General features: G+C 38.9%; 1 protein-coding gene and 1 non-coding gene across 4 annotated transcripts; one reads left to right on the forward strand and one right to left on the reverse strand.

Annotated features, from left to right (window-relative positions):
- The first annotated feature begins 51,496 nt into the window (after window positions 1-51,496).
- VPS41 (VPS41 subunit of HOPS complex) lies at window positions 51,497-230,398 on the forward strand. Of its 3 annotated transcripts, none has more exons than XM_012777598.2 (29): window positions 51,497-51,553; window positions 61,174-61,212; window positions 86,699-86,806; window positions 94,532-94,609; window positions 127,536-127,610; window positions 136,786-136,848; window positions 140,087-140,152; window positions 158,159-158,278; window positions 159,412-159,558; window positions 166,435-166,501; window positions 181,483-181,580; window positions 185,385-185,514; window positions 186,979-187,094; window positions 188,508-188,564; window positions 191,568-191,629; window positions 193,026-193,107; window positions 195,536-195,628; window positions 201,713-201,840; window positions 203,259-203,403; window positions 205,294-205,335; window positions 205,480-205,530; window positions 207,834-207,971; window positions 214,163-214,217; window positions 215,606-215,746; window positions 216,988-217,124; window positions 227,837-227,936; window positions 228,045-228,089; window positions 229,435-229,514; window positions 230,113-230,398. In XM_012777598.2, the coding sequence occupies exons 1-29, from the start codon at window positions 51,533-51,535 to the stop codon at window positions 230,191-230,193; spliced, it is 2,565 nt and encodes an 854-aa protein (XP_012633052.1). In that variant the 5' UTR covers window positions 51,497-51,532; the 3' UTR covers window positions 230,194-230,398. The 3 variants fall into 3 exon arrangements, with proteins under 3 accessions (XP_012633052.1, XP_075862409.1, XP_075862410.1); XM_076006295.1 differs by lacking the exon at window positions 51,497-51,553 and adding an exon at window positions 59,078-59,128; XM_076006294.1 differs by lacking the exon at window positions 61,174-61,212 and having other exon boundaries at window positions 51,522-51,553.
- On the reverse strand, window positions 107,546-107,649 carry LOC142873155 (U6 spliceosomal RNA). The gene has a single exon (XR_012921203.1). It is a non-coding gene; the product is annotated as a U6 spliceosomal RNA (small nuclear RNA).
- Window positions 230,399-288,358: the final 57,960 nt, after the last annotated feature.

The following is a 288,358-nucleotide window of genomic DNA, read 5'->3' on the forward strand; positions in this document are numbered from 1 at the left end:
ATCATAGGGCCCTCAAAGACTATTTGGCCCTTAATAGAAAAAGTTTGCCTTAGGTCCCCAACTTGACCTAAAGAAATTCTTGCATTTGTCCACCAAAAGACATGTATAAGAATGTTTATGGCAGCACTATTTTTAGCAGCATAAAACTGGAAGCAACCCAAATGTTCATCAATAGTAAATAATTCAGAATAAAAACCTGAATTAATAACTACATTTTCACACAACTAAATGATGAATCTCAGGAGCATAATATTAAGCAATACAAATAAGTCATAGTAAAATTATAGTATGTTTCCATTTACATAAAATTTATTGTGGCATTTTGTTATTTAGATGCACAAACATGTGGTAGTACTATAAATAACAGCAAGACGATGATAAACTCAAAATTCAAGATAATGGCTAACTCTGAGGATAAAAAGGAATTAGATTATGAAAGGGCAAGGACAGATTTTCAAAGGTAAGGTAGATAATGCTTTCCTTCATAAACTTGGTGAGTGGTATCTAGGTGCTCATTATATTGTTTTTCTTTATACCCTGCTGTTATGAACAGAATTGTGTCCCCACAAAATTCATATATTGAAGTCCCAACTCTCATGCCACTACATTTGGAGACAGGGCTTTTATGGAGGTAATTAAGGTTAAATGAAGTTATAAGGGTGGGATCCTAATCATATAGAAGTGGTATCCTTATAAGAAAAGGAAGATATGCTAGATTGATCTCTCTCTTTCTCTCTCTCCATAAGCACAGAGGAAAAGTCAAGTGAGAACAAAATGAGAAGGTGGCTGTCCACAAGCCAGAAAGAGAGCCCTCACCAGAAACTGAATTTGCTGGTACCTTGATCATGGACTTCTAGCCTCCAGAACTAAGAAAATAAATGCCTGTTGTTTAAGCCACTCAGTCTGTGGTATTTTGTTATGGTAATCTGAACAGACTAATATACCTATGAACATATTTATAACTGTTTTATGTGTTACTAATTTAAATTATGTGAGTAATAAGATCTCTCTGAGGAGATAAGCTGACTTCTGAAGAATAGGTAACGGTATTATATTAAGTTCAATATGTGTATCTCTCAAGTGATTGAATGTATTGGCATTTACTTTATCTTGTGTCAGTTTTGCTATCTTGTCTTTAAGGGCCTTTGTCCATTTTATCTAAGTTATCAAATTTGTTCACATATTCATACTATTTTCTTATTATCTTTTTAATGTCAGTAGGATCTGTAATCATGTCCCTCTTTCAATCCTGGTACCGATAATTTGTGGTTTTTCTCTTTCTTTCCTTATCAGTCTATTTAGAAATTTATCAACTTTTGATCCTTTCAAAGGACTAACTTTTGGTTTCACTGATTTTCCATTGTTCATTCATTTTTCATTTAATTGAAAATTCTATTATTATCTTTATTTTCACTTTTTCTGCTTATTTGGGGGGCTAATTTTCTCTTCTATTGCAACTTCTTAAAATGGGAGTTTAGATCATTGATTTCAACCTTCTTCTTTTTCAATATAAGCATTTAAAGAGATAAACTTTCTAAGGACTGCTTTATGTGTTTCTCACAAAATTTGATATCTTGTGTTTTTAATTTCATACAAAATTTTTTCTAATTTCCCTTGTATTTCTTCCTTGGCCCGTGGGATATTTGAAATGTGTTGCTTACTTTCCTAATATTTAAAGATTTTCCAGGTATCTTTTTTATTCCGTTATAATTTAACTTTGGTTAAATTATGTGGTTAAACATATCTTATATGATTTCAATCCTTTAATGTATTCAGACTTGTTCTATAGCTCAGCATATAGTCTATCTTGAAGAGCATTCCATTTGCCTTTGAAAATAACATGTACAGTTGAACCTTGAACAACATAAGGGCTATGTGTGCCAACCACTCGCACAGTAGAAAATCTGCATATAACTTTTGACGTGCCCCCTAGAACTTAACTAAGAGCCTACTGTTTACCCAAATCCTTACCTATAAAATAGTCAATTAACACATATTTTATATATAAGTATTATAACTGTGTTCTTACAATAAAGTAAAGTTATTAAGAAAATCATAAGGAAGAGAAAATATATTTACTATTCATTAAGTGGAAGTGATCATAAAGCTCTTCATCCTCATCATCTTCACACAGAGTAGGCTGAGGAGGAGGAAGAAGAGGAAGGGTTGGTCTTGCTGAGTCAGAGGGGAGGCAGAAAAGACAGGGAAAAAATTCCGTGTCTAAGTGGACCTGATCAGTTCAAATCTGTTTTGTTCAAAAGCCAACTGTACTCTGTAGTTGTTGAGCGCAGTGTTCTTTAAATGCCAATTAGGTTAAGTTGGTTGAAATTATTGTTCAAATCTGTTATCCTTTCTGATTTTTTGTCTACTTACACTTTCAAGAAAAGATTGTTAAAATCACCATCAGCAATTGTGAATTTGTCAGTTCTGTCCATTTTTACTTTGTGCATTTTGAAGTTCCATTAAGTGTATACACATCTGGGTTTATTATATCAACAAACATTTTTTTTCTAATTTTGCTCCATACACACTTTTCAGGGAATGTTCGTTTTTTTTAAAAAAAACTATATAGGCCGGCGCGGTGGCTCACGCCTTAATCCTAGCTCTCTGGGAGGCCGAGGTGGGCGGATTGCTCAAGGTCAGGAGTTCAAAACCAGCCTCAGCAAGAGCGAGACCCCGTCTCTACTATAAATAGAAAGAAATTAATTGGCCAACTGATATATATATAAAAAATTAGCCGGGCATGGTGGCACATGCCTGTAGTCCCAGCTACTCGGGAGGCTGAGGCAGAAGGATCGCTCGAGCCCAGGAGTTTGAGGTTGCTGTGAGCTAGGCTGACGCCATGGCACTCACTCTAGCCTGGACAACAAAGCGAGACTCTGTCTCAAAAAAAAAAAAAAACAAAAACAAAAAAAACTATATAAGTAGCATTTTCTCAATATGAAGAATTTTTTAAAAACACAGAGCAAAATGTCAAAGCCTCCCTACCTTCAACATCCTCACCCTCCTCCACTTTTCCTACTCAGATGTAATGCCATTAACATTTTGATGAAAAATCCAGGCTTTAAAAAAGCTTTCTAAAACTCCCACCATCAAGCCATACTTTGGACCTGGGGGAAGTTTGAGACTGAGCTGTGTGTCTTGTCTGATGTTGAAAGTGGTCGTTTTCTATGCCCCTCACCATGAACAGGTTGTAAAGAGGAACTTTGTAATAGTTAAGGTGAGAGCAAAGAACCTAGAGTAATCCTCAATCTTGTGGAGACCAGTTTTCAGAACCTGCTTTAGCCATTTGGTGATGTGCAGGCCCAGTGAAATACCCTGGCTGGCACATATGAAAGGCAAATATACATGAGTTTTTAATTAAAAACCACTTCATATCACATTCTATTACACTCTATTAGCAAATATAACCTAGATCTGGATATTCTATCAATAGAATCAGTATCTTTCCAATGTTCAAGGAGTAGAAATGTATTCATAAATTTAAAGGATTAGAGGACTGTTCAGTGAGTATTCTGTTCTCTACTTCTTTTTTAAAATTCTATTTATGCTATTTTCCTCTCCATATTTTGACCAAGAGAAGTCTTTGCATGACAGTTAATCACCATTAAAAACACCATCCTTAGATAGTGCCCTAAAGTCATTTACCACTTATATTCTCTAGTTTTATTGCTAAAGTTTGTTTTCCCTTTCCCTTAATAAAACAAATGATGTGAACTATTTCCCACATGAACTGTATCAATAATCCAGGACATGAAAAATAACTTAGGATTTTACTTAGCACTCCCAAAGATTGAGTGCTAGTTTACTAATTTCACCATCCATTTCAGGATGAATTTTCAAGGTGAAGATAACAAAACCTGGTGCTCTGAATCTGACCTCTTCATTTCCTCCAGAGGAGAGCTATAAAGGAATGGCCCGATTTTATATGTAATAGACCTCAGATATTTATGTTCTAAAGCATATATAATTTTCCTTGTGGTAAATAATGGCTCTGTAAGAATAGGTTTATCTTTTGAATCTATTTTCACTTTTATGAGGCAAACCTTAATGTGATGTTTCATAAGCTTGCTGGCCTCTTGAGTTTCAAAGGATAGCTCCTCATTTTCATGTGCCAGAATTTGATAAAAGTCAATCATTTCTGTGTATCCATCAGGTTCATTTATTATACATTTCAATATATAAATAATAATAAGTAATATTTGTATAGTGCTTTAAGGCTTCAAGACTCTGTAACATTAAATATTTCATTTGTTCTGTCTCATAGACTCCAAGATTTCACATTTTAGCATCTCCAACATCAGGATAGATTTTATAGTTGATGGTGTTCTAGTCTAACTGGCAGTGTTTTATCTTTCCTCAGTTGTGCATACAATCTCGTGTGTCTTATAATCGATCACATCTTAGATTCCATGAAACATATTAATTATGATCAAAATCTTCAATTTGATATTATAATTGTACTGATGGAGGAACCAAGGCTAAAAGGGATATAACATTTTTCACACAGATTAGGTAGGTAGTAATAGATCTTGAACTTGATAGCTGACTTTTAAACCCATTATTTATCATAATGGTAGTCATCCAGGGTGGTCAGATGGTGTGAAAAGAAAATAGGCCATCAAAGGATGATGTAGACACCAAACTGTAGGTAAAAAAACAGACACTAAGCATCCACTTCACATCTTTGCCCAGAAATCTTTGCAACCTCTTCACCTGCACCCTCTACCCCAACACATCCACAAACTTATCCAACCACAGTATCCTATTTCTTTCATCATTTCCAGTCTTCCCATTTCTGTTCTAAAAGCCACAACTCTAAATACTCAGACTTGATATATTAAATTGTCCTCCTCCTTGTAACGAACACCTATCCCATTCAGTGCACCCCAACACCATAACCATAATTTTCCTTGACATTATTTAGATTATATCATTCACAGCTGAGAAACACAACTAAGCTTCCAATTTCCTCCTTTTTAATGTTGTCTGGAAGTTGAATGTGTAGAAACAAAGGTGGAGTATACCTTCAAGATGAAACAATCAGGGCCCGGCTTGGTGGCTCACGCCTGTAATTCTAGCACTCTGGGAGGCAGAGGAGGGCGGATTGCTCAAGGCCAGGAGTTCGAAACCACCCTGAGCAAGAGCGAGACTCTGCCTCTACTATAAGTAGAAAGAAATTAATTGGCCAACTAATATATATAGAAAAAAATTAGCCGGGCGTGGTGGTGCATGCCTGTAGTCCCAGCTACTTGGGAGGCTGAGGCAGAAGGATTGCTTGAGCCCAGGAGTTTGAGGTTGCTGTGAGCTAGGCTGACGCCATGGCACTCACTCTAACCTGGGCAACAAAGTGAGTCTATCTCAAAAAAAAAAAAAAAAAAATGAAACAATCAAACCTTACAAACAAATATGGAAACACAATCTAGTGGTTTTAGACATGTCAAACCCAAATAAATAAGATCGATAGAGACCCCTAAAGGATCAATGACCTAGAGAACAATCATAATGCCTCAAGGTGGATGCCTAAAAATGGCTTATGAATAAACTTTAGTCTCAAAGGCAAATATAGCATCCTCGGAATTGGAAACTAAGGTTGGACCTCCTCAGAATATCCACAGCATAAAGAAGCTTATTGAGATACATCTTAGAGGAATGTATATTTTATGATCTCAAAGCCATCATAGTAAGTTTTGGAAAGATGCCCATGTTGAATAAAGAGTAATCAGATTCTATTAAATTCAATAGTATTTACCTTTCTGCTAGCAGGAGCTTAAATCTGGCAGCAACTGTTTTTTTCTCTGTGTGTCTTTAACAGTTACCAGACCCAAGGTACTGGGCAGGTCATTGAGACTCAGCTGCTGTGGTTTGTGTTTATGATGTTGTTTCAAACATCAAGTTATTCTAACATCAAAAAATTTTTATAAAGGGAACATATTTTTAATCATAGAATGTTGCCCTGTTTTAAAAAAGCAGATTTCCAATGTGAGAAAGCAATTCACTTTCTCAGTTAAACAAAAAGTCCTTGAATACACATGCAGCACTTGGGGACAGACAGTATTGGGTGAATGTTTCCCCAGTATTTTACTATAATTTGAACTTGCTTAGTTGTCTAAGACAAAATGTAACAAGTGGATCAAATAAATGTCAAGAGAGGCATTCTAGGTTTGGATCTGCTTTTATTTAATACCAGCTTCTAGGTCTAGAAGTCCCTAAGTTTTCCAGTCTCCTGGGGCCACTCTTTCATTTAATATGTGAAATAAGATGACACCAGCCTATCTGACAGGTTTTATAGGAAGTCCAAGCCTTCCCCAAGATTTTAGAACGATTCCCAGAGGGATCTTACCAGTTCATGGGCACCTCCCATTCTGGATTTATTCTCCTTCTGAATTCTCAATCACTACACTTAGTGGCCAATACCTGGGCTGCTGTCCTCTCTCTGAACTTCCTTGCCAATGCTCCACCCATCTCTCTTCCTTCATTTTCTCAAAGGACCACTAACCACAGTTCTTCTGTGCAGTGGACATTTTATTAAAGGCTTAGGCTAACAGAAGTGAATTACGTACAGCCAGGTTAGAATTGGCAACCACATAAAATTGAGTATTAGACATCACCGTGCTAAGATCCAAAGGTCATCTCTGCTGCAGATAATTTTTTTGTGTGGGTCCATCTTCCCTCCAGACTCCATTTGCTTCCATTCCCCTGGGTTCCTTCCTTAGGCCATGACATGTCTTTTCCATCCCTCCCTCTCTGTCCCCAGACCCCTCTCTAAGCTTAGATTCTCCTGAGGACTCCTTTTATCCAAGGGAAAACAATTCCAGGTACTTTGCAATGAATGCAAAGGAATTCACTTCTTTATTTGCCTGGATCTTAACTTTTCAGGGTATACCCTATAGACTTTTAGTGCCAAATAGATTATTCACTATAGAAAAGAGAAGTTTTTACACTAAAAGGAATTTTACCTTTCCTAGACCTGACAGCTTGAAATGAAAAAGAGTAAAAACCAAAAATTAAATAAATTAATTTAAATAGTATTTTTCCCTTTCTCGGTAGTGTTATCATTAAGGACTGTATTTAACACAGACAATTCCAGAGAAAGGGCCAAAAGTCCATTCTTCTGAAGTTCTTCCTGAGCTTGAATACTATTTGGAAAAAACTGAAATGTTATTCAAACTGTATATATCTTATAGCCCTCTGTTATGATAACTATAATTCACTTTAAAATACTTCAGCACAGACAGCATGATGTAAATGAATGTGGGTGTTAATTTTAATCTATACCCTTGGGGCTGTCACTTATTCTAACAAGAAATTTATACTCAAAGAGGGATCAGCTAGCATTTAATCAGGAGGCCACATCTATCCAGAGGCTACAGCTATGGTTATCTTCAGTCAAAACTAGAAACTTTGCTCATTTACATATTGAGTACTGAAACAGATTTGTGTTCATGAAATTACTGGCTTGATAATTGCTGTAAAGAATGTTAGAAGTGGTTATGCTAGTTAAACAAGGGGCACTCGAGATATGTGGATTGAGTAACTTACTTTAGCTATAGCCTATCCCACATGCACCTGCAAGCCTCTGCAATGGGACCTAGAGCATGATCCCAGTCCCGATTTTAAAGGCTAATGGTTGTGGGTTGCCAATTACCAGGTAAACTGAATTCTTTCATTGAACTGTTGCTATACTGGCTTGCAGTGCACCCTCCACTCAAGATGTTTGCAGAGGACATAAAAAAAAAAAACAAAAAACCCCCTGAGAACTAGGCTTTCCTGGAGCCCACAGAATGAGTTATGGGATGGTTTATATGCCTGCTTACTAAAATGTTTATCTAATGAATGTTTGTATGTATGGCAGAATTTGTTCTGAGACCCTGATTTCTTTAAAAATAGATCATGGAGGATTAGCTAACAGTAGGAGCTTTGATCTCAGTGAATATCAATATCTACCAAAAAGAACCTAGTAGGGGTGCACAGCTAAACGGATTCAGAGGAGTTGAAAACCCTCTGGTAGCCAGAGCTCGACCGTGACGGATCAACATCCACTCCCACGGCACATCGCATGGGGTTGGACATACAGTGCATGCTTACTAAGTGGTGAATGAATGCGTAACTAGAGAGAAGAATGAGAAGATGGATCCTATTTGTTCATTTTGTCATGTTAGCATGTCATGTAGACATTTGGATAAGGACACAATAAGGTCCCACAGTCTTTGTTTCTGTTGTTTACTTTTGTAGCTGTCCACACTACATAACAGGACATTTCTCATAAAAATACTGTGTGGCCACACTGGGTCTGTAACCAGTGAGGACAGCATCCGAACACGTAGCTTATAGGCAGCTTCGGCAAGGCAAGCCCTCTCCAATTTTCACTGTGGCTGACTCTGAACAAGTTTTTCTCAACTGCCTGGCCCTTTCAGGTATTTGAGTTTGTAAATACTGCAGTAAGAGAATTCCTTTGAGGAAAAAAATTATAGAAGAGAAAAAAAGAGGTGACTTTATAGACACGTCTCCCAAAAGGCTCTCTTTTCTCAGAAAGTCCCTTCCATCTCACAAAAATTCCCAGTTCTCTGAAGAATCAGCCCTGGATGGAGAAGATATCCAGTCTCTTGGGCTAATATGGTCCTTTGTTTGCATAATTCATCTTAAAATACCTGTCACAGAAACCAAGACTGGTCTGATAGGTTTCTGCAAAGACAATGTAAATGAGCCTTGATAGACAAATTAGAGCTATCGTATGGGCAACATGTTTCTTAGGCCAAACTAAGATGACTGCCATAGCGGTTTTACCAGCCCAGCACCCCCCCACCCCCAGTTAGCTGGCCTTCCTGGAGGCGAGTCAGCATACTCATGTAACCAAGGTGTTATCTCCTGTGTGAAGCCATGTGACTGCGCTTTCCCATGGCACGTTGCCACTATTGTTCAGAGCCATAGATAAGCACTCACCATGTTCTCAGCCATGTTTTTTGCCGCTGCTGTATCCCCCCAATCCGACAATAAAGAGCATGTCTCACCTGCCTGCTGCCACTTGCCTTTTCTTCCAATTTCCAAAGACTGTGCGGGAGCCCGTGCTAGCCACAGAGCACCCTCCTCACATTTGGCATAGTCCGGCAGGATCCGGAGCGGTAACTGTCCCCTCCACCCCAGCAGGGGAGGACAGGTGGCCTCCTACCGGCTTGTGGCAGCCAGTGGCAGTGGTCCTCACGTCGTGGGCCTGCCACTGGGTGGGAGCAGGTGGAATGCATGTCTGCCGCCCTGGAAAAGGCCTTGAAGGCCTCCGAGGAGTCACTGCCGCCTAGGGAGCGAGCAGCGGCGGGTCGGGTGGGCCGGCTCTTCCACACACGGCACCCTGGGAGCAGCACAGGGATGCCCTGTGGCGGGAAGCCCAGGTAACGGAGTTACAAGAGACAGAGGAAAATTTGGAAGCCTGCCTGTAGGAGTTGAAGAAAGAGTTAATGAGTGGTCTGACCTCGGACGCTGATGAAACTGCAAGTATGGAGGAGACTGAGGGTGGGGGTCCCCTCTGCTGAGAGCCCGCCCAGTCCTAAAACAGAAAATGGTGTTGCACAGCCCATGGGGCTGGGGGTGGGCTGGGGGTGGGGGTGGCGCAGGGCGCGCCTACAGTCCTGTGCTCCTCAAGGGAGGTGGAGCAACTGGCATCTGTAACTGTACGTCCTTCCCTGAGGCAGAGGCTACAGACAAGTGGTCGCCAGGTCGCCAGGACGGCCACTCCTTGCTTGAATGGCTTATGGCTGCCGCCCACACGGTACGGGATGATGCCGGAGACTACCCAAAACCGTGAGTAAGCAGACTTCATACACGGACTTCATTCAGGTTCTTTGGAAGCTGGGAATGTGCCGAGCCATTTTTGCAGTGATAACTGGCAGGGCCTATGAGGAGCCTTCCCTACACACATGCGCGAACCAGACTTAGCCACAGCACCCGCTGGTTCGTTTGGCTCCCGGGCAGCTGTGCTCACTCCCCATGTGGGGAAGTGGCTGCGTGAGGTCACCACTGCCATGGCAGTTCCAGGAGATGCCGAAGAGCGGAAAGCAGGGAAGAGACCAGTGCATATGCTACAAGGACCCAAGAAGGGCCCTGGAGCTCAGGGACTTCAGCAGAAAAAGGCAGTACAAGGGGCCCAGAAGGTGTCTCGAACTCAGATTTGGCTCCACCTTGTACTAGCAGTAAAGAGAAGATAGACAAACAGCCTAATGAGGTACTGCTGGCTCTGTGGAATCAGCTGGCTCCTCACCAGTGATTCATGAAAGCACCTCAGAGGTGGGAGACTGAGACACCCACCAAAGAGACCCATAATGTGCAGCTGCAAGATTTTATGGTTGAAACCCACCTCTCTGATATAGACTAGGGGTTAGGCCAAAGCACCCGGTTAGAGGGGACCCTGGATGACCAGAGGTCACATTGGGAACTTGTTGTTCATTGGTCCCCTACAGATGTGCAGTGGGTTTTGGCCTTGGTGGACACGAGAGCTCACTGCTCCCTAATCTATGGAACCCCTGAGCGGTTTGCTGGACAGACAGCCCACGTAGATGGCTTTAGTGGGCAAAGTGACTACTTAAACAAATGACTACTCCTTTGGCAATAGGGCGTTTTGCCCCCAGGCCTTACACTGTGTCCCCAGTGAAGGAACATATGCTGGGGGTTGACATTCTGCGTGCCTTAACCCTAACCACCTTCGTGCATAAGTTCTGCCTCGACTTAGGGTTGGGAAGCTGGTGGTGCATGGCCACCCTCATCACCCACCACAGGTTTTGCCCACACCTTGTCATGTGGTTTGCACCTGACAGTATCGTTTGTGCGAGGAGCACCAAGAAATTTCACAAACCATATTGCAGATGGAAAAGGCTGGCATAGTGCACCCAGATCACAGTCTGTTCAACTCTCCTGTTTGGATGGTTAAGAAACTGTATTAAACTTGAAGAATGACAGTAGACTACCCAGAGCTGAATAAAGTGACCCCACCACTGCATGCCGCAGTGCCGTCTATACTGGATCTGATGGATCAATTGACTTTGGTGCTTGGACAGGACCACTATGTAGTGGACCTGGCCAATGCCTTTTTCTCCATAGACATGGCTATGGACAGTCAAGACTAGTTTGCCTTCATATGGTAAGGACGACAGTGGACATTTGTGGTGTTACCACAAGGTTACCTCCACAGCCCAACCATATGTCATGGTTCGGTGGCACAGGATTTGGCCACATGGAGTTGGCCATCCTCAGTATTTTTGTTTCATTATATTGATGATATAATGTTAACCTCTGATTCCCTTACAGATCTAGAAGCAGCAGCCGCCAATCTTTGAACCTTGTTGGAATAATGGAGTTGGGTGGTAAATGACTCCAAGGTCCAGGGACTTGGCTTGATGGTCAAATTATTGGGTGTTGTCTGGTTGCATAAGACAAAAGCAATCCCCAAGACAGTTACAGATAAGATTCAAGTCTTCCCCTGACCCACTACAGTGAAATAGTTACAAGTGTTTGTGGGACTTTTAGGGTATTGGTGTATATTCATTCCCCACTTCACCCAACTGTGGTGGCCATTGCATTCCTTGTGTAAAACGGAGGCACGGTGGGGCTGGTCCCCAGAGACAGAGGCCTCTTTTATGGGAGTCCAGAGGGCTGATGCACAGGCCCAGATGCTGCAAGTAGTAGACCGCTCACAGCTGTTTGACCTCGATGTGACAGTTGATTCAAGCGGGATGGGCTGGGGCTTGTGGCAACACCAGCATAAGTGGCAGGCCCCTATTGGGTTTTGGTCCCAGACTTGGAAGGGCCCCCAAGAGCACTATTCCTTGGTGGAGAAGCAGCTGGCAGCTGTGTATGCCGCCCTTCATGTCTATGAAGATATAACTGTCTAAGGTGCTTGTGCACACCACATACCCCACAGCAGGATGGCTGAGGTCATGGATAACCAACCCACGATCAGGGGTAGCCGAGACATGCACTCTGATGAAGTGGGAAGCTTACATGGAGCAACGAGCAGAGTTCAGCTCCAGCCCTTCAACTGCAGAGTTGCAGACTGTATTGGGTCCTGTTGAATTTGTGTCTGAAGCTGACCCTCAGACCAAGTAATACCTAAGGAAGAGAGCCCATACCTTGAAGGATGGGGTCCCCCTCCAGAGGAGGCATGGTATACTCTTGGGTCCAGTCATGGCCCTTTAGACCAATGGATGGAGGTGGATGTCCAGTTGGATCATGATGAAATTTTGTTTGAAACGGGGCAGGGGCAGAGAAGCCAGCGGGCTGAATTCCATGCCATGTGGATTGTAGTTTTGCATGAGCCATCCCCTTTACGTGTCTGCATTGATAGCTGGGCCATGTTTAAGGGCCACACTGTCTGGTTACCTACATGGAAAGCCCAAGGCTGGCTACTAGGGCACCACCCAGTATGGGTGGCTTTACCTTCCTGCTTGTTTGATGGGAAGGTGCACTTGAGGTGCATGTGAGGATGGCCGCATGTCCCGGAGAAGGTCCTCTCCACCTTTACCAAGAAGCCACATAATTGGAATAATGCCGTGTTCTCCCACTGGCACAGGGTGAAACAAACTCCATGCTGATTCTACTTGGCAGCTATCTTTTCCCCTGGGGATGCAGCCATTAAGGTAGAAATAAAAATGAATGCCCTAGCCGGGCGCGGTGGCTCACGCCTGTAATCCTAGCACTCTGGGAGGCTGAGGCGGGCAGATTGCTCGAGGTCAGGAGTTCGAAACCAGCCTGAGCAAGAGCGAGACCCCGTCTATACTATAAATAGAAAGAAATTAATTGGCCAACTAATATATATAGAAAATTAGCCGGGCATGGTGGCACATGCCTGTAGTCCCAGCTACTCGGGAGGCTGAGGCAGAAGGATTGCTTGAGCCAAGGAGTTTGAGGTTGCTGTGAGCTAGGCGGACGCCACGGCACTCACTCTAGCCTGATCAACAAGCAAGACTCTGTCTCAAAAAAAAAAAAAAAAAAAATGAATGCCCTAACAGAACTACTGTTCAGGACCTGAATCAAACCCAGCAGGCCTTGGCCCTCCTGACGGATGAGGTCCTTCAGATGAGAAAGGTAGTTTTGCAAAACCGCATGGCCCTCGATCTCACTAGAGCTCAAGGAGGCACATGCGCAGTCGTACACACTGAACGTTGTGTATATATACCTTATCACCAGGAGGATATTTCCTCCACATTGAAGGAAGTTGATAGTGAGGTACAGGCCATCCAACAGTTACCTGGAGACCCACTACAGCAATCGTGGGAATGTCTCTCATCCTCCTGGTGCTGGACCCTTTTAGTGTTAGGAGCTACTGGCTGTGGTCTGGTAATACTGTGTTGTTCCCTGTATTGTTGTTATGGCCTTTGTGCCCAAAGGGCCTCCCTATGGGCCCATGTGTCGACTGCAAAACCTATTACCTAGGGGGTGGAATGTAAGAGGAAAATGCATTTGTATAGGCAACATGTTTCTTAGGCCAAACTAAGATGACTGCTACAGTGTTTTTTTTACAGTCTGGCTCCCCTGGTTAGCTGGCCTTCTGGGGAGGCATAAGTCAGCATACTCATGTAACCAAAGTGCTATCTCGTATGTGAACTCATGTGATCACGCTTTCCCATGGCATGTTGCCACTATTGTTCAGAGCCATAGATAAGTGCTTGCCATGTTCTCGGCCATGCTTTTCACCACTGCATTATCCCCCCAACAATAAAGAGAATGTCTCACCTGCCCGCTGCCACTCACCTTTACTTCCAGTTTCCAAAGCCGGCAGTGGAGCACAAGCTAGCCACAGAGCACCCTCCTCACAGCTACATAAATCCTAAACAGTCACATTTGTTATACTCACGAGCATGTCTATGCAGGGAGGAGGGAAGATGCCAATGCCAAATCTTAAATACAAAACAAATGGGCCAGAAACTTCAGTTATGTCATGGAAACAGGAAAATCAGTGGTTAGAAGCCTGGCATATCTGCAGTTCTACTGCTGTTTTAATTTCATTTTTAGTCTCTGAACAGAAGACTAAGACTTTTTGGAAACAGAAGACTTCTTGATTTTTATTTTGAGGTAATACAATATTGTTCCACTGATCTTAAAATTGACTTCAAAAGACATTTTAGTCCTAAAGCAGCTGGTGTAAAATGCAGAAATTCCCATATACAACAGTTTTCTAAACCTTTGTGTATATGTTCTAGTGTTTTTGTAAGTAATATCATTAATTTTCTCTTTATCACTAAAAGGCATATTTTAGTATCTAATTAAATCTGATACTGTGCAAAGCACTATACAAAGAGAATTGCCTGTATTGGCAGAGGTAACAGAAAAATAAATATATAAAAAAACCTGTAATCTCATTTCATGATCAAAGAATGATCACTTTTTTAGTACCACTGACTTTTTTCATATGGACAGGTACTCATACCATTATAATCTGAGGCAGTAGTTTATGATAACTCACACATTTGAGATAAATAAATTATAGAACAGATTTGTTTTTTAAAAGGAGCTAGTTATTCTCTGCCTTGAGACTCCTGACAGTGAGGCATGTCCAGCCAGCTGCATGCTGAGATATTGTTCTTAGCTACTTCCCTGTACCTTGCTGCTGAAATCACTAATGATGTTTACAAACTCTTAACTATTATATCATGTTTCCTCACCCAAAATGCAGTTCCACCGCTGGTCTTCTCTACCAGCAGTATGAACAAAGTCTACGCAATATTTAATGCTCAGCCATTCCCTAGAGAGTTTCCCTGAATTCTCTCCAGTGTTAGGTGTTAACATTTAAACAATCAGCTTTCTTTATGTCAAGCAAAATATGATTATTTCATTGTTGTTTTAATTATATGTTTCTCTGAATATAGAATGTTACATTTTCCATAGGATTATTGGCATTTAAAGTTCTCTTTTGTGAATTGTCTTTTCCCCCTTTCTATTTTTTGTTTTGTATTTTTGTTTTTGGTTTTAATTAAATGAAATAATTATCTTATGTTTTTTTATTGTTTTTAAATTTCAAAATATTATGGGAGTACAAATGCTTTAGTTTCATAGATTGCCTTTGCACAGCCTGAGTTAGAGCTACAAGCATGCCCATCCCCCAGCCAGCATGCACCACACCTGTTAGGTGTGAATTTACCCATCCCTTCCTCCCCCACCCACCTCCTGACACCTGATGAATATTACTTCCATATGTGCACTAAAGTTTTGTTTGTTTGTTTGTATTTTATGGATTATAACAGTGGAGCTTTATTTCTTCCACCACATGTCTCTTGCACATCATCTAGGGACGGCTCTGCATTGCCTTATTCTAGGACCTAGGTTGATGGAATAATCACCCCCTCTAATGTTGTTGATCACTACGGTAGCAGAAAAAAAGATAGCCCTTAGAGTTCCCTGGGTGTGGAGCACATCACTTCCACTCGTTTGTTGACCAAAATAAGTTACATAGTCATTCCTAATCTCAGAAAATGGCAGATAAAACTGATATTTGCCTATAAAACAGAGATATGAAACTATATGACGAATTGCACTAGCCACTATCACATCTGTGCTTCTCGCCACCAAATATTTGACTCTACCTCACTTCTTTGGGCAAAATATACTCACCCTATCCCTAGGAGGGTAACTAAAAGAAGCATTCAAACAAACAAAACTAGTCCCATTACAGGAATAGAAATTGTATTACATTACCCAATAATCCCAGACTTTGAGCTTTTTGAAGTTTCTTGTAATGAAACTTTTCTTTTCTTTTTTTTCTTTGTTTTTTTTTTTTTTTTTTTTGAGTTGGCTTTCTGGAGATAGGGGATTGAGGCAAGAGACTGAATTGGGGCTACGGCCATACCACCCTGAACGTGCCTGATCTCATCTGATCTCGGAAGTGTAAGCAGGGCCGGCCCTGGTTAGTACTTGGATGGGAGGCCCCCTTTCTATTGGAATAGTTTCTTACTAACTCACAAGTGATCTTTAAAGATTAACACTTTCTGATAGATTTGTGGTTTCTTTATAAAGGGTTTTGATGTACACAATTTTTTTTGTCACATCTATCATTTCTCTTATTTTTTCTTTGCACGTATAATCATAAAGCCTTTTTCCATTCTAAGATTAGATAAATTCAATCACTTGCGCGGTATTTTCTTTTATTTTTTAAAATGTTAAAAATTTCACTTAACTCCATATGTGATTTATTTCACTGCACTAGATATGAGGTAAAGACTCTGTTGCTTTTTTTTCCAAATAGTTGACATCCTAAACATCATTCATTGGATAACAAATCTTTCTCCATGTATATGTGGTGTTTTTTATCAAATAATAAGCAGAATTTATTTTAGGATTTTTATTCTATTCCATTAATTTTTATCTATGCATTGTTTTAGTTATTGTCATTTTGTTATATACTGTCATATTTGTTATATACTGTCATATTTGTTAGAGGAAATACTCCAACAGCCTTCCCGATTCAAAATCCTTTTTGCTATTATTACCATTTTTATTTCTCAAGAATAACTAGAAACACTTTTCAGGTTCTTAGGGGACTCTCCTTTGTATTTTGATTGTCATAAACCTATAAATTCATTTGAGTAAAACAAATATCTTTAAAAGAATGAGAATATGGCAAATATGATTCATTGAAATATTTTATGTTTGGAAAATGTTGCAGAAAAAATATAGCCACCAATTATTGCACAATTGCTATATGCTAAAACTCTGCTAAATGTCATATATAATATTATCTCATAATGCTCACAACTGTGATATAGGTAGTCTTATTATCTTCATGTCAAGGTGAGAAAACAAAATTTTACTTGTAATTTAGGTAATTATGTAAATAATTAAAATTAGTCTGTAATATTTATGTGCTAATTTTGTCAGGTTTCAGTGTCGGAGTCAAGGTAACTTTATAAAATTATGGTTTTCTACATTTTACTTCAATGCTCTGGAACATTTATAGCACAATGGAATTTTCCAGTAAAACTGAGTGGTTGTGAAGCCTTTTAAAATATTATTTTTTGATATTATATTCAATATTTTAATGATTTTTCTCTATTCAGATATTTACTCATTTGCAGTTCCTATTTGTGATAGTTTCTAAACATTTCTCCCCAAGAGAACCAAACATTCTGTAAAAATTTATCACAGAACATTTTCCATAGTCTTTGTTAGTGGTTATTTTAATCTATGCTGAATCCTTGGTTTTATTCTTTTGTGTTGTTTTGATCAGAGAATTATCTTTTGTTATTTATTTTGTTATTTATGTATTTCTTTTGCCAACACAAAGGAAAAATTGGCTGGTTATATAATGCTAGCGTTGCATCTTTCTCCCCTCAGAACTCTATAGATGTTAATCCATTTCTTCTCAAATTCAGCATCAAAGAACAAAAGCTTGAGGCCAACCGGAGCCTGACTTTGAAGTAGTCACGGTCCTCCTTTCCACCTGCCAGTAAGAGTAGGAACCTGGAGGCATCTCTGAAGGCCAGAGCCCACCCACTGGTTCCACAGGTAATGCCACAGAGGTCCTCTCTAACCAACATGCTCACCCTAGTTGGTCTCTGTTGCCTCAGAAAACACTGATAGTGAGAAAGCAGAGACTTCCCTTCCCCCACCTGCCATTGCTCCCTGTTGTTACCACCAAGGCCAACAGTGACAGAGGAAACCTAGTGACTTAGTCAGCAAGGGCCAAGGTGTGCTGCTGTAGCAAATCTCAAAGGCTTAACACAACAAGAGTCTATTTCTTGCTCATACGTGTCTACTGCAGAGGACAACCCTTCTCTCTAGGATGTGGACCCAGGCTGCTTCAGTCATGCTGTAGTTCCTTCTGCACACTAGGCCTTCTTTATGGAAGGTGGGTGAGTGTGCTTGTGGGTCTCACACTTGTGTCACTGCTGCTTTCTAGCCACAAGACTTCACAAACGACAAGGAGAGAGAGAGAGGGTGAAAGTATAATCCTTGTATGCACCCAGAAGGAGAGGAGAATGAGAGGGGATGAGTAATGCGAGTCTTCAACTAAAGCTGTGTTTCCACTAGTTACACTGAATTTTGCAGCCAACCAGTAAATTAGAAAGTGGCTCAAATAGACCCACCGGCTCCTGCTGGGTTCCTGTAGACTTCTATCAATTTGGCTCAGCAATGACAATGGATGATTCCACATGGCAAGAGGGATTGTGCAACTTTCCTCACTCGGTGCCTCTTGACCATTGCTGGGGTAGGGAATGGAGAGTGACTGGCTCTATCCCAAATCTAGGTGGCCCTTGGTCACTTTTGCCCTGAGAAACACCATTTTATACTTGCACTATGTGCTAGGGAGCTCCTCAGATGGTCCCCAATGACCTTTGCCTCCCAGGATTCACACTCACGTGTAATCCCCTCCCTTTGGATATGTGAAGGATTCAATGACTTGCCTCTAGGGAATAGAATTCATCAAAAGTGATTGAATACTGTTTATAAAATAGGTTACAAAAAAGCTCACTTTCATCTTGAGTGTGCTCGTGCCCAGCTGCTGAGGGAAGGCGGTTACCGTGATGTGGACTGCGCTATGGAGCAGTGCCCATGCCAAGGACCTGCGGGAGGCTTCCAGACAGCAGCCCGCATGAAGCTGAAGCCCTCGGCCCAACAGCCCCGGAGGAACTGAATCCTGCGAACAACCACGTGAGTGACTTCGGAAGTGGATCTTTCTCTTTCAAACCTCCAAATAAGACCCCAACTCAGGCTGACACCCCAACTGTGATCTCATGAGAGGCTTGGAGGCAAAGGCACATAGAAAAGTGGCAGCCAAATTCCTAACCCATAAAATGAATGTTCATTGTTTTAAGCCACTAAGTTTTGGAGTAATTTGTTACATAGCAGTAAATAACTGAAAAAAAAAAAAAAGGCCCATGTATGTTGGTAGTCACACAGGGTGTTTCGCAAATACAATTTCAAATAGCATTGCCAATTCCACTTGTGAGTATATACTCAAAAGAATTGTAAGTGGGGTCTTGAAGAGACATTTGTACACTCGTGTTCATAGTAGCATTATTCACAGTAGCCAAAAGGTAGAGGCAACACAGGTGTCTGTCCATCAATGGGTGAATGGGTAAAGAAAATGTTTTATACATATAAATATGTATGTATGTATACACAATGGAATGTTATTCAGCCACAAAAAGGAAGGAAATTCTGACACATTCTATAACATGGGTGAACCCTGAGAATGTTATGCTAGCCAGTCACAAATAAATACTGTACAATTCCACTTACATGAGGTACTGAGAGGAGTCTAATTCATAAAGACAGAAATTAGAATGGTGGTTTCCAGGGGCTGGGAAGAGGAAGGGAATAGGGAGTTGTTGCCTAATGGGTATAGAGTTTCAGTTTTGCAAGATAAAGAGAGTTCTGGGGATTGATTGCACCATATGAATATACCTAATTTCATGGATACTTCAGTGGGAAAATGGAACAGAAAGACTCAGTAACTCTTAGCTAGCTATAATTTTAAGAACCACCCTCTCTTTAAAGAATATACATATAACATTTTCCCAAAATGCTCACATCCAATATCACATGGGACCACATAATGATACTGTGGAAGGCATAGGAAATAATGCACATTTATTTGAAAGCTAACAATATGCCAGGGCATTTTTGGTGCTACTCCTTTTCATCTTAGATCTTCTGATTCTAGACCGGGAGGTCCATATCCTCTTCACCTTAATTCCCTGCCCCGCTCCCCATTTTAAAATCCAAACACCCTGAGTTGGAACAGGCGCCCAGGGACAGGACTATTATTTTACATATTGTACTAAGACTTCAGGCTTAGGTTAAACCTCTTCCTTCTCAGGACCTCTGTGTGTGTGTGTGTGTGGAGGGTGGGGGTTGGGGGTCGAGGAGAGGGTGGATTGCCTCCTATTCACCTTATTGGTGATTAAGGAATCCTCCCAGTGGGGAGAGGAGCTTGTGGTTGGGTCATTCAAGCCCTTCCCAATTTTACCAGATGTCAAGGCAGCACATAATATTGAACCTTAATTTTAGGCCCTACCTCCCTCTGTGTGTGTGTGTGTGTGTGTGTGTGTGTGTGTGTGTGTGTGTGTGTGGTGTCACACATATGCTGGGGTGAGGTGAGTGGGAGTATGTGGAGATGTGCAGCCACTGAGTGGGGAAACGAAGGACACTAGAGGGTTGGGGCATGCGCGTCCCCCTTCCCTGTCCACGGGCTCATCAGAGCTCCTCCGAGTGTGGGCCCCAGACCAGTGCTGGTCCCCAGAGGATCTATCACCCAGCCACAATGAGACAACTGCAGAAATCCAGACTAAGCCTTCCGATACTTTGACAGTCGTTCCACACTGACTTAGTAGTACATGATTCTAGGCACACGTTTGAAGCAAGCACACCACCCCGGACGTGGTTTCACGCCAAGGAGTGCTCAGGCACATTACCAACCAAATTGGAAATGTGAATGTTGGTGGCGAGCAGGCTTATTTCATTAATGGTTAATTCTGCTCCTGTGCCCCTATCCCCACTCCAATTAAGTCTAAAATACACATTTCAAGATTTGATGCCAAACCATACAGGCTAGAGACAAGCCCTGCCACCCAGCAGTAAATACGAAGGGAAAGATTTAATGTAAACGGCAGCGTATGGCAGAGCTGATGATTTCTCATAAACTACATGGACTAATTTAGAAAGAAAAAAAAAAGGCAGAGAAGCCTTCAAGGAAGTAATAACCCAGAGGTAAAAAATATTGATTAGGGAAAAATATTATCTTAATCAAAATATGTCTTTTAGCTGGAAGTTGTTTGGGCTTCAGAAAAAGAAAACAAAATATGTCTCTAAGATGCACATTTTTCCTTGTGGTTTTTGTTGAATAATGAGCAAGGTTATCACTCTTCCCAAAGTCTTTGCTGTGTAAATCAAAATAAAGGCTTTAATAATTCTACAGGAAACCTTATTATTTCTTAGTCTGGTAAACAATAAGCAATATTAACTATTTTTAAAATATCTCAATATACACCTGTGAATTTTGGTATTTTTTGATGATATAGCCTGATAAGTTGTACAGAGCTTGCCATATGCTGTATTTTCTTCTAATGAGAACTTGTTACTTCTGATTTTTTTCCATCTTTCTTTGAGGCAAATAATTCGAAATAACTTGTTTGTGCCAGCATTTGTCTGGTGCTCAAGCAACTTCTTTTTAATCTCCTTCCAAGTTTAAGCTTGACCTTTTAAATATTACAATTGAACAATATTTGAGTATGCCACATGTTATTTTACTTTTAGGAGATTTGATCAATTCAAACTGAATCTAAATCTAAATAGGCAAGAGCTACTTCAAATCCTAAAACACCTCCCCAGTTTTTCCTTAATTTTATAACATATGGCTGTTCTTAAAATTTTATATATCAAAATGTCATTATTATTTTCATTTGCCACATTTGGACACCCAGAAGGTTATTCATAGGAGAAGCTGTCAGCAGGAATACCTGAGCCCATTCTGTATTCTATCCATGGAGAAGTTGAAACTGAGCTAAGAGATGTGCTAAGGGTAATGGAGAAAAGCAAAATTAGAACATATTTTCTGACTATTTACTCTGGCTCCACACACACAAAGTGAGAAGTTGATAAATTGTCCAATAAATTTAGTCATTATAGCCCAGAAAATTTAGGTGTAATTGATGATCAATGACCCAAATCATTCAGGGACCCAAGTCCCTTGGAACTTCAAACCTCCATTTCATGTATAAATACTGGCTCTCCCTAAGGCCTCCTTCACTGACCTATACATTTTCCTCACTTTACTTCTGAACACATTTGCAAAACCTTTGTGAGTAAGAACTACAGCCTTGACTTTTGCATTGAAAGTAAAAGAAACCAGAGGATTATTTTGAATCCGGTCTTTTTTTTTTTCCCCTTATCAAAATATGCAGTGAGCACCCCCTGTTGGCTGCCTAGCAGCAGGCAACTCACAAACATTCAGCCTTGTCAGTGCACAAAGAAGTGACCAAGAGAACCAACTGTAATTTGGACTCCTGTGTCCAAAGGGGGAGGGGGAGGGGAAATCAATATTTGCTTAATGGAAAAGGACTACATTGATAGGGAAGGAAGTTTTATTCTCAAGCTTTTAATAGGGTGTTACAAGCACCAGGGAGGGAAAAATTCTCTTTCTTTTCTTTTTCTTTCTTCCTTTAAGGCTTAAAGCTAAATTTATTTTCAGTGTTAGATGAGTAAGAGTTTCTGAAAACAACAGTGAGCAGAAAAACCCAACAAATATATTTGCTTTTGCTAAGGCCACACTTGGCTTTTTAGGTTGTGCCTTTCCTCTATTCTACCCAAGTCAAGCACTAAGAGATCTGTAAATTTTGGACTTTCCACCATATTTTCAAAGAGTGTGACCTGGGTGTTGACAGGAGGAAAAATGATTAGGAGACTAATACATAAGCATACACCTATACTTTCATTTTGCTATCCTAAGGATTGAGTCAATAAAATAGATTTCCTTTACATTTACCCTAAGTGTCTTATGTTTCTAACCCTTCTAGCCTACCTGCTAAAATCTGGCTTTACTCATCTACAGGGACGCATAGATTTTATTTTAAAATCCTGTTTAGAAAGTACAACAGTAGGTTTTTAAAAAAATAATAGAAGTTTCTTCAAGCTGACCAGTAGAAGAATATGATGCATTTTCCTCCAAGAAATGTATTCTCTTAGAAAATTTGAATATTGAAGCTTTTATTCTCAATTATATATCTCCCTAATTGTACATTTTAAATCTATGATTAATGGGCGGCATGGTAAGAACACTAGACTAGGAATCAAAGGATCTGGATTCCAGTGCTGGCTCTGCCACATTCCATCCCTGTCACTGTGGAGGCCATTTAACTGCCCTGAGTTTCAATTTCCTCATCTGAGAAATGAAATTCATTGACTTGATCTTCAGTCCTGTATACATGGAATGCTAATTATCTACCTACCAATGCACTGCCAAGTGCTTAACTCTGAATGCTCTGTTAGAGAGAGACTAATAATAACAACAATAAGTTAGGATCGAGCTTCTTCTATGTCCTAATTGCTATTAATGTCAGTGACTTGACTCACAGGAACATGGAGGAGCTTGGCTCTGGTGTCAAACAGACTGGGTCTGAATTTCATCTCTGCCATTTTCCATCTGCGTAACCTTGGAGAAACTATTAACAGTTATGTTTCCGAAGGTCAGTTTCCTTATATGGAAGCACTGAGTTGTTTCTTGCAAGTCACATGAATGAAAAATGGCAGAGACAGGACTGGACCACAGTCATGCACTTGAAGACCACACATCTACAAGGGAAATGAACACAAATAAAAAATCATAGTGCTTCCCAACTTTACTCCTTTATTTTTCACTCTACTCCTTGGAGGGCCCTGAATGTCATGGTAAAGAGTTCAGACTTTATCTTGTCTAAAGGGGAGATAAATGGGAGTCAGTAGAATATTTTAAGTAGGGACAGTGCATAATCTTGACTAACTCACCAGGATGTTAAAATAATTTAAGAAGCAACTAGATATAAATATAATACATTTGTATAAATTATTATGCCCACATTTCTCATGTGTGATCATATGAGGAAAAGACCCACACAATGTATCTCTTACTCTGACGTTGGACAATTGAGTTCCAATATGATGTCCTATGGTGACAAAGTAAGACTGCTCCCCTACAGGAAATTAGAAATTGGAAACTGAGCCTTAATCGGTGGCTACAGGTCAACTTTTCCTGTTTTCCATCATCTCGTCCTTTGGCCTGCATGCTAAGAAAAGCTTGAGAACTGTCTACATTGATGTGGAAAAATGGCCTCTGCCAAGGGAGGCAGCCAGGGCTGGGCAGCCGATCCTTTCTATCTAAAAATTCTCTCTCCAATAGCCTTGGAATATATCAATGTGATAAAGTTGCTGCCAGATATGTGAAGAGAATGATAAGGTTAATTTTGTTGTCTTAAAGGAGAGGCACCAATCCATTGTTGCTATAAAGCAAATATAAATCAGCGGTGGCACTAAAATAAGTTCAATATCTAGTCCTTGACAATCAACACGAATACGCTCCACTTAATATGCCATCTCACTAGCTAATTTATTGCCAAAATACGACAGAGTTATGTCAAACTTTGGTTATAATTCGTGGTGGCATGTAGTTTCCGATATCTGAATTTTAACCGTTAGCATTCATTTTGGGCTGGGGGCGAGGAAGGAGAAAGCATGCTTACTATAAAAGGTCAGCATGCAGTGATTACAGCTTTTCTAAATCTGGGTCACAGGTTTATAAAAGGCCTATGATCCATCAAAAGACCTCTCTGAGTCTACAGAATGAAAAGAATGTAGAAAAACTATTGTTCAGGGAAATGCTCTGCCTGTTAATAAGATGCAGTCATTTCAATTATTAACTTACTCTGTAATGCAATCACCCAAGTAGAATTCTCTACTTAAAAGTGTATGTCCTTGGAATGTTACATAATCCTTTCAAAATAGTATGTCTTCCGTTTCTGAAAAATTCATTTCTCTCCTGGATTAGGAAGCTGAGTCACTTCCCTAATAAGAGCAGGCCCCTCCCCCAGAAGAGCTGTTTGGGCTCCATTTTAACTATCCTGGCAGGTGGTGGCCTGGTTTTTAATTCCTTGAAACCTGCAAATATACTCTCCACCCTGGAAGAGGCTCTTAGTTCAAAATGTATTTCTTTACAAAGACTCACTGAGAAGAAGTAGGGGGAAAAAAAAAAACAACCCACCACAAAGCCATGTACTTAAGCAGTCTCTTTCAAGCACCACTTAATGGCATTGAGCTGAACCGAAGAGATCAGGATTTGATGTCTGACGTGGCCACTCTGTAGCTCCATAATCAAGGGCTGCCCAAGGGTGAGCGTCGGGGCCTTGGGGCTCTGGGTTAGCGTCAATTATTGAAGGAGCTTGGGAGGAAGAGAGGAAATAGGAAGGGCAGGCTATTTCTATGAAGAGGAGAGAATTGATACCAGCACTAGAGTGGAAATTGTAATGAAGGAAGCAGCCATCTGTTTGGTTGGCAAGGCCATGATTGGAGCAGTCAGACCCTGTGCAAAGCACTTGCAGCAGATGGGACTCGCCACACACTTTTGTTAGAATTTGGCAATGGGGTGATCTATCAGAGGCTCTTCAGTGCATTGTTTATTCTAGGGCTTTGAAGCTGCAATTGATGCCAAACTTTACCCCTCAGAAAATATTATAGGAAAACTCCTTCATTGAACTGTAACAGCTAGAATATTTCTGGCTAAAACAAAATGACAATTGTGATAATGCAGGGTAGTTATTGACCAAAAAAGAAAAAGTATCAAATGATAGAATAGAAGAGGTCTTGGGAGGCCACCGAGGCTGACCCTGTTCCATCAGCCCTTTGAACCCGACAGCACTTACCATATATAATGGAATTGGCTACACACATTTCCGCACCCCCTGCCACATGGTGAAAGCCACATGAGGGTAGGGAATCTTGAGCTGTCATCTTTATCTTATCAGTGCTTAGCATTGGGCTTAATCGACATTGGTTAACATTTGTTGAGAAGCTATGAAACAGAAATGTGTAAATTAGTTTAGTACTAACTGACTGAATTCCTGTTTGGCGCAATCATAATAATCAAGGGTGAGGGTGGTGGTAGTGGTAATAATGTATGTTGGGAGTGGAAGGGGGGCTTTGGGGTCAGGTTGGGTTTTTTTTTTATTACTGCCTAGCTCTGGAGAGATTTCTGGCTGGAAATTATTTGCATCATTCAAGTCCACATGCAGTGGGCTTTGATGTCTCTGTGTTGAGAGCCTAACAATCTATTTCAGGGCGCTTTGGGGTATCCTGGTGGGTGTTGTCTCCCCAGGGTTAGTGGGAACTGCTAGGACACGATGCAGCAAACTTCCCATCAGACACTCGGCAAGAGATGCGGTAACTGCCGTTGAAAGGAGGTTCTCACTGAGCCTTAATGCAAGAACGATTAAAAAAATTCCTCAGCACAGGGGATGTGTGGTGCTCACCTGAGTGGAGCCAGGAAGTCCCACAGGAGTTGATGTTGGACCCTGCTCATGGGACCAGATGCTGGAGCAGAACTAGATAGCTTTGCCTATGGTTTCTTCCAACTTTCTCCCACATTGCGTCTCCACTGTCCTTCATACCCCTCGACCTAGGGACTCTCTTCTGGTCTTCAGCCTAGAAAGCTTTTTGTTTCTTATTCTTCCCACCTCCTTCATGTTCTCCTGAACCCTAGACAATTGAAAATGAAAAGCCAAGACTTTGCTTTTCTGCCCAAGGAAATAGATAAATGAATAACGAAGAAAAAGAAAGAAAGAAGAAGAAAGAAAAAGAAGAAAGAAAGAAAGAAGGAAGGAAGGAAGGAAGGAAGGAAGGAAGGAAGGAAGGAAGGAAGGAAGGAAGGAAGAAAGAAAGAAAGAAAGAAAGAAAGAAAGAAAGAAAGAAAGAAAGAAAGAAAGAAAGAAAGAAAGAAAGACAAACTGACTGAATGGGGGAGAAGACAAGGTTTAGAAGAACTGGTGCAAAAGAAGGAAAGGACATGTAAAATAATACTTAAAATATGTTAAAAATATACTATCCTGCTATATAAGTCACTGAACAGCCTATATTTCCATGGATGAGAGAAGGGAGACAGAAGATAACTTTCATTAGTATTTCCAATGTGGACACAGGCATGCTATCTTCCCCCCCACATCACCAATCTCAAGCCCTCTGTGTCCATCTATGTTACCATATTATCCGGACTCTTCCACGTGGCAAGTGAGAGAACTCAATTCGAAATTGTTCAAAGAAAAAGAAAAGTAGATTCTCTCATGTACCTGGTAAATACAAGATACCTTTAGAATTCTTCACAGCCTGATCCAGTTGCCCAAGTGTGGCTCCCAGGGCTCTCTCTGTCCCTGCCATCCCTCAGCAGAGCTTGGCTTCTTTCCACAGTCAGTTTTCCCCACAGAAGCAAGAGGAAGATGGCTGTGAACAGTCCAGGCTCACGTCCTCACAGCTGGGCGAGCCCAGGAGAAAGAGGTTGTCCTCCACACTCACTCCAAAAGAGAAGTTTTGATGAGAACACCTTGGGTTAAAGATTTTTGCCTAGAATAATTACTGTGTCCAAGAAGAGATGTATTACAATGAGCTCAGCTTGCCCACATGCTCACCTTGAAGACCGAAAATGGTAAGGGAGACACCGTGATTGAGCCCAGGCAGAAACACCCAGAGATCAAAGGTAAAAAGTTTGGAAAAATGTTGTAGAAAGTGAAAAACTAGAGTTACCCCACTCCATTTCACTTGCCTTGCTATTTACTTATTGTCAAAAATTATGACCCAGTACTTTTCAAATTGCAAATCATGCTCCAATTGACAGATCATGAAATCAACTTAATGAGGAGTGACTAGAATACTGTAGGATAGTACAGAATAGAATAAAATAAAAACTCTTGGTGATGTCAGTGTGCATCATTTATACTAAAACTAAGTATTATTTCTTGGAAATTTTGTTTGAATTATCTGTGTGTGTGTAAACACACTCTCAGTACATATATCAATAACTAGGTTATGACAAAGATTGAGTTTCTTACTGTGGGATACAGTAAGTAAAATACAAAACAAAACAAACAGAAACCTTTAGGATACACTGAGTTGATCCAACGACCAGTAAGACTTTCAAGCACACTGTTAATTCTTTAGAAGACAAAATTATTAAGAATTCTACTCATCCCTTAGAATGATTAACTGTTTTTATTCAGAACCCAGATTTGCTCTCCATGTTTAATTATTTTATGTCAATATGTTTCTAAAGGTTTTGGCCATGAAAACAATGAAACAAAAAATTCCTATGGACCTAACAATAAGTGCATATAGTTTGAATGTTCTAGGCTTGGCACTGTAACCTCAGAAAATAGAACCTCAGAGGCAGTTCACAGAGCTAATTATAGAACAATGTAAATAGCACACTTTATCAAATGACAGTAAGAAGTTGGGCTCAATGGTGCATACCTGTAGTCCCAGTTACTTGGAAGGCTGAGGTGGGAGATCACTTGAGCCCAGTATTTCAAGGCTCCAGTGCATTATGATGATGCCTGTGAATAGCCATTGCATTTCAACCTGGGCAGCACAGTGAGACCCCATCTCTAAAAAAATGTCTCTAAGAGCTGGATTAAAAGTAGCATCAGAGTCGAATGTCTTACTGGAAAAAGGCAAACAATTTGCAAAGATTCAAGAAAACTAATTCCAAGAGTCAAAGTTGTTCTGGGGGCTAAGTTATTTTTTAAGTTATAACTATTATAGTAAATAAGTAAAATATATAAAAGTAAGTAAAATATATAGCAAATAAGTTGCTTTCATCATCAAATGATAGCCTAGAAAGGGGAAAAAGTTATTATAGGCAATATTAGACACTGAAATAAACTTGCTCAATTCAGAGTTGAAGTAAGGAGCCATACATTTATGGCTACTTAAAAGAACTTTAGTTTCCCAGGGTCCTGAATTCCTTCCCTAAGATAGAAGGACCATCCTATGTTTGCTAAAAATGTTACAGCTTCATTGTAACCAGGTATAGATAAACTAGTAGCTTGAACTGCCTGAAAATCCTAGGAAATTTCCTACAAATACAAACCAGAAATAGAAAGTATACTTCCTTTGGAAGAGCTTAAGAAGCATTTTTAATTGATACATAAAAATTATACATATTTATATGTATATTTGATATGTTAACACATGTATACAATGTAAAATGATCAAATCTGGGTATTTAGGATATCCATCACCTCAAATATTTATCATTTCTTTGTGTTGGGAACATTTCAACTCTTATAGCTATTTTGAAATATACAATAAATTCTTGACTATAGTCACCCTACTGTGCTACCGAACACTATAATTTTTTCCTTCTGTATAACTGTATGCTTGTACCCATTAATCAACCTCTCTTCATCCCCTCCACTGCCCTTCCCAGCCTCTGATGACCATCATTTCTACCCTATACCTTCATAAGGTCAACGTTTTTTAGCTGCCACATATGAGTGAGAACATATATTTGTTGTTCTGTGTTTGGCTTATTTCACTTAACATAATGACCTCTAATTCCATTTATGTTGCTGCAAATGACAGAAGTTCATTCTTTTTGATGGCTGAATAGTATTCCATTGTGTGTGTTTTTTTAAAAAAATTTCACTATTCTTTATTTATTCATATTTATTTATTCATTTATCCATTGATAGACACTTAGATTCATAAGATATGGATGATTTCACATTTTGGCTATTATGAATAGTGCTGTAATAAACATGAGGGTGCAGGTATCCCTGTGGTATACCAATTTCCTTTCCTATGGATAAATAGCCAATAATGAAATTGCTGTATCATATGATAGATCTATTTTTAGTTTTCTGAGAACCTCCATTCCATTTTCCATAATGGCTATACTAATTTACATTCCAACCAGCAGTGTATAAGAGTTCTAGTATTTCCACATTCTTGCTAGCACTTATTTTTTGTCTTTTTGAGAATAGCCATTCTAACTGGGATGAGATGATATTTCACTGTGGTTTTGATTTGCATTTTCCTGATGATTAGTAATATTGACCATTTTTTCATATATCTGTTGACCATTTATATGTCTTATTTTGAGAAATGTCTATGCAGATCCTTTGTCTACTTTTTAATGGGATTATTTATTTTTTTACTGTTGGGTTGTTTGAGTTCCTCATATGTCCTGGATATGAGCCCCTTGTCAGCTGGATAGTTTGCAAATATTTTCTCCCATTCTACAGATTGCCTCTTGACTCTGTTGATTGCTTCCTTCGCTGTGCAGAAACTTTTAGTTTAATATAGTCCTATTTGTCTATTTTTGGTTTGTTTAGTAGATAATTTTTATTCCTGGTAAGGCAATAATAAATAACAGTTATGAAGCCTGAGGCTTTAGCAATCAATTATGGGAGTGGGATGGGTACAAAACACAGGGAGATTCCACAGATAAATGCCCAGAGATTAGAGAGGGTGAGACACTTAGGGCACTCCAAGTTATTCTGTGTGTCTGGAGAAGGGAGTGGGAGGGTGAGTGGTGACATATGAAGCTGGACAGGTGGTGAAGATGAATCAACTGGATTTCATCCCCGGAGTGATGGAGAGCCAGTTTTAGGTAAAGGAGATTTACCACCTGTATCCTTTCTAAAATATCACTCCAGCTCCAACAGGAATAAGGAAGTGGACAGGGATAGGGATGGAGGCAGAGAGACCGTTAGGACATTGTTATAATAATCTAGGGGAGGGTTCATAGTGAATTGAACCGGGAAAAACACAGTGGAAATGGAGAGAAGGTACAGAGCAGGGTATTAACAGGTTGAATTAACAGAACCTGGTGACAAGATGAGACCTGAGAGTATGAATGAATGAAATGCATCGGGACTGACTCCCAGCTTTCGGACTTGGGTATGTATGAATAGGAGGTGCTGAAGATGGAGAAAGTAAACTCAGGAGGAGATTTCAGAGAAGAGACCATGGATTCGGTTTAAGGTCTATCCTCAAAAGAGAAAGGAGAAAATAGAACAATGATAGCAATCAATTTGACTCTCTGTGAATTTAGTTAAATATTGTCACACTATATGCTTAGCAGAACTGTCTCTTGATCTTTGCATTCATGTGTTTACTCTTACTACATGCTAATTGTTAAATTAATGAATACTGTAAATTAGTAGCAAACATGCCTTTTCAAAAATTTTGTGATTTCAAAACAAATTTTGTAGTAATAATATATTATTAATATTCTAGTAAAGGGCCTGAGAATTAACTCATGGAACTTCCAGGACAAACTGCCACCCCATATAATCCTTTGCATAGGCTGGATAAAGATCCTCCCAGAAACCTTCCTGTAATAATGAGAAAAAAGCATTTAAACACACTTTACTATGATAATATTAACTATATGTCACCAGGTTTAGTGTACATCAATGCTAATAACTCATACTTGGAGTGAAGGATAGCTTCCTGACACCTAAGTAGCAGTGGTGTTAAGCAAAGTGCCAAAAGTTTTTGCTTTGCAAAAATCCATTTCTTGTTTAAAATTGGGAGAGGGCTTTCTGGTTGAAATGCATAGTATCCACAAGGTAATACAAATCTTGCATGACCAGTGGACTTGGAATCACTCTGGCCTAATTCACAAAATGTAGCACATGCAAACACAGAAAAGGGCCATTATTTTAGGATGAAATGACTCTTTGGGTTTGTAGATGAACTAAAGATATTGATCTTCCAGCCATTTGCAGCAATCTGGCATTTGAAGCACAGCTTACAACTGTTACCCATAAATCTTTTTCCAGGTATGAAATTAGACTGAAATTACTCCAGGTCAGCAAAGACTATCACTATAAAAGCCTGAATATTTTCTTGAATCCTGCAGTTTAGCATAAGAGTCTTAGATAATATTTGCAAATTGTGGACTAGTGTGCAAACTTAGCAACATTTTAGATCACTAGAAGGAGAAAAATATGGAATTTATTTCAGTTTGTTGGTAGAAGAGGAAAGATTTCCAACCACTATAAGATGGGAACTCAAAGAAGTAGAAATTCAGTGTTCTGAGAATAAACTGCATCTTGTTTAGGAAGGGTCGTATTGCAAAAAGTTACATTCAAGTCTTGGCTGTTCAGTGATTTACTCTTTTCTATTGAAAAGCAAGAGCCTTCTCTCCCAACCACATGCCACGTAAGCAAGAGGAGATGTATTACTTTTAACTCAAAGAATACCTGTTATAGTAGGAATACTCCCAATGGCATTGCAGGTGGGTTTTTGGCTCGTTGCCCAGTTGGCCTCAGTATTTTCCTGAATACTCTCTCCTTTGTAGTTCAGAGCAACCAGGAATGGGAAGCCAAGGCTAGTACTCTACTGACCTAGTGCCTGAACCACATAATTGAGCCAATATCTTTGAGGAGCTCAGTATCACAGTTTTTCCTGAACTTGAAACTATCATTCAAAATGGCTCCTAGCCCTGAATCTTGCTGATCTGTGTTTGCACATCTAAAATCTAGCAAAGAAGGCATTGTAAAATTAGTTACTGGCTAGAATTCAGCTAGTATTGGAAGAGTGACAAAGTCCTGGACTTTGCCAGCACCACATGCAAGTGAGGGAATGTATCAAGGAAAGGTGGGAGTGGAGATTATATGCATCATCCAAAGAGCGGTGAATTCAGCCCTGTTTCTATCTATTCTGAGATACCTTTTCTTAATCCCTTAGGGCTGGGAACCAAGACCGTTTCCCTGGTTACCAAAGCCCACTTACTAGAGCAAAGGGCAGGGAAAATATGACATAAAAATTGCTTCAAGGAGAAAACCAACTTGTGTGTGTGTGTGTGTGTGTGTGTGTGTGTGTATGTATACATCACTTAGGGCTCTTTCACTGTTAGCATCTAATTAGCATTAGTTAGAAAACTAATTTGAACTTGTTTCAACAACAACAACAACAGCAACAAAACATTTCTGTGATATCTCACAGAATCCAAGGCATCAGGAAATAGTTGGACACCTTTCAATCTTAATTCCAAAAATCCCAGGGAAGGGATAAAGATCAATAATTATATCTGGTAAGTGGAAAGACTTTGTAGGTACCTCACAGGTAGTGAACAGGGGGCAGGAGGGTCATAAGGAGCCAAGTTCTAGAAAAAGGGTGTGGGGCAGACAATCCCATAGATGCTTACCACAACATATCTATCACAAATACTTAAAACGGGGTTTCTGTACCATTAGGGCTTCTCAGCTGCAACAAACAGACCCAGGAGGGGGAAAACCAGGAGGACCTTGGTAGAGAGAGCCCCATCATCTATATCAACTGATGATAGAACATGATTTTCTTTCTCCATGGCCAATCCTATAAAAAAGACCTTCCGCATCCTCCTTTCCACACACCTGTATCAATGACAGGCACTGAAGCACAATGAAAAGTCTTCAATATTGCTGTCTCTAGAATGGGGTAGGAGAAAAGGAGTAGGAGCTGGGTTGTGGGAATGGCAAGGCTAGAACACTCCAGTTTGAAGTAGGATCTGCAGGAACCAGACTGAGGGAAAAGCATGTGTGTGTGTGCTTAAGTGTGCAGTGGGGGGGGGGGGGGGTGTGGAGAGTGAGGAGATGGCAGTTGGAGTTTCTCCAGCATTTTCCAGAAATGTACATGTCAGAGAAGAAGTTCGTGATATATCAGCTAGAGATGTGAGGTCTTGGGTTCTGATACTGTCACATAAGATTTTTTTCCCCAGTAGCTGTCAAACAAGATAGAAATACCACATGGTAGTCAAACAAGAATTCCTTAAGGACACAGATCTGGCTTTACTTTCATGTGAGATGTTATCTTATCTGTTCATTTTGGGAACTTCCTTCTTTCTTGTGTTTTTTTTGGTATGCTCCCTTTATGATGGGACAAGGCCTCTTTAGCAGTAAAGCCCTTTTCTCCTTAAAGTAACAATCAAAAGGCCCAAACCTTATTTCTGGGGCAAGGGCTTATACCTATAATACCAATACCATGAATGGTGGATAGGCTGTTCCATTCCAGCCTAGCTAGTCCAATGAATGACTGGAATGCAGCAGAAACACAATAGAGCATAAAAAATAAAATTCTATAGTAATTAATCTTGGTTTTCTTTGTAAACTAAGGTTCTACACAAGTACAAAACTATTAAGCCAACATTGTAACATTCTTTTCTTTTTTGTTTTTTTTCTTTTTTAAGACAGTCTTGCTCTGTCACCCCAGCTAGAGTGCAGTGGCATCATCATAGCTCCCTGTGACCTCAAATCCCCGGGTTCAAGCTATCCTCCTGCCTCAGTTTCCCCAGTAGCTGAGCCACCATGCCTGGATAATTTTTCTATTGTTTTGCAAAGACAGTGTCTCACTCTTGCTCAGGCTGATCTTGAACTCCTGAGCTCTAGGGATCCTCCTACCTTGGCCTCCCAGAGTGCTAGGATTTATTTTCTTTAATTACTGGTACTGCAACAGTAATTAATGTTTTCTACTACTTTTCATATCATATATTGATTCAACTGTATTGTGGATTAAATAGTTTCTGGTTAAAAAGAATTCTATTACTGATTATATCAAAAAGTAAATATTAAGTTTCAATTCATTAACATAACTGTTATGTTAAATTTGGAACTCAATTGGGGACTGCCATTGCTTTCACTTAGTGCCTCAAATACTTCTCCCTCCTTTTTTCTCTTCTCTTCTTCCTCTTTTTAAAAAAACTTTTCATGTCTTTATGTTTGAAGAAAGCTCTTGTTCCACAAACATACCTTGAAATTGGACTGCTGCTTAAAAATGAACCTTGTTTCACTAAATGATATTTGGATCCAATAGCAGGATGTATTTAAGCATTTTGTTTCAAAATTTTGATTGAAAATGAAAGATTCTCTATGAAAGAAAATATTTTCCTGACACAGCTAAACACCTGGATTCTGAACAGATTGAATTCATGCCTTAAGTTAAAAAATTAGTTTTGTGCTTTTCTGTCAAAAATATGAAAGAAGTTCAGTAAGTGGATTGAACATAAGCATTGTATGTCTGGAGAAAACTCAAACAGATAATCTTTGAGATATTTTTTAGTAAACATATAATAGAAATCTAAAGAATGAATAAAAGATTTCCTAAATTATTCAAAATTACTGCATTAGATTATTGAGGAGGTTTTTAAAAAGGTATTTCCTGATATTTCCAAAGAACTTATATGACAACTTCAAATGCTTCAATGGCCAAGCCATTCCATTTCTACACAATTTTCTAAGGAAATATTTATAATTCCTTAGAAATTAGCACAAGGTACACAAGGCACAATGTTTATCACAGTATGGCTTATAACAGTGAAAAGTTGAAAGCAATCTAAATATTCAAAAGTAGGAGACTGATGCTGGAAATTATGGTAATCAAGTCAATGGAAGACTATACAAACATAAATAATTATGTAGCTCTATATTTATGTGGATTTATATTTTTGATGCATTAATAAGTAAAAAAAAAAAAGTGCCACAGAACTGTAGAGGATAATCCACATTATGTTTAAAATTCACATATACATAGTCCCCTGCATATATGAGAGGGAAAAATGCCTCCAAATACTGCAATGAACATAAGGGGAAAAATCCTTCTGGGCTCTCTTCTCTCTCTCATTCATTACTGAGTAATATTGAACAGATCATTTACATATTGCCTTTTTCTTTTTACAAAGGGATTAACCTTCCCCATTCCCTTTAGAAATCCATAGATGTGAAGTATTAACATATTCTGGGGTGTTTTCCAATACCTACAATCAACTCTTTGAGTCCCTGGACACCGTCTGAGTGTTCAAAGATTCCAATCATTTCTAGCACTGACTACCCAGAGTTAACACAGACCTCACAGCTTAAGGGCTCAGTCCAACAAAACTTCCTCCACTTCAAATGTCACTAGCAAGTTCTGGGCCTCCTTTACTTCTGATCAACCAGCTATAAATCAGCAGTTCCACAAACCCCTCCTAAGTTTCTTTAATTAGCTAGAATGGCTCACAGAATTCAGGAAGATATTTTACTTACCCTTATCAACTTATTATAATATAAAGGATACAAATGAACACCCAGGTAAAGAGATACAGAGCACAAGGTGTGGAAGGGCACAGAGTATGGGAACTTCTGTCTCCATGGGGTGTTCTGTCTTCCCATCATGTGGATGTGTTCACCAATTTGGAAGCTGACCAAATCACATTTAAAGAGTTTATTTTATAGAGTTTAATCTCCAGCCCTCCCCACCCTCTGCTCTCCTTCCTGGAGGTTGGGGGGAGGGGCGGGTTGAAAGTTCCAACCCTATAATGAATTGGTCTTTCTGGTGATCAGTCTCATCCTGAGGCTATAAAAGTTAAGTTACCTCATTAGCATAAACTCTAGTATAATCATAGGGGACTCATGAATAACAAAAGATACCCCAGGCAGGATCCAGGATCCAGCCAGCTCAAGCCCTGGTGTCACCCCTCCACAGGATTCTGTCTAGGCACAGTTCCTGTCTTCATCCCCTCACAAGATCCTGTTGGTGTACCTCATTACCCTCTGGCTCTAAAACCATCCCAACCCCCTTGTTCGAGGACTCATTGCCTTGAGAACTATCCCCAGTGTGCTTCTTACTTGTGCTGAGTAATAAAACCACCTTGCTCTAACCAACTTGGCTGTGTCTATTAGCCTTGTATCTACCAAGTAACAAGCCCCTCTGTTTGAGAGGTAACACAACCTCACTACGAGTAAGACACAGTCCCACAAACCCATGCTCTCTATAATCAAACAGAAGATAACTTTTTTTAGGCTATACTCTCTTGTTAATGGAAAAGAAGCCAATCTCTGTAAAATAATTTTTTTTTCGGCATATTATGGGGATACAGATTTTAAGGTTTCAATAAATGCCCATTTCCCCCCCTCCCCCCACAAGTCTGAGTCTCCATCATGACCATCCCCCAGAAGGTGCACATCTCACTCATTATATATGTATATACCCGCCCCCCTCCCCCCTGCCCAATACCCTATTACTGTAGTACCTATGTGACCACTTAGGTACTGTTCAGTTAATACCAATTTGCTGGTGAGTATATGTGGTGCTTGTTCTTCCATTCTTGGGAAACTTCACTTAATAGTATGGATTCCAGCTCTAACCAGGAAAATATAAGATGTGCTATGTCACCATTGTTTCTTAGAGCTTAATAGAACTCCATGGTATACATATACCACATAGTATTAATCCATCTTGGATTGATGGGCACTTGGGTTGTTTCCACAGCCTTGCAATTATGAATTGTGCTGCTATAAACATTCAAGTGCAGGTGTCTTTTTTGTAGAGTGTCATTGGATCTTTTGGGTAGATGCCCAGCAATGGGATTGCTGGATCAAATGGTAGATTCACTTGTATCGCTTTAAGGTATCTCCATATTGCTTTCCACAGAGGTTGAACTAATTTGCAGTCCCACCAGCAGTGTAGGAGTATAGAATTTTTTTATTTCCATCTTGATTTCTTCATTTATGAAGTAATCATTTAGTAGGAGGTTGCTTAATTTCCACGTTTTTGTGTAGAAATGTGAGTTTCTGTTAGGGTTGATTTCTACTTTTATTCCACTGTGATCTGAGAAGGTACATGGTATGATTTCTATTTTTTTAAATTTCTTGAGATTTACTTTGTGTCCTAGGATATGGTCAATCTTAGAGAATGTCCTGTGAGCTGATGAGAAGAACGTATATTCAGTGGATTTTGGGTAGAATGTCCTGTAGATGTCAGTCAGACCCAGTTGTTCCAAGGTTTTGTTTAAGTCCATTATTTCTTTATTAATTTTCTGTTTGGAGGATCTGTCTTGTGCCGTCAGTGGGGTATTGAAATCTCCAGTGATTATGGAGTTGCTATTAGTCCATTTACTTAGATCCAGTAAGGTTTGCTTTATGAAACTGGGTGCACCTAAGTTGGGTGCATATATATTTAAAATTGTTATCTCTTCTTGTTGAAGTGTGCCCTTCACCATTATATAATGACCCTCTTTGTCTTTCACTACTTTTGTTGGTTTAAAAACTAAATCGTCTGAAATTAGAACTGCCACACCAGCCTTCTTTTGGCTTCCACTTGCCTGGAATACTGATCTCTACCCTTTTACTTTTAGTCTATATGCATCCTTGCAGGTTAGATGTGTTTCCTGAAGAGAGCATAGACTTGGCCTGTATTTTCTTATCCATTCAGCCAGCCTATGTCTCTTGAGTGGAGAGTTTAAGCCATTCACATTTATTGAGAGAACTAATAGGTAAGGTAGATTACTGTTCATTCTGTTGGGTTGGATGTTGTTGCTTTGATTTCTCTCTTGAGCCATTGTATTATCTGCCCTTTAATCTTTGGGTTTTGGTTGTTTTTATATTCGTGAGTTTTTATTATGGTGTTCCATGCGTAACACTGTTTTGAGTACTTCTTGTAGGGCTGGTCTTGTCTTGGTGAATTCTCTGAGACTTTGCTTATATGAGAATGTCTTTATTTCTCCTTCATATATGAAGGTTAGTTTTGCAGGGAATAAGATTCTAGGGTGGGCATTGTTTTGTTTCAGAAGAGTGAGAATGGGGCTCCAGTCTCTCCTTGCTTGTAAAGTCTCATTAGAGAAGTCTGGTGTTATTCGAATTGGCTTTCCCTTGTATGTCACTTGCTTCTTTTGTCTTACCGCTCTTAGAAGGACCTCTTTAGTTGATACTTTGGTCAGTCTGATGACTGCATGTAGTGACGTCTTCCTGTTTGCATTGAATCTCCCAGGGGTCCTCTGAGCTTCTTGAACTTGTATATCAAGATTTTGAGCAAGGTCTGGGAAATTTTCCTCTATTATATCTTCAAATAGTTTGTCCAACCCTTGGGTGTTGTCCTCTTCCCCTTCTGGTAACCCTATGACCCTCACATTAGGTTTCTTCACATAATCCCACAGCTCTTGTAGGCTTTGCTCTTTTCTCTTGTTTCTCTGCTCTATCTCTGTGATGGTTTTATTTAGTTGGAGGGTGTTATCTTCAATCTCTGAGATTCTTTTTTCTGTTTGATCTACCCTGTTCTCGAGACTTTCCACTGTATTTGTAGTTCCCTGAATTGATGCTTCATTTCCAGGAGTTTGGTTAAACTTTTCTTCATTGTGTCTATTTCTTTAGTGAACTTTTGTTCTAGGTCCTGGAGGCTTTTTGTGGTTTCTTTGTGTTGGTTACGTAGTTGTTGTTGCAGGTCGGTGAGTGTTCTTATGATCCACAGACGAAATTCCTCTTCTGTCATTTTGGTTGCCTGATTTTGGTTGGTGTCCGTTTCTAGGGGGCTGGTGCTCCTCTTTGGGGGTGTGTTTTCCGTTTGGTTCTTCATACTTCCTGAGTTCCTTCGCTGATTTCTTCCCATGTTGATCAGTTGTTGTTTCTTTCCTTTAGGTTTTTGTTTGGGTATTCACACGCCTTGTTTAGTTTCTGAGCCGTTAGGTGGTGTCTGTGGGTGAGATTCGACCACTCCCTGTATAATGAGTCAGTGGGTGCCGTGAAAAGGCTGTGCGGGATGCCGTCCCTGTCAGTAGGTGGCGCTTGCTTGGAGGAACAGGCTATGCTGTTGTTTTTGTGTCCTGTTATCAGCTCTTGTTCTGGGCAGAGCTGGGTTGGGTAAGCCTGCCCTCAGGCACCACCAATGCTGTTAGCAGGGGTCAAAGTTCTGTTCTCTGCTTCCAGGAAAAGCTGTCAGGGTGGGGCTGGAATGGTCCCGCTCAGCCAGAAAGTCTGCTTGTGGGAGTGGGGATGTCTGAGACCCGCAGTCTGGAGCAGGTCTCGCTTCTTTCCACCCTCCCCAACTCCGCAGCTACTCCTGGGCCTCTGCCAGCAGGCCAGACCACACGCCACCAGGCCTCCCCGGATTGTGATGCCTTTGGGGAGGTTCCCTGCGCAGAAACGCTGCCTGGGCTGGGCGCACGGCTTCCCTTTGGTGGGAGGGTTGCCCTCTAGGACGCTGATCTGCCCCTGGAGGCACACACACCTCAGCAGGCTGTTCACAAATATCCCTTCTGTGCCCCGGGCAATGCTAGACCTCGGTGCAGGGGATCTGGTCTGCAGGTCCGACCTCTGGGTCCAAGAGTTCAAACTGTATCCCCACCAGGGAGAGGAGTTCCGGTCCCAATTCACCCACAGGGAGCCCAAGCTGTGTCTGTGTCTCTCAGCCTCTGAGTCAGCACCGTTCTCCTGGGAACACCGTGCCAGCAGCACCTGGGAGGGCTGGCGTGTAGGGAGCTCACAGTCTGAGTTCCCCTTAGTCAGCTGTAGGGTCCCAAAAGGGAAGGTCCCATTCCCTGGAGGTGCCTCTGGCTGGTGGCTGTATTGTCTCTCTGGGCAGCCGCGGGTAGGGTCGGCGGAGGGGAGGAGGAGGCAATATGGCGCCTGCCATGCTGCTCGGGTCTGTGCACACAGAGGTGCCCAGAGGGATTTGGGAGTCTGGTGCCGCATCCGCTACAGGCTCACCGCTAGCTGGCGGCGGCCGTCTCTGGGCTGGTGTCCGCAGGTCTCTCCACCTGCTGGGGAGCCCACCAGCAGTCCCAAATGCAGGGGAGGGGAAAGGTGATTTATCCACCTTCCCTTCCCGCTGGTCTCTGGACTGCTCCACGGTCTCAGCTTCCAGTTCTCCTCCGCAGCCTCCTCCCGTGGAGTCTCCCGGGGTCTCAGGTACCCCTCCTTCCGGCCCTCGTCTGCTGTATGCTCGCCTTCTTGCTTCTTTTTTCTAATTTCTGCTAGAATCTGTCTTTTCTGCAGAGACACTCTTTCTGGCAGTGTTTCTCGTCCGCCATCTTGATCCTCCTCCTTTCTGTAAAATAATTTTAAAGAGATTTATTCTGAGCCAAATTTGAGGACCATGACCTGGAGCCATGACCAGGAAGCCTTGCACAAGTGGATTCGCTGTGGTTGGATAACAGTTTGATTTTATACATTTTAGGGAGACAGGGATTACAGTTAAAGGCATAAATCAATATGTGGAAGGCATACATTGGTTTGGCCCAAAAGGTGGGCCATCTTGAAGCAGGGGCTTACAGGTTATAGGTGAGTTTAAAGATTCCTTGACTTGTAATTGGTTAAAGACAAGAGGCTTTGTCTAAAGGCTTGGAATATTTTAAGATAACGAGGTCTATTAATCAGAGATAAGCCACCAGACACTTATTGTGTAAATTGGGGACCTGAAGGTTTGTCTTGCATAGCCTTAATCCTGTTAACAGGTTACTAAGGATATCTCCAAGAAGGGAGGGGGGCATGATGAGGCAGGTCTGACCTCCCTCCTCCTAGCAGGCAATTTAGTTTTAGGATATCCCCTTGGACAAGAGGGGGTCCAATTCAGTCACGTAGTGGGGAGGGGTTAGCCTTAAGATTTTATTTTAGTTCACACTCTCTTTACCTGTAAGAGCCCTCTGATAATCCCTGCATAGACTTTCCTCTGAGTGACTGGGTAAAGGGCAACTCTGTACATTCCCCCAAATTCCATTTCTTCTTATAAAAACAAGTCAGTCTCAAGAGTGGTCCTAAGCCTGTAAGTGAGGATCGTGAGAAATGGAACCTGGAGAGGAGGCTGCAGTGTTTGCTACATGGACATTCAAGTGCAGGGAACACAAAAGCAATACAACATTGATTAAAAACACAGCTAGGCCCCAGCCTTCTGCTAGGAGATTTATATACATTTTCTCATTTATTTTTTCCCTACTGCTTGGTAGATATTTTACTGTTTACTTCTCCTACTAGTTACATTGTAACTTTAAATAATAATGACTCTGATTAGTTACATTGCAATTTTAAATGGTAGACCTCTATTTCTTGGTTGTCAATTTTTAAGAAAATTTCTTGATTTTCCATGCTGTGAGATGGGAATTGAGGACTAAACTCTGATCTTTTTCTTTGCCTAAAAAAAAAAATAAAATTCTTTCTAAAGAGCTTGGTATGTCATACCTACAAATGATAAAAACTCAGTAAACAGGTTTTTATGATGTTCTTTACTTCCCAACCTGATTCAGGTATAGCATCACATGAAAGATAGAAGACTCTTAAACATTCCTTTTCGCTGATTCCTGTTCTTTTGGACAGGACCTAACTCTTTCAGCCAATTGTCAACTAAAGAATCCCTAAATCCACCTATGACTTGCAAGCCTCCACTTGTAGATGTCCTGCCCTTGGGCCAAACCAATGTATGCCTTCCATATATTGATTTATTATTCTACCCAATTCCTGTCTCCCTGAAAGCGAATAAAAATCAAACTGTAACCCAACCACAGTGTGTCCACTTGCTCAAGGCTTCTTGGGCATGACTCCGGGCTGTGGTCTTCAAATTTGGCTCAGAATAAACCTCCTTAAATTATTCTACAGAGTTTGTCTTCTTTTCCGTTGACAGAATAATAGTGCAATATCTGTACTTTTTCTTCCACTTTTCCTGGTCCCCGTCTCCCACTTAACTTCTGACAGCTTGACTTCTATTTTCAAACTACAGAAAATTCAAAATGCACAAAAGTATAGAGAATAGTACAATAAACCGTCACATACCAATTACCCAGCTTCAATAATTATCCATTCAGGACTGGTTTTGTTCCATCTCTGCCTCTACCTTATTTCCTCCCTCTTATACATTTTTCCCCTTTTTTAAATTTTAATAGATTTAGGGGGTACAAGTTGAATTTCGTTACATGTATATATTGTACAGTGGTGAAGTCTGGGTTGTTGTAAGCATCACCCAAATAGTGTGCATTGTACCCCATAGGTAATTTTTATCCCTCACCCACTCTATCGTTCCCCTTTTGAGTTTCCAATGTCCATTATACCAGTCTGTGTGCCCTTATCTGGCCATAGTTTAGTCCCCACTTACAAGTGAGAACATACGACATTTATTTTTCTCTTCCTGAGTTACTTCACTTAAAATAATGGCCTCCATTTCCATCCAAGTTGCTGCAAAAGACATTATTTTATTCATCCTTGTGGCAGAGTAGTATTCCATGGTATAAATATGCCACATTTTCTTTATCTAATCATTGGTGGATGGGCACTTAGGTTGATTCTTTATCTTTGTGATAGTGAATTGTGCTGCCATAAACATACAAGTGCAGTTATCTTTTTAATATTATATTTTTTTTCCTTTGGGTAGATACCCAGTAGTGGGATTGCAGGATCAAATGGGAGGTCTACTTTTAGTTTTTTGAGGAATTACCATACTGATTAGAAGGTACTTTTAGTCAGTTAACAGTTGAGAATACTGGAGCTTAGAGAAGTTAACTTGCCCAAGATTGTGCTGTAAATGACACAGACAGGATTTGAATCCTGATCTGATTCCCAAACACTTAAACATTACAATGAACTACAAAGAGCCAAAGCCAAATTTGCACTCTGGGGGCCTTCTTCTTTCCATTTGTCCTCTCAGATCCTAAACTTGGTAATAGAAAAGTTTGTTCTTCTCACACATGAGCATGCCATCTCTCCCCTTTTTCAGGTGTGCAAGTTGGAAATTGATGATTTGCTCATGTGCAGGAGGTGATGTCTTCTGGCCAAGTTACTTCTAGTCTCAAAAATCCTCTATGGCTCCCTATCATTGTATCAGTCAGGATTAAGTCTGGCTGCATGTGATAAGCAACCTACAGTAATGCAAGGGGTTATTCTTTCATTCAAAATGAGTTTGGAGGTAGCCAGTTTAGAGAGGCATGGTAGCTCCAAAGTCATCAGGAACACAGGCTCCCTCTATCTGTCTGCCATTATAGATCCTTAGAATTTGGTTTTCATTCTCAAGGTCACCTCATGGACCCAAATGATTGCTAGAGAATCTAGTAACAGAAAGGGTATGCTGGGCATGGTGGCTCACACCTGTAATCCCAGCCCTTCCTGTAATACCAGCAATTCAGGAGGCTGAGGCAGGAGGACCACTTAAGGCCAGGAGTTCAAGACCAGGCAGGGTGGGCAACATAAGGATACCTCATCTCTAAAACATTTTAAGAAATTAACCAGGTGAGGTAGTGCACTCCCATAATCCCAGGTACTCAGGAGGCAGAAGCAGGAGAATCCCTGCAGTCCAGAAGTTTGAGGCTGCAGTGAGCTATGATGATGGCACTGCAGCACTCCAGCCTGGGTGACAGTGAGGCCCTGTCTAAAAAAAAGAAAGAAAGAAAGAGTAAAACAAAATGTAGAAAATGAAAGTAAGAAAATGTAAAAAGGGTATTTCCAGCTGTCTGCCTCCCTTTAAGAGTCTTTCCTGGAAGGCATACATAACACATCCTTTTATATATCATTGACCAGCTCTTAATCCCACAGCCACACCTAACTGAGGCCAGGAAATGTAATCTCTTATTTAAACAAATTGCTGCCCCCTATATCATAGGAGTTCTTTTACTAACAAAGTAGAAGTGAATGGATATTAGTGGGCATTTCGAAGTCTCTGTTACAACTGCCTGTGGAATCATGCATGATTTTACACCTGGCATAGACAAGCTCTAATACCATCCTACCATAAGACCTAATTGGTCTTATATCTGATGCTTTGGATTCTGTTCCACACCCTTATGTCTGTCTCTTCTTATACTGTTCTCTACTTTTATGTGGGATATTTTCCCTTTCCTCTGCTTTCCACTACCAGCCTCTTACCCATCCTTTAAGAACCACTTGATGTGCTACTTCCCCAATGACATCATTTCTGATCTTTCCAACCGATTTGATCACTCCCACCTTTGAACCCCCACACTGGTGACTTAAACTTCCCCAGTACTATCTTCGTCATATCGTTCCACTGCTCTACGCCTTCAATATCTTCTTATTTTCTCATAGAGCAGGTCTGAAACTTATTCAGGTGGTAGGGCACCAGATAGTCTAGGTCTTGAGAAGACACAAAGAGTGGAGATATGCTAAATTGATTAATTGATGCAGTCAACAAATAATTAAATAGCTCCTGTTATGTGCCAGGCACTGTGCTAGGCGATCGCACATGTTTATTTAAAAGTAAGAAGATGTCAAACTAAGTGTGAGAGTTTCTTTCCGATTCTTTTGTTGGGATTTACTTACTATTTTTAAATATATTTTGTGTCTCAGTGCTTGTTTGTAGCTAAACAATACCCAAAATCAAAGATTACAAGAAAACATGTATGAAAAAAGCCCTAAATGGAATATTTTCCCCATTGTTTCATTAACTTTTTCCTGTAAATTGGGAAAATGCATTGACTATTTGATTTTTAGCAATAAAACCCCTTGGTGCAAATCCAGTTACACTAATTTCACAAGATCCTAGCCAGATAATCACCACGGCAAACCTAAACTCCACCTCTACAATGTTCCCTCAAATTTATTTATTCCCAAAGACTACCTTTTAGGTTGTAATGCTATACAATACTTCAAATACCAATTATATGCTGAAGATCTTAGAGTACTTATCTCAATCACTAGACTCAGCTTCAAAACCAATAGCTGACTATCATTGGACATTTCTCTTTCAAGTCAATAAGGAAACGACCAACTTCCTAATAGAAAATGGATGAAGAACAAGAGCAGAAAATATGGAGAAGAATTGAAAATGGCCAGGAATTTATGGAAAATAGTGGCTCATTATAAATCAAGGAAATGCAAATTAAAATGAAAAATAAAATACTATTTTCCCCAAATAAATTGATGAAATTTACAAAATTATAATTTCTAATGTTTGATTTTAGGAGGGTATAGAGATCTCATATACAGCTTGTAGTAGTACAAATTGTGAGAAACTGAAGATATGAATGGACAATGGCTAAAAATAGAACCTTGCCTCCACAACCTGCAACAACATACAGCAACCTGCCCAGGAAAACAAGCCGTTACATAAAATCAACATACCAGGGAGCCAGCCTGCTTTAAGTTAGACTTGTGGGAAGTCAAACTGCTATCGCTAATAAGAGTCCAGGAAGCTTAACCTCTGTTAACAATCAGTCCCAAATGACCAGGTCTTTATTAATAATTGACAGCCTCCCCAATTTTTGTCCCCACTTCCAACTTACAGCCAACCAGAGAAAACCAAATATGCACTTCTAACCAATCACATAGAATGCCCCACTTCTAGTTGGCTCACCTACAGCTTTCCCACACCAACAGCCTCCGATCAGGACACACCTGAAGCCGTCCTGTTTTCCACTATAAAGCTTTCCCACTCTTCTGCCTGCCTTTGAGTCTCTGCTGAAATGCAAGTGGTGGTGCCTGACTCCCTTGCTATAGCAAGCTTAGAATAAATCCGCAATGGCTTTTCTCATTCAGTCAGTCTTTATTTCTGTAATTGAAACCACCTTTAATTAAGGCATCTTCCAAAATGATGCAGAGGTTGTTAATTAGATATACCTGAAACATACAACAAAAAGAATCATTACGTAAATTATGCTTTTTTATAGGATACAATTATATAATGTGTACCATTAAAATCATGTTTAGAACAATATTTTACAATGTTATTGGAAAATGATCTTGAAATATGACTAAGTGAAGAAAACAGATGACAAAACTTGATAATATGATCTTTTTTTTTTTTTTTTTGAGACAGAGTCTCGCTTTCTTGCCTAGGCTAGAGTGAGTGCCGTGGCGTCAGCCTAGCTCACAGCAACCTCAATCTCCTGGGCTCAAGGGATCCTACTGCCTCAGCCTCCTGAGTAGCTGGGACTACAGGCATGTGCTACCGTGCCCGGCTAGTTTTTTTTTTCTATATATATTAGTTGGCCAATTAATTTCTTTCTATTTTTATGGTAGAGATGGGGGTCTCGCTCAGGCTGGTTTTGAACTCCTGACCTTGAGCAATCCGCCCGCCTTGGCCTCCCAGAGTGCTAGGATTACAGGCGTGAGCCACCGCGCCCGGCCTAATAATATGATCTTTGTTGAAAAAACTTTAAAAAAACAGAGAGAATGAGAGAGAGAGAGAGAGAGAGAGAGAGAGAGAGAGAGAGAGAGAAGGAGAGGGAGGAAAGGAGGAAGACAGAGAAAAAAATGAGAGAAAAGAAAGAAGAAAGAAATATATCCTACAATGATTATCTGAATGGAGGAATTATAAGTGGCTTTAGAATTTTATTTTATAATATTGTTTGTTTTTCCAGTTATCTATCATGAACATGTAGCATGTTTTAATTAGATAAATGTTCTTTTAAAAAAATCTAGTGTGATTGCTCAGGGAACTTCCCAATAAGCTGTATCTTAAAGTGACATTAGAATATTAGAAGGTAACATGTTTCAGTGGGTACAGTTTTTGCAAAACTGGACTGCAAAATAAGCTGAGGCTTTCCAATATTGCTAAAGATAACATCAATATTATTTTAACTAACTTGGGAGATAAAGCTAATTAAATAAAGGCTAAGATTATTGCTTGGAGTCAGTAGTATAATGTGGTATAATTTTGCTTGTCATTAGCTATTAAGAAAGACCTTTACACTGAAAAAGGTAGCAATCTATAAAGCATCATCTAATCCTTTCTCCATAAGGGATACAGAAGTGAATTTTTTTAACTTCATCTTTTAAGTTTCATGATTTTTCAAGTTTCCTAAATTTAGAAATACTATTTTATATTGGAAAATATTGAAGCCATTTGTATTGTTTAAATAATGAAATAGTTATTACTATAAATAAAATGGCTATAATTTATTGTTAGTAAACTGTTTCAGACCTATACAACAGACTTATGAGACACATCCTTAAAACCAGTGAACTCTTGTACCAATATAATGTTTTAGGTCTGGTTTCTGAAGTTTATTAACAATTTTAGATCCTAAAGACTGAGAATGAGGAGTTGAATCTTACCTTTACCTCCATAGCTTGAAGTTGAAAGAGAGTAAACTGATGATATGCAAGAAACAAGTCAATGGTTTGATGCAGAATCGGTGACTGTTAGCATGACCACTTCTCAGATGTTAATGTATGTGCACATAAGCTGGGAATATCATTAAAATCCAGATTCTGATTCAGTAAGTCTCTCAAAGGGCCCCAAATTCTTCATTTCTGACAAGCTTTCCTGTGGTCTGTGGACCACTTTGAGTAGTCAGAGGCTACAGGACCTCCTAGATAAGGGAGCCCCAAACTCTTATTTCACAGGAGAAAATTTGGGGCTCAGAGGTCACATGAATTTGCTCCTGCCCACTGGCCCAGAGTGAACCTGCTATCCTATAGCAGGTTTATTCTTCTAATTAGTCTTTCTATACTTGTGTCTCTTCACCTTTCTATTCTGTGCAAAAAGAAACAGTAATAGAACCAATGCTCATCACATTTTATTATAATCAGGATAGCACACTGAATGGGAACGAACCTGGGGAATCCAGAATCTCTGAGGTTGAATGAGCAGAGGAAAATCTGCAGTAAACTTTGTCTACATCTTCAATCAGGCCTGTACCACCCTTTTTGATAAAGAGAAAGAGGCTCAACATTCTTCATCCCGGAAAAGCAGAAAGGCTAGGAAGGCCCAGAGTGGATGGCCAGCCTCCAGCTTGGCTTGCCTAGGCTGTCATTGTGTGTTCCCCATCAGGCAGTCTCCCAGAGCAGAACCCATGTGGCAGGTGAAAGGGATGTGTCCCTTAATGAATTCAGGAAGACTTATGCAGCATATAAACCCAGGGAGTTCCAGCTGCCAAAAATAGAAAAAAAAGCAAATTCATCAATGAAATCAGGGAGTAGCAGCCCTGGCAAGGGGCTGATTGGGACTCTCAGAAGACCTCTTCAATAAATAAAGCTTTCAAGTGACCCCTCCCACTCCTAATTCTGTCATCAACACAGGGCCAGGTCACAGTGCCCTGGGAGAAGACATAGCACAGCTGGCCTCAGAGGACAGGAGGAGTAAGAGAAAGACTACCAGCTCAAAAGGAAAGAGAGAAGCCAATCTATTGTGAAGTCCTGAAATTTTTTTTTCCCTATGCCTTTACATTTATTGTGCTTTTATGGACTTTATAAATAAAAGAAACAGTAACAACAGCAAACTCTTGCCTGAAGTGAGTTAACCATTCTGGCTTCTCTCACTTTCCTATTGCAATCAGAGAACTTTGAGGTTCATCATAAATATCTATATGCCAACAATAATTGTCACAATCAGGTAACTCCAGTACTGTACATATGAAAACATAATAACATATTTTTAAAAAATCACTTCCACCACATTTTAATAAATCCGTATATAATTACCTTCTGGAATAACAATATTACATGGATTATTTTTTTCTTTTTTTTTTATTTCATCATATTATGGAGGTACAAATATTGTTAGGGTTACAAATATTGCTCCTGCCTCCTCCCTCCCCCCGAAATGTCCAATCCCCTGGTGGTGTGCATCGCAGGCGTTATGGAAACATACACCCCTTTCCTCCTCCCCACTCCTGCCTGCCCACCACCTGCTAAAAAGTTTTTTTTTTTTAACATTTTGATTACATTGTATATCTTTGCCTCTCCCTGAGAAGGGTTAGAGTTATGCCCTCTCCCTCCAAAATGTTAGTCCCATCCCTAAGATTGGATCCCCCTCCCACTGAATCTCTGGTGGGTATTGCCACCATTTGAAAATCAAAGTTTAAATCAGTCAGTACCAATTAAAAGGCTCACACACTGTTGAGAAAGAAAAATAGAATTTGGGGAGAAAAAGAATAAGATCTTCTTTGGGATTTCAGTGATAATTCTCCCAGTGAGAGTAACTTTCAGTATTTTCCCACTAAGAGAAAGAGTATTTAATGACTCTTTCTCTAGATGTGCTGCTTGACTTGTCACCAAAATAAATCTAACAATAAAATAGGAGTACCCTTGGAGGTAAGACAGTGGTAATGATTCTCTGCTTTCCTTCCTCATCCCAATCATGTCCGTGTTTCACCAAAGCAAAAGGGATTGTCAATTTGGAAAGGCTGTAGTCCTAGAGGTTTATGGGTGGGTCTAGCTTATAATGGAAAAAGGGAAAGTTAGAATTCGTGAGGAAGTCAGAAACATAGAAGGGCTCATCTTATTTCTCTTTCCTGTGGAGACTGGACTGAGGTCTTGCATAGATTCTTTCCTCTGTGTAAAGATCTCTATGGGATTTAGAGTCCATCATGAGCAATATTTGGTCCTGGGCTGCTTTGCAAGAGATTTTAGAAACACTTGGATTGGACAGGTTGATATAATACTTAGAGCATTGGGTGTTTGCTTATAAATGCCTTGGAGCTGGTCTGTCTTTAATCCTTTGCAGTGGAGTGATTAGCAGACTGGAAGAGGAATCCCAGCAAGGCTTGGAGAAAGAAGACAGAGTGAAGGCTGTTTAGGCTCTGGGGAGAAGATAAGTGTCTCAGAGATGATGCCACCCTGGCTTCTGGGCCATTGAGGAGTCATGAGTTGAGCAAGTTAGAGACACAGAGTGCTGAGTCCATGACTTTCTACTAGGTCAGAGTCACTGTAGCACATGGAGTCAAAAAGGGCACTGTGTGGCCGGGCGCAGTGGCTCACGCCTGTAGTCCTAGCTCTCTGGGAGGCCGAGGCGGGTGGATCCTTTGAGTTCATGAGTTCGAAACCAACCTGAGCAAGAGCGAGACCCCATCTTTACTATAAATAGAAAGAAATTAATTGGCCAACTAATATATATATATAGAAAAAATTAGCAGGGCATGGTGGCGCATGCCTGTAGTCCCAGCTACTCAGGAGGCTGAGGCAGAAGGATCGCTTGAGCCCAGGAGTTTGAGGTTGCTGTGAGCTAGGCTGATGCCATGGCACTCACTCTAGCCTGGGCAACAAAGTGAGACTCTGTCTCAAAAAAAAAAAAAAAAAAAAAAAAAAGGCACTGTGGCATCCACCACATGCAGGATGCCCTCTGCAGGTTACCAGCTACTGGAGTGAATGGAAAGAAAAAAATACCTACCGTGTTTCCCCCAAAATAAGACCTACCCATAAAATAAGCCCTAGCAGGATTTCTAAGCATTTGCACAATATAAGTCCTACCCTGAAAATAAGACCTAGTGATGAGCATGGCTACACAGTGTATCTGCACAACCCATGCATTTTGTCGTGGAGTGGTAAAGAAGATGAGCAGCTCTTCTCATCTGCCGCTTCATGACAGCTACTATCCCAGAGGTGACCAGAAAGGTCTGGGCAGCCCCACCAATAAGGTCAGCTCCCCCTGTCAGGTCCCGGCCATCCTGTGCGTGCTGTAAGCTGAGGCTTAGAGGGGAAAATAAAGTATTCTCTGAAAATAAGCCCTAGGGTGTCTTCTTGAGGAAAAATAAATATAAGACCCTGTTTTATTTTCGGGGAAACACGGTATCTTTGGACAAGATACTGCAGATTCGTGAGGATTAGGAAGGAGAGTTCATAATTTTCAGAAACATGGAGAGGGGATCAGTCATTCTAAAGGATGTAAGTAATACAGTGGTTTTGCAGATTTTACCAAGGACAAGTTTAGATTCTATCTTGAACATTTACCTGTAGAACATAAAAACACAACTTTAATAAATAATTTAATTAAACAACAAAGATTTAAAAACATTTTCAACATTCACATGCCAGAAGATGACGTTAACTTTAAGTAGCAAACAGTAAGAGCTAAATAGCCTTTGTTGAAGTACAAATTTTTCTCTGTCCTCTGCAAAGACGGCTTTACATTCACTGAATATACTTTAAAAAAGAAAGGGCGAGCAAGAACACTTTTTAAGAGTAAGCAGCATTTGGTAATCACAGAGTCTTTAGCATCTCACAGGGCTGAATTCTAATCCTAGTTCGGCCTCTTACTAGCTGTGTGACTTCTGAGCCACAATATTCGTCCTTATAAACGTGAATAGTAGAAATTGTTGGGAGCATTAAATGAGGTAATTATGCAAAGCTACAAACCCAGGGCCTGATATGTACAAAATATTAATAAACACTATAATAATCACAGAAACAAGAACAACAATAAATTAAACTACAGCATTAACAAAGTTATATTCAGATTCTCCAAAGCAGAACTCTGTCGAACGTGGAGAGTCAGTCAGTAGCAGAAATGAGCCCTGGTAAGTTCGCCAGCTAGAAAAGACGTCCAGAGTCAGATGCGGCTCAAACTACACTTCCCAGCAGGCCCCGGGCCCGGCGTCTGGTTTCCTCTCATTTCCGGGTCTGTCATGTGACTCTCCGGCCTCACCATGGCGGAAGCAGAGGAGCAGGTAAAGACTGCAACTGCTAGTTTAGGGCACAAGGGAAGGGGGAGACTATGGTGAGGTGTTTGGGGGCATGGAGTGGACCATGTGGAGGTGCGGAGCTGCTGGGGGGCTCAGCGGGCCCACGGCACGGCCAGGTGGGGCAGCGAAAGTTCCTTTGTGGGAGCAGAGAGCAGGGGTAGGATGCCATCCCCGGGGAGGGGACCTGGGGAAAGCGCACCGACCCACCCCCGCGTTCATAGATGGCCTTTCCTTGGGCCTAGTCCCTGTGGCCTGTGCCCAGTGACATTTTGACATGAAAGCAGGCCAGGTTATCCTTAGGGACTGACTGCCTGTGGAAGTGGAGGAGATGACTTGAGTTTTGAGGCCAGGTGACTGAAATTTAAGTTGCTTTCCACTCGAAGTAGGACAGTGAGAACTAGGGGGGGAGTAGATGAGTTTCCTTTTGCAGCGATTAGTTTAAGGTACGGAACTGAAGCAGTGTTGCACTGCAGCAGGGATTAAGCGCACCGGTTCTGGAGCAAAAATGCCTAAGCTCCGAGTGCTGTTTCCCTTTTTAACTAAATGTATGACTTTGGGCTACTTATTTAACTTTCTAGTGTAAGATGGGGATAATAATAGTACCGTCCTCAGAGGGCGGGTTTAAGATGGAAAGAGTTAGTACCTAAGGTTACAGTGCTTAGTAAAAGTTATATGAGAGTATTTGTTGCTGGCAGGATATCAGTTGGCAATATCCAGTCAACAACTGGCAACATGGCACTGTAGGGTAGAAGTTAGTCATGGGAATATGAATTATTTTCATTTAGCGATAATGGTAGCCCCACATTATATGAAATGACAAAGTAAAATCCAGACAACAGAAGAGAGAAGCGGATCAAGGCTAGAACTTCAGGGAGATAATTTAAGTTTCCATTTTCGATGTCATTTCAGTTTGATTTTGTTCTTACTCACAAATTAACAGGGCTGTCAGTTGTGGTCACTGACTCTAAAAAGTGATGGAGACATTTACCTAGTTAAATAATTTCATTTTTACCATTTGCAACATACTTTATTTTCATTTCATAATGAAAACTTGCCCTGTATTCATTTTATATATGCCAATGATTAAGAAATTTGACTAAGTAGAAAATTGGTTTGGTTGGTCTTTGTGGTAACAAGAATCTCTTACCTAATACTTGAGCCTGTCTTTTCCATTCTGGGCAGTTCAGAAGAAAGCGCTTGTTAAGAACATACTATTTCATGACTGTCATTGCTTGGCTTTATTAGTGATGAGATTGTTTTTCACATTGTTCATCTTCATTTCATGTTGTTTCACAGTTTGATTTAAAAGCAAAAAACCAAGTTCCTTATGTTTTCAGATCTAGTGTAATAGAAATGGAAAAAGTTGCCCTTGGTATTTACCACTGTTTTGTTCAGAAGAGTTTGGCAAAGTTGTCTGATATGTAAAAAGACACACAGAAAGTTAAGGGATGTAATAAGAATGTTATACATTTGTTTATCACTTTCCAGTTTAAAAAACGCTGTCACAGTGTATTTAGTCCTCCCAAAAGAATTCTGTCAGGTAAATGTTCTGATGTATAAGTCAGGCAAACACTTCTGATGTTTCAAACCTTCCAACAGTTTCTCATCTCACTCTGAGGAAAAGCGAAAGCCTTTCAATAGCCTAGTTGCCCTGCAGGATCTCATCCCAGCTGTCTCTTGCCACTTTTTCTTACCTCATTTTCCACTGCTCTCCTCCTCCCCTTCTGTCACTGTGTCAGCTTTCTTACTGTCTCTTCAACGAGCCAGACATGTTCCTACCTCAGGGCCTTTGCTCATGCTGTTTCCTTTTAGGAATCCCGACATTTACAGGGCTTTCCTCCTCATTTCCTTCATGTCTTTGTCCAGGTGTTCTTTTTGAGTGAAACCTTCCTGACCATGCTTTGAATCCTCCTTTCTGCATTATTTTTCCTCTATAATGTTCATCACCATTTGGCATACTGTGTTTTAAAATTCTGTAGTGTTTTTTTTTCCTGTATATTCTGTATGTTTCCATATACTCTCACTATTAGAATGTAAGCTCCATCATAATAAGGATTTGTTCACTCCTGTATAGCCCATAGCTAGAATATTGCTTGGTACTTAATAAATATGTGTTAAATGATTGAATTTTATAGATAAACAAATTGAAATTCAGACAACTTGAGTAACTTGTTCAGACTTTATAGTAAATTTCTGTCTCCAAAGCTCATGGGTTCTCACTAGAACACCTGGCCTTTTAAAATATACTTAAGAACCTAACTCTAAATCATTTAGATCATAAAATGTGATCTAAATAATTTTTTACTTCATGAGGTAGAATTAGTTCTATTACTTGATGATTTTCCCTCAAGTCATTATTCTCCCTTTGATGCTTTAACAGCCAGAATACAGTTGGAATAGGCACACTCCTCCCACTTTCTTAAAAAGACCAGTGGTCTATTGTCAATGGCATAAAGAAGCAAACATTCACAAATTGTTCTGTTTATTTTTTTAAAGAAAGCTAGTGATTGTACCTATATTATCAGTCCTTTATAGATTAAAGATGCTTAGGCTTTTCTCTGATTGGTGCATTTTGTATTTTAGTAGAAATCCATTGGAATCTGATGAAGACCATATGCCTTTATTATACAATTTTTGAAGGCTAAAAAGTATTTAAAAGTGGAGTACATAAATTTGCTAATTCTATTTTGCTGCATTGAACCTTTCAGAAAATCATGACATAATCTTTTTTCTGTGTATTGTAAATGTAAACAGTTCTCCAAAATGAGCAACACAAATCTAAATCTGTCTGCATTAACTTTCCTGAGTGTTGTATTCTTTGATGATTGTGTTTTTCCTCTCTTAATTTTAGAAAGAACCAAAATTGTGACATCTGTACTGAGTGAGTTAATGTAGTACAAAACAGTTCACAAGAGTCTAAAACTAAAATCACTTTTTTAGATATGAATGAAATTTTTCTATAAGTCATTGGGAAATCCTTACTTTTGCCTAATATGGTAAAGGTAGTTTGTAAAAGTAGTTACTTATATATTTTATAGTTCATAGAAAGAACTAATACCCTGCATTCTGCCTGGAAATCTTCTAACCAGCAGTTTTACTTAGCTCCAGAGATTTATAGTTGACCTTCATAATCACAGATGCCCAACAGTATTTGTCCATATCTCTCTTATGAATAACATTCTGCGTCAAGTCTGGTTGTTTGTGTATTTGTCTTATCTTTCCTACAGATTGCTGAGTCCTCAAGAATAAGAATGAGAGCTTACTCATGTCTGTATCTCCCACAAGGCTAGTGCTTTATAGGTACTATGTGTTTAATAAAATGTTTAAATAAATTTTTTAGGGGGAGGATAGCATTCTGAATTGTCAAATTGTAAACTAATAGAATTTGTGTGAAATTATTTCATCTTAATTTGAGCCTTTTGAAAGTTGTTAATTCAAATATAATGTAAATTACATTCCATATCCTCTTCACTTCTGCCTGCTTCCCAGGTTCCCATTCATCTTGCCTACCCAACTGGCTTGGAGCCTGGTCCATTTAAGTATTTGAACAATCAGGCCATCTATTCCTTGATGAGATAGGAGAGTTTCTGCTTTGAATTCTCTCTCTGCATTTTAGAAGTTAGGGTGATTCTGTCCTATGGTAGATCACTTATGGATTATCTGATGGCACGTTTGTGATCATGTATACCTCCATGTGATGATGTATCCAATAAAAATCAAGTCAACACATATTTGAGTGCTTCAGTTTTTTTGCCTGTAAACTGGGAATTTTACTACCCACAACTCTTGTATGAGATGAGAATAAAGTATGTTAAAGTGAATAGATTGAAATGGTGGTTTTAAAAATAGGACAAAGATTAATCATCCAAACCTGGACTTGGCTTACGTGTACACAATTCTCTTTTCTTACATTTTGACCAAGACAGATCTTTTAAAGCCATCATTACCAATAACTTAGGAAAACAAAGCCTAAGCAAGAAGTTGCAAAAGCACAGGATCAGACACATTTTTAAAGGGCCTACTCTTTACCATCACATAACTAAAGTGCAGTCACAAATTAGTTTAGCTGGACTTGCTTATTGCTTTGAAGTTTTTCCACTAATCTGCATCTGGGTTGGTTGGCTGGAGGCTGATGTCACTAGCTGATTATTAGTAGTCTCCCTAGTGCCCATATCACCACCTTGGAGGGAGGGTACTCATCAGATCAGGGGTGTCTGCGTCTGGTGCAGCTCCCTCCTCATTCACAGTGCTCAGTTCACATTGCCTTTGCTGCTTCTTGATGCCTGGTCCTCCTTAGTGTGGTGGTGGTGGTGATGTTAACAACTGTGATTCCAGGCTCTTACTTTAAACCTACTGAATCAGGATTTGTGAAGATAGAGTGTGTTAGCTAATTTCCCAAACTGAATTTTGATGATTCTGATGCAAAGTCAGATTTGGGACTGGGTTACCAGACTTGTCCCTTTTTCCATGCTAGGGGAGACATCAAGATTTTTCTTCATTTGCAGAATGAAACGAGTGTAATAGCTGAGCCTAGTGGGTTGAATGGGCTTGGTAACCTGAGTCTATTCTTGCCAACTCCCTGGGTATTCTTTCATCTCTCCTGTTCAGCCTAGTCCTTGAGTACCTAAAACTGGCCACAGCTCCTTTGAGGTTTTTGAAATTGAGGCTTTATGACAGAGAGTTATTAAATACATGTCACACAAAATATTTTCTCCTTCCTGTACCCTTGTCAGATGCTGAGATCTATTGCAACCTTTTCTCCCATTAAGCTAAGCTGGAGCATGCTGTTTGTTGGGAAAAAAGAGAAGATGGCAGTATTGCACTGAGTGTTTCATGTCTCTCTCCAGGCATAGATGGAAGTAGATGATTTTCTTGGAGCCTAGTCTCTGCTCTTTACTATCTACAACATAGAGCCAGGTCTGCCCTCCTGCAAAGTTTAGAGCTGGCCTTACTCAGGCTCTACCATTTCTCTCCTAATTTTTGTTTTGCTTTCCCAACAAGCAGTGGGAAATAGGGAGTGCTGGGGGTGTCTTAAAATTCTGAAGACCTCATAATCTGGGAAGTTCCTGGATTTTCTCTCTCCTAGGATGCCAGTCTTCCTTTTTACCCCTCCTGACCTCTGAGGCCAGCTTTCTGAATCTTCTCCCAGGCCCCTGTCATAGTCCTGAACTGATGGGAGGATTGGGGGTAAGGGTTGGTTGAAGGCCTTTTTTAGAGAGGTCTTCTAAGAACCCAAGGGGCCCTGCAGGGTGGTTGACATTCTGTTGAAATGACTCTGTCCTCGTTTGCTGCTGCCTTCCTGCAGTTCCCCTTCTGTAACTATACTATAGCATGAGCCAATAGTATAAGCATCTGTCTGGAGAAAATACACTGGGTATTGCTCACAAATGTCAAGGGAATAGACAGGAGGCAGAATATTGTTTTAGATTGGCTGCTTATTTCTTACCATCATCACCAGCAATCACATATTGAGCTATTATATTTCTTTGGGTAGGATAAGGGAGACCAATAGACCAAAGCCTTTGGGTTTACCCATAGTGTATTTACAATGATAACTAATAGGACAAGACAGTTGATATTAGGTGCTAGCTGAGGGTTATGGGGAGAAACAAAGGCCACAGGAGGCCAGGTCTAGACCTTATAGCCTGGGCTTGCTAGAAACAGTTTTGTGAAGGAGGTGAGACCTAGGTTGGGCTATTCAGAAAGAATAGGGTTCAGAAATAGCCAGTGATTTTCAAACTTCAGATTGGAATTGTGAAAATATAAAAAGCTCCGGTACTGAAGCAAGACTGAAGGCCCTCAGCCTGCCTGCCTGGCAGTTTCCTTCCTGGTATGCCTAGGAGGGTTCCACTGAACCTGTAGGTGGTCCTCAACCTTTTTGGCACCAGGGACTGGTTTCATGGAAGACAGTTTTTCCACAGACGGGGCTGAGTGGGGGATAGAGGCAGAGCTCAGGTGGTGATGCACGACCTGGTTTCTAACAGGCCATGGACTGATACCCGGGTGTAGCCTGGGGGTTGGGGACCACAGCTGTAGAGCATTCCACCAGGATGAGTGCAGAGTGGGCCAAACACGTTGTAAGCTGGGAGAAGGACACGAGGACAGGCTCAGAACAGGCAGCACAAACTTAAGGCCAATAGGGGGCAATGCATATGAGTGGGTGTGTCTTGGTGCAGGAAATTGGGAGTCGTGTTGGTGGATGTTCTGTCCTGGGCATAACTGTTCAACTCCAGCTGATGTTCTGTGGAAATGTGAACAGATTTTTAAGTGCATGATTTAATGTTATTAAATACATTCACATTGTTTTGTAACCATAACCACTGCTATGGTTTGGATGTTTGTCCCTTCAAATCTCATGTTGAAATTGGTTCCCCAATGTTGAAGGTGGGTCCTTTGATCATGGTGGCAGATCTGTTATGAATAGCTTGGTGCTGTCCTTGAGGTAATGAGTGAATTCTCTCACTGTTAGTTCCCTTGAGAGCTGGTTGTCACAGAAAGCCTGGCACCTCCCCTCTTGCTTCCTCTCTTGTCATGGGACCTCCACACATGCTGGCTCCCTTTCACCTCTGGTGTGAGTGGAAGCAGCCTGAGACCCTCACCAGAAGCAGATGCTGAATGATGCTTCTTGTACAGCCTGCGGAACTGTGAGCCAAAAAAACCTCTTTATGAGTTACCCGGCCTCAGATACTCCTCTGTAGCAGCACAAATGGATTAAGACAATCACTGTCCATCTCTAGAACTTTTTATCTTCACAAACTGAGAACCTAAATAATAACTCTCCATCATCCCCTCCCTCTGCCTTTGGTAACCTCCATTTTACTTCTCTCTTATATAAGTAGAATCATGGAATCATGTAATATTTGTCTTTTTGTGTCTGGTTTATTTCACGTAAGAGAACACAATTTCTTAACATGCATTTTTCATGATTTGAAGTTAGATTCATTTTTTTCTCTTTTTAGAGACAGGGTCTTGCTCGTTGCCCAGCCTGGAGTACAATGGCATGATCATAGCTCACTGTAGCCTTGAACTCCTGGACTCAGGCAGTCCTCCTGCATCAAATTCCCAAGTAACTGGGACTACAGGCACACACCACCCTGTCCAGCTAATTTTCCTTATTTTTTGTATAGACAGGGTCTTGCTATGTTGCCCAGGCTGGTCTTAAACTCCTGGCCTCAAGTGATCCTCCCACCCCAGCCTCTGAGTTGCTGGGATAACAGGCTTGAGCCACTGTATCTGGCCTGTAGTTAGATTCTTTGAATGAGAGTGTGAAGCTAAAAAAGAGTTTGAAAACCACTGACTGTGTCTCAAATGCCAGCCTTTCTCCAGGTTAGGCTTTCTTAGATTCCTCACCAGGGACATTTCCTTTTGTCTTCTTGTGTTCTCCTCTCTGTCTGCAGAACATTGATTGGAGGGCTTGATGAGTGAATGAAGCCAAGAAATAACAGACCAGGCTAATTCCTGAAGTCACTCACTCTTGCATTGTTTTGATAGGATTGTGGAGAAAATATAAAGTTTTGTTGAGGCCTCTCTCTGTCTGGAAGGTTCATATTGGTGCTGAGGGTAAGTCTCAGAGTTTCTTGGAGTAACTGTTCTCCATTGATACCAGCAGCCAAGGAAGCTGTTCTTAGAGCCTGGTTTTCCCTGAAGACTCAGGTCTCTCAGATCTGCATGCCTCAAGGTGTCAAATTCTGGTGTGAAGCAATAGTGTAATTTGATTTTGAGTTTTGGGATTGAAATTGCTGGCTGGGGACTTATGTTTTTGTTTTAATGAAGAACATAAATCCGGCATTCACCCATTTAATCCATGTGCATATTTGAGTGTATTCCAAATAAGAAAAAAAATTTTCTTAGGTTTAATGTAATTCTTCTGAAAAGAGTTGTCAGGTGTCTTTAGAATTCTAGATATGGGAAATAGGACTCTAGGTGTGGTTTATTGGCACAGTTGTCAAAGCCTTGTTTCCCTAATGTTAGTAACTCAGTATTCAGGGACTTTCAGGGATGGAGGGGATGTTAAAAGTCATTAAGTTCAACCTCTAAACTTTACTGTTCTGACCCCAAAGTGGTTAGGAAATTTCAAGATGCTATGGGTGAAGAATTTAGCATAATGAGCAATATATAATAGATGTTCAGTGATGAGGTCTGAATAGTAACTATTAATATTAACGTGGAATGTGTCCACAAGAGAAAGATTGGCATAGTAAAGGGACTAAAACCAGGAATTGGGATGTTGAGTGCAGAGAAGAAACACTTTAGAAGGATGGGCGTGATACATGTCGTTAATTATGTGGACAGCAGTCAAGTAGTGGAAGAATTGGGTTTTTATGTGGTGCTAAGAACAAGTTACTGTGAATAATTGTAGCTCCAAATTAATGAGAACTTTCTAGGACTTAGATTAACATTAAATTAAACAGGCTGCATTGGGATATAGAGGAAATTCTAATATGCATCATGGTTGATGATATAACTATAATAAAATTCTTAATTGCAAGTAATATTTACCGCCATTTTACAGATGTCCCTGGAGGGCAGGAACTGTGTTGTTCACAAGGCTGTACTCCAGAGAGTGCCTGCCACCTACCAGGCTCTTAATGATTTTTGGTGAATGAAATTAAAATGTTTTTAAACACTAGATTTGCATTTATCCTGCTGTCCAACTTGCATTGAGTAATATATGCATCTGACCTTCTTTAAAATGTTCATTTTTATTTTAAAAAAATATTAGTTAAATCTAAAATGTTCTTGCCCCATTTTTTTGTTCTTTTTCTCATGGATTGTTGTAAAATGCTTACATTCAGTGTCAGCATATTAGTTGTAACCTTTTATTGCTATTGATATCTATAAGTACGTTAAGTAAATCTTCATTTTGCTGACCTCTTTGAGGATACGTGGCATCAGCAGATTCTCTCTTTCACTGGACAGGTGAGAGATTAGCAGGATCAAGTCAATTTTTTCCCTTTTTGCTTTGTTTCCTTCAGAGCAGCAAGATTCATTGTCGAGCAAGAGGGAGACTGTGTTAAATGGCAGAATTTGTCTTAGTGGTAATGGTTTAAAGAGTGCATGTAAATTATACAGTTTATTTGCACAGGGTCTGATAGGTACCACTGCGAGAGATTCTTTTTAAAAGCTGTTTTAGCAAGACAGTCCTTTCGACGCAACCAGTTTAATAGCGTAATAATTAATAGTGTAAGAGCCTTTCCGTATAAAAATTGGCTTGTAGATAATTTGAAACGGCAGTTTCCCCTTCCCTTCCGAGACCAGTGAGGTTGCTTTGCCAGACCGATTTCCATTACTGGCGAGGGGAAGAGTCTTCTGGGCCCTCAGATGACAAGTTCCTGGGGTCATTTGTTTAACTGCTGACTCACTGAGGGAGATCACCAGAACCGTGGATCTGGGTGACCCCAGAGTACATGGTCTCAGGCCTGCCAGCCTGTGAAGTGGTAGGAGGCATGTGAGAGGCAGAGCTTGCAGAGTCCTCTAAAGTGTAGTTGCAGATTCTTTTCCAAAAAGGGCAAATGGGTGTTGGTAGTGGGCACATGCCTTCCTGTTGCAAATGCATTTTCTTCTTTTATCATCTCTTCTGACCATTTCCCTTCTATGCTTTGTAGGAAACGGGGTCTCTTGAAGAATCTACAGAGGAGTCGGAGGTAAGGTGGTCACTCAGGAGCCTTGGGATTTGTAACTAACCATGTTGTTAACTTGAGCTTGCTCTGCTTGGCTAAATGCAACATTCCTAGGGCTCAGAGGTGGGGGAGCAGTAAAGTGGGGTCATAGGTGATTGAGCCTTGGGGAAGAGCATACCAGTTGTCTTTACAAATATTAAATGGATTAAAAAATAAACAGGAAAAGGAATAAAAAGTTTTCTCTTTATCTTGAATAGCATTTTAACCTTAAGCATGTTGGCAGTGGTAAAATTGATGCAGAGTTTTAAAAACTACTCTGAACACTTTAAAAACTTTTTTTTTTTTAAATAGCCACTGTAGGTTTTTATAATAGTTATTCTTTATTCTTTCTTTTAGTGAATATGGCATAGGTATAATTTCAGAATCATTGAAATTGGAGTTTACTTCTGAAAATAAAAAGGAAACTAATTACCTTAAAAGTTGTTAGGGAATTAAGTTGTGTTGAAGATTGTATCTTCTTCTTCTTTTTTTTTTTTTTTACTAATATATCAGCTTCTGGATGAGGATTGTATCTTAAGGAGAATAAAGTAATTTATGAGGAGGGAGTTTTTAAAAAATTCCTTTTGAAGAGTATGCATAAGAAGTGAGTTTAACCATTGTGCAAATTACTTAGCTTATCAATTTTATAGAAGGATTAATAAGTACATTTTTTCCTTTTAATATATCATTTAGCTCAGAGGAATGAAAAGTATCTGTGAGAACCTGCTGGAAATCCACACCAGTGTGACCAGCCATGATAGTCTATTAAATTTGGGCTGAATATTGTATATAGTTATTATATGAATTTATTTGCTTTTTCAGGAAAAAAGTGGGCTTAGGCATGTTCCTTCAGAGAACATCTTATATATTATGCCATTGTGTAGTCATGGTTCCTAACATTTTCACTACCAAGGACCTCCATTACTGTGAGGCAATTCTGAGTTTGCTTATAGATAGGGTGTAATATTTGTTAATTTTAAAGTATTGAAAAGCATTTTAGATCACCTTTCTTACTTAGGGAAATCTCTAGTTAACTGAGAGCCTGGTGTTCTCAGAATCATTGGTACAGAATCATGTAGTGTTAGAGCTCTCTGTCCAGGACTTTCATTTTACAAGTGAGGAGGGCGTTGGCAGCTACCTAAATTTAAATCTTTCCACACATCCTCCAGATACTACATGGATAAATAAGGAGAGCAAATAAAAGCACACATAACCCAGGCCTCCTGTATAATTAGGAGACAGTACAGTGAACTTCAGTGTAAGTGGGGAAATAAACATCTGAAGCCAGCAGAGCCGGCTCTGGAGTTGACACTGGAGCTGAGAGTCAGGTGGAGACTCAGGGGGACATGAAGAGCGTGTAGCTGAGCCCTAGTGGCGGCCACAGGATGAAGGTGAAAATCACCCTTCATGATTGTACAAACACCCGAGACCTGGTGGATTGGGGGAATTTAAAGGAAAGGACTTGAAAGTGCATGGGACCAGAGGTGACAGTGTTAGATAGTGCTGCTTCTGGGAGAGATGGGGGAGTCATCCCTTCAAGGCTTGGTGGTGAAGGGGAAGGACAAAGCAGAGGAAATAAAGGGTGATGAGAAACAGAGACAATCATAAGGTCAGGAGACTTAATTACTCCTCTTTCCCACCACCAAAACAGGTGCTACTTAGAAAATGCAAAAATCTGGTAAACCACTCAGATACATCACCCCATCCATAGTAATATATATTGTTGCTATTCCGGAAAATCTGCAACATTTAAAAATGAATTGAAAAAATAGGTTAACATCCATATACAACTACTGTAGGAAGAAAACAGGGAGTAAGAATTAAAATTTTCAGCAGCAGAAAATGATAACACTCTATCATGAGTTGAGCATCCTTTTTTTTTGTTTGTTTTTTAGACAGAGTCTCACTTTGTTGCCCAGGCTAGAGTGAGTGCCATGGCATCAGCCTAGCTCACAGCAACCTCAAACTCCTGGGCTCAAGCAATCCTACTGTCTCAGCCTCCCAGGTAGCTGGGACTACAGGCATGCGCCACCATGCCCAGCTAATTTTTTCTATATATATATATATATTAGTTGGCCAATTAATTTGTTTCTATTTATAGTAGAGATGGGGTCTCGCTCTTGCTCAGGCTGGTTTTGAACTCCTGACCTTGAGCAATCCGCCCGCCTCAGCCTCCCAGAGAGCTAGGATTACAGGCATGAGCCACCGTGCCCAGCCAGAGTTGAGCATCCTTAAACAAGCATTTGCAGATGTAATAAACTACCTTAAAACAGAAATTCAAAAACTCAGGCTAGAAATGGACCAAAAAAAAAAAACTAGGAAGTTAGAGAATGAGAGTTGATCAAACTGAGGAAAGAGATGGAAGGAAAAGGTAGTTAGTTATTTTAAAGTTGAGGAAGCGGACCCAAAGGGTGGCCTGAGTGTTTAGTGTCCTAAAGCTGATTAGTGGGAGAAATGGGTTCCAGCTCTGTGCTCTTTCTATTATTTTGCCTTCTAGCTGTGGTGCCCTCTGCTTGGGATAGTGCTAAAGGACTGGGGTTGTGCCCTTGGGTTGATATCTTGGCCCTACCTTATACTTTCTGTGTGAGATAACTATAGATTAACATGCAGTTGTAAGAAATAATACAGAGATTCCATATTCCCTTCACCCACTTCCCAAAAGGTAACATCTTATGTAACTCTTATACAATTATAACACCAAGAAATCGGTGTTGATACAATCTACAGACCTTGTTTGGATTTCACCAGTATTACATGTACTCATTTGTGTGTGTGACGGTGTGTGTACTTAGTTCTGTGCAATTTTATCCCATGTGAAGATTCATGTAACCACCACTGCAGTCAAGATACTGGATAGTTTCAACATACGATTCCCTCGTGCTACCCCTTCTTGGTCACAGACACTCCTTTCCCTAGCTCCAAACCCTGGCAAGCACTAATCTGTTATCCATCTCTATAATTTTATCATTTTATGCATATTGTATGGACAGAACCGTACAGTGTGTAACCTTTTAAGTTGGCCTTCTTTTGCTCTGCTAGTCTTTTAATTGGTGTGGTTAGACCATCCACATCTAAAGTAATTATTGATATGTTAGAGCCTAACTTTGCCATTTTTTTCTTTTCTGTTTCTCCTATTTTTCATTACCATTGTTTCTCTTTTCTTCCTTTCCTGTGAGTTACTTGAACATGATGTATTTATAGTATTTTTTATTTACTATACATAGTTTTCTCAGTGGTTGCTCTAGGTACTAAAATATATATGTATTACATAACTTATCACAGTCTACTGGTATCCATGATGTTTTGCCACTCCTAGTCAAGTGTAGAAACCTTACTTCCATGTAGGTCCCTTTACCCTCGTTGCTTTTAAGTATAATCGTTTAAATACTGACTTCACATACATTGAGCACCACATCAGTTTGTATTATACTTTTTTCCAACTATCAAAATTATTTAAGAAACCCATGAAAAGAAGAATAATCTATTATATTTGTTATATTTATCCCTCTTTGCATTCATTTCTATATTATCCTCTCCTTTTTAAAGTTCTAAGCCACCTTCTGTTGTCTTCTGTCTTCTGTTCCTTTCTATTTAAAACACTTCCTTTAGTTACTCTTTAAAGGGTGGGTTTGCAAGTGACAAATTCTTAGGTTTCTTTTTTGAAGCTGAGAATGTCTTTATTTCCCTCTTCATTCTTGAGGGATATTTTCACCAGATATGGCATTCGTGGTTGACAGTTCTTTTCTTTCCTTCTGATCTGTTGTTTTCAATGAAAAATCTGTTGCCATTTGAATTGGTGCTCTCCCATGAGTAATGTGCTGTGTTTCCCTAGCTACTTTGAAGAATTTTTTTAAAATTTAGTTTTCACAAATTTCCTTATGATGTCTCTTGGCATGGATTTCTTTGATTTCTTTGAGATTTGCTTGGCTTATTGAATTGGTAGTTTTATGTCCTTTCCCAAATTTGGAAAGTTTTCAGCCATTATTTCCCTAAATACTTTTTCAGTCCCACTCTCTTGTCTTCTTGTGAAACTCATGATATAAGAAAGATAGCCCTTTTATTATTGTTCTGCAGATGCCTGAGACTCTGTTTTTTTTTTTTTTAAAGTTTTTCTTATATTCAGAGGGGGTAAATTCTATTGATCTATCGTCAAGGTTACTTGTTCTGTCCTTTGTTATCTCCACTCTGCTATTGAGTCCATCCAGTGAGTTATTTCTTTTGGTTATTATATTTTCCAGTTCCAAAAAAATTATTTTTAATAAATTCTGTTTCTTTGCTGAAGTGACCTATTGTTTGTTTCAAGAGAATTTATAATTGTTTGTTGAAGGTCTTTTCTAATGGCTGCTTTGAAATCCTTGTCAGGATTTTAATTCCAACCTCCGATTCATTTCTTATGATACACATTTTAACACAAGACAATATTTAAATCATGCATCGTCAATTACTTTATTATGTGCCGTGTGTTGTGTCAGGTGCTTTAGGTGGATTATCTCATTTAATACGGACCACAGTCCTATCAAGTGGTATATTAGGAAGGAGAGACTGGTTATGCCGAAGTAACAAACAGTTCCAAAATTGTGTTAATAGTAATAATGCAACACAGGTATATTTCTGAGTAGAATTAGTAGGACAGGGAGAGGAAATTGAGGCATCAACAATATAGAAATGTCATTATTTTCTGTAGGGTCTTTCCAATTTATGGAACACAAACAATGTGCTGTGGAATACATTAGTCATAGAACTGGAAACTAAAGCAGCCTTGATGCATGGAGATATGTATTTTTTTAAAATCTTGCTTACTCTGAGTAGGGTCTTGACATATTATATATTTAGAAGTATATCCCACTTTTCTCAGAAGAGTTCAGTGTGTGATAAAAAGACCTTTGCTGTAGAAGCATCAAATTGCTATGCTAACATTTCAAGATTACGGTAGAACAACAAAGAGCAAAACAAGACCAGAGAAAACATCAATCTAAAGAAGAGTGGCAAGGAAAGAGAGGAGCACCAGATTGAAACTACAGTGTATTGAGGTCTGCTGTGCACTACCAGCTGAGGGTTCCAGTGACCTTTTGTGATTTCTGAATGCAACTGAATAGCTAAAGGAAGGCTTATTCTGCCCTCTGTGTTTCATTGAAGCAAAGATTGCATGTACTTTGCATTACCCAGTGCCCAGGTGAAGGCATGTTATAACAGAATAGAACAGTTAATTAGTGTTACCTCTGATTTTATAATTTTTGTTACCATTATTAATAAACATGCCTCCCAAACAGATGTCCATTTAGATCTGGTTTAGTTCTTCCAAATATCCCAGTTAGGAGGCCTTGAATATGTTAGATTTATAAATTTTAATAAAACCAAATGGACTGACAGATAGAAGCTATTTAAAATAAAATTGTTGCTATTTATGTTGAATGAGTAATTAATTTAAAATCAGATCAACTTTCTAGGTGCAAAAGGAGAGTTCTTTTTCAGTTTTGTTAGAATGGAAACCAGTCATTGTGAGAAAGCAAGAGACAGCTTTTTAAATCAGAAAATGCATCACACAAAAATCATTTATTTATCTCACCTGGTGGGAAGAACATTATGAATCATTTATTGAAACTTAAATTGATTCTTTACATGTATTAATTTTAATAAACAAATTTATCGCAACTAGTAACTAAAATGGTAATGTACCCTGTTATGAGATTGATTGCTGAGGAAAATGGAATATAGGGTTATAATGTTATATTCTTCCAGATAGCCCTTGGATTACAAACTTGCTCTTTGATTTAATGAGCTATTAATATTAACAGGTTCTGCTGATTATTGCATGATTCAGGCATGGATAAACATTCCCTTTGATGCATATATTATAAAAATTATATGTTTGGAAACTTAGTGAAAACTTTCTGAATGCCATATTTTTGAATCTGTATTTCTACCATTTGTTAGAAATTGAAAGATGAACATGACCCCCCCCCCAGTATGATATACTTTTGAATGGAATTTATAATTTCACTATGTAGGATAAAAAATATTTTAGGCAGTCCAAAATTGACTGATCATTTATTCATTTAACAAATATTAATTGAATGCTATTATGTTCTGGATGCTATACAAATAGCCAATATTTGATGAGGAAGGTAGATAATAAAAACCCCTAAATATATAATACATGAAATGGTTATAAATGTTGATTAAAAAATAACATTGGGTAAGTGGAATATGGAGTAAACTGAGGAGTTGCTGTTTTATCATGGGTGGTTAGGGAAGGCCTCTCTGATAATGTGACATTTAGGTAAATATCTGAGGTAAGATTCTCATATAAAGAGAAGAGCACATATAATCCCTGAACGTGGTATTATGCTAAGTATCTTCGAGAATGTTAGTGGAGCTGGAGCAGAGTGGTAGTAAATGATGTCTGAGAAATAATGGACAGCTAAGAATGTAGAACCTATTGGTCAATTTATGGACTTTGGTTTTTTAGTTTTTTGGGGTTTTTTTTGTGTTTTTTTTGAGATAGGATCTCACTCTGTTGTCTGGCATAAAGTACAGTGATGTCATCATAGCTCACTGCAGCCTCACACTCCTGGGCTCAAGCGATCCTCCTGCCTCAGCATTCTGAGTAGCTGGGACTACAGGCATGTGCCACCACACCTGGCGAATTTTCCTATTTTTTGTAGAGATAGGGTCTTGCTCTTGCTCAGGCTGGTCTTGAACTCCTGACTCTAAGAGATCCTCCTGCCTTGGCCTTCCACAGTGCTAGGATTACAGGCATGAACCACTGCACCTGTCCTGAGCTTTGTTTTTTATTGTGAGTAAACTGGAAAGCCATTGGAGGGTCTTTGTTTCAGTAAGATCATTCTGGATACTGTTTTGAAAAAAATCTGAGGGAGGCAAATAGGAAGCAGGGAAACAAGTTAGGAGGCTTTGGTAGAACTCTGGTGAGAAGTGATAAAGGATTTAGAGTATTTTTCTTTTTGAAGTATAACTAACAGATTTCCTGACTAGGGTTTGAGGATGTAAGTGAAAGAGATGAATCAGGGAAGAATTGGAAAGATGAAGCTGCCATTATCTGAGATAGGGGAGGACTCTGGCTTGCGCTGCTTTTGGTGCTCAGGGCAAGGTGATCGTGGTGATGAGGTAGATCAGAAGTTTCATTTTGGATATGTTAATTTGGAGATGTCATTTAGGCATCCAAGTGGAATTGTCTAGTAGGTAGTTAGATAAAGAAGACTAGTTCAGGTCTGGGCTAGAGGTAAGAATTTTCGTGTCAGCCTTGAGATGACATTAAATTGGTTGAGATCATTTAGGTCATGAGGACAGGCAAGAAGAGGCCTGATGCCTGGTTCCCGAGAGATGCTACCACATTTAAGAGACATGGTAAAGGGAACTCAGCAAAGGAGACTGAGCAGGAGTAGCCAGTGAGGGAGGAAGAGAACTGAGAGAGTGGTGTTCCAGAAGCCAGTGGAGGAACGCATCTCAGGAAGAAGGGTATAGATGAGGTCGAGGGATTCGCTCTTGGATCTGCAAAGGTAGGCCATTAGTGACCCTGATAAGAGCAGTCATGGTGACTTGTGGTGGTGGAGCCCAACTGGAATGGGCTCAAGAGAGACTGAGTTTGCAGAATGTCTTTGATGCCCTCAGAAATTCTCATACTATGTGTTATAAAGTAGTGGAATCTAGAATGCTCATAGGGACACATTTGCTGAGTGACTATTAAAGGACATAATGTGTGTTTAGTGCCTTGCCTGGCATTAGAAGGTATTCAGAAGGTGTCCTACTGCTGCTGCTGTTGCTATTTTATTGTTTTTTGTCCAGGTCTATGCCAGGCACTTTCATCAGGGCAGGGACCTTATCTCCAATACCTAGCAGAACTGCTTGTGAATGGATGAATACATTGGTTTCATTAACCCTCTCAACAATTACGTGAAGCTGGCATTGTGTCTTTATTTTGGAGATGGTGAAACTAGGGCTTTGAGAAAGCCCTTTGTCAAAGAGAAACAAGGACTACCCTTGCCTCCTCACTCAAACCGAGAACTGTTCTATCCCAGGCTGAAGCCTCAAAGGGATCGTGATTTAATTTAGGAACAAGCAGATGAAAACTGTCTTTTATTTAGCTTTGGGTTTGGCTCGGGGCATTCAACTCCATAGCCTACCATAATTTCTAGCCTCTCTGATCCTTGTGTTATTCTCAGTAACGAGCAGAATAGTGGTCCCTCAAAGATGTCTACATCCTCATCCCTGAAATCTGTGAATATGTCATGTTAAATGGCAAGGTGGAATTCAGGTTATTAATCAGCTGACTTTGGGAGAGGGAGATTATCCTACATTATCCGGGCTGGCCTAGTAAAACCATAAGTGCCTTTATAAAGGGAAGCGGGAGCCAGGAGAGAAGGTCAGTGATGTGATGTGGGGTAGACTCAACCTGCTTTTGCTGGCTTTGAAGGTGGAGGGAGGGCCTGTATAGGCAAGGAATGCAGGTGGCCTCCAGGAGCTGGAAAAAGGCAAGGAAAGGGGCTGTCCTGTAGAGCCCCAGAGGAAAGCAGCACTGCTGACATCTTGATTTTAGTCCAGTGCAGTCTGTGTCGGGCTTAAACCTACAGAATTGTAAGATAGCAAATTTGTGTTGTTTCAGGCATCTAAGTCTGTGGTCATTTTTTACAGCAGCGATAGGAAAGTGATGCAGTAAATAATTTGATTGGATGACCTTGTCCCTTTAGTGCTTTTCATTAGGCTTTAATTCTCAGAGTTTGGGGAATCAGATACATCCAGCAAGGGAAAACATAAAAAAAAAAAAAAAAAAAAAACAACAGTTGTAATGAAACTGCTAATACTGCAGAGAGCTAAGTTTATAAAAATGTGTGTCTTTTCTGATGATTGTTCAGGAAAGTTGTTTAAATGATCATTTCACTTGACAATTAGGGCCTGATTCTACATTATCAAGCATTCCTTTCTCTGTGGGCTCAAGAGATGCTATAACAAATCTAATAGCATGAAGGTTTCTTTCTTCCATGAGCCATTTGGTTTCAGTGCAGCCATTTTTTTTTTTGAGACAGAGTCTCACTTTGTTGCCTAGGCTAGAATGAGTCAGCCTAGCTCACAGCAACCTCAAACTCCTGAACTTAAACGATCTTACTGCCTCAGCCTCCCACATAGCTGGGACTACAGGCATGCGCCACCAGGCCTGGCTGATTTTTTCTATATATATTAATTGGCCAATTAATTTCTTTCTATTTATAGTAGAGACAGGTCTCGCTCTTGCTCAGCTGGTTTCGAACTACTGACCTTGAGCGATCCACCCACCTTGGCCTCCCAGAGTGCTAGGATTACAGGCGTGAGCCACCGCGCCCGACCCAGTGCAGCCATTTTTAAATATAGAGATTCACCGGCATCCAGTCACCATTGTTCTTTACTTTACAATATGACTTTTCTCCCCACACAGATCTCAGTGGATCAAATAAGTCTCTCAGAGTAGTATCAGAAAGGGTGGGAGTGGGGAAACCTCTGCTAAAGCTTAAGGTTTTAGTTTGTTGTCATCATTTCCATCACCAGTGATCGGGCAGTTTGGAGGTAAGTGGCTCGTGATGGGCCACTTTTGAATCTTTACAAACATCTGGGAGGTTCTTGGCTTCCTGGGTAGGAGACAGGAGTGTTTCATTTTACTTTCCTTGTAACAAGATTCACACTTAGATACTTGAAAACATTTTTTTTAATGATGTAATAAAATCAAAGGTAATATATCTTCATTTTTTTGTAAGTAGTTTAAAACAAAGAGGTAATTAGATTAGAAATGTTACTGTTTGTTCAATTTTATCTTCTGGTAATGTGATAGGAAGTAAACTCAGAAGGGAGGATGTGAGTTCTGCATTTCTGCAGTTTAAACTTGGGGCTAGCACACACATAATAGTAATATTTTTAGTTTCTGACATTCACTGGATATTAACAGATACTATGCTTTGTGCCTTATGTACCTTTATTACATTTAATTCTTACAGAAATCCTCTTAGGTATGTATCATTCCCTTTCATAAGAGGTGAGGTAACTGAGGTTTTAGGTGACTTGTCCAGTGGAAACCGGCTGTGTAGAACTGGCAAAGAAAACTTTAGTTTTATTTTGTGACTGGCTGCTTGATTATGAATTTCAGTAGAATTTCGGATAATTCTCCCACTCTCTTTTCTTCTTTTCAATGACATTAGTGAACTTTAGCTAGATAGTTGATCATCCTTACTTCTCATATCTCTTACAGCATCTCCTGGATTTTTTTTTCTTTCTATTATTTGACTAGTTTCTTGAAAAATACATTTCAGTGTGGGAATTTGTGGGATGATTCTTCTGAGCTTTTGTGAAGTACTATTTAGGCAAATCCACAGGGGAAGCAGCTCTGGGACAAGGCCATCTGCACTTGGCAGGGGGAGGGTAGGAGATGGTGGAGTGAATGCTGCAGGCCAGTCTTCACCCTTGGGCAGGAGGCAGCTGCGGCCCATTTCTGTAGTGAATGGGGGGCACTCCCCCTTGTGGGTAGTTTCAGTTGTCTCCAGAGTTTCTCACTTGGGGATGTTAATTTCTGGAATCTCTCTTTCCTGTAATTTGTATCTGGTCTTCAGGGCTGATTTGCAGGAAGGGGGCCAGCAGCCCAGGTAAGCTCTCTTGTCTTGGCAAAAGCTGTGTTTTCTTCTTTCCATAGTTGTATCGCCTTCAAATATGACCATACCAGCAATGATCTGTTTATTACGTTTTCCATTTTCTTGTCTTTGCCTTGGCTAGAACTTCTAAATTGGTTTTGAAAAAAGCATAAGTGATAGTTGGCACCTGTGGGTTGTTTCCTGTTGATGGGAATGTTTCTTTTATTTCATTGTTAAGTATCATTGTTGGCTTCTGATTTTAAAGGATCATTTCCAGCTCTTCATTTTTGGCTCTTTGGGAGAGAAACCTTTTTATTTACTGAAAGCTTTTTTTTTTCTTAATCAGAAACAAATGTTGAACTTTATAAATGCTGTCTGCAGTATCTGTCAAGATGGTCTTGTGGTTTTTCTTCTTTGACCTGTCAATTGGTGAAGTCAGATTTCTTAATGTTCAGTCTTTGCATTTTTGCAATATTTGATCTTAAATGTTTTTTATTGATACATGCCGGGTTTGATTTATGATGTTTATAGTTTTTACATTTAAATTCCTACATGAGATGACTGAACTGTATATGTTTTTTCCTTTGGTGTACTCTGAGAGTTTTGAGATTAGAGTTGTGCCACCTTTTCAAAATGAATGGGGAAGTTTTTATATTTCCCTGTTATGGGACAATTTAAATAACTTAAGAATTTTCTATTCTGTGAAGGTTTTTCATAGGACTTACCACTAAAACAGTCTGTGCCAATACCTTTCTGCAGGGGATAGATAGTACTTTTATGACTTTTATTTTCTCAGTGTATTTGCTGGTTATCTTATTCTATTTGTCTTTATAAAGTACTGACTCTTGGACTTATTAATGATTTCGTTTTCTGGTTTATTAATTCATTTTTGCTTTCTCATGTACTAGTTTTCTCTGGTCCCCTGCAGTGCCCACCTTCCTGCTATCAGGATTTCCTTGGTCCTGCAGCCCTTAAGGCTGAGACTCTCAGACCATGGTTAGTACACTGCCCAGGTGGTAGTATTATCGGCCTTTGAGTGGAGGTTTTCTCCAAGAGTTCTTGGTGTTTGTAATGGAAAAGAATTTCAGGATGTACCACATAAGCCAAGAAAGCAAAAGTTTTATTGGGAGTGAAAGTACACTCTCAGGAAAGAGGATGGGCAGGCTAGAAAGAGAGCGTCTGCACTGAGAGAAAGTAGTCTCAGATCTTTTACAGTCTTACTAATGGAGGGGAGGAATATTGAAGGCCAGAGGATGGCTTTTACTAAAAATCTGGGTAATAGTTCTTAGAATTGGGTTCCCCCCCCCATTTTCATACTTTATATGGTTATTTCAGAACTATCATGGTGATTTCAAGGGTTGAGAAATTTAAAACCACAATGGAAGTGATAACATAATTGACCAAAGTTCTTGTTAGGTGGCAGAGATAGCTGACAAGGCTTTTGAAGCCAGTTCTAGCCTGTGGTTATGGCCCCTCTTGTAAGCTTCTGCTTAAGAGTTGTTTATTTTAACACCTGCACCTGATCTTCAAGCCCCTGCATTCGGTCTCAGCCTTGTCTTTTAGTCTCCTGCTCTAATGGTAGGGTGTTAGAGTCTCTGCCTGTGGAAGAAAGATGGTCACCAGGGCTAAAATATGCAGGGTGTGGAGATACAGTGGGGAGTGGCTACAGGCATGGTTGCCTCCTTCTGGAAGGTAGTCCTTAAGGGGTAGCTTGGATGTCAGCTCAGTGGGCTTGGCGTAGGCTTCAAATTATGGGCCCAGAGGATTGGTGGAAGAGCTAGAAAGCATCTACCTACCTTCTGTTTAGGTGGTTTATGTTTTCTTGAAAGAAATATGAGTGTGTCATGAATTCAATAATCAGCAAATGTGTCAGTTTCTTCTTGATTTTGATAATTGTTTTAATTATTATTGCTATTATTTTTATCTGTTTCTTGGAAATTATTGAGAAACTGAAAGAGGGTTTGGTTAGGGTGGTTGGCAAGGTGCTTCTTTGCCCTTGGCATGTGGAATGTGCAAATTGGAAATGCTTGAGAAATATTTAATCAGAGCTTCAGCATTTTCCTTTTTCATATAACAACATACAAACTAGAAATAAATGTAAGTTTCTGAAAATCGAGTTTGTAGAACCTCTGTTTGCTACTACTGCTAGAAGATGATAGAGCTTCATTTCTATAAATTTCTCTATAATTGAGAATTGTCATTCCCTTTCTTCTGTTTGGTGCCTCCACCTCCCTGTCCCCTCTATCCCCCATGCCAGTGGCCGTAAAATAACACATAGTTTAGATGATCTCCCTGGGTCCTTTTGGTTGATATTCTGTGCTTTGGATTTTGCCGTGTTGAAATCTAAATGAGAATGTCTCAGAAAAGCTGCTTACCAAACCTGGTCTGCTGTCACTATGTACGTTTGTTTTCCCTGGTCTTTATTAGGTACCCACAGTTCTGTTAGGTGAAGTTCAGAACAATGAAAAGGCATAAACCCTGCTTCTGAGGATCTTGTGATCACTAAGGGATATTGGGAAGAAAGGAAAAGAGGGTTATGTTGGCTTTAGTGGCGGAAATTGTCCACCTGAATGGCATAGCTTGAAGATTGGTGAGGTTATTCCATATGGCTAGAAGGAAATGAAAAGCTTATTTGCTTTTCTCATTTTTTTCCCCTCCTCTATATATTCTTATCGCTTTCCCAATATAAAATAAATGATGGGAGTTGATCCTGTTTATGGTATGTGGCTTAGGGCATGGGAACCTTCACCTTATTTTTTTCCTCCTTGAATTGAACATGAAATTCTAATACTACAGAGCACAGGAGAGACCAAGGTTTATGAAGACTGCATATCTTGTGAATCTTAAGTAGAGCTCCTCAATTATTAGAGGCTCAACTTTTTCTCACTTTTCTGGTCAAAGTGTTATGGTAAGGAAAGCAGCTTTGAGAGATAAGAATCTTAGTTCAGTAGATACAAAGTTTTGAAGAGGATGTTGAACTACAGCTTTAAATATAGCATTTATTTTTATAGTGTATATTGTAAATGTTTGTTTTAGAAAATATTCGCAATAGTTCCCAACAGTGATTTTTATTTGCTATCTTTTTTAAAGGTCACAGCTACCCTTTGATGTGAGTCTTTTTCATCACCCCCATTCTACAGATTTCTTCAAGAAAGTGAAACTTAGGGTGGTTACTGTTTTGATTACATTCTTCTAATCTTTCTCTGCACATAGACATATAAATTTCTTAAATAAAATTCTTATCTTGCAAAGAAGTTTCATCTAAAAAGATATTGTGAGAACATTTCCTTTTGTTATTAAATTGCCTTTGAAAACAAATTTTAATGTCTATGTAATATTTTATCTTGTGAAATTTATTTAATCAGGGTTTCTCAACCTTGGAACTGTTGGCATTTTGGGTTGGATAATTTTATGTTCTGGGAGAGTGTCTTGTGCATTGTAGGTTGTTTAGCATCATCCCTGGTCTCTACCTGTTAGATGTCAGTAGCACCTTTCCCCCACCCAATTGTGATGACAAAAATGACTCTAGACATTGCCAAATAAATATCTATGAAGGACACAATCATCTCTGATTGAGAACCACTTGTTTAACCATATGTATTTTGTGCTTTTAAAAATAGTATATGGATATGAGTTGAGTCCTGGTGAATTTTCTGTTTGAAAAAGTAGACCTGTGCCATCTAGATTACATTTATCAGCTCCTACTTTCAGCTACTTTTTAAATTAATATATATTTTCTTTAATAGCAGTATTGCTTGAAAGTTGAAAGTTTAACGTTATTTGCATTCATATAATGTAATTGTTTATCTGTCAGCAGTCTGATGGAAAGGCATTCTGGGAGCTTTGACCACAGTTGTTTTGTTGTAGATGAATTCCATTATCTTCATGTCACTTTCTTAAAAAGTTTGGTCATTGATGCAGCTATAATACCTTGTGTTGTTAATGGAAACCAGAAGTTACTCTTTCAGCTTGTTTATATAGTTTTCTTGATGTGTTTTGACACTTTAAAGGATCTAGAAAGCCATCTTTCCTACCAGATGGTCATCTTTTTGTATAAATAAAATGATCTTTCTGTAACAGAACTATAGCATACATTAATTAATAGTTGTAGTTACCCTTTTAAGGAAGTAGCATTAATTTTGGGGGTGGGATAGGCAGTAACAGGTAATTAAAGACATTAGTCCTTAATTTGAACCTTACCTTCAGGGTCTTTTTTATGTTTCTTTTTTTTCTCTTAATAGATCTCTCCTGTCTTTTCAGGAAAAGTTCATGATTGTTGTGACATATTTGGAGATGTCCTATATTCATGTATATTTAGCGATATCATTATAGTTTAAAATAAATGTTTACCCAAAATATAAAATAAATATTTACCCAAATATATAGTTCTTGTCTATTTATATTGCCTTTGATGATAATATCCTGTGGTAGTGATGAGATCTGTTCTTTAAAATATTGTTATTTATGTTTTTGAGATGCAAATTATGTGTTTTGATTGACATAGTATTAATTTTACTTATGCTTTTAAAAAAATGTTTATTTGTATTGGGCACCAGTTGTGCATTGTGTTGTTTTTCTGTTCTTCTTCTATCTTCTCTAATAAATAGTAACCAAAATGAAATACTTTAATATGTCATGGGGCTTCTATGAGCTGAATTACTTACAAAGAGAGAATTTTTAAAAAATACAATTTTTTTTTCTGATACTGGATTTCGATAGCATTTTTATATGTTCAACTTGTAAGGTGCACTGCCAATTTTGAATATTTCAATTCTCCTTAAGGTAATTAGAGTTCTAGAGAGAATGCTCTGGAGGAAGAAAGCCTTTATTTTATACCTTCATATCTCTGGTTGATTATTGATTTGATTTTTATTAATAGTTGGTTTTTTACTGTGGAAGTTCAAATTGCATAAAAGCTTTTGTTATTTTTCCTTAACAATGAGAATTTCTTTTGAGGATATTAGTGGTTCCCTATTGTCTCTAGCTTTAAAACATTGCAAATTTATTAAAAGGATTTGCCCCTAGTCAAATGTAGTTGATGACATGAAACCAAGTAAACCATTCATCTTATTAAAATTCCTGGAGGTTCAGCTGAGGTCTTTCCGCTAGGTGAAGCTGGGTAGGATAAAGGCCATCTCCACAGAGTGAGATTGTGAATTGTCTAGGAGTGCTCAACTGGTGGTGTTTTCCACCAGCTTAACCTGGGCTTTAAAAGATTTCTCACCTCTCCCCTTCATTGTATCTAATGTCATTTTATTTTATGAAAACAAAACAAAACTGGATATTAATAAAGAAGTGGTATCCAGAAATGAAATTTTAAGTTCTGTATAAATAATAATAGATAATGTAATGATCTTTCTGTTAACCCCTAGAATTCATGTGACTCACATTTTTTAAAAGTAAAATTCAAGGCTTTAAGACAGTAACAGTAGTATATAAAATGTACTAATGTGTAGAAGATATTGATAAAACAGAATGAAAAATGTTGAATCCATTGGTTTTAAACACACATGCAAAAAAAAAAAATTCCTTGTATGCAGATTTTAAATGATCAAGTAAAAAGTGTAGTATTCTTGTTGGTATACAAGTCCAGGTTAGGTTAACAGGACTTGCTCCATGGAAATTTACCCTACAGTAACAAAGTAACAACAATAACAAATTACTAAACAGTTTTTCAGGCAGAAATCTTTAATTGCTTTAATTTGTTATCCCCCAAAGTAATTTTTCCCCCTTTCAAATTCAAAACTCAGTAAGAATGATCATGGTACCGACATTTATTTTCAGATAGTGTTTAGAATTCTGTAGGATGGTTTAAAGGACTTGTGTTTAATTAAAAGTGCTATACACTTAGTAAAAATCCATGTTAGTTGAGGAATTGATTCTTTTTAAAGGAAAGCTGCAAATTTTTCTTGTATGGGTAAATGTCACTCTGTTCATATCTTCGCTTAGCTGCAAGTCAGGACTTGTACTATTCCACTAGGTTGTCATAGAAACACAGTTAACTGTCATCTCAACTCAGACTGTTGATGGTTTTATTTGTAGGTTTGTAGGATTATTAAAATTTAACAAAAATTATTGATTTACTTTTTATTAACACTGGGTTGTTTACCGTGGAAGTTCAAACTGTATGAAAGCCTTTTTTTCTGTTTAAATCTTTTTTAATTGATGTGAAACTCTATATTAAGTCTACTTGATTTTTTTTATATGTTTTTTGTTTAAAATGTGATATAGAGTCTGCAGCAGCAGAATAACCTCCACGAATTGTATTTTTGAATCACTTTCTACTTTCTTTGTTTACAGCAAGGAGGAAAAAACCTTAAAAATTCACCTTTAGCCTGCTTTTAACTTAACATAAAAGATACCTGTCAGAAGAGTGTGAAATGGTACATCAAATGCCTAATATTGGAGTTTTCATTTTATTTATGGTTTTTGAAACCTCGCATGGATGCTTCAGTGAACTGTGTTGTGAAAGTATTTATTTTTGTATATTTATGTGAGAGAAATTATTTAGTTTTCACTTATAAATAAGACAGGAAAACCTTATTTGCAGTAACTTTATCTAATGGTCCGTGGATGAGTGCTTTTATGCAAAATAGTCAAGAGGCTAGAATTAACTTTTCACATTGGCTGCACATTTGATGTCCAGACTTGAGCAACATGTGGCATCTTATTATAAGACTAACACTCAGGATTCAATTTATATTTAACACATTTACTTCGGAATGCACACATCATCTGTGCCACATTTAATGTTAACTTTGTAATGATTTCTATTTCTTGCTTGTAGATACATAAGTAGAAGTGTTTATTTGTTGCTTTTTGTAATTTTCTTTTTTCAACTTTAGACTTGGTTGATTAGTTATTTCATATTTTATATTGCTATTAAAAACAGGTCAGTTTTGGGGAATAACAAAAGCTCCTTGAGCTTGTTAAAGCAACCTAGATTAGGTTGATTATTATTAGCTACCTTTTTACGGAAATGTGTAACTTTGAATAACTGTACTTGTACTTTCCTTTTATTGCTATTAGTTTTTAAAGTTATTCTTGGAATGTTAATAGTAGATACACCATCTTTGTTTTCAATACTCTCTTACTAAATAAACAGCTAATAGCTTATGTATATTTGGGGAATTAAATTTAAGGCAACTTACCAGTAGACATGAAATACTATTTTTTTTAAACTAGGTTTATTGCTCTTCAAGTTCTATTACTATTCTTCTAGCTAGCTGACATGATGGCCCCCAGTGACCCTTACCTCCTATTATTTATGCATTTGTGTTCACCCCTCGCACACGTGGTAGACCTGTATGATCAATAGAATATCATAGAAATGGCAGTGTGCACCCTCTGAGGGTAGGTGATATTTAAATCATGGGGCTTCCATTTTGCTGTCTCTTGGAGCATTCATTCTGGGAAAAGCCACCTGTCATGTTCTGAGGATACTCAGGCAACCCTATGGAGGGGTCCATGAGGCAAGGAACTGAAGCCTTCTGCCAAAGGCCAGCTCCAACTTGCCAGCCATTGGACTGAGCCATCTTGAAAGCAGATGCTCTAACCATAGTCAAGCCTTACAATGGTTGCAGCCCTAGCTGACATCTTATCTGCAACCCTGTGAGAGATCCTGAGGGAACTACCCAGCTAAGCCACTACTGAATTGCTTACCCACAGAAACTGTGCAAAATAATACATATTTATTGTTGTTTTAAATTAGGAAGTTTTGGTAGCTGGGTGTGATGGCATGTGCCTGTAGTCCCAACAACTCGGAGAGGCAGAGGCCAGAATATTCGTGAGTCCAGCCTAGGCAACATAGGGAGACCTTGTCTCTATAAAAAATAATAATAACAAAATCCATAAGTTTGGGCATAATTTGTTAAACAGATTAAATAGATTGCTAATGCACCTGCTAACTACATTTTAAAACATTTCCTATTAATACATAGTTTATAGTTATTTTTAGGCAGAAAAGAAGCTTCTGTTATGGTTTGTTGAGTCATTTTCATAGGAGATTGGGTAGTGTGTTATATAGGCATTGACTTTAGCACATTCATAACTGAACTTGATTTTTGGCTTCACCTCTACCCACTGTGCTTGAAGAAATTATTTAAAATTTCTGATCATCATTTTTTACTGGAAATCTGTAAAATAGGATAATGATACTTAACTTTCCATGGTTTCTGTCCCACTCCAGGATGAAATGAGATTATCTGATGTTTAATCTTTAACGCTGTGCTTATTATATTCCATCATTTCCATGTATTCACAGATTAGTCCCTTTCCATGTGAAGATGCAGTCCTTTGCCCCAGAGGTAAAGACTTCTATAAGCATTTGAATTCAGTTTCTGCCTAGTGTTTCATGTCTGTCTTATAATCTTCAATAGGCAGAGCACTTGTTACTCTACAAGTCATTTTTCTTTCACCTAATTTACCTAATTTTTTTTCAAACTATGAATCACCTGAGGAGTGATTTTCTTCATTTTTATCTTGCCTGGAGTAGCAGAGCTTCTTGAATTTGTGGGGTGATGTCTTAAATATTTTGGAAAAGCTGTTCCTATGTTTTTTTTTTATCTATTTTTCTTCTCTGGATATCCCTTTGAATATTTTTTTTAACCTGGTTTCCATTTCACTAATCTTATTTTTGCCCGGCCAATCTTCTGTTAAACTGTCTATTGACTTCTTAATTTCAGTTACATTTTTCAGTGTAAAATTTTTCATTTGATTCTTTTTTACAGATTATAATTCTGTGTTGAAAATTTCTATATTTCCATAAATTTTCTCTATATTTTCTTTTTTTTAATTTGTTTTATATATAGTTATTTTGAAGCCCTTTTCTGCTAACTCCAATATCTAGGTCATGCATCTGTTTATTTTTATGGTCTTTTTTTCATCTTGATTTTTGGTCATTTGATTCTGCATTATGGCATAACTGGTAATTTTTTATTGAGTCTTCAGTATGAAAAATTGTAGAAGCCCCAGTAGCTTTTTTTTCTCCAAAAAGGAGTCACCTTTTCCTTCACTAGACAGATATGTTGGGGTTCCATATTTTAATCAGGGATTGAACTAAGTTGAAACTCTACTGAAGTTTTGATAAGTATTTGTGTCTTCTAGGGACCAGGGTTCCAACTAAATCTGTGGTATTCAGCAGTACGGAATTTCCTGACGGCTCCTGATCTCTAATTCTTTTCTTCTCAGCACATCAGGGCAGCTGGTTTGCATTTTTGAGGCTTTCAGTTGATCGTTTTAGCCTCACACCTTATGCAGCTTTAGAAACTAACAATTGTCTTAACTGGAAAAAGTTGCACTGTGAAACAGGCTCACTTGTTTGCCTCTCTCTTCCACTGGGATCTCATCCCTACAAGTCTCCAATTTTATCACTCCATCCCCTCAAGCACCAAAAGATTTGTGGCTTTCCCTACCCCCAGCAATGACTATCTTCCCAGGCAGAGCTTGGATTTTCAGACTCTTGTCTTACACCCAGAATTAGTAAATGCCTCCAGGAAGAAGGTGGCTATAGAATGCCAGTTCACCTCTCTGCAATTTCCCTACCACCCTGGCATCTTGACCCTTCTAGTTCAGGTTGCCTCAGCAGCACTTGGACGTCTTGGAGAGATGTATATTTCATCAAGCTTTTCTAGTTATTCTGGGTGGGAGCATTGATGTACCTCACTACTCTAATGTTAGCTGGAGTGTGAAGACTAAATAATTATTTATTTAATTTCAAACTGTTAAGGGCCTACAGATATTTATGTTATATGGAGACACTCTATAATGCTAAAGTCAGGGGCATTGGTGTGCCTGGCACTAGGACAATGTTCATTATACCCAGTAGGTAAGTTTTTATCCCTCAGCACCCTTCCTCCTCCCCTGTTTTTAGTTTCCAGTGTCCTTTATGTCTTTTGTGCCCATGAGTACTGACCATTTAGCTTCCATTTATTAGTGAGATTATGTGGTATTTGTTTTTCTATTCCTGAGATACATTACTTAGGATAATAGTTTGCAGTTCCAGTTCTAATGGTCTACAGTTCCATCTAAGTTGCTGCAAATGACATTCTTTAATTTTTTTTTTTTTATGACTGAGTAATACTCTATGGGGTGTGTGTGTGTGTGTATAAATATATACTATAGATACGTGTGTGTGTGTGAAACACCTGTTTCATTCTTCTTCTCAGCACCATTTATTGAACAGGGCGTCTTTCCCCAGTGTATGTTTCTGTCTGCCTTGTCAAAGATCAGTTGGTCATAGCTACATAGTTTTATTTCTGAGTTCTCTATTCCATTCCGTTGATCTATGTATCTACCTTTATACCAGCACCGTGCTGTATAGTTTGTATACACACACACACACACACACACACACACACCTCATTTTCTTTATCCACTCATATGTTGATAGGCACTTAGGTTGATTCCCTATCTCTGCAATTGTGAAATGTGGTGTGATAAACATTTGAATGCAGGTGTCTTTTTGATAAAATGATTTCTTTTCTTTCGGGTAGCTACCCAGTAGTAGAATTGCTAGATTGATTGGTATGTCTACTTTTAGCTCTTTGAAGAATCTTCATACTGTTTTCTCTAGAGGTTGTACAAATATGCAGTCCCACCAATAGTATATAAGCATACCTTTTTCTCTGCATCCATGCAAGCATCTTTTTTTTTTTTTTTTTTACATTCTAAGTATGGCCATTCTGATAGGTGAAAAGTGATATCTCATTGTGGTTTTAGTTTGCATTTCCCTAATGATTAGTGATGTTGAACTTTTTTTTTATGTCTGTTGTCCATTTGTCTATCTTCTTTTGAAAAGGTTCTGTTCATGTCTTCTACCCACTTTTTTCAATTAATTAATTATTATTTCATCATCTTGTGGGTGGGTACAAATGTTTAGGTTACATATATTGCCTTTGTCACACCCGAGTCAGAGCTTCAAGAGTGTCCCTCCCCCAGATGGTGTGCACTACACCCATTAGGTGGGAATATACCCATCCCCTTCTCCCCACTCCCACCTGCCTGACACCCAATGAATGTTACTACTATATGTGTACATAAGTGTTGATCAGTTCATATCAGTATGATGGTGATGAGTACATGTGGTGCTTGTGGTGCTTTTCCATTCTTGTGATACTTCACCTAGTAGAATGGGCTCCAGCTCTCTATCCAGGTTAACACAAGAGGTGCTAGATTACCATTGTTTTTTGTGGCTGGGTAGGACTCCATGGTATACATATATCACATTTTATTAATCCACTCATATATTGATTGATGGGCACTTGGGTTGTTTCCACATCTTTGCAATTGTGAATTGTGCTGCCATGAACATTCTAGTGCAGGTGTCTTTTTTATAGAATGCCTTTTTCTCCTTTGGGTAGAGGCCTAGTAATGGGATTGCGGGATCAAATGGTAGTTCTAGTTATAGCTCTTTGAGGTATTTCTATGATACTTTCCACAGAGGTTGTACTTGTTTGCAGTCCCACCAGCAGTGTATGAGTGTTCCTACCTCTCTGTATCCACACCTGTTTCATTCTTCTTCTCAGCACCATTTATTGAACAGGGCGTCTTTCCCCAGTGTATGTTTCTGTCTGCCTTGTCAAAGATCAGTTGGTCATAGCTACATAGTTTTATTTCTGAGTTCTCTATTCCATTCCGTTGATCTATGTATCTACCTTTATACCAGCACCGTGCTGTATAGTTTGGTTACTATTGTCTTGTTGTATACTTTGAAATCAGGTAATGTGATGCTTTCAGATTTGTTCTTTTTGCTTGAGATTGCTTTAACTATTTGGACTCTTTTTTGGTTCCAAATGAAGCTTAGGATGATTTTTTTCTAGGTCGGGGAAATAAGACATTGATATTTTGATGCGAATCACATTGAGTCTGTAAATCACTTTGGGCAGAGTAGACATTTTAATGACATTGATTCTACTGGCCCATGGGCATGAGATGTTTTTCCATCTGTTTGTGTCATCTGTAATTTCTTTTATCAGTAGTTTTCCTTGTAGAGATCTTTCATCTTCCTGGTTGAGTATATTCCTAAGTATTTTGTTTTCTTCATAGCTATTATAAATGGTTTTGAGTCCTTGATTTGACTCTCAGCTTAATTATTGTTAGTATGTAGAAATGCTATTGATTTGTGTACATAGATTTTGTAACCTGAGACTCTGCTGAATTTATCAATTCTAGGAGTCTTTTGGTGGAGTCTTTAGGGTTTTCTACATATAAGATTATGTCATCAAACAGTGATAGTTTGACCTCTTTTCTGATTTGGATGCCCCTTATTTCCTTCTCTTGCCTGATTGCTCTGGCTAGGACCCCTGGTACTATGTTGAATCATAATGGTGACAGTGGGCACCCTTGTCTTGTTCCAGTTCTTAGGGGGAATGCTTTCACCTTTTCCAAATTCAATATGATATTGACTGTGGGTTTGTCATTTATGGCTTTTATAATTTTGAGATATGTTCGTTCTATTCCTACTTTGTTGAGGGTTTTTATCATGAAAGGGTATTGGATTTTTTTTTTTTTTTTTTTTTTTTTTTTTTGAGACAGAGTCTCACTTTGTTGTCCAGGCTAGAGTGAGTGCCGTGGCGTCAGCCTAGCTCACAGCAACCTCAAACTCCTGGGCTTGAGTGATCCTTCTGCCTCAGCCTCCCGAGTAGCTGGGACTACAGGCATGTGCCACCATGCCCGGCTAATTTTTTTTTTTATATATATATCAGTTGGCCAATTAATTTCTTTCTATTTATAGTAGAGACGGGGTCTCGCTCTTGCTCAAGCTGGTTTTGAACTCCTGGCCTTGAGCAATCCGCCCGCCTCGGCCTCCCAAGAGCTAGGATTACAGGCGTGAGCCACAGCGCCCGGCCGGTATTGGATTTTTATTGAATGCTTTTTTTGTATCTATTGAGATAATCATGTGGGTTTTTTTTGCTTCTGTTTATGTGGTGAATCATATTTATTGATTTGAGTATGTTGAACCATCCTTACATCCCTGGGATGAAACCCACTTGATCATGGTGAATTAACTTTTTGATGTGCTGCTGAATTTGATTTGCTAGTATCTTTTTTTTTTTTTTTTTTTTTTTTTTTGAGACAGAGTCTCGCTTTGTTGTCCAGGCTAGAGTGAGTGCCGTGGCGTCAGCCTAGCTCACAGCAACCTCAAACTCCTGGGCTCGAGCGATCCTTCTGCCTCAGCCTCCCGAGTAGCTGGGACTACAGGCATGAGCCACCATGCCCGGCTAATTTTTTTATATAAATATCAGTTGGCCAATTAATTTCTTTCTATTTATAGTAGAGACGGGGTCTCGCTCTTGCTCAGGCTGGTTTTGAACTCCTGACCTTGAGCAATCCGCCCGCCTCGGCCTCCCAAGAGCTAGGATTACAGGCGTGAGCCACCGCGCCCGGCCAGATTTGCTAGTATCTTATTGAGGATTTTACATCAATGTTCATGAGTGATATTGGTTTTTAGTTTTCTTTTTTCATTGTGTCCTTTCCTGGCTTTGGTATCAAGACGATACTGACAGTGTGCCAGTCTGCTGGATCATAGGTCCTCTGGGGGGTGGACCTCTGCATGGTATCGTGCGGGCGGGGATGTGTGTGCAGGGTGTGTGTGTGGAGGGAGGTCTTGTTCTGCTTGTTGGTGTGCTGGGCTGTGGGGGCTGGACTGCTGGATGGCTGGAGCTGTCTCACACAGGTCCTCTTGCATCTGCTACTGTGAGACCTCTGGAGTGGCATTGGTGCCTGCTCCATTTGAATTTCTTGGTGGGAAGGGGACGCTTGGCTCCTAATTACTGGCATGAGAGAACGTCTGCTCTCCCTACTCCCCTCCTGGCCTGGTAAGGGTCGATGTAGACACAGTTGCAGCAAAGCTAAACCCTGTGTAGACCGGGTGCTCTGGACCCAAGAGTTTGGAGTGGTGTTAGCTGTGGCAACCCAGGAACCGAGGCCAGCAGGTCCCTGCTGGCCCTGCCGTGTGATGCAACATCACTGTACAGTCTCCAGACAGTTCCCTGATCAATACTGAGGCTCATGGTGGTGGTGGGAGGCCCCCTCACAGTTCAAGTCTCAGTGTTCTTGTGGGGAGTGTGGGGCCCTGGGGTTTTCTCCTTTATCCTTTCCCCATGTTGTGTAGGTATCTCTCAGGTACCTTCCTATCTTGGCAAGTGGGTCTCCCTGTCCCTGTCTCCCTCACTCTGAGTGTCTCCCATGGCTTCTCTGATGATTTACAGTGCTCTCTTTAAGAGGGCTCATCTGTAGGTGGGCATTTACTTGCAAGTTTTAATTGTCTCCTTGAAAGCAGCGTGTTGTGGGCTGCTTCTAGTCCACCATCTTGGCCTTCCTTCCCCTATACACTTAATTTTAAAGGAAATGCCAATGAGTCGATTATTTTTGTGAACTTCTATTTTGGCCAGATTTATGCTATAACAGTTTTAAATATATGAACTTTTATGTTTCTCATTACTTACTAATGTAAAATAAAATCTTATTCTTAATCATTATTGTAATAATTTTTACAACTATCTTTGATTTATTAATTTATGGTCATTATAGTCAATATTGATTAATAACCGTATTCCATAACTACAAGGCATAAGAATATTTTATGGAGCTGTACCAAACTGTAAGGTTGAACATACAAGGTTAGTAATAATACAAGTCTGTGTCCTCCTGTTTTCAACTTTTGAATGTATTTTACCGGTGAAGTTGTAGCAATTGATACACCCAGTTGACAAAGTGAAGCACAGAGATCTTAACTTTTAGCTATAGTTGTACTTTTTGACAGTCACTGAGGAAATCATTGGTGGTTCCCCCCTAAGAAGTGTGTTTAGAGTCTTTCAAAACAAATCCATGACGTCTGTCATTTTTCTCTGCTTTTCATGCAGGAGGAAGAGAGTGAAGAGGAGCCCAAACTGAAGTATGAAAGGCTTTCCAATGGGGTAACGGAAATTCTTCAGAAAGATGCAGCTAGCTGCATGACAGTCCATGACAAGGTAAGGGAACACTGCGAGAGCATTGTTCCGTAAGTCGTTTCTGTTGTAAGTTTGTTTGTACTTTGCAGTCCTGAAACTTTTGTTGGTGGTTTTCTTACAGTGATCATGTCTCCCTGCTACTATTCCCTTCTTCCCTACTGACAAAAAACAAAACAACAACCCCAAATATTTTGTATATGTGTAAATACCCACGCAAACACATACAATACATTCCAAGTGTATATTAAGTAGAATTTATATAGTGATCGATGTGGAAACTCAATCACTGAATTGCTCAAATTACAAAGATTAGATTAGGAACATGTAAAGATTAGAAAATGTGAAGCTCTCTTTTATGAGGAAGAAGAGATTATATTGCAGGTGTTAGGAATCAGTAGAAATGCCCCAAATTATTGCTTCTATGTTATATGAATGAATGTGTATGTTCCATATCTGAGTTCTTGCTATAACAAATCTCCCACTAACTTTCTGAGTCCAGGCTAAGTACTGGTGGCACGGTTAGCCTATTCTTGGACCTGAACAGTCTGTGTCTTAGTCGGAATATTGAGGTCAGGGAGTTTGTGCTGTCCCTTTCTTCCTCCCTGTGAGCCTATGAGTCTTAGTTCTTCCACAGTAGGAGAACTCCCCACCTCTCCTGCCTTTATATCCTGTGTTACCAGCAGTGTTGCTCAAGCTCCTGCCGTGCTAATTCCTTTTTACTTCAGATTTTGTTCCATTGTAAATAGAGTCCTGTACTCACTCAACACTTTAACAGTGTTTTTGTTTAGTCTTGTTTTGCCAGAAACCCCCTCCTTTGAGGTGCCTGCTATAACACCATCGACCCCTCCTCACTGCTGCCATCTCCCAACTTCCTGTCACTGTCCCTCACTCACTGATGACTGGTTTTGCAGTTCTTCAACCTAATTTACTTCCAGTGACTTTCACTGCTTACCTGTTTCATCTCCAAGGCCACATGCTGGATGGTGTCAGCACTTGGAACAGGAGGATTTCCAGTCTCCATCATACTCTGTTGACCCCTTTTAGCCTTCAAGCTTTTGTGTTCACTTTCCCACAAACCTTGTTCTGTGACTTTGTGGAGTCCTGATCTCCAATCCATTCTTTTTCTTTTTTCTGTGCCTGTGAAATGATTAATTATTCTAACTTTACTTTACCAGCATCTGAATCCTCTTACATCTCTGATTTCCATTGTGCCTCCCAGCCAACTCTCAACTCTGAATAGTGAGTGCTCTAATGCCCAGGGCAGCATACAGACTTATGTGCCTACGTAAATTTGTCACTAAAAATACTATTATTTATTTGTTCTTCATCAGATCCTTTAGTCTTCAGTCTCCCTTCTCAACCACTGTCCCTTCCTTCCCAGAAGATAATGTCATTTTTATTTAGGAACATTGAAACCATCAGGCATGATGAGCCCCAGCTTCCAACCCCTTTCCCAACTCCTCTGGATCCACACCCATCTTAACCCACAGGAGGATTTCTTCCTCCTGTTCAAGGCCCTTTTTGTCCACTTTCTTCTTCACATCATCTTATTTCCTCCCTTTTCTCCCAGAGATATATGTTATGTCATAGGACATATCTAATGCCAGCCCCAGGTACCCACTAATCTACTTGCTATTTCTATAGATTTGCCTATCTGGGATATTTCATATAAATGCAATCATACATTATTTACTCTCTGCGTCTGGCTTCTTTCACTTAGTGTAATGTTTTTGAGGTTCATCTGTGACATAGAATCTATTGGTACTTCATTCCTTCTTATTGCTGAATAGTATTCCATTGTATGGACACACCATATTTTGTGTATCCATTCTGTTTATGGATGTTTTGCTGATTTTAAATTGTGGATCTCATCTTTCTTCTCAAAACTTACCATGACACCATTCTCTTATTTTCTCAATGATACTCATGACATCATGATACTCCCTTCTGTTTCTTTCACTTTCCTTTATATCCACCTTTCCCTTATGTGTTGATTTTCCCAGGATTTGGGCTATCCATCTACATTTCTTCTTAATTCGTACTTTCTCTTGGTTTTAAATCTCATGATTTCTATGACTACCTATGCAATGACCCTCATCTGAATAACATGCTTATTTATCTAGGTGCCTCCTAAACATCTCAGCCTTTCTTCTTTTTTTACCTGAAACTCAGCATATCCGTAATGAATTCATCTTATTTTTCCTCTAAACTGGCATCTGTTTTCTCTTCTCTGTTCCATTTGGTGACATCACTATCTCCTTTGTCACCTAAGTTAAAGATGACTCCTTCTCCCCTTCCACCTAGCCATTCCTTAAGTCCTAGTGATTTTCTTACCACCCTTGTTCTAGTTTAGGCCCCCATCTTCTCCTGCTGTATAGGTAAATACGTGAATCTCTTGTGCCTCTGATTTTCCCACTGTAAACCCATCTGTCAGTTGGTTGCCAGAATGATCTGTCGAAAATACAGATTATAAAACCCTTGTATGATTTTCATCATCTGCTAAAATTGGGCTCTTTAATATGGTATGTAAGGCCCACTACCATCTTGCTCCCTGTATATGAGGGGACTTCAAAAAGTTAATGGAAAAATGGGATTAAAAGATAAAATTTTAAAAAATAAACTGTATTTCTCAATATAAGCTCCATCAAGGTCCAGACACTTTTGTAAGTGAAGATACCAATCATTTACACCATCTCCAAAGAACTGAGGGTCCTGGGAATTTAACTGTGTCATTCCAGTATTTTTTACATTATTAACTGAAGAAAAATTGGTGCTCTTTTAAAGACTTTTTAAGATTAAGAAACAAGACCAGGTGTGGTGGCTCACACCTGTAATCTTAGCACTCTGGGAGGTTGAGGTGGGAGGATCGCTTGAGCTCAGGAGTTCGAGACTAGCCTGAGCAAGAGTGAAACCCCATCTGTACTAAAAACAGAAAAATTAAGTGGGTGTGGTGGTACATGCTTGTAGCCCCAGCTACTTGGGAGGCTGAGGTGGGAGGATCGTTTGAGTCCAAAAGTTGGAAGTTGTAGTGAGCTGTGATGATGCCATGGCACTCTAGCACAGGACAATAAGACCAGGACTCTTGCCAAAAAAAAAAAACGTTAGGAAACAAAAAGGAGTGAGAAGTCATCAAATCAGGACTGTAAGGTGGATGCCTAATGATTTCCCACTGAAACTATCTCAAAATTGCCCTTGTCTCATGAGAGTAATTAGCAGGGGCATTATTATGGTGAAGGACTCTCAGGTCAAGCTTTCTTGGATGCTTTGATGCTAAAGCTTTGGCTGACTTTCTCAAAACACTGTCATAATAAGCAGATGTTATTGTTCTTTGGCCCTCCAGAAAGTCCACAGGCAAAATGCCTGGAGCATCCCACAAAAAACTGATGTGCCTTGACCTTTACTCTTGACTGGTCCACTTTTGCTTTGACTGGACCACTTCCATGCCTTGGTAGCCATTGCTTTGATTTTGCTTTTTCTTTAGTATCATACTGATAAAGCCATGTTTCATCTCCTGTTACTATTCTTTGAAGAATTGCTTCCAGATCTTGATCCCACTTATTTAAAATTTCCCCTGGAAGCTTTGCTCTTATCTGCAGCTGATCTGAGTGCAACGGTTTGGGCACCCATTGAATGGAAAGTTTGCTCAACTTTAATTTTTCAGTCAGAATTGTGTAAGTTGAACCAGTTGAGATGTCTGTGGTGTTAGCTATTGTTTCTGCTATTAATCATCAGTCCTTTTCAATTAGGGCATGAACAAGATGAATTTTTCCTTCACAAATTGATGTGGATGTTCTGCCGCAATGGACTTCATCTTTAACATTGTCTCCTCCCTTCTTAAAATGAGTTGTCCATTTGTAAACTGCTGATTTCTGTGGGGTATTGTTTCCATAAACATTTTGTAAAAATCAGTGATTTTACCATTCTTCTACTGAAGTGTCACCATAAATTTGGTGTTCTTGTTTCAGTTTTAGCAGAATTCATGTTGCTGTGATTGGGGCTTTTTTTTTTTTAAACTAGTCTTATTCTTCTTAGTGCCTCAAACTAGATCTTGTTCGGACATGTTATAATGAGTTAGTATGAGTTTATTTTGGTGCAAAACATTTTGAAATCTTTGTATAGTTTTTTTGTAATATGCATTTTCCATAAACTTTTTGAAGACCCCTCTAAGATTGGTGTACGTCTTACCACTTTCTGCCATAAAGGTGGTGCTCTGGGAGCAACGCTTGGGTGTTTTTACTCACAACCCCACTTCCTCTTAAATCCACTCCCATCCTGAGCCCTTTCCTTCTGTTAATTTAGGCATTCATTATTTTTCCCTGGAACTAATACACATATGTATCATGAGCTAATCTATTTTCCTTTAGATATGCTTTCACTCTAGTCCATTCATAACACTTCTACTAAAGAGATCTTCCAGAAATTCCAATCTGATCATGTAATTCTCCTTCTTAGAATTTTTTATTGGCTTCCCGACGTCTTAATGATTTGGACCTGCTCACCCTGCTTTCCTCTGCTTTTCCTGCCTTTCATCTTTCCATAAATATTTGAATGCCTCTTATTAGCTGACCTTTTCAACCTCGTCACCTGTTTCTCCCACTGGGCATGAATTAGATGCTTCATCCATTATAAAACTGCATATAATTTCTTGATTTTTTCCCCTGCTTTTTATGTGACTCCATGAGCAAGTTGTATCCACTCTGCCTAAATAGATCCTTACCGCAAGCCTACCTTATCTGCCTCAGTGTCTATTTTCTACTTCCTCCTTTAAAGTTTAGCACAGTTGACACCTATTATGTTCCAAAGGGTCTTAGAGACACTTCTATTTTAAGCATATTCATTGAATTTAATTGTAATTACTTAATTTTTAATATCTATTTTCCGCCATAATTCCATAACCTTTTTAAGTCACCTTTGCTCTTTAAGCATGTTATAGTGCTTTTTGTCTATTGGTTGAGTGTACCACTAAGTGAATGAAATGAAGAACAAAGTTTGTCTGCTCTGAGGTCGAACTTTATCAACATTGTCCTTAAACCAATGTGGCCAAAGAGCATGGTGATTGCAAGTGGTAGTCAATGCTAACTTTTAGATCATGCACTCTTTGTCTGAGAGCCATGATTCTGATCCAGCTGAGGGTATTTCAGCTTTTAATACTGGCCCTAACTCAGCCACTCATTGACTGTTTACAGGGAAGTCTCATCAATTCCCCAACTTAATTCCTCATGAGTAACTGAAGGTGCACTCTATGCTCTAATGCTGTGAATACTATAAGACACTATGAGAAAGGTAGAGGATATTAGGCAGCTGACCAAATTTGAAATGTACTACTTCTTGTCTCTTTTGTGATGTCCAAAAAACTGCTTACCACCTCTTCTACTTGTTTATTTACTAAAAGTCCAATCTTTACAGACTTATATGTACAAATTACTTTAGTTGCTTACATAAAGTTCAAAGTAAAAGCAGGTGTGTTTAGTGGATTTCAAAGGATGGGATGGTCAATCTGATAGTTTATAAAGTGAATCAAGTTTCTATAATTCAACATGAAATGGACTAATGAAATTATTCCTTTTCCATCCTGGATTTTAAGTGCTTTGAGGTTAGAAACAAAAGTCAATAGTTACAGAAGCTCAAGACTTGTAATGGGCTGGAAGGAGAGTAAAATTTGAAGCATTTGTATTTATATTCTGTCACATTTGTGGCCAGTTTTGCATTTTTTGTTGTATTTCAAGTAGTTAAAAGCATTAGCAAATGAATATAGGACTCATCCATAATTTTAGTAGTTAAATAAATGTGATCAGCTTATTAAACTTTTTTTGAAGAGCACATATTCATTTCTAAAAGAAAGTAGGAATAACTAATCTAAATGGTGAAATGTTTTCCCAAACAAGAGGTCATAAAAACAAATCACTGAATTTCTTTTTCAAAAATATTGTAACATAATTATAGTTTTAGGATGAAACTATTAAATCAAAATAATATTTTATGTTTTCTTTCTATCTTAAATGTTAAATGAATAAAACTAGTAATTTTGAAAAAAAATGAAGAGAAGGAATTAATATTTGGGTAAAGTACCCTGTATGGAATCTCTAAAACTTCCGTAAAATAAAATGTAATTAGAAGTTCAAAAATAGCCTTTACAGAGGTGTCAGAGAATGACACAGTATTAAAGTATTTTAAGGATCCAATCTCCCTTGGTTTCCTAACAAACTAAATACAGTATTTATGAGGAGAATCAATACTGTGAGATACTTGGGGTGCTGTGAGCTTTTAAGACCCATTCTTTTACCACAGATAGCCTCAGAATGGAGTATTGTTTGTTGTTAGTTCATATCTTGTGTGGTGTTTCTCCCTTTAAATATTGTCAGAATGTCACAGTAGAGATAAAATTACAACCATTTGAGTCCCCTATTTCTGATTAGAATGTTCTTTTGCTCTGGAGGAAACATTCCTGTTTGGTTTAAATATTCAGACTAATTTCCCCCCAGAATTACCTCTTCCCCTTTCCCTTCCAGCGCCCAAGCATCCTCTTTTCACCAGGCTTGCTGTCCGCCCTGGATGACTAATCGTCATGGCACCTGGTGCATTCAGGCAGGCCTGTGCAGCGGAATCGTCATACCTAGTTATGTCTGCACACCTGATGTTTTATTAACCAGTATTGATTTTTTTACCCTGGGGACTTTTTTCTTCCTGAAAAAAGGCAACCTTGCAGGAGTGAAAGGCATTGCAGGGGATGAATTTCTAATGAACCCCTTCTTTCCCTTTTTGTGACTCCTCTTTAATGTAGCTTCATATTTTAAGTGCCTGAACTGAAATTTCATTTTAAGCAATTCCATTTTGATAAATCCTTTTAAATCTTGACTTTCTGTAAGGTTATTTTTTAAAGATTGTGCTGCTTGACTGAAACGCTTAGTAGTGCCTGTAAATTTGAGCATTTCATTATGGGTTGCATTGAAGCATGTTCACATGCAATGAAATACAGAAAATTTTGGACTATTTGAGTAATGCTTAAAGAAATAAAACGGAGGAAAACTCTCATGTCATATTTTAGGTAGTCCTAAAGTTTCTTCTGGTTTGCTTAAGTGTTAGTGCAGAGAATTAAAGAGTAGGAGTTGTGAACTAGTTCTATATCATAAAATGAATATTTTGCTCAAGTTATTTTATGACAGAAAAGGATTTTTTCTGCATTAGAATATAAACATTTACACTCAGTATTATACATTAACTTTTATTGAGGCATATTAAAGCTAACTGAAAGCATAATATATCTGGGTTTTTTGGTACCTGAATATGGCTTGGATTTTTCAATCTAAAATATATTTTGTTTTTTGTGTGCATGTGTGCAATTTAAATGATAGCACAGATTTACACATTTGCCATAAATTAGGGGGAGTTTCTTAATCATTCCTTGCTGACTTTGAGTTCAGCTGTAGGTTGGTCGTGCTTTCACGGCTGCATTTTTAATTTACTGCCTCAGTCCATCAGGCATTGTGTACAGACTGCATACACACCATTAGTTGTCAGTAGATGAGGGTCCTCATGAGTCATTCTGACAGCTAGCTTGCACTATCACAATAAAATAGGCCCTGTTCTGTTATTTCCCTGAAGCTGGAAACAAGCCTTCTCCAAGGAATGCATATCTTCCGAGACATTGCAGATCATTTATACATTAAGCATCTTGACTTTCAAAATGGTTTAATTACTAATTGTGTATTAATAGTACATTAATCTACCTCTTTGTTCTTCTTACAGTTTTTGGCACTGGGCACACATTATGGCAAAGTTTATTTACTTGATGTCCAAGGGAACATCACTCAGAAGTTTGATGTAGTAAGTATATGGTATAAAATAATGTATGGCTAAACTTTATGCTAAGAATATGTGCTTTAGAATATGAGTTTTAACAGTTTGTTTTGACAGTATAAAGAGCATCTTTATCAATTAAATCAGTGCTAAGGATATAAATCTGAACTTCATTGTATATTCTAAAAATTTTAAAGGTGACTTATAAAGAAAGAGGTCTAAATATATATATTATTTATTTTGACTGGGTATCTTTTGTATATTTAATATAAACTCCATGTAAAAATCCATTTTTATAAATCTGTTTAATTATAATTCTTTAATTATAATCATCCATTTGACTTTAAATTGAGCATTCAGAATACTCTTTTGTGGTTTTTTTTTTTTACATTGTAATAATGTAGAATATCTAGGTGAACTGTTACTAGAAGAAAAAATGCTGCTTTGTTGGTGAATAATGGTGCTAATTTATACTCAGGGAGTTTGTGGCATCCTAAAGTACTAACCCCTTCATTTGGTGACTAATGTCAGTTGTAAGTACATGCCCTGTCATCTTACTGAGATCAATCTTATTGATCACCTTACTGAATCAGCTTATCTCTTCTAAATACATAAAGTTAAAATATTTTATGTGAATGTTTGGATGCTTGGACTCTTGGGATTATATTGATTGAAAGCAAAGAATCAGGCTTTTAATTTTTTTAGTTGTGATTTGGCATCGTTGAGGATAAAAGAACTATTGAATTTGAGGCTTGATTTTGGTGTTTAAGGTCTACCTTAAAAGTATCAAGAGCTTCTGTGGTTGTGTGAGTATTAACATTTGTGGTTAAAAAGATGATTGTTTTGGAGGACAGTTGCTACTTTTTTGAAAAAACTGTGAGTGCTTTTCAAAAGATCCATCATAAGGTATTTGTGTAGCTTCTAAAGGAGGCTATAGTTTCTGAAGCTGAAAGGAAAAGGGGTACCTTGTTTTGCTTAAAAGAAATGGAACCACTGACTGATGACAGACTCTTTGGAGCGGCCCAGAAAGGGCAATGTGTGCTGTAATCATACTGATACATCAGGCAAATTGTGGCTTCTTGTTTTACTTTAGCATCCCTTTCAAAGGACAAGCGAAATAAACTTTGACCCTCCTTTATTTACCTTCTGGATGCTGGACGTGCATCTTGATGACCTAAGTATTTGGTCTTTCAGTCGCCATCCATTAAAATATGTTAGCTGGTGGTGGCCTAGGGCTGTTTTTTGTTGAGTCATGCATGCCTCCTCACCTTTAGAAAAGACTTTGCCTGTATGGTCTCTTAAATTTCTTGCTCCAGTGTAATTATTCTCTGATACTCTGCTTCTAAGTAAGTCTTTTTAATATTGTATAGAAATGACAGTGCTTGCTTGCCAAGGTGCATGGGCATATACCATTAGTTCTATTACCAAAAGTCAGTCCTTGTATCTACTCTGTAAAAGCTTTCAGTTATATCTTCTCTGATGTCAGTTTTATGTCAAGTATATCCTACATCCATCCTCTTTCAGGTAATTTGTGGTATCACCCATAAATTTACCCAAATCTTTCTTCAGTTGTTTTTCAGTCTTGCCTATATGACATCTTTGAAAATTAAGCTCTCTATAGCTTTGCACGTTTTTTTTTGCAGGGGTGGATTGGGGAGGACATGGTTTGGTGCTATTTCTGTGTATTTACTCAGGCAGTTGGTAGTCTTCTGTTGACAAGTTTTTCATAAAGCCATGGCTTCTTCATGGTCATCATCATATTAGCTATATGGCATTCAAGTGACAAGTTTCAGATTTTTGTTATGTTTTGAGAAGAGTCTTAATCTCATGTTCTCACCTCTGAGATTTTCCCCTTTCTGATGATGGTGTTGCTTTTGTAGGGGTCTGTATCACTCTTCTTATAAACGGATTCTTTCCAATTCCAAAAACATTGTTCTGACTTCGATTTGCTATCTTTGAGTGCAATGGTTGCCATAGTTAGTCAAGAACTTTTCTCTTTAGTAGAAACACAGAGAAACAAACATTTAAAAAATTAATGAATAAACATCCCTGACTTTAGTTATCACTTCTAGGTAATTAATTTAAACAAATTAAAATTAAGTAAAATCATACCTTACATTTATATAACATTTTTTATTTTCTCATGAAATATCTTTTTCACCCATTCATTGCATTTAAGTTTTGATTCTGGTAATAAAAGTCATGAAGCGGTAGTTTCTAATCCTCACTAACTGGTAGGAATTTGTTTGGCAGGAATCAAGGAATTGAAGAATGATCAAGGAATCATTCTTTTTAAAAGATTTCCCAGGTGATTCTGGTATTTGAGTTGGGATGGAATCATTGTACTAGAGGGTATCTAACTTTACTTTAAATATATGTGATATAAAATAAGAAATAACTAAACAAATCATTCTGCATGTTGCAAAAAGATATTTCTTTTTCCATTAATATTTCAGAAGAAATGCTGTTAGGCAGAATCTATTAAAGTTAAGCATATGCCTGTCATTGCAGTTGCACTCTTGAATATGTACTCAAGAAAAATGCATGCAATGCATATGTCCCCCAAAAAACATATAGAAGATGTTAATTGTAGCTTAATTCATAAGCGCCTCAAACTGGAAATAACTTAAATGTCCAATGAATGGATAAATAAATTGTGGTACATTCTTAGTAATTAATAAGAACAAACTATCAATACATCCAACAACATAGATGAATTTCACAGACTTAATGTTCAGCCAAAGAAGCCAGACAAATGTGTACATGTGTATGATAACTTTTATATGATGATCAAGAAAAGGTAAAACTAAACTATGATAATAGAGTCAAATAATGATTTGACCTTGGAGGGAACACAGGGGAATCTTCTGGAGTGCTGAAAATATCCTGTCTGATGATTTCCCAGGTATACACACATGTAAAAATCACTAAACTATGTATTTGAGATTTGTCCATTTGATTCTGTATGACTTGTACCTCAGTAACATACTTGCACAAACACCTACATATGTGTATGTGTCTTTAGTTGATCTTGAGCAAAGCTCAAACTGTCCTTGTCTGTTGAGGCAACCCTTTCTGCTACTCACTTATAAATATCAACAAATTTCCTACGTTGGTGTCAGAGATCTTTATGTAAGTGAATCATGCCATGGAAGTTTCTCCCATGGCTATATATTCTTCTGTGCTTACATTAATAGGTTAATAGGATCCTGTGTCATACTATGTCTATGTCTGTGATTGTTCTATTAATCAGGAATGACAGCTACTCAGGTGACACTTTATATGTTGATACCCAGATTTCAGTATATTTGATGGAATATTCAGCATATATGTTAATTAAAATGCTTTAGCCACAAATGGTTTTTTGAGATTACTTTTAGATACTGCTTTATGTTAACTCAAACCTAATGGATAAAATTCAGTTTTACTTAACTCACAGAATAAAATAACATGACTTAAAAAGTCCTTAGAGGATCTCAGATTCTTTTTGAATTCCCACATGATATTTTTGCTCATAAGATGCCATGAATCATAGTATAGTCATCTGTCACTTAACGAGTACATTCTGAGAAGCGCTTCATTGGGAGATTTTTGTCCTTTTTGCAGATGTTACAGCGTGTACTTACACAAATTAATGTGATGGAGCCTACTCTACCTCTAGGCTATGTGGTGTAACCTACTGCTCCAGGTCTACAAACCTGTACTTCATGTTACTGTACTGAATACCATGGGCAGTTGTAATACAGTGGCAAATATTTGTGTATTTAAACATATCTAAACACAGAAAAAGTACAATAAAATACAGTATAAGAGATGAAAAATGGTGTGCCTGTACAGGGGACTTGCCATGAATGGATCTTGCAGGACTGGAAGTTGCTCTGGGTGAGTCAGTGAGTGAGTGGTGAGTGAATGTGAAGGCCCAGGACACTACTGTACACTACTGTGGGCTTTATGAACACTGTATAGTTAGGCTACACTAGATTTATATTAAAATTTTTTCTTCTTCACTAATGTATTTATCCTTAGCTTACTCTAACTTTTTTTACTTTATAAACTTTTTAATTTTTCAAGTTTTTTAATAACATAGCTTAAAACAAACACATTGTACAACTATGCAAAAGTATTATATTTTCTTTCTTTATATCATTATTTAATAAGCTTTTTTCTATTCGTAAATTTTTTTTTACTTTAAAAAATTTTTTATTAAAAACTAAAGTAAACATACGTTAGCCTAGGCCTACAGAAGGTCAGGACCATCAACATCACTGTCTTCCACCTCCATATCTTATCCCACTGGAAGGTCTTTAGGGGCAATAACATGTATTGCCTATGATAACAATGCCTTCTTCTGGTATACCTTCTGAAAGACCTGCGTGAGGCTGTTTTCCAGGTAACTTTTTTTTATAAGTAGGAGTACACTCTAAAATAACAATAAAAAGTGCAGTTTAGTAAATACATAAACAAGTAACAGACATTCATTGTCATTATCAAGTATTGTATACTGTACGTAATTGTATGTCCAATGCTTTTATATGACTGGCAGCACAGTTTTATTTGTACCACTATCACCACAAACATGTGAATGTTGTGTTGCTACGTCACAATGGTGACAATGTCACTAGGCAAAAGGAATTTTTCAGCTTCATTATAAACTGATGGGACCACCATGGTATATGGTACATGTGGTTCCTCCTTGACTGAGACATTGCTGTGCGGCATATGACTGCAGGTACTTTCTCCTTAATAGCTTCCACTTTCCTTAAGCATATTAATTTAAAGCTCACTAATTAAGAGTATTTACTTGGAAGCGATTATCAAATTATTGTGCCATCTGTCTGTTGAATATTTTGGAGCATTATGCCATATGTTTTAAATATTATTCCTTTAAGTATGCTAGTGGGAAAGCAAAGAACTCCACTGATAAACATAAATTTCTACTGTTTACCTTTGGTTTTTTTTCTTTGCTAGAAATAGAAAATAATGAGGCTTTGTTGTGAGGTGCTATGACAGGAGATGTTAGATAAATACTTACAAAATAGACGATTAACAAAAGGAAAGGGATAAACAAAACAGGAGTTTAATAGACATTTTGTGTTAAGGTAAATATTAAATTTTTAATTAATCTTTGAGGCAGAGATGGTGTTCTGGGAAAATTCTCAAACTGCGTTTTTCCTCTGCTCTCTGATCACAACAGTCAGCACCGAGGATTTCTGTGGGGGTTTTCTGCATACACCATGCAGTGGACACCAGTGGGGCATCCTCTGTTTCAGTTCCAATCCTGTCTACCTGGAGATAGCATCAGGTCCCACAAGTTGAGGGTTCAGTCCCCAAGCCTGACTCCTTCCTACCAGTCCGTATTCTAGGCCTCCAGAATTCTGACCGGCTGTTTTCAAATTAGAATTCCCTTGACTCCCTCTCTGCATTGGATTAATTTGTTAGAGCAGCTCACAGAACTCAGGGAAATGTCTACTTATGTTTACTGGTTTATTACAAAGAGTATCTTAAAGGAAATAAACACGGAGCCTGGTGAAGAGATACACAGGGTGAGGTCTAGAAGAGTCCAGAGTGAGCTCCGGAGTTTCCCCATGGAGTTGGAGTGTTGCATCCTTCTAGCACATGAATGAGTTCTCATTCACCTTCCTGTCTGCCTCCATATGTTCAGCTCTTCGAAAACTCTCCAAATCCAGCCCTCTTGGGCTTTTGTGGACAACCATGTAGACAGGTTATGGGACAGGACTCTGTCTGGAATTTGGGTCTTATGACCCACAATCAGAAAGGTAGAGAAGATTAGAATCCAGGCTTGCGGCAGGTGATAGGAGAGCAGGAGAAGGTCAGAGAGATTGTTTTCTGAGGCCTAACATACCCAACATTGTAACAGAAGACCTTAGCAAGGGCTTTGGGAGTTATGAGCCAGGAACCCTGGAGGAAAACCATTATGTATATCATAACACCACAGGTGGGTTGAGGGTTCTTCTTGAACTCTATATAGCAGAATCTATTGGTATTTCTAGTCCTCTTTTAGATTTGAGATTAAACTGACAGACTGTATTCCTTAGTTGCTAACTCATACCGTAGAATTTTTTTTTATTTCTTTTTTATTTCAGCATATTATGGGGGTACAAATGTTTAGGTTACGTGTGTTGCCTTTCTCTCCTTCCACCCCGAGTCAGCTTCAAGCGTGCCCATCCCCCAGATGGTACGCATCACACTCATTATGTATGTGTATACCCATTCCCCTGCCCATCTGCCAGACGCCCCATAAATGTTATTCCTGTATGTCTACTTAGGTGTTGATCAGTTAATACCAATTTGCTGGTGAGTACATGTGGTGCTTATTTTTCCATTCTTGGGATGCTTCGCTTAGTAGAATGGGTTCTAGCTCTATCCAGGAAAAGAAGAGATGCTATGTCACTGTTGTTTCTTATAGCTGAATAGTACTCCATGGTATACATATACCACATTTTATTCATCCACTACACACTGTCGAATTTTAACACTTCCTAATAGTTCTCTCTGTTTCTGGTTGCCCTCCCCCAAGTCTAACCATCATATCTCTGAGAACATTCTGTGCCTCCTCATTAATTCCCATATAAAGTCCTAACTTTTTAGCTGAGCATTCCAGGCCCTGTTCATGTGGCTGAAACCTACCTTTCCAATCTTAGTTTTAGTTTCTTCTCTCTCTAGTCATATTGACCCACTCACCACCTTCCAAATATTGCCTTTGGCATACTTGTTTCTAAGCTTTTAATCACATTTTTTCTCTCTAGAATATACTTTTTCCATTAAGCTCCATCTTTCTAGGTATTTGGAAATACGGCCTTTGTGGGGGTAATTAAATTTAGGTAAGGCCATGAGAAAGGAGTCCTCAGATTAGCTTCCTTATAGGAAGAGACTCCAGAGAACTCAAACCAACTCTTACCATGTGAGGAAATAGTGAGAAGGCTTCTGTCTGCAAGCCAGGAAGAGATCCCTCACCAGAACCCGACCATGTTGGCACCCTGGGCTAGGACTTCCAGCTTCCAAAACTTTTGAGAATTTAAATTTCTGTTAAGTCACCCAGTCTAAGGTATTTTGTTATGGGTGTCCAAGTTATCCAGGACTTCCAGCTTCCAAAACTTTTGAGAATTTAAATTTCTGTTAAGTCACCCAGTCTAAGGTATTTTGTTATGGGTGTCCAAGTTATCCAGGACTTCCAGCTTCCAAAACTTTTGAGAATTTAAATTTCTGTTAAGTCACCCAGTCTAAGGTATTTTGTTATGGGTGTCCAAGTTATCTAATATAAAATCTGAGCTTTAAATCCTACTTTTGGAATGTAACACTTTTATTCAGCAATACTTAAGTTTTTAATATACCCTCAGACTTTTCCTAGTTGCTGTAGGAAATTTATAAAGTCATCAAAATTTAGAAGCTGAGGAAACTTCAGAAGATCATTACAGATATAAAAGGTGCCAAGTAAGGCAGTCTGAGGGAAACTGGGCTCGAACTGCTCTGGTTATGTGTTCCTTGCCCACCCACGCATCTGCCCTCCTCTCACCGTATGTTCAAGTCCTCCCTGAGGTAGGTAGACATTCTTATTAGATCACTTCCCTAACCTAAGTTTAAAAGGATATTTTTGTGACTGGTTCCTCATCTGTGAATGATCACAGTTTCATTTTTCTTCATGGACTTTGGGACTTAATTATCTTTTAGACTGCACTCCTGACCTTTTGTTGCTTTTTGTTTTTTTGTTTTTTTTTGGCTTAGAAGAATTTATTTCTAATATAAATCAGCTCCTCTTTTCTCTTTCCTTTGTGTTGATATATAAATGTTGTTTGGAAGATCAGTCATCTTCATGTTTCAGCAAAAGAAATGCTCATCTTCCTTCTCTTCTCTCTCTTTGCCAATATAATCCTGAAAATTTGGTGTTCCTTGAAGTTTCTTAAATTGCATATTTAGTATTCACAGACACCTCTTTTATCCTTTGTGGCTTAACCATCTCCTTCTTTGTGTCACCTCTCCTTCTTGAACTTGTACATTTGTTAAGGTTATTTGCCATAGTATCATTTTTCCCATAGAATACTAACTTTCTGAGGGCAGTTTCTTTGTGTAATTTGTCTCTGTATCCTCAGTGCTCATTTAAAAAGCTGGCGAATTGATAGATGTGAAAGATTGATAGAAATTGGCTTAACTAGTACAAAGTTCCAAATCTGAAAAGTTCTGTATATCTAGACTTTTCTAGATAATCAGAGTTTTATATCTTTGTTTCCTACATCAGGATTATCCTGTGTACATTATGGGGAAATGTATAGACCTGACTGCTTCTTTGGGAGTTAATACAGATACCATACATTCTTTTTTCCCCTGAACAGCCCAGCTATTTGGGGCTTACTCATGTGGCCAGTGTGATGTTAGGATGACTATCCATTGAAAGAATCTTTGGAGCAGATCTAAAAACTTAAGCTATGTATCCTTGAACAAAGAAATCCTCTTCTAGTATTAGTCTAATGGTACTTGCTCGTCAACCTGAAGCAAATACCATCTGTAGCATGCTGTTTTAGATGTGGCATCATTAATTGGGAAGCAGGGCATGTATCTTTTGATATGATCAAAATGGTACATTGTTGGTGCAAATGTGCCAGTGCCTGTAATACTTGTCTAAGACTGATTGACAGGTCTCAGATTCTTGTGTGTTTAAAGAACCTGTTTTCTATATTTGGACTCAGTATATTGAGTGATAAGAGATGTGTCAAATGAGTTGAGAATTACTTAAATGGAAATCATTCTAACTTCTGATAAATGATGCCAAGGAAAGTCATATTTCCAATTTTCTGCATTAAAAAATAATCTCAAGTTTGTGGATTAAGTGTTTATAGGTAGCTTGATAACTTAGGTGGCATCTGTGCACCAAAATGGGTAAGAAAACACATTCAGAGTTAAGGCTGCATCTCTCATTTAGAGTAAAGTGTCATACTTACAGAATGTTGTAGTACCTGACACTTTAGTGGTAACTGCATTTGGGCAAGTATCTCTTAAATAGCTAAAATTGAAAATATGTCTTCACTGAATAAAATTACCCTGGACTCCACATATTTCAAAGTCAGGGTTGAAGTAATTTTAACTTTTTGGAGCATAACTCTGAACCGGCTAGTAGCCTGGGGCTTAACTCTCTTGATGCCTGTGGATTTTATTCTGCAGTAGAGGATTCTCTCAGTGCTGGTGGTTCTTTCTTTGGGGCTTAAGAGTTTATTGCAAAATAAGAACGTTAAAAGGATTATGAGCAAGGTGGAGACTCAGAGGAGTCTCCCATCTTTGCATTGGGAGATGGGGAACCCAGAGAAAGCGAAATTTACAGTGAATCTTGAAAGATGAATGCACATTTTTCAGCTTGCTGGAGGGGAGCCAGACAGAGTGATGCATTCTTCTTATGAAACAGGGCGTCACCAAAGGGAAGGAACATTTATCTTAGAATTTTTAATCTACATATATACATTTTGTTTATCCTCCAATAACTTGAGAATAGGGGATTGGAGAGAAAAGAGTGGATGGTGAGAGGCAATGAGAAAGACTTATTTGGCAGGTCTGGCCAAAGGACCAGAGTTGGAAAAGAAGGAAGTCTTTTCAGGGGAGGGGTGTCTTTGTGGTCACTGTGGTGACTTTGGAGCTCAGAGTGTTAGGGAACTAAATGAAACCAGAAGGATGATGGTAAATCACATGCCATGGACCAGAAGGCATGGACTCTATATCTATATCTATATCTATCTATATATCATCTGGATAAGGTATGAATATCTGTGCATATAGTTTAACAAATAATTTATACCTTGAATTTTTTTTGTTAATCATAGACTTTTTAGTCTCTGGGATCCACGACAGGGTGTGTCTCAAAATAATAGTATATACTTATTTCTTGAACAAGTTTTCTTTTTCTGTTTGGATAGCTTTGTTTTATTATCCTTCTGTAGAAATTATTTCCTTTGGCTGTAATTCCCAACGATTTTTCATTTAATAGAATCCATGAGATATTAGGATACATGGACACTTAAAAGGATATTTTTCATCCATCCAAGACATGAAATTTTTCCACAATATCCTTATCATTTGGTTGCCCTGTCATTATTTTATACTACTAGTAAGAAAAAATCCATTGCTTCCAGGGGCAGCTATTAAATGTTAATACTTAACATTTAATTTATATCAAGGAAAAAATAATTTTAAAACTAAGTAAAGTAAATAATTCCATTAACTATACCTTATTAGAATGACTAAAATTACAAACACTAACCATGCCAAGTGTTGATGAGGATGTGGAGGAACTGGAACTCCTGGTGGAAATGTACAATAGTGTAACTACTTTGGAAAACAGTTTGGCAAGTTTTTAAAACATTAAACATACACCTACCATATACTCTAGTCTTTTTATTCTCATACAAAGACTTCTGCATGAACAGTCATAGCAGTTTTATTTATAATACTCCCAAACTGGAAACAATCTATATGTCCATTTGCAGGTGAAAGGATAAAATGTGGTATGTCTATATAGTGTTATTCTACTCATCAATAAAGGAAGGAACTATTTATGCTACAGCATGGCTGAATCTCTATCATGTTAAGTGAAAGAAGGTGGACTCAAAAGGCTACATACATAGTATAAAATTGCATTTATATAAAATGATAGAAAATGTGAATAAATCTATAGTGACAGAAAGAGGTTCAGTGGTTGACTGGAGTTTCATCTCAGAGGAAGAGAATTAAATGCCTTGTGAAATAGTCTAAAAATCAGTTTCCATTTTACTGTAGTGGAAAAAAATTAAGATATTAGTCTGGGTACTTTTTGTTGCTCAGTGACAGAGATGTGTGTGAGTACTACCTTAATCTTATAGGGGTTTCTTAAAGGAAAAAGCAGATCTGTTACTGCTTGAAGTTGTTCAGGAGCCAACTTTTCAGTGAATGATGCTAAATCTGGGAGTAATACTGAGAAGGATATCCTTGGGTGCAATGAGGAATCTGGTGATTGACTATTTTCTTTGAATAAATTCTGTGAGGTGAAACCACAAGGTCAGATGCTACTAACATTTTTAAGGCTTTTCCACAGATTGCTACATTTCCCTGTAATTGGGTTATATTGAATTATATTACCAGCACTGTCTGAGAGTATATCACTTTATCCATCACCAACATTCGCTGTTATTATTCAAAAATTCATTGCCACTTGGATTTCTAGAAAATGGGAATTTATTGATTTTGTTTGTATTTTTCTGGTTACTAATGAGGCTGTTTATTCTTGAGAATTGCTAGTTCATATACTTTGCTAGCATATGTGTAAAGTTCTAAATTGATTTGTAATTAAAAATTTCATTGTTTACAAGCAGAAATAACACTATTGAAAAAGTAACATTGATCAGGGAGGCTCAAAATCAGAAGAAGTGAGTCACCAGCAAGTCAAATTTAACACTTGCCAATCTTTCTACTATTAAAATACCGTTGATTTACTTTTAGGAAAACATCCACCTTCCCACTAACTTAATATTTTAAATGTGAACTTTATATGAACTTTTACAGATTAATAATGAAAACCCCAGCAATCCAGAATGAAAATGGGCCAACAGTATGAACAGGCAGTTCTCAGAATACGAAATACCTAGTAGCCACATGAAATGATCCTCGATTTTTTGTAGTAATCACAGAGTAATCGGGGAAACGTGAAGTAAAACAACAATAAGATACCATTTTACATCCATCAGTGTGGCAAAGCATTTAAAGTCTGATCAATACCAGATATAGGTGCTCGCCTAGGGAATTGGGAGTGCCCCTGCAGGGTGGAAGACATGGAAAATCTGGCCATGATCCTTCTTTAGAGAGTGGCGATAGTCTTTTAGTTTATGACTTGTCTTTTGATTTCCCATTTATTGTCTTTTCAGTTCAGAAATCTTTTTATTTTAATGCAGTAAATGTATATATATATATATACACATTATACACATATATATACACATTTACATTACATTTATTTATACATTTACATTTATATATATACATTATATATATATAATTCTTCTCATTTATAGTATGTGTTTTTTGTGTCTTCTGAGGGAAAACTGTTTTTTGCTCCTACAAAGTTGTAAAGATGTCCTTCTGTATTTCCTGCTAAAAGTAGTGAAGTTTTGCTTTTTACATCATCTTCACCTTTCCTTAAGAAATATTCTCACTGTATTATGAGGGGAAGAATTCATTTCTTAATATTATGACAAACAATGAAGTTCTTCTCTTGCCAGAAAACATAAATTACACAAAAATTTGCAACCCCATGTACCTACCAATTTCCCATTTTCTTCCCTTAGCCCCAGTTCAGCCCTTGACTTGATTGCATTACTGGAATCCACTATCCCAGAAAGGATATAGAAAGAGAAGGGGTGATGGAATGAGTAGAGATGAAGTGCAGTGATGTCTGGCAGGCTGGTTGACTGGATTCTGGAAGTGTCAGTTCATGGTCCTGAGGCAGGAGGTGGGTGGTGGAGTGCTGGGTGCAGGCTAGGCTTGGGGTCAGATGCGTGCCTGCCAGCCCTTGCCCCGTTTTCATTGGCTCGGGCAGGTTAGTTAACCTCTCTTTTGCTTTCTTCATGTATAAAATGTGGGTTATAGTCACCCCTCTGCTTTATATGACAATTTTGAGAATTATATGGGCTAATACATGTAAAATATGTAGTGCAGGGCTCAATAAATGTTAGTGGTTATCAGAGGGCAGAATTTACTACATGTCCTGAAAGAGAACTGTTACTTTTTAATGTATTCATATATGGTTGGCTTTAATAATGTTCATTGTATATAGGGCATACAAACTTAAAGAGGGTAGGGAAGAAAGAAGGAAAAAAGAAGGAAAGGCAAGCTTCTGGGACACATCTGTTCTTATACCCATTTTGCTGCCTACTCCATTAAGGTCCTTTATTTGACAGGAGTGGGTATCTTTTATCACATGGAATTTTTGTTAAAAGTATGGAACACTTCACAAATTTGCATGTCATCTTTGTGCAGGGACTATGCTAATCTTCTCCATATTGTTCCAGTTTTAGTCTTTAGAGTTTTAAGAACATGCTTGCTTAGGTAATTAGGTTTGTAAAATGGATTCCAGTGTGGGTCTAGTGAATTGACTTCAGGAATTTCTCTTTAATGTAGTAGAGACATTGCAACGTGGTTTATAAGAAGGAATTTCTTTTTAATGTAGTCAGTGCAACTTGATTTACAAAGATGCTGCTTTTGAGAATCTTCGAGAGAGAAAACCTACTTGGGAAATGATTCAATAGAGAATTGATAAAGCAGTGTTTTTATGCTGGAGAGCATTATAACAATAACTTCTGTGGTGAAAGTACAGCTGAATTTGTGAAGTGTTAAGTGGTTGGTCTTCATTATATGTTGGAAAAGTTAGTTTGGTTAATAAGTTAGTTGGTCTTAGTAATTTAAAATAGCCCTTTTTAGATAAGTAAATTTTTACTAACCTGTGGAAAACAAGGGCTTTACTTTCTTAAGATAAATAGAATGTATTAGCTTTGCTGCTGCTATTGTTGAGTCAAAAATAAAAGTGAGAAAAATAAGTAAGAACATCTTTACTCTTAACAGATTTTTCCTTTATTATTAATAGTATCGTTAACTTGTATATTGAGAAATTAAACAGGGATATCTATGGGCTCTGGTGAAATGTTCAGGTAGCTCTGCAGCCATCGTGGATTTGCATTATGTTTGGCTTTTTTGAGTGCTTTTGTTAATGAAGTTTGTCTTTGAAGGTGTGGCATGGCAGATGCTTAGTATTTGGACAGTCTGAGGGGTAGCCCTCTAAGACTTAATTTTAAAAAATAGTAATATGTTTATATGTTTATAATTCCCATTCTAGTTATTTAGTATCGGGGTGCCAATCCCATTTCTGTTGCCTTGCTTTTATAGAAAAATGAATTATGTTCTCTAGGGACTGTTCTCTGTGAAAAAAAAAGAATTTTGTTTTCTGGAATTATAGTGTTTGACACCCTATGGACTAGGAATCATGGGGGCATGCCACCTTTCACCAAATCCATTTGGATATTAAAACATGTTTATTTCTAGGCTAAATTATTATTTAAAATAATTCATCAGATCAGTTGGGTTGTATGGTGTATGAAAACATCTGTGCTGTGAATCATGTTGGAACTGAAGAGACTGCACTGTTCCTTCCCGGCTGAGTTCTGGCTCCACAGAACGACAGCACTAAACTGCCCCTGAGAAGGTCCTGCCAGTGGAACAGGCCTTTTAATTAGATAACTCATCTTTTTAAAGTCCTTGTTTCTTTTTCACTGGGGTCTAGTGGGCCAGACAAGGTAAAATCTCCTAACCTTTTCTTAATCTAAATATTGGACCCAAGAAAAAGTCACTCTGCCTAGTTGCTAAGACTAGGTTTTTCCAGGCCCCTGATGAATGTCATCTTTTCAGAAGGCCCTGTTCTATTCTTCCACTCAGTGTTTTCTTCCATCTCTGTGATGTTTTGTTCTCTGTCATTTGCCTCCATTATTCCTTGTACATCTTCTTGATGCTTCTTTTAGCTTGTTCTATCCTCTGCTCATTTTTCATATTGCCACCACCCTTGTTAAAGTCTTTATTGAATCTCACCAAGGTTATTGCAATAAAACCCGACTGATCTCCTTGTGTATCTCCTAATCCATCCTTCACACAGCTGCCTGAGCAATCTTCCCGAAGTGGTGCTGGGCTTTTGTTACTCCCCTCACTGAAAATACTCAAGTGACTCCTTGATGCCTGTGGAATGAAGCAGCTCTCCTGTGCTGCACTCAGGCCTTCAGCTGCCTGCACTAAATAGTATTCCCCCACGTCGTGGCCTGCATGGAATCCAGACTTTGTCCTTTTGCTCTTGTTGGAGTGAGCTTTCCTGTCTTTGCTTATGGAACTACTCAGTGTCTCATCCTCTCTGTGACACCGTCCTTGATTACTCCATGTGGGAGAGCATGTGTTTGGTATTCATTTAGTAATTGCTTCTTATTCCTTCAGCAAACAGTCTCAAAGGATGAGCTAGGGATAGAAGATTAATAAGGTTAATAAAACACAGGCCTTGTTCTTGAGTCAGATCAGTTGTGGAACTCATCATTTAGCAGTGATCTATAATGTAATGTGTTAAATTATAAAACAGAGGTGTGTTCTAAGTGCTGGGATCACAGACTGTGCACACAAACACCCTGAATTTAGGCCATGCTTGTTCGTTTTTTCTTAAATTTTCTTTATATCATGTAGGGTGTTTGGTAATATTAGTTGCTCTTTGTTAAATGAAATTATTAGTGAATTGTTCTTCTTCATTATTCCCATGCAATAATCCAATGACTTGGTGACCCTGCTTTCTTTTTTATATCACCCTTTCTTTTGTATCTTTGTTGGATATGTATATAAGCTATAAAAATATTTACTTGGTTTAAGAACAAATAATTTTTTTGGTATATTTCACACATTTCATCACCATTTTGGAAACTGAGTTGTATTTTATTTCATGTTATTTATTTATGGAAAAATGTTTATCTTTTAACATCCTTCTAACAGTCATATTCCAGTAAAATGGATTGTTTGGCAGTGCTGTCAGAACCAGGTGCTGTGTTTGGTATATGGCAGGTGCTTAGCAGTTCATTGTTGATAGTGTGAATACCAGAAAGAGAAGTTTTGTTGGCCTCTTGTGCTGTCTTGAGACTGATTTTGATTTATATAGATGGTCCTATTAATTCTCTCTCTTACCTGCCAAATTTAGTATCATAGAAACATTCAAGGCATTGTGGAGAAACCAGAATGCAACTTGTCCAAGTTGTTTATCTAAGCTGTTAAGGAAATTTAACTTTCTCTTAGTAGCAATAGGATATGGGCATTGCACGCTCTGGAAAAAAAGAGCTCTAACTCTAGATTTGCTATTCATCCATTTCACTGCACAGGACAACTGCAGGGTTTGCAGTATCCCAGAAGGCAACCATTACATCTTAAACTTGAACAGTATTTCAGTGATTTGTAAGCTTAATAAGGGCAAAGGTCACATTTACTTTGTTCACCACTGTGTACCTGGTATCCAGCACAGTCCCTGGTGTGTGAATAAAAGAGGGAATGTGCACCAAAAGCCCTTTTATTGATGCAATGCTTTAATCAGTGCCTAGATTGTGAATAACTGTCTTGAGTACATGGTTACTGTCTGGTGTCATGTGCAAGCCAGCCTCCTACCATTGTCCATGGGGATGTGACAGGCACAGGAAGAAGATGACGTTTAACAAAAGGGAAACAGCTCTAGGAATCAGCAGTATGCCAGCTTCTTAGGAGGCAGTCCCTTCCAAATCCTCCCTGTGCTGTTAAAGGTTATTAGGATTTAGAAAACGAACATCTATCTAATAAGTCTTCTGTAGGTGGAAAGGCCATTCCATGCAGCTGCCTCTGCTGAGATTGTACCATGCTGGCGGGTACAGCTGCAGGGTGAATGTCAGAGCCTTTTACCAGTCAGCTGCACACAGAGCTGTTGCTTTTGGACACTGAGTAGGGACAGCAGCCTAGGGTTTTAGGGGGTCAAATGAAGCTGCACATGGTCATTACCTATGGTCTCCGAGGTTTCCAGCATCTAAATCAAACACAGTGTGCTTTTATGGGGGAAATGGTTAAAAATTCTTCATTAGAGGGTATTTTTAAAAGTTAAGAAAAGTATTTAGGAATATTTTAATGAATAGCAAAGACCGATTTATACATATTCTCATAAATGTAGAAAATTTAAGCTCAGTTGTTAACCTAAAACAGTGATGATATATGGCTGGGCAAAATTATTTTCTTTCCAAACAAGATGACTCTTCCTCAAAACTTTTCATTCTTCTCATTCCCAAATGTATTTATTTATTTTAGGTTATTTTTAGGTTATTAGAGTTTAAATCAAGGACATTTATTTTCTAATAGGGTAATTTGAGTTTTAGATCATTAGAATGATTAGAATGGAAGTTAAATTTAAGCAGCTAATTAAAGATACCTAATGTATTTTTTCCAATTAAATAGCATTCTTATTGTAGAAGTTAGAAAATATTTATTAGGGCTATATGGAGATACATGTAAGCAGTGCACTCTGTACACCTTAAGGTAATAATTTTATATTACGTTGATTTTGTAGCATTGGGGGACAGCTCTGACAAGCCATAAAGCTAACTTGAAGCACCCAGGTAGTTTGAAATCACTGGGAGGGAATCATCTATAGTTCAGTAGGTTGTGATATTTGGGGACTATTTGTAAGCTCTCGTATTAGGAGTACAATAGACATTACCTCCAATGGCAGATATGCAATTGTTTTGTAGTATTAAAAAGAGCAATATTGGTATGCTCAATTTTTAACTATCATATAACTTAGTCAAATAAATACTTTTCACTTAGAAATCAGCTTTGCTTATAGAATCGAGGTGAACTTTTAAAAGTTTAAATTTATAGTAACTGATCAATAGTTTTGGAATAAAAGATATTTTAGCCATATTATGCAAAATATTAAATGTAACATATACTAAACTATACCACATTTTACCACTTATCCCTTCTTTATTCAAAATAAAAAGTATATGACTTTGCTGCTTTTTAAATTTCCTAATTATTTCTCAAGTTGGAATGATTTGTTACTGATAAAGAAAGCATTTTTTCTCTATCAGCAGAAACAGCAGCTTATAAAAGCTGAATTATCACTTCAAGAGTCTCAAATTAATGTAGTTATTCAGTCGTAGGAAGGTAGGATCATCTTTAAAACCTTGTAAGAAGACACATTTCTTGCATATTCATTTTAACTGTGAAATATGGTTAGTAGCAGGGGGATATGATTGCCACATGTGAACTGTCAGCTCTTCATCAGCTATTCAAGCCTGATAATAAGTATTGCAAACCTTGGGTCCCAAAAGAGCAAAGGCATGTCAGAAGTTTACTCTTTCCATTGAACTGACTTTGAGTCATTACCATATTTTAAATTTTTTCTTTTAAGATAATAACATTCTAACAAAATTCTCTATTTTTTATCTATTCTGCTCTTTAATTATCTTTTACAGAGCTTTTGTTTATTTACCTGTTTTACTGGTTACATGAGATGTCCCTCAGACTCTGAATGACTTGTGGTTCTCATTCTTTTGGGTGCTTCATTGAGCTTTTCTGTGCCAGCTGATGAATTTAAAGTTGATTTCTGTTCTCATGAAATTCACAATTAAATGCCAGAGACAGGCAACAAGATGAGTTGTTGTTCTGTTGTAAAATTCATATGGAATCACAAAAGAGCCCAAATAGCCAAAGCAATCCTGAGCATAATGAACAAAGCTGGAGGCGTCATACTACCTGACTTTAAAATATGTTAAAGGGTATAACAACCAAAACAGCATGTTATTGGTATAAAAAGAGACAGACCAGTAGAACAGAATAGAGACCAGAAATAAATTCATGTATTTACAGTCAACTGATTTTCAACAAAGACGCCAAGACCATACACTGGGGAAAGGACATGCTCTGGATAGCCATATGTAGAAAAATGAACCTCGACTCCTCTCTCTCATATAAAAATGGAGTCAAAATGGATTACAGACCTAAATGTAAGATCTGAAATTATAAAAGTATGGGAAAAAAATACATAGGGGGGAAACACTCTAGGACTTTGGTCTAGGCAAAGATTTTACAGCTAGACCTCAAAAGCACAGGGAGCAAAAACAAAGACAAAAGGGACAATATTTAACTAAAAATCTTCTGCACAGCAAAGGAAACAATCAACAGAGTGAGGAAACTACTTGTTGAATGGGAGAAAATATTTGCAAACTATTCATCCAACAAGGGACCGACCAAGATCAAGAATACATAAGGAACTCAACAGCAAAAACCAAATAATCTCATTAAAAAGTAGGCAAAGGGCATGAATAGAAATGTCTCAGAAGACATACAAATGACCAACAGGTAAATGAAAAAATGCTAAATATCACTAATTATCAAAGAAATGGAAATCAAAACCACAATGAGATCTCATCTTAACCCAGTTAGAATGGCTATTATTAAAAAGACAAAAAAATAACATGCTGGTGAGGATGTGGAGAAAAGGGAACTTTTATACTGTGGGAATCTAAATTAGTACAGCCTCTGTGGAGATTTCTCAAAAAACTAAAAATGGAACTACTATATAATCCAGCAATCTTACTACTGGAAATTTACCTAAGGGAAAGGAAATCAGTACATCGAAGGGATACCTGCACCCCATGTTTATTGCAGCACTATTCACAGTACCAAAGATACGGAGCCTAAATGTCCATCAACATGAATGGATAAAGAAAATGTAATCTGTATATACATTGGAATATTACTCTCCCATAAAAAAGAGTGAAATCTTTCTTTGTAACAACATGGATGGGACTGGAGGTCATTATGTTAAATGAAACAAGCCAAGCACAGAAACACAAATATTGTATGTTCTTACTTATATGTGAGAACTAAAAAAGTTGATCTCATGGAGGTAGAGAGGGGAATGATAGTTAGCAAAGGCTGGGAAGGGTGTGTGTGTAAGGGAGGGGGATGAAGAGAGATTGGTTAATGAGTACAAACATATAGTTAGAAGGAATAAGTTCTAATGTTTGATAGAGAAGGATGACTATAGTTAATGACAGTGTATTGTATTATATATTTCAAATTAGCTAGAAAAGAGGATTTAAAATATTTCTAGCACATAGAAATGATAAATGCTGGAGGTGATGGATACCCTAAATACCCTGATGGATCGCTCTGCCTTCTTTTCATGTAACACAATCTCACATGTACCCCATAAATATGTACAAATATTATGTATCAATACAATTTTTTTAAAGTGAATTATTCTGAATTGTGCATGGCCAGAGAGTGATATGGGAACACTCAAGAGGGGTATCTTATCCTGCAAAAAGGAAATTAGGTGCCTTCACAGGGCAGTAGATGTTTGCATTGAATCTTACAGAAAGAATAGGAATTTGCTGAGTGGGGGAAGGGAGCTGTATATAGGCTATTCTAAGTAAAAGATACAGAGTGAAAGAAAACATTTCAAAAAAACAGAATGGCTAGAATCTTCTGGATCTTTTGGGTCTTGCTGGAAATGTACCTGGAGAGAATAGGTGGAGCTAGACAATGAAGAATGGCGAATGGCCTTATCAATAGGATGACCATATATTTTATTATTCAAACCAGGTCTTGAAAATGAAAGGGGATCCATTAATAATTACACCTACGCAGCAGTCACAAACAGACACAACAAGGGTAAACTGGGATGCGTGGCTGCTCTATTTGAAAGCCATGTTAAGGAGTTTGTACTTTAAACAGGGTAACAACATGTCTAAGTTGGTTTTAGAAGATTGGCCTTGAGATTAGCAGTGTGGAGAATGGGGTTTGGAGTTAAGAGTGTGTCAGGGAACATGTACATGGGGCTTGTTTAGGGAAGTGATAGCAATTAGGAATCTGCTATAGCAATGGGAAAAGGATGGATTTGAGAGGTATTAAGAGAGAGAGAATAATAGGACTTACTGACTCTTGATTTTTTTCTTTTTTTCCTTTGCTATACCATCTAGGTTTATGTAAGTGCAGACTCTTGACTGCTTGTATGGGGTGTAAGGGAGAAAAATAAATCTGGGATGACTCTTTGGATGCTGGCTTGGATGTCTACATGGACTGAGAGTCATTGAATGAAATTGAGAATACAGAAGGTGGTGCTGGTTCTGGAGATGGTTAGTAGACAGAGACCTATAGAGTAGCAGTTGAATAGGAAGATAGAGCTCTGGAGAGAGGCCTGAGCTGTAGTGCAATGAATACTGCTATTTAAGAGGCAGGCTGAGGAATTGCAGTCCAGAAAAGTGACTGAGAAGTTGTGACTAGAAAGGCAGGAAGGAAATGAGGAGAAATTGGTATAATGGAAGCCAATGGAGAAGAGTTTGAGGTGGCAGAAAGCAGACAGGACCAAAGGACATCCACTGACTTTGAAGCTAGGAAGGCGTTGCTGCCCTTCCTTGAGCCATTTTGGTGGTGTCATTCAGGAAGACCCCTGTGTTGTGTTAATGAATGGACTTGGGAAATAGCCATCCCTTTATATACCTTGGATGATTCATTCCTTGCAAGTACCTTCTTCTCATCAATTGGCATTAATGGTAACGAGCAAAAGCATGGCGAGGCATGTGTGTGTTTTCCACATACACACGTGTGAGGAATGGAAAAGACTTACTCCTGAGGGCAGGCAAACACAGCTTCTTTGTTGGTTGAATGACTGTGACCAAATTTAAACAATATTTGTAATACTGAAAAAAATTCCTTTTTATTTTGTAGTCTAGTTCTGGATTCCTCCCAGGTGTTATCATGATTCAATTCTAAGTGTAGTTATTTAAATATCTACATCCCTCAAATCTTAAATATCTTATCTTGGCTTTGAATGGGGACAGAAGTGGGAAGGAAGAGGAGTTGCTGCCAAAACAGAGGTGACTTTCTGTTCATTATCTGTCCCTGGTATGAAAACATTAGACAGCTTTACTGTTTCAGTGAAGGCTGTCATCTCTTCTCACTTGAAAGTGAAAGCCAGCAGCCTAGGTTTCTGGTAATTAATACGGTGTTTGTATTTGCTAATGGTGACTGAAATTTTCAGCTGCTTAATTTTTGTTTCTGTCATTTTAAACTCAGTGTTTAATCTCTGCATTATTTTAATTCTGAATTAGTTTTTTATTGTATATTTAGTAAATATTGTTTCTGTTTTTTGTGTTGAAGATTTTGAAAATCTTCATTTATTTAGCATTTCTAACATATCCAGAATTTAATATTGCCTTGAAGTCAGACTGGGAGTGTATCCATCATTTTTTATTGTAGGATTTTTTTTTCAGTCTCTTTTCCTAATATTTGTCATGCTTGTTCACTTGAGATCTAAAGTACTCTCCCCCCATTTTCTTAAGAGGAAGCATATTGTAATTACTGTCATTAATTAATTTTCCCCCAAATAATATGCAACACTACATGTTTTCATAGCCTATTTTGAGGTGGAGAGGACTGATATACTAGGTAAGAATGATGTAGTTAGCTTTTGTCATCAGGGCTGTAAATAACAAAAAGGATCTTTATTATTTACTGTTTGTTTTACTTAGCTGTTTATATAGCCCATCATGGTAAGCTCTACAATAGAGAATGCAGTTGTCACTGCAAGAGAAGAGAAGGTTGCAAGGAAGCAGTGGTCAGCAGGCTCACTTGTCACAAAACAGTCAGGGAAGGTAAGGCTGGAAGAATTCTCATGGCTTCATTCTCAGGAAGTTCTTGGCAACCTCAGGGAGAGCAGTGGGCAGTGTAGAGGGTGGGCAGCAGCTGGTTGCCATGGTACTCAGGAGTGAAAGGGATGGGAGGCCAAGGGGTACCGAGTGGATGGCGCTCCCGAGGAACAGGCTGAAGCCCTTAAATCTGTTCTTTTGCTTTTCCTGAATCCGTATTTGGGGACTTTCAAGAAAGCTTCACAAAAGTTCTCCAACTTAAAGACTGCTTATTGATAAATTTATTCCTCATCCTGAATCAAAGAAGGACTTAATGCTAGAGATGAAATCTTAGAGCAACTGAGAAGATGTGAGAGTTTGTAGTTAAAGGTTAGCCCCTGTTCTGGTTTTAAAATAAGTCAGTGAGAAAATAAATGTATGTTTTTGGTTTTGTTTTGTAGATTGGTAGAAAACCTACAATTTGGGTATGGTTTTTTCATAAGCTTCTTAAACCCAGCTGGAGGTCTTTCTTCCCTCCAGGGTGTATCATCAGTGGAGAGTAAAATAAGCAGTAAAATGGGCTTTTCCCAAGTATGAAAGAACAGACATTTGCTTTTCACACATGGAATGTAAGTGTGGCTTGCTTGCTGACTGTGACTAAGGAGCATGAAGTCACATAGGCAACCATGTGGATGTTGAGATTGCTAACTAGTGGATCTCCGCGATTCTTATTCATTCTACTCTGTGTCCGTGGGGATGCAGCATTTGTGAAGGAATCAATTATCCATTTGTTAGTCAGAGGAGCCTTACAAATTATACATTAGCAGATTGATTTCTTAGGTTCTCCGTTGGGGGACCAATAGCTTAAGGTGGGATGATGAGGAGTGTCACGGGAAAAGAAGTTGCCACAAAGAACACCATTAAAAGCAGCTTTTGAAATGACTGTGAATTTATTCCTAATTGAAGAGCTGACATAATCCATACTAAGTGTATTTATTTCAGGCATTTTACATTAGGTAATTGATTATCACATGAGGTGTACGTGTTGGCAATTTTGCCTTTTCTTTAAATTTAAGAACTTGAGACCACCTGTAGTGGACTTGGATTTAGAAGGTATGTGCTGGTCCTTGCCCCCTCCTGCTTACTCAGACTTCTTTTTTATATTCCATTAAGGAAACATTTTTGTATGTTCTATAGTGTCAGCTTGACATTATTGATTTTTGAACAAACTCACTTATATTGTCCAGAATTCCAAACATGTCTCCATTAGGAATAAAATTGTAGCTAATGGAAAATACAGCTGAGGCCATTTTTCTCTGGTCTCTTTCTATTTTCCATATCTATTTCAGTATCCCATCTTTGTAAATACGCACCACAAATTGTATATTTATATGTGACATTTTCTGCTCATCAGCTGTTATGGTCAAAGATATAGGAAAATTAGTTGTTTAAGAAATACAGAATCTTGCATTACCAGGTTTCCCTTCAAGTTTGAGGATATCTTGCACCCTTTCTCTTTCTCCTGTTTTTTTGCTGTTGTTTTTTTTTTCTTTGTTTTCAGTACATATAAATGGTGAGTATGTGTAATGCATTTGTTCTTATTTATAAGAAGAGTGATTATGGATGCCAGGCCAGTTGCATATACCATTGACAGTTGTATACACCATTGACAGTTGTAATATTGAAATCCTCTTGTTTATTCTTTATTAAATATTATGGAACCATTATGGAAATGGAATGTGCACAGTGATGTTATTCAGTTACCACTCAAAATGAAAATATGTGCTGTAGGTTCCTAGAATGATAGTTTTAAATATTAATATTAATTTTGGTTTATTTCTAGTTTTAGTTTAATGGATTTGCTACTTAGCCATATTTTTAAAATATTTATCTTCTGATTACAAAGTAAATATTTGTTGTGGAAATCTAGTAAAACATAGAAAGAGGCAACCTAAACAATAATAATTTGTACTCAGATATAACCAATGCTAATATTTGGTAGTATCTACTTCCAGGCACATATATGATATATAAGTACCTATAAATATAGTAATATTTATTAACAGCGGAGCATATGTACCTGAAGTCAGCCAGACTTCAAGGTTTGAGAGCACGGTTCACCAGACTACTAAATCTACCCAAGAATTCTGATGCCAACTACAAGTTCTGAGAATTCCCAAAACCACCCTCATTTTTGGTAGTTAGGTATTAAATAGAAGACTCACAGAACTCTCTGAGAGCTGTCATACTTATGGTAATGGTTTATTACAGGGAAAGGAGAAAGGTCAAAAATCAGACAAAGGAAGAGAGAACACATAGGCTACAGCCTGGGATGGTTTCAAATGTGAAGCTTCCATTGTCCTCGGGATGTTACCCCACTGGCACAGATGTGTGCCAACATGAGAAACTCACCCGAGTCTCGGTATTCAGGGTTTTTATTGAGGCTCTATTACATAGGCATGATTGATTGATGAGTTATCCATCTCAGCTTCCAGATCAACTGATACCACTCTGACCCAAAGCCTACACCCTAATCACATGGCTGGTCTTTTTGGTATGGCCAGCTCCCACTCTGAGACTATTTACTGGGTATGGCAGGCCCACCTTTATATTTAGTGTGGTTAGGCCCCTGCATTTAACCAAGACATTCCTATCAGTTATGGATTACTTCCCACATACCTAGGGCGAAGGCCAGACCTCTCATTGGATAAACCCAAATACTTTACTATTAATACATAATACTTAAAAAAAAAAAATGAAAAAATTTCTTTTTGTCCTTTAGATTCCTTGCTTTCAGAAATTTAGATAATTTCCACTTCTCAGTATCTTACAAAAGAAACCTGCTGTGAAAAGGTCTTGGTAAAATAATCTTTTTGCTTCTCCTTGGTTATAAAAAGTAATGCATATTTTAAAGAATTTTAATACATATTGCCAAATACCCTCCAGAAACTTTTCCCAAATTTGAATTACTACCAGTAGTGAAAGAGCAGTGTCCATTTCTGTGCTTTCTTGCCAAAACTAGTTACTTAAATAACCTTTGGTGAGTCCAAAGGTAAAATATGTCATTGTTTTAGTTTTCATATATTTGTTATTAGTGAGGTTGATGTTTGTTCTTGTTTACCTACAGTTTATAATATTTCTTATGTGAGTTGACTGTTTACTTGGTTTGATTTTGGTGATTAAAAAGTCAAATTTCTTCAGAAAACACTCTAAAGAAAATGTTAAGATGTATAAAGTGCAAAGCTGTTTGCAGTTTACATACCAAGGGGGAAATATCCTTAATCTATAATGACTTTTTATGAATCAGTTGAAAAATTGTGGACACCCCAATCATGAAATGATCTCTGCCTCTGGATTCATGCTTAGAACTTATAATTTAAGATTGCAGTTTTTACTGATGTATTAACTAACTTTTGTTTTCCATTTCTATTTAAAGTTGTCTAAGAAATAGGAAATATTTGTAGTCTCATTTTAGAACAGAGAAGGGAAGGATGTAGTAAATAATCATGTACCAAGTGAGTCAGTTAATGCAATTGCCTTGATTTGGGGGGAGACATAGTTTAAGTATAATTTATAATAATTTAAAGATAATTGCTAATAAAATAAAAGTAGAATGAACAACATGTAATTCCTGGGTAGAAAAGAGAAAATAATTTGATATAGCAAAAGAGTAAAAATGAAATGGGGAAACATAATCTAAGAACTATAAAATAATATAGTAACTAAGGCAATGATAAATGGATTAGATATTCTGTTATTAAAAGAAAAATAGCCTCAGATTTGAAGGACATATATTCCACAAAGTGATGGAGGTGAAAAAGAATATGTGAGCAAAAATAAACTGAAAAAAGCCAAAGAAAAATTAAGTGTTGGCAATAGAAATGGATAAAAAGTAGAGTTTAAGGCAAAAGAGCATTAACAAGCAGAAGGCATATTATATTGATTACATTTACTAATTAAAGGGACAATACAGTATAAAAGTTATACCCTTTAATATTATCAAATTATAGGGCATCTAAAGCCCATACCAAAATTCATTTGAAATTCATGGAGAAATGAACAACTGTAATGGTAAGTTTTTAAAATGTGTTTTTATCAGTCTTTGATAGATGAAAAAGACAACAAAGTATATAGAGAAATTATATAAATATCACAATTAAAAAATATATATATATCGAGCCTTGTTTTGGACTCAAATGTGAATTATTTTGAAATTATGATATCATAAGTTATAAAGAGAAGTCATTAATTCTAAAAATAGATATTATACGAACCACAATCACTGACCACTATGCAGTGACACTAGAATTTATTAAAAACTGGTAAATAAGCAAATACACCATCACCATCCTTGGAAATGAAATAAAATAAAATATCACTGTTCTCAAAAAGGAATTAATTATTATGGTATTATATTTTAATCTTTTATTTGTGACCAATGATAAATGGAAAGCATTTTATAATTATTATGTGATTAACAAATGAGGAACTATAGTTATTAAGCAATATATTAATGTCAGAAAATTAGAAGAAGGTGAACAAAATTTTTGTAAAGCAAAAAGGGAAGAAAATAATAAGAAATTAAAAAGAGAAAATACTTTAAAATAAAGTAAATTGATTGATGGAAGTATATAAGAAGTATATAAGAAGGGCCAGTACAACTAATAAACTTCGGATAATGATAGTCAAAGAAAAAATTGCAACAAAATATTTATATATATGTACAATACTGTTATGTATATATCTTTCTATTTGCAAGTAAGAAATAGGAAAAATAATAGTACCTACCTCATATGATTGTCATGAGGATTAAATGATATATATAAAACTCTTAGAATAGAGCCTGACACATGATTATATAGTAAATATTAACTTATTATGAGTAATAGTTTTACTATTTATTATTAGTAGTATTAGTATCATTAATATTATTAAAATATTAAAAGAATAAAAAAATAATTTCTACAAATTTGAAATGCACTATTTTTTTGGAAAATATAAATGACCAGAATATAATTACATTTGAGTAGCCTAACAATCATCAGGGAAAAGTGAAAGGGAAAAAAAAAAAAAAAAACAAAATCCCAAATCTAAGAAATAACCCATTAAAGATGTTGATCCTAGATGTTTTCACGAGCAAGTTCATTCTTATTTTCTTAAATTTTTAATGTTTATCATTATTGTCAAATGTAAGTTTAAAAAACACATAAAATGTATAGTAAAACAAATAGTCACAAAGCAATCATGTAACTACCACTCTGTCAAAAATAGAACATGTGACCCTTCCTGATCACAAATTTTCTCTTTTCTCCTGAGAGGTAACCACTATACTGACCTTTGTAGTAGTAACTTCTTTGCTTTTTCGTTTTAAACCTGTATGTGCACTTCCTATACACTGTAATATAGTTTTGCCTATTTTTATATGTTGTATCAATGGAATCATATTATACATGTCAGAAATGAGGAAAGGATGCTTATTGTCATTGCTACGTCTAGAATAAAACTTTCAAACAGCTGTAAGACTTCTAAGAGGAAAAGCATAAAACTTTAGACACATTATAGTAGACCTAAATAAATGGAGAAAAATGCTCCATGTTTATGGATTAGAAGAATCAGTATTGTAAAGATAAGTAAGGGAAAGCTCTTAGCATTTTCCCATGAAGTGCAATATTTTGTTAACCACTGGGAGGATATATGAGATTGAGGAGTTTTTCTCTTAGTATGCAAAGAGTTTTCACCAGGAATAGGTGTTGAGTTTCAAAAACTTTCTGTATCCATTGAGATGGCTCTATGATTTTTCTCTTTTATTGATACAGCAAATGATACTGATTAATTTCTCTATGTTAAACCAGCGTTGTATTTGTTGGGATAAACTTGGCTTTTTTCTATATGCTGGCTTTGTTAGCAGTTTCTTTAGAAGTTTTCCATTTATGTTCATAAGTGAGATTTGCCTGTACTTTTTCTTTCTCATGGCATCTTTGTCGAGTTTTGTTATTGTAAGGTTTTATTAGCTCAGTAAAATGAATTGGGGACCATTTCCTTTTTATTATTTTCTGTAGAAGAAATTGTGAATAATTGAAGTTTTTATTCTTTGAACTACCTCTCAAGAAGTTAACATTCCAGTGAGTGAGTTTGACAGTGAATAAGGTAAATAAGTAAAGTAAAATATATAATAAGATAGTGGGAAGTGCTAAGGAGGAGGAAAAAAAAAAAAAAGAGTGAAGGAGTTATGAAATGTTTGGGGAAAATGTTGAAATTTTAGATCAGTGGCCAGAGAGTGTCACTGAGAAGATGATTACCGGTGAAGAGCAGGTGGAAAAACATCCTGGGAACAGGGCAAACAACTATAAAACCCCTAAGGCTGGAGAAGCAGCAGTAGGTTATCAGGACTGGAGTAGAGAACCAGGGGGAGAGGAGGTGAGGTTGGAAGTTGGAGGGAGGGTTAGAGTCAGATCATTTAGGACTGTCAGGTCATAGTAAAGACTTTGGCTTTTATCCTGAGATGGGAGGCCACTAGAGAGTTTAAGCAAAGGAGTGGCATATTATCAACCTGTTAATAGTGTCACTCAGCTGGCTTGTTGAGTTAGGGCAAGGAGGAAGTCAGCTAGTTAGGAGACTATTACTATAATCCATACGAGAATGATGGTGGCCTGGACCAGGATGACAGCTGTGTGGGTGGTGAAATGTGGTCAGAGTCTGGATAAATTTTGTCTGAAGAGGTGATAGGAATTGCTGACAGATTTGATATACAGTGGGAAAGAAAGATATGAGTCAAAAATAGCTCCAGAGTTTTTTCCCTGAGCAACTAACTAGAAGAGTATAGATGTCATTCACTGAGATGAGGGAAGACATCCAGAAGAACCCCTACTCCCCTTCTGGAGGAAATATCAGGAGCTTGGTTTTTGATATGTTTTAGTTGAGATGCTTATGAGGTATATAAGTACAGATATGAAATAAATAGTCTTTTTTGTTGATTTTTGTTTTTAATCGAATAGGTTGCCAACATTTATTAAAGTGGAATATTTCATATAAAAACTTGGATATCGTGCTTCTCTTGAGCAGTGATTAGATCTAGCCACCTGTGTGGCATGTTTCTGCAGGCAGGGCCAGCCCCATAGATGGGACACATGTTTCAGTTTGTCACCATCCACTCCTTCTCCCTCCTGGCATTGGTCATTCTCTGACTTAGAGGCACTCAAGTTTGCCATCCCTGGGCCAGAGTTTTCTCAGTACATCATACTGCCTAGTTTTTTGTTTCTTGGAAAGGTTGTGGTCTAGGGAATAAATAGGCCACTTTAGCATCTGTTTTGTTCCTCCACAAGTTCAGGCCTTTTGGGGTAAGGGAGATGTTTGGGGCTTTAGGCTTATCATAGGGGCAGTCACTGGCTGACCATCTGTCTGTGATTTCTTTCTTTTTCTTTTTCTCTTTTTTAATAGTCTTATATATTGGTCTGGAATAGAATAGGGAGAGGTCCAGTCTGGAGATAGTAATTTAGGAGTCATTCCATGGCCTGGAAGAGAATATCAGTATTGTGAGTATAGATGTAAAAGAGAAGAGGTACAAGGACTGAGCCATGAAATACAGAAATCAGGAGATGAGGAGTATCCATCAAAAGAGACTATGAGAAGGAGCAGCCAGAAATTTAGGAGAAAAACCAGACAAGCATGGTGCTCTGGAAGCAGAGGAGTTATCAGCAGTTACATGCTCCAGTGTAAGTGAAGTAAGTTAGGACTGATCAACAACCATTATGTTCAGCAACACTGTGGTCATTTTATCTTAAAATTCACAAGGAAAAATAAATACTTGAGAAAAGCCAAGAAAAATATGAAGAATTGTGACTGGGACTTATCTTACCAGAACATACCATTTATATGCTGTATAATTAAATCAATGTTGAATTGATATAGGAATGGACAGACTGTGATGGAAAACTCAATGTTATCTTAGTTTATATAAATATTTATTATATAATGAACATTTCTCTTCATGAGTGGAAGGATGGATTATTTAATAAATGGGGCTAGCCCAACTAGGTACCCATTTGGGAAGAAAAGAAAATAAATTCTGAAAAGATAAAGGACTTAAATATAAGAAATAAAACAATAATGCTCTTGCAAAAAAAAAGAGAGAGAGAGACTACATCTACAATGTGTATATATATTCAGTGGGTAAATATTGTACCTCATACTCTCAAAAATAGAAGAGAGCTCTTATAAATTGACAAAACAACAAAAATGTTAGTAGAAAAAAATTAGTAAGAGATGTGAACAAGCAGTTTACAGAAAGTAAATTAATTGACCAATAGACTTAAGAAAAATGCTTAAGTTTATTAGTAGTCAGGGAAATGAATCAATGAATATTGATTGTTGGCAGAAAAGCAAGTAAAAAAGAAAAACTTTTCTTGCTAACAGAGACATGAAGGAAAGAGGATTCTCATATCTAAGAGGTATGATTTCCCCCCCATATCACTAATGTGGTGGCACTGTGGTTTCTATTCAGGGAGAAACTTTTTATAATGAAAAATTTGTTTCATTTGCACTTGGGATACCATTGTGTGACTTAGCCACTTTGTGTCACGATGGCCTTAGACAACTCACATAAACTCTTGAAGCTTCATTTTACTCCTCGTAAAATAAAGATAACCATCCTAGGCTGACTACTTTTCTCTGAGATTGAGTATCAGGTAATGTTTATGCTAGGTCTTTGGAAATGATAGTGTGGTTCACAGAGTATTAGGACAGGCCATGTGCTTCTGAGTACCAGAGTTCAAGGACAAATTGCATAAATTTTCACAAGTATATGGAAAGAAAATATACTCTACGAATGTAAATTGTAGTAAAGAAGGGCCTTGTAAAGAAGGCTTGATTTCTTGGTTGCATTCGTCATTGGGTCCCAGTTTTGTTGGCGTAGAACAGTGCTGTTCAGGAGAACTTTCTGCAGTGATAATACTGTTCTGTGATCTTTCCAATACTTTCCGTATCTTTCCGATGTTTGTGTACTTTCCAATACTAGTCACATGTTGTTGAATACTTCGCATGTGTTAGTGCAACTGAGGAACAGAATTTTGAAATTTTATTTAATTTTAATTAATTTCACTTTCAATTAAAAAAAACTACATGTAGATATGTTAGGGCAGGAAACCTAGGCTACAGACACTTATTAAATTATAATTTGAGGCAGATTATATAACTGGATGCCAAATAAATGACAATCAGAAGTATGTGGGGTTTATATTTGCCGAGACTAAATGGATATTAAAATGTTGTTTGGTGAACCAAAGACCAGAATAAGGAAACTGTTAATAGAAGATATGCCATTTGAGGAAAGTATATATCCCAAGCAGAATGCAGCAGCTGAACAATCAGATTTCTCAGCCAAAAGTCCAGGCACGCTGGCCTGTGTGCTTTCCCAGATCAGCTTTTGCTTTGTCTTCTTCGAAGATTCCTTGCTGCTCGGCACATTGTTCCCTCTGCAGCCCTCTGGAGGTTGTAGGGAGCCCTGCCTCTGCTCATTTCTCTGTTGTTATTCTCTGCCATGGGCTTCAGTTTATTCTCCTATAAAATGGATCAAATACCTGTCTTTAAGGACCTTTCCTCTTCTAACATCCTAGAAGGAGCAAGCTTATTTTTCACGGACTGCGTCTCAGGAATGTTGCTTGTGTGGTGATTTAGCATCAAGATGAGAAAGGATTCTGTGGCCAGTGGTCTCACCCTGCACACGGGAATGTTTCTTACCAGCATCAATCAGTGGGTGGCCTTTTTGAGATCTGGGAGTCTTGGTCTGCCCTGACCTTTGCTTAGTAGAGCTGAGATATTTTCCAGTCGAGGATCCAGCATTCACCTTTGCGTATTTCCATTTATCTTATCAACAAGCCAAACCATTTTAAAGTTAGATGCCTTAAAAAACTAATTTGCAAGCTCACATTGTATTTTCTTTACATGGTTATTTTGTTTCTACTGTGCTTTGTGTAAGATAGTTGGAAACTGTCATTATTTAAGAAGAAAACAAAAAGAGTTTGCTATTTTTAATGTTATCAACATTCACTGATCTTCACCTCTATTAGAAAATCCACTTGTATGAATATTTTAGTAAGTAAACAATTAGATACATAGCAAACTGGAAAGCAGTAAAAAATATTTAAAATACAGTTGTACATTTACTCTTTGGAAAATACATCCAAAGCAGAAAGCCTGGTTCCTGTCATCACAGATTTTTGATTTGAAATTGTTCAGAAGAGTGGGGGGGGGGGCATAGTTAATGTCAGTTAGACTCTGTGATTTTCCCCTAGACAGTACTAAACATAAAATATAAATAAAAAATTGACAGTAATTTATAAGACAAGAACATATAGATTGGCTGGTGAACAGCCAACTAAAATTTGTTGACATAATGATTTTTATTTGGACATTTTAAATGGATTTTGGTAGGGAAAGATAATTTTGGAGGTGTGTAGTAAAAAGAACAACAGATTTTAAAAAAACACATGACACGTAAGAAGTACATTTTAGCTGGGACTCAGGTATGTGCAATAGAAAACTTGGGGAAATCTTAAGTTTCTGGGCCTATATATGTATGGTAACAAAGCTGTAATTTACCATTTTTGTTTGCAAAACAAAATATATCTTGGACTCATGCATCTAAACTAACAGATAATTTATATCCCTTAAATTTTACAAAGAGCAAAGACATTTATTTGATTGTTGATATATATTTTCCTGAAGTTTTATATGTTACATGTCCTTTTTTTTTCTTTTTTAAGAGTCCTGTGAAGATAAATCAGATTAGCCTGGATGAAAGTGGAGAACACATGGGCGTGTGTTCAGAGGATGGCAAGGTATGGCAAAGATGTGGTCATGCTGAAAGTTCTTTTCCTGTATTGAGTACTGTGATTTTAGCCAGCCCCAAGTGATTGGAAAAGCACTCTGCTTACTGTATACCTGCATTAAGACAACCTTGATTATTCTTTTTGAGTATTGGACTTGCTTCCGATTGGTCATAATTAAAGGAAAATATATTTTGCACAAATGTGCCTTAGGAAAAGTAATTACAAGAATGTCAATAATGTTACTAGTATTAAGCTGATTAACAGCTGTGGCAGGGTGACGTGTCACCTTAATCATTACTGCTGTGCCACTTATACTTCAGTGACTAGTCTGCAGTTCCTGCAAGACAGTAGTTTAATGCCTTTCTGCCATAAATCCACAAAATTGGATTTTGTGGGCATGATTTCTGTGGGCTGGTGGTTTTCATTTTCACACACAAGTTATGAATGTTTCTCTTGAATTATAGAATCTTTTGATAAGCAATCATAGTTTATCAGAAAAATAAAGTGTCTTACAATGGCCACATTAAATAAATGTAAAATCAATATATGTACAGTTTTCTAAAAACCTGGCACCTACTTCCTCGACTGAGGACATACATCATTTGAGCAGTGTATAACTAACAATTATCAGCGCTTCTTGCTGATGTTGAGCTGTGACATTTAGTGGTTGTGGTGATTGATTTTCCACTTATAAGAATGTCTTCTTTGTTTTTAAGTCAATGGAAGTCTTTTCTAATGTTGGTTTGGAACGATAAAATTCTAATGCACAGTGTATTTAAGCTACTTTTCTAAAATAACAGTTTAAGAAGAGAGTGCATTAAGAATCATTATAGATCCTTACATATTCTTTACTAAATAGAACAGATTTCCTAATCTAATTTTGTATTTTTTACATGTTCTAAATTTAGTGGGCCATTAAGATAGGTAAATTAAAAACAATATACTCAGTATAAAAGAGATATGCCCATTTAATCTGTTAACAAAAGCAACATGAAGTCCCCTTGACATATAAGAAGGCATTTTATATATCTAAGCCTAATGTTGCCCAAAGAGTCTTTTGAAAGAGTAATTGAACACTTGTGCTTTTTAAAAAGCATTGTCAGATTTTATGTTACTTGCTGAAATTCTGAGATTGTCATGATTGTCAGAGAGAGATGAGGGAGGAGCTGGTTTGTATAGGAATTGAGAAGAATTATTCACACTATTGGAACATTTTTGTGTGTGTATATTTGTAAAGAGAGATAATCTTCATTTTATTTTCTTAAAGGTGAGGAATTCTTTTGATGCTGATATCAATTTAATTGAACTAATTTGGTGAAAGAATATTTTTTAAATTGAAAATGAATTTTTATTAAGATACTTCATGTAGGAATTTTCAGAGCTTTACATGTTGAAGAAGTAGTATTTCATGCATCAAAGTGAATATTTTAAGTACTCTGGTGGATAATGAGATGACTCTCAGGTATCTCATGGTACCCTTGTCAAACACCTCTACTTTCCAATTTTAGTAAAATTTGTAATTGCCATATTTTGGCATAAACCCATTATGTATTTTGAAAAATGTTTTTCTCATATTTTTATTAACATTTATAGAATTGAAAATAAATCTTTCAGTGCATGTATTTATGTAACCTAGCTAGCCCTTAACATGGGTGAGTTAGTATAGTGAAAATTGAGAAGCTAGTGTAGAAGTGACCTGATAAAGTGGTTAGTGACAATAACAATATAAAGACATTCACACAAATAAATTCAAAATATCTAGATCTAATGAATGTTTAAATAGCCATTGCAATTTTTTCTTTCTTTCTTTAGTGTGTTCCTAGACAAATAATTATTTGGTTATTTTAAGGATAATAACCTTTGATATTTTACTTCAGTTTCAAAGTCATAATTCCAGCAGTTGTTTAAAATTTATTCTTTATTCAGCTGGTGCTCATTTCTAATCTTTTTTCCATGGCTTTTCTATGCTTGAGTTTTAAATTTTGAAATACATACATGTTTTGTGTGTATATGAGTGTTCAGTTTCAGTTTACTGTCATCTATTTTTAGGTAATTTTCAGGATAAGTACATACAAGGTTTATTTTCTCATCTCTTGCATATATTGCCTTAATACATAAACTAGACTCTAATTTTGTATAAAATCCTGGGTCGAAATCTTTTCTCAGGTTTGGAGATGTTGCTCCCTTTTTTCTGACATTTATTTTTGTAGGCATGTCTGAGGTCAGCCTATTTTTGGTCTTTTATAAAACCTCTTCAGTTTTTGTTTTTGTTCTGCCTTAGAGCTTGGACTAATAATAATAATTATAACAACATCAGCAATAATAAATGGTTCTTATAATTCAGTTTGCTAAGTTATGCCTTGTTCTGGTCTCTTTTCATTAATTTTGTCTGGAACACAGTAAGTCCTTTTGATCCATATACTGAAGTATTGTTTTCATTTCAGGAAAGTTTACTTCAGTTATAATTTTGATTATTGCTTCAGTTCCATTTGTTTTCATTTCTTCAAAGAAATTCAATAATATAAAGCTGGAGGCAGTATCGCTTAGAGGCTCTTCTAGCTGCCTGGCCTGGCATTCCCACTGTCTGTGTTAGGTGGGGGGACTTGCTTGGCCTGCCTACTTTTAGTGCCCTCCTATTCTCAGTGGGTGGGCTACTAACCATTCATTTCTTAACCCATTGCTGTCTGACCTGTTCCCCTCCCCCATTCTTGTACCTAAATTTTCAAGGTAAGAGGCGAATGAGCAATGAATAAGCACTATTCACCCTTCTTCTCCTTTTTAAAATAAATAGGCTGTAGGAAAAATTGGTCATATTATGTGATGCCACACATACATACTTTGCTTTCTCATTGTTTTTATCTTTTCATTTCTTTGTAGTCAGAGATTCTTTACTTGTTTACTCCCTTTGCTGATTTGCTTTTCTTACAAAGTCAATGTTGTTTTTTACTGCTTTGTGAAGATTTTTGTTATATTTTACATTTAGAAATCTTTCTATCTCTTCTAGCTCTATTTTCATATCAGCCTGATATGTATTTACTTTTTATAAATTATAACTTATTATATGCCTTAGAGCAGGAGTCCCCAACCTCTGGTGAGTTGTATAATTATTTAATTATATATGACAATTTAATAATAATAGAAATAAATTGCACAATAAATGTAATGTGTTTGAATCATCCCGAAACCTTCCCCATCCCGGTACATGGAAAAATCCCTGGTGCCAAAAAGGTTGGGGACCGCTGCCTTAGAGTGTTAGGCAGTATGATCTAGTGCTTAGGAGTGGAATTTCCTGCCACTTTTTAGCTGTGTGATGTCCAGTAAGTTATTTCTGCTTCTCTGTGTGGCTCAGTCTCTGTCCTCCCCTGTAAAATAGGGATAATACCGGTACCTACCTACTTCATTGATAATTCAGAGGATTAAATGAGTTAATACGTGTAAATTATTTGGAATAGCACTGAGAACAGAAGAAACAGTAATTGCAAGCTATCATCATAATCATTATCATCATCCTGTTTTTCTGCTCCAGGGTCATAGAGGTCTCTTCATTTTACTGAGGTTACCAAGCAGTTTTCTAATTTTTCTTTGGGTTTTGGTTACTATTAAAATGTTTTTAGAGGCATGGTTTTCTCCCTCTGATTCTTTGGAATAGTATTCTGCAGTATTTTTTTAATAGACCTTGAATATTTTTTTGTTTGCTTGTTTATTTACTCTGAACAGGGAGAAGAGTGCTTTGTGTACCTGGGTTAACAGATTCAGTGTCTGACTTGCTTTGGCCCTGCTTGTTATTATTTTGGGTGTTGTAGAATCAGCTTCTTAGATCAACAGTATAGGCTCTAAAATGAGCTCGATTTCCTTTGACTAGAGGAATTCAGTGAGGGCAGCTCTCTGCTGTCATTGCTCCCTGGTCTCTGATATTCTATCTGGGTAGAGAATATGAAAGCCAGCACCTCCTCTACTATGGTCCCTTTAGCTACCACCGGAGATGCAGTTCACACATCCATCCCTGTTCTGATTCTTGACTTGTTATTTGGAAGCTGGGGTTTGAGACAGGTTGTTTCAAGGTAAATACTAACTGGAAGGGTTATATAGCACTCTGGCCACCTCAATCATAGTTCCTCTATACCAGATGGGCTGTTGTCCAGTTTTCTGGTTGGCAAGTACATAGATTTCCATGCTAAAGTGGCAAAAGGTTGCACACCTTACTGTTTGATGAGGGTAGGTTTTCTTTATTTCAGGTAGTGTCACATACCTTCTGCGGTAATCATATGGCTCTCTGGGTTTGTAGTTAATGAGAACTCTTCCAAGACTTGGCAGGGATTAGCTATATGGCTAATTATTATGTAATTTTCTCTTTTTATTTTCATTAGTTATTTTGATGGCAAGTTTGGGGAAGATGTTTATAAGGGCTACAGGGGATTCCATGTGCAAAAGGATCCTATCTATTTTAATCTTTAATTATGTGATTCTTATCTCAGATAATATCTTCCTATAAGGCAAAACTCACTAGGCCATCGGTCCCCATACTTTTTGGCACCAGGGAATGCTTTCATGGAAGACAGTTTTTGCACAGACTGGCAGGGGGGTGTTGAGGGAGGCGGGAGAGATGTAGAGCTCAGGTAGTGATTGCGGCCCTGTTTCTTTAACAGGCCACAGATGGGGGTTGGGGACTGCAGCTATAGACTGTCATTTAAGGGATTCCTTTCACAGATGATTGTGATTTTCACTAACAAAATGGCAAAATAAGTAAGGGGAGGGGGGAAGTGTTTTGGATTTTATTAGCTTTAGTATTACATCATGTGACCAGCTAGTTTGGGATGTTCCAGTGGTGAAATGAACCAAAATATTGGAGGTTTTTCAAATCATCTTTATACTGATAATGATATCGTTTATGAGATTTATCTCATGAAGTTACTGTATTTTCCATACTGAAGTAGACTATGAGAACAGTTGAAGAAAACATTTGGTTAAACAGTGAAAGAAACTGACCTAAGAGTTCTTGCTTTGTCACCTTCAGCAGTTTCTCCTCCAGCCCCTACTTTGGGTCTTATAATGGCATTTTTAGCTTCCGATTAGTCCTCAAGGATAGTGATAAGTATTAGTGCCCGTTTTCAAAGAACTTCTTTGGTTTTGTTCTCTTTTGTTTGTTCTTATCACTATACTAATTTATCTTCAATATGAATTCATAATTTTTAAAGGAACATTTATCTTTGGCAATTCATAATTTAATCTTTACCATTAATTATATCCACAATCCTGGGATTTATCTACTCATTTACTGATATATCAGTCTTTTTCAACAGACTCATACATTATTTGTTTACTCCTCATATACTTTTCTTCACAATACACATCATTTTTTTCTGAAAAATCACCTTTACCCCATCTGTAAGATAGAAGGAAATATATCCATTTGAATGAAGAGGTCACTTCATTGAGTTTCAACTTCTGTCATAGCATTGCCTTAATTCAAAGTCTGATATTCACTTTCTTTTTAGCATGGCAGATATTTAAGGCTTTTGCATTTTTTTATTCTTGTTATTTTATTCTACTCTTCTTACACTTTATGTAAAAAGATATCTTTCTTATTTGTCATCTTCAATCCTATATTAAGATAACATGTAGAATAACAGAATTTGGAACACCAGAGTTCTGGTCCCAACTATACTGGTTATGTTTTTTATGACCTTTGGCAACTCATTTATTTTTCTACAGAATCATCTGTTTCTTTTTGTTTTTGTTTTTGAGACAGAGTCTCACTTTGTTGCTCAGGCTAGAGTGAGTGCCGTGGTGTCAGCCTAGCTCACAGCAATCTCAATCTCCTGGGCTCAAGTGATCCTACTGCCTCAGCCTCCCGAGTAGCTGGGACTATAGCCATGTGCCACCATGCCCAGCTAATTTTTTGTATATATATATTTTTAGTTGGTCAATTAGTTTCTTTATATTTTTAGTAGAGGCGGGGTCTCGCTCAGGCTGGTGTCAAAGTCCTGACCTTGAGCGATCTACCCGCCTCAGCTTCCCAGAGTGCTAGGATTACAGGAGGATCATCTGTTAAATAGACAATATGTTGTTTGCTCTCATACCTAGCAGTGCAGGTGTAAAGACTAAATGAGGTGTAGAGTGTGACTTTCAATTCTGGCTACATGTTGTCAATTGTAGACCTTTAAAACTATCATTTCACTCTATCAGAAAGTTTGATTTCTCTGGACCAGAGTCTGGCCACTAGTATTCAAGGATTTTAACTATCCAGTCAGGTTTGAGAACCATTGGAGTAAAATATGTTGAAGCATTTAGAGATGTAAGTTGCTAGTAGTAGTATAAGATTTGACACAAGACCATGTTGTAAATGACATTGTACTAAAAATAAATAGATTATGTTATAAGAATTTTAGCTTGCCAATTCAGCAGGTATTCATATTACAGTAACTTCACTAAGGTTATCATTTGTTGATTCACTTCATTAATATTCATATGATATAGGACCTTCCTTACTTTCACCAGTTTTCTTGGATTTGTTGGGATCCATCAAGATAAATTTCCTGGGGGTAAAGTATAACCCTGAATGCAATGCTTTCCATTCCTGTTTGTTAACTACCATTTTATACAAAGCTCATTACATCCTATGCTTATACACTTATATAAAAGTAGAGACTTGGGGGAGAGGCCAAGATGGTAGACGAGTAACAGCCTGCACTTGCCACTCTCAAGGAGAGGATCAAAGGTTGTGGGTAGAGGTTCATCCATGCATGGACCGCCTTGGAGAGAGCATTGTGGATCATCAGAGAACTGACTAGAGACACCAGAGGTGGGGTGATCTGGTTGGCAGGATCAGAAAGTACCTGGGGGAAGTCCTCACCTGGGGAAGGGGGAGTAAGGGAGAGATCCCCAGGGCTCTGTACTCCCCCAGAAGACACTGAATTTGAGCTGCAAGGAGGCTCCCCCACAATAGCAGGCCTACACCGATCAGGGAGCTGCTTGGAGGCTGAAGCAGCATTGCACCGAAGAGTGGACACAGTGGGATCTGAGGTCACCGCAACAGATGCCAGCCTGCATTCCCAGCCCCAGAGTGCTTGGTCTGCAGAGGGGTTGGATCCACTGCAGTCGCCTCCCCATTACTCCTGCCAAATGAGAGAGGGAGTGGGGAGGGCAAGCATTCTAACATGTACTGCACCCGCTCAACTTTCCTCCCACACCAGTCGCCTCCCAGAGATCCAAGCTGGGCAGGCACCCACCAGCTCAGCATCTGCTGCCACCATCTTGCCATCTCGATAGCACTGCCACTGCCACCTGAATAGCACTGCAGCAGCTGCCACAGTTGGACCTAGGCAAAGGGAAAGCTCCACCCACCAGGACAACCCAGCTCCATCAGCCACTGCAGCCCAAGGAAGCACCCCACCACCACCTGCATTCTCACAACCCACCCAGGTACCAGCCAAGGTGACCTGGCCAGGTGTCCACCAAGGTCCCATGACCCACACAGGCACCCACCAAGGTCCTGGGACTGACTCCACTGCCAGCTGTGGTCCTGCAATGGGTCTAGGTACACGCCAAGGACCCACAACCTCTACAGGAGCCACAATGTCTCATGACCTGCCCAGACGTTGGCCAAGACCCCACAACATGACCAAACACCCACCAAGGTCCTGTGAGCCACCCCACCACTGGCTGAAGTCCTCCAACACACCCAGGCATCCTCCAAGGAAATGCTACCCACTTGTGTGGAGAGTGACTTGCTTAGCTTTCTGTCCAAGCTTTCAACAGTGGCCTGGTGCCCAATCCACCAATCCGAACAAATATCCCCTAGCACCAGTTAACACTGTGAAAACTATAGGGGAATGAGAGGATGCAGGAGAACAGCTGAGTTAGTTACAGGCTCTCAGTGCCTCCACCCTTCTGCCACCAGGTCAGTGCTCTTAAATAGGACACAAAACTGCTATCCAGGGATTTCTCCTCCTTCTCACTTAGTAGGAGAGTTCCTAGCAAAGGATAACAGGTGCAGCACAGACCTATCTGGCCTGAGCTGAGAGAAGAGGTCTAGATGAGAAGAAATCAGCAAAATAATTCTGGCAACATGAAAAAACAAATATGTATATAAGTTCACCAAAAGATTTGTAAAGTGTGTTCATTTTAGCATTTTTCATAATAGCCCCAATCTGGAAACAACCCAATGTTGTTCCATCAGTGGAAGGTGGATACATGAATTATGATATATTCATACACTGAAATACTATAGAGCAACAACAAAGGACCAACTACTTCTGTATGTAGCAGTGTGGATAAGGAAAACAACGAAAAGTTGAGAAATGTTGAATGAAATAAACTAGTGAAATAGTATATGATTCCATTTTTGTAACATTCAAACACTGGAACAACTTACCCATGGTGATACATTTCAGGATGGTGTTTGGTTTGGAGGTGTTATTTTACTGGGAAGGGACCTGAAGAAGCAATTTGGCTTCTATTTCTTGATCAGGATAGTGGTTGCAGGGTTATATTCGTGTCACCAAAGTTTTTCAAGCTATAAACTCATGACTTATATTCTTTATAGTATGTATATTGTATTTCAGTTTTGTTTTTGTTGTTGATAAGTAAAGCAGTCAGAAAAAAATTAGAAATAAAGTAGCCTATATGAACTCTAAAAGAGGTACTGATAAGTAGGGACTTCAGTCTTTCACTTATAGACTCGGTAGATTCAGCATAAGATTGTAAATGAAGTGCAGTTCACCTAATCTCCTACCACATTGATCTACCTGGTTGATTTGTTTTATATATATATATATAAAATATTATATATATATATATTATATATGAAGAGTGACTCAAAAAGAAGCTCCCCTTTCCTGTAAGGGATGAAAAAATAGTTTTGTTAAGGATAGTCTGTGGCAAGTTCATAAAAGAGTATTATTAACATTTCATATCTATTTTGTTTTTAAAAGTTGGCATGCATTAATAAAATAAATTTGTGGTAAGTGAACTCTATCCGTGGGAGGTTAATAAAAGCTTAATTGCAGCAAAGTACTCTCACCCTGATGGGATTGTTTTCATTTGGATATTTAATAGGGGTCATGGGGCTTTAGAATTATTAAATGTTTTTCTTTTTTTCTTGTTAATAGTATGTGTTCTCACTGACTCAGCAGCGTTCTCTGTTCCTGTCACAGTGAGCTGACACTATCCATTTACTTTTTAGGTGCAGGTATTTGGACTGTATTCTGGAGAAGAATTTCATGAGACTTTTGACTGTCCCATTAAAGTAAGTATTCAGAAAGTTTTAATTTTTAGGTGTTTTTTTTTTCTTAAGGCAATAAGGATTACAATAATTTGAGCACTATCAGTCCTGTATTAATTTAGTCAGTAAGTATCTATTCAACACTTACGATGTAATAGATACTATTTGGCTGCTCCTAAGAAAGACAGGATGTATATTTTGTGACTGAGGTCTTCAGTGTGTCCCCAGGGGGCTTTTGTTATAGAGGATGAAATCTCACACACACACACACACACACACACACACACAATCTGTGGCTAAAAATTCAAAAAGGTAGAAACAATTTTAAGGAGTTCAAACCTAAGAAGAGTCACTGTTAGCTGTTCTTGTTAATGATGGCTTTGTTGATGGAGTGATGTCTGCCTTGGCTTTAATACATGGACAGGAGCTGATGGAGGAGCTGGCTTTCCATGTGGAAGGACAACATAATAGAAATGGAGAGGATAGAAAGTTCAAATTGTGTTCAGGAAGTGGCAAATAGTCTAGTTTACTTGGTGCATAAACGACTGATTTGGCAAGATTGGGGCTGATTTTATATTCAGGCTAAGGAATTCGGACTCTATCTGGTAAATAAGGAGAAATTATTGAATGTTTAAGTATACAGAATGACATAAACTGAGCTAAGATTTAGGAAAATTAATATGGCAACTGTATACAGTATAGATTGAAGGGCAGATAGGCAAGAGTCAGTAGGACCAGTTTTAGATAGCAATTTTGGTAAGATGTCTCTTTTAGTTGTTATAGGAAGCTGACATTTATTTTGTTCACCTGTTAATTCAAACGTTTATTGGCCAATAGGTAAAGGAGAGATAGGATCTGATGTGTCTTTTAGAAAACTGAATTTACCAGAATGGAGAGTGATTGGGACAGGAAACAATTTAGAAGGCTAATGCAATACTCTTGGCAGGGACAGGATCTCAAGAGTGATAGTGGAAGAAATTTGTCTGGACAACCTTTACTAGATAGACCGACTTACATTAGTGATGGCTTGGATGAGAGTAATGAAAGGTGCAAGAGGTGAGGGTCAGTCCAGTATCTCGTTTTGGGGATGGTGTGTGGGAATGCCACCAATTGCAGTAAAGGATGATTTCAATAAGGACAAGGCGAGTTTGGTCCTGAGTTTAGGTAACCGTAGTGTATGAGGTAGGGATGTTACAGAGGTTTTAGAAACATGAATATGGACCTCAGGATGGAGATTGGCCCTTAAACACAAAATTGACAACCACAGTTGCATAAGTTGAAGCCATTTTTAAAGATATTATCTAGTTTAAGACTACAGAGTGAGAAGAGAAGATGACTGATAGTGGTGATGTTCTGGAATACTCTAAAGACTTAGACTGTAGAAGATAAAAACAGTGAAGGAGTCTAAGAAGAAGCGTTTGGAGGAACTCGAGGAAATCCTGAAAAGTGGTGTCAGGGAAGAAAAGGGAGAGAGGGTTTCCAAGAGGGAATGGGCAGCAGTGGGAAAGGCAGTGTGGAGATTAAACGGGGGGAGGCCTGAAACAAGGGCATTTTATTTGGTAATTTTGAAGGTACTTGTGACCTTGGTAAGGACAGTTTCAAGAGGAGGAGGCTCACCATATTACCAAGAAGTAAATCATAGGCAAGGAAGTGAAGACTCTTCTTTCAAGACTTTTGGTAATAAATGAGAGATATCTGATAGAAAGGAGAAGTGTCCAGGGAAGATTTTTGCAAATGATTTGGTTGATGGTGAAAGTCAGAAGAGAGGAAAATAAAGAAAGGGAATACTGAATAGAGCAATGAGATCAACAGCTTAACCAGGGAGGATAATCTTGGAAAAGAGTCCTACACCCACTACCTGTGAGACAGGCACTGAAGTGATGAGGCTGAGCCCTACTCTCGGGAAGTCGGGTGGTGAAGGAGGAGCAGATGAGGGCAGTGACTCTGATGGCTTCATTTCTTACACCTGAAGGGTAGAAAGAGGTGAGGTAATATGATTAGGGAGCAGGGGAGACATGTGAAATAACAGTCACTTATCTAGAGTTACGCATTACAAGAGAGCTAAAAGGACTCTTGTGCGTGATGTTAAGAATGTGAAACAACAGAATGTTTAAATGCTTCAATATTGGTGTTTAGGATGGGTTAGGAAAATGTTGAAGGGAAGAAGGGTTAACCTGGGATGTGGGAATGAGTAGAGGAATGAAAGGTCATATGCTAAGCCCTAAAAATGACAGGTGTAGAAAGAGGAATCTTAATCTATTCCATTGGAAGAGGGAAATGTATTAAGTAATTAATAAGAATATAAAATGTATTTAATTGAAGGTTTATAAAAGTATAATTGTATGGGATGTTTGTGTGTGTGTGCCTAGAAATATTCTCTTTGTTAAATTAGAAAAAACTAATTTGTTATGATTTGTTGGTGATTTCATGGGTGGTTTTGGGATAAAAAGAGAAAGAGACAGAGTACATGCAGGCCTTACAGCCACAGTGGATGAGCCCTGAAGACTGAGTTGCACTGAGTGGAGCCACTAGAACTTCACTATTGCCTTTGCTGTCACCTCCCACCACCATGTCAATGATGTTATAAAATCATAAAGCCTCTGGAAAATTTGGTAAACAAGAAGGAGGGTAGTGGAGTGGCCTTAGGAGAAACCTCTGTAACAAGGGGCTGGGAGGACACTGGCTGAATACGAAATGGAAGAGAGCTGTGGGACAGGAACTTAGGTTGTGGGAAGAAGGGAAAGTCCTGAACAGTTTGCTCCATAGATCTTGGGTCCTGCAGCTCTGTTATCTCTCCACTGGAAGACTCTTGATATAACTTTGCTAAATGTCTGGGAGGCTGCGTTACCTCTTAGTGCCATCCATCATTGGGAGGTATCTTGGACAAGGAGTTCGTTGGGTTTTTCTCTGGGTTTCTTCTATGAATTGTATTCAGTTACAGTGGAGAAATCTTTGTGCCTTGATTGACTTCTTTTGTTGCCTCTAGAAGAGGGGTTCTCTACTCAGAGGGGTCCTCACTCAGCCAGAAAGTGGAACTGATTTGTTCTAGTCTTTTAGCTTTGACCTGGCTTCAGAGATGAATTTTTTTTACACAAGAGCAAAACTTAGATGTCATCAGTGGTTGCAGAATATTACCTGAGTATATTACTTCCTGCCAAGGTATCAGGATAATTTTTAGATCCTACTACTTATAACGTATAAAGGGTTTTAATTCTGTGCTTAATTGTGACTCCTAAACTATCATTGGGTCCTTCTTTTGTAGATCATTGCTGTACACCCACATTTTGTGAGATCCAGTTGCAAGCAGTTTGTGACTGGAGGGAAGAAGGTAAGTGCTCTGTGGCTGTACCTTAACATGTAGCCTTTGAAGGGTGTTGTGTTTGCTCTATAATTTATCCTTAATATTTTAAATGTCTATTTGTTAGGAGAATTTGAGAAAGACAAATGTAATGAAATCATAAGACCATCATCTCTTGGGAGAGTTGTGGCCTCCGTGTTTCTTACTACATTCCTTTGAAGTAGATCTAGGTGACAAAAAGAGATGTTACTCAAACTACCATCTGGTGCTTTGAAATATTGTCCCTTCCACAAAAAAAGAGGCAGCATTTAAAAATGACACAAGAGCGATTAAACTAATGATTTTACCTCCTTGCGGAAAATGCCTTGATGAACTTTTTAGAGCAATTTTATCTCAGCGCTATTTTAAAAAAAAGAGTGAAACCTTTCTGTACATTTGTTTACAGATACAGTATATCCACAAATCAAAGAATCTTTCTGCTTATAGAATAAGTCAAGCCAATTTTTTTCTATTTTTATTAGCCAGAGGTATTTTTTTAAGCTACTATTACTATACTGTACCTTTGAATATTATTTTATATTCATTTTAAAGCTAGTGAAAAGTAGGTAGTCTCTGGTTATTTCTATAAAAGTATAGAGATATGGAGTGGCTACTTTGAGGCCCAGCTACTGAATGGCTTCAAATGTTCTATGATAGTTGTCTGTTGTTTTCTCTTGGTCTCATAGTTCATAGACTGAAAGGAGGAGAGCATCTGGTCATTACCTCACTTGTAATGGTTGTTTCATTTCATGGCATGAAGCCAAGATTGTACCAGTTCTGACTGCTGCTAGAGAGCCCCACCTTCTCCCACCTCACAGCCCACTGTTACTTGAGGCACTAGTCTCATTTACTTTGTGTAAAAATGTCTACAGAACTAAATAATGGGAATTACAGACTTAATCTCACATTCCCTAGCTTAGATCTTCAGCTCATCCACTCCTAAAAAAATAACTACTTTACTTGATTTGGTCAGCCTCAGGAAAGAATAGCTTTAAAATTCTATTCATATTTCTTTACTGAACACTTTTCTGGCTAGGAAATTTTGTGTTCAATGTAGCATAAATTCACTTAGCTGTGATTTGAACCCATGTGTTTTTATTTAAAACTCAGTGGGGTAAAGAATGGGTCACTGCTTTTTTCTTTTTCTTTTTCTTTTTTCTTTTTTTTTTGGTGTTAATGGCTTAAGACAACAAATATTTTTTATCTCATAGTTTGAAAATTTAAGAGTGCTTTAGCTGAAGGTCGTCAGGAGGGTGCAATCAAAATATTGGCTGGCAAGTCCAAAAGCTGCTGCCATCTTCTGCTCCCAGTGAACTGGGAACTTCTTGAGGACAAATCACAAGGCTGCCAGGCCCCTTGGGGTACTTCCTATCACCACAGACCTGAGCCAAGAAAACTGGCGCCCTATTGATTCTCCACCTACCATGCACCTTTGTCTTCCCCATGAGGCTTCAGCCCCTCAGTTTTCATGTTGCTCATTCCCACACAAATATTTCCAAACTGCTGCCCAGTCAGCGGGAGCCACAGGTGGCTGGTGGGTCGTGGGGGACATATGTGACCTCAGAGTCTGGACATTGCCAGTGGGCTGCTCTGGAGACAGGAACAGAGACAACCAGAGTTCTGGCTTTCTTCCAGACTCTTTTCCTTCCCTGCCTCTCCCCTACCCATGGCTGCCCAAAGAGAGACTTCTGCTGAGGCTCTCTGGATTTGCTGCTTCCCCTTTGTTAGGGCTTCCATGGAGAATGGGGCCCAAACCTTTATTCATAAAGACCTGCAGAGAACTAAGGGATGCATGGTCTGTGAGCTCCCTACTTACCAGCCCTCCCTGGTACTGCCTGCCCATCTGCTCCATGAGAATAGGGTACAGCCCAAAGTGGAGGAATATAAACCTACTTGAGTACCCCACAGGCAATTTGGGATCAGCATGCTTCTCCCTGGTATGGTTAGGGATTGATTTGGGGGGACGTGGGGATAGGCCCACAGGTCAGATCCTATGCCCCTAGGACTTGACCGAGTTGCTTGGGGGCACAGAGGGGAGATTTGTGAACTAATGTTGGGAGGTGAGGGAGCCTGCGCGGGCAGAACTGATGAGAGAGTTCAGTGTGGGTCCCAACCACAGTGCACTTGCAGAGTACCCCTCCCCACAAAGGAACACCGTGCTCTCAGCCTAGGACAGTATCCTGGACAGGGAAGCCCTCAGCCTGCAGGATCATTTATGGAGAGCTCAGCTAGTTTGAGCTCCTGCCCCAGGAGATACCAGACAGAGATGGCAGAGAGGGGTGGGAGAGAGGAGAAGAGTGAAATCCTCTCTAAACATTCAGATTGTGGCTCTTACACATCCCCTGCCTCCACAAGCAGACTTTTTGACTAGGTGGGGCCACCTCAGTCCCTCCATAGTAACTTTCCTCAGAAGCCTATGAGTAGACCTTTGACCCCTACTGAAGCAGCTACCTTACCAGATTTTATGGAGCCTAAGGGCAGACTCACCCAACCCCGCCCTGCCCAGCCTCACTCCCCCACCCAACTCTGCTATGGTGGAGAATATAGACTCTCCTGGAAGTTCTAGGACCCCACACACCACCTGGGGCATTCGAGTGCTTCTCCTGAGGGACTAGAGCTGGTCACCAGTCCCAAAACAATACTGCAGCTTGTTCCTTATGGCAAGTACTACCTACTGACAGGGAGGTAAATTTGCATAACTCTTTGCGTCATTTACTGACTCAGTCATATAGGGTGTGGTTGATTCTTACCCACAAACACCACCTACTGTCTGTGTCTCTTAAGTTCAGCAATTATAGCATCAACAGCTGACATCACATTGATTTCCACTGATTAGCACCTTTGCTAATCTTCTCAAAGCCTTCCTTGCTAAAAGAGGTAATCATGGTTGTACCACCCCTGGCCTTTTTGTTTATGTTATTAGTAACATCTTGAACAAATTTGGCTCCAATAATTTTATATTGATCCTTGAAGTCAATTGACTTTGCAACAGTCATACCATTTTTCATACTTTGGGACCTTCCCAACCCTGTTCAGTAATCACTGATCTTCCCTTTGGCCCCATTGTAACGGCTACAGCATTGGCTAAAAGGTCTACACCATGAAGCATTAAGGCTCAGGCATCTGTACCAAATTTTACATCTTTGGCATAAACCTGAGGGAGATGAGGAACCAGCACCCTGGACACCGGTCTCATCTGATGAAGGACTGTGTGTAATCAAAGCATTTCTGTGGGGCAGCGGCAGGGCTTCCACGTGGCAAGGCAGGTCATCTGTCAAGTGAAGGCTAATGTAATTTATTGAATACTGGACAGAAAGTGAAAAACAGAATAGTTGTATGGGTACCATCATAAAGCTGAAAAATTACAAGTTGAATCATCGTAAGTCTGGGACCGTCTGTATTCGTAAAACATTTTGACTTTGGTCTCTTTCTCTTTAAAAAGCCATTATAAATTTCTCCTACTTATGTTAGAGGCTTTAGAAACATGTAAATGTGTGCTCTATTTAAGAACTTGTACAAACTATTGACTGATTTCTTTGGATCCATTAAAATTTTTATGTACTCTGTTTTTAGTGAGTAGTAAAAATGAGTGTACATTTGATGAACTATATTGACTTCTCTGCATATAGCAAAATAGAGATTTTCAAAATATATGCCAGCTTGGTGTGTGGTATGCACCAATCTCCAGAGAATTTCTTTCTTTATGTGTACAGTATGCGCTTTTTAAAGATTACTTACGCTGCATGGTTTTGATATTAGTGCGTTTTGTTTGTTTTGAAATAGATTTATTCCGTTGATATTTCAGGAAATGTTTTTCTAATTTCATTCATAAATATATCTTGGATTTTAAAAACTAAAAAGCTTTTAGAAGGTGACATTAAAAAAGGGAGACTATTGTGAAATGATTACTTTCATTTTGAAAAAAGTGTTAGCAAATTTTTAGGAGGATCTGTTCTTTTTATAACTGAGTTATGGGAGTTTATATCTTTGAAAAATGAGAAAAACACAGACTATGTTGGCCCAATAGCTACTCTAATCATTTCAACTGCAATTTTAAACTAGCGCCATAAGCTAAACAGAACAAGTTTGGAGAGCCCAATATTTGGCAAATGGTGATAACCTTGCAATAATCATATGTCATAGATATCTAGATCTCTTTGTTTTAGAGCTGATGGCAGATCATATAGGAGGAAAAGAGTAAAGACAAATATCAGATAACTGAGAGGTTGACCTTCTGCCTTTAAGAGATAATTTAATCTTTTAAAAAATAGGAGCAAAGACTAGCCATATGAAGGTGTAATGTGGATGAAGGCATTCTTAACCCTTAAGAACACTGATCTCTAGATTGACAGCTAAATAAATCATTGAGATTATATACCAACTTTTGTAAACAAGGGGTTAAAATGGCACAGGGACTAGAGGAGCTAAATAAGAAAATGGAAGTCCCACAATGAGATATTCATGATGTCATAAGAATATTTGAGAGCTGTCTAATTTAATATTTTAGTTGTTTATGTTATTAAAATTTTTTCATTCTTGTAAAAAATTTTAAAGTATTTGAAACATATATGTCAAAATAGTGCTGCAAAACATAGCAATGGAGCAGAAAAAAAAACTGGAAGTATAGTTTGACACATTTGTTGGTATTTCCTCTTTAAGGTTCTAGCTTCTTTGGTCTTTAGAGGTAGTTCCTTATTCACCTGGGACTAGGAATAGGAAGCTGTAGTCTGTTTGGTATAAACTTTTATTTTAGGTTTTCAAGGCAACTTCTTAGTAGTTGAATGCCATAGCTGGATTTATGGACTCCACTGCTTGACACATGAGCATAAAAAGCTTATTCTAAATTCTGTTTTGTTTCCATGTTGAAAAAAGGAAAGAAAAAGCACATCTCTTGAAAGTGCCATTGGAGAGAGCTTTCAAACACCCAAACCAATGGATTGTTTTAAAGTGTAACTTTCTCGCATAGCAAGAATTACATGAGCATAGTAAATGAGGTTTCTATTTTAGTAATATATCTGCCAAGTGGATCTTGTCTGGATTTTTTTTAATTGTCCAGCTTTGTCTGTCAGCAGATAAACTTTATTTTCATGGGACCTTTACACTTGAACTCTGAAACACACTTCATAACAGCTGGTTCTACTGCTTTGACAAATTATTAAATTGGCACTATGCTGTTTGTAGTAGAGTTCATTTTTAGAAATGAGTTAGTCAGCTGTTTGGCGTTATGGTGGGATAGAATGAGGGGACCTGGCTGCAGGGACAGGTTGCTTTGTAAGCTGGAAAATGTCAGTCAGCAAACGAGTAAAGGACCTGCATGACTGGAATGAGGAAAATTCGAAATGGCAAATTTTACCTGAAGGACGGAGGTGGTAGCATCAACTAGCTTCTGTAGGCTTCCAGCAGTGATCTGCAAACAACAAATTGCATTTTCAATGCTTTTTGAAAGCAGATTCATTAGAGCAGCTTTTTAAAAAAATGCAAATCTTTTTAAAAATTATTAAGATTATTTTTATTTTTTCCAGCTGTATTGAGGTATCATTGACAAATAAAAATTGTCTGTATTTAAGATGTACAGTGTGATGATTTGATGTGTATACATTGTGAAATGATTGCTACAATCAAGTTAATTAATACATCCATTACCTTACAGTTACCATATTTTGTGTGATGAGAACATTTAAAGTCGATTCTCCTAACAAATTTCTAACGTTTAGTATTATTAACTATAATTACCATACTGTACATTAGATTCCCAGAACTTACTCATCTTAAAACTGCAAAGTCTGTACTCTTTAACCATTTCCCTCCCACCCAACTCAGCTGCAAATCTTTTTAGAATCTAGATAATCCAATAAGCCTTAACCACTGTGATCACTAAACATGAAAATTAAAAGCTCGCTCTTATGTGTTTGCTTTTCATCTGGTCATACTGGAGCTGAGTTTTAGAGGTTAGAAGGATTTCAGCATTAGTCCTTTCTTCTCTGTTTACTGTCCAACGTTTGGATCTCCAGGATAACATTTCTGCAAGTTGATCTTCTATGTGCCAGCTTTTCTCACACATTATTTACCATTATAGTTTTCAAGTGAATCTTCTGAGCATTTTTAAGAATTAAAAATATGTGCTTGAAGGTTTCCCAGTCAATTCAGAATTAAACCACAGGCAACCACCAAATTTATGTCCTAATGGTTGCACGTTGAACCATTGTAAATAAATATCTTTATTTCTTCTAGTTATGTGGTGAGAACACGCAGTTGTGGTTCCATTCGTAGAAATTAATTTCATGCTCTGAATATACCAAAATTGATTTAAAACCACCAATTAATAGGAAGTAAAACACAAATATAACTTTCACAAGCATTTTTTAGGTATGGAAAACCAAGTTGTAAAATAGTTCTATTGTTTAGTATATTTTGGTGAGTTTTTCTGGATTTTTTAGGCTGGCTGAGGCTAAAAATAGAAATCTAGTGCTTAAAATAGAAATCATTTTAATTCTGAAAAATAGGAGTTCTTTATTGCTTTCAAAATTTTTCATTTGTCTCAAATATCAGTTGCTTTTTTGATGTCAATATATAGGACTCCCAAAGTCTTTAAATGGTATCCACGAGAGGAAGGGAGAGATGGGTCAATAGCGACTTCATTTTCTTCTGTGTGTCTCCTTGTTTCACATCCATAAAATACTCATTAAGAGTACAAGAATTTTTCTTCAGTAAGGTTGGCTAACTTTTACATATGTAATGTTTCCATACTGATTGTAGCTTCCCCCTGAGCTCTAATGTTAAGCCTACCATTTCTCTTTCTGGAGCAAACTATCCTTTGCTCTTTGTGTATATCGAGAGCTCTGTGCTTATTCTTAAGTATCTTGAGCAGTTAATGACTGTGCAAGCATTATTGCCCAGTTCACAGATGCTCATCATGTTTTCTTGTGGGATTTAACACCAGTTGACTGGGAGGTTCTCTTTCTCTCTCTCTCTCTCTCTTGCCCTTTCTCTCTTTCTTTGAAATACGGCCATATAAAGCAAAGGGTCATGATGATAGTCTTTGTTGGTGTAACCAGTACAAACTAAATCACAGTCATTTCATAGGAGTATTTGGCTTGAATCTGCTTCTTGAACACAACTTTGCTTCGGGATCCTATGTATGCTATACATACTTAGGATGCTATGCATATGCATACATAGGATCTTGATTTTTAAAAATGGTGGTAGATTTCCAAAAACGTACAGGTGGGATGGTGTTGCTGGAATGTAGTTAATAAGACCATAATCAGAATGATGATTTGGTAGGAAAATGAGTGCTCTACATCTTTTTAGAGGGAAAAAAATATGTGTATTTATATGTATGTATGTATTTATTGCCATGGGACAATTTTGAAATCCTTTGACTCCCTCCCCTTGTTTGTTTCTTTCTTTGAATTTTCTAATTCAATTCTAGCCAGTATTCTTTTTTGTAACACTGAAAATTTGATGTTAACTGTCAATAGTGAATTAGCTGTGTCAGTGCTCTGCAGCCAAAGATCACCAGGAGCCACCCCCATGGGGTATTAGGATGAGGACGTTAGAAAAAAGGTATTGTAGGATTTGAGCTGGTTCAAGGTGATTTGGAGAAGGTTTAAGGCAGCAGGGCTTTGCTCTAGATTGAATGGTGTCAGGAAGCAAGAGTAATTCTATACAACTGGTAATTTTAACAAATCTTATCTAGAAGGAGGAAAGGCTAAAGTAGTTGATAAAGAAGCAGCCAGGAGGGGAGGTGTTTGGTCATTTCTGTGGCTTGAAAAATGGTCATGTCTTGTTTGCATTCAGACATGATTATGGTGTGGTCTTGTTTTTATCCTGATCCTTTGTGGTCATGGAGTGGCCTTGTCTGATGTTGATGTTTTATGAATTTATTTATATTCACCAAGAGAACATCAAGGCCCAGCTGTGAGTGTGAGGCCAGTTTCTGGATAACAGCTTTTCTCTTTCTCACTTGGAACAAATAAAATGCCCACCATTTGATAGATTGCTTCTGTTGAGGTACTTTACCAAAATGTATGCATGGCCTGATGGCATTTTCTTTGCAGAAATATGATCATGTATGTAGGTATGTTCATGGAAGACTATAGGCTAGACATCAAATTATTAACAGTATTTGTGTCTGGGCAGGATTATGAGTATTCTGTTTGGCCTTGATTGGCTTTTTTTTTTGCATTGATTGTAGTAAACATGCATTACTTTTATAATAACAAAAAACAGTAAAAGAATGTATAGTCTCAACTATTTTAGACCTTGTTTTAACTTAACATTGCGCATCACATGAAATTCCCTATTATTAAAACTATTCTTAGTTCATTTTGTTTAATAAGTTATGTTATATTCCATCCTGTGAATCTATTTAATTTTCTTAGCCATTCTCCTGTTAGGGAACCCTCAGGTTGTATCCATTGTTTAAATCATGCCGCAATGAAGCTTGAAATCTATGGGCATGAACTTTTGTCTACTCCTCTGCATATTTTCGTAACCTTGATTCCTAGGATTGGAATTACTGAATCAAAGGTTATGATTTTTTTTAGGCATTTGATACACACTGCCAAGTAAAATTGTATTCCATAAAACTTATACCAATTTACACCAGCTGCGTGTGAGTACCTATTTCGCCACATCCTCTTTGCCAATCTGGTATGTAAAGAAAAATATTCCATTTTTCTATTTTGCAGCGTCTTTGAATTATTAGTGATTTTGAACATTTTTATTTATTAGCTAGTTCTCTATCTTCCTTTGTGATTTATCTGATTGTATTCTTTGCTCAGGGCAGCTTTTAGTATTACCATAGAAGCCAGGACAATGAAGACTGTCCACTTGATATTTATTGTCAGTTTGAGCACAAATTATTGCTGCTTACTGAATAGCCTGCAGCCGTTTCTCCAATTTTGGCTAAATCTGGAGTAATTATTCTTGTTCCCAAGGAGGCATTTTATAGGAGTCTAAATGAGACTTTAGAATAGACATTGAAATATCTAAAGAGAGGATGAATATATGTTATCATGTGGATGTAAGTCTATCCAAAAGCCATCAGTTCTGACACTTCCTTGGAAGCTGTCTGTGACTGACCAATGTTTCCTGTGAACTTCAGTTTTTCTTACAGGTGATAGAGAATGGATTACAGTGCTTGAAGTTGGGCTCCTTTGACTTGGATTCTTCTGAAGATAGTGTCTTGATCTTTATTTTTTCCCCCTTTGCTTTATTTTGAATTGAGTGAAGGGCTTGTTCAAATAAACCTGTGTGTTCAGGTAACTTTTTATGTTATTCAAGACTTAACAGTTATTTATTTATTTTTTTACATACTCTCCATGCAAGGATCTCTCATTGATTGAGATTATGTCTCATTATGTCTCAATGATTGACATTATGTGTAGTTAAAGTTAGAGATATTTGTTCATCACACAACATTAATTCAAGTTTAATCACCCAGTGGATGACTTTTGTGTTTTCTCTACCCTGCTGCTAAGGGGTTCTGACCTTTAGCTCAGCCCCAGGAAATGTATCCTTAGACAGTTGCAAACTGAAAAATAGACTTAAGATGTTTGGCATTAACAACCAGTTCTACTAAGTCTGTGGGATCCATATAGAAGACTTTTTTAGTGGTAAAATTATTTAGAAAGTGTCTTGATCATTTCTGAAATCACATTTGCAATTATGTGTTTGCATATGCAGAGATTGATTGATTACTAAACCAGCATAGGTGGGTAGGTAGATCTATATCTATCCGTCTCTAGTTTTTTTATTTTTTACCATAAAGGAAACTGGTCCTAAATGGCACCTCTAGTATTTAGCTTCTTTTGTTCACATACAACATTTGGTTTGGATTTCTTGGTTGCTAAATTGATTGTTACCTTATGTTGATACAGTGTTTTCCAAATTTCAAAGCATTGATCTGTCTACATAGTTTTCACAGAATTAACTAACTTCAAGGACTTGTCCAGAGTCTGTGTTGCACTGGAATTTTGTTTACTCAAATATTGCTTGGAAGCAAGTGACCAATCAAGTAGGCTCTAGGAATCATTGTGTACAGAGATTTTCTGTGGTAGTATCATTTGGTCTGTATTTAACACATTAACTGCCATGTGAGCTGTATTTAACTCACACTGGTTTTGAGCCTGCGGCCTGGTGAAGCATATGTAACTCACAGGTCTCTTTACCTTGGGAGCCACGTGGTGCACAGGCAAATCATGCTGCAGCATACATGTTGTGTGACGGGTGGCCCCTGGGCAAAGCCGTGCAGTTGGTTCTTGAAAATCTTACTTGATGTTCTTATTGTTACAATTAATCTTGACAATTTAATTACATATAACTTACACACAGAAAACAATAAGAAATAACAAATTTTTCATTAAATTAGAAGGGATCATTTTGTTTTTGAAGTTTTTGTTCTATTTTTATAATAAAATGCCTTGGCCCCAAGGAAAAAGATTTTCTTTTCCTAGTGTGACAGTTACTATGTTAAACATGTTAAATTCCCTGAATTCAGGTGAAGGAGATTGTAGGATTATAACTTACAACTTGTCTAGAAAATAACCACTGAATTTAAAGCAATAGGATATTTGGGAAATTCCCTCTTTCTTCCTACATGTTTTATGTTCTCTCTTGTTGGAGATAGTAAAGCTGTTGCTGGTGTTTAAAAAAGCTGTGTGTATTAAACTTCGGTACTGAGCCAAAGCACGAAGCTAGACAAAGGCACTTACCTGCTGCACCGGGTTTCTGATCACTCTTGCAGGTGTCAGATTCAAGACTCCTTCTGCCGAGTGGCCTGCCCCATCCCAGGTCTAGTCCACACTCACTGATGTTTTCTTCACTTGCCTTCTTGACTTTTTAAATTTCACACATGATCTTGGATATTTAAGTCTTTTTGTGACAAGTCTTCCTCTTCCTACACTCTGTTATTTTTACTGAGACAGTCTTTTACTGAGAGCATTTGATGACGTGCTCTAATTTGCTGGGTTTTACTTTTCTTTATTTCTCTATTTTATCTTGAGCTCTAGCACCTTCTGTGACCTAGCAGAGGTTATTTTCTGGGAAATCGTTGTCTCCTCCCAGCCTCTCGGGCCTTCCTGTAGGAGCACACCTGGTGTCTAACTTCCCCACGGGATGGTGCCCCTGCCAGGTCTTTCCTACTTTCTTGTCTGCCTCAGAGCTAGTAGTGTTGCTGGTATTTAGGAAGCTTGAAGGAGCTGAGTGATTTATAAACCTGAAAGATCACAGGATGATAAAGAGAGGGCCAGTCATACTCCTTTCCTCCATCAGGGAAGAGTGGTGATGGGTAATGGCGGGTGTTAGGCTGCCAGAATCGGTGGCTTTATTGCAGCACGTAGGAACCTTGCCACATGTGCGGGGGATTCTGGGCTGTGCATCCTTACACCACTCTGTAGTGCAGGAAAGCACTAGATAGATTTATCAGCACAAAACATAGAAGAATAAAGTATATTGCTGAGGATGTGAGGGCTCCTGTTGAAATATAAGTACCGAGAGTGCTGAGTGCCAGAACGTGGATTTATGGGAAATAAAACTCTAAAATACTTTCTCCAACAAAAAATAGACCTCTTGGAAACAGCTTTTCCTCTCTACGTACTTAGCTCCCATTGAGCTTAAATTGCTCTCAGTATTGTGATAATGACAATTCAGTATTACAGAGGGTGGAAGATGAACCAAATAAATTAACCAGCTGCTTTTGTGTATAGTTTGCTCAATGGCCTACCCATTAAAATGCTTGGTAGAACATTCGTGCTCAGTAGTCTCTAGGCAGTTTTGTGACTAGAAGAAGAAAAAATGGATTTTATTAAATGTCAGTGAAACACAGGCAGAAAGTTTTGTGGTAGTTCAATTAGTGTAGAATGTTTGTAAGAAGAGTAGTTTATCTTTTCTTCAATCACCAAAGCAGAACTTTCCTTGGCATTCGTACCAGAAAATGTGTTTCTGCTTGAAATTCCTATAGATGAGGATGAAAAACGAAATGGACAGGAGAGGGTTTGGCCCTTCTCCCTTCCGTATGAAACTCTGTGTTATACACAGTAAATATTATTAGTCAAATCCTGCATGAAATTTGCACAGGACAATAATGGGAACAACTCCTTAATCACTAGCTGGCATTTAAGGTTTTATACTGGGTATGGATTGAAAATTTAGACTCATGAGTAAATATAAAGTTAGGTGGAGAGGAAAGACAGAAATGAATGCTCCAAGAGAGCAGGCAGGTGACATAGAGGAGAGAAGCAGGCCAGGTGTGAGAGAAGTGGGTGCTGTGGCAATCCAGAGATCCTCCTGCAGGTACAAAAACGCATTTCCAGTAATTACTGTCAAGGCCCAATTTGTGGCCAGTTTGTGTCCCCAAAATAACCAAAATAAAGGAACTGCAATTACTTAAACAAAGGAACTGCAATTACTTAAAACCTACTAGGGGAAGATTGACCTGAAAAAGAGCTTTCAAATTTTTGACAAGTTGTGCTGTTCTGTCCTCTGGCCTAGAGCAAAGGGAAATAGACCAACATTCTAAGATTGGACATGGGATCAGTATAAGTGAGCCCATTCTGAAAACCTTAGAATGTGTTGATTATATTAGTTGGTCACTGGGTTCTTTCCTTTAAAGCTTGAGATTAGGGCAGATTCCAATGTGCACAAAATAGTGTAGGGATATTATTAACTACAGATGGGCTGAGTAACTGCAGGGTTTTGGAAATTACGTAGCTCCTCCTATAGCAAACACACTATGCATATGGACAAGGAAGGAAGAGTTAAAGTACACCGGGGAAAGCCCACTTAGTACCTAATATTTATTATGCCATGTGTATGTGTCTAGCAAAGTATAAAATATGGTCCTTTTCCCCAAAGCATTTGCAGTCTGTTAGGGAAATGCCAGATAAACACATGAATCTTAGTGAACAAGATATGATACAGAAGTCATTGTGCCATGATAAAACCAGTGTGACCATACAATGTATACAGAACCAAGAAATTTGGGGAAAATTATTTGACTTACAAAAGAATACTCCTAAATGACGATCTTCCCTGATGTGTTTAGGGCTATTTATTTATAGATATTTTCTTAATTTTCATCCACAAAATATAAAAGTAAAGTGATTAAAACTACTACTATTTGAAAAACATCAGAAAATAATGTGAATCCCATCAAAAATTGTAATATTACTTAGGTAAAATTTGTTTTATTTACAGAAGTTAGTATATTATTATGATTTTTTTGAGCATATATTAGTTGCATAGAATGGTATGTGCCTGTCTGTACTATAAAAATATCATTGAGGGAGAAGCTTCTTTGGTCTTTTGGTTCTGTGTCAGAGCAGGGTCCACAAGGTTTATTGGAATCAACCCTGAGATGTCCTGAATTCAGAATTCTTCTCTCCTTCCTTTTCCCTCTGCGCTCTGCTGGAAATTTTCCCTGGAGCTAGAGCAAGAGACAAAGGGAGGCCAGGGTCCAGCAGCCTCGGCTTCTTCCCATAGCTGGGAGCATACAGACAGCAGCAGAAAGGGTCCATTGGAGCAAGTTCCCATTTCAGTAGGAATTGGAACAAGATTTTATCAATAATTTTCTAAAGATGTTAATGTTTTATTAATAATAGGTATGGTTTATGTAAATTAATTCCAATATATGTTCAATATGCCTTAAATATTCCTTCTTTAAGTTCCAGTGAATTTTTTATCTTTTATTGTTTCAACTATTTTTCTAAATTATCCTGATTGTAAAAAGAAGAGAGTAGATTTTCATCTCCCTTAATATATTAACATAATAAAAATAATTCACGTATTTATTCCTTGCAGAATAGTTATAAAATAGTATAAAATCTCCCATCACCAATTTCTAGAATTATGATTACTTTGTCATGTATCTTTCAGATTTTTATAATATTTATTTATATTTAGATACACATTAATATTTTATAAGGGGCATCATATTTAATACTGTTTTTTATTCTGCTTTTTTATTTAATATGCCCTGAATGGGTTTTTACATAATGGACATATATGAAATCATTTTAAAGTGGATACCTGTTCTTCATTTGTGCTCCTTACCACATTGTACTCAATCATCCCCAGTTGTTAGTACATTTCTGGCTGTTATAAATAGCTTTAAATACATCTTTACTCACTTGTCTGATCATTTCTTAGCATACATTTCTAGGCATGGACTTTCTGGAGTCATTTTTGAAGTATTGAGTCCATAATGCTAAAGGATCCATCAGAAAGATGATGCCCAAGACCGCAACTGAGTAGTTCAAAGGCACCTCTTTCTCTGCACATGCCCTGCCCAGCCCCCCCAGGCCCACCCTGTGCCCTACCATATTACTTTGATTTGTCTTTGTCAGTTCAGTTCTTTTCTTTTTCCTTCATCTGTCAATTCTAGTACCATTGCTCTACTGTTTGAAGTGTTAATTTTATAAAATTGCTTAATTAAAAAAAATTTTTCCTGTTCTCGCTGTTTTTTCAAATGAATTTTTTAGCATTTCTGGAATTTCTAAAAATAATCCCTTCAGGATTTTCTTTGAACTTATATTAAAATCACAGGTTAATTTGGTGAAACTTCAGCTCTTTGGTGAGAATTTTGAGTCTTACTATCCATGAACATAATAAATCTTTCCATTTATTTAGTTCTCCTTTCATATTCCTCAATGAAGTGTTTTTGTTTTTGTCATGTGGCTAGTACATGCATATCTGTTTTTGTTCATTATTAACTTTTTAGATCTATAGAATTTGCCTTGTTTACAACTTTGATTGCATCCCCTAAAGTTTAGGTTTATAGTATGTGTATTTTCATGTTCAAAGTACTCTGGTTGCAGTATGATTTCCTCTTTTACCCAAGGATTGAGAGTATTTTTTATCTTTTTTGTTTTGTGTTGTTTTGTTCTTTTGTCCTTTGTTATGAATTTCTTGTTTAATTTTGTTGTTACCTGGCAATGGTGATAAGAATTAGGTCTTTTAAAGTTCTTTTCTAGTTTCTGGAGTGTCTTATTTGTGTGGAGTCAGGAGTGGGAGATTATTCCCTGGGTAATTCCCATTCTTTTTAAATACCAAATTTATCCACAAGTGCCTTCCTGCTGCCAGCGTGCCTGTTTTCCTTCCCAGCTGTGCTCACCTAGGGACAGCTGGAGTGCTGGTGGCACTTGCCGCCCCAAGCCTTTGTATTTCAGGGTGAGACTGTGACTGTCCATACCTTCAGCGTCCATTACACTGTGCGGGGTGGCGGTGAAGGGTTGTGTTTTGACATTCTGGCACCTACTGATCAAACTACTTCCCAGGCAGGTTTTTTTCTGAGAATAAGTTAAAATCATCACCTTCACTGGGGTCCTATTTTTAGCACATTCTACAGAATTTTTAATTTAAAATTTGAGTCATATTTAATTTTTCCAACACAGATGAAGACTATTTCTCCTCTTAATGCCACATTGGTCATTTCTAGGTGAGCATTGGTGAGGGTAGAGGAATTGGGTGCCATGCTCCACCACCGGCCATCCAGCCCACCACTCTTGCCAGCAGGTGGTTATTGGGTGGCTCGCTGTTCCTCACCCATTTTTTACAGTCACCTCCACCAGATCCATGCCACAGATGGAAGATAGACATTTTGATCTTATCAATTCCTCATGTTTAAAGTAATTGTTATTAGCTGCCTATCTTTTAGTAGTATGCGATCTTCTCTATAGCAAGAACCATATGCTCAGGCTTTCTCCTCCTTTCCCAAATTTCAAACCTATCCTTTCAAGAAATTGACCACATTCATCATCCCTCTGCATTTGGTCTGACACAGTGGCCTCTCTTGCTCTCTTCTTTGCGAGGGGGCACAGAAAGGCTCAAGCACAGTCAGAACACACTCCTGAAGATCTTAAGTAGGGGCCAGGAAGGCATGGTGGTGGTGATTTCTTAATTCGAACCTGGGATGGGAGAGGACAAAATCAGTTATAAGGTTTTTGAGAGTGTATAGTAGGTATCTAATGAGAATACAAAGCTAAATATGGTCAGGTAAAATCTGTGCCTCCAGTCTCCACCATGAAGGTCATGAGGCCACCTTGTTTCTGAGTGGATAATAGAGAACTTTAAACATAGCATTTAAAAGTGATTATACTCAGCTACTTGTGAAGATGGACATCATAGTGAATTTTTGTGTTTATTTTTCTTTTTTGTGCTCCTTCTGCCTGTAGTAGTCTAACTATCGAGAAAGATACATAGGAAATACAAATAAATGTGAATTTACTCTGTTTCCCCTGTTGTCTGATTTTTTTTTAACCACGTTTTTGGGGTAGGTAGGGGACATAAAATATACTAAGGTAAACCAGAATTGTCTCTAGTGATAGGAATATTAAACATTCTATTATGGGATCTGTTATTAGCATTTGATTTTAAAGAGTAAGCATGTACTTCAGGATTACATGCCTAAAGTTATATAGTGTATAAATGTCTTTTCTTAAAGGACTTAAATTGGATATATCCAGAAAAATGTTATATCCTTAATAATATATGACTTCCCTATATCTTCCTCAGTCTTAGAGGATTTTGACCATTTACTTATATATATATATTTTTTATTTCAGCATATTATGGGGTACAAATGTTTAGGTTACATATATTGCCTTCACCCCACCCGAGTTAGAGCTTCAAGCGTGTCTATCTCCCAGACGGTGTGCACCACACCCACTAGGTGTGAATAAACCTATTCCCTAAACTCCCTCCCATCTGCCCAATAGCCGATGAATGTTACTATATGTGCACTTAAGTGTTAATCAGTTAATGCCAATTTGATGGTGAGGACCTGTGGTGCTTGTTTTTCCATTCTCGTGATATTTCACTTAGTAGAATGGGCTCCAGCTCTATCAAGGATAATACAAGAGGTGCTAGATCACCATTGTTTTTTGTGGCTGAGTAGGACTCCATGGTATACATATACCACATTTTATTAATCCACTCATGTATTGATGGGCTTTTGGGTTGTCAAACAACCCTATCAAAAAGTGGGCAAAGGACATCAACAGAAACTTTTCAAAAGAAGATAGACTAATGGCCAAGAAGCATGGAAAAATGCTCAACATCTCTAATCATCAGGGAAATGTAATTCAAAACCACAAGGAGATATCACTTAACTCCAGTGAGAATGGCCTTTATCAAAAAGTCCCAAAACAACAAATGTTTGCATATGTAGAGATATAGGAACACTCATACACTGCTGGTGGGACTGCAAACTAGTACAACCTCTATGGAAAGCAATATGGAGATACCTCAAAGAACTAAACGTAGAAGGACCATTTGATCCAGCAATCACAATACTGGGCATCTACCCAAAGGAAAAAAACCCACATTCTATAAAAAAGACATCTGCACTAGAATGTTTATAGCAGCACAATTCATGATTGTAAAGATGTGGAAACTACCAATTTATATTTTATATTAAAATTTATCCAGCAGGGTTTTTTTTTTTAAAGATTCTTTCCTTTAAAATAAAGACCCTAGCCATTATGAATTTTTTTAGAAGGCTTAATCCTAAAGCAAATTTTCCTTACTTTGTGGCATGAATTACTGCTCAAAAGTCAGTGTTAAATTATTTTGGGGTGAATGAAAAACAGAGACTGCCTCTACTAATCTAATCTGTGAACTAATATCTTAGTCTCCTGAAAAACTTAGGTGGTTTTGATTTCCCAGTTTACAAAACAAATTATAACAGTTCCTGGACATTTGAAGAACTTTCTATGATAACAAATCTTTTGACTTTCATGAATCTTGGTATTTTGGTGCCATCTTGTGGCTTAGCTTTGTAATGACTGTAACACTCAAATCCATTTTAAACAATGTTAAGGCAGGATAAGCGGGGAATTTTTTCCAAAATGCAAATCGTGTGCTATTATTTTTCTACATAAAAATATTGAGAATTACTTGTTTGTTATTTTATCACATAGAGAGGCAAAAATAGTAAGTAGAGCATCTAATACATAATTCTCAGTTTCTAATATTCTTTATGCCATTTGTCCCTAGTTGCTGCTGTTTGAACGGTCTTGGATGAACAGATGGAAGTCTTCCATTCTGCACGAAGGGGAAGGGAACATAAGGAGTGTGAAGTGGAGAGGCCATCTGATTGCTTGGGCCAATAACATGGTAAAAGCACATCTCCGTCTTCCAAATGCTTATTTGGTGTCAGAATGGTAGCCGAATTGATGGGACTCTAACAAAGGGAAAAGATGCCACTCACTTTGGTGATTATTTCTAAAAGATACAAATGGCGATTGGTATTATACCTGGGAGGTTAAAGAAATTAGATTGCTTTTGGCTTTCATAATATAGTAATTCCCAACATATTCTGGACTCTATTTTAGAGAAGAAACCTGAGGCATGGAGAATAGCCAAGAAAATGAAAAGCCATCTTAATAATTGAAGCGCTGCATTGGGAATGTGGTCTTGAAAATACCATTTGCCTATTGGCCAAGGGCAAGTAACGGTTGATATGAAACAAGTGCAGAATATTGCTGATTTCTCTTTTACTTCCAGTATAACCATAGACAAAAATCTAGGCCTGCCTTTAAGAAAGTGGATCGTAATTTTCAGTGCTGCACTTGTTTAAAGTTTACCCTATATGATTTGGGGCTAGCAGAAAGTTTTTTAGATGGTCTTTTTAACATCTGGCATATATTTGGAATTAAAAGGTGTAATTTAGTAAATCAGTTCTATTCAGTTTTAAATGGTAGAAATCTCCCCAGAAGCTACCTTATTGTTCTGGACTTTTCTCACTTCTTCTGGGCTACAGTAAAGATAAACAAACCTGTGTTCTCTTGGTTCATTTTTAGTTAGCTGTTTGCTTGTTGTTTCTATTTGAGAACTTTAAAATGTTCAAGTGTAGTTTTCTTTATTTAGGTGGTTTTTCAGATTCAACACCTTTCTACAAAACAAACCTCATTTTTGTGGTGGAACGATATAATTAGAAATGTTACTTGTCTGTCATTTTGGAAATGCTATTGGTATCTGCACATTTCACGCTTGTATTGGATTTGAGTGACCCTTGCCATGCAATAAAATCTGCTCTGTCCACAAAGAAGGGTGGAGGTTTTCTTGTGGTTTTGGCTCTCACGGGGAACAGGGGAACGTTCCTTTGTGTGGCTTCTAGTCGTGTCAGTAAACACTGTCAATATTTTCCATTGCTCGTTTTCGATGTTATGTAGCAGGAGCTGTTAATAAATTTTCCTTTACTTTCCTTCTCCCAAGTAGAGGATGCTTAATGCTATCTTATTTTCTAGGGTGTGAAGATTTTTGACATCACCTCAAAGCAGAGAATCACCAATGTGCCGCGGGATGACATAAGTCTTCGCCCAGATATGTATCCCTGCAGCCTCTGCTGGAAGGACAACGTGACACTGATTATTGGCTGGGGAGCTTCTGTCAAGGTATTTTTGTTTGTCTTTATTAAAAGTTCATGTTGTTAAGGATCCGCTGAGTGTGGTCCGAAGAAATATGACTTCTTGAATGACTATTATGACCCAAATATTTTCACCTGAATATTACTGTGATGGGATTACCATTTAATTTTCAAATCATTTCATGTGCATAAGTTTTAAGATATACTCTTTTCTATGCTGTGCAAAATAATTTGTGGACTTTTCCATGTTCAGAATGGTGCTGCCTTCTTCCTTTTTTTTTAATTGACCACAGCCCAGCTGGCGTTAGCTGTCTATGGAACGTGTGTGGTTGGTTTCGTTGGTTAGGCAGGTTCTCCCCTCTTATTATTCTCTCCGTTTCCCTTAGCTTTTACCCTGAGCTTCTTCATTAGAGTTATTGATGGTGGAGAGAGGTTAAAACTAAATCATCCTGCTGCTTGATAATAATTTGATGGAGTAGAGACCCAGACTTATTATCAATAATAAGATTGGGGAATATTTTCTGGCGTATGATTATCTGACCCTTATGTGCCTGGGTAAATGAAATTTAGCTGTTCTACAAAAGAGGGCTCAGAGCTCATTCACATTTATTTCATGCCCACCAGTGCTCCTGCTATTTGATACTTCAGAGCCAAAAGTTGTTTGTTTCCTTTAAAAATACATATAGTTTAATTCAAACATAGCTTAAATAAATGAAAAATTAGCTGAGCTAAAAATGGTATGAGAAAGTATCCCAGCAACAGTCCGGTGGAAGAGCTCAGACTTTGTGGGCAGAGAGACCTAGGATCAGTTCCACTTTCTCTATTTACTTCCTTTGTGACCTTCTCTGAGCCTTACTGATCATTCTTATAGTGTAAGTGCCGGGGAGGGAAGAAAATGAGGTGATGCCTGTGAAGAGTTTAGCATAGAGCAGGCATCCTCAAACTACGGCCCGCGGGCCACATATGGGTGTTTTTGCCCATTTGTTTTTTTACTTCAAAATAAAGTATGTGCAGTGTGCATACGAATTTGTTTGTAGTTTTTTTTTAAAACTATAGTCCAGCCCTCCAGCGGTCTGAGGGACAGCGAACTGGCCTCCTCTTTAAAAAGTTTGAGGATCCCTGGCATAGAGTCTGACATATGGTCATTGCTTAATAAATGTTAGCCATCATTGTTATAGCATAAAGTTCTAGAAAAGTCATAGAAGAGATGTGACTATATAAAATTTACTCTTCTCTGGAAAGGGAAAGCATAACTGTTATTATTGCAGTGCTTGTTATTTCTAAAACAAGCATCGTTACACTTGAGACAAGGTCTTTCTGGCCCTTATGTTGATATGATTCAGGTTCTCTTTTCTTCTTGTGTTAAATGAACACAACCTGATTCATATTGAGAATAACAGGAAGGAAACTGTGCCTAATAGGCTAAGGTAGAAAAGGAGATTCCCCAATCTCCCTATCCCATGTGTGTGGTTACTCATCCAATAAACTTATATTCTTGATATTTTAAAAATTCCTGAAATGGACTGGGTAGCTTTTTCCTTTGTTGTAAACTTTTCATTTACTTTTCTTATGATGAAAGATAAGGAAAATGAGCCTATAGATAATAACATAACAAGTTCACTGATTATTAATTACCAGAAGTGCTTTCTGTAGTATGCTGAATAAGGCCTAAGATAGCAGTCCCTAATTCCCAGAACCAGTAAATGTTTCTTTATGGCAAAAAGGTGGATATTACTTATGTGGCACAAGACGTGATTAAGTTAAGAATTTTGAGATGGGGAGTTATCCTGCAGTGTCTGGGTGAGCCCCGAGTGCAATCACACATATCCCTATGGGAGGGAGGTACAGAAGGGGGGGAGGCGGCACCACCACGAAGGCAGCATTGGACTGATGTGGCCAACGAATGCTGGCAGCTGCCTGAGCCTGGGGGAGCCATAGAAGAGATTCTCCCCTAGAGCTCCCAGAGGAAGCGCAGCCCTGCTGACACCCTAATTGTGGCCCAGGAAAACTGATTTTGTGCTTCTAACCTACAGAACTATAAGAGAATAAATTTCTATCGTTTTAAACCCACCAAGTTGTGATAATCTGTTACAGCAACCGTGGGAAACACATATACTTTTACTGTGCCCAAATTAAGATCCAATCTATGTAAAATTTCCGTGTCAAACATTTCATTTTATTGGGGATTATTTTTCTTCAAACTCACGTGGGGAGTTCTGAACTTCTCAGTTCAGAATTTCAGTGAGTTATGTTGGGGGAGGAGGGGATAAGGAAATGGTCTTTCTGAAGAGAGAGAGAGAGAGAGAGAGAGCAATCTTGTTGGGGAGAAACAACTAGAAACAGTATCATAAAGTGTACAATTAGAGCTAACCATTTAATTCATTCATTCATTTGCTCAACAAACATTTACCAAGTGCCTGCAATGTGGCAGGCAATGTTCTAGTGTTACAGAGACACAAGTAGACAGATGAATGAATTCCTTTCTTTGGAAAATGTATGTTCTAGTGAGGGAAGATGGACAAAAACAAACAAGCAAGTAAGTATACCATGTTGGTGCTAAATACCAGGGAGAGCACTTAAACAGGATAATGGGGAAAGGGATTGGGGGTAGGTACCATTTAATGTCGGGTGTTCCAGGCCTCTCCCATAACTAATGGGTCATTTGGGCAGATGTCTGGAGGGAGCAAGTTGTGCAGCTCTGTGGGAGTTAGGGAGGAGAGGTGTTAGCAGAGGGAGCAGGGCAGGAGTCTGCCTGGGGTGTGTTTGAGGAACAGCAGGGAAGCCATTGCCGTCAGAGTGAGGGGCAGATGCGAGGAGGGAGGGAGGTGTGTTGAATGGAGGTGCAGGTGCAGATCATGCTGGGGCTCCTGGGCCTTTGTGAACTCTTTGGCTTTTAATTTGAGTGAGATGGGAAGCCAGCAGAGGGCTTTGAGCAGTGGAGTCAGTTAAGTGATCTAACTTGTGTTCTGGAAGGACCTCTGGTTGCTATGTGGCGCTAAGCAGCAAAGGGGCAGTAAAAAGGGGAGACCATTTAAGAGCCTACTCCAGTCACCTCATTAAAAAATAAGGTGTCTCAGGTCAGTTTAACGGAGCTGGTGAGAAGTAACTGGATCCTGGATATATTTTGAGAACTCTGCAGTATTTGATGCCTGGAGGTGGGGTGTGAGATAACCCGTCACCTAAGGAACTGGAAGGTGGAGCTACCTTTTACTGACATGGGAAAGACTGTTGATGGAGCATGTTTAGAGTGGAAAAAGGCAGAAATTGTTTTTGGATATGTCTACTTGAGATGCCTAGTATCCACCCAAGTGGAGAAGTGGAGCAGACAGTTGGAGGAAGCAAATTAGTGTCTTTGGCGAGAATCAATGTAAAGACTCTTCTAGTCATTGATCTGCTCTTAAGCACTATATGCATTTAGGGTAGCACTTACCTATTCACCCACCTGTACCTGCTAGGTTAAGAGCTCAGACTCCACAACTGAGGAGGAATAAAGCCGTCACCCAGCTGCCAATAGTGCCACGTGCCCTTGTCTTTACAGAGATTGTGGAATGGCCAGTGAGGCAGGCAGGCCTCAGTACAAGTTCCAGTTCCAGCCAAGTGGTCTTAGGTAACTCTCCAAGCTTCAGTGTCCTCATCTGTGATTAGACATGATAACATTGCCTTTCAGGGGTATTCGAGGGTTGGAAAAGGCCCAGTCAGTCTTCAAGTTCTGTCAGCATCTTTCAAATCTTTCCACTTCTTTCCATCTTCCCACAAGTCTTTCTGGCCCTGGTTTTGCCCCACTCTTCATTCTGTCCTAAAGGATGGTTAGAATGATCTTTGTAGAGTGCAGATCAGGTGATTTCAGTTCCTCTTTACCCTGAGGGGATTCTGGTTGCCCATAGGGTGACTGATCTTAAACATGATTTCAAGGTTCTGCATGATCCAACCTCTCCAGGCTCAACTCTGTCCCCTTCTCCTTCCCCACCGTGCTTTCTACTTCTGTCCAATTAACCTTCCAGTTGAAAGCCTTAGGCTGTCACATTGCCCCATGCACCTGTCCTATCTCTCCCACTTTCAATTTACATGCCACTTCTTCCAGGAAGCCTTCCTGCCCTGCCAGTAGATGCCCCTGCTCTATATTTCCTCATCATACTTTAGTAAAATGCCTTATTTTTTCTCCCCACTCTGTACCATCATCCTAAGAAAATAACTGGATCTGTTTTACAAAACCCTTAACTCAGGACTGGTGCCAGCAGCAGCCCCAAAAGTGCTAATATTGCTATTATATTTGCTTTTTCATTAAACTTTACGCTGTTTGAAACACTACTTCTCATGTACTGTTAAAACAGTGTACATTAAAACAATGTACATTAAAACAGTTGTCCATGTGATATTGTGGAGTGTTCCTGTTAGACAGTTTAGTAGTTTCCTTAGTAACTGTGGAAAGAAGAATGGATAACTAATAAACCCAGAGGTCTACCAAATGGAGAAGGAAATTAGAGAAAATTGGGGAAGTGGAAAGTAAATTTTATGGCATGGACAGGAGACCAAATGACAAAAAGCATCCAAGGGAGATGGTAGCTGGTCACTTGGTCACTTCTCAGCCATAGGTTCAAGTCCTACGTCAGGGAAAGTGAGTGCTGTCATGCCTTCACTAGTTGCTGCAGTGTTGCTGGACGGCAGTTTACACATGCACATTAAACAAATGAAGCAACACCTTATCAAAGTATACATGCCCCCCCCCCCAAAAAAAAAGTATACATGCCCATTGATCCAAACTTACAGGGATTTATCCTAAGGAAATGGAAGTCCAAAAGTTTTATATACAAGCATGTTGATTACACTATTGCTTATAATTAGAGATAAATAGAAACAAAAAACTAATGTCCAAAGGAGTATTGACTAAGTAAACTGTAGTACATTCATGTAATAAAGTACAGTTGTCCCTCAGTATCTGTGGGGGATTGGTGCCAGCACCCTCTGTGGATACCAAAATCCATGGGTGCTCAAGTCCCTGATATAGAATGGTGTAGTATTTGCATATAATCTATGCATATTCTCCCATGTACTTTAAATCATCTCTGTGTTACTTATAATACCTAATACGGTGCCTATACATCACTTCATTCGTGTGACTTCAGTGCAGTACTTGGTGCATGGCAAATCAACTTTTGCTTTTTGAAACTTAGTGGAATTTTTTTTCCCTTAATACCTTTGATTCTCAGTTGGTTGAATCTATGGACGTGGCTCCTATGGCTACAGAAGGCAGACTGTAGTATAAAGATATTAAAAAATTATGTTATGGAAGAATATTTAAGTAATATATTGAATTATTTGTTTAAAATTTTTGGGTTAATAAAAGTAGTTTCCGTAAAAAAGAAATTGTTAATGGTGTTTTCTTTGTGCTGGAACAATGATAATACTTATTTTCTGCTCTGAGTTTCTTTGTATTTTACCATTGTCTATAGTGTATACTGAGGCCAAACAGCTATAAAAGGACACTATCTAAAGGATAAAGGAAAAAGACCCAATCACTGGCAAAAGTTACATAGGGGTCATTCCTTGACTTTAGGTTGAGTCTTACCTGGATGGTTGAACTTATGTAAAATTTTCTTATTTCTTATTACAAAGTAGAATAGAAAATACAGCAGAGAAAATAGAAAAACAGCCAAAGTCTTATCACCCTCAACCAACCATTGTTCACATTTGTACACATGTGTTACCTGGTGTGTGTGAGTAATAGATACAGGTTGAGATGTAGATATAGATTGAGATATGGATTTCTACCCAAACTGTGTGCATATGACTGCATAGCAGTTGGCAAACTGGTTCTGTAAACAGCTGGTAGTAAATATTTTAGACTTTGTAAGCCACATGCCATTTCTGCTGTTTATTTCTGTTTTGCTTTCTTTCCTCTGTTCATCCTGCCCTCCTTTCCTTCTTTCTTTCCCTCCCTCTTTCCTTCCTTCCCTTCCTCTTTCTCTCCTTTTTGTTAAAAACTCTTAAAAAAAAATAAAAACGATCCTTAGCTTGTGGGCCATAACAAAATAAGGCTAAGTGGCTGGGCTGTAGTTGCCATCCCTGGATTTAAATTATATTTAATATAACATACTGATTTTTAATATACTTGACATCAGAAAAGCATGTGTCACTTTTGCAAAGTATTGTTCAGCAATAGTGAAGTAAATTACTAATATGTAATGAGAAACACAAGCTCCTTTTTTTTTTTTTTGAGACAGAGTCTCACTTTGTTGCCCAGGCTAGAGTGAGTACCGTGGCACCAGCCTAGCTCACAGCAACCTCAATCTCCTGGGCTCAAGCAATCCTGCTGCCTCAGCCTCCCGAGTAGCTGGGACTACAGGCATGCGCCACCATTCCCGGCTAATTTTTTGTATATATATTTTTAGTTGGTCAATTAATTTCTTTCTATTTCATAGTAGAGACGGGGTCTCACTCTTGCTCAGGCTGGTTTCGAACTCCTGACCTTGAGAGATCCATCCACCTCAGCCTTCCAGAGTGTTAGGATTACAGACATGAGCCACCACACCTGACCAGAGAAACACAAGCTCTAACGTGAACATTGCTCAGATTAGCCATGGAGAGTTTTTGATTATATATTCCTGCAGGGCTTTATTTGGATGGTGATAAAAGTAGTCCTTAAGTAAAGTTGCATTGGAAAGAAAGTTTCCTTTCTTTCTTTGCCCTTGAATAAGACTTTATCGAAGAATAGTGTTGGAAAATATAAGTAATGGTTGCTATATATTATCCAATTTAATTCCTATCATTTAAGTCAGAAGATAGATTGTATGCACTCCATTTGCAGTGCTACTTGGTTAATTTAACAAGGGTATTATATGTTGAAAAAAATGTTTGAAGAACTTTCCGTCAAATGAATAAAATAACCTATGAATTTATTTTCCAGATATGTTCAGTGAAGGAACGGCATGCCAGTGAAATGAGGGATTTGCCAAGTCGATATGTTGAAATAGGTATGTCTCCACTGCTTATCTTTTATGAGTGAAAAACTTTAAAGAGTATCCATTTTATTAAGTGGAAACCTAAGGCCACATTCTTCAGGGCTCATCACTTGGTACCTTGATAAAATAGATCAAGGAGCCTTTAAGTTTTGAAATTTTGCCATGGAGACCCTTTTACTAAAAAAGTGTATTTCTAATTTTCATACAATAATTTTGTCATTGGCTTTGAAGTCAAATAACCATGGGTTATTTACCATGGGGCCTGGCTTTGTTATCTACCACCTGGACTTTGAACAAATTTCTACATGCTTCAGTATTCTTATCTATAAAATGTGGAAAAGAACACCTGTCTCACAGGTTGGTTGTGAGGATGACAAGAGTAATGCATGCACACAGCTAGCACAGTACTGACACCATTTTCATCATCACTGGTCTGCCCCAAACTGCCATAGGCTTTTATCCGGACCACTGCAGCAGCCTCCTTACTGTTTTAACTCCTTCCACTGGGAATAACTCTCATCTAGTCTCCCTACTGCAGTCAATGTGGAGATCAGATCATGTCATCATCCTTCAGTCCCTTCCCATTGTTCTTACGATGTAGATGACACTCCTCAGTGTGAACCAGCGCAGGGACCTATGCTGGCCCTTGCCTGCCTCGCTAGCTGTGGCTCACACCAGGCTTCTCCCTGGTCTCTGCACTGCAGCCACTGCGACCTTCTTTCACCTGTGCATGCTCTTTCATCCCCTCTGTCTAGAACATTCTGCATCTTAATCATACCCTAGCTTGAGTGTTTCTTTCCTGGGAAAGCCATTGGACCTCACTCCCCAGGTCAAGTCCTCCCATTTTAGGCGTGTAAAACACTGCATGGCTCCCTTTTCCAGCACTCGTCACGGCTGCAGCAATCCTGTGGTTATTCCATGCATTTCTGTCTCCACCATACTTTCACCTCCTTGTGAGCACACACTGGGTCTGTTTTTGTTCACCGTTTGTATCTCAAGGACCTGGCACAATGCTTATCACATAATAGATGCTAAATAATATTATGTTGAATGAATCATTGATTCTGGGAAACAGCTATTCAGGAGAAGGATGCCATGGATGACATACCATTACTTTTATAACTTGGTTTTTTAACTTAGTTTGTAAATATTATTCTGAGAAAAAAATTGCAATATTATAAGTCAGCTGTAAAAATTCATTTGCCCATTGGGTGGTAGATGAGGAATATAAATCTGATGGTCATTATGACAAGGTGAAGCTGAAATAATTCATTTGCACATGACTATTTCTAGAAACAGAAAGACTTTGTACCCATATGGCTAAGTTGGTTACAGCATTTAAACTTGGGCTATTTTGTACATGAAGTTGGAAGTTGGTGGTGGGGTTATAATAATTTTATTTTTTTACCTTAGAAGGATAAATACATAGTTCAGATTGCTCAGAGTATGGACAAAGTAGGAATATGCAAAATGTAATAGTACTGAGAAAAATGAGGAACAAGGTAAGAGAGAAGACTGATAACTCAAAGATACAGATAATTGTGTCAGTATCTCTCTCTCCTTTCCTGCCCCTCCTTTGCCTACCAGAAAAAAAAACCTCTGAACATCTCAATGTACAGTGTCCTGAAACATAAGTATTTGAGTATTTTAAATACAGACATGTGGGGGGGGGGGAAACTCTGGGATTTTTTAAGGATGTAGAAATTGCCAGGAAGGCATAAAAATGTAATAATTGCCATCTTTTCTTTATTGCTATTTATTGCTCAGATACTAGGTATGGTGCATGTGCTGTGTGCATTGCCAGCATTAATTCACTTTATTCTCACAGGAACTCTGTGAAGTACAGGTAACATGCGTCTCATTCTATTGATAAAGAAATTGAGGCTCAGGAAGGTAAATAACTTGTCCAAGATCTTACTACCATCACCTTAAAACGGATAGGATACAACTCTACAGAACCACCAGAAAGAGACAAGGCAGTTTGCTGAAGTATATGATATTGATTGAGGTTCTTAACCTTCCTGATCGTGCTTTTCTCACCTGTTAAACAGAGGTCATAATACTACCTTTCAGGATGGTTGTGAGAATAAGACGTGGCGTGGGTAATGTGCCTAATGTGGTACTAGGCACACAGTAGATGCTCACTAAATCACGGTGGTTATTATCACTGTGCAACTCCCATCCCAACTCTGACTGCTAATAGCTGGCTCAGTGGTAGCCCTATTAGCCTAGAACCCTGGGATCATTTTATTGCAGTGTAGTTTATCTGTACTATAATTTACGTGGAATAGACCGTGTGTGGGTACTATGGTATCACATTACTGACATTTTACTACTATGGTTAATGGTTAAGTGCCATTTTTTCCCCTCTTGAGAGCAAACCTTTAAGAACATAAGCCATTTCCACAGCAGGAGGCAAAGTGGTTTGGATAAGAGTCCTTGAGTAGAATAAAGGAAAGGGAAATATTAGGAGGTCTGGATTACAATTTGCTTTAGCCCTGAACAGTGTGAACCACTGTTCTTTAGTAAATGAGGTGAAAATGGCATTGAGACTAAAGAAATATCTATGGCTATACATTTCTTAGAAGCCAAGTATTTATAACTCTTACAAGTCAAAATTTCAAAAATAACACAGAAGTTGTTAATAGGATATTGATTTACTTTTGTATGTAAATAGTAATAATAATAAAGATTAAGGTCACTGGCCAATCACTCACCCATAAAGAGATTGTCTGTACATAGGCCTTTGGGAGTGTTATTTTTTCCTTCTAAATTGCATTATTAAAAGTAATGTGGTCCATGCTTGCCATACTTACTTTAACTTCACTTACATCTCTTGTATTCTCACAAGACTCCCTAACCCTCTGGTGCTTTTCACCAAAGTCTCCCATGGTCTCTATGGAATGGTAGTTTGAGAGTTACTATTATGTTGTTGGGAAATGAAGCCAAAGTTTGTGTATCATTTTCTGAGTGTAGTCTCCAGGGGCAGATGACTTACATGCAAGGAATTAATGATTGACTTCCTAATCCTGATTTCATATGGAAGTTTGTTTAAAAATAATAATAATTGATAGCTGAGTATGGTGGCTCATGCCTGTAAGCCTAGCACCCTGGGAGACCGAGTGAGAGGATCACTTGAGACCAGCCTGAGCAAGAGCAAGACCCCATCTCTGCACAAAAGTAGAAAAATTAGCAGGGCATGGTGGTACACCAGTAGTCCCAGCTACTCAGGAGGCTAAGGCAGGAGGATTGCTTGAGCCCAGGAGTTTGAGGTTGCTGTGAGCTCTGATGATACCACTGTACTCTAGCCTGGATGATAGAGTGAGATCCTCTCTCAAAAAATAATAATAATAATTGAGATGAACAACTATATAGGAATCTCTATAGAATGGCAGAGAAGCCAAGAAGACAGACAGGGAGGAGAAAAGAATGGAAATCTTTTTTTAAGTAGTGTCAGTATCTTCAGTTGATTATATATACTATCGTCTTAGAATTTAGTACATCATTCTATTTCCAGCCTCTTGACTGATTGGGAAAACAATGACCTGGAAATTGAAGATTTGTTTGGATGGTGGAGGAGAACTGTGAGATAATTCTTAGATTTAAGTATCTGTCTTCATCTATTTTGATTCGGATGTACAGAATACAGCAGTGGGATAGGGGTTTTTTGCACGAGTGACATGGTTTCATCTCTCAGTAGAGATTACGACACCTGCTGATATCATTCAGGGTGTTTTTACTTAAGGATCTTGCTATGTATGGTTTTCTGTTATGCTGTAGTTCAGTTTAATTCTCTGTAATCTACTAATTCTTCTGTTCTGCATTGAACTTTTCCCTAACATTTTATTATGAAAATTTTTTAAATACAGAAAAGTAAAGAATTTTATAGCAAACAGCATAGAACCTCCTAGATTCCACACTTAAGCTTTTATTATATTTGCTTTACTACATATCTATTTATCCATTCCTCTTCTTGGGAGGGATGTAAAAACTCTTTCCCACTTAGTGCTAGAGACTCAGGTTTTTGTTGTTAGGAGTAGAATTCACAAATTTTCTCCATTATAAGTAGCAGTAAGAAATCCAAAGCATCTGAAGAAACAAATGTATTTTATTCCTTGCATAACAACCAGCATCAGGCACATTGCTAAATACATTACAAATAGAATGTCATTTAACCTTCATAGTGTCCTAGTGGGTAGGAGCTGTTATCTCCATTTTATAGGTGAAGAAGCTGATGTTCAGAAGGGTCAAGGAAACTGCTCAGAATTGTTAACATCCATAAGCAAAGAGGGCAGCATTTGAACTCAGGTGTGCCTTGTGTTAAAGTTGTTGCTCATAACCACGGTGCCATAGAGTTAATCCCTTGCATTCCCTCTACCTAATCCCAGCCCTAGTTTATAGCCAGGGGAACAAGGAGAACGGAGGTTTGCTCCAACATTCACATACAAACCACTGGGCAGAAATTCTCCAAAGACCCTTTTTTATATATCAGTGATGATGGCTGCTCACCTTTTTTTTAAACAGCTAGATGAAATGGAAATGTAGTAGCTTTGTGTTTTGATTTTGGTTCCTAGAAGTATCCCTTTAGGAGAAATAGAAACTGTGTTTTTATTTGTTTTATTCTGAGCTTGACAGCTATTCCTTGCTTCTTCTCCAAATTGTTAGAGAATCTCTAGAAGCCTTGGATGGCTTTCAGAATTGCTTCTAAGGAAAGGGAACTAAGGCCGTACGTATTGTGTTTCGTTCAGCTTTTTTAAAAAGAAGAAAAGCCCTTGTTTTCTACTTTTTAGTGTTTGGTTTAAGTTTAGTTGATGCATCAAGGTACTTTTATATTTAAGACTTTAAAGCGTAACTGTTTGGTTTGAACCTTTTGACTAGTAGGCCCGTGACCATTTTCTTTTCTTTTGTCTCAGCAGTATGCTGTAATTTACTCAATAAATATTCCTCATCAGTGCTGCTTCATGAGTGCTGAGGTTTAGTAGACGAGATAATCATGTCATATTAGTGTTTTCATTTAATTGACAGCAGTGCACTGAATATTGGTTAGAAAACATGGAATTAAATTACAAACTCAACTTATTTTGAATGGTTTCTGACTTGTATGTACTCGTATTCACTCCTGTCTGATTTGAATATTTTTGTTGTTCATTAGCCATTCTCTTCCGTTTCACTTCCATGTATCAGGCCTTCCCTGTGACTTACTGATAGAAAACATTGTGAAGTCGCTTTTACTTTAATGCATCTGCTCATAGCACAGCCCAAAGCTGTTAAAATGTTGTGGTTTCCAAATGTATTTTCAGTTATCAGTGGTCATGCTTATAGAGTGTTTAAACTTACTGAAAAATCTGTGGGCATTATAGCCAGTTAATTATGAAGTACTAATATCTGGTGACTAAAAAGGCCAGAATCTCTTGGGAATAAGGCAGTATCACAAAGGGCCCCAGTGCTTTTTCATAAGTGAATATAGGACAATGAAAGGTAGTAGTTCTTATTTATAAATTGCTTGACATACTTTGTTTGTTTCTTTAAAAATCATGGAAGCTAAGATCTATAGGATATCACTTTATTTGGCTTCAATGAAGAAACCAAATCCTTCTGGGTCATAATTAGCTAATAGACATTTTGGGACCAACAAGGGCTAAAAAGGGACAAAACAAAAAGGCAGCAAAGTTCTATGTACTGTGTACTGCAGAGCTTTTGCCCTTGCAGTAGCACAGCAAATTCCAGAGAAGGGCTGGTACTCCCTGGCTTCATGCAGCAGCACCACCAGCATTGTCAAGCCCTAACTTCTGTTCTTGCTACCTGCAGTGCACTCTTAATCTGAGCATATCTATATTCTGACTTATATTTTCTAGTGTGACTTATATGGGGGAAAAAATAATACTTCAAATTCCTACTTCTGTTACCTTCTACTTAAGTGACTTAGGCAAATTACTTAACCTCTCTGGGCGTTCATTCTGAAAGTGAAAGTGCATGTGCTATTGAGGGTCCAACATCAATTTACGTATTTGTGACTCTAACCCTGACCCCATTGCCCTGGGTAATATGAAGTTGATTTACAACATCAACAAGTTAAAATTTTATGATTGGAGGATTCTGGGTTGTGGTGGCAGCATAATTTTTCAAGCAAGCTGAGTTCTCACATAAAAATGGGACAACTAGATCACAAAACCAAAAACCCACAGACAACATTTATAACAAAACTGAGGGACAGAGGTAGTCCTAAAACTCCAAGACACAAGTATCTGGAACAAAAGATCACTGAGAGCCGCAAGACCTGCTGGGATATCAGCATCTTGTGAAAGAAAGGAGAGGGGAGCAAGGGGTCATGTGGCAGACTTGAGGCAGGGAAAACTCCAAGACAGCCAGATGGCGTTCACTGGAAAGGACCTAGGTTGCTCTGAGAACAGCGAGCGCCAGGGCCTGCAGTGAGATGTGAGGGCCCAGCAGCCCCTGGGAACTTGCACCGTTGAGCAGCCAGGATTTCCGCAGCACTGGGGAGAAACTACTGGGAGCAAAAGAAACCCTGGACAGGACAAGGACAACAGAAACAGAAGAAAGAGAAGTTCCAGGGTAAGAGTGGGGAGGGGCAGAGCTAAGAAATCTCAGAAAGCAAGTGGCCAGATTTTTCATACCAAATGAAAGCAGCAGAAGAGGGAGCTCTAAGAGTTCAGTAACAGACGTTTCACATAAAAAAGAAAAAAGCACCAGAAAAGTACCAAGGTCAAATCCATACTGAGTTTTAAGGAAAAGTAAATAATGAGCAGACTAATATCCCCGGCCATGAATACATACCACCAGGAAAACACACCTACAAGATAGATCACAGCTGTAGTATTCTGTTTCAGAACGAGCTACATCTTTAAAAAGTGATGAAAGAACAACAGAAATCAGAATTTAAAACTCTCAAATGAGGTGACAGACTTCAGGAAATATTTATGAGTAAAAGCTTATTTCAGAAATGAAGACTAAAGCAGAAGGAGCCTAAGAGCAGATAGATACAAAAATAATGTTGCAAGAGGAATAGAAGTGGAATAGGAGGAAAATGTTAAAACTCACAAAGCAATAAGGAACAAAAAAAGATTTAAGGTTAAATGGTAAATACTGAATACAGGGAAAGATAATTCAGCCTACAATTAAAGAGTCCCTGAAGAAAAAATAAAACAAAGGAATGGAACAAATACCAAAAACAGTCTTGAAATAAGTTCTTTAAACTACAAAGAAACAGTACTTTAAATTGTAAAATATCATAATGTGTGTCTACAAATAGTAACCCATGATGAGCAACATCAAGATATGTTCTGATGAAATGACTGGACTTTAAAGACAAAGAAAAAAAAAAGAAACGAGCATCTAGACCTGCACTGTCTAAGGTAGCCACTAGCCAACTGGCTACTAAGTTTTTGTGGTGCTCCTAGTGTGGATTGACGTGTGATACATACTTGCTTCCAAAGACTTAGTATGGAAAGGAGGAGTAAAATATCTCATTAAGAACTTTTTATGTTGTTACATGTTGAAATAGTATTTCATTAAGTAAAACATATTATTAAACTTTTACCTCTTTCCTTTTGCTATTTATTATGGCTACTAGAAAATTTAAAATTACATATGCAATTGTGTTTTGGCCTGCATTATATTTCTGTTGGTCAGCCGATGAAGAACTTTAGCATCCCTTCTGGGTCGGGACTGTGTACAGAATCATATTATCCTCTTTCTGGAGCTAGAAGACCTTGCTAAATGGAAGTTTCTTGTAAAGAGCCCTTTTTTCTCTCTTTGTCTCTTACTCTACGTAGAATCTCTTTTTTCTTAGATTACTTCTAGCATGTCTCGGAATGTTTTATTCTCCTGAATAAACCAGAGTGCAGGAGCCCTTCATAGCTACGTGGCGATGAGGAGGGGAGTGCCGCGGCAGTGTGCTCATCACAGTTTAAGTCCATCGCCTGAGCAAACGCACGGCACACCCCTCGCAGGGCCCTCCAACCATGACCGCGCTTTCTAGATCACCTCCATGTGAGGTACAGCTACTGTCTCTTGTGGCTCCCTCTGGAAACTCTGCATTTTTCTTTTCTCTTTCCCTCTTCCAGCTCTTGCTTTTTGTTTTATTTTAGTATATTTGCTCTCCAACAGCATTTGCGTTGATTTTCTTGGTGATTTATCTTTTTCAGACAATCAAGTTAAGGATGAGCTTCTGTGGTATTAGACCTGTAAACAACCTGTATTCAAACTGAGTTTCCTTTAAGGGGAAAACAAATTTTTTATTTAAATTATTAAAATCATTTTCTATGGAATAGAATTTTAGTGAAAATAAATAAACAAACTTCCATTGACCCACTGAACATTTGAAATATGAAACTAGTAATTACTTGAAGGTGTTTTATAAAGTCAGTTTGTAAACTTTTACATATTTTATGTATGTTCTATAGAAGAATAAATATTACCATTCAACATTTCATTCTCTAAATTAATCGGAGGAATATTCTTTATACTTTCACATTCATTCTGACACTACTGTCTCCAGTCAGCCTTTCTGAGATTCAGCCCTAACATAAAAATTAAACTGAATCATGTTAGATTTAAAAGCAGTCATGTTCCATTGCACTAGTAAAGAGTAATGGAAAAACAAAACACCACCATTCATTCTGAAATGTCTCGTTTTAGGGCAGAATGGCTATAGACATTTTGCTAAATCTGCATCTCACATTAGGAAATGAGTTGTTCTCTACATGAGTTTTTAATGTGATATCATTTTTAGTGGGTGTTAATGGAGAGAAATTGCTAAGTGGTAGAGTACTCAAAGCAAGATAAACAACCATTATTTTAGAACTCTTAATTTGTAAATCATACTAAGTATTACTATAATTGCAGTTTTATTTTCTATAAGAGATTTTTGTTGATATTAGGAAATTATTTTAACAAAAAGAAAAAGTGATTTACTTTCAGTATTATCTGAATGTTGGTAACTTACTTAGCTGTGCCTCTGGGAATCTTGACAATATTATTTTTGTGTATCACATCTTTTCCCTATTTCATTTTGGGTTTTTTATAAGTACAAATATATGGAGTACATGTGCAGTTTTGTTACATGCATAGATTGCATAGTGGTCAAGTCAGTACTTTTAGAGTATCCATTACCTGAATAACATGTGTTGTAACACGTAGTAATTATTTAATAATTTCTCATCCTCCTCCTCCCTTCTACCCCCTTACCGTTCTGAGTCTCCATTGTATGTCATTCCACTCTCTTCATCCATGTGTATACATTTTTACAGCACCCACTTATGAGTGAGAACATCTGATGTTTGACTTTTTGTGCTTGGCTTGTTTCACTTAAAATAATGACCTCCAGTTCCATCCATGTTGCTGCAAAAGACATAATTTCATCTTTTTTATGGCGGAATAGTATTCCATTGTGTATATATGGATTTTCTTTATCCATTCATTCATTGATAGACACTTAGGTTGAGTCCATGTTTTGCTATTCTGAGTAGTGCTGTGATAAGCACGTAATATAATTGCTGGTATCTTTTTGATATATTGATTTCCTTTTGTGTGGGTACATATCCAGTACTGGGATTGCCAGACCAAATAATAATTGTAGTTTTAGTTCTTTGAGAGTTCTCCATACTGTTTCCCATAATGGCTGCACTAATTTACATTCCCACCAACAGTGTGTAAGAGTTCCCTTTTCTCCACATCCTCACCAGCATCTGTTATTTTTAATAATAGCCATTCTAACTAGGGTAAGGTGATATCTCATTGTGGTTTTGATTTGCATTTCTCTGACAATTAGGGATATTGAACATTTTTTCATACACCTCCTGCTGAAGACCAGGAGGCTCCCTCAGCAGCTTCCAGGAAGGAGTGTGAGGTGTACTGGTTTGGGAGTCTTTGCTCTGGCACTCATGTCCCAGGTGCCTGGGCAAGCCACTCAACCATCCTGCCCTATACACAGGGATCCATTTTATATCTCTTTTTGAAAAATGTCTATTCATGTCCTTGGGCCAGTTTTTATTATTTTTTATTGTTATGCAATTGTTTTGAGTTCCTTGTATATTCTGGATATTAGAAACTTTTTAGTTTAAGTAAATCCCATTTTTCTATCTTTGTTTCGTTGCCTCTGCTTTTCAAGTCTTAGTCATAAATTCTTTTGTCCAGAAAAATTTTCCCTAAGTATTTTTCTAGTTTTAGGTCTTACATTTTAAGTCTTTAATCCATCTTGAGTTAATTTTGTATATGGTGAGAGATAGGAGTCGAGAGTCATTTTTCTGCATATGGCTGTCCAATTTTTCTATAACCATTTATTTAAGAGGGTTTCCTTCCCTCAGTGTATGTTATTGTCAGCTTTGTCAAAGATGAATTGGCTGTAAATATGTGGCTTTATTCCAGTTTTTTCCCATTGATCTATATGTCTGTTTTATACCAGTACCATGTTGGTCTGGTTACTATAGCTTTATAAGATAATTTGAAGTCAGGTAATGTGTTGCCTCCAGCTTTGTTCTTTTTGCCCAGGATTGCTTTGGCAATTTAGGCTCTTTTTTGGCTCCATAAGAATTTCAGGGTGTTTTTTTCTAATTCTGTGAAAAATGACATTGGTGGTTTGATGGGGATTGCATTGAATCTCTATTTTGCTTTGGGCAGTGTGGTCATTTTAACAATGTCAATTTGTCCAATCCTTGAACATGGGATGTTTTCCCTTTTGTTTGTGTTCCCTTCAGTTTCTTTCATCAGTGTTTTGTAGCTTTCCTTATAGAGATTTTTCACCTCCTTGGTTAAATTTATTTCTAAGTATTTTAATTTTTTGTAGCTGTTACAAATGGGATTACCTCATTGATTTCTTAGGTAGATTGTTATTGTTATATAAAAATGCTACTGATTTTTTGTACATTGATTTTGTATCCTATAACTTTACTGAATTGATTTATCAAGTTGAAGAATTTTTTTTGTATGATGTTTTTAGGTTTTTCTAGACATAAGATCATGTCAGCAAATAGGGAAAATTTGACTTCCTCTTTTCCAATTTGGATGCTTTTTATTTCTTTCTCTTACTTGATTGCTCTGGCTACGATTTCTGATACTATGTTGAACAGGAGTGGTGAGCTGGGCATCCTGGTCTTGTTCCAGTTCTTAGAGAAAATGTTGTTTCAGCTTTTCCTGATTCAGAATTGTTAGCTGTGGGTTTGTCATATATTGCCTTTATTATTTTAAGGTACATTCTTCCTGTGCCTAGTTTGTTGAGGGTTTTTAACAGGAAGGGATGTTGAATTTTAAGCAGTCTAAACCAGTTTACAAGGGGATGTTTATAACTGCCCTCAGGGCCTTGCAGTTTTTCTTGGTATTTTTGTGTTTATCTTAAGCAAGTGCTTTTCACCCTTAGGTGTCCATTTTCCCCTGTGGGGAACCTCTTTTTTTTTTTTTTTCTCAGTGGTTTGTCAATTTTGTTTATCTTTTCATAAAACCAACTTTTTGTTTCATGGATCCTTGGTATTTTTTTTAAGTCTCTATTTCATTTATTAAAACAGTTTTGATCTTTGTTATTTCTTTTCTTCTAATTTTGAATGTGGTTTGTTCTTGCTTTTCTAGTTCCTTGAGGGTACATCCTCAGATTGTTAATTTATGATCTACTTTTTTTATGTAGACATTTAGCACTATAAAATTCCCTCTTAGCACTGCCTTTGCAGTACCTGACAAGAGGTTTTGGTATGTTGTATTTTCATTTGTTTCAAAAAATTTTTTGATTTTGTTATTTACCCAAAGATTGTTCAGGAGAATGTTGTTTGTATAGTTTCCAAAGTTTCTCTTGGCATTGATTTCTAGTTTTGTTCCACTGTGGCCTGAGAATATATTTGATATGATTTAGATTTTTAAAAATTTGTTGAGACTTGTTTTGTGGCCCAACAAATGGTCTACCTTGGAGATGTTACATATGCTGTTGAAAAGAATGTATATTTTGCAGTTCTTGGATAGAGTGTTCTGTAAATGTCTGTTAGGTCCATTTGGTCTAACATCCAATTTGAGTCCAGTGTTTCTTTGTTGATTTTCTGTCTTGATCTTTCTAATACTATGAGTGGGATCTTGAAGTCCCCCACTATTTTGTATTACTGTCTATCTGTCTTTAGGCCCAGTAATATTTATTTTATGAATCTGGGTTCTCCAGTGTTGGGTACATACATATATTTAGGATATTTATATCCTCTTCCTGAATTGAAATGCTTCTAGTCAATCATTTTGAAAAAAAAAAAAAAAAAAAGTGACGTTGTTTGTCAGCTTATAATTTACCCACTGCATGTAGTCTCTGTCTAAATTATTACTAATTCTCAATTAGTAAAGTCTGATAAGACTTACTACTTAACAAATAAGCATTTGTTACAACATCTGGAATTGAGAAGTGAAATAGATTTGTGCATCTGTAATCTTCCCATGTTTTCTTTAAAGAACACATTAGAGTTTCTCTCATGTTCTTAATTAGAGAACAAGAAATTTTCTGTCTTCTTCATGCAAGCTATTGTGGGCTAGGGAATCAGGATGTTGAAGAGAAAGGATTTGGGTAGGATTATTTTCTAGCTTCTCTGTTGTGTGTCTTTCAGCTTATTTATAAAAACCAAGGCCATGATGTATATTTGGTTACCTTTAGAAGAGATGCTGACACTGCCTGTCAGGCTAGCAGCCCATTTGGCATCCCAAACTGGAAGAATACCTGTTTTGCCCACCATTTCTTTTGTGATTCGGTGATGTTTTCCCTTGGGTGCCTGTGGCAAACAAGCACAGCAAAGCCTTCTTGTGATTGCCATGAAAACAGTTCTGAAGTATATCTGATTCTTTGTTCTTCACCCAAGTTGCTTATAGAGAACTGTGTGTAGCATTTCAACATTATGTGATTTCAGAGTTTAGTAACCTCAGGAGCAATGCCAGTCAAAACCCCTTTGTTAATATGCCTGTATGTCTTGTAGAATGTGAAATTGCCACCTCTTTCATTAGTGGGTCCTGCGTGGCCGCCTATTGTTCAATAGCATCTGTACATTCCAGCTGTCCCTGCCCCACCCCCACCAAGTGCACATGCAGCACTGTGAGCTTCTCCAGAACCTTCTCCAGCCTGCATATGCTGGAAGTACTCATCTCTGCACATGTGGTAGAAGTGAAGATAGTTCACCACATAAGCTCTTTTGTGACCATTTATCACATTGTCACTTTACCAAGATTGTTTTCAAGTGCCTAATAAAAATATTCAGGAAATATGTGTTAGTGGCAGGGCTGGGACTAGAGCACCTGCCCTTGGACTTCCATTCTGTGTAGTTATTTCCAGGGCACCATGACTGCCCATGCAGTCTAATCAAGGGCAAAGCATAAGAAATATTATCCTTTTTAAAGGATAATATATTTAAGTTGCTATTTGGTAACTTTTTGATCATCCTCAGTTTCATTTTGGTGTGAAAATTAAGTTGTGAAAACAGATGTGTAAGGAGAAGCGTTAAAGATCAGCAAAGACAAAGAACACTAAGTGATCGGCAAGGGAAAGGAAGTAGGGAAATTCAGTAGCCCTCATTTTATCTATATTTTGGATTATATTTCTACTCTGATTCCTTTCTTTTGTAAATGGGAAAAATTATACTCGTAGAAGTTAAAAATGACCTGTCCAGGTTAAATTTAGTGGAAGTTATAAACCTTCCTGATTCAACATTCAGTAGTATTTCCAGTATAACACACTGGGTTCCCCTATTTGGGTAAAGAGGGTAATTTCTTCATGGAAGTTAGCTAAATCTGCAGCTAATACCACAGAGCTGTGGAGAAGATCTGAACAAAGACACTCTTAGACAATGTAGTGGGTTCCAATGAGAATTTACTCCTAGATGAATTCCTAAGTGCAGAGTAGTTCCTGGAAGAATCTCTGCAACACCACTATTGTGTCGGTGAGCTCCTTCTCTGAAAAAAAGCCACCCCCAAATTCAGTCTCTTAAAACAACCATCATTTATGTTTTACAGCAGCTAATCATTAGAATCATACCATAATATTTGTGCTTCTTTCACTGAGCTTTCTATCAGATCTTTGGAGTCCAGTGTAATTAAATCCATGTACTTCTTATGAGATGCAATATTTCTTCTCAATTTTAAGTAGACCATTTTTTAAAAGCAAAAAGAAATTTTAGTATTTTTCTCTGACCTTTATTTCACTTAAGAAGTAATGGGGCTGGGTACAGTGGCTCACGCCTGTAATCCTAGCACTCTGGAAGGCCGAGGCGGGAGGATCACTCAAGGTCAGGAATTCGAAACCGGCCTGAGCAAGAGTGAGACCCCGTCTTTTCTAAAAATAGAAAGAAATTAATTGGCCAACTAAAAATATATAGAAAATATTAGCAGGGCATGGTAGCACATGCCTATAGCTCAAGCTACTTGGGAGGCTGAGGCAGAAGGATTGCTTGAGCCCAGGATTTTGAGGTTGCTGTGAGCTAGGCTGATGCCACAACACTCTAGCCCGGGCAACAGGGTGATACTCTGACTCAAAAAAAAAGAAAAAAAGTAATGATGTTTCATCATAATGTAATCTGTATTTATTTTGCCTTTTTTAAACTTTAAGGTCTAGTGTTTTATAATTACAGATAGCAATCCTTGTGATCTTTCTACCACTGTAATGCCTCAGTTGTGAAAAACTTAAATTCAGGCATTTTAAAAAATTAAAGTGTCTTCATGTAATCTAACTATGCCATTTTTAAACTACCTGGGCACAGTGTCACCCTTAAACATTCCTGCTACCATTATCATTGGATTCAGTTTTGTTTGTGATGGAAATGTTCAAGTCTAAGTTCCCACTCACCCTTTTCTGGTCCTGATTGTTGTGAAGCACTTTTAGTGCTAAGTCTTCAAACTATGCTCAACTGTGCCCCCTTTATGTTGGCTTTTTAAGGTGGGTCCATCTGGCATTCACAGTCAGTGTGTTCTTCACTTGTGTGCTGCTTTTTGCTCCTGTTAATGATGAATCCTTGTGTCCCTTTTGTTTGCAGTGTCTCAGTTTGAAACTGAATTCTACATCAGTGGACTTGCGCCTCTCTGTGATCAGCTCGTTGTACTTTCCTACGTAAAAGAGATTTCAGAAAAAACGGTAATTATTTTCTCCCCAAATACAAAGGGATGTGGGGGTTCATTTTTAGCATGATACCCAGATCAGGTTGTATGTCAGAGGAGTCTGCTATAATTGGAGCAGGTCTTTCTGACCTATAAAATAAGGTTGGCAAAGATTACCCTGTAGACCTAACATATTTACCTTCCAGAAACTCTACTCATTGCCTGCCTTTGTTCCTTTTGCTGAGCAAAGAAGAAAGTCTTTTTTTTTTTTTCCCCATCTCTCTTGGTATTTTAGTCAAAAGGAATGAAGGATTCCTCTTGCTGAAAGGCGAAGAAACTAAGCTGACATTGTGCATTAGCAGAAATGACAGCAATGAAGTTGATCGGCTGCAACAATCAGGGTCCCTGTGGTCAGAGGGAATTACAGAAAGGGCAGTTCATTATTTCCTTTGGTCTAGACATATTTGTTTACTTCTCAGTGGTCTAGTGATCCTGACTAGATTGATAATTGCTTTGAAATGGTTTGTTGCTAACGCTCAGTTATCAATGCAAATGATGGTACATCGAAATGTGTGGCTAATAGAAAGCAGCCTATTAGATGACCTTGGAAGAAGGCTGTATACATGGCCTAGTGGAGGGGCATTCATGCCCAGTCTCCCTTTGAAGCCAGGGTTGGCCCCATTCCTAGCTTATCTTTATTGTTAGAGTCCAGGGGTCCTGCCAGCAAGAGGACAGGAGGGTGGCTTCAAGGCATAAACAAGGAGAGCTATTGTAAAGGATTTTCTTTTGGGTGCTGTATATAAAAGAAATTGCAATTGATTCTCCAGCCCTTTACAGTAAATAGGCAAGTGGGTTCTCCTTGTTTGTATCCTCTCTCTCTCTCTTTTTTTTTTTCCTTTTCAAATGGCAAGAAATAAAATGGGAGAGAAAAACCCTGGGAGCCGTGGTTTTGAAGTAGTAGCTGCTCTTGAGCATTTCTCTGAGCGAGCACTTGCATTAGGAAGCCATCACTATAGTAACTGAAGCTCTGGGTGCCCATGTTGCTAGGCAATGAAATGCTGTAGACTTAGGTGAACACTCCAACCTACTAAAATCAATAGGGTTGGCTTCTAGCCCTATTGCAGGACATCAGTTTACTATTATTTTATTTATTTTTTGAAAATAAAGAAAAGTAGTGGCTCCCGAGGGAATAAATACAGTGCTTTTTGTTGAGGAATGTGGGGAGGATTGAAAATGTGATTGAGAGAAATAAGGAAAGAAGCAGTAAAATGAAAAAGGGAAAGTCTAATAAAAATTGACCAAAAAAGAAAGAAAGAAAACCTTTGTTAATAAAAAACAGAGACTATTAGAAGGAAATAAAAAACAAAGACAGGCCAACCTCATAGAGAAAATTAGAAAATGGACTTTTTTCAGAGGAAGAAGTGAGGGTCTTAGAGATAACTTGAAAATGTGTGTGCCAATCTGTATATTTTCTCATACACCAAAGTACACCTTAAATCCTTAAACATAAATAAACTCATAAAAAAGAGTAAGGGAGGCCAGGTGCAGTGGCCTGTACCTATAATCCTAGCACTCTGGAAGGCCAAGGCAGGAGGATCTCTTGAGGTCAGGAGTTCAAGACCAGCCTAAGCAAGAAGGAGACCCTGTCTCTACTAAAAATAGAAAAAATATTAGCTAGTCAACTAAAAATAGAAACAAAAAATTAGCCGGGCATGGTGGCTCACACCTGTATTCCCAGCTACTCAGGAGGCTGAGGCAGGAGGATCGCTTGAACCCAGGAGTTTGAGGTTGCTTTGAGCTAGGCTGACACTACAGCACTCACTCTAGCCTGGGCAAAAAAGTGAGACTCTGTCTCAAAAAAAAAAAAAAAAAAAAAGACCAAGGGAATAAAGACTTTGGTCTATCTCCTGCCCTGGCTTTCTTTTTTCATATTGAAAAATTTGTTTTTATATTATTCAGTGTTATCCCCCCACATATTTTCCCTGTAATACCTTTTACATATGTGCATGTTTTCACATAGTTGCAGTCGTAGTCACATGCTACTCTGCATTACACTATTTTTATGAGCTTTTTTTCTATTCTTTCTCCATATGTGTATATAGTCTCCTCATTATCACATTTGGTAGTTGTGTACTATTCCATCTGGTTAGTACACCCTCATTTATTAAGCTGCTCCCCCAGTGTTTTACTTTTATTTCATTCATTGATAAAGCACATGTGTGTTAAGAATTGTGCTAAGCACTGGGGGTCAAAGGTCAAAACAACCAACTTCCTGTTCTTAGGAAGGTCACAGGTAAGCAGGGCTGTTTGGCCAGGGAACAAAAGGTCTAACATGAAATGAATTGCATTGCTGATGCTTTTCTTACACATATAAAGGAACTTTCTATATGGTCTAGTGAGGGCATTTTCTTTTAATTTTATTTTATTCAGCATTTTTTTTTTTACTTTGCTCTTCTGATTTTGATGTTTTCATTATTATAATAGTCAATTTTTTAAGTATCCAAATCTTATAGTTTTTTCCTCTTTTTTTCTAATTTCAAAATTGATAGATTTCCCATTTCTCCAAAAATCTGATAAATTATAGTATATATTCACTAGGGGTTTTTTTATGTGCTAGTTGATCTTTTTGTTGTTATTGTTGACAGTGTCAAAAAATAATTGATCTTTTATAGTTGCTATTTTATTTTGAATTGTTTACAATGTATGAGATACAGAGCTAGTATAATTGCTATTCAGTTAACCTCACAAAATTGGTGAAAGAAATCTAGGCTTACCCTTTTTTTTTTTTAGGAAACCTGGAGAGTTGGGTATGGTTCTCGATTTTTTTCCATTCTTTTCCTCTCGTCTGTGTCTTCCCTATATCACAATCATACTGCTTTAAGTATTGTTGTTTTGGAAAATGAATTTGAGTATATGTTTTATGACTGTATGCCAAGCACTCAAAAAGCATGAAGTTTAAGTAAAACAGACTTGATTTTAAATCCAAGGTTCACCATAAGTCCCTCTTTTCCCACAAATCCCCCAGTCTTATCATTTGTGTAACTTTAACTTAGTTAACTTTTTGATCCTTTGTTCCTTTATCTATAAAATTAGGAAGAGTAGGTACTTAATTTTGCAGGGTTAATTTAAGAATTCAAGGAGAGTAATCTCTACATAATCCCCTACTAGTAGGCTGGTTGAACTGTCACTGGTCCCGAGTAAATACCATCATCCTTCCCCTTCTGTCTTTATCTAGAGCTGTGTTGTCCAAAACTATAGTCACTAGCCATGCGTAACTGTTTAAACTAATGAAAATTAAATAACATTTAAAATTCAATTCTCAGTCACACTAATCACATTTCATGTGTTCAGTAGCCACCGTGACCAGTGTTTACTGTATTGGCAGTGCAGGTATAGAACATTTCCATCATCTCAGCAAGTTCTGATTTGGAAATGACTCTTAATCTTTGACTTTTCAGAATCATCAGCAAGGTTACTACTAGCGGCAATGATTTGGATAAAGGAGCAGTTTGTGATATTGTCTTTATTAATCCTCACATTTGTCTGGAAGAGATGTAATAAAGTTGTCTAAATACAAGGTCGCTGTCTTGAACCGACACTTCAGTGGAAGTTGAGTGGGAAGTAGTAGTACCTGTCCTCTTTATCTCATGCAAAATGTCAGAAAATAAGATAGTTTAACACTGTTTTATTTTCTGTTAAAAGGCTGCTTATGGCAGGCTGTTAGAAAGGCTTACATGTGCCAAAATGATAAAACCAAGGCAAGTATGGCTAACTGAAATTAATTTGTATAACTTATAAAAAAGTAATTAAAATGTGCCTTTCCCTCTCTTTTCCTTGCTAGGAACGGGAATACTGTGCCAGGCCTAGACTGGACATCATCCAGCCACTTCCGGAGACTTGCGAAGAGATCTCTTCTGATGCTTTGACTGTCAGAGGCTTTCAGGAGAATGAATGTAGAGATTATCATTTAGGTGAGAGAGAGCAAAGATCTGGCTCATGTGATTTCTTATACTTAAAATTTTTTTCCCCCTTCCACTTGATTTATACTAAAGGGAATTTAATTTGAGGTGCTGTAAGGAACTTAGAAAATATTTGGGCAGGCCTCTTATGTTGAAAACTAGGGCATCCAGGCCCAGAGATATTGCAGAACTTTCCTGAGCTCTGATAGTAGAAGGGAAGGGTAGAGATGAAACCAGGAACAAGATGAGGATTAGGCTCCTTGTTTTCTGTTCTTGTATTTTTTTCTATTGTCCTAACTATTTAACATGACACTTAACATTGAGCAGCGTGACTCCATGGTTGTCATATCACTCCCAACTTCATGTTCCTAGAAGGTCTGATTTGCTCTGGGATGGCAGAGACATTGTCTTTCCTGTTTGTACCTGAGTGCTCAGAGCCTGGAAGAGTCCTGGGACATAGTAGGTGTTCAGTGAATATTTTCTGAGTGTCTGGCTGAATACACATAGCCACTGCTCAGAAATAAAGGGAGAACCATTACTATTTAGTCATACCAGGGACATCTGTGGGTGTTATCATATCCTTGGAAAATATATTGATGAAAATAGAATAGTTAAGCTTTATAGAAATTCTTTTACTGCTTTAAAAGCAATCGACATTTTATGAGAATACTTACAGTTCTCATTTTGACCAAAGGAACTGAAGAAATATTCTATACATGTTTGAATTCTCTTATATGAAGCCCCTAATGAGTTGAAAAATACTGAGAGTATATTCTGGACTTGGCAAAAGTGATTCACAACCAAAAGCGTCTAATCTAAGTATTTTGCTCAGAGCAAACTCTGCTGCACATTTAAAAACCCTTCAAAACAGGTTTTATAATTGAATTCTGCAAGAAACCCTCAGATTGGCATTGTGCACAACATGCTGAAATGATAGATTATGTCCCCAGGGCTTGGGCGTCTGTCATTTATGCCTTAGGTGGCCTTGACCTTGATGAGGAGGAAACATATATCGCCAACTGTGGGGTGTAATTGTTCTGTAAAAATAGAACAGTGCTGTAAATGACCATAAATAAAGTTTATATACAGTAGATGAATTCTCATATGCAACAGACATGGAGAATTTTCAACACTTTTTCAGCCGAAGTAAGAGTTAATGTATTAAACACAGAATTTTAAACCCACCTTATTTTGTTAAGTTTTTTAGTATTTTTCTCCACTCCCTTCCCCTCCCTTGCTTCCTTCCTTTAATTTCAAATAATTTTACACTTAAACATTTTTAATAGCACTGAAATACATTCTGTCATTCTCTATCCTTTTTTCTGCCCTTTCCAACAGAGCCAAACACTTGCAACAAAGGTAGATGTATTTTCTGTTTACTCTTAGATTGGGTAGCCTAAGCAGGTTCTCTGAAACCATTGCCAAGTTTTCTGCCATCGAGTCACACAAGTTGTTCCTCTCTTGTCTCACCTTTAGAATACTCAGAAGGAGAATCACTCTTCTATATCGTGAGTCCAAGAGATGTTGTAGTGGCCAAGGAACGAGACCAAGATGATCACATTGACTGGCTTCTTGAAAAGAAGAAATATGAAGTAGTTTTGATTTTTTTGTTTCCTTGAAAGTATTGACTCATCTGTAACATAGAGAAAACAAAATATTTTTATAGTAAATCTTTTATGTAGCTGAAGTAGAGTGCCCTAAGCCAAAAATATGTAGGAGGTTAATAACTTTCTAATATACTTTTCAGAAATTAGGGAACAGAAAGATTGCAACAGGTTGACTGGCTTTAGTGTTAAATAGGGAGGAGTTGGGGATGGAGGTTAGACCCAGCCTACTGAAATTTTTATTTTGTGGTCTTAAGGAAATTAAAATAGAGTCCTCTATTTGGATATTTTAGTGAAATCGTTGATGCTTATCAAATTAATACTCACTTAGGATGGTGTGAACTACCACTTTGGATAGGTGGAAAACCTGAGGCCTCAGGACACATCTGGCCCTCCAGATTGCCAAATGCAGCCCCTCAGCCGAATCCAAATTTCACCAGCATAATCCCTTTATTAAAAGGATTTGTTCTGTAAAATTTGGATTCAGTCAAATTTTTTTTCAAAATTATTTTTCAACTTTAATAGGTACAAAGGCATTATTATATTGGTTTAGTTAAACTCTTTAGTTTAAACTCTTTATATACTAATTAGGTAAAAACAACAGCAACAAATAGTATACCTATTTGTTGCAAACAAATAGGTATACTATTTGTTGCACTGAGTTTATAAACACCTGGAAGAATTTGAAAAATAAAAAAAAAAATGTTTTCGTTTATAAACTATTTTGGAGTCCAGGTATTGATAGCTAGTTCATTACCCAGTTATGACCATGTTGCTTTAGATCCAGTAGTTTCTTAAAAAAATAATTTTGTTTTAAATATTTATGTTAAAGTAATACTTGTAAACTTTCCAAAATAAAAACAAAATCAGAGGTTTTCAGACAAGATCGGATGCGTTCAGGGTGGTATGGCCATAGACGAAAATCAGAGGTTTTCAAACACTTAATTGTAGATATACATAAACATATGCATATAGTTTACCTTTTTATTGAAACATAAAGGAAAAGTGCCCCTTTGTCAATATATGTCATATAGATTTAGATTGACAGATGCCTTTTTTTGGTGTGGAGACTAGGAGATTTTGTTGTGTTTCGATTTGTGTCTGAAATGTGATTCCAGTATCCTAATGTGGAAATGAATTCAAATGGAAATAAGAGAAGTCTTCATTTTGGTTGACTGCTTTTGTTTGAGTTTGAATTCTGTGGGGTTCATTCAACCATGGCATTAAAAATTCCAGTGCTTCAGGCAAAAGCCATGAGAAAATGGGCTTTTATTCATGTAGTCCAGAATGCGAAACATATTAGTAATATAGTGTTTATAACTTTAATATCTTTCTCTCCCACCTTCTCTCATTTTCTGTCCCTCCTCTTCTGCTCCTTTTGTCATGCTTATGTAAATATAGGAAGCTTTGATGGCAGCTGAAATTAGCCAGAGGAACATTAAAAGACATAAGATTCTGGTAAGTTTCCAATTTTATTATTTGAAACATGACTTTGTCTTTCAATAAGTTATAATGAGACTGAAAGTAATTTGAGAAGAACAGGTTTTTCCTGTCTTTTGAGAATTTATTTCAAACTAATTCCCTAATCTGTGAGATCAGAATATTTCGTTTTATCAAATCAGTTTCTACTTGTAAACAAGAGACTTGAACACCTGCTGGGAGGTAGTTTTAGGTAACTTGGAAACTGTATTTGTGAAAAACACTTTAAATACAAAGCATTCCAGTTATGTGTGTGGAAGTTGCGTAAATCATAGGTAAAATCACATTATCACAAAATTCATGAAAAGAGTGGTCTTATAAGACTACATTATTTCAGTGTCTCCATAAAAACACACTCAATCAATTTTGTCATGGAGACTAAGCTAGGACATCAAATACATTTTTATTACATTTTGGACTCTGGGAAAATATAGTGAGTGAAAACTCCTTTTTTGCTACCTATGATGGTGAATGTGCAGATGGAAAGCAGAGAAGAAATCATATCCTTTATATGTGAAGGGTCCTTGGAGATCATCTAGCTCAGTGTTCTTGTTTACAGATGAAAACTGGAAAGTTAGTCTTTTATGGCTATTTGGGTTTCAGCACAGATTCCTTCTGCCTACGCTTTTCCCACCTTCAACTCCTCCGTAAAACTCCACATAAAAGCCTTAATTCCCAAAGTACACAAGCAAAGTAATTTAGGAATGAAAGGAGGAGGGAAAACCAGAGCATCTTTTTTTTTTTTTTTTTTGCAGTCAAAACCGTAACAGATAAGCAAGGATTCTCTAGAAATGGAAGAGAAGGCAATGCAGCCCTTAGCATAGTATATGTGGAGATGCAGAGAAGTGAAATGGCATGGCCCGCTTGGTTATGTAGGGCACTTGAAGGGTTCACCACAAGGCCAGCACTACCCAGATCCAGAGGGCCATCTGTAATTAAGAGCTTGGTTCTGTCTCGATTACCTCTAGAAGACAATGTAAGCTCTCAGTGCCATCTCAGGTTTCCCTGTTAGGAAGATTCTCTGATGGAGAACAGGGGGCCAGAGAGGCCAGCTAGGATGGAGATCAGTTAGGAGGCTTTTTTGTAATCGAGGAGGGAAGTGGTGAGACCTGCACAGAGCATCGGTAGGAGTGGAGAGGTGAAGATAGGTGGAAGTTGCAGTTAAACTTGAATCTTTGGGACATGGTGACTGACTCTGTGTGGATAAGAGAATGAGAGCAAGAAATCTAGGCTGACCCCCCAGGCTTTGGGCATGGGCCTGTGGGTAGGATTGTGCTGCTATTCACAGAGAAAGAGAGATATTTGGACTCAAAAATAGATTTGGGAGAGTTATCAGCAAACACTGTCAGTCAAATGTGCGACCCCACACACGGCAGGTGTGTAGGATCAGAGAACAGAGGAGCCTGAGTGGAACTGTCAGGAATGCTGTCATTCAAGGGAAAATGTATATAAAACAGATTGGGAATGGCCAGAGGAAGGTCATTTCATGGGAGCTGAGAGAGGAGAGCATTTCAAGATAAAGAGAATTAAATGGTTGAGTAGAAAGGGAAACAGGTTGGAAAGGTAAGACAAGGTCAGCTGGTCAGTTGTATGCTGGATTTAGTAATATGAAAGTAGCTATTGTATTTTCTGTATAACATATTTACCCTCAACATGTCATGGGGAGTAAAAAGTGAATAGGAGATTATAAAGTAGGGATGGGATGATGGTGGTTGTTGGGTATTTTGTATACAGTTGGCACTTAAACATACTTGTATGAAGGGAAAAGAGGTAAAGGATGTACAGAGAAAGAGGGAGGCATTTGGGATAAGCTCTACAATGGGGAGGTGTGGGCACGAGGAGAGAGGTGGAGGGATTGGTGTTCTCTTCTCTGAACCAGGACAGAATGACCCTCCATAGGTATCAGGATGTGTGATCTGTTCTCAGAGAAATAAGGACGTCAGACACCCTTTCTTCACTCGAGTTCCTATAGATTTGAAATATGATTTCCCACATAATGACCATTAAAGTAAAAATTTAATAATCTAAAAACTGAGGGTGTTTCCCTTCACTCTTGAAATGAGCATGCCCTGCCTGTACATTAATTATGTGCAGAATTTTTTTCTCCTAGCACAGTGTCATTTCATACCAGGCATCCAGAGAAGAAATGGGCTTCTGCCATTTCTGCCATCCAGGAAGAAATTTCACATATACCCTTTTGTACATAAAGTAGAAGTTAAAAATCCTAGTTTTATTGTTACATACACTGAGGTTAAGCTTCTGGTAAACGTGCTTTTAGGTGGAAATAATATTTCATAAGAAGAGTCATGGGGTGGTCAAGCAGGAGCCATGCTCCCATGCCCCTGCTGGCACTGTCCACCCCAGATGCTTTCAGAATAAGTGAAATAAGTAAAGTAAGTGAATAAACATGAATACTCTGAAGCCAGTCACTTCCCTGCTTTCAGCTCAGTTTCTTCATCTCTAAACTTATCAATTTGAATTGCATGTTTTTCTGAGCTCATTTTTACTTTAATATTAGCTCTAGTTTTCCTTTAATATTAGAGTCTTTCATTTCATTTTTCTTACGATGTTTCTTCAGATTTGGGGTGGAAGCAGCAGGTAGCTCACATTTTACTGGTGAAGGCATAAGAGACAATTTTATATCCAGTAACAATGTGGAATTGTTGGATCATGTTTCTAATATCGAAGATTTCCTTTGTAGAAAATCTTTTAGAGAGAGGCAGAATGAGAGCCTTTAAAATAGCAATATTATTTTTTTAAAACTGTGACTTCTAAAATGTATGAAAATGCAATTATGTTTAAAAATATATTCATATTTTTCTTAAGAAGCAACATAATTACATAAAGCAAACTAAGACGTGAACACGTTGCAGTCAGTAGTACTAATAGGACCCTGAGGCCGTGGCCTCCTTAAAAACTGAGACTCAATTTGTTTGGTTATTCCAGATGAATTATGAAATTTCTTCATTTAATTTTCCCTAGGATATTGGCTTGGCATATATAAACCACCTGGTGGAGAGAGGAGAATATGACATAGCAGCACGGTAATGATGACATTTTCACTATTATTTGCTATATAAATAGAAATGACCAAAGTTAACAATGAAAATAAGCCATTCTTTGCAGTTGACAGATTTTTTTCAGCATATTTTTAACAGAGACAGTTTTTGAATATTAATGGCTTCAACCACAGAATGAATTAATAGATAGCATTCCCCCAGCTATCTCATTGTCATCAAAGGGGGATTTTTTTTCACTATTTAATGAGAAAGGTATCAAGAACCATGAAGGTTCTGAGATTTGTAAGCTAATGGGTTAGCCTGCTACAGTTTCTTGGGTGCTGGCAGAAGACATGCTACTCCTGGGACAGAGCTAATGGACTGTGTCAGCAATAATGGTAGCCAGAGTACTACTGTAGGAGTAGCAGTAACAGGAGTATCTGCGTTTGCCCCAGATCCCCAATCCCCATTCCCACGGTGCAATGTAGAGTGAGCCAGGTGACCCTGCTCATGCAGTGGGTTGTGTTACAGGAGAGGAAACCTGCACTTAGGGTTTCTAGTGGGCAGTAAGCCTGCCTGCCCTTTGATGCAGAAGACAACATTACCTTCATTGTACTGGCCAGTAAGCAAACCTGCCCTTTGCTCTGGAGGGAGCCACCATCTGTGTCCTCTAATTTCTTGGGGTATTTGCTTTGCAAGCATCCTTGAAAGATGGTCTGGAACAAAGTGCCTCTGTTCAAAATTCAAATGGGATTGTTTCCCACCAAGAAGGTGGCAATGAAATGGAAGTGATCAGACCCCAGGATCCTGGGTTGCAGGGGTCCGTGGTAGGCAGAAAACATGAGTGTCGTGTTGTGGTCACGTGGGTCTGTGTTGGTGCTCCCACTGGAGCTGTCCAGCACCGGAAGGTTGCCTTCCAGCCTGCTTTGAGTCTCCTGAGATTATGCAAGAAAATGTGTTTCCTTGATGTGTAAAGTAAGGTTTCATTCATACATAAACAGTCCTCCAGATTATATACTATGATAGGATTCTAATTTTCAGAAATCTGACTTCGTAGTCCATAAGTTAAAGCCATCAGGAAGGGTCTGCCACTTTCAGATATGATGAATTTTCTTCAAGGCAAAAAAGGTCCTGAAACCAGCAATGCTCATCTGGGTAAACGGGAAACTCAGAACAGGCAAATAGGAAAACTCCTAATCATAGTCTTCTGAAAGAAATTCATCTTTATTTGTAAATATTTTGTATTAGTTTTTATAAGTTCCATCAACTTGTGTATATAACCAAGTAACAGTAATATCTTTATTGGCACTTGAGATAGAAATTTGTCAAAACTCTGGGAAGAGAGATTTATCTAAACCACTGGGGAAAGTATCCACTTATTCAGTCTCTGTTTATTTTTTTATTTATATTCTCTTTCTCCCTGGGATGTTTGTACTGCCAGCAAATGCCAGAAAATTCTTGGGAAAAATGCAGCACTCTGGGAATATGAAGTTTATAAATTTAAAGAAATTGGACAACTTAAGGTAAGCAAAGCTTTAAGTCTTAATTTTTGCATGTGGTATATTAATATTGAGATGGAAATAAAATTAAGATAATAGTTTTTTAGTAGCAAGAGACTATTATCAGCTGGAAAGAAAAATCAAACTTAGAAATTAGTTTCAAAATATAAACCTAGTGTAAAAAGTATATGCATATGTAATATATATTGTATGTTATAGCATTGTAATATTATATATTAAACATATGATGTTTTCACTTTCTTATCTTTTCCCAGTTCTGTGTTTAGATGAAGTTTTCATGTTCTTTTTAATAACTTTTGAAAACAGATATAATCTTATCTAATAGATTGTAAAACATGAAACTTTTTAAAAATTTGTTAAAGAATTAATGTATTTTTCAAATAATATTTTACCTTCTGGAAGCCAGACAGAAAAATTTGACCACTTGGCTCCAATGAATAATTTTGTTGTTTTATTTTTTCCAAATATTTCACCTTAGTGTACAATATCCAAATCAATAAAGTATTGTTTGTTTGAAGCATTTTTTTAGAATTTTCAGTATTTGTGGGCCTTTTGAATGCTGTCTTGGAGTTACAAATATGCTTTCAAAACTTCCCAGGTACTTGGCTAGTGAGCTCTGTGACTTCTCCTAGGTTTGCCCCATTAATGTTACTCTTCCCTTAAGGCCACAATGACACTTCTTACTGGGGCCACTGGGCTCTCCCTGTAGGAGGATTTCATCCAGTCTTGCAGCTCCATTTACCTCGATGGCTCCATGACACAGACCTCTGTTTTGAATTGTGATGGTCCTTTCTCCTTGTATATATGCCTGATAGTGATAACTCAAATTATTATAAATGCATTTCTTTCACAAATTTGGCCCTTCTGCTTTCAGTCTGTGTTTATGACAGACAATATACCCATTCCCCAATGCTTAATAGCTTAAATCCACTGCTCTTGATGAGAACATCTTGCTCACTCCTTCCTTCTATAATATTTAATCTCCACCTCTTGTCGGTTTTGCCACACCAATACCAAATGGGCCTCTCCTCTTCCCCTCTGGTACCACTGCTTTAATCCTTGCCCAAGCCATTGCGAGTGCTTTCTGATAGATCTGCCAGCAACCTTAGCCCAAATTTAGGTGCTTAAAGAACCAAATCTAGCCAGGTGTGGAAGCTCTCACCTGTAGTTCCAGCTACTCTGAAGGCTGAAGTGAGAGGATGGGTTGAGCCCAGGAGTTTGAGGTTGAAGTGAGCTGTGAAGACACCACTGCACTGTAACCTGGGCAATAGAGCAAGACTCTGTTTCAAAAAAAAAACAATGACAAATCTGGAGGCTGGGCTGTGTGGCTCAAGCCTGTAATCCTAACATTCTGGGGGGCCAAGACAGGAGGATCTCTTGAGGTCAGGAGTTTAAAGTTGCAGTGAGCTGTGATCCAGCCACTACACTTTAGTCAGGACAACAGAGCAAGACTCTGTCTCAAAACAAACAAATGAAAAAAAAAGCAAAATATGACTCTTACCTCCCTAATATGTATTGCTTCCCTCCTGACTATTGAATCAAACTGGAATTCCTGTCATGACCCAAGCACCCCTTCCTCTCTACCCTCATCTCCCTTTCAGCCACACGCCCCCACCCCCCACCATCTCACATCTCTGGACCCCTTGGACCTCGCTGCACACAAGTGCATGTTCAGGGCTCCATGCCTTTGTTCATGTTGTTCTCCTGCCAGATGTCCTTCCCCCCCTTTCTTTGCCTGATAAACCTAGGGCTTTAGGAGGCAAGATTCTCCTCTGTTGCCACAGTGCTTTTTTAACCCTCTCTTATAATACCACATATCATTATTACTTGTTTTAATGTCTACTTATCTTCCTTCTGGGGCTGTGAGCTCCTTGGGGATAGTGACTGCAGCTCCATGTCCCCATTACAAAGCTATGGTGTATAGGGCACTATAGGGTCATTGAACAGTATTTGGAAATTTGACTTTTAACACAGCACTGAAAATATCTGAAGAATACAAGATTTATTTTTCCTAATGTCAAAGATGATTATGAATTGTTAAAGGTTGATATACTCTAATTTAAGGAAGAAAGATGAATAGATGACCTATACTGCTTGATTACTTAACAAATTGACCTTTATAATCTCTATGACCTTCTCCTTCCTATTATTTAGATTTTCATTAATTCATCAGAAAGAACAGAGATAAAGGTTAATCTAGACAATTTTTTTATTCATTCATACATAATGCATGTGTATATACTTTTGAAAATATAATTTATTGTTAGAAAGTAATATGCCTTTGAATCTTTTCTCTTCAGAATAATTTTCCAAAGTACTCTGTTGCCTTAAATTTATAAAGTAAAAATATACTTTTGTGGTTTTTGCATAATTGGAATAGTTTTGTTTTGCCACTTTTTAAAGGATTGTTTTTTCCCTTTCCCTTCCCTAGGCTATTAGTCCTTATTTGCCAAGAGGGGATCCAGTTCTGAAACCACTCATCTATGAAATGATCTTACATGAATTTTTGGAAAGTGATTATGAGGTACAGAATTCCGACATGGTCATAATTACTTGTTCTCGATGGGAAATGTTAAGAATCAAGACAATAATACAGTGGAGCAAGAGCAATTGGTTTTTTTTTTTTTTTTTTTTTGAGACAGAGTCTCGCTTTGTTGTCCAGGCTAGAGTGAGTGCCGTGGCGTCAGCCTAGCTCACAGCAACCTCAAACTCCTGGGCTCGAGTGATCCTACTGCCTCAGCCTCCTGGGTAGCTGGGACTACAGGCATGCGCCACCATGCCCGGCTAATTTTTTTATATATATATCAGTTGGCCAATTAATTTCTTTCTATTTATAGTAGAGACGGGGTCTCGCTCTTGCTCAGGCTGGTTTTGAACTCCTGACCTTGAGCAATCCGCCCGCCTCGGCCTCCCAAGAGCTAGGATTACAGGCGTGAGCCACAGCGCCCGGCCGAGCAATTGGTTTTTAAAGGAAACAAATTTGTACTTTGCATGTGGTAGATGAAACTGAGGTAGATAAACTCTGATGATAACTAATGTTTATGTAGACAGTGAAAACACCTACTCCATGTACATTTTAAAGAATTTTTAAAGTTAGCTGCTTGCTAGATCTAAAGAAAAAGGGCTAAGTACTCTTTTATGGATTTCATAAATAGAATAGCAACTGCTGTTAGTGCTTGCCCTACTCCTAAAGAATTCAGAAACTTTTAAACCCTGAGCTTCAGAACTAAGTTGACCAAAGGAGAATTAAAGAGAAATTAGAGAACAGGATTGGCAAAGCGCATTAGAAATTCTCTGTTTGCTTATTAAAGAGAAAGCAGTACATATGTTATTTGTGTACTATACACTCTGTACTTTTTATATGCATATTGCAATTTTATACTTCCAACACTGTAAGTAGTAATGTCCTAGTTTAGCAGATGAGAAAACCAAAGACTAATGAAATTGTCTAAGCCATACATTTAGTAAATAGTCATGCATGATTTGAATTTAAATTTAATGTTGCAAGCACCCAGCAGGACTATAATTTTTAACATTTGTTCATTTAGCACTCATTTATTCAGAAAAACATCTGTGTAGTGCCTACCGTATTCTGGGAATGTGCTAGATAAGCATAGGCATACAAATACAAGTGGAGTGATGCCCATTCAGTTGATAGTTCATATTCTAAGTCATAACCAAGCATGTAAACCAGTGGTTCTCAGCTGGAGCTGATTTTTCCCCCCAAGGGAACATTTGGCAACATCTAGAGACATGTTTGGCTGTTGGGGCTGGCAAGTTGATCATACTGACATTTAGTGGGCAGTGTCAGGATGCTGCTAAATGTCCTACGATGCACAGGACAGCCCCCTGCAATGAATGATCTGTCCTCAATTGTCAGTAGCCTGAGGTTGAGAAACTCTGATATAAACAGGTGAATTACTGTATAATATGCTAGGTGCTCTAATAAAGCTATGACCAAAGTGTTGCTGAGACTCCGCCTTCTTCCCCTCTGTCCAGAGAAAACCACAGGGTTTCTATTGAGCAGGTTCTAGAAAAGGCTGGTGAGCTCTTTCTCAAACTGTGACCCATGCTGGAAGGATCCAGGAAACCAGGAGATGTAACATGTTGGACCTCAGCTGCTGTTTTCCAGCGTCTGCCCAATCTCTGTGGTCTTTCATGGAAGTAGCAACGTCTTCCACTCCTTTGAAAGTTGGGGGCTTAACCCATCAACGATTTTTCACTTTGATTCTTCATAACATGAAGCATTGTCATTGCCGCCTTATATTTTGGTGTTGTGATGATTTACAACCTGTCTTTTTCCAACAGGAATATGAGATGGCTTGCAAAAGGTTAATATGTGGAAATAGGAAATAGGCAATCAGACTAGAAGGGGATTGAGAAAATGAACTCCTAAATGCTGAAGTACAAAGCACCTTGTTAACATACTTTTTAAACCAATATCTAATTCAATTTAAGGAGGGGTAATACAGCAAACACTGCATTTTAACTGTTAGATGACTTTAGATATTTAAAATAGTGGTCTTTTACCCTAATAACCTAAGTTTTTGGTCAGTTACTGTCAACCAAGTGTTCCTGGATACATAAGTCATAAGCATCCAAATCTGTGTATCATGCTATAGTTTATTTACTTGTATAAGCCTGTATTCTTAACATAGGAAGGGTCTACGTGCTTTAGCATGAATTAAACTTGAACAGAATATTTCTTAAGTAATTGCACATGCTAACCAGGGTGGTTTGTTTCTTCATCTTCTCTCACTAGTGTGTGTTACAGTGTCATAATCCAGTCTACTCTAGTGGCACAGAGCTGTTCCTTTCTAGATGTGTAAAGATTTCATAGTAATAGTTTCTGTCACTGACAGCCTACTAGAGGCATGGTTCCTATTCGTTTCCTATTCAATTCAATTCAATTCAATATATCTTTATTTGGAACCTTCTGTTGTCTAGAATTGGGCTGACTGCTCAGATAGATCCAAGGGGGAAAAAAAAAACCAAAAAACACAGTCTTAGCTTTTAACAGGTTTCCAGGCCGACTGGGCAGACCATGTTAACAAGCGGTAAGCAACTAGAAAATAAGTAAGGCAGAACAGTCTGTTCTATAAGACATCTAAAGAGAGAAAAACCATTATTGGCCATAATTACTGAAAAAGATTTCTTCAGCAAAGAAAGATTTACTAGTTTCCAGTATGTTCTCAGTACATAGAGTGGCCATCATAAATGTCCTATCTTTGTACATCTTCCCAAAGGAAAGAGAATTATGAGAGTGTTCTGTGAAAATGATGAAAAAAGTACAAACTTTATTTAGAAACACTAAAGTATATTATTTTTAAAGTAATGTAATTTAAGCATAAACATTTTGTTTTTATGATTCTGTTACAGTTATTTCACATGATTCAACTCTTTCTTTTTCAAGAAACTGTTTTAAATCATGTATCATCAAAGTTATCCTGTTGACTCATATCTGAAAGACTTTTGACTGAAACTGAAAGGAATAAGCCTGACTTAACCATAGAGCTTGCAGATGTTTTTCCTGCATGTTTTAGGAATCTGCCTGGTCAGTACTATTAAGGAGGCTGTAAATAATTTCTTTTTAGTTCATAAGCTCTTATAAATATTTGATATTTTCGCTTCCATTATTCTCAATGCTTAATTTTGAATTAAATTGTCACATAATTTATAAAATAGCAATGTTCTGTAACAACACTTTTGATCACATAGTATGTGGATGAAAATTTTGTGCTCCTAAATGAAGCACTAGAGGTGAGATTACAAAAAACAAACTGTAGTTCTCTGGAAGATTATCATGTTGATTTTCTTTTGTTCCTAAAAATTATGAAGTGATACGATTTTCTTGGAGGTCATGATGCTTCAGAACTTATTTGTATGGGGTTTCTAGTAATATGCGTATAGCTTTGCTTATTAATTTACAACCTAACAGCTGTTTTAAATAGTTAAGCTTTAATATTAATGATAAATGTTTGCATGTTAAAAGTGGGAAGATTTCTATGACATTTCATTTAATGAATATTTTCTGACCTTTTACTTTAATGGATACTGAGGTGTTCTATAACTTTGTTTATTCTATCATAACAGCTCCCTGATGACTATGTCCTTTAATAATAATGACCACAGGGTTGATTTTATCAATATTTCTTAGGTAGCACATTTATTCAAAGGTACACAAACACAGTTAAGCCTAGAGAAACCCAATGTGAAATGTAATAAATGTGTATTTCAGTTTATGGTGGGGTCATCATGCTTTTATCACACAATATTACTGGTCATTTGTCTTATTTTGTGTTAGAAGTTGGCATTACTGTGAAGCTGTTCCATAGATAGGGGAAGAGAAAATGGGACCAAGCTTTCTTCTTTCCCTGAACAGTATTTTATTCCTAGGCTAGGGGCTACTGAAAGCTGCCAGTATTTGGGTGGAAATCTTTTCAGAGTCTTTTATGTTCCACAGTGGTAAGAAAACAGAAACTTGATCCAAAGTATCATTTTGGGTCTACGAACAATTTAAGTTCTAATTAAATTCCCTCCCCAAATCTCTAAAGTAAAATTGCAATTATGCTAATATTATGTAAAAGGTTATAATTTAAATGGAAAGTGAAAGATCTATTAGTCTGGTTTCTTACCATCCTTCCTAGGGATTACTTTAGTAGAAATTCGGTAGAACTTTAAAGGAAACTATATTCCTGATTCCTTTGTGATTTTCTTCTTACCAAATCCTGGTGCTTTATAGAAACAACTTCTATCGGACAATTTTTATTTCTATATATCATTTAAATAAATTCAGAATAGTTCATTAAAGCATTAGTAGAGTTATATAATGTTAATTTTTTTAAGTGATATGGACATTTTTACTTCTCTCTGCTGTCTTTTGAATACATTTTTTTCCCTAAAGATTGTCAAGGATCAGTAAGTAAACTACTCCACCATACTTTGAGTTATAAAACCTGGGGGCTCAAGTTGAGAATCAGGAGGGCAGAGACTGAGCAGGGTACTGGCCAAGAATCAGTTGTAGGAGGGAAATAGGATCACATTAAGGGATCTAAGGTTTCTGTCCGAACCACAAAATTTGAGATCCAGATATAGCCAGGATAAGGACTAGGGGATAAGACTTGAGCCAAAGTCATAAATCCCAACATAAAACAAGGGCTAGAAGTCAAGAGTGGAAGGAGGACAAAGATGGAGAGTTGTTAAAGATACAGAATGCTGGACAGTTTCACTGCAGGAGCTGCCCTGTCCCCAGCAGGGCCTCTGTGTACAGTTGTGCTGACTGCATAGTGCATAGCCAGCAGCCCAGGCCTCAAGTGCATGGAAGGTGGTGAGGAAAGTAGTTGACTTGGATAATATCTGTAAGATGTTTAGCGATATCATCTAAATGTTATAGTTAGTTCAAAATGAGGATGGAGCCAGTCAAACCTAAACTCTGTCTATGTAGTGGTGCTTTATAGAAGGAATTAGGATACCTTTCTTAGTTGTACATTTCATGAAAATAAGAACAGCAGTAGATGGCACTACCTACTTGAATGTTAAATGGAGGTTATTGCTCAGTGATGCTACCTGCTACCCTTAACTATCCTCAAATCCATAAGCTGAAAATTGGTGAAATGTTTATTGATCAAAGGTTTAATCATAAAATTATTTGGTCTGTTACGTAACTACTTTTAAGCATTGTGTAAACTATTAATATTTGGATCGTTCTAAGGATATAGGAAAAATCAAACTCAGTTTCTGTCACTATACCCTCCCAACACAGAATGCTCCTGTGAGCCCCTGTCAGTAAGTAAACTGCGCCACCACACTTTGAGATATAAAACATGAGGAGCTGAAGGTTAAGCCGATCAGCAGTGGCCAGTGATTTAATCAATCGTGCTTATGTAATGAAGCTTCCATTAAAATCCAAAAGGGACTGGGTTCAGAGAGGTTCCTGGAGAGTGGTGTGCCCAGAGAGGGCATGGAAGCTCCATGCCTCGTCCCACATATCTCGTCCTGTACATTTCTTCCACCTGGCTGTCCTTCTGTATCGTTTATAATATTCTTTATAATAAACCAGTAAATGTAGGGAAAGTGTTTTCCTGAGTTCTGTGAGCCGCTCTAGCAAATTAGTCAAACCAAAGGGGCGGGTGTTGTGGGAACCCCAGTTTGTAGCTGACCAGTCAGAAGTAAAGGTGATAACCTATTATTCGCAATTGGCAAGTATGAAATGGGGCCAGTCTTGTGGGCCTGAGCCCTCAGCCTGTGGGATCTGAGCCATCTCCAGGCAGGTAGTGTCAGAATGGAATCGAGTAGAGAGCACCCAGCTGATGTCCATTGCAGAGCTGTTTGCTTGCTTGGTGTGTGTGGGGGGGAACCCTCTCCACCCCCTGGAAGTTGGGGGCTGGGGCTAAGAAGTTCAGCCCTGTAATCCTGCCTCAGTCTTTCCTGTGACCAGCCTCCAGCCTGAAGCTCCCTGGTGGCTGCCAGCCTTACTACTCTGATGGTTCCAAGGATTTTAGGAGTTGTGTACCAGGGAGCAAAAAGAAGACCAAGTGCACATTTCACAATATCACCATTATTATTCCATTGAAAGAGTGTTCTTTTTCTGTTTTTCCCCTTTGTTTAGGGTTTTGCCACATTGATCCGGGAGTGGCCTGGGGACCTGTATAACAATTCAGTAATAGTTCAAGCAGTTCGGGATCACCTGAAGAAAGACAGTCAGAACAAGACTCTGCTTAAAACCCTGGCAGAATTGTGAGTATATTTTAGTGCTGCTTTTTTCACATCAATCTACACTGAAAAGGTTTTTATACTTTAAGATTTGGCAAACTCTGAATGGGGAGGATGCCTTTTATACTGTTTTCCTTCATTTACTCCTACTAAAAACTTTTCATAAACTTCACATGAACAATCAGAAGGAAAGGACAAGGAGTGAAACCATACAACTGTAATGTAGTCTGTTTCCCAGAGGTGAGGAGCCCTAGGCCGCAGCAGCTGGGAGTGATTAGGAAACAGTCGTTAGGAAACAGAGGGGTGCCAGGTTTCAGGCCACTCACGCATCACAGTTTCCCAGTGAGCAAGGCTCTGGATTCTGTTCTTGGATCTTCAAGTTGGTTAATCTCTCCAGTGTCAGATTCCTTATCTATAAGATCACACAGGTAACCATTACTCAAGGAATAATTTTAAGCTTTAAATGAGATATCATAAGAGAGGACTAAGCACAGTGCCTGACACTGAGTCAGGGCTCAGAAAATGGCAGCTTGGTTAGTATTTTTCACATTTATTGGGCTCTTGCAGTGACACAGGCTTTGTGCTGGATGTCCGTCCTACAGAGGTAGATGAAGCTACTCATGCTGTCAGGGAGCTTTGGTCTCGGGAAACAAGAATGGTACCGCAGGTCTATCCAAGAAGACCGTCCCCACGTCAGACTCTCCTTGGCACCCCCACCACCTGGGACCACCCCTCTCCCATTTTCTCACTTCTTTTGCCCAAAACCATCAAAGGGACACCAAAATGGCCTAGAATCCAGGACTGCATCAGACTTTCCGCAGGGGAGGCCGTGTTCGTGGCATTCTGAGTTGGAACACTAATCACTTTCTCTTGGAAGCATTGTCCCAGACGCCACTTAGATCCTGTGGCACTGTTCATGTGGGCTAATGGTGTCATTTCAGTTCAACTGGCTTTCCGGTGCTGGCTTAGGGACTTAAAGTGAAAAACATTGTTTCAACAAAAAAGCACATTTCAATTTTATACAACCTCCTTACAAATAAGCTTTTGAAATATAACCCATTTGTCAGGTGAACACCGATTGTAGGAATTTTAACTGATTTTTCTATTACTAAAATGAGAATTTTCTTCATTATGGACTATAGTTTCTTGAATGTATGGATTTCTGTAAAACTTAGGAGGCTGAGCCCCAAATGAAGAAAATTTTTATTACTTGATATTGTAAATTTTCTGAAGTTTCAATGAGGAAACTCATTGGAAAGGAAAATTCTGAGAAAGGCATACTTATTGGTCAGATATAGTTAGATCCTAAGGAACGTTTTTCTAAATAAAGTTAACTTTTCTCTCTGAACAAGTATTTCCATTTTAATATTGTGAAACATGATCTGTGTGTGTGTTAAATAGAGTGGTTGATGAATATTAATGAAAAAATTTTGTGTTACCAGGTACACCTATGACAAAAACTATGGCAATGCTCTGGAAATATACTTAACATTAAGACATAAAGACGTTTTCCAGTTGATTCACAAGCATAATCTTTTCAGTTCTATCAAGGATAAAATTGTTTTATTAATGGATTTTGATTCAGAGGTAATGTACTCTTTATTTTAATACTGATACATTATTTTTACTATTCCAGATTTTTAGTAATTAGACATGTATCCAAATGCTAGATTGGTGAATCAGTCACATAGCTTGCTGTATGCAGATCATGCTTGGAAGAATCTGACCCTAACTAGATTTATTAGTTGTTTTAGTAGTTGGCATTCAGGAATCCTTTCCTTGATGTGCTTATTCTGTAAAAGTAATTGTAAATTACTGTGGAAATTAATGTAAATTAATGTGGAACTTTTAAAGGTGTGTGTATGTAAAGCAATTTCTTGGTAAAACAACTTATGTAATTCATAGAAATAAAGAAATTAGGCATATGCTTTAATCCTCATTTAACCCTCTTAGACTATGCTCCAGAATTAGAAAAGATAAGTGAACTTATGTTTTGATTCACTTATTACTATTTTATTTCTTGGCATTCACAGATCCAGCATGTGGGATTTCCATTGATCTCAGTTGCTGCTCAGGTCTAGGAGTTGTGGGATGTGTTATTTTATTACAGGATAAATTTGAATAGTGGGCTGCTTAACTAATAAGTGGTTCTAGCCTCCACAGCTCACAGTGGCTCACGTAAAGTGGTATAAACTCTGTGTGTGTTCTAAAAAAGGAATCTAATTACAAGTGCTGGTGATAGTAATAACAAGGTTCATAAAACACACTGTTCTTATTCCAAAAACAGAAATTTTAGATAAATCAAAGAGTAGAACCCTAAAGTTTCCAAAAGGATTAATGCATTTTTCAATTATATTCTACTGTATTTAGGGGTGTTACGTGCTATATTAATCTCCACAAACTTAAACTTAATTTAGATGGAAGCTAGATCTACCTCTTTTTCTCAAAGGTTCTTTAACCCATTTTTTTAAATACTGAGTCAAGTCTTTTAGAGACTACAAATCTACAAAGAATTATGTAGTTTCAAGGAAGTTCCTGTAGAGAGTCTCTGCTTCTGTAGCAGAAGTTGATTAACAGGATGAGATGCTAATACAAAAATTAATTAAATTTTCCTCATATTCAGTGTCCCTCATGCCAACCTCCCCTTTGCCCCCACCATGTGTCTCCAGAGCTTAGTTTTTGCATGTGTAGCTGTGGAAGAAAAGATGAATGAGCTAAAACTAATTGCTATTCAAGAGTATGAACGAAAGGTAAGGAATCAGAGTTTTCTGATTAGAAGAGACCTAGGGATACTCTACTCCCACAGCAAGTGTGGAGCAGACAGCTGGGAGGCAGCAAGTTGCAAGCAGGACCCAGGTGTTCTGTGTGAGCCTCAGCCTGGTGGGCTGTCTTCCCACTACCTCTTGTCATAAACTATCTAATTTGTGTTCCTGAATGGTAAAAGTGGTTAAAGTAAGTTCTAAAAGTCCATGAGCTTCATATCATTGTGAAACTTCAGGTGTCTCATTCCTTTCCTGGCTCTTGTCCCCTTCTCCATATAAGGACCAGCTCCTTATGTCTGTGAAATCTCAGAGGACAGCTTGGTCAAGTTGTAGGTATAAAAGGGAAGCTCGTTTTCATGGTACTGATAAAGAGATGCTCTCCATAACTACTGAGAGTCACGTGAGAACTTGTGAAGATATCTGAGACGTCAAGGGGCCTAAATACATATAGTCAGATTGTTTTGTGTTTGCTAAGTTATAGCCAGGCACCATTTTAGCAGTATGCAAAACACATAGGCCTCAGACTGAGACACATTTGAAAATTCATTTCTTTACAAATATCGTTTTATTACATAAGGGCCATTGTAAAGCTAAGGGCCTCTTTAAGTATAGAAAATGAGCTCTCTACCTTTGACTGTGGTAGCATATGCATGGCATTGCGTTTAGTCTTCTTAAATAGCAGATTTCAATGACTGGCTATTTTTTTATGTTTCAGAAAGCTGTTGACATGCTTTTGGACAATGAAGATAAAATTTCAGTGAGTGCTTTTTGTTTTTATGTGTGTTATCAGATGAATGTTTGGGACTACTGTAGCCATAAAGAAGAAAGATGTTTATCAGATAATTTGGCAGCTGTGTTTATGTCCTCATAACTCCACATTTAAACTCTTCTTTTTCCCTAGATTAAAAAGGTGGTGGAAGAATTAGAAGACAGACCGGAGTTGCAGCACGTGGTAAGCATGGCAGTCTCCTTCTTTTGCCCTTTTGATTGGTTGGTGGATGAATCACCCTGCAGTACTGGTGTGAGGATACTGCAGTGAACTCTTCAAGGAGGTGAATACTCAGATTGGAGGTTTGACCACAAACAATGTTTGCTAATGATTAAAATGTGACGTATACTGTGAATCTGAGGTTAGGGATTAATTCCAGATCAGGCACTTGCATTTTGACTCACAATTGAATTGTGATGGAAAAACATTATGTATATATCTATATATAACTATAACATAATATTATAATTATATATATATAATTATAATGAATATTTTTGTGTTATAGTGTGCCTAAGAGTAAGCACCCCCCCCACCCCCCGTAGTTACCATTAAGTACAATCATGGCATAAATTACAGCAAAGATAGTAGTGCTCTGCAGATACCAAGTTCTCCTGTCAAGGAAATACCATACATTCGTCTGGGTTTAGGACTACAGAGTGATAAAAAAATAAGTAGAGCCTCTTTTTTTTTTTTTTTTTTTTTTTTGTTCCTCACCCTGGCAATAGCTAATCTCACTTCTCTCGTGCAGTCTTGGTGGTTGTGCTACTAAGGCCCACTATTCTAGATTTTCTTGGGGGCTCCTTTGATTCTTTGCTTTGTATAATCATGGGAATAAAGTAGGAGTAGATGTTTTCTATGTCCTGTAAAATTTATGCAAGAAAAGGCTTCAGTAGACAGGGATTACACCAGTAGGACTGTGGGTATCAGATACAATGAATACTTGTGTCTTTGCCTATCTCTTTGCACCCCAAGAGGAGGCTCAGGGAATAAAGTGTTTTATTCAAAATTCAGTTTTATACATTGAAGCTTTTGAATACTCAAGGATAGGAATGTGAGGCACTTTTTTATTCTTTTGCTGTGCAGATGCTATTGCTATATCGCCATGATTAGAAATCTCAAGATTATCTGCTTACCCAAGCAAGGCTTCACACTGCTGGCCACCTTTCATTTATAAAGCAGTGATTTCTGACCTACTTAAGCCACGAGACAGGATTATAGGCAGTAGCTATCTGTGTGACGGTGTAATCAGTTTAATGGTGAGATGGTGGCAGATCCCGCACTGAAATGGCTCATCTTCCCTGCCCAGGCAGTGTATCATCTATATAAATTTGACTCGGCAGAGGTGACAGAGCCTCCCTGTCTTGTTTGTGCTCTGGGGAACAGCACCGTGTATCCCAGCTCACACACTGACCCCAGTGCCAGTAGACTGGTGGGGGTCTTCATTGCACCTCGGCCTGGCAGATGAGTCCAGTCTCGCTGCTCCTGCCTCTCTGTCTTGCCTTAGGGATATGTGAACAGTTAGCTGCACAGGGGTTCTTTAAGGTGCATATGTGATGGTCAGGCTTGTTTGTGGCTGTGTACAACAGCAAATATCAAACATCATCAGCTCACTCATTTACAATCACAGCTTCAGGGGCACACCGAGGCCCTGTGTTTATTATGAACCAATCCACTTGGATACAGCCACTCAAGGTGTGAGTGCACTTTATGTGTTCAGTATGATTAAGTCTTCCTGCCCTCAGTAGGTTGTGAGGGTTTTGTTTACATTGAACATTAAACATTGAACACTGTTTTCTAACATCTGAGTATGATATTGATCATCTTTCCTGTGAGTAGAAAGTCAATTACTTACTTCCTTTGAAGTCCATTAACTTTTTCAGACAGGTAGGGTAATGAATCAATTTTGAAAATTGGTTCAGAACACCTGTATTCTTTATTTTTAGTTTTTATTTTTGTTTTTGATGTCACCAGTATAGGCAGCATTTCAAGACTCAACAAAGAAGAGAATGTGGAATGTATGAGAATTAATTTAACACCTGCTACTTGAATTTTGAAGAACAAATGCTAAACCCATGACTCTACCCCCTTTTATAGAAGAGAATTTTTATAATCTAGGAGAACCACTAATCAATCATCTTGTTTCTTAGCCAAAGCAGATGATGGTGACAATATTAACAATTATAATCAATATTTCTGTAGTGCTTAGTTATATGCCAGGCATGGTTCCCAGTGGTTTACAAATGGCAACTTGTTTAATTCTCAAAACAACCCAATGAGATTTTTGCAGATAAAGAAACTGAGTCACAGTCCTGCCTTCCCAGAGAGATTCTGTTTTCCACTCCTCCATCACCTAGAGATTTTTCCTAAGGACTTCTTCTCCCCCAGCCTCTCTGTGGGAGCTGTTTAGAACTAAAGTAGCAATGCTGCCCGGGTATTGCTTTTTTTTATCTTAATATTCATGGACTATTCTTTGTTCCTTTTAGTATTTGCATAAGCTTTTCAAGAGAGACCATCATAAGGGGCAGCGCTACCATGAAAAACAGATCAGTCTTTATGCTGAATATGATCGACCAAACTTGCTTCCCTTTCTCCGAGATAGTACCCACTGCCCGCTTGAAAAGGTAAGGCACAGGCTCCCTGACTTGTGTACTTCAGGTAAAGAGGTTGTCATTGTTGATAAGCTGTTTGTTGTTCTTCTTTCCCTATCTCTGCTCATCCATCCCCAGCTAAGGTAAAGACTGTTGCTCCCAAAACAGTAGGTTTTGCCAGGACATTCTGATGAGAAAAAGAGGTCTTGTTGGATTAGATTTTGGTGAGAAGCACAAGCATTTTTGTGACAGATGTAATTGGAAGAAAAGTTTAATCCAGGGTCTAGGACTCAATCAGCTATCAAGCAAAACTGATAGCAGGATTTGCCGTTTCCCAAGATCAGAGTGGCACCTCTGTGTTAGAGCCTGGGAGGAAGGCATACTGTCCAAAGCCAGAATCAATTGCTACAGTCAGGAATCTGGTTGATAAACCTTGATTATAGCTTAGGTCCTAAGCTATAACACTGTCTGCTTGCTTCCTTGCTTTTCTTTCTTTCTTTTTTCTTCTCTTTCTTTCTTGGTCTCATTCTGTTGCCCAGGCTGGAGTTCAGTGGTGTAGTCATAGTTCACTGCAGCCGAACTCCTGGGCTCAAGGGATCCTCCTGCCTCAGCCCCCTGAGTAGCTGGGATTACAGGTATACACTACCATCCCCGGCTAATTTTTTTTTTCATTTTTGTAGAAAGAGGGTCTCCGTATGTTGCCTGGGTTGGTATTGTACTCCTGGCCTCAAGCAATCCTCTCACCTCAGCCTCCCTAAGTGCTAGGATTACAGACACACCGCCCCCCACCCTGGCTTTGTCTGCTTTAAATATCTGCCTTTTGTATTTCCGCATTTCTCTGGCACATTCCATTCCATTATAATAACTGTTTTCTAGTCTCTCTTTCTCACTCTTCTGTAAATTCCTCAGAAACAAGGAGTTTATCTTACTCATTTTAATAAGCCTAGTACCTGGCACACATTAGACATTTACTAAATATCTGTTGCATCATGAGTGAGCGAATGAATAAACTAAACATATACAAGGTCTCAGTTAGGGCTAATTATGGACCAGTAAGTTCTATGAGACTGCTGTTTTAAAATAAACTGTAATACTATGTATGGGCTTACAACTGGGCAGTCTTAAGGCCAACAGCACTATTTCCCATGGTTCTTGAAATCTAATGCTATCTGGCATGTATAAATGTCTTACTAAATTCGGATAGCCAGATAAATACTTGTTACTCAGCTATGTTTATAAACAAAATTTTAAAGAAACACGTCTGACCCATAAGCGATATGTATAAAGAAGTTGATTGATAACACAGTTTATGCACATGTACAAATTTTATAATTACTTCTTCAGCCCATAATGATCAGTATTAAATGTATGAGATTTACCGCAAAGCAATTTCAGCTCAGTGGATTTTTAATGTCTACAGTTAATGAAAAAAATATCTTGCCCCTGTGTATTAACTTATAAAAAACCTTTAACATTTTATATTTAGAGCGCAAAAACGTTTTCTGAAGAATAAATTTGGAAATGCATCATCTTACTCTAAAAATAAATGCAGATGTTCTCTTCTCTCACTGTAGGACCTTATAATCTAGTAATAGAGTGAGAATCTTGTCTTTTAGCAGTGCTCCTTCATTCATATCTCACTTTTTAAGGAAATGTCCTATGTTTGCAGAGAGGATGTGACTTCTCTAGAAGTCTCCAGTTGACTCATACAGAGCCACGCACATAGTGATTTACAGCCATACTGGGCTCATTCTTCTCATTCGCTAAGCACAAGTGCAGAGGTGCTACCCAGCTATTCACGTTCCTCCCCCACTTTCAGCCTATCCAGTTTAAAGTGTTCTGGTCTAGTAGTGCTCAACAGAAGACACCCTGCTCTAGCCAGTAGGGAAGCAGGAGAACATCACAGACCCTTGGAGACTTCTTCGTAAGAGATCATCTGGTTATCAAGATCTATTGTGGAAATATGTATATTTACAAAAAAAAAATAATAATACTCTGCCCTGTTCAGGTACCCAAGACTGTCTTAGAGGAGGTATTCATGACTTATTAACTCATGCAGACTCTCTTTCCTTTTTCCTTAAAAATAAGAACTATGTATACACTTAATCTTAGAAACTGATTTCTTTTATGTTTACTTGTCACTTCCTTACCTTTGTACTAAATCAGGAAGAGAATTATTTTCTCATCATTTTCACTCAAGTTCTACAATTATTCTCTTTTGACTTTTATTTTTACTACTGTTCTCCTTTTCCATGTATAATTGTGTCTGTGTGTTTGTGTTTGTCTCTGCTTTAAAAAAAATCTTAGTTTCCCTGCTCTTTCCTCTAGAGGGTGCACCATGGTCCAGGAACATTCAAAAGTCTAAAATAAGGAAATATGCTTTTAGGCTTCATTTGTATCAATAATCAGAAAGTTTTATGAACTAGAAATACTTTATTTTTATACATATAATTTCTAGAGGTTTCTAGAGTCTCTACTTTCTTATTTATGCAAAGATGATGATTTAAGATACATTAGAAACTAGTCATAAAACATTTAAAAATCTCTGAAATTAAAGTTTTAGAGATTCACGTTATCTTTGAACTTGGTAATAGATATCTTCTTGCATTCCAGACCATTCTTAACTTCAGAATTCCTCTAGACATTTTTTCCAGTATACATTTTTATTTTTGATAGCATATACAAAAACCTACAGCATCACTGTCCGGTAGAATGTTCCACAGTGATGAAGATATTTCATGATCTACTATGACCAACATGGTAGCCACTAGCCACATTTTGCAGTTGAGTATTTGAAATGTGGCTATTGCTACCAAGGATCTGAATTTTAATTTCATTTTAATCAATTTAAATTTACATAGCAACTTAAAGCCAATGGCTACTCTCTTGTCTATTGGACAACTCAGGTGAGTTTTCAAACTGCAAACTCTGTTTGTGGTTTGAGACAAGCAGGTTCTCAAGCATTCTCATATGCATGGGAAGAGGGGATGGTTCTGTTTGAAATTTTTGAGTCGTACTTTAAAATGTAAGTGAATTTCCAAGTACAAAATTGATTCATAGCTACTTTTTAGTAATAAACTATTTTAAGTAGTATAAATAATCACCATTATTCCGACTATTTTTCTCTAAACATTCTGCCAATTCAGTTGTATGACAATGTTGTTTCTCAGTGAAGTGAGACACAGTCTCACTTCACTGTAAACTGTTATTCTATCTGTATCAACAGCCCCAGCACAAATCTAGGCACTAAATTTCTTAATGATTTTTTTTTCTTAGAATAGTCCCAGGTTCTCTGACTTTAGATTTTTTTTCCCTTCCTGTTTAACTTCTCCAGTGTGTTTCTCGTTTCTGCATTAGTATCACTGCATAAGAGTGAAGAGTTGGTAAGAAAGTTTCATTGTTTATAGCGATGATTAATGGGAGAGACATTATAGGAATAAGTAAACCATGCTTTTAATCAAAACAAATGAGGATTTTCTAGGTATTAACTAGGATTCGATTCTGGTATGAGTGATGAAAATCCCAAAATAATCACGGCTTAAACAGAGTAGCAGTTTAGTTTTCTGTCACATAGAAGTCCTGCTGTAGTGGCCCTGCTGGGTCTGGCATGCCACTCAGTCAGAGACCAGGGCTCTTTTCTCTTGTCCTCCACCTTGCATAAACTTGACCTTGTGATATGAGGTGCTGCTGCCCACATTTCCAGCAGCAAATTGGATGAAAGGACTACAAATAAGGAATCTAAAGGTTCACACACAGTGGCTTCAAACTTCCAGAAGTTGCCACTTTGCATTCTTCTTCAGCTCTGTGGTGGGCGTTAGTCATGTGGTTCCCCTACCACTGTGGAGGCTGGAAAGTTTTTTTGTTATGTTTTGCTTTTTAATTCTGGGCAGTCACATATCAAACTAAAATCTTGTTACTATGAAAGAAATGGGAGAGGGATAGTGGGGGCTAGGGAACAACTAGCTCTCTCTGCCACCTAATTTTTAAGGGAGTCTTGTGAGTCATCAAAGCATTTCCGCCTCATTGTGACCTTCAGTTATTCTCATTTTCTTATTTAAATACTGTTTGTGCTCTAAAACGCCATCCTAGTTTCATTGCAATTCTAAAGTAAGGTGATATTTGGGATTTTTTTCCTTTTTTATGTTTTCTTTTTCTTTTTTGCTATATTGATCTGTATGATCAGGTTTTTTCTGCCGTTTATCTGGTAACCAGAGACACTGATTTAAAATATATAGCCTACAGAGAAATTTTAAGTCAAAATATCAAAACTAGCTCCTGCTGTTATTTCCCAAGAAAGATCATTGAGCCAAAAGAGCTAATTAACTTGAGCTGTCCTTTTTAACTCCTTGGTCCTTGTTTTTAAAACAACCTTGGCTGGTTGTTTCTAAATATGAAATTCAATAATCTTCTCCTAAAACCTTTTCTACCTGCTCATTTATTTTAAAAATATTTATTGCACACCTACTTTGGGCCAGGCATTGTGAAAAGCACAGGGCTTAGAGTGCACATGGTCTCAGCAGAGGGAAATCAAATAAATCATCAGATGAGTAGTTGATTGCAACTCTGAGAAAGTGTTGGTAAGCCATGTGCAGGGTTCAACTGCAGAAAGTTCCTGGGATCTGACCAGTCATGAAGTCCAAGCGAATATTTGGCTGAAGTCTTTGCCAGGAGTGGAGAGTGGGAAGTGAGAGGAGCATTTTTAGGAAAAGGGATGCAATGAAAAGATGAGCAGAGGAAGGGCAGTCCGCACAGGAAGGCAGGACTAGGTCTTGGATGCCTTGGTGGTTGTGGTACAGATTCTCTACTTTAAGTCTAAGTGGAGCAGCACGCCAGGAAGCTTATGTAGGGGGGTATGAGATAAGGTTTCCTGCTGGTCATTGATTTTACTATACACAGTTGAGATGCCACCTCTTCTGTGAAGCTTTTCATAAGAGGACCACAGTGCCCCTTCTCTATGCATATGGCCCTTTTTTCATCTTCCCCTGATCGTGGAATATTGTATTGTCACATCTCTGTCACCCTCCCTGGACACAGATCTCCCAGGGGTGGACTCATGCTGCTTCCACTCCTGCTAAGCCTCTTTTATTTTTTTCTTTGTTCTCCTTTTATGTGTCATCATCATTGACATTTTTATTATTATCATGTTTGCATCTCTATCCAACCTGACCCTCTAGCACTGAGCACAGAGAATATAGTAAATGTGTTCCAATTAATTTAGAATGATTGCGTTATTTATCAACACGTAGTATTTTGGGTTTTTTTATACCCACGGAAATGCTGTCACCTGCGTAGTTGCTCCTTTTTTGATCCTTCTTGATCATCAAGTGTGCTTTTTTCCCTCTCGTTTTAGGCAAATCCTTGAGCAAAGTTCTCTTTGAAACCCTGTGAGCTGGCAATAGAAATATTCCCAGTATATTCATTCATTCATCCATCCATTCATTGATGTAACAGGTGTTTACTGAGCATGTTGCTCAATAATGCAACAATGAAAAACATTCCTTACGTTCTAGGAGAAGGAAACAACTTAAATAAATGACCATAGATTTGGTAGGAAGCAATACTATGAAGAAATCTAAAGTAACATAAAGAGAGAATGCCTGGTGGGAAAGATTCTTTATTTTAGCATCATGGTGTTGTTTTCTGCCTTTGCTCATGGAATGTTCTGCTTCAAATATGTTTTCAACTAAATTGTGTAGAGCCCAATACCTCCCTGAGAGGTAACTGTGAGTACAGCCACCAGTAAGTCCTAAAGAGATTTGTTTTCTGCTTGCTTTGTTTCTAAAGAAAGACAGTGGTTTGGTTAAAAAGTGACTGCTAAAAAATAAATAAATAAACAAACAGTCGCTTGAGCTCAGGAGTTCGAAGCCAGCCTGAGCAAGAGCAAGACCCCGTCTGTACTAAAAAAAATAGAAATTAGCCAGACAACTAAAAATACATAGAAAAAATTAGCCGAATATGGTGACACATGCCTGTAGTCCCAGCTACTCAGGAGGCTGAGAAAGGAGGATCACTTAAGCCCAGGAGTTTGAGGTTGCTGTGAGCTAGGCTGACATCATGGCACTCTGGCCCCGGCAACAGAGTGAGACTCTGTCTGGAAAAAAACAAAAAACAAAAAACAAATATGGCAGTAGAAAAATTCTTTCAAGTTTGTTAAGTGACTTTGTTGATATTTATTCTCATTTGGTAGCCCATAGTAACATTTTTTTACCCTGCTTTAATTGAAGGCCCTTGAGATCTGTCAACAGAGGAACTTTGTGGAAGAAACAGTTTATCTTCTGAGTAAGTGGCTTTTTTCATTTTGGTCGCCATAAGCTAAGAAATGGGATGATAACACGTTGCAAATTGTGTAAGAAAGGACGTAGGTTTTAGACCAAAGTAACACAGAAGTTCGAGCCTATTTTGTACCAGAATTTAATATTTAAAAATAGACTTCACAGCACAGTAAATAAGGAAGAATGGTTTAACACAAGCATCCTCAAACTACAGCCCCAGGGCCACATGCCGCCTGCCTAGGACGTTTATCCCGCTGGCTGGGTGTTTTTGCCGCAGCTGCCTGTCCTGCTTAGCAGCCGACTCGTCTGGGCCCACAGTGTGTACTCTCCAGCAGTCTGAGGGACAGTGAACTGGCCCCTGTTTAAAAAGCTTGAGGACCCCTGGTTTAACAAATGCCATTGAAATAATGTATAAAAACTTTAAAATCCTATATACATTTAAAAGGTTATAACTGTGTTTAAAAGATACAAACTGTGGGACTAATACTTGCAAGAAAAACAAAATGCTACAGAAGGGCTATCAAGTGGAGTATCATTTTATTCACAAGCCAGCTGTCATCAGTTGATAATGGCCACTCACAGTGAGGACGACTAGAGATCCTTCATTAGTTCCTGCACAGGCAGGGGACAGGGGTGAGCGTGATAGCACAGCCAGACAGTCGCTGTCCCTCCGCTGAGTAAGGCTTTCTGCATGTACTGTATTAAAAACTCATGGAAATTGTTCAAACTATTAAAATGCCAATGAGCATTTTAATGAGCAAAACACATAAGATAATTAATAGAAGCATAGTTGGTAAATACTTTCATCTCATCAGTTATTGAAAGGCTTTTCCCTGAACTAGAAAGAGAAGAAAACCAGGCAGCACTCTGAAAACTGAGTTTGCACTTGGCACAGGTGTACCAGAATAGCAATATGCAAGGCCACCTCATGAGGCAGAATGACTTTAAGTCCCAATTGTGGCTGAATGTGAAGGTATTGACCTCCAAAAAATACACAGGTCTGTCAGAAGGAAGTCAGGGTCTGACAGACCTGGCTTGAAATTCCTGCTGTACTATTTAGTAGCTGTATGATCTTAGCACGTTGCTAACATTTCTTTTTCCTCTTCTACAGAGTAGGAATATGAGTAGAACATACTTCATAGGATTATAGTGATGATAAAATGATGTAATTCATGTGAAGCCCTTAAGTGAGTACTCAGCACAGAGTAAATGAGCAGCAAATAGGCATTATTTGTTTTGCTGTGTTATAGATAGTAAATGCTGATGTCACATGAGAAAATGTTTTTGTCTTAGCTTTCAAACTGTGTGAACAAATTAAGAGATGCTATTTCTTTTAAAAATGTTTTTCTTTAAATATTCTAAATGCACTTGTTGTCACATCCTCACCCCACCTAGGCCGAATGGGTAATAGCCGAAGTGCCCTAAAGATGATTATGGAGGAATTACATGATGTTGATAAAGCAATCGAATTTGCCAAGGAGCAAGATGATGGAGAACTGTGGGAGGATCTGATTTTATATTCCATCGACAAACCACGTAAGCACAAAAGCCATCTGTGATTGTAGCTTTTTTCTCTCAGTATAGCCTGTTATGTTTATGTCTAGAGTAAGAATTGTCTTAAGATACGTTGGGTTAAAAATATGACAGCGTGTCTACAATAAAAACAGGCCAGCTGTGTGGTAACGATTTCCAATACTCCTCCTGAGCTGGGATGCCTGCAACCCCATCACTGTGCATTACCTGAATGTGATAAAGAACAGGTGCCTACACAGTATGGTAACTGTGTCCCCATGAGGCGTATTTTACCTTCTGCAACCAAATTGAATAAATGTCATCTGGGTTGTGTTGGCTTGATCTTGGTTTTGTTTTTGTTTTTACTCTGTATACAGGAGCATTTATTTTTGAAAGTGTAGACCTTAACAGTCTCTTTATGGAACCATATAACTGTTACTAGACGTTGACTGTATGTGAATGTTTGTATTATAGTATTTAGTCTCTCTTTCTTGCCCTGTTTTATTAGTGCAGCACAAGAAGTTTGCATTTGTTGACCCTCAGCTTGACCATTTGCTTTAGTTCTCCCATTTTGGAAAGAAAAAAACAAAAGCAGTCAGCTAATAGTAACCCAGATCCTCTTTTAAAGATAACTAGCAGTAGTGGTTTAAAATCCAACACCTCAAAGGCTTTATGTTTGTTAACTGCCTTAATCTGAAATTGACTTTAATGACTTTGTCCCCTTGAAAATATAAGGAATCTAGTGTTAGTGTAATAAAGTAGTAGTTTAAGGATCTTAAGAGGCAAAGTGGTATAATAGAACACATCATGAGCTTGGGTCTGGCATGGGTTTGAATTTGGGCTCATTACCTGCCAGCTGTGTGACTCGAGGCAAATTACACACCCATTTCCCTTTGTAAGATGGGAACACAACATTTCAAAATAGTGAGAAAAGTGTGGAATAGCTAAGCCATAGTAAGTTCTCAATCAGTATTAGTGGCAACCCTTTGACACTGCAAACTGTTTTGAAGGTAAGTAATCATTTGTTCTGCTGCTTTTAAGCACTTTGTATTTAGTTTCTCCTTTATGTCTTAAGGAAAATTCTTGAAAGTTTTGAAGATTAGTTCTTGAGAGTTTAAAAATTCAAATGGTTTTAACACTTACTTTGAAGGAAATAATTTCTTAAATAACTATTGGTCTAAATTGCATTATGTGTAAATTACATGCAAATAAAATTGCATTATAACATTGTTTGTTTGTTAATTGCTTTATGTGGTATTTTGTAGCATTTATTACTGGCTTGTTAAACAACATTGGCACGCATGTTGACCCGATTCTACTAATTCATCGTATTAAGGAAGGAATGGAGATTCCCAATTTGAGAGACTCCTTGGTTAAAATATTACAGGACTACAATTTGCAAGTAAGTATCCTTTCTTGAATATATGAGCACACTGAATGAGTTGATTCACTACTGGATAAACATTTCTAGGGTTTATGTTAGACATCAGTTTACAACTTTAGTTTGAGAGTAAACTTTTATTTAGGTCTAGTTATTTAGAAAATTATTCAAAGAAAGAAATTAGAAACATCACCCCTTAAGAAAGCTATCTGATTCTTTAGCTATACCCAAATTTTCTCTTATTGAGCATTATTTTTGTGTGGTTAATATAACATGGAATTGAGGAGAGTGTGAAAGTAGTTACAGCGCCTGTTAGATTGGTCCACCCAAACATTTTTAGGAAGAAATAAGTATTGTGTCCATTTGGAGGAATAAAAAAATGCTTTTCAAAAAGTTTAATAATTTTTCTTAAAGCCATTCAGTAATCTGTTGCCTAAAATTTGTTAAAATATAGAATTTATTTAGCCTTTTGTCTGTTTTCTAGAATGGTACAATTTCATGATCCCTGTTAACTCAGAATTTGTGATAAGAACAATGGAACCCGTTATTTTCATATAAATAATTAATATGCTAATTACAGAGCATCCTAATCTTTTCCTTAAAATGACTCTAGCAATTACTGTTTTTCAGGCTGCCAGTAGTGTCTGTAGAACTCAAAACTGTTTAAAACACATTTCCTTAAAAATCCAGACTGTTCTTTCTCTAATTCATTTGAAAATGAGTTTTTGTTATAATGGTTGAAATTTCTTTCCTGGGACCAATAAGATTATGCAGATGACGCTAAAAGATAAGGTTGTAAGCAGAGGATCATCATGAGATTTGTTGGGGCAGTCGTCACTGTGCAGTGTGCGGGGGAGGGGGCCACCTGCTGAACTGGGTGACAGCCTTAGGTAAGAGGCAGGGTGGCATGAAGAAATTTCAGGGAGATTGATGACATCAAGAACAAGTGTAAGAGATGAGAAGGGATGGCAGAGCTGGAGGGATAGGAGGTTGTGGCTAGGGAGTGTGATATTACATTAAAATTTTTGAAACAAAGTCATTGTGGACATGTTCAAAAAATGGAACATAACTGTGAGGCCACAGCCTTTGCTGAGTCATCCAGATGGACGTCAACAACTAGGAGGAGGAATGTTCTAGCTTCTCAGTGAACTGGGACACTAATCTTGCTGTTCACAGGGGACAGTGGTGTTACTGGATAACACATCTTTAACAGAGAAGAGGCTTTTCCTACAGGTGGGGATGTGAGAGATCAAGAAGCCTTCGCTCAGCAGTGCTATGTGGGAAATTGCATTCATGGGAGAAAAATTGGTATTCAGCTAAGCCGAAGAAGTAGAGGTTTTGTGCAAAAAGCTTAAAGATATAAAGGCATATATTTCCAGTAGGATTTGAAGGTTTGCAGATGACCCAAAGGAAAGGTTATCGGAGGGAGATTGAGAAAGGCAGGAAGGAAGTAAAAATATGGGAGTGGGTTAATAGGCAAGGAGAGGTGACGTGAGGAGCTTGCCTTTTGTGCAGCGTCCTTGGAATGTGGAAGGGTAATCCAGGTAGGAGACTCACCAGTTCCAGGGCTTGGAATTGGGCTTTGGTGAAAGTGGTTTCAGTGTCAGACCTTACAAACCTCTGGGGATGCATGAGCTTGATAATGATCTGTACTTCATTGGCCCTTACCACCCCCGAGTATGCCAGGGATGCTCGAAGTTTCAAACCCAAATTTGTTGAGAAGTCATTTAGGTATCTCTGAACAGCTCTGTCCCGAAGGAGGTGATGAATAATTACCTCTGTCCTTCAGCTGTAATGCATGAAGCTCAGCCTGGTGGTTGGAACATGTCCCTTTCTTTTCCCTCGCCTCCACAATGCCTATAAAACCACCTAATAGGTCCCTCTTACGAGGCTCTTATTCCAGAGAACAAAGCTCATGGACACCACTGTGGTCTCACTGCTCATTTATATTTTACAAATAAATTTACATGGTTCTGAGTCAGCTGGAAATAAAAATAAAATTATTAGATGGAAAATGAAAGCATAACATTAAAAAAGCCACTAAAACAGCTGCTAAATCAGTATTTTATCCTATTATGTTTTAAAATATGCTGAGAGTTTTTTCTTAAGATAATGTAAGTATGCAGTTGGGTAATGTGTTAAGGAGGCTCAGAATTATTTAGCCAGTAGATCCAAAGATCTCTGGTTGCCTGGATAGCCCCCCAACCAAGGAGTGGCTTGTCAGAGAAGGTAGACCCACAGAGAAGGTGGCAGAGCCTGTGAAGACTGGTACAGCTGTAGTCCCTGCTGAAGCTCAGACATCTTGTGGGAGGATACAGACAGAAAATGCTGTACTGGGGCAGGTTATTCAAAGAATTCCAGGGAGTACTTCCTACTCATGGATAAAGAAAGAGTTTAGATTTTTTTTCCTATGGAAAAGGCTGTTCTTTTACCATAATTTATTAATGACCATTTATTTATTTTCTTTCTCTAGGAAACCTAGTAGAGATCACTGTAAAAATCATTTAAATCTATCTACAGAGCATTTTGCAGTTTCCAGAAGGCTTTCACCTACATGTTTTTATTTCATTTTGTTTATGCTTTGTATCATAAAACTATAGTTGATTTTCACATGTTCTTACATAGCAAAACAAAAAGTTTGCAACCCTGTTAATACCCCAAATTTGGGGACTCATGCAGATTCATGGATTTCTACGAATCTGGAACCTACTGTGTGTGGGATGGGGTGGGGTGGGGCAGGGCAGTGCCTTCTGTAGATACTGACACAGGTCCATGATCAGATGGTAGGAAAAACTATCACCGGGCTCCACAGCTCCTTTGTTTGCCAGTATACATTGTGAGTCTCTAAGGGGAGATTTACAATAGAGTATGCAGCATTTTAAAACTTACTTGGGTACTAAAAATGTTTTGGGTAATCATTAATTACCCAAAACCAATCATTAATTGGAAAGAAGGGTAGAGAAAGTTATGGTACAAAAACTTGAACAACTTTTCTGGTTTTTGAGGTTACATTTTCTAAAATGTAACAGTGCTCTTCAACTAAAGGTTAGCATCATTACGCATGTTAGATGACTATGAAATAGTTGAAGTTAAGGTAATAGTATAATCAACTACCTTATCAATGTTTAATTTGTTTTAATTTATCATGTTTTTATACCTTATTAGTGTAATAACTCCACAAATACTAAAAGCTTCATGAAATCAGTAAGGCAAAAGTAGTCTGTATTGTACGTCATAAACTTAAAATGTCTCTGGGCCTGATTTGAAGGACAAAAAGCATTTGTTTTGATATAAATTATTTTCAAAACAATATGATATTTCAGTGATATTTTAATTTTGACAATAAACTGACCAGTTTCCAACTTATTTTATGCAATAATTTTTTACATTTTTAATATTTTTATGTTTATTTTTAAAACATCTTCATTTGTACATTTAGCATTTATTTATTTAATTTATTTAGAATTTATATCCAATTCTGTTGTTGGAGACTTTTTTTTCCCCTTGAGAATTTCAGCATCTTTGTTCTTGAACACTTTTCTTTCAACAGTTTTATTTGATAACCATTTCATCTGCACAAAAGCCCTGTAAGAACTGTCATCTCCATTTTACAGATGAGAAAACCGAGTCTTAAAAAAGTTAAATGATTTGCCAATCTGGGAAGATGATGAAGTGGGTTTGAACCCAGATCCTCTAACTAAATCTCATGCCTCATGCTGATTACATTAGCTCATATAGCCTCAAGTAATCCCACAGTAATCCCTAAAAAGTCTGCTGATTAGAGTGAGTTCTTAGTTTTTCATTGTGGATAACATCTCTGGAGGAACAAAATAGCAAGCATGTTTAACTTGCTTCTAAAGAGGCAGCGTGGTGTGGTGGAAATCACACTGGGCTAAGCCTCCTGAGTCCTTGGTGTGAGCCTGAGTCTGTGTGAAGTAGCAGATGATCCTGAACAAGTCATTGCACATTCTTAGACCTCTGCTTTCAGCAGAAAAATGAAAAGTAAAGGGCAGGAGCTAGATTAAACCTCCAGCTTTGATACTTTCGGGGCTACAGAAATTCCTAAGGCCAACTGAATGGAAGGCACTAGGTACAAAGCTGAATTGCCTTTAGGCCAACACCTGCCTAGTTATGTTTCTCTATTATTTCTATCTGGAGCGGGATGTTCAGCTTTGGGGCACTGGTTTGGGTCTCCTGATTACAGGATCTCTCCAGAAACCTGTGACTTAGCCTTTACAAGATGGGCATAGCATTCACCCTACTGTCTTTGTGATAGAAACCCCTCTGGACTTGTGTTATTGTGGAGATTGACCTTGTATTTTTATCCATTTACCCTTGACAGAGTCATTCTATGTGTGTTCTCCCAGCAGGTCCTCACCACAAACCTGCTTTGCAGATGAGAAAGTCGAGGCTAGGAGATGTTAAGTGATTTGTCCCTATCATGTAGTAGAACCAGAATTCCAAACCTTTGTGTTTGTCTGTGCTGCTCTGTCTCCTGAGATTTGGCAGTTTTATTTTCTTCTTTTTGTGGGTAACACTTGTCATTACTCTCACTTTTGATTTATATTTTATCTGTCAGAATCTATGACCAAGATTAGGGTTGTGAAGCTTTGTTTCTATTTTAGTTTCTTAAATTCTCTTTCCAGCTACCAACCTAAAAGAGGCATTGCCCAACTTCCTTTTCCTCCAGCTTTCAAAATGGTGCAAATGTGGAATCCCTGCATATTGAAAATAAATAAGGTCGACCTCACCTGATGAGGGAAGGAAAATTCACCCTGTACTGTTCTTTTTCTAGGAATACAAGCTATTATAGATGAGATTTTTCTATTCTCTATAATTAAGTATAACTACAAATGCTTTTGTCTTTATATGTCTATTTCTAAGACACATAAGTACTGAAACTCTTTTGGGGCTCATGCTTTTAGATTTGTGATTATGATACCCATCTTCCTTTCTATGCTAGTAGTGCCTATCAAATTCTATGTGTGTGCCTTGTGATACTTCTTTTGTTATCTTTTTGGGTAAAAATGAACTATTTGTATAGTGCTGTTTTGTGAGTTCTTCTACATTATGTCCTATGCATCTCTCACTGGCTGTCCCATTGTTTTCTGGAGATTCATTCATTGTCCTGGCAGTTTACAACAGGGAAACATGCAGAATTGGGATGGAAGATGAATAGGCAGCCTGTTGTCTCTTAAAGAGCAGTGGGCATGATGTTTGTAGATCTGGACTCTCATCCTGGCTTTGCAGTTAAGAAGCCTGCTGATTTCTGGTAGGGCACCTGAACTTTCTGGATCTCAGTTTTCCCGTTAGATTAAATCAGTGTTTGTCAAGCCTGGCCACTCACCAGAATTATCTGAATTCTTTAATAAGTTATATGGATTCAGGTACCAGCCCACATGTGCAAGAGGATAATCTCTTTGGGAAGACCAGGGAATATGTCCTTAAAACACCTTGGTATTTCCTACACACCTAGTCTGTCTGGCACTAGTCTATGTATTGGCATTTAGGAACCTCAAGATCAGATGATTTGTAAAGTATCTTCTGTCTCTAAAGTTATTAATAGAGTCAGTTTATAAATATGCCTTTATATATTGAATGCAGCTATATATTTAATGTTAACTTTATGTTTTAAGGTAAATCATGGGCTGAGCACCATGGCTCAGGCCTATAATCCCAGCACTCTGGGATGTAGAGGCAGGAGGATTGCTTGAGCCCAGAGCAAGACTCCATCTCTTAAAAAAAAAAAAAATAAGGTAAATCATAATAACTTATTTTAGAATCTGTAATAACATAGCTTAGATCTTTAGGTATAATGGGGGGTTGTTTATTTTCCACAGTTTCTACTTTCACCTCTAAAAATGACATTTACTTAAGGAAAAACAAAATGACAAGATGTCTGTCCTTTGGTTCCCTTCCCCTTTGCCCACTGCATCTGTTCCTGGCTGGTCTCGGCAGCAGGGCGGACCTCAGGTGAGCTTAACAGCACTGACAGCATCTTCTTAATGGAGGTATCATGGAAGCTGTTGATTTCTCAAGGAATAGTTTCTAAAATGTCATGTGTTTGATAATTATAAACACATTTATTTAAATACATGAGCGCCTCGAGTGTCAGATGGCATGTTAGGTACTAACAGGGCCTCCACATGTGGTCTCAGACCTGGAGGTAAGCAAGATGCCGGCCTTCCTCAAGCTGCTCATGATCTGGATTCATGTTTCTGAGAGACGTGAAAAGTTTTAACACTTCCATTTTGTTAAACTACACACACACACACGTGGACACGGACACACAGACACACAGGGACACACACACACCATCTAAACTGGTAACCTGACTCCAGACATCTGTCTCTATGCTGCTAAAGTTTCTTTCCCAGACTTAGATTTGCTGCTGTCCCTTTTTCCTTATTATTTCCCCGTATCTCTCTACTTTTAAATCCGTAATGAGTGAAGAGGAAATAATGACTTCTCTCTTACTAACCCTTCTTTGGGCCCGCATGGGGTTTTTTGTTTTTTTGGTTTTTTTTTTTTGACTCATGGTGTATAAGCTCTTCATTTTCTTTTAAGAGAGAGTTTTTTAATTCATAAATCCCCCAAATAAACTTTTAAGACCAAGTGAATTTTCTTTTCAAATTACTTCAGTTTGGCCCCATCATAACTTTTAGGGGACATGAATGGCCTGTGACAACCCTGTAGCTTTCTAAATCAGTTTGGAACATGTATAATTTGTGCTGTTGTAAGTTTAAATACAGTTGTGTTTATAAGATTGTTTCTGAACTCCAACATGAGAACTTAGAGTCTTTTTCTTTCCCTCCTTATTTCTCTGCGATTTGTCATATTTGATAATAATCCTGACCACAAGCAAAGCTTTTTCAAGTAGAATTCAAGTCCCACAGCATTGTGGCCTAAAGGATGAATTGAAAATGAGGGGAGTTTCTCAGTCTAGCTTGTGCCATATTGGGTACTTACAAAACCAGGTAGCTGTTATTTGCAATTCTAATGAGAATCATTGCAGTTTGAACGAGGCAATGTCAGCAAAAAGTTCAGTGTTCAAAGAATCTTTTAAAATAAAAATTTCCGAAACTCGGCAATTTTTGATGGCATTTTTTCCCATGGCAGCTGTTTCTAATGAACCATAATAACTTTGCTGATATACAGTTCTTTTATTGCTTTATAAAATGTCTGTGAGTCTGGTGTTTTGCTTTTGGTTGGATTATTATTAATGATGATAAAGTGCAGAAAAATAAGGAGGAGAAGATAGGGCAATCCTAAGGTTTCATGTTGGTTTTTCCACAGCTATCTTGTAAATTCATTCCTATTCAAATTTATAGTAGCACAAAATATAACATGTAACAGATTGATTCTAGAAGCTATAGCTGGTTGTCTTAAAAGTGGTAAAGGGGAAAGAATAAAGGTAGTGTAAATAAAATATGGAATTTAAAAAAACTTAGAACTATGGAGGGAAGTAAAGGAATATTAAAAAAACAAGAGTGGTTGAGGATGTAGGAAGAAGTTGGCCCATAGATTTTAATAATCTTGGAAAAATAGAGAAAGGCCCCAAAAGGAAAATGAATCTCTGAAAGGTAATGTTATACTTTCTAAGCAATGCCTACAAATATTTTTTGAGACATGTAGTTGAGGAAAGAAAAGACAGTGGTTGATCCTCAGTGAAATTCTAATAAGAGAGAGATTAATAGACTACAAGGAAAGATTCATAATGGTGCTGTCTTATGTACCTGTGGAGCTATTTCGCAGGTAACAAGATGATTCAAATTGGCTTTAATTTCTGAAAATGATACCACAGACTATCCAACACAGAATTGGAAACCAGGGTAAAGCAGGAAATAGGCAAGTAAGACATGTGGATAAAAAATGACTTGATCTTTGAAAGACCAGTAGGCATACTTTGGAAAAAAAAGAACTACTTTTGGTGGGCAGAGGAACATATCCTTAAAACTGCATGCTTATAAGCTTCTGTGGTCTAGAAGCATTCAGGAAACATCACGGAATATATTTTCAAATTCCTCGAAGTCTGAGAAAAATGTATGGGGGAACAACAGCATAACCATAAAGTAGAAAACCCTTGCAGACAAATACAAGTTTTCAACACCCAGAGTAAGTAAAGAATATAAGTTCATGTCAGTATCTTTGAAGACTCAGAAGAAATGAATGATTTTCTAAGAAAATATAAATTATCAAAATTTATTCAAAAGTAAATAGAATAGACATATATAGTCATTAAAAAAATTAAATCAGTTAGTCAAAACATAGAGCCACAAGAAAAAAACTATTCCATAGACAGTTTTAGAGACAAGTTTTATCAAACATGTAAAAAACAGGCAACTTCCAGGGAATAGAATAAAAATGTTCCTCAGTTCTTCATGGGATGCTAGTATAATCTTAACACCAGCATTACATGAGGTCAATATGACAAAATTATAGCCCTATCTTTATTTTAACACAAATGTAAAAATAATCCATAAATCATTAGCAAATGGAATCTACCATTTAGTTGTTAAAATTATATCGATATCATAAATGTTATCAGTTGTCTCTAACATAATGAATATAGAATATAGAAATATTTCTATATAGAAATATAGAATAAGTTATATATGTTCAATAAAATTTTATTTGAAATTTCCCAAAAAATTTTCTTGGAAATTGATAGACTGGCCCTAAAACTTACATAAAAAATGCAAAGTAAGATTATCCAAGAGTAAGAAAGAGGGTAGATTTATCAAATATCAAAACTTAATATGTGGGAGTGTACAATGGTTCAACCACTTTGGAAAACCGTTTGACAGTTACTTCAAAAACTAACTACTCTGTGACCCAGCACTTTCACTTCTAATTATTTATCTAAGAGATGAAAAGCAGGTCCACAAAAAGATCTGTACAAGAATATCCTTTGCACCTGTATCCCCAAACTAGAAATAGCCTAAACGTCCATCAACTGGAAAAGGTACATCAGGTTGTTGCCTCTTGGTCACAAGGTACATGCTGTGTCACTAGCTTTCGTATCCACATGCTAGGCAGGAAGGTTGGTTGCAGTGCGCTCTAGCCTGGGCAACAGTGCAAGATGCTATCTCAAAAAAAGGAAAACAGCACAAAGTAATGAAATATAGTGCTCAGGGTAAGAGCAGTAGTGATCAGTTCTGATCACTGAAAACCAGGATAATAGAAGAAAGTGTGCATGTGTCCTAAGATTGCAAAGAACATCAAATTTGCAAATTAAAAAGGAGCTAGGAGGAAGGAGATGATCGGGGAGATAGTTTGGGGAAGAGGACCTTGAAAGACAGAAGTAGTCAGAGATCATGAGTGTGAAAGGGTGAAGATGACCTCCTTATGCCAGCTGCTGAGGCATCTTTCAGCCATCAATGTCTTTATAATAAAAGCATTCATCAGAAATTCCAAATAGAAGCTTTTGGGGGAGAAATGTGTGCCAACAACAGCAAATTTTTTCTGAGTCACTGATGTAGTTGCTACTGGGAATCTATAGTCAACATAATGTCTTATTGTATGTCTGATACAGTATGTCAAATATACTGTAATTCATTATAATCTTATACCATCTTCTTTTACCTTTGATTGCTTTCAAGTAATTATAGATGTTATACAGTAAATGATTACTTTCTACAGGTGATAGTCTCATTTTCTTATATACCTGCCTGGCCAATGAAACTTAAAATGTTTTCACATCTTTCTGATTTGGAACCTTGGATTTTGACCAAATGAAAAAGTAACATAATAAGCTGTATTTGTGTACTTTCCCCTCTCCTGGCTGTTTGCCTCTGAATACTTCATTTTTCCTAGAAAATACTTTCTGCGGGCAGACAGATTGTACCTATTCAAAAAAATGTAATCCTGCTGAGGAGATGGTTCCTTCTTGGTTTGCCTTTCTTGCTATTTTCCTTTTCAGCTTTCAGACACGGTGGCTTCTGTCTAGACTGCCAACGCTGCCATTCCTCCTGTATTATTCATGCAGTGGGCCTTGGGCACCCACTGAGGGTCAGAACCATTTCTTTTTGAAACATTTTAGAGATGTTGCGATTAACACTATTTTTCTTAAATTTTTTATTTTGTTGTTGGAGGCTGAGCAGCTTTATATGTTTGCTGGAAGTTTACTGACATCAATATTTCTTAGCTATTTTTCTTAGTATATTTGTTATTTTTCTCCTTGAATTCTTCAATAATATCCATTAAAGTGTTAATATCTTTAAAATCCAAAAAATTCCATTTCTAGTAGAATTTTAAAGAATAAAGCTTCATAGGCAGTTTCTCCTTTAATGTAGAAATACTAAAATCATGTAATTTTTTGTTTATCAGTTCTAGAAATGGCAGGTATGGATGTTTAATCTGGACACTAGTTCTGTTTTCCCGAATATTTGCCTTCATATAATAATGGGGAAAGGCCTCTGGCTGGATTCACCCAAAGCCAGTGCTCTTTGGGGTTTCTGGAGGAACGTGTCATCGTAGACCACTGGGAATGCAGCACCACGGTTGGCTACTCCTTACTTCCCTTCCTTGGTGGTGTGAATTTAAAACCTGTGAAAGCAGAAGGCCATCAGAGTCTTAGAGCTGAGGGTGACTCTGGTATGAAGAAAGCCAAAGTGTGCCCTTCGGAGTAGCTCGCCCAGTCCAGCTTTCTGACTCCCCCACACGGCGCCCCTGCACCTCCCCCATCCCTGAGTCTATTTAAGATGGCTTTTCTTTTATAATGTGTGCATTAGATTCTGCTTCGTGAAGGCTGCAAGAAGATTCTCGTAGCTGACTCTTTGTCCTTACTGAAGAAAATGCACCGGACTCAGATGAAAGGTGTTCTAGTCGATGGTGGGTAAGATTGAAATAACCATGTGCAACCCCATGCCCTGCCTTCACAAACAGCAGAGCAGACAGAAACAGGGCATGATCCGAACTGTTGTGTGTGTTTTCTTACAGAGGAGAATATCTGTGAATCGTGCCTTTCCCCCATTCTTCCATCAGGTAAGAAGGTTAAGAGGGACAAAAAATTTCCCAAATATGTATTTTAATGAGGGGTGGAATGAAAATTTTGAAATTCATTGATTACTGTTCTGAGACAGGGCCTGAGAATGTGCATTTCTAACAAGTGCCCAGGTGATGTTGATGCTACTGGTTTAGGGGCCATTCTTTGAAAACCACTGTTCTAGGGTAAAACGAAATGAAAACTAATCATCAGCATATTTAGATTCCAAGATAGAAGAACCATGTGTGTATCTAAGAAAAAAATTATGGATAGCATTTCCTTTTCTTCGATCTTTTTCTCTGTTGTATGGTTCTAGGTGCCCAAGCCATCGCCCCTTTCAGTGGAAACATAATACCTACCATCTATCTTACTGGAACGGTGTCTCTTTAAAAGACATAAGCATTTGTTTATTTATAGTTCTTGGTTTTCCTCTATAATGAAAAGTACCTTACTTAAGGTTCATTATGATATGAGAAGAGAAAATTTACATAATTTGAACACAAATTAAAAAACATGGTTGTCAGTATGCTACAAAGTGCTTTTTTAATATAAGTACAGAATAGAGAGGTACTAAAAGATCTAGTTGACTTCACATTTACTCAGCATTATTTAATAGGACAATAGCATGAGAAGTCATTCCACTTAGGTTCTTTTCTATAGGAAATAGGTTTGGTGCTTCTATTAAAAACTGCAGTGGGCTCAAGAAAAGAAGTAAGCTTTCTTAGTGTTTTAGGCAGTGTTTCAACAGAAAGAGACCACATATACTCCCTCTGTACAATTAGATTAAATTCCTAATCTGATCTGCTAAGGACACTAAATCTTACCAGAGCAGCAACAGATGAGGGGACATGCCCAAGCAGGAGTACAGTAAAATGCAAGGTCACAGCCTGGGATTTTAACCCAGGTCTACCTCCAAAGTCAGTGAGTGGTCTTGGCAAAGGTGGCAGGTGAACTGGGAATGCATTTTTATAAAGCCAAAACTTGACTGAAGTATGTGGTGTGTAATGATTATATGGGGGGTAGTGGGGGATGCACAGACACATACACACACTGGTTCTAGTTTTTAAAATAAAAGTTGCTGCAATTGTCCTCCGTTTGTAGTCCTGGCAACTGACACAGAAGCCAAGCAGGTAACCTGTGAATCACATAGCAACATGATTATAGTACCTGCTTTGCCTTTGTTCCCACCACCCCTCAGGAATGCTTTTGTAAATAACCATTCTCCAAAGGCAGCCTATTGCAGGAAAATTGAACTACAGCTGGGCTTTCGGTCAAGATTGATTTTGAAAGATCCTGGTCTGCTTTTTGCATTGAGTTCTTCTTTCTTCCTCCCTCCTCTCCCAGATGCAGCTAAGCCCTTCAGCGTGGTGGTCTTCCATTGCCGGCACATGTTCCACAAGGAGTGCCTGCCCATGCCTAGCATGGTGAGTTGCCAGCTTGGCATCTGTCAACTGGAGAGAAATTAATGTGATCAGAGGAATGTGCTCAGATCCATAACTCATCAACTTTATGGCTCTATGGTGTTTTTTAAATTATAGTATAGTTTTATATCACATAAGAAAAATTTATCTACTTTTTCAAATGTAAAATGTTTAGTGTACCCATTTGAGTAAATTCATTCAGATCAAATTGATGACACTGGTGCTGTAGAGGTGTACAGAACAGTAGAGAACTGTCGTGTGTCTTATGCAACTCCCTGGGCCTGATTTGTGTGCCGTGATGCTGTTGTTGTTCAGTGTCAAGTCATTTTCCTCCAGGTCACATTAGACTTGTTCTGCTGTGGGGTGTCCCTAGCTGGAGTCACAGAATATTAGCTGGTCTAGACTGAATCCTGTGTGAACCAGAGATAATCTCCAGAAAAGGGAATGACATTTCGTCACTTCCTCTCCACACCACCCCGCAACTAATGCTACCATAATAATTTTGAATGTGAGACGAGAGAAAGATCGTTTTTTAAATCCTGAATGTAAGAGGAGAAAAAAATCGGTTTTTTAATTCTGTGATTTTTAATTGCATTTTTAGAATTCTGCTGCACAGTTCTGCAACATCTGCAGTGCCAAGAACCGTGGACCAGGAAGTGCAATTTTGGAGATGAAAAAATAGCTCATTTCTGCTTGTCAGATTCTTTCTCACCGCTCTTTCTGAGACTATTTTTGCAACAACAGAAGTGTTTGACACCACTGCTGTTAAGAGATTTGTTCATGTTTATATGATGCTGAAAAACAGTTTCCTCATCTATGTCTGTCTACTAGAGGTTTCTCTTTGCAGTTGGTAATGAAGTTGGGGCTCTCCCCATGCCTTGAAATAATCTGGGTCCATAGTCAATATTTTGTCATTTATTTCTTTGGTTCATTCTTTATATAGTAAATGGAAACATAAGTCTAGAATTAAAAAGGCATTTTTCAGACCGTAGTAGAACCATTCAACAACAAAGTAGACTGCTAAGAATTATCCCAGCTGCTTAAGAATATCGCCAACTGCAGTTGCCCAGCAAGCTCCTACCCACAGCTCGGACCTTGTTTCCATATGCTCTGCTGGCACGCATTCTTGCATTCAGGATTTGACTTGTTTTTATATGTCATCAACTGTGGTTATCTTCTTAATAGGCACTTAATGAAACACTGTGCAAATTGTCACTCATTCGGTAACATCTGGGAATAACATTAACAGGCTGTTTTCCTGCACCTTTATGTTTGCTAGTCACATGTTCTGTGTGCCCTGATGACTAGTAGGGTGTCTGGCCCTGGCAGGTACTCAGCATTTGTTGACTGAATAAATGTTAGCTCTTCTCATCGTGAAAGACCCACTTTAACTAGGTTGAACAATTGCAGTCAGGAATTCTGGTGCTCTTAGAAGGGAAGAGAGTTTCAGCACCTTAGAGTCTGGGAGATTGTGGTAGGTTTTGATAGTAGGAAGGAAATGAGTGACCCTATGAATCAGAGAGAGATTCTTGGGAGAAATGGGACTGCCTGATGCCAAAGTTAGGCATAATGATGTTTCCTTTAGCCTTCCTTGGAGCCTCATTTGCCCCCATACAACAGAGCGTATCATAGAGGGAGAAAACTTGTGACTGTGTCTAATAGTTATTGGCTTCATCTGTCTTGGGATCTATGGCCATCCTCTAATAGGTGTAAAAGTGTGAAAAACACATCCTCATTGTCCCTGCTCTGTTAGTCCCATAAATAAGTACAGCTTTCTGCTTCTGTATTTTTTGGGGGAGGATGGGATGCTGATGTGTGTCAAGCACATTCCAACTCCCAAATATGCCCAGCCGTTCCCATGAGCAACATCCCAGGAAGCAGATCTTACATCCCTTGGTTTACAGATGAGGAAACCAAAATGTAGAGATGTGGTTGGGGTCACAGAGGTGAGTGACTACCTAACTGCAGAGCAGGGCTCGCGATCCCTTTAAGAAATATCTGGGCCAAGCTCAGAGGAAATACACACAAAATCTCTTCACAATGGGCTTAAGAATATTCTCTAGCAAACAGCAGATGTTGCTGTTAATCATAAATATTTAGAAGATTTGGAAGATTCTTTGTTATTGAACGTACCCCTCTGCCTTCTCAGTATTTCCTTATTCCAAGATAAGTGTTTTTTGCTACACTGCTAGTTTTCAGTTTTTGGTTTAGTTTTTACCAGAGAACCACCCCTTCCCTCACTAAAAACACTTACAAGTAAGCCTAGTTGTTTTTTTTTTCAGTGTTACCAACTTAAATATTCTGCTTATTAAATTTATATCAGTCCCTTCTTATGATTTGAGCAAGATCATTTCCAGAAAAGTTCAATTATAAAACCATCCATAGGATTTACTAATTTCAATCAAGTCATTTTGTTTCACGGGTAAATTATGCTAATTACTAAGTCCCATTTGGGGGACTCAAAGAAAATCCTAGGTACAGAAAAGAAGATGATAATTAAGCATTCTTCATTTTTAAATAACTGAATTAAGAGGAAAATAATAAAATATGTTCATTTACCATTTCAGATATAACTCCAACATACTGGAACAATGTAGATTTTACCGTTAACCCTTTGTAGTCACTTTTTTCTCGATTCCTTTAGTCTACTCAGGATTTAATTTTTTAAATACCCCAGAATAATAAATACTGGAGTTTCTTTTCATACAAACTTATTTATTTTGATTTTTTAATATTTCAGATTATCGATACATTCAAAAAGTAATTTTAATCTCTATAATTTTTCATGATGTGAGCTGCTACGGATGCTAACCGTGTCGAGTCACACTCAACATCCGAGTGCAAAGGGTTAATAAAGAACACTAGCTTTCCTTCCTTGGGATGACTTTCCTTTTGAATAAATAACATTGGATTGTTCTGTTAAGGGACATCTGGTCCTTTATACTTTTCATTAACATATTCCGGTTTAAATATGGCAAAATAATCAAAATGTTAATCAACTATTTTTTCAAGTGTGACTAGCCCACTTTAAATAGGTAAAAACCAAGCCTACTCCACTCATATCGGAAAACAGAGTTGCAAAGTGCAAACTTCATATGCTCTCCTTAAATAAAGCCATTCTCTGAATGCAAAACAACCAAGTTCAAATTTATTTTGTGATAGCAGTTTTATTTTGCTTTTGCTTTTAGCCAGAAGGATTCTATACTAGTTTGAGTATATTCATCCTTGAGAATTTCTGAGACATTCTCAAAAAATTTTTAGTTGATTTTATGGTTATAGTGTAAAACTAATTACAGTTGACTTGAACAACACAAAAGGTCTGAATTGTGGGGATCCAGTTATATGCACATTTATTCCCCCACCCGGCCCCTGAGACAGCAAGACCAATCCCTCCTCCTCCTCCTCCTCCGCCTACTCAAAACATGAAGATGAGGAGGATGAAGGCCTTCATGATGACCCATTTCCACTTAATGAATACTAAATACCTTTTTTCTTCCTTACGATTTCTTAACATTTTCTTTTCTCTAGCTTTAATGTAAGAATATAGTATCTAATACATAATAACATACAGAATATGTGTTAATTGACTATATTATCAGCAAGGCTTCTGGTGAACAGTAGGCTATTAATAAAATAGTTAGGTTTGGGGGAAGTCAAATGTTATATGCATATTTTCGCCTACATGGAGGGGCAGTCAGTGCCCCTAACCCTTAGGTTGTTCGAGGGTCAAGTGTATTTTAATATTATAAAATCAAACATTTATTGAGCAATTAGTATGTGTCAGGCACTGTTATAAACACTTTGCATATATTATTTAATTGTCATGCAACCCTATGAGGTAGGTAATCTTACCACCTTCATCATTATTTTGCTAATAAAGAAACTAAAGAACATAAAGGACAAGTAACTTGTGTAAGGTCAGGTAGCTGGTAAATGGAATGCCCAGCTGGATTCCAAACCCATGCAGTCTGCCTTCAGAGTATTTGATCTTAACCACTGCATAGTTGGTCCTGGTGGGTTTTTTTAAGGTACTCATATGAAGAAGGGTTTTTTTTAAAAGTACTTGTTTTGGTCATTGTATGGAAAGCAAAGTCCACTCTTGGAACCGAAAGGGATTGATTATAAAGCATTAAATGGCCTACATTCAATCGGCATTGATGGGGCTGAAGAAACAATAGGGAGAGCGTTCAGGAACAACTCACAAAGCTGCCCTGCAGATCTGGGCCGCCCGGGGAACCCGCCCCACCGCTGTCAGAGAACTGGCTGTGCATGGCAGTGCGAGTTATCATTTCTAAGTAAACGTTGTCCAAGTAAAAATATACACATTTCTCAGTTTCTTTTAAAGCTCTTGGTAACATTAAGGCATATTATGTGTACACATCTGGGTGTGGAAGACGTTTCCATGTGCTACGTATTACATCAGTTTGTCCTGGTTTCTAATGTCAAGACTTGGGCTATTAAAACCCCACTAATTTTTTTTTTTTATTTTGGCATATTATGGGGGTACAGATTTTAAGGTTTCAATAAATGCCCATTTCCCCCTCTCCCCCCACAAGTCTGAGTCTCCAGCATGACCATCCCCCAGATGGTGCACATCTCACTCATTATGTATGTATATACCCACGCCCTCCCCCCAAACCCCACTAATTTTGATATTAAACTGTACCGTTCACTTCCCATTTCAGGACTCTTAGCTAAATGCCAATTTATAAAATCGGGAAAGAAATTCCTTCCTTTTTTCTCACACAGTGCAGACTTTGGGGTGATGAGGATCAATGTGACATTAGCAGTAAAGATAAGACAGGGCAAGAATGAGAAACCCAGCCTGCAGGTGTGGTCTCCCAGAATTAGCCACTCTCCAGGCCTTTCTTTACACTTACTCGGAATGGTGGCTCTAAAATGAAAACATAGTCATGCCATTTCCCTTCTCCAGTCCCACAGGAATCTTTGTGCACGGTATGTGAAAGGGCTTGTGGTCTTTGTCTTGGCCTAAGCAACCCGTTGCATTTAACTTGGCAGCCTCCTTTTGTTCGCTACCTGCACTCTTGCCATTGAGAATTTATTTGTGGTTCCCTTCACCTTGGTACCGCTGCTGTCCTTTATCCTCCCATATTCTGCTCGGACCTGACCCCTCGCTCACCCTGACCTCCCCAGACTGCTAGGAGACCACTCACTTGACCTCATACAGCACCCACGGGTCCACCTGCCTTTGTCATGCTGCATCACAGTTGTCTGTGTAGCAAGTGTAATCTTAGTCCACACACTCATGTCTGCAAAAGAATAAAGTTTAAGTTTCTTTTGAGTTCAATTCTACCTAGTGGCATAAATGTAACTTCGTTCATGGTGAACTTGGATAAATCAGGCTTTTCTTGATTAGTTCAGGCACCCCCGTCTGTCCTGGGTTGCCTCTAAGTTTTGGGGTTATGGTGATAGTCTCATTGTGCCCAGTATCAATGAAAAAAAAGGAATGTGGTTATCAGTGGACCTCTGTCCATGCAGACACTGGCTGAAATGCCATCATCCCCACTGGCCTCCCAGCCTCTGCATCTGCTGCCGGCATCTCTGATACGTCTGCATTCCGAGCTGACTCTGGTTGACAGTAACTAACTCTGCTGCTCCTGAGCTAGCCCCTGCCACACTTCTGTCTAGCCTGGGGAAACCTGTGGATGAACTCCCTATAGCTTTGGTGCTGTGGGAAATTCAGACTTTGCCAACCAAGTTGGCATGAGTGACATTCTGTGACATGAGTGATGTGTCTTGTCAGCATGGCCCTCTTCTGGTAGATGATGTCTTCTGCAGGTCCTGGGATCATCTCAACTCATTGTCATATTCCTCCCTCTTGATCTTCACTGCCACCATCAAAAAAAGTCTCATTTGTCTCCTTCCTTTCCTCTGCAGTAGGCTCCATATGTTCTCAGGTGCAGCCCATCTGAAACCTCGTATCTGTGAGTGTTCTTCCTCTGCCTGCCCATCCAGGCTGTCCTTTTCTTGCCATCACACTGTCTCGTGCATTCTCCTTGCTGTTGTCCTGGGCCCAGATTCTTACGATCCAGTATCTGAGTGGGATATAACCAGCTCCTCCCCAGTCTCCTGCCGGTGTACTCACTTCTCTGGTGTGTTCTGCACCCAGCTTCTAGAGGAATCCTCTGTCCAGACTGATCCTATCAGGATCCCAGGTATTTTGCGATTTCCAGTGCTTAGAAATGTACCGATAAATTTTTCCCATGTCTTCAATCCCCTTCTTTTACCTCCTTACCAATTTAAAGCCCACCCAGGCTTCACAGTCGAGCTTAATCTCTTGGCATCTCTGTGTCTTCTTCCTCAACACACTGTGCCCCCTCCCCTAAAGCAGTTTCGCTCCAGCCTCTTCCCAGTGTTGTGGCACAAACATAATAGCAATTTATGTGACACTTCATCCTGTATACATATCTTATTCCCTCAAATAAATTGTTCCTGCAAGGGAAGAAATCTAGAATCGCTGAAGTCGTAGTAGAGAAAGGGCACTCATTAAACAGCCCTTAATAGACCGAGCGAGCCCTTGTTCTCCCTCTGGGGCGAGGCTCTTCCCTCAGGAATGAGTTTTGGGAACACTATGGCAGGAGCGGAGTGGCAAAGGGTGGCTCCCGGTTTCTTAGCAGCTTCTCTGGTTTACCTTTCTAGGTACCTCGTGGTTACATGGGTACTTCCGCTTCCCATAGTTTCCATTCCATGTTGTGGTTTTCTAAAAATAAGCCTTTCTATTCACTGTCAAAAACTAGACATATTGGTAAGGTCCTTGGCTCCAGACACTGTACATGCCTAAATAGATCTGATCATCACAGGCCAATGTATTTAAATGAATGAAGTTAAAACTTTTTTTTTTTCAAAATTAATATTTTTGTCCCAGTTACTCTGAATAGCCTCAGCCTCCCCTTTTGCTTTGATGTTGGCATGTCAACGATATTTCCCTAAAAGCCCATCAACTCGTCTTTGACTAGAGTGATCATATAATTTTTGATCCAAACAAGAGCATTTGTACAAAGTAAAGGGACGTTATTAAAAATTCCTCCAAGCTAATGGATGAAACTAGAACTGTTTCTAGTAACCCAAGGACTGTGTCACCCTCTCTGAGTTGTAGTACTTTTGATGCCATTACTACATGTAACAGAATGAGGAAAACAATGTTACTTAAAGCCAAAACTGGTAGAACAAATATACTGATCACTTCCACTTATAAAGACCAGTGGGAAGAGAGGTGATATGGTTTGGATGTTTGGCCCCTCCAAATCTCATGTTGAAATTCAATCCCCAGTGTTAGAGGTGGGGCCTGGAGGGAGGTGTTTGGGTCATGGGGGCAGATCCCTGGTGAATGATCTGGTGCCCTCCCCAATAATGAGTGAGTTCTCGCTTTATTAGCTCACGTGAGAGCTGGTTGTTTAAAGGAGCCTGGCACCACCTACTGCCTCTCTTGCCCCCTTTTTCGCCATGTTACACACCTGTTCTCCCTTCACCTTCTGCCTTCGTTGGAAGCTCCCTGAAACCCTCAACAGAAGCAGATGCTGGCATGCTGCTTATACAGTCTGCAGAGCCGTGAGCCAAATAAACCTTTTTCTGTATAGTAGCACAAAACTAATAATAGAGCAAACAATGAAACTTTAAAACCTCCCCAAATTCTTGATTCTAAGCAAAACAAATGATTGAATCTTTAGATAAGCAAAAGTTGATCCAGAGCTTTATAGAGGACTAAGAGCCCAGTTGCTCTCTGCTTTCTAAAGTGAGGGTATTGAGGCTGGTCCAAAAGTAGTGAGTTATCTCAATTGATCACGGTCAGAGATTGAACTCTGACTGTTCTACTCTTTCCCCTCCTTACTACTGCACTCGATCAGTCTAAAATAAATAAACAGATAAAGTGAGGGGTATTGAGAGGGAAAGAGTAAACCAAGCAACCTGGTGATCAAAGGACTTGTTAAGAAAGGAAAGATTAATACTCAATTTTATGTTATATTGATGCTAAACCCATCCATCTTTCCCAAATGTCTGGTAAAGTCTGGTATAAAATTAAATGTCTGTGAGTAGGTTTTAGGGAAAACTGAGGAGCTGTGTTCCACATCTGGGACCCTGAAAAGCAGAAAGAAGTGAACAGCTACAGGCAAGAGCTGGAGTCGAATCTCCAGGATCTCAGACCCACAGGTGACAACAATAGAAAACCAACCACTGGAATTTGCAGAAATGTTAAGAGACTAGTTTCTCCAAAGAACAGTGAATAAAGGCATTGAGCCAATTTGTTTATGGATGTCAAAGGTCTGGGTGACCTTAGCTACATCGAATTGCACATTCATATCTATATTATCAAAGTTCAGCTAAGTGCAAATTTTACCCTCAGGTTTCAAAATTCAGTTCACAAACTGCATACATTTTGTCACCAGGCTTTTATTCTAATCTTAACATGTATCCTGTTGAGTAGACACGTCCGTGCATCCTGGTTTCTTCATGCTTGGTGTAAATCATTGTTCTTTGTGCAAATAGGATTTGTAGATATCCACAAGTATGGGTGAAAGGAACTCACAAATGATAGAATCAAGAATGAAAATGACCTCGTAAAGTTTCAATAAGTATGGCACAATGTAACAGAAATGAAATGATGAAATGCAAAATTCTGCAATTATGCTCAAAAACTTACTTGTATGAGGATGGATTAGGAGAGGCCTGGTTATCCAATCCAAATGAAAAGTAAGGCCTTGTGTGAGAAAACAGGAGTGTTTTCCTCTGAAGTTAGACCTAAGTTTTCATCTCTGCTCTGTCACTTACTAAGCAACAATTTAAGTTACTTATCATTTCTAAGCTTCACTTATCTCAAATGTAAAATTGGCTGATAATAGCACTGCTTGGAAGGGAGGATGCATGGAAAATGCTTAGCTAGTATTAGCACAGGAGGAGTAACAAGCATGTAGCAAATGCTTCACAAATGTCAGCAATTGAAAGGATCCTCATGGCCCCCACCTCTACCAGGATTGGTCGGTGTAACCAATAGAATATGGCGGGATTGGCAGAACATCACTTCCAAGACACTGTAGCTCAATGTCACTCAATCTAGAGGGTCATGTCATGAATGAAGGGGCTCGTTCAGTGAGGAATTAAAGCCTCCTGCCAATAACCAAGTGAGCGAGTTTGGGGGTGACTTCCCTAGTTCCAGTCAAACCTTCAGAGTCAGCAGCCCTGGCCAACAATTTGCACACTCATGAAAGACTAAGCTGGAAACACCTGGAAACACCTAAGCCACTCCTGGATCCCTGATCTTCAGAAACTGATAAACATAAATATTTGTTGTTTGAAGTTGTTAAATTTGGGGGTAATTTGTTATGCAGCAGTAGATAACTATTAATAGTAATCATTAGCCTGGTTGCTGTTACTTGACTACAAATACAGACCATCAGTGACTGCTAAAAAATCTAATGCACCATTTTGATAGGCTATTTATCCTATTCGTAGAAAGTAGCATCTTCCATTCTGCATATGAAAGCACTTTGTTAAAGGCATTTTTTAACAGGGATTTTGACAAACTAGACAGGAGTCATTAGGAGAATGATGGAACTTGCAATCATAAAATTTAAGAAACTAGGAAGAAATTGGATAGTACATTATAACAAAAACATGAAAACTGAGGGGAGTATTAAATGTGCAAGATTTAGAAGGTTGTCGCATACAAAGGGGAAAGGGACGATGGCTTTCTTTCATGTCACTTCAGAAGTCCAATTGCTGAGGTTAATCAGTGAAAGTTGTAGCAAGAAAGGTATGAGCTCAACATAGGAGAACTTCCTAACATCTGGAGATGTCCAGCTACAGGTGACATCTGTAGGCTGTGAGCCCAGGAGACCTGGTTTGAGCCAAGGCCAGTGCCCATCTGTTGGGCTGCTGCAGACTGAACTCAAAGCTGCCCCAGTTGGTCTCTATGGCTCCTTTCTACTCTAAGCACATCTAAATCCCCTTAGAAATGGAAAATTTAATCAGTTACTCTCACACTTTGTTATTTTTATACTCAGATCCTGTGCCCATCTGTTGTGTGTCTTAATTATACCCACATTTTTGGCTAGCTTATTAATTCAGTGTCACTACAGGGTCCTTTCTTCCATCCTCCCCCCAGGCAAGATCCAATTGTCTCTCCCATCTGACCATTTTGCTGCTTCCTTTTTTCTTTTTTTGCTTCATTTATGTGTATTCTTCAGCTTATGATAATGCTAGTTCTTACATAAAAGGAAGATGAATGTTATGGGCTGAATTGGGTCCCCCAAAATTTATGTGTTGACATCCTAACTCTAGTACCTTAGAATGTGACTGTATTTAGAGATAGGGCCTTTAAAGATGTTATTAAGGTAAAACGAGGTCATACAGGTGGGCCCTAATCCAGTACGTTGACCAGTACTGTTGTAAGAAAAGGAAATTTGGACACAGGCATGCCCGTGCACAGGGGAAAGACCATGTGAGGACACGGCAAGAAGGCAGCCAGCTTGCAAGGCAAGGATAGAGGCCTCAGAAGAAGTGCTGTCAAGACCTTAGTAAATTATTTGTAGATGATGTTACTGTAATTTGAAGTTCCTTTTAACATAGGTAGCTGATGTTAGGAGTAGTGGTGTTAGGAGGTTGGACCTACTGGGAAGGGTTTGGGTTATGGGGGTGGATCCCTTGTCAATAGATGATTGCCCCGCTTCTGGGGTGAGTGAGTTCTCACTCTTGTTCCCCCAAGAGCAGGTTGTTAAAAAGATTCTGGCTTCCTCAGTTTCTCTCTCTTGCTTCCTCTCACCATGTGATCTCTGTGTACAAACCCTTCTGCTTTCACTGTGAGTTGAAGCAGCCTAAGCCCCTCACCACATGCAACTGCCCAGTCTTGAACCTTCCAGCCATCCGAATTGTGAGCCAAGTAAACCTCTTTTCTTTATAAATTACCCAGCCTCAGGTACTCTGTTATAGCAGCATAAAATGGACTAAGACAACTAACTAGTGGGATAACGGTGGAGTTAACTCTACATCAGCCCCGCTCTACTCAGACCCAAATCTGTTCTGAAGGCTAGACAGAGGAGTGTATATCGGCCCCTGCAGAAGCCTGATCCTGAGCCAATCTCCACACAGTCTCCCCTTCCTCTCTGGTCAACCGCCAGGTATAGCGCTGTCGCCATTGTGGTTTTGAGACAGCACAAAGAATGAGGCATGATTCCTTCTGTGCTATAGGAATGTTAAAAAAGAGAGAGGTAGGGGAAGAGGAGAAGAAAAAGGAACAAAATAATACTGTTCTTGGAATCAGGAGGTGAAGGAGTTTCATATGTACCATGACAAGAACAACATCTTGTGAGCTGTGACTCTTTGATGATAGAGCAGTTATGTTAAGGGGGTCGTTTTCCTTAACCCTTTGCACTCACTTGCTTTTTTTCTCGATTCCTTTATTCTACTCGGGATTTAATTTTTTAAATACTCCAGATTTTACAAAGCATGGCAGTAGAATAAAAAACTGGAGTTTCTTTTCATACAAACTTATTTATTTGGATTTTTTTATATTTCATTTTATTGATACATTCAAAGAGTAATTTTAATCTCTATATTTGCTAACCATGTCGAGTCACACTCAATATCCGAGTGCAAAGGATTAAAATTGCCATTTTTCAGGAAACTCTGGCTTTTCTAGGTTCATAATAAGTCAGAATTTTCTTCTCTCCTTTCTTTGCTCACCTAGCATCTTGTACATATCCCTAGCATAGCATAGTTATCAAAATGCCCATCTGTTCCAGGAGGATGTTACTAAAGGCTGTTTTGTTCATGTATTTCTGTATGACCAAAATGTGGCATACCGTCTCTCAGGGCCTATTTAAAGGGTTTGCCACATCTTTAAAGCTTAATAAACTGTTGCACTGATGCACTGCGGTTGGACAAGAGCAACCCTGAAGAAGACAATGGTACCAAAGGGAGCTGAGTGCATTCAATCTGCCTTCAGATGACCCTCTATCAAGGCTGTGCCCTCACTGCACAGTTAGGATGCTCCTTCCTATTCACTTCTATCGTGCTTCATCTCATCATTATAATAATCCCATGAGGTAAATGCTATTATCACTATTTTACAAAGATAGCAACAAAGACCCAAAGAGGTAACATGACTTGTGCATGTTGGAAAGTGGCAGAATCAGGAGTTGCACACAGATCTGTGCAACTCTTTACCCCTCCAGGTCCTACATTTTTATACTGTACATTTTTCAATCCCCAATGACATCTTGTTGTGGGAATAAAATGGAGAATGAAAGCCAAAGAGTGCTTTGTGCTTAGGCTCCTAACAAATTACTTTGCACACTGGCTCTTGATATGTTATTTCTTTATTTAAATCCTCTCAAAGGGAGCTGACACAGCTTTGCTAAGGGCTGCCCCTTTCTAGTCCTCTCATTTCCTAGCCAAATTCAGAAGCAGAGCCAGCCAGACAGTGGGATAATGATTTGACTTCATGGTCATCCAAAGAGTGCTCATGAAGTTGGCAGTTTCCCAAAGGGCGTCATTTTATTTGATGCACAGTGTGGAAGACCCGCAAAGGAACTAAATTATTACTTGAGTTTTAGCTTGCTTTCTTCCTTACACCTAAATAGCAACCTCAGTCCTGTCTGAAAAATCCTTGATTCCTTCCCACATAACCTTTACATGACCCTGCATTCAAGGCTGCACCCTTAGTACATAGTTAGGATACTCCTTCAAGATCACTGGAAACATTAGATTGTAGTTTTCTTCCCAAAGTGCCTACAATTTATTATATTCATTTAATATAGAAAAATGACTTTAATAACCTTAGCAGCCTGGTCACTGGCAGTATCCACAGCTAAGATTTTATGATTATGATTTTTCTTTGTGGCCACAAAAATAATGGAAACTTCCTCTTTTTTTTCAGTAACAAATAGTGAAATTCCTGAATGGAGAAGACATATGGGTCTCAAGAGACTTGAACTAAGGTTTTTCCTAGAAATGCATTTACAGTCCATCTGAGGCACATCTCAGTGAAAAGAAGGCCTCTCTTCCGATGGTTCCAGAAAGCCTTCTGTATTAACTCTCATTGGCCCAGCTTGGTTTGTATGCTCACTCGTGGAGCCACCAGGTGGGGGGCAAGCCTATCCACCGCAAGCCACACAGATTCGAGAGTGCAGCCGGGCTGGAGGTAGGAGGGGGAATTAAGGAGGATATATTTTTAATACACTTAACCCTTTTAGACCTATTCCTCTCCCCCAATAAAAAGCTTCCTAATATTTTTTCCAATCTACATCCTCACATTTATATCCAGACTGTTGTATTCTATGTATTGTGCTGGGCAATAGGGTTAAAAGATGCTCTAAAGACGCTCTAAAACCTGAAAAGGCCAAAGGAAGCATGGAGGCAGACAGAAACTGTGATGCCCAAAGATAAGAAGCAGCTGACACAACTGTACTGGCATCCGCGAGACCCGTGCCCCTGCCCTTTTGCTGTGAGACATTTGCAGTCAGTTCTGGATATGCTGAAGTGATGCTGCCTTGCCCGGCGGCAGAACCGCTGCAAGGTGCGCTGGAGTCTGAAGTCACCCCGCCTGCTCCCGCTCCAGCGGCACCAGCAGCCGCCACCGCACCGCAGTGTTAGAGACGTTTTTGTCGTCTTCCTGCCTTACGATCCCTCAGTCCTTCTATTGGCAGGGCGTAATAAGAAGCTGGCTGCTAAGGGAGCCTGGGAAATGTTGTTTGCAGACTTCCAGCCCCAGGGGAACAAAGTAGAGAAAGGCAGACGAGGGGCTGAGAGAGGGTAGGTAGATAAGCAGGTCAAAGCGAGTAATGCGTGAAGTCCTATCGGATCATGTGAGTGGATCACCTTACCCAGTTGTGGGCTGGGGAAAACCTGGGCCAATTCTGAAAAGATACATATATATAAATCAGCCATTTATTCATTCGGCATTTGCATACCCACCTATTGTATACCAGACAAAAGAGGTGGGAGAGACCAGTTAGAGGGAGTAGCTGATGTGAGAGGGAAAGATTCTGTCAAATAATTGAAGCACATGGCAGGAGTGGGAGAGGGAAATGGGTCGAGTGATGGAGGACATGACAGGCCGTGCCGAGGGCTTTGGACTTGAGTCCTAAGAAAAGTATGAAGTGGGTATGAAAAGTATGAAGCTTAGATAACCTGTGCTCTGGAGAGATCACTCGGGCTGCCGTGGAGAAAGTATCTTAGGAGGAACTAGACCACAGCCCATGAAGTCAGTGGTAACAACACAGGCACGAGACTGGCCTTTGGGACTTGGACCTTCCTAGTGACAGTCCCAGTGCCTTTTGTAGGAGGCTGCTCACCGTCCACGTGAGTTTGGCCCCACCTGGAGGACTTCAGTTCAACTCAGTCTGCAGATATTCTGAAGATGTCACATTTCAGAATATTTATTAATGGAGAATTCAATATATGTAGCAAGAAACATAGGTCTTTATGAAGACTTTAAAGACTGACATTGCTGTTGACAGAACATATTTATCAAAGCCCAGGACGTGAGATAGAAAACTCTAGCTCCCACTCCCACCCTCACATTTGTGATCTGTTAAAAGAATGGAATAGCAAGAAGAAAAAAAGCATGTATAAGGAAAATACATACGGCTTACTTCCGTTATCAGTTCAAGTTAGTGTAAGAACTTCGGGGGTCATTTAGGCTGGATGATGGAACATCACGTACCCAGTGTTCACCCACGCTTGTACTAAACCCTCGGATGGGCCCAAGAATTCCAGCATGCAGTATTGATCTCCAAAGAGCTAACGCCTACCTTTAGAAGATGGACATTCTCCTTTGGATGGCAACACAAACATGCCTAACCAAAATACCAACACAGCCAGACCATTGAGAAAGTGACTGTACAAAACACTCCATTTGTAGAATTCCTGGACAAAAGACGTTGATTTCTCCTTCTCAGGCCAAGGGAGCAGATCCTGTGGGCCTGGCCTGTGGCTGCTCAGGGTTGTCTAGGAGAGTAGAGAAGGGTGTGAGAATCGGGGGCTCAAGGCCCTGCCAAGGGGAATATTTTTCCAGGTTATCAGGCCAATAACACAAATCATTTTTTAAATTTTTATTTATTTATTTGTTTGTTTTTTAATTTAGGATATTATGGGAGTACAAACATTTTGGTTGCATGAAATGCATTCACCTCGCTCAAGCCACAAGCGTCTCCTTCCCCCATACAGTGTGCCCCACCTTCATTAGCTGTGGATTGACCCACCCCACCCGCTCTACCCCCAACTCTCCTACCCCCCTCCCTGACCAGCACCCAGTGAATATCACTACCATGTGAGCTCCTTAGTGTTGATCAATTAGTACCAGTTTGATGGCGAGTACATGTGGTGCATGTTTTTCCCTCCTTGTGATACCTCACTTCGCAGGATGGCCTCAATCAATATCCAGCATAATACAAGAGGTGCTAGATCACCATTGTGTTTTGTAGTTGAGTAGTATTCCATGGTATACATACACTATCAATATATGAGTGGATTAACAAAGAAATCACTTTTAAGCCTATGATGGAAGCAAGGGTGAGAATCAGGAGATAAAATTGCTTTGCATTAGAAGTGCAAAGCCTGAGAGGCACCGGAGGTTGGAAAGTGACAGGAGCCAGAGACAAGGAGAGAGGAATAAAATTGACTTTGGGGGAAACTAATTCCTAAGTGCAGCCTCCTGCCTGATACTGTATGTATTCCTTCTATGCTTCACGAGGGGCTGTAAGTTTGTTATTCATTGTTCCTATGTTTTTAAACTTTCTATTATGGAAATTTTCTAACGTATATAAAAATAGAATAGGAAGGATGTCCAGAAAGTATCCAGCCATGCAACCATTCTTGGTATATTAACAATGGCTGGATACTTTGTGGACAGCCCTCACAGTATAACGTACCCATCATCCCACTTCAGTAGTCGATCTTGTTTCCTCTGTCCCCTCACCTTCCTCCCCCTACACCAGCAGATTATTTTAAAGCAAATCTTACACATCATGCTATTTTATTTGCAAATATTTAGTGTATGTCATGAAAAGATAACTCATTTTTAAACCAAATCTACAATCTGATCATAACTAAAAAATTTAATCATTTCTTCATATCATCAAATATCCAGTCAATGATCACATTAACCTGATCATCTTACAAATGTTTTTTACAGTTAATTTGTTCAAATCCAGAGCCAAATAAATTGTACTGATATGTTTCTTAACTCTCTCTTCATTATAGGTTTCCCCCTCCCTCACTTTTTTTCCCATTGGAAATTGTTTATTGATAGTTTTTAATATAATCTTTCTGGTCATCAAATCATTCATTTAAGACAATTTGGAAAATGCCAAAATGCACAGCGTGATTGTTTTAAAAAATCACCCAAGATTACCAACATTTTGGTTTTATTTTTCCTTCCTGACGGAGTTCAAGGTAAAAACTAAACAGAAAGAAAAAATAAGATCACCATCTTGTGGCAAGACCTATCATTGTCACCCTACCTCACCCCCTTTTCCACACTCTTTATTTTCTTACATATGTATACATATCTTTGTTGCATTATGTCCTTACAGTAACTTCTCAGCTCAAATGATATGCCCATTTTTAAGTTTTTAAACATTTTGCAAAGTTGCCCCCGAGAGAGGGCCTGACCTCCGGAAGGACTCTACCAATTTGTACTCTCTCACCTGCCGTGTTGAGAGCGTGAACATCATCTTCAATGATTAGCAGGGCTGGAATAGAACGTCGATTGGGTTGGAAAGGGCAAGGAAGGCTTTTGAAATCTGGAAATGTCAGAGAGGAAGGCAGAGGACAACGGGGTTGGGGGTGGGAACAGGAAGAGAGGCAGAGAGGGACGAGTGGCCCACCTCCGTACAGCAGGAAGGTGAGTCTGAGAGAGTGGAGGGTTGTCCTCCGAGTGGAGTCGTGTTACTTGCCTCTTAGTCAGGCAGCGATGTGAGAGCTTGTTCTATTGAGCAAGGAGACGTTAACGGTCAAACAGAAACCTTTGTGAGCAGCCAGAGGGCGAGGATTGTTGAAGAATTCTGCTGACACAGTCTGTTGGAACAGTTGTCTTGACAACCGAGAATTAAAGCCCGACCAGTGGGCTCCAGTCCATTCATCCAGGAGCTTCCTCATGGCGCAGATCAATCTGTGAGTCTGTCCTTGAACACAGCTTGCTTTCAGTTTTTTTTTTTTTTCCTTGTCCCTGCTTGAATTTCTAATAAAAAAGGATGTGCCAATTTCTCAATAAAAATGTCTCTAAATCTATTTCATTTCCTGACCAGATATTTCTACGCATAGCTAGTCCTTTCCGGGACATCAACTTTTAGTCTAGTTACTGTGTTATGTCTATTTTGTGTGTGCGCCACTTTGCAATCTCGTACATAGCTGAGGTTAACCAAAAACAGTCTTTAATTTTGTAAATGCCACAAATATAAGTTAGCACAATGTTAAGTCCCAAAGAATACAAAAAGGATTAAGACATATTCCTGCCTTCCAGAGTTTTAGAAATTCCTCTAAATATCTAGAGCATATATGCAACTAAATAAGAAAGAAATGAGAGTCAAACAACCCAAATAAGAAATGGGCAAAGTGGCCAGGCACGGTGGCTCATGCCTATAATCCTAGTTCTCTGGGAGGCCGAGGTGGGAAGATCGCTCAAGGTCAGGAGTTCAATACCATTTTGAGCAAGACCAAGACCCCGTCTTTACTAAAGATCAAAAGAAATTAATTGGCTAACTAAAAATATATAGAAAAAATTAGCCAGGCGTGGTGGCACATGCCTGTAGTCCCAGCTACTCAGGAGGCTGAGGCAGTAGGATTGCTTGAGCCCAGGAGTTTGGGGTTGCTGTGAGCTAGGCTGATGCCACAGCACTCTAGCCTGGGCAACAGAGTGAGACTCTGTCTCAAAAAAAAAAAAAAAACAAGAAAGAAAGAAATGGGCAAAGATAGGAAGACACAATTCACTGAAAAGAAAAACCAAATGGCAAAACAACAGGTAGAAAAACTCAACCTCACTATTACCTAGGGAAATGCAATGAAATCTGCCCAGGCTGTTGGCAGGGGCACAGGGAACAGGTACATTTCTATGCTGTAGGTTGGAAGTGTAAATTGGTCACAATTTTTTGGAAGGTAATTTGGCAGCATTAATTAAAAATATACATAGCCTCAGCCCAATAATTCAATTTGTAGCTATCCTAGAGAAGTTCTCCCATTTGTGCGCAAAAAGCATGACCAATCATGGGCATTGGAAATGTCAATCAGTAAAGGCTCACATAAACCATGGTTCCTTCTGTGAAATTCTAGAGAACAGCCCCAGTACTAAAATGGACCAAGACATTGTAAAGTGTAAATAAGCAAGTTGCAAACACAGTACATACAAAGTCGTTTTACTTACATACAATAAAATAATGCAATCAAGTTTTTGAGGTATGTTTATAAGCAAGTAAACACATAGATATGTATACAATGCATAGAAATAATAGGGCTAAGTTACCTATGGGGTGGGGAGAGGCATTAGGGGGAAGAACTGGGAGAGAGGGATTTTGGGGGGCTTTTTTATATTTTTTATAAGAATATCCATTACTTGGGTGATATAAAAATAATTTATAAAAAAAAAGTAGAAAGGATCAGCAGTAGGATATGACTTTTATAGTTGTCAATTTCCTTCTATCAGTAAGGAGATTCTACCTCTGACTCTCTCCTTGAAAATAAATATCCTTTATGGTTTTCTGTCTTCTAATTGATAGTTGTTCCCTCAGTGTTTTACTTGACTAAGATATGAAAGTGGCTTGCCAGTTCTTCCAATAACAGTTCAATTCCAAGTTCATCCTGACTTGGAAAGAACTCTGTGTTGAGTGGCACTGGTTGGTGTATTTCTTAATGACACCAAAGGAAAATATTCATATCAGCTACTCTTTTGATGTCTTTAGGTACCACTGTGACTTTGTAGTTTTCCTTAATAAGGTCGAGATACACTTTTAGAATGAGTCTTCTAAGGCATTTTCTCAGAACCAACTCAAGCTGTGCATTTGCCGTATCATCAGGCCCGTGGGTGATGTACTTTTTATAAGAAGGCGGCAAAACTTGGCTTGCTTTCTTTTGGAAGGCGTGATTTTATTTTCTCAATCTGTGCATCTTGTGACCAGTGTTGGAATGTTGGGAAAGTTGCTAGGATCAATGATAAAAAAAATTAACTATTTTAATGATAAGCTAAATTAAAAGAGAAGGTAAAAATCATGTTTCTGTAGTCTTTTAAGGAAAATGATCTAGACAATTTCATCAACCAGACAAGATCGTGATATAAACAGTGGTCTTATTTTCCTGAAAGAAATCTACTGAAGATGTATAAAGATGGTCAGACAAAAATAGAAGAGGGATGAGAAAATGCCCATTCCAGAATGCTAATCACAGATTTGAGTGTTGGATGAGAGCATTTTGCAATGGTTTTGAGGAAAATATTCACAACAGGTCTTTGGTCTCAGCATATGGAAAGATATGGATGGGTCTGAGGGTGACTGTCTGTTCCAACTGCAGAAATTCTAAGTTGCTTTGTCCTTTTGCTGTATTTCACTCTTATGTATGTACGCATCACTGCCATTGGCAGCTATTTAAATAAAACATAGGCACTCTGAAATACATGCAAAATAGGAATGGACTCCAGTGTTATACTTGGGACAATCTGTAATCCGGGAAAACTCCTGATTCTATGCCTTCTTCAACCACTTCATGGATAAGAGAACTTAAAGAAAATAGAGGAAAAGGAAAGAATTAGTGGTCAGTGGCCACCAGAATATATCATACATGCTTTTCTTACAATATAACTTCCTCAACCATTAGTGCATGGCAGAGGTGAGCAAGGCTGGGTCATAAATCACCATACACATCCATCCATTCTACCAGGATGCTCACTCTTACAGCCCACCACAAGCTCAAAGAAAGCCCAGGCCATGCATGCAAAGAGGCTCTGAACAGGTGGTCCAAATGGCAGCCTCAGCTAAGGTCCCAGCAGACAGCCAGCACCCACCATCACACATGTGGTTGTGAGGCAGGTCTGGGGTTCAAATCCAGGTGAGTCTGATGCCTGGACCTCTTCACCGCCTCACAGTGGCTTGTCCCATGGAAGGGCTCAAGGTGAGCCTGAGACACCATTCACTCCCCTCCCCTTAGTCTATAGAAGAAGAAACTGAGGCCAGAGTGAGGAAGTGGCTTGCCTCGTGTGCACAGCCAGACCAGAAGAGACCTGGACAAGACCCCAGATCTCCTGGCACTTGGCATTCCCTCGGTCACTCCAGGAGGACTCCGTACTGGGAACGGAAGCATTGTCTGTCACTACATTCCTGTTCATCACTTGGGATCATCACAGGCAAAATGACGTGTGCCTTGCTGCTGGGTCATGACCCTGGTCAAGAGAGGCAGTTTGCTCTAATTCTTTCTTGTATAAGTGTGTCAAAATATACATGACATGAAATTTACCATTTTAACCATTATTTAAGTGTATAATTCTGTTGCCTTGAGTTCACTCGCATTATCGTGCAACTATCACCACCATCCATCCCCAGAATTTTTCCTCATCACAAACTGAAACTCTGTACACCCATCAACTCCCCATGCCTCTCTCCCCAGACCCCAGTAACCACCATTTTCCTTTCTGTCTCTGAGAATTTGACTACTCTTGCTGTCTCATATAAGTGGACTCATAAAGTATTTGTCCTTTTGTGGCTGACATATTCCTCTAAACATAACGTCCTCAAGGCTCAGCCATATTGTAGCATGGTCAGAAGTTCATTCTTTTCTAAAGCTGAATAATATCCCTTCATATATAGATATACAGCATTATATTTATCCCTTCTTCCACTGGTGGGCATTTGGATGGGCAGCTTCCACCTGTGGCTATTATGAATAATGCTGCTGTGAGCATTGATATCCAAATATCTGTTGACCCTGCTTTAAATTCTTTTGGGTATATACCTAGAAGTGGAATTGCTGGATCATATAGTAATTCTATTTTTAAATTGTTCAGGAATTGCCATACAGGCTGCACCATTTTACATTTCCACATTAGTATGTAAATGTCCCAATTGTTCCACATCCTTGTCAACACATTATTTTCTGAGTTTGGGGGATTTTTTTTTGGTGGGGGGTAGTTTGGTTTTATAATAGCTATCCTAATGAGCATGACATGGTATCTCATTTTGGTGTGGATTTGCATTTCCCTAATGAAGGCCACTAAGTTTTTGCATGATTAGTTACATAGCAATAGATATCCTGACATGGCATTATATTTCTCTTGAGCATTGTCTTGTATAGACAACCCTCTCTGTACAGAAATAGTTTAGTTTTCTAGTTAGTCTGGAACAATTCCACTCTTCACATCCTTTAGCAGATGCTCTTGCCTCTGTCTCCAAAAGAATACTCAAACCCACCCCTCCTCTCCAGCTTATTATTGCTGCTCTATAACGTGTTGGTTGGCAGTTTTAAAAAGTATTCATTTATTATATATTTCAGCAGAAAATTGAAACTTCAAGTATATAACTTATCCCAGAAAAATAATTTATCACTTATTATTATGGTCACTCATTATTTAAAAATACATAAATAGAATGTTTTGAAAAATGCAGAATAGTTTATGATTTGAGGAATTCATGAAAATTCCAGGGAATTCCAGCCTTTTGTTCACAAATCCCAAAGATTAATCTGTCGGGAATTTGGAAACACTACCTGGCCTGTTGCAACCAGCTCCTGGCTGGCCTGGCCTTCGTTCTGCCACATTCTGCCTGCACTGCTCAAGAAAGATCCATCAGAAATCCAAAACCATGAACATCATCCTGCCTAGAACTCCTCAGTGGTGTTCTACAATGTTTTTGTCCACACACCTCTATCTACATAAAATTTTTTAAGAATTTACTCTAATATATGTATACTTGTTTATAAATTGCATAAATGTACTACTATAGAAAACCAGTGTGTTTCTCTTAAAACATGAAAAATATAAACATTTAAAAGGGTAAAATATTTTAAATACAGAAGTTCTAATCTTATCTTTAGCAAAGGAGTGAATCATGTTGGTAACTTTAGGAAGACAGACACCTTACTTTGGAGTTCACTGATTTGAAGGATAAAAGTCCAAATTCTTTTGCAATTTTCTTCATTGTTGGGCCATCCCTCGCACCTCTCTGCATTTCCCTGTGCACTAAGCAAGTTGAATTGCCTGGAATTCATGGAATATTCTTTCTCATTGTTGCACTTCAGTAAATTTTGTTCTTGTTGTCTGAGATGACCTAGCCTCCTATCTGGTTGGCGAAATTCTTCCTTACTTTTAAGCCTCAGCCTAAACATCACCTCTTCCGAAAAGGCTTCTTTACCCTCTCTGGGAAAAATACTAATACTAAATACTAAAATACTAAAAGTACTAATAATTATTTTTTATTATCATCATAAAGCAGCCACTACCATTCACAGATTGCCCTGGGAGTCTGTGTGCACCATCCCCCGTAATCTTTGCAACAACCCATTGAGATCTTAGTATCCCCCTTTTGTTGGGATGAAGCAACTAATGCTTAATCCGCCTGGCCTTGGAGTCCAAGCACAGGCCATCTTCTAGCAAATTCTTTCATGGTTCTTTCACTGTCGTGGCTAGCATTTTCACAGCTGTGTCCCCCACAAAGCAAGGCACCCCTGGAGATTCACGGCTGCCTCTCACCCATGTCTGCATTCGTGCTGTTCAGCATCACTGATCCTGACATAAGAAAAACACTCAATACATGGTTGCTGAATAAATTTGTAAATAATTTTAAAAATAATTTCATGACCCTTTATATTAATAGTTTGTATACTGATGACATTCTTAGGCATATAAATCCCAAAACACAATTATATTATAAAATATTTTTATCATTAACTCTATGTATGTATACACAAAATTCTTATCACAGAGATTAAATAAAAACTCTCCTGACCTCTCATATCATCTCTCTGCCCCCTGTTGAGAAGTTACATTATAGAGATGGAACGCAAGCAGATTTTAGAACACCATGACCTGGGTTTCATTATTTGTTTAGCTGTACATTTTCCAAAGTTATACAACCTCTGTGAGCCAGTGTTTCCTCCTCTCTAAAACAGAGTCATTGATAATATCTGCCTCTTATAGTTGTGAGGATTATGAAGCACTTAGAGCAATGACTGCCACGTATTTATTGCTTGATTATGTTAGTTATACTTTTTAAAGATTTAAGAACGTACTTCTGGCTTGGGTGGTTCCCAAGATTCACAGAAATTGTGGCCTCTGATGGGTTCCTCTACCTTGGACCTCATGTCTCCCTCTAAACCCCATCTCCAGGCAATCTTGCAACTCTTGCAGCTTCAATGATCATCGTTTATTTGCCAGTTACTCTAAGTTCCCTGCTTTAATTGCATGCCTTTAGCCCAGACAGCCCTCCAGAATGTTAGCTCACATTTCCAAATGCCTATTAGATGCATCCACTTTGCCCTTCCCCTGTTACTTCAAACTCACCATGTCTATAACATAAAGAATGGGACAAGGACAGAAATAGGTGACAACCAGAAGAGGACTTGGACTTGAAGGAGAGTTTGTTCCAGATAGGAGAGGCTAGAGCACCTGGAGTGCTTGCAGAAAGGAGCCAGGTGGAGGGAGGGTCTGCAGACGCATGAGAGAGACAGATGCATGCACCGAGGGCCCCAGGCGGCGAGAGGGAGTGGTCCGGGAGACACACATGGGAGGTGCTGGCCGTCCCTTCCACTGTGGCCAGCGTGGGGAACCCAGATCAGTGGCGAGAAGGGGGTGCAGGAAGGCAAGTGAGATCTGCCCAGGGACTGCTAGTTTCTCTGAGAAAAAGAAGATATGGCTTGCGAAAACAGAGCAGGAGAAAGGAGAGCTCGGGCCTGCATTCAGGTTGTGAGGACATCACGCCGTTGCGGAGGTGTGGACGACGAGCTGCCGTGCAAGGCTGTGAGGGGCCTGTTGAGGTCGGAACGGAGGCGTGGCCGTCCATCTGGGAGACCGTGTGACTTTCCCTGTCGTGCTCCCAGGCTGACACTGCAACAGTGACATGGGGAGTGGGCTACCGGCACAGCAGTGCTGGCTGTCGCAGCCACTGAAAGGGAGCAGAGGGCTTCCGCCAGGGCACAGCTGGCGAAGGGAAAGGCCCGGGCTGCGATGGAGCCGGAGGGAAGGAGGAGAGCTGGGCTGGTGCGAGAGGAGGTTGTGGTCAGACAAAGGCGTGCTTGAGTGGCGGTCTCCTGGGCCGAGTGATTCCAGACAGCCACAGGATGTATTGTGTGGCCTTGGCAGTGGGTGGCTGAAGGGGAGTTCACAAGAGAGGGACATGGGAGGAACTGAGGCTGGTGTGAGGCTTTGGCCAAAAACCCGGGTCCTGCAGGAGGGCTGAGGAGGAGGCCTGTGAGCCGGGGCGGGGCTCAGCCACTGTGCCCAGGGGACGATGCCAGGAGCACAGAACAGGCAGGATCTTCCTCCTGACATGGAGGCCTGGCTGCCCATGGTAGTGAGGACTCCCAGGAGGTGGCCTGGGAGTGGACGGGCCAGGCGGTGGCAGACTTGGAGGCCCTGGTTCCAGGACGCGCAGGGACGTGCTTGTCATGGAATGGGCGCCAGAATGCCCAGAAGGAAGAAGAGGTGGGGCTGGGTAATCAGAGGGAAGAAGAGGACGGATGCAGGGTCCCCTGAGGTTGCCGGCTGCGGGAAGTGGCGGGTGTGGGGGACCCCGTGGACTCTCTGCGCGGGTGAGCTTGGGAGCACAGGCTCCGGGTGACAGCGCATCATCAAGACACGTTCTCTTGGTGACAGTCAGTAGGAGGAACGCGTGCCACTTCCTGGGGTCACAGGCACAAATGAAATGCCTTGTTTGGCTAAGTGAGGGGAAAAGCCCAGAAAAGGAAGCAAAACCCACGGGCAGGGGGCAGTGTGGCCCCTGAGTCGGGGTGGGCGACCCTCCCACCCGATACGGCCTCAGCCGTCCAGACTTCACAGAACGAGCTAAAGCTGAAAGAAGTCGTGAAAAGTTGTCTAGCTTGCAAACCAGACATGCATACTTATAAGCTGATACGTCCGTTCCGGGGCCCCGCGCAGCGTTGGGGAGACGGCCCTCATTAAGTGCGCACAGAGGCAGCCTGCCCTCGCATGGCCGCGGGTAAACACCCCGGTAGAAAGGATGGCGGGTGAGACCTCCGAATCTTTCATCTTCTTTTACTATTTTAAAAATGAAATATCAAATCATTTGCCTATCTCCTAACACCATTTTCCCTGGAAATTTCTTTAAGCTGAAATGGATCAGTGTCCTAGCCATAATTAAAAAAAAAAAAAATTAAACATTGAGGTGTTTAATAAACATAGAAATATTAATGAAATATAGCTGTTTTATTTTTCTCTGATTACAAAAACTATACACGTTCATTAAAAACAAAATTTAAAAGAAGTCATAAAAGCTGCCCATAAATTACAACATTTAGTGGTAACCTTGGTAACCTGTTGATACCTTGGAATAAACTTTTCCAATTTTCCCTGGCATATATTTCGTGATTCTGATTACTCTTTTTGTCCCAGTGTTATATTATTGCCATATCACCCTCTTCTACTCAACCCAGCATAAATCCTTCCAACAAAGCAATGGATCCAGAGTCTCAGGACTCCTTGGGACTTGCAAGTGGCAAAGGACTACCCCAGCAGACCTGGATCACCTCTGTGATCCAATCCCAAGCATAACACCTGCACTTAGTGGGCACTTGATGTTTGCCAAAATAATGGATGAACAGTTTTCCTTTGCTTCCTGCTGTTTGTCTTACCTAAGGTGACACAGCATGTTGGAGTATAGGATGTGTGTTCCTGAACACAAAAGGAGACATGCATTGGGCCATAGCTGCAGAACAACCCAGAATTAAGTCTTGAGACCTTGCCTGGTCATGGCTCTTTCCATTGCTCCCTGCAGCCTCCTTTCCTCTCTGGGTCTCTCTTACTTCAAAAAGACTCACTCAGAGGGAAAGTTCTAAAATTGGACCAATGGGACATTTTTAGCTTCTGCTGGGCAGATTTTTTCCACAGGGTCTGAGAAAGTTCACATAGTTCATGTGCTGCTGCCTTAAGATCCAGGGCTGCATGCCAGTTGTTTCCTGTGATGTTGTTAGCTAAACACATCCAGGTAAAATAAAATTTTGTTCAAAGGGTGCCACTTGAGGTCAAAAATAAAGATCTTTCTATTTTCCATGGATGCTTACAAATAATCACTTCTTTGTCCATAGTTATGAGAGGCGTGACTGCAATATAATTTATATAAGATGCCACATTGATGTGCATTTCTGTAGCGGTGGTGGAGCATTCTTTTGTTTGTCACAAAAACGAAGTTATCCACATACAAGAATTTTAAAAATAATTTATATTTTCTTTTGGAAGCATAAAAATTATTTTTAAAAAATGTCCGCTGAAATCTTTCAATATATGGGTACCTCCACTTGCCAAACATCATTTAACTTTGTCATAGCTGTAAACACCAACACTGAACAGAGAAACTGCAGTCATTGAGGTCTAGACAGAACGTGGTAGCGGCAAAGGGCTCAGGCTTCAGCGGGAGACGCTGTATGGTACTGGCTCCATCACGTACAACCTGTGGCAGCTGGGGCAGGTCACCTTACCTCTTGCTGCCTCAGCTTTTTCCTCTGTAAAATGGGGATAAAATGCCTGCCTCAAGTGGTCGTACTAAGGATTCGAAAGGCTTGGCCCAGAATAACCCTTCAATGAGTTATAAATACCATAGCCTTGTTTCCCAGTTTCTAGATGTGTTTAAGAATTTTTTTTCCCTTTGCTTTCCTTTTTCCCTTAATTAGGAGCAGTCATTTTAGTTTTTATTTTTTATTTTTTTGCTGTTTTCTGTCCCTGGGCTCTCTATCTGTGGGGGAGTCTGTCATTCATAGTGCTTCAGATCTTCTGAGCAACCTCTCCACTTTTGGATGGTTCTCCGCAGTGGAAAGCCTACCTTTCAGGGGCTTCAAGAAAACTATAGCCTGGCAACTAGATGCATCCATGAGATGGCTTGGTTGAACCCAGGATGGTCCTGCTGGAAGCCACCTGGTTGGACTCAAAGCCAATCAGATATAATAGTTAAATCTCCAGACTTGCTAGAGCTGTCCCCTTCAGTGTTACACGTAGTCACCCTGTCACACTCAGCAGGGAAACCCCCTCCAGCCTCTTTCTCCCGCTTCCTGTGGGGCCTCATTGGGACCCACTTGCTGTCACCCAAGCCCTGGGGGCTCAAGCACACCTCTGTCAGCTGCACTTGGTTCACTGGAATGACCCAGAAAACAGAGGGGAGCCGGGTTGCCCAATAGATGACAAGGCCTTTCAGCAGCTGAGATCTGCCCGAGCCATATTTTCTCTGTTACTATGTGACAAACAGCGTTTGTCCCTTTCTTCATCCTCACTTTCACTATCAGAGGCCCCCATTTATTATTCAAGACTTGTACCTTCAGGATCACAAACAAAAGTGGATTTGGTGGGAGGAGAAGAGGGCAAAGACCCACCTCCGACGCTAGATTTTCAATTAGGAAATATTCTCCAAACTCTAAATTCTTAAGACAGGTGCCTGCCTGGCCATGCATTCTTCACCAGATTTTCTCGGTTCCATGTTTTAGAACAATTCCTGTCCTTAACTTCCTCAGCTCCCCCCAGGGTAACAATGCGATCAGCATTGGGGCCTGATGTGAAAAGATACAGTGTAGTGAACCAATTAAGAGCTATTTGGAGGGGCCTGTACTTGGCCATGACACAGTCACTCAACTATAACACCTCCTTTCCCCCAATAGCTCCATTGACAGACAAAACAAAAAAAGATTTTAAAGGTATCAAAGAGCAACCAAGGTCGTCAGGACTGAGGAAAAAGGGAATTCCTGGAGTGGGGGGAGGGAGGCGGTGTGCTCCAGAGCTTGTCCTCTGCGGGGTGTTTCCAGACTGTAGGTGCAGAGTCCCGCAGAGTACTGCAAGCTGGCACAGTGTCAGCAGACCAGGGAGCCCCCCAAAAAATTGCAGTTCAGGGATACCAAGGCAGCTAGGAATTGAGGAGCCACGTTCCTGGAGAAAAGAGAACTTCAGAGGACAGGGTTTGCATGGAATTTGCCACCGAGGCATTTGAGGGTACCTAAGGGTGCACATGGCAGTGAGAAAAAGGCAGCCATTCCAGAGAGTTCTGCCTAGTCAAATTAACTATATGCACCCCCAGAGGCATAGCAGCTAATAACGAATAAACAAAGCAACAAAAATTACAAGTCATCAGACCATAAGAGGGAGGGGTGTGATTAGCTCAAACCTCTGCTACCAAATTCCAGAGAAGAAAGAAAATATGAGAGAAACCCAAATAATAAGACATCCAGAAAGACACATAAAAAGAAATATGAAAAACCAATATGAAGAAAACAACTAAATTCATGGAGATACAGTAATATTTGAATCAATGGAGAGACATCTCTGATTTCTGAATGGAAGGACTTGAAGTTACAAACCAATTCTTCCCACGTTAATTTGTGTATTTAACACAATTCCAGTCAAAATCCCAAAAGATTGCTTGTAAAACTTGGTAAGAATCAATTCTAAAGTTAGTATATAATAATAACCTATGAGAGATTAAAAAAAAAACTGAGAATGTTAAGAAAATGTTTGAAAAAGTAATGAGGGTAAACTGTCCTTAGCCTATATTAAATTACATTATAGAACTACAATAAGAATAGATAGTTATATCACGAGAATAGACTAGATTCTAGATGAATTAAGGATACAAACAAGCCATAAAATGAAAATTATAATAGTAAGGCTGTTGCAGCAACCTGTACAGCTAGTGTTACAGCTCTTGACCGGGGAAAGGAGAACAGCCTTTATTCCTCCACAGCAATCTCAGCACACCTAGTGTTACAGTTCGCTTCTCCTCCTGCTTTTATACCCTTGGTAGAGCTCAAAAAGCGTCCAATCAATTACAAGCTTTAACGTCCAATCAACTACAAGCTTTAACATCCAATCAACAACAAGCTTTAACATCCAATCAAAAACAGTGGGATTCAACACGCAGGGGGCCATAATCCAGGCTGCAGCACGTGGGCCCAGCCACATTCCTGCCCATGGGGCCCGGCAGCAGGTAGGGCCCCAGTGCCTCTCTGCCGCATGGCCTACCCCAGCAGCGTGCCCTCCAACTGGCAGCACAGTGCTGGCCCGCAGAGATGCAGAACGACCAGGAGATGGCAAGCGGCCGAGTCCCAGCGCCCGACATTTTCCCCATCAAGGCAAGATAATATAGGTGTGTGTATATATACTTGTATACACATACACACGTTCATACTGATTTTTTTATAATATAAACTTTGATCCATTTTGAAATTCTGTTAAAGAGTGAGATAGAAATTAATCTTTATTTTTCCCAGGTAGATTCCATTGACTGAATTCCCACACCCTTTGCAAGTGATCCTTTATCATATACCAATTTCCTGTGATTCATTCATAGTGCTCTACCTGTGCCATTTTAATTTCTATGATTTCATGAGTTTTGCTGTGCAAAGGGCAAACCTATGTCATTATTTTATATTTTTAGAATTTCTTCTGGCTCTTCTTAGTTTTATGTTATTTTACACGACCTTTTTCTTTTTCCTTTTTTTTTTAAAGACAGTCTTGCTCTGTTGCCTGGGCTAGAGTGCAGTGACATCATTATAGCTCACTGCAACCTCAAACTCCTGACCTTAAGGAATCCTACTGCCTCAGCCTCTTGAGTACCTGGGACTACAAGCACATACCACCACATCTGGCTGATTTTTCTTATTTTTTTGTAGAGACAGGCACCTCTGTTGCTCTGTTATTCAGGCTGATCTCAAACTCTTGGCCTCATACAATCCTCCCACTTTGGCCTCCCAAAGCACTGGGATTCTGGGGGTGAGCCACTGTGCCCAGCCTACACGGCCTTTTAAACTATTTGATCAAATCACAAAGATAAGGTTTTTAATTTACAATTGCATTTAATTTGCTGATAGATTTGGGAAGATGTGACATCTCTACATTATTGAATATTTGGGTCCAATCAGAAGCCATGTTTATAGTTTTCTTAAAGGAGATCTATTTTCAAAGTAAGGGAGAGAATGTGTATATGTATATTCATCTGTTTATGTGTATATGTTATATATAATATCATACAGCTGTATTTTTTCTATATAATCTGTCAGTGACTGGAAGAGATTTATGTCTCTATGACTATGTTTTGGTAACATCCTATATTTTCAGCAGCTTTTTGTCTTCTGGGTGATCCTTGACATTTTTACATTTGATTTTCATAAAAGTGAAACTTTTATACATTTTTAAATGACTTTTGAGTCTTCTATATCAGCTCTGATGTAAATTCAGCCTTTTGTATGTGAACTCACCCCAAAACTCCCAGAGCTGTTTGTTCCTGGCAGAGGTACCCGTCTATTACTATTTTGTCTTATGAAATTATCTGAATATTATTTGATTTTATCTCTATTATTTTATAAAAATGATTGAAACATGAAAACATAAGTGAGTTGGAGCTCATGATAAGAATTGTAGCTCTTTCATAAGATTAAATCTCAATAAAGGTGGAGTTCCTTGGAAGTACCCAAAGCAACAAATCCTCAGCTCTGATCAAGCCTTTACCACGAAAGTAAAGCAAAACTAAAGACGCTACAGGAACTACATCAAAACTATGTTACTTAAGTTGCTGAACTGGAGCATCGGTGTCCAGTGAAATATAATGCAAGCCACATTGCTCATTTTAAATTTCTAGAGGCCACATTAAAAAGTTAAAAAGACACACATGAAATTAATTTAATAATATATTTTATTTAACACAATGTGTCTAAAGGAGTATTATTTCAGCATAACATAAACATTAAAAATTGCTAATAAAATAAGGCAATTTACATTTTTTTCACGGTCAGCCTGAGAAAGACAGTATTTATTTTATACTTACAGCGCGTCTCACTTCAGATCCACCATGCTGTCAAGCCCTCCACCGGGCTCACGTGTGTCCGGTGGCTACAACAGTGGAGGGCGCAGATCCAGAAGGGGAGGTATAGTTAGAAATCTTATCATATAGTAGCTATCTTGGAATGGAATTCTCTTTATAACCTGAAGCGTTTATCAGCTTTGGCCTATTACATTTTCATAAACTTTTTCAAGAATATCTTATAAATAAAAAAGAACATTTTGCATACTATTTTGTTGGTATGGCTTCATAGAAATTAAGAATGTCTTATGAAGTTTTCTCTTCAACCCTCTAAAGTGACACTCTTAGGCAAGTTTAATGTTCTTTGCTTGACTTTCACTTAATATTTTCTTACAACCCATGTTTTATTTTGTTTGTGTTTCCCTAACATTGTTTGCCCATCTTTTTAGTGAAAACTTTGCTTGTTCTTATAGACATTAATAATTATAGATGCCCTATTTTAGTTGTGTCTCTTATAGACATTAATTCATTGGGTTTACTTCTGTGATTAAATACCATTTGTATGTGGTGTTACTATAGACGGTTTCACTCTTATTTTGCATAAGTGTGCTTTCTCATTTCCTGTCTTTGCTACATGGACTATATAATTTTTTATATCATCTCACTGTTTTCCCTGTAGTAATTTGAAAATTATTAAGACCGATCTTATTTCAACTTTAAGTAACATACTTAAATGTGAACATTTCAAGTCAACTTCATTTGACTCCATAAGCAAAACGAAATCTACTTACTTCTGCTGTGGAGGATGAGGGAATTCACCCACTTAGACTTCCTTCTGCTACCAGCTGCAAGTTTGTGTTGGAACATATCAGCATTTTTATTGGCCTATTATTGCTAAGTCATTTTAACATTATGTAGCTTTTCTACAAATAGGTATAACGTCTACCTTTGCATTGTGAATACAGTTATTCTCTGTTTAAATAATGTCCTGGCTACTTAATTCGTAGGGCCCAGTGCAAGATGAAAACATGGGGCCTTTGACAAGGCCAGTGCATTAGACTGTGTACTTATTTTGATTTGTCATTCAGGAGACTGGATAAAGACTTCACACCATCCTGGGCCTGCCGACCCTCAGATTCCTTCCTCACTCTTCCTTCCCTTCCTGTGCTTTGGACGATGCAGGGCCTTTTCTCTGCACCATATTTTCCGAGGCTCTCAATTCAGCTGGTTTTCAGCCAGGTTTGGCCAACAGGAGTGTCTGGCAAGAAATTGGAAGGATGAGGCCTGGTGCAGTGGCTCACGCCTGTAACCCTAACATCTCTGGGAGACCAAGGCTGGCAGATCGCTCAAGGTCAGGAGTTCGAGACCAGCCTGAGCAAGAGCGAGATCCCGTCTCTACTAAAAATAGAAAGAAATTAATTGGCCAACTAAAAATATATAGAAAAAATTAGCCGGGCGTGGTGGCACATGTCTGTAGTCCCAGCTACTTGGGAGGCTGAGGCAGGAGGATCGCTTGAGCCCAGGAGTTTGAGGTTGCTGTGCTGTGGCGTCAGTCTTTGACTGACGCCACAGCACTCTAGCCTGGGCAACAGAGTAAGACTCTGTCTCAAAAAAAAAAAAAAAGAAAGAAAGAAATTGGAAGGATGAGGAAGGGCAAAGCAGAGTCTTTCTCTCTCCCCCTGTCCATCTCAGTTGGCATCTCAGGCCCCAGCTCCCAGGGTCTCAAGTGACATCTCCTTTCCCACCGCACAGGCTGGCCAGGACTCCAGCTTCCTTCAGGTAACCCCTGGGCTCCTTTGTCCTGACAGGACAAAGTGTCTTCTTGTCCCTTATTATCTTAGCCCTTCCCCCAACAGTGAAACTGAATTCCTTCATTCATTTCTCCCTGTTTCAAATACCCATGGGAAATATATTTCCTGCATTTATACAGATAAGAGATAGTTTTCTGTTACCTTCATGTGCAGATGACAATTTAGCATTATGTAGAATTCATGATGCACCATGTTTATTTCACTGGTTTGGAGCTGTCCTGCTTGAACTTTAGCATGGATCAGAATCACCTGGAGGGCTTATTAAAACACTGATTTCTGGGCCCCACCTCAATAGAATCAAAGTCAGTATGTCTAAGATTTGGCATTCTAACAGATCCTAGGTGAGGCTGGAGCTGCCAGCCCCCAGACCCCCCTTGAGCAGCTTTCCTCTGAAACTTGCTCCATTATCTGTTAGCATTCAGTGCTACTTAGAAGATGTCTGAGTTCAATCTCAGTTTTTAATCTTACTAGGTGACATGAGTATTTGTAAGACACCATCTTTAAACTTATAGTTCAGGCCGGGCGCGGTGGCTCACGCCTGTAATCCTAGCGCTCTGGGAGGCCAAGGTGGGCAGATTGCTCGAGGTCAGGAGTTCGAAACCAGCCTGAGCAAGAGTGAGATCCCGTCTCTACTATAAATAGAAAGAAATTAATTGACCAACTAATATATATAGAAAAATTTAGCCGGGCATGGTGGTGCATGCTTGTAGTCCCAGCTACTCGGGAGGCTGAAGCAGCAGGATTGCTTGAGCCCAGGAGTTTGAGGTTGCTGTGAGCTAGGCTGACGCCACGGCATTCACTCTAGCCTGGGCAACAAAGCGAGACTCTGTCTCAAAAATAAATAAATAAATAAACTTGTAGTTCAGCAAATTCTGGAGAGAATAACATGGCATTAGCCACTCTTTATAAGTTTTGTTTTTGATCTGACAATCACTGTCTTCCTTCATTTTAGAGAAAAAAATTCCTAAAAATATTTTTAAGTATGTATTTGTTTCATTCGTTAGTGCTCTGCTTCAGACAGTAGTAACACCAAACGGTCCCTGTGTTGGGCTTCCGTTCTGAATCCCTCATACACGGTGGTTTTCCTGGGTTTGAAAATATATATTCATGGTGGAATACCTAAATCAAGCTAATTAACATATGCTTTGTCCCATATACTTATCACTTTTTTTTTTTTGTGGTGAGAACACCTAAAATCTATCCTCTTAGCAATTTTCAAGAATATAACATACTGTTATAAACTATAGTCACCATGTTGTATGATAGATCTCTTGAAATTATTCCTCCTGTCTAGCTGGAATTTCATAACCTTTGACCCACATCACCCAAGCTCTTCTAACCAGCCCCTGGCAACCCCCATTCTACTCTCTACTTCTATGAGTTCAACTTTCTTAGATTTAGAAAATGTGATATATTTCCACAATGGAGTGCTATTCATTCAGCCTTACAAAAAGAAGGAAATTCTGTCATTCGAGATGACATGGATGAACCCAGAGGACATTATGCTAAGTCAGGTGCAGAAAGACAAATACTGCATGAACCTCACTTATATGTGGAATCTAATAATACCAATGTTTTTGCATACTTTCCTTCTATATTTTTCTATGCACTTTAACTTAGTAAGAGAAAAGCTATATAATTCAATTTTGGTCTTGCAATTTTAATTAATAGAAAATTATCATCATAGTTTCCCAGTCAGATAGAACTGCCAAAAATATAAAACCTACTTATATGTGATGAATAAAGATTTATTTGACTACACCTGTGGTGCTAGTGTAATTATGAACGGTGCCTTCTTTCACTCTCAAGAGCCTTAGTGGAAGCAAAGGGGAAAGAAAACTAGAGGAAAGGGTGGAGTTTTACAGGGAGAGTAAAGGAAGTCAAGATAAAGTTATTAACCAAAAACAAGTAAAGCTTTATGTATATTTCAGGTTCAAAGATATCAAAAGAAATTTAACTTACATTATTAATAATTAATATTAAGTTAATAATTTAACTTACTCTTTAAGAAGGAGCAGAGGGGGAGGAGGGAGAAGAGGTAATAAGCAAGTTAAATCCTGATCTTGGAGGTCACCCAACCAGGAATGATGGTACCACGTGCTAATGCCAGCTACTCCACGGACCCCCTTTTGCAAAAACTCCACGGCCACCTCAGTCTATCACTTGACACTTTTTTTCCTTTTATCATATTATGGGGGTACAAATATTGTTAGGGTTACATATATTGCCCCTGCCATTCCTCCCCCTGCACCCCACCTTGCCAAAACATCAAGTGTGTCCAACCCCCAGGTGGTGCACATCACACCTATTTTGTAAGTATATATCCTTCTCATCCTCCCCCCTCCCATCTGCCCACCACCTGACAAAAGTTTTCTTTTTTTTCCCCCTTTTTTTACCTTTTGGTTACATTGTATATCTTTGCCTTTCCCTAGGGTGAAGGGTTAGAGGTGTTCCCTCCCCCCACACACAATGCTCACCACAACCCTAAGATGTGTATCTCCCCCTCCCCAAACCCTGGTGAGCACTACCACCATTTGAGCACCATAGTTTTAATCAGTCAGTACCAATTTGATGGCGAATAGATGTGGAGCCCATTTTCCATGTCTTGTGTCGCCTCACTTTGGATAACGGGCTTAAGCTTAATCCAGGATAGCATAAACAGTGCTAGCTCACTGTCATTTCTTAGAATTGAGTAGTATTCCATTGTGAGCATATACTACATTTTAATTATCCGCTCATGAATTGATGGAGGACACTTGGGTTGTTTCCATGATCTTGCAATAGTGAATTGTGCTGCCATAAACATTCTCGGGTGCAGATGTCTTTGTAATAGAATGTCTTATGCTCTTTTGGGTAGATGCCCAACAATGCTATTGATGGGTCGAATGGTATTTCTATATCTAGCTGTTTGAGGTATCTCCAGATTCTTTTCCACAGAGGTTGCACTAATTTGCAGTCCCACCAGTAGTGTAGGAGTGTTCCTGTCTCTCCACATCCTCACCACCATTTGCTGTTTTGGGATTTCTTGATACAAGCCACTTTTGATGCTGAGGACTTGAGTCTAATCTACATGTAGAACCTCTGCCACAGTTACCGCAGAATGATAGACATCTCCATCTGCAGGTTGGCTAGGACACGCCACCATCTCCAAGAGCTAATTTTCTTCTAAATTTTTTCCCAAGCTGTAGGTCTGCTTGGTGAAAGCTAGGTCACATAAGGGTTCCCAGCTGCAAGAGAGTCTGGAAAAGGTTTTTGTTTTTTAAGTTTTCCAGCTCCTGTAGTACAGGAAGGCCAAAGAAGCATTGGAGTTCGTGTTGAGTGAGCCAATTTGCAGTAGTCTATTGGCTTCAACAACACCTGTTCACAATTTTAAGAGTAAATATAATACATATATAAAATGAGAAAATTCATACAGTACAGAAGGCATAAAATAAAAGGTGACAGCTATTTTTATTAGTCTTTTTCATCCTCTCTTCCTGTATTAGTTATTTATTGATGTGTAAAAAATTGCCCTAAAACTTAGCAGCTCAACAGAACAAAGTATGTATTCTGTCCCAGTTCCTGTGGGTCAGAAGGCTAGGCACGGCTTAGCTGGTGTACCTGGCTTGAGGTCTCCAGGGGGTTGCAGGCAAGCTGTTGCCTGGGACTTCAGTCTCTTCTGAACACTCGACGGGGGGCGGACGTCCTTTCCGGCTCACTCACTTGGTTGTTGGCAGGATTTGGCCCCTCGCAGGCCATGCACTGAGGGCCTGGAGCTGCTCACAGCCTGCTGCTTGCAGGGCTTCCTCGCCACACGGTTCCTTGCCACGTGTGTCTGTGCACGGGCAGCTCTGAGCATGGCGGCCAGCTTCCCTCTGAGTCAGCAGATGAGAGAAAACGCAGGAGAATCGCCCAAGACGGAAGCCACAGCCTTTCTCTAAAATCCTCTTGGGAGTGACGTCCGTTGCTTCTGCTGCAGTCTACTCTTGGAGGCAAGTCGGTGAGTCCAGTCTACCCCAGAGAAGAGGGGATTACACAGAGGTGCGAATGCCAGGAGGTGGGGTCATTGGCTATCCCAGAGGCTGCCTGCTCCACCTCCTCTCCCCTGCAGTCCCGCTCACCCCAAGCAACCACTGTTAACAGTTTCTTATGATTCCCTTTGGGGCAGGAGTGGGGGCCGGGTAGAATTGGATTTACATCAGTTTTCCAAGATTAACCTGGAAGCATTCCAACAGTTACTGCTAAGATTTAAATGTCAACCCTTCCTAAGTGGCATAAATGTCATCCTCCTAGCCAAGTAGACCAGATGAACACTGAAACTCAACAGCTTATGTTCAAGTAAATAGTGCAGCAATGGTAACATGGTAAAAGTGCCCAAGTGTGTGTTTACATTTTCACAGATGAAAAAAGAAAATCAACCATAGAACATATGGGCACTGCCTCAGAAGGAGTTTTTGCAAAATAAATTTGCTCAGAAAACACCTGCACGCCTGTCCCCATAAGCGCTGACAGAGAAGTAGGCTTGTGTGTGAGTCCATGACACCTGTGTGCTACTAGCCTAATGTACCAGAGATGGTGACTGGTGTCTGCTCTGCCAGGTACCATGCCTGGCCTCACTCAGTAGTCGTGACCAACTTTGCAAAAGCGAGATTATTAACTCCTCTTCACAGGTGATGAAATTGTGGTCCTAAGATGTGAGTGACTTGCCCTTGTTCCAAGCTAAGGGTCTCTGGTCCCAAAGCCTTTGTTTTTTCCACTTTGCTCTCCAACGCCCAAAATCTGTTTTGGCCTCTCCTCACCTTTACTGATTTCTGAGCTATTCCACAATTTGAGTAGGTGGACATAGCTTCCCTCTATCTGCTTATTCAGAAGGAGAGAGTCCAGCTTTCTCCTGCCAACCCCTCTCCTATGTGAGGAGGATTCTGGAAATAAGGACCATATGCTTCTCATCTGGTTCCAATCCATCAAGATATGTGATGCCTCACAAGGACTTTTTCTCTTTCAGAAGTTAGCAAATATTTAGAAATCATTCTTAAGCTTTGTACACGGCAGCAGGACATTGGGTCCTGGCTATTGTCCTGTTTGAATTTAAATTTAGACAGCAACTAAAAATAGGTGGGAGACTCAGCTATTTGGGGGAGAAAATTCTACCAAAAATAACACTTGTAGACAATATCCAAACATAACCAATAAACCATGTAATTAAGTTAGAGAGACTGCTGGGAATTAGAAACTACTAGAAGCTATTTGATTTAGAAATTTGAGCTATAACTATCTTTAAAATCTAAAGTGTTATATAACACTTCAGGATGAAGCATGCATTTAACAAATATTTATTGAATTTAATACCAGGCAGAAGAAAGGCAAAAATAAATGGAAACATCTTTGATAATCCCAAGAATCTAGAGAACAGACGAGAGATGATTCTATAAAAATAATTACAGTATGTGAGGGAGGCATTTATTCCAAAATTATTCTGCTTCCATGGGAAACTTCCACCTGACCACACTAGGCTTTTCTTCACTCCCCTGTCCTTCCCTGTGAGCCAGGACAGGCGTGGATTATCTGATGGAGAGTTTGGAAGAGGAAAAGGGACTCGCTGCTTTGCTTTTCTCTCTCCCCTCGCCCCACTCCCAGCGTTAAGCTCCCTGCCACTCTACCTACAGGCAGCATGGCGGGCAGGTTCTGCCCAACCGAGGTAACGTGATTAAGATGGAACTCAGTTGTGAGCCCATGTGCCCACACAGGGCTGACCTTCCAGGGTACAGCCTCTCAGTAACGGAGCTGTTGTTCTGATCCCCAACCGATGTGCCCTGCGTCTCTTTATTAGAACTAGGCAAGGAAGAGGGTTGCTACTTACCATGTCCCTTAAGACTCCAAGAAAAATAGGACTTGTGTTAAGCACAATAACTGCTGTAAGACATTAAGGAGATTCTACCTCTTCACAGTGGGTATGTAGGACCTCACAGAGCAGATGTTATTGGGGCTAGATGTTGACGCATCTGGAAGTATTCAGGCAAGGGGGGCAAGAAAGAATACTCTAGAAAATATAACATAAAAAGTTAGTCTTCAGAAAAGTGTGTGTCATAGCAGGACAATGGAAAATGGTCTGTGTGGCTGCTGGGTGTAGTGGTTGGCACGGAGGTGCAAGGGGGGACTGGGGCCACATCGTGAAGGGCCTTGTGTGGGCAGTGTATGCAATTCCTGCGTCCCACTCCCACCCCAGGTGAGGCCCGGAGGGAGATCGCTATTGGTTAGTTTTAGAGACTACTTCAGATACCTTGGGTGTGCAGTCAGCTTCAGGAGCCACTGTCTTCCAGGCCGAGGAGCTGTTTGAACTTCATTTCATCAGTAACGCAAGTTCCTTAGTGGGAGCCGACTGCCCCACCTGGGCAAGGATGGCCCTGGGGGTCAGTGCGGTGGCAAAGGCAAGTGAGGAGACTGTTGTAGGAGTTCAGGCTGGAGAAAACGCAAGCCGGGAAAGGGACGGAAAGAATGGGGCAGAGTCCAGCTCTGCTTTGGAGGAAGGATGGGGCTTTGTGACCGGGTGTAGGGGGAAGGCATTGGGTGCTGAAGACAGATGAGGTGGATGTGACCAGGTGAAGGTGGGGTGGTGCTGTGCCAGGGTCTTTGTTTTTTAATCCTGTGTCTCTCTCCATCCCCCTACTCATCCATCTCCTGGGAAGGAACAGTAGCTGATCTGATTGGTTGGGGTCTGAGGGTCTGGTGGGCTTCGGGCCACGCCATGCTGCGCTGCTGGGTCAGGTCCCTGCGCGGCCAGTGCCGCAGATCTGCCCATCCTCTCTGTCCCCCTGTGCCTGGGAGAGTGGTGCAGAGCTGCCTTTTTCTCTGCACCACTCTTAGACTCTTAGACTCAGGAGAGGAGAGAAGGTGGAAGGGGTCTTGTGTGGCCGTTCTGGTCAGAGCCACAGATGAGGTGGATGTGACCAGGTGAAGGTGGAGTGGTGCTGTGCCAGGGTCTTTGTTTGGACCCTGTGCCAGGGTCTTTGAATTGGAGACTGTGGCCAGAGCCACAGTCTCCAATTCAGCCTTTCTGCATTTGAAGTGTGGAATCAGTAGGGTAACTTTTCATCACAGTTTGTTCGTCTGGGAAAGACCTGGCTAACACAAGACCAGTTTATGTCTTGTCCTAAATATTTCTGTTTTAAAGTAGTAGTATTAATAGTTACATTAAAATAAGCCAAGATGGGTTTGGAAGACCCGCGCTTTGTACTTCTATCTGCTCCCACGGTCTCACGTAGGCATGGATGATTTGCCTGTGCAGTGGGCACAGTTTTCATAGTAACAAGTGGAAATAATCAGAGAGATAACCTATCACTCTTCTCCCATATGTATACAGACACAACACCATCTACATCTCAGTTTTAATGACAGCAAGTACTGCTTTCACTGATAAAGTGTTCCCAGCTACGAGCAGGTGGTGACAGCTCCCTCCTTCCTTGCTCCAAGGTGGTGGAATATTCGATGCTGATGCCTGTGCTGTCTCCTGGTGTACCAGTGGGTTGTGCCTCAGCCCGGGCTTTGGGCTGATTAGTCATCAAAGTAAATTCAAGAAGTGTGGGAAACAAGTGGAGGAAATAGAGGCTGAGTAGTCTGGTTAGAGAACACAGAGAATAAACTCTGTGTTGTCTTGATACATTAATTTTATGTTTATTTATTTTATTATTTATTAATAGCAATAATACTTTTTAAATTGAAGAATTGGTATCAATAACTTAAAACATTGGAGGTACACGTTTAATGAAAAATTGACTACTGAATTTCCACCTGCTGAAGGAGCGTCAACATTACGTTGCTTGTCAATTTATTGCCTCTAAGTTCCGGATTCATGGTGCTTGCCTGCTCTGTGATAATGAATCTGGGCCCTGCATGTATTTTCCCTTTGCCAGCTGGTGCAATGTTGAGCTTGGTAAGTAGAGAGCCCTGGAGAGACGCTGTAGGTTCTATAGAGGACACTTACATTTTTCCTTCAGTTTCTTCAATGTTAGGTTCCTACCAGGTGCAGCTTTCTTTAGCAGCGTGAGTTGGGGCAGCTCTGAGCAGCTACTCACACATACGCATTTGTTTGCCGTGAGTTTTCTGCATCCCTCAACCCAAGCAGTGGCTTTGTAGTCAGGAGTCCCAGAGAGTGTGATCCTGTGGCCCAGCCCCGGTCGCTGCTCCCTGCACCCTCTTTTAGCCCAAACCATGAGTCCATGTGTGGTCCCATAGGGATGGTCATCTAGCAAACCAGCTGCCTGACCTCAACCCACTCAGCCAGCCTGGAAGCCCAGCCCAGGCCCCATGCTGAGATGCAGCAGCTTACTACGCAACGCAGGTGGCCATTTCAGCTCCGGTTCCAGCAGCAACCCCAGCAGTGCCCTGACTCCCTCTGGGTGCCTGCCTCCCTCCCGGGCCCACCCACCACCGCTGGCTCACCTTTGGCCTGGAGCGTTGATACTGCGGCCCTCCTGATTGCAACATGCATGGGGCTTCCCTCCTGCAGTGGCACCCAGTCTCTCTGCCCACTGGCCCATCAGCCTTGTCACATCTTCACACAGAGGGGGCAGGGGGGTTGTTCCCACCTGCCCAGCCACTGTGGGCCAGCTCTGGCCAGGACAACCCAGGAAGCTCCCCACTGTCCACACCCTCATCAATGAATCCTGAACTTACCCTTGGGAGGGGGCCTTCTTCCAAGTGTATTCCTTTTTTTATATTTTTTTCCTTAGTCCTTTAGATTTCTCTTTATGTCTTCACAGTGTCTCTCCTATCACAGCTTAATCATTCCTTATATGAAATCATAAGTAGGCACACTTTTTCCATAAAGGGCCAAATAATCAATACTGTAGACTCTGCGGGTCATGCATCTCTGCCACAGCTGCCCATCCCTGCTGTCGTTGCACAAAAGCAGCCATGGACAATATGCCAAGGAATGGTGTGGCTGTGTTACAATAACACTTTATTTATAAAAGCAGGCCTGATTTGGGCCCATGGGCACAGTTTGCTGACCCCTGTATTAAGTTTTTTTATTTAAATTATTGGGTGGTTTTGTCTCTTGATAGACCCAGACTTATGCAAGTTCAACCTCGAAAAGTGCAGGAACCATCAGTGTCCTGCTAAATCTCAGCTACGGGCTCGCCTGTGCGTGCATACCTGTGAGTAGACTGCTGCTCAGAGCTGCCCCAACTCACTTGGCCACACGTACAAGGCCAGAAGTGCTTGGGCACTAACCTCAGGGGCATCCTTAACCAATACTTTAAGGGAACAGGGGTATCCATGCCCCAGCTCCCTGGCACTGGGATACTTGTGGGCATGTGTTTTATAGGAAGCTAGAGCAGATTCCTGCAGGCTAAGCCCAGCATGGCAGCTCGCTTAGGAACAATCTATTACTGGCTGCCTTCCCTTTCCTATGTCATCTTCCCGGCCCCTCACCTCCCTGCCACCCCTCACTGACGGTTTCCTGAATCTCCAAATAAACTATGTGTACTTGATCCTAACCTCAGTGTCTGATTCTGGGGAAATTCAACTAAGCAAGGATAAATTATTTGATTTTTCTTGTACTACTATAAATACAAATTTTAATTCAGTACAGAGCTGTGGTTAAAAAGAAATGTTCTTACTAAGTTAAGAAACCAGATCAGAAGAATAGGTTCCACTTGTACTCGCCATCAAATTGGTACTGACTGATTAACACTATGGTGCTCACATGGTAGTAATATTCTCCAGGGATAGGAGTTGGGGGGGGGGGTAAACTCACAACTAAAGGACATGGTGAGCATGGTGGAGGGGCAAGGTCATGCCTCTGACCCCTGCTAGGGAGAGGCAATGATATAAAATGTGACCAAAATGTTTGTACACTCATAATACCCTGAAATAAAATAAGAAAGAAACCTGTAGAGCATGTAATTCACAATTGCATTCAAACATACTGCAATTGAAATAGCAGCTGCACTTGTTAAATTTTCCAAATATTTTTATGTGTACCAATATGCTTGAACTGCATTGTATGTGTGCATGTGTGTATAAGTTGAGAGTAAAAACTGAAAACACCAAAGAGCAATACAGATTTTTTTCTTTGCTACCTACCATCAATTGGAATTTAGAATATTTGAGCCTTTTAACAATTACTCTGTATATCAAATTAAGTAGTGTCTTGCAAATGGTATTAAACTTTTGTGTAATTGAACAATCTAAAATTTGTTTGCATTTGATTCAAAGTATTCAACAAATGTAGCCTCCCATCCCAAATCTCAACATTTGAATTTTTTGTTTTTAATTGCAGTTTGGAAACAACACTTGCAGACAGGAAGCTATTGACATGTATCTCTACTAAAGCAATAGAGGAATTAAACAAATTAAACAAGGAGCACTCAAAGGGGGTGCAATATTTAATTTTGAAGTTCTATGATTACATTTAGTATCTTGCTTTATAGGTAAAAATCAATAAATTTTACAGCATCTAATTTTGACTGTTTTTTAAACGAATCACAGATGCACATTATTTAATGAGTTTATCTGATAAAAATCAATTTTGACAGGTAACAAAAGGAAAAAATAGACAAATTAAACTACATCAAACTGAAAAACTTCTATGCATCAAATGGCACAATCAAGACAGTGAAAAAGCAACCCACAAAATGGCAGAAAATATTCACATATTATATATCTTATTAGGGGTTAATACCCAGAATATATTATACAATAAAAACTACTATAATTCAACCACCACCACTACCACAAAAAACCCAACTAAAAAATAGGGGAAAGGACTTGAATAGACATTTCTCCAAAGAAGATATACAAATGGTCAATGAGCACATTAAATGATGCACAACATTGCTAATCAGTAGGGAAGTACAAATCAAAACCACAATGTCACACCATTTCACACCCAGTAAGACACCTACTATCAAACACAGAAAATGACAGGTGTTGATGAGGAGGTGGAGAAATTGGAACCCTTGTACACTGCTGGTGAGAATGTAAAATGGTAGAAAACAGTATGGTGGTTTTTCAAAAAGTTAAAGATAGAATTACTATGTGATTCAACAATTTTACTTCTCAGTATATACACAAAAGAATTGCAATCAGGGAATCAACGCTGTACTTGTACACTCGTGTTCACAGCAGCAGCATTCACAGTAGCCGGAAGGTGGAAGCAACCTAAGTGTCTATCAGTGGATGAATGGATAAACAAAATGTGCTCTGCACATACAATGGGATATTTTTCAGCCTTAAAAAGGAAGAAAATCTGACACATGTTGCAACATTGATAAATCTTGAGAACGTCATGTTAAGTGAAATAAACCAGTTGCAAAAAGACAGGTATTGTGTGATCTCACTTGTATGAGGTATGTAAGATAGTCAAATTTTTAGAGGGGAATGTGGAATTATTGTTTAATGGGTGCAGAGTTTCAGTTCTGCAAGATGACATGAGTTCTGTGGATGGCGGGTGGTGATGGCTGCACAACAATGCGAATGTACTTGATGCCACTGAAATTTACATTTAAAAATAAGATGGTAAATTTTATGTAGTATGTATTTTACCACAGTATTAAAAAATGCCAAAAGGAATTGGAAAACAAGATACTTTGAATAGAAGCAAAAGACAAGACCTGTGAGACTATTTAGGCTGGAATGTTTACGTATTTCAATATAAGGAAAATTAGAGTTGAGCATACCATCTATCTAGCAGAATTTGTTCTGAACTTACTTGACACTTTAGTACTAGCAAACAGTATTTTCTCAATTCAAACACACATATGGTATACAGAGAAGAGTCACATGTGAAGGTATGAGCAATTTTAAATTTATTAACCATAAAATGCACATTAGAAAAATATTAGTGGCAATTTTTTGAAAAAAATTAAATCATCTTAAGAAATAAGTTTTCCACAAAAATATCACTGACAGAGATATAGATGTGGTTGAGAAGCAGATTATAGCACATGAATATGTACCAAGAATCATTATTTTGCTTACATTATCTCAAATGCTTAAATTACCAATATAAAGGAGTTTTAATAAGATATTTTAATGTACATGGAAATATGTTATTTCTATTTTTTAGAAGATTTTTTTAAGAACAGTTTTTTGTGTGTGTTTATATTGGCTTTTTTTGTTTGTTTGCTTTTTGTTTTTTGAGGCAGAATTTTGCTCTGCCACCCGGGCTAGAGTGCCCTGGCATCAGCCTAGCTCACAGCAACCTCAAACTCTTGGGATCAAGTGATCTTTCTGCCTCAGCCTCCTTAGTAGTTGGGACTACAAGTGCACACTATCATTCCCAGCTAATTTATCTACTTTTTGTGGAGATGGGGTCTCACTCTTGCTCAGGCTAGTCTCGAACTCCTGACCTCAAGCAATCCTCCGGCCTCAACCTCCTGGAGTGCTAGGATTATAGGCGTGAGCCACCTTACCTGGGCCTAAAATAGTTTTCACATAACTATTTTATAAGCATATCAACACAAAACCATTTGAGGGTCAATAAATAGATATTTCAAATTATATAACTCATTTAATCTAGCAAATCTTTTCAGTCTCAAAAACATTCTTATTTAGATGGTAAATGATAAACTCGGCTGTTTATAAAATTGATGTACTCCTCGTCTGGTTGTTGATCCTTGGCCCGTCAGGAGGAAATGCTGGTGGAAGCAAGGGTGGGGAGAGGGTCGTGCACCCCAACACACTGCGCCAGGACAGGTGAGGACAGCAGCCAAGGCCAGCACCTGAGGACCAGCATGCTTCCAGGGAGACCGCGTCTCGCTGTGCCACTGTGGAAGCTGGCGGGGCGGCTCAGGCTGGGACGAGATTATTGGAAAATGAGATTCTTTTAGTTCCACATAAGGCTGGCTTCCACACAGGCGGAGCTTCCGACAGGCCTTCAGGTGGCTGTGGGGAGAATGTTATTTTGCTGTCACAGCTTGCTTCCCCCTTTAATCTGTTTCTCAGCCAGTATGGCACACAGGCACGTTAAACTGCAAAAGGCAGCTATAATCCGAGTCCGCCTAGGAGCGCTAGTGTGCGACTCTCAGGGCATTGGGCTCATTAGTGCTGGGCATAGGCAGGTGGTCCTGGATCAGATTGTGTGCTCAGAGCCAAGACGGGAACCATGGTGAGACTAACTTCTCGGGTTCCCGTGGCTTGTGCAGTCCCTTGGACTTACCTCCTCCCCCACCCCATGTATCAACTTGACTTTGGATTGCTGATTATTTAACCCTTTACCGGGTTTAGGATTTCATGACCCAAACTGTGGTTTCAATCACAGTGGCTGATGGAATTCATCTTATCAATAAATAGACGAAGAAGCCTGGAGCCTTATTATGCAAGGACTAGGTCATTCTGAGTCAAGGTGGATTCAGATAGGTTGTATTCTTCTTGGCCAAATATTTTAGCTTTCTTTCCTTAGATGCTTCTGTGGGAGATTTATACAGTCTTACAGAGTTGAACTGGGGAGTGGGCATGCACCTTGCACTGAGCAATGAAATAAGGACAGATGTAGCATCTGTTATTCAAGCCAGAAACTTTCAGAGCCAGCACGTGACTCTCTGTGTCTCTTCTTGCTGCTCCAGCAACTGGCAATATTTCAGATAGAGGCTGCTTCACGAGTTGGACCCAGAATGAAGATGACATGCAGCAGAATCATAGCCAACTCACAATAAATGTGTAACGTGAGTGAAGAATGAAACTTTATTATTGTAAGTCATTAAGATTTGTGGGGTTTTGTTACTGCAGCATAATTTAGCCTATCCTGACTAATGCACAATTGTTATAAACGCAAAATCTAGAAATAAAATGTAGGTGTGCCTGGACACTTTGCTGATAGGAATCAGGGTTGCTCATAGCGGCAAGGAAGAATGAGATGAAAAGCACATGTACTCCCAGCCTGGATTGGATATTGGGGGTAAAATTGCCTCATTTAGACCCACAGAGGTGCAGAGGTGGACAGGATTTGTTTGTGACCTAGATGCTCTCAAATTAACTCAGAGCTTGCTACATTTATATTCCATGTTGGAAAGAACCCCCAAAAGTAAATTATGGCTGATCATGTTAGGAAAACAAATGTTTAAGTCCAGAAGCAAAGAGAAAAGAAGTAGAAAGCACTCTGGCCAGGAGGCCGTGTTAGCCATACCTCTGCTAGAGAGAGAGTAGGACCAGTTTACATGTTTGTTAAATTTTTAACTCAACTGCTCCTGGCTGAAGAGAGTAGGAAACAATAGAAGGAAGCTGGGCTCTAGAGGCATATCCCAATATCATAAGAATAGAGGTGTTAGAAAGAGAGTTTTCTACTGCTACAGAATGCACACAAGTTTATTCCGGGGTTGAGATTTAAGAATTTGATGCCTTGCTTTGCTGTCTCTGACATGGCGACTCCCCATGGAGTAACATTGGTCTCAGTCTGGTAGGGATCAGGGACAAGGCAGGACGGGGAAGCACAAGAAGCATTTTGGCTAATGCTTTATGATACTGTCCCTCCTCATATCTGTTAGCAAAGCAGCACTTCGATTCCTCTTCCTCCCTTGTGGGTACGATTTCAGCACAAGATGTTTGCAAGGGGAAAGAAAGCGTGTGACTGGTAGGGCAGATTTGGGAAATACCATGCCTGGTCCTTCAACTTGTAATACACAGTTGTGCCTCGCTTAACGACAGGGATACATTCTGAGAAATGCACAGTTAGGCGATGTTGTCATTGTGCAAACATTACAGTGTGTACTAACACAAACCTAAAGGGCAGAGCCTACTGCACGCTTAGGCTGTGTGGTAGCCTATTGCTCCTGGGCTACAAACTTAAAGGGAGATGGAATTTTCTAGAAAAATGATTTTATTTTATTTCCCTGCATACATCTGTTTTGACACACACCTGGTTCTACTCTCACTCCCTGTTTAAAAGGTAGGAGATACTAAACTTGCAATTGGCCTGCCTTCCTCAGCTCCCTTTATGACTTTAGTTGGAAGTCCTAAAGTCATGACAGAAGGCCTGTCCTGCTGGGCTGCATAGCCTTATCTAAGATCCACCCGAAAGCAACGGATGTGATGGTGAGTGATAGTCTTCTTACCTGTAAGTAAGAACGCTCTTCTCTTTCTACACAGAGGTCTCTTCCAGTTTGTTCATAAAGGAGAGAGAGCGCCCTCTGGAGGTGTTCAGCACTCCCTGTTGTCACAGCTGGAGTGTGTGGTCACGTAGGTGAGAACAGCTCCAGACGTGTATATCCAGCCACCCTACCTAGTATTGTCCCTGGTAACATGTTTCAAAGGCACTTCCCACACCTCACGTCCCAGACCAAACCCAGGCTCTTCCCCACGAGTCTGGCCTTCTGCTGGTGTTCCCTGTCCTGTGAATGCCTTGTGCATCTTTCACTGGCCATTTCTCTCTCACCACAGGACCTTTGCACATCCCGATCCAGCTGCAAGGAATGTTCTTCCTTCTCTTTCCTTAGGTAATTCCACACATTCTTTCTTTGTCAGATGTCTCTTCCTCAGAGAAATCTTTCATGTCCTGAAAGCCTAGGTCAGCTTTCTAGAGAACATTCCTTCTTCCTGGAGCAATGAAGTGCATTTGAAGGTTTGCATATATGAATTAGTGTTATTATGCAGTAAATCTCTGGGGCTCCCACTGTCCAGCCTGTTTTCGCTGCCTCCCCTACACAGCCACCCTGTCATTGGGTGTTGCCAGTGCCAGCACAGTACCTGACACATGAGAAGCGGGCACCCAATAATATTTGTTCAGATTAGGTGTGTATAAGCATAAGTGAATCCACAATTAGTACGTAATATGACATGACTTACTCCCTACGTAAGATTTAGGTCATTTAAGTGCTTTTTCTATTTTAGAGTGTGGGTTGCTTTATTTTGTGCTGGTTTTATTTTTGTGTGTGGCTAATATCAGGGGAGATGCAGATTTCAGTGGCATGTTAGACATTATAACGCACCTGGAATTGTCCCAACACTTAAAGGCAGGTGCTGTAGGATAAGTTGCCAGGAGACCACAGGAAGAAGATAAAGAAAACAGTTCCTGAAAAAGAACAGCAGAAGCTGCCCATTGCCTTCCTCTTTTGCGTAAAAGCCTATCTTGCTGAAAGCTAAATGTTTATTATGGGATGTGGATTATTGTGGTAATATGAAGGCAGGGAGGTGATTTGAGAAGACATTATAGTGTGGATGGGACTTAGTCTATATAAACGGGGGTAGAAATCTCTTCCTTTGAGGTAGGCTTTAAGCATTGCAATGCCTGCTCTGCTGATTATGAGGGACCTCATGAGGACATGAAAATGTTGTAAAGTTCTATAAGCAGACTGATCTTTCTTTTCTGTACATTCCCATAGGATTCAGAAGGACCACAAAATAGGTGTCCTTGCAATGGAAACAGAGGGGAGCTAAAACCAGGGCAAGGAATCTAACAAAGTAAAGAATTCTGTATTGAGAAGAAAGAGCAGAGGTGAAACTCAATGACAAGCAGGATGATGATAAAGATTTACATGGCATTGACCATGACCCAGGCACTGTTCTGAAGGCTTACCATGTATTAACTATTTTGATCCTCAACACAACCTTATGAAAAAGTACTATTTTAATCCTTATTTTGGAGATAAGGAAACAGGCAGAAAGGAACTAAGTAACTTGACAAATATTATTAATTGTGTGCCATAGTTATAACGTTTTCCAACAGGAAATTAGACATGAACAAATGAGAGCAGGTGGGAGGAAACCTACCAGTGGCTCCAGAACTAAGACATAACAGGGTGGCTGTTGGCTTGAAACTGGGGGGCACACTTATTTCTTTGAAAATGTGCCTCTATGAAGGTTTGCTTACTTCTCTGAATATATTCATCTATCTATGTCTTAACATTCTGCAGACACTTCTCAACATGTTGAAAATAAAAGGAAAATCCTTCCTGGCCTATAGAATGAGACTGATGGACCCTTGTGGGACTGAAATATTTTATTTTCAAATACTGGAGTAGGGTGGAATCTGGGAACATGGAGAGGTTGTGACCACAGGTCCTCAGTCCATCTGCATATGGATCCTTACTATTTTGCTTGGAGGTCATCAGCTAGGTGTGTCTCAGAAAGCATGGTACCATAGAGACCATTTTCCTCTTTGCAGAGAGAGGGCACAAGGAAAAACCAGGGACATTCTTCATTTCGCTTTATTCACTTCCCAAGTGACAGAGATATATAAAATGGAAGCAATTTGAGCCCCTAAAATCAGTGAATAGCAGCTGTAAGGCTCCTATGGAAGCCCAGTAAATGGGGTCCCAGAGATGCAGACGAGAACTCATGCGAGAGCACTCCGGACAGCAGCAGGGATGACGGGCAGGTGCAGGTGAGGGGGCTTCCTGGATGTCTGCTGTGTAAGAAACCACCCACTCCCGAAGCCTCCTGTGGGTCTGGGTCGGGGACCACTGGAAGCAGCTGACTAGGACAGTGCCTGGGCTGCTGATTCGCCCCCCGGGGAGGGCTGGTTGTGTGAGCGACTGCGGGTCTTGCAGCCCACACCAGAGAGGGCTGGAAAGAGTGGAGGGGGGTGACCATACGACAAGGGCCAGTACAGATTCAAGTGAATTCTGAGGATCAGAAGCTGGTTCCAGAAAGGGAGACATGCCCAGAGAAAGGTAAGAATGGATAAAGGTGTCTTCAAAAAGGCAAGGGAATGTGGGATGAGATCAGTTAAGGCCACCCCTAGGAATATCACGTGGCAGATGCAAAAGGTGCACCACGATGTCCTCCTATGGCAGGGTCGACTTAGGTGACGGAGGTTTGGCAAGCTGACCCTTCATGGCTCCATGTGAGGCCGTGTGCAGGTCAGTTCCATATGGAGATGTAACGTAAAACAGGAATCAACAGCAAGATGTACCATATTCCTGAATGAGAAAATTTAATATCATGAAAATATGAATTTTCCCATTAATATAAACATTGAATGCAATCCAGATTAGAACACTCGTGTGTGTGTGTGTGTGTGTGTGTGTGTGTTTAAACTGGATTAAATAAACTTAAGGTTCATGTGTGAGAATAAAAGTTCAAGAACAGTCAATCAAGAAAACTGTGATAAAGAGCACCTTATAAGATATTAAACCAGTGAAGTCTCTGTAATAAAAGCAGCATAATATTATTATAGGAAAAGGCAAAAAGATAAGTGGAACTGTGTAGAATAGGGCACCCAAAAATAGATTCTGCTGCCTGTGGGAATTTAATATATGAAAAAATATATTTTAATTTATCAGGGAACAATGATATATTTAAACATAATACTGGAAAAATTGACTGTGTATTGGGAAAGAATAAATTTGATTTCTGCCTCTCCTCTTAAATACAAATAATTTCCAGGTGCATTAAAATCTTAGGTAAAGAATAAAACCATGAAAATATTTTTTGAGTGAATAAAGAGTGCAGAGCTGAAGCATTTAAACAAAGGCTGTGCAGGGTCTTTGCCAAACTCTCTCCCACCCCTTGCCACTTCTTCCAGCTATAAAAAAGCAAGTAGAACATGAACTGCTCAGCCCTTAAATTGGACTTGGAGGGAAAAAAATAAGCTGGTCCCAGACACAGAGAAGAAAGTCATGAAATCACATTATATCACAGCAAAGAGAATGTCAGAAAAGGGCCAAGGAAGCATAATTTAGACAAAAAGAAACAGAACAGTAACCTACAAACATACCACAGAAAAAATAAGGTAAAGTGAGAAATCTTCCATGCAAAAGACAAACAGAGCACAACACAGATAAAAATATAACTCAAAGAACAGAAGGAAATTCCTCGGAGCTGCTTTGTGCTATAAAACAAGTTACTAAAAACATGAATTCAATAAAACAAGAGTTTGGAATTGTGCTTCTGGCAATGATAGAACATTTTGTAGTAGATCAACACTGCTGCTAAGAACGTGTAGAATGACTGAGTAGCATTCAACATGCTTGTGTGTGTGCGTAAGCACACGCACACACACACGCGCGCACAAACACACACACACACACACACACACACACACACACACCCCATCATCTGATGGCATCAGAGAGCTATCAAAGCTGGGAGTACTTGTGAAGGCACAGGGAAGGGGTAGTTGAAACTAATGTTTAGTAGCATTATTTCCCCTGCAAGCTTTTGCTGATTAAAAGGTGACTGCAAGTCTAGGAAGATGAGGATAAAACTAAAGCTCAGGGAGATAGAAGTTGACCAGAACTTTTAGAAGTCTCATGGGGCTGGGATACAGCTATTAAAGTATAGGCCTTCAGAGGAGGAAGAGACCTGGTAAACATCTTGAGCATTCAATTGGCATCACCAAAGGGGTAGATACTCCAAATAAAGATAAATCATAAATTGCCCAGCCTTCACCCACAAAAGGTTTGAATAAGATCAGTCTCTATCGGAACTAAGGTGACCTTAATTCTTCTAACTGCTCACCAGAAGCAAAAATAAATTATATTTGGTGGAAGACAGCTTGTTGAGATCCTCAATTTATCTTGACAATAGATTACATACAAGGTCTGTCATTAGATAAAAAATAACCTGGCATGCAAAAAAAGGAAGGGAGAAAAGAAGGAGGGAAAGAAGAAGGAAAGGAGGGAGGAAGGAAGGAACAAGGGAAGGAAGGAAGAAAAAGGAAAGGAAAGAAGAAAAGAAAGGAAAAAAGGCAAGAAAATATTTGCACAGGAAAACCAAATACTAGAACTAAGAACATTAAAATAGTTGTGATTAACATACTCAAGAAGTAAAATGATAAGACAGTGAATCTTAGCACAGACTGGATGTTATAGAGAAAAATCAAACAGGAGTTCTAGAAGTGAAAAATAGAGCAACTGAAATTAAGAATTCAAAGGTTGGAGAAGTTTCACTACAGACGAGGCTGCTGAAGTTGTGAAACATAATTGCTTCTGCCCAAACAACCACACACTAGATAAAGTAAGACATTCCTTTTAAAAATGACATTGAAGAGCTGTGGACACAGTGAGGTCTAAATGGTCTACATTGCAGAGCAGCCCTTTCCACATGTGGGAGTAGTTGTCCCCTCTGTAGCATGGATGTGCCACTCAAAACCCCTTCAGGGAAGGACCTGTTGGCTCAGCTGCTGTTGAGAATATTCTTGGAAGACTGTTTTGGCTATTAACCCCTTCAGGGATTGCTTCAGCTGCAGAAAGCTCACTCGCCCAAAGTCATGCTTTTCTGGGGTAGCCTGTGGGAAAACCGTGACTGGCCATTTCCTTCCAGAACTCTCCGTGGGGTTGGCTGAGACTACTGAGTCTGCACTGCAGCTTGACTTATCTCTCTCACTAAATCTGCTTCTTTCCTCTCTCTTCCGGAGATGTTGCTTCCTAGCACACTTTCTGTCCATTCTGTTTCAGAGACCCGCTGTTTGGAGAATTCCACCAGTGACAGTTATGCCAGGAGCATCCAAGAAACTGAACACTCAGGTGGGGTTTCAGAGCTCTGTTACTCTGTGCCTAGCTGGCAGCGAAAAGTCTGTCACTGGTGTCGTGGCACAAGGTAACAGTCCAGTTATGAGAACGTCTGCTAGTGACGACTGCGGACGGAACATGTAGAAGGGAAGGCCCTGGCTGTGGAAGGCACCAGCAGCCATTGAAAGGTATGGAGAAAGAGTAACTAAAAAGATAACAGGGTTAGATGCCTGTTGCTAAACTCATTTGACACTCTAGAAAAAGGTAGGGAAAGACTAAAAGCAATTAACTTGAGAGACCAGTGTGGACATCAGCATACCCTCTTGGTGGAAAGCAGAGTGCCCTATGGTGGGAGTGCAGCGAAAGCTGAAGATGAGGCCCAGGACTTAGTCATCCAAGGAGCGGAGGTCTTCTGGGGAAAAATAAGACATCAACACAAGGGATGGGGTATCTCTGTTGAAAACCCTGAAAATTTAAATATGCAAATTTACGCTGGGGCAGTGGCTCACGCCTGTAATCCTAGCACTCTGGGAGTCCGAGGCAGGTGGATTGCTCAAGGTCAGGAGTTTGAAACCAGCCTGAGCAAGAGCGAGACTCCGTCTCTACTATAAATAGAAAGAAATTAATTGGCCAACTAAAAATACATAGAAAAAATTAGCCTGGCATGGTGACACATGTCTGTAGTCCCAGCTACTTGAGAGGCTGAGGCAGAAGGATTGCTTGAGCCCAGGAATTTGAGGTTGCTGTGAGCTAGGCTGACGCCACAGCACTCTAGCCTGAGCAACAGAGTGAGACTCTGCCTCAAAAAATTTTTAAAAATATATAAATAAATAAATGTGCAAATTTCTCTGGAAGTTCTGAGCCTTGGGCAGTGGCCCATACTTCCCCATCAAGAGCTCACACGCCCTTCCCTTGAAGATAATACAAGGCTCTCCCCCATGGGGCAGGGACGTGCCTTGGGACCTGTCCCCTCCCTCCCTCCTTGCTACTTGGCCTATAACTAGGGAGAAGTCACAGGATGTCTTAGCCAGGAACACGTAGGGCCTGAAAAGGGAGGAAAAAGCCTGTACCACAAAGGACTGCTGTTCCCAGACAGCTTGTGCTGGAAGGAGCTGGGGGAGTATGTGTGGGACTGGATTCTGAGCATGTTTGCTAAAAGGGGGCCTTCAATATAAGATAGGATAAGAAAGAGTTTATAATTTAGTTGCATTCTTCCAAGATACAGAATTCACTACCCTGACAAAGACTACCCCTGGCAGGTAGGTTGGATCCTAGAAGCATGGGCAAAGTGATGGTGCATGCTAAGTGAGGGAAAATGCTAGAGCTACTGTGACAGACAGTGGAGGAAGAGATTAAAGGACTCAGGAAGGGGGCTTGCTGGAGGGTATATCCAACGTAAGGCCAGAGAACTCAACAGATGATCACGTTCAATGGGAGGGTGGAAGATCCACCACGTGCCAAGATCATCAGGAAAACACTAGCACCACGAAGGAGCTCAGCAGCGTCCCCTCTGCAGACAGGGCTGGTGGGAAGCCATGCAGACATTGCGATGGGCATGGAGATGTGATACCCAGATTCCCTTTCTAAAAGGACTGTTGCCGTAGCTGTGGGGAGCGCTGTTGGCCCTATAGGGGTTGCCTGGGCTACAGAGAACCACCTTGCCCTTCCAGGGGCAGCCCCTGTTTTACGACTATCGGAGGCAGGAGTACAAAGGTCCTGACATTTCTGCACAAAGCAGGAGACATCTGATGGCCATCTCAGTTCCAGAGCTTTCTGTGTGGCTTGCTGAGGCAGCTGGGTCGGTATTGCAGCTTGACTTCTCCTTCTGCCCAATCCTGCTTTTTACTCTCCTGTACTGGGTTGAATGTTGCCCCCCACCAAAGGTATGGGGGGGGGCAAGAAAGGTGTGTCCACTTCCCAATCCCCAGAACCTGTAAATATTAACTTATTTTGGACAAGATGTAATTAACTTGAAGACTTGAGATGCAGTTATCCTGGATTATTTGGGTGGGCCCTAAATGCCATGATGTGTCCTTGTAAAAGACATACAGAGAAAACAGAGGAGGAGAAGGCCATGTGACGACGGAGGCAGAGACTGAAGTGGGCAGCCACAGGCCAAGGAACGTGGACAACCACTAGAAGCTGAAAGAGGCAAAGCACAGAATATTCCCTAGAACCTTTAAAGGGAGCACAGACCTGCCCACATCTTGATTTTGGACTTCTAGCCTCCAGATGCATGAGAGAATGCATTTCTGTTGTTTGAAGCCACCTGGTTTGTGGTACTTTGTGATGCCAGCCCCAGGACACTCACACATCTCCCTCCACAGGTGCTGAGCCCAAGGGCCCCTCCTGTGAACATCCTGCACCCTGGGCTGCATCTCAGAGTCTGCCTCCCAGAGAGCCTGACCTGCAGCAGGGGTGGGGAAGTGGGCCTGCCACAGCCAAAGAGACTTTTTGCACAAAAGGAAGGAACCAGGTGAGTGTTTACCATGGGCTGGCATCACACGGTGGAATCTGGGGAGTACCTAGGGTAGATAAAATAATGACTCCTCAAAGATGTCCATGTTTGAAACTATGAAAATTGTGAATATGTTAAATGACATAGCAAAAGGGAATTAAGGTTGCTGATGGAATTAAGGCAATTCATTGGCTGACCTGAAGATGGGGAGATTATCCTAGTTGGTTCATTGTAATCACAGAGGCTCTTAAAAGTAGAGGAGGGAATTAGATGAGAGAACTAAAGACATGGTGGCAGAAACTAGAAGGACTCAGGAGGAAGGGGCCATGAGCCAAGGAATTCAGCTGTAGAAATTGGAAAAGGCAAGGAAATGGATTCTTCCCAGGAGCCTCCAGAAACAAATGCACCTTGTTGACAACTTGATCTTACCTTAGTGTTCTACAGAACTGTAAGATGTTAAATTTGTGTTGTTTTAAGCTACCATGTTTATGGCAATTTGTTACAGCAGACATAGAAAACTAACATAGGCTCCAAAGGTAAAAACTAGCACTTCCAAACTAAATAATCCCCTCCCACTATTTCTGGATTTGTGGTAGCTGGAGATATCTCTTAGTCACACTGTGCCTGTGTCACAGGCTTGCAGGGTCAGACATCACCTTCAAAACACTTGAAGCAGGAAGATAACTCAAATGAATTAAATCGGAATCCTGGCTGCCACCCAGCCCACCTCCCGATGAGATCAAAGAGATCCGCCCCTGGGTGGTCTGAGAGGCTGGAAAGAGTGAGAGATCTCATAGTTTTGTACTATACTGGTGAATCATTTGCAGAGCCCTGCTGGAGGGAGGTATCTGGCTTCATACTCAAGAGAACCAGTGCTGAGCTGAAACTAACAAAAGTTGCTACTGATGTCTCACCCAGCTTAACCCCTAGTAAGAGCACAGGGATTAGTCCCTCACCTTAGCTGCCTGATGAAAAAAAGTGTGTACCATTTTGGTGAAAAATATTATTTAATTCAGTCTCTACTCTTTTATCTGTCATAAAATTTGAAAAGTATAAGACACATGAAGAATAGGAAAATGTTATCCACAATCTAGTTAAAAAAACATCGACAGAAGCAGACCTACAAATGCGGATTTTGGAATTAGACACACAAATTTTCATAACCTCTTTCTTAAACTTAAAGAAATATTTAGCAAATAATCTCTCATTTATTAGAAGTTTATAATTCCTTCAGTTTTTTCTCACTTATCAGATTAACAAAAAATCCAAATCTTGACAAGATTGGCAAGATTGTGGGGAAACAGGCACTTTCACATATTAATGGTTGGAATGTAAAATGGTATTATACCATGGAGGAGAATTTGACAATACTGAGCAAAATTACCAATGCATGTATTCTATGACCTATGGATTTCATTTTTAGGAATTTACCCTGAAGATACACATTTAACAACATGAAAAAGCATATGCAAACAGTTATTAATTGAAGCATTGTCATTGAAAAATGCTGTAAACTATCTAAATGCTCAGATATAGGAGATTGCTTTCACTGGCCAAGTTTGAGATAATTTAAGCATTGAGGTAAATAAGAAAAATAATAGTTGGTTGAATAAGCTACGGTCCATGCATACTATAGGGTACTGTAAATGGGTTAAAAAAAAAGAATGAGAAAAATCTCTACAAACTGAGAAAGACAAGTTTCCAGAATTTATCTCTAAGTGAAAAATTAAAAAGAATATATGCAGTATGCAACCTTTTATGAAAGAAAGAAGAGAAAAGGAGAAAACATAAATATATCTGTATAATTTTATAAAAATAAAGAGAAGAATAATAATACAAAAACTAATGAAATTAGTTAGCCACAAGAGATGGAGATGAGAGGAAGGGGGATCACACTTCTCTGAGTATACCTTTCTATACAATTTTGACTTTTGGATGCATGTTAATGTTTTACATATCCAAATGAAATGAAATCACAAGGATGGGGGAAAACTCCAAACTAAATGCAAGGAGTAGCAAATGAACCTGTTTCCAATGAGTAAAGTAGCGTCCCTGAGGAAGTTTTTTTAAAAAATTTTATTACAGTAATGTATACATAAAATTTATCATTTTAACCATTTTTAAGTGTACAGTTCTATAGCATTAAGTACATTCACATTGTTGTATGACCATCAACAATATCCATCTCCAGAACACATTCCTGTTGTAAAACTGAAACTCTATACTCAACAATTCCCCATGGCAACCACTAGTCTACTTCCTGTCTGGCAAACACTAGTCTACTTCCTGTCTCTGGCAACCACTAGTCTACTTCCTGTCTCTGGCAACCACTGGTCTACTTCCTGTCTCTATGAATTTGACTACCTGTAGGCTCCTCACATGAGTGGAATGATATAATATTTGTCCTTTTGTGAAAGGTTTACTACACTTAACATAATGTCCTCAAGTTCATCCATATTGTAGCATGTGTCAGAACTTCATCCCTTTGTAAAGCCTACGTAAATGCATTGTACGTACATACTACATTTTGCTTATCCATTCATGGTTTATGGACACTAGGGTTATTTCTACCTTTCGGCTATTGTGAATAATGCTATGAAAATAGGTGTACAAATATTGTTTTGAGACCCTGCTATAAATTCTTCGGGGTATATATTTATAAATGGAACTACTGGGTCATATGGTAATTTTATTTTTAATTTTTTGAAGAACTGCCATACTGTTTCCTATAGCAACTGCACCATTTTACATTTCCACCAACAGTGAACAGGGGTTATAATTTCTCCATATACTCACCAATGCTTGCTATGTTCTGTTTTTTGGTTTTGTTTTTTTAATAGTAGCCATCCTGATGGGTATGAAGATGTATTAATATTTCATTGTCGGTTTGATCTGCATCTCCCTAATGATTAGTGATGCTGAACATCTTTTCATGTATTTGTTGGCCATTGTACATCTTCTTTGGAGAAATGTCTATTCAAGTCCTTTGCCACTTTTTCAATCAGGTTGTTTTTGTTGTTACTGAATTGTAAGAATTAAAAACCAAATTCTTGCCATTAATCCCTTATCATATATATGATAAGAAAATATTTTCTCTGATTTTATGCTTTGCCTTTTCATTTTGTTGATAGTGTCATTTGATGCACAAAAGTATTTAAATTTAATGTAGTCCAATTTATCTACTTTTATTTTGTTATCTGTGCTTTTGTTGTCATATCCAAAAAACCATTGCCAAATCCAATGTTGTGAAGCTCTCACCCATGTTTTCTTC

Source organism: Microcebus murinus, chromosome 9, assembly GCF_040939455.1.
Source record: "Microcebus murinus isolate Inina chromosome 9, M.murinus_Inina_mat1.0, whole genome shotgun sequence".
NCBI classification, from domain to species: Eukaryota; Metazoa; Chordata; class Mammalia; order Primates; family Cheirogaleidae; genus Microcebus; species Microcebus murinus.

What these genes read in the sequence shown, in the direction of transcription:
- VPS41 (XM_012777598.2), top strand. Translation starts at nt 51,533, where the DNA reads ATGGCGGAAGCAGAGGAGCAG. An exon ending in CCCACTGCCCGCTTGAAAAG is followed by an intron (nt 207,972 to 214,162) that starts GTAAGGCACAGG and finishes CTTTAATTGAAG; the next exon opens with GCCCTTGAGATCTGTCAACA. An exon ending in TACAGGACTACAATTTGCAA is followed by an intron (nt 217,125 to 227,836) that starts GTAAGTATCCTT and finishes TGTGTGCATTAG; the next exon opens with ATTCTGCTTCGTGAAGGCTG.